Below are 288,358 nucleotides of genomic sequence, written 5' to 3' on the forward strand. Positions count from 1 at the left end.
TTCTCTTGGTATCCCTTGCTGAAAAAGAATATGCACATATTTTGCACTAGTAGGAGCTAGTTGCTGATTGGTGCCTGCACACATTTGTCTCTTTTGATTGGCTAACTAGATATCTTCAACTAGCTGCCAGTGGTGCAGTGATGTTCCTTCAGCAAAGGATAACAAGATATTGAAGCAAATTTGATAAGTAAATTAGAAAGCTGTTTAAAAATGTATGTTCTATCCGAATCATGAAACAAAATGTTGGGGTTTCCTGTTAAAGAAATGAGGATAATATATACCCCCTCACCCTGATGAAGTTACTCACATGATGAAACGCATTGGCAATTTTTTTTTTTTTTTTTGGCATGAATGTTTGTGGAGTGAGAGACTAAATATATAGTTAATGAAGTTGGTACATTTTTGAGTACATAAATGGAACACTATAGGTCCTATAGTGAGGTAAAATAGCACGTATAATGGACTCAAGAGAACTAGACGTCTAATAAAGTCATATGATTGGTGCATCAGTTGTTTTTTATTTGACCTAAAGCTACAGGGAAATCAGTTAGAAATCGGCAGATCGGGCATTAGCCCTGGACGCTTGCAGTTAGGAGGCTGCCTTGGAGCACATATGAGTGCCTGTTGCAAAACTAGGAAAATCAATCTCCCTGTAACTTTAGCATATGCAAAGGGTAAATACAGCTGATGGAGTGATTTGGCAATTACTACTTAGTGTTCACAATGAAAAGCCCTTCTGCATTTTATTTTTTCTTTATTGGTAATGTCACTGATCTAATCTGAGGTTTGATTTGGGCATAACTAACAGACGGCCAGATTACGAGTTTGCGCTATGAGTGGCTCGGTAATAACTTGCAAGTTATTTCCACCGTTCAGCTTTAATAGCTCTGCTATTACAGGTTTTCAAAAAAAAAAATATGGCAGCATTGAGCTCCATACCGCACACAAATACCAGTGCAGCTTTGAGCTGGTTTTACGTGCTCATGCACGATTTCTTCATAGACATCAATGGGGAGAGCCGGCTAAAAAAAGCCTAACACCTGCAATAAAGGAACGTAAAGCTCCGTAACGCAGCCCCATTGATTCCTATGGGGAAAGAAAAGTTATGTTTAAACCTAACACCCTAACATAAACCCTAAGTCTAAACACCCCTAATCTGCTGCCCTTAACATCGCCGCCACCTATATGACACTTATTAACCCCTAACCTGCTGCTCCCAATGTCGTTGCTACCTACATTACACTTATTAACCCCTAATCTGCCGCCCCCAATGTCGCCGCAACCTACATAAATTTATTAACCCCTAATCTGCCGCCCCCAACGTTGCCGCCGTCAGTATACTAAAGTTATTAACCCCTAAACCTCTGGCCTCCCACATCACTAACACTAAATAAATATATTAACCCCTAAACCTAACCCTAAGTCTAACCCTAACCCTAACTTTAATATAATTAAAATAAATCTAAATAAAAATTACTATCATTACCTAACTAATTCCTATTTAAAACTAAATACCTATAAAATAAACCCTAAGCTAGCTTCAATATAACTAATAGTTACATTGTAGCTATCTTAAGTTTTATTGTTATTTCACAGCTAAGTTTGTATTTATTTTAACTAGGTAGACTAATTAATAAATAGTTATTAACTATTTACTAACTACCTAGTTAAAATAAATACACATTTACCTGTAAAATAAAACCTAACCTGTCTTACACTAACGCCTAACATTACACTATAATTAAATAAATTACATTAATTAAAACATTTAACTAAATTACAAAAAAAATAAACACTTAATTACACAAAATAAAAAAGAAATTATAAAATATTTTAACTAATTACAACTAATCTAATAGCCCTATCAAAATAAAAAAGCCTCCCCAAAATAAAAAAACCCTAGCCTAAACTAAACTGCCAATAGCCCTTAAAAGGGCCTTTTGCAGGGCATTGCCCCAAAGAAAGCAGCTATTTTACCTGTAAAAATAAAAATACAAACAACTCCCCAACAGTAAATCCCACCACCCACACAACTAAACCCCCCAAATAAAATCCTATCTAAAAAAACTAAGCTCCCCATTGCCCTGAAAAGGGCATTTAGCTCTTTTTCTTTGCCCAAACCTCTAATCTAAAAATAAAACCCACCTAATAAACCCTTAAAAAAACCTAACACTAACCCCCGAAGATCCACTTACAGTTTTTGAAGACCGGACATCCATCCTCATCAAGCCGGGAGAAGTCTTCATCCAAGCGGCAAGAAATTGTCCTCCAGTCGGGCAGAAGTCTTCATCCAGACGGCATCTTCTATCTTCATCCTTCCGACGCGGAGCAGCTCCATCTTCAAGACATCCGGCACGGAGCCAATCGGAATTCAAGGGACGTCATCTTGGATGACATCATTTAAAGGAACCTTCAGTGTACGGCTGGGACCGTATGAAGAGGATGCTCCACGCTGGATGTCTTGAAGATGGAGCCGCTCCTCGTCGGAAGGATGAAGATAGAAGATGCCATCTGGATGAAGACTTCTGCCTGCCTGGAGGACGACTTCTTGCCGCTTGGATGAAGACTTCTCCCGGCTTCGTTGAGGACTTCTGCCCGCTTGGATGAAGACTTCTCCCAGCTTGATGAGGATGGATGTCCGGTCTTCAAAAACTGTAAGTTGATCTTCAGGGGTTAGTGTTAGGTTTTTTTAAGGGTTTCTTGGGTGGGTTTTATTTTTAGATTAGGGGTTTGGGCAAAGAAAAAGAGCTAAATGCCCCTCCAAATGACCTTTTCAGGGCAATGGGGAGCTTAGGTTTTTTAGATAGGATTTTATTTGGGGGATTTGGTAGTGTGGGTGGTGGGTATTTTTTTTTACAAGTAAAAGAGCTGATTTATTTGGGGCAATGCCCCGCAAAAGGACCTTTTAAGAGCTATTGGCAGTTTAGTTTAGGCTAGGGTTTTTTTTATTTTGTGGGGGGCTTTTTTATTTTGATAGGGCTATTAGATTAGGTGTAATTAGTTTAAATATTTGATCATTTCTTTTTTATTTTGTGTAATTTAGTGTTTATTTTTTTTGTAATTTAGTTAATTGTATTTAATTAATGTAATGTATTTAATTGTAGTTTAATCTTAGGTGTTAGTGTAAGATAGATTAGGTTTTATTTTACAGGTAAATTTGTATTTATTTTAAGTAGGTAGTTAGTAAATAGTTAATAACTATTTACTAACTAATCTACCTAGTTAAAATAAATACAAACTTAGCTGTGAAATAAAAATAAAACTTAAGATAGCTACAATGTAACTATTAGTTATATTGTAGCTAGCTTAGGGTTTATTTTACAGGTAAGTATTTAGTTTTAAATAGGAATAATTTAGTTAATGATAGTAATTTTTATTTAGGTTTATTTTAATTATATTAAAGTTATGGGTGTTAGGGTTAGACTTAGGGTAGGGTTAGGTTTAGGGGTTAATAACTTTAGTATAGTGGCGGTGGTGACGTTGGGGGTGGCAGATTAGGGGTTAATAATATTTAGCTAGTGTTTGCGATGCAGGAGTGCGGCAGTTTGAGGTTAATATGTTTATTATAGTGGAGGCGATGTCCGGAGTGGCAGATTAGGGGTTAATAATTTTATTATAGTATTTGCGATGCAGGAGGGCCTCGGTTTAGGGGTTAATATGTAGTTTATGAGTGTTAGTGTACTTTGTAACACTTTAGTTATGAGTTTTATGCTACAGCTTTGTAGCCCAAAACCCATAACTACTGACTTTAGATGGCGGTACGAGTCTTGTCGGTATAGGCTGTACAGCTCATTTTTTGGCCTCCCAGGCAAAACTCGTAATACCGGCGCTATGGAAGTCCCATTGAAAAAGGACTTTTTGAAAGGTGCGGTAGTTACGTTGCATTACGGACAAAAAAGTGTGCGGTACAGCTATACCTACAAGACTCGTAATAGCAGCGGTAGTGAAAAAGCAGCGTTATGAGCCATAAAGCAAAACTCGTAATCTAGCCTAGAGGTTGCAGCTTCACAGGTCTGATCTGAGGTTTGATTTGAGCAAATAACTAACAGGAGTTGCACCTTCACAGGTCTGATAAGAGGTTTGATTTCAGCATATAACTAACAGGAGTTGCACCTTCACAGGTCTGATCTGAGGTTTGATTTCAGCATATAACTAAAAGAGGTTGCAGCTTCACAGGTCTGATCTGAGGTTTGATTTGAGCAAACAACTAACAGAGGTTGCAGCTTCACAGGTCTGATCTGAGGTTTGATTTGAGCAAATAACTAACAGAGGTTGCAGCTTCACAGGTCTGATCTGAGGTTTGATTTGAGCAAATAACTAACAGAGGTTGCAGCTTCACAGGTCTGATCTGAGGTTTGATTTGAGCAAATAACTAACAGAGGTTGCAGCTTCACAGGTCTGATCTGAGGTTTGATTTCAGCATATAAATAAAAGAGGTTGCAGCTTCACAGGTCTGATCTGAGGTTTGATTTCAGCATATAAATAAAAGAGGTTGCAGCTTCACAAGTCTGATCTGAGATTTGATTTGAGCATATAACTAACAGGAGTTGCACCTTCACAGGTCTGATCTGAGGTTTGATTTCAGCATATAACTAACAGGAGTTGCACCTTCACAGGTCTGATCTGAGGTTTGATTTCAGCATATAACTAAAAGAGGTTGCAGCTTCACAGGTCTGATCTGAGGTTTGATTTGAGCATATAAATAAAAGAGGTTGCAGCTTCACAGGTCTGATCTGAGGTTTGATTTGAGCAAATAACTAACAGGGGTTGCAGCTTCACAGGTCTGATCTGAGGTTTGATTTGAGCAAATAACTAACAGAGGTTGCAGCTTCACAGGTCTGATCTGAGGTTTGATTTGAGCAAATAACTAACAGGAGTTGCAGTTTCACAGGTCTGATCTGAGGTTGGATTTGAGCAAACAACTAACAGAGGTGTCAGCTTCACAGGTCTGATCTGAGGTTTGATTTGAGCATATAACTAACAGAGGTTGCAGCTTCACAGGTCTAATCTAAGGTTTGATTTGGGCTTATAACTAATAGGGGTTGCAGCTTCCCAAGTCTGATCTGAGGTTTGATTTGAGCATATAACTAACAGGGGTTGTAGCTTCACAGGTCTGATCTGAGGTTTGATTTGAGCATATAACTAACAGGGGTTGTAGCTTCACTGGTCTGATCTGAGGTTTGATTTGAGCTTATAACTAACAGAGGTTGCAGCTTCACAGGTCTAATCTAAGGTTTGATTTGGGCATATAACTAATAGGGGTTGCAGCTTCACAGGTCTGATCTGAGGTTTGATTTGGGCTTATAACTAATAGGGGTTGCAGCTTCCCAAGTCTGATCTGAGGTTTGATTTGAGCATATAACTAAAAGAGGTCGCAGCTTCACAAGTCTGATCTGAGATTTGATTTGAGCATATAACTAAAAGAGGTTGCAGCTTCACAAGTCTGATCTGAGGTTTGATTTGGGCATATAACTAATAGGGGTTGCACCTTCACAGGTCTGATCTGAGGTTTGATTTAAGCATATAACTAAAAGAGGTTGCAGCTTCACAGGTCTGATCTGAGGTTTGATTTCAGCATATAAATAAAAGAGGTTGCAGCTTCACAAGTCTGATCTGAGGTTTGATTTGAGCATATAACTAATAGGGGTTGCAGCTTCACGGGTCGGATCTGAGGTTTGATTTGAGCATATAACTAAAAGAAGTTGCAGCTTCACAAGTTTGATCTGAGGTTTGATTTGGGCATATAACTAATAGGGGTTGCAGCTTCACAGGTCTGATCTGAGGTTTGATTTGAGCATATAACTAAAAGAGGTTGCAGCTTCACAAGTTTGATCTGAGGTTTGATTTGAGCATATAACTAAAAGAGGTTGCAGCTTCACAAGTTTGATCTGAGGTTTGATTTGAGCATATAACTAAAAGAGGTTGCAGCTTCACAAGTTTGATCTGAGGTTTGATTTGGGCATATAACTAAAAGAGGTTGCAGCTTCACAAGTTTGATCTGAGGTTTGATTTGGGCATATAACTAATAGGGGTTGCAGCTTCACAGGTCGGATCTGAGGTTTGATTTGAGCATATAACTAAAAGAGGTTGCAGCTTCACAAGTTTGATCTGAGGTTTGATTTGAGCAAATAACTAATAGGGGTTGCAGCTTCACAGGTCTGATCTGAGGTTTGATTTGGGCATTATTCTAACATGGGTTGCATCTTCATAGGTCTGATCTGAGGTTTGATTTGTGCATATAGGTGACAAGCTTTGCAAAGTTACTAATCTGATCTGAGGTTCAATTTGGTTATATAGCTGAGGGCTATTGATCTGATCTGATGTCTGATCACAAAACCACATATCATGTTCCCCCATTAAACCTGCTGATTGTCTTACACCTCTGTAGACAACCCAGGAGAACAACCAGGTCATTCGAGATAATTCCAAATACGTTAAAATCTTGTTAATCGGTGCTATTAAAACTGCAACTTATTATTATTTATGAAATGTAAAAAAAATTGTCTCAGCGACTTTTCCAATCCATATTCCATTCCCTTCTCTCCAATTTACCCACTATTCCCCCTCATTCCTTAAATGGGCAGTATAAACCAATTTTCATATAACTGCATGTAATAGACACTACTATAAAGAATAATATACACATATATATTGATCTAATAATTCAGTCTAAAACTGTTTAAAAACTTTCTTAGAAGCTCCCAATTTAGCACTGTTGATAAGATTAGGCTGGGACACCCACTGAAAGAGGTTGGGAAAAGAAGAACAGCAGACATTCCCCCCTTCCCTGCATATGAAAAGACAGATTAGACAAACAGGAGCCGCAGACGTCAGTATACATCTAAAACTTTGGGGCTTGTTTAAGATTCTGAAAATCAGCACAATGTTATTAAAAAAAATAAGCAAACATATACATTGTTAAAAAAACACTCCCAGATGGGCTATATAAATGGATCATCTACAAAATCTAGTGTACAATGACCCTTTAACCTGTTTTTTTATCTTGTTGTAAATAGAAAATGTTGCTGTTTGTTTCTAGGTACCCAAATAAGACACCAGGTCTAGACCCAAATGAAATAATCAATGTAATAAAAATACCTGATTAGAAAATCATTATAGATCTTTGGAACTGATTGAAACATTTCTGCCTGATACAGAGGTCGCACACCAGCCCTCTTTAGCATCCTAAGCGACGCTCTATTTCTATAGCACATTGTATGTTATTCAGTATCCTCTGTAATGCTTAAAATAGTTTTACACAGAAATAATGGCACCTGCCTTGTGATTGACAATGTGTTTTTATTCAGCAGATACAATGCTCATTTTCTTTTTATATTCTGTTCGGCAAACCCCTTTAAGCTCTAAATAATGGTTTGTAGTTGAGAGGAAAATAGACAGACATCTATAAATGAATTAGTAATATTAACATCATGACGAAGAATATAAAATTTTGCATGCCCTTCTGGAAGTAATAAAACCCACGTGTCAAGGTTTAAATGCAATTTGTATATATATATTTATAAAGTTGCACTTATGCAGTTTACTAATCTGAATCCTATTTTAATCTGTTAAAAAAATAATGAAAATTAAATCTGTTAAAGGGACAGTCTACACCAGAATTGTTATTGTTTAAAAATATAGATAATCCCTTATTTATGAAAAAACATAAAAAAGAAAGTAGAGACTCCAAAATAAGGAGTATCTAAAAGTCTAGGCAAATTCAGCACAACTGTATAAGTAAAAAACACACAAGAGATTCAATTTGTCAAAAATGAAAAAAGTGAAAAAAGCACACTTTAATGCAGTGTTTTTCAACCAGTGTGCCGTGGCACACTAGTGTGCCATGAGAGATCCTCAGGTGTGCCACGGCAGACTGACAACAGTGTGACATATTTTTTAAACTTTGCTTGTTTTTTACTCCCAGTGCAGGGGTAAGTTGTAGGAGGCATGGCATAACAGCACAATACATACAGTATGTGTGTGTTTGTGTGTATGTGTATATATGCTGTATTAGGCTACAATGTGTGATTTTTTTTTAAAATTTTGGGATGGTGGTGTGCCACAGGATTTTTTAATGTAAAAAAGTGTGCCACGGCAAAAAAAAGGTTAAAAATCACTGCTTTAATGAATAAAACAAACACACACATCACATTCATACAAGGGATCCCAAAATGTACGTGTTAATCACACTGGCCGAGAAACATCTGGTGCACCAGGGAACAACAGGCAATGATCAGTCCGTTGTGAAATATTGATATTTGTAATCCAAAAGACATAAAGTCAAACTGTATTAATATATTATATGTTTCCCAAAGGGCCTCAAAGCCAGACAAGCCTATACCCCTGACGACAAGAAGCCACAAAATACGTTAGAGCATAGGAGACGAGGAGCCGTATAGCAATGCGTATTCATTCACAGGTGTATCTGCCTAGAAGCATTACTTCATGTAAAGGACAGTTCACGAGTGTACCTGTATTTTTCACGCGATAGCTCCTCCTGTCTTCACCGCTCCTATAACGCTGAATCTTCTGGGTTAAGTCTGGACAAGCAGGGGATCCGGTGTTGAAAAAAGCTGCTAAGCACCTAGGCTAGCACCGAGGCTCCTCTTCTCCTATGCTCTAACGTATTTTGTGGCTTCTTGTCGTCAGGGGTATAGGTCTGGCTTGTCTGGCTTTGAGGCCCTTTGGGAAACATATAATACAGTTTGACTTTATGTCTTTTAGATTACAAATATCAATATTTCACAACGTTGAATGTTTCTCGGCCAGTGCGATTAACACGTACATTTTGGGATCCCTTGTATGAATGTGATGTGTGTGTTTGTTTTATTCATTAAAGTGTGCTTTTTTCACTTTTTTCATTTTTGACAAATTGAATCTCTTGTGTGTTTTTTACTTATACAGTTGTGCTGAATTTGCCTAGACTTTTAGAAACTCCTTATTTTGGAGTCTCTACTTTCTTTTTTTTGTTGTTTCATATGCACTTTTTCTAGGTAGCACCTGTACTCCATTTATTTACTATAATCCCTTATTTACCCCAGTTTTGCATAATCAACACAGTGATAGTAATATAATTGTTACCTCTGTGAAACCTTGTATCTAAGCCTCTGCAGACTGCCCCCTTATTTCAGTTCTTTTGACAGACTTGCATCAGTGCTGACTCCTAGGTAACTCCATGGGCATGAGCACAATGTTATTTATATAGCACACATGAACTAACGCCCTCTAGATTTCAGTGGGGACTGTCATTAAAATTCATGTTGGGTATTACTCAAGCACTAAGCTGATGGTGTGCTAAGCTAAAAGCCTGCAATAATTGATATATTACTTCAGGTCTTAACCCCTTAGTGACTAGAGCACTTTTCCATTTGTTGACCGTTTGGGACCAAGGCTATTTTTACATTTCTGCGGTGTTTGTGTTTAGCTGTAATTTTCCTCTTACTCATTTACTGTACCCACACATATTATATACCGTTTTTCTCGCCATTAAATGGACTTTCTAAGGATACCATTATTTTCATCATATCTTATAATTTACTATTAAAAAAATTATAAAATAAGAGGAAAAAATGGAAAAAAAATATTTTTTTCAAACTTTGACCCCCAAAATCTGTTGCACATCTACAACCACCAAAAAACACCCATGCTAAATAGTTTCTAAATTTTGTCCTGAGTTTAGAAATACCCAATGTTTACATGTTCTTTGCTTTTTTTGCAAGTTATAGGGCACTAAATAAAAGTAGCACTTTGCTATTTCCAAACCACTTTTTTTTCAAAATTAGCGCTAGTTACATTGGGACACTGATATCTTTCAGGAATCCCTGAATATCCCTTGACATGTATATATATATTTTTAGAAGACATCCCAAAGTATTGATCTAGGCCCATTTTGGTATATTTCATGCCACCATTTCACCGCCAAATGCGATCAAATAAAAAAAAAAGTTCACTTTTTCACAAATTTTTTCACAAACTTTAGGTTTCTCACTGAAATTATTTACAAACAGCTTGTGCAATTATTGCACAAATGGTTTTAAATGCTTCTCTGGGATCCCCTTTGTTCAGAAATAGCAGACATATATGGCTTTTACGTTGTTTTTGGTAATTCGAAGGCCGCTAAATGCCACTGCGCACCACACGTGTATTATGCGCAGCAGTGAAGGGGTTAATTAGGGAGCATGTAGGGAGCTTGTAGGGTTAATTTTAGCTTTAGTGTAGTGTAGTAAACAACCCCAAGTATTGATCTAGGCCCATTTTGGTATATTTCATGCCACCATTTCACCGCCAAATGCGATCAAATTAAAAAAAACTTTAAATATTTCACAATTTTAGGTTTCTCACTGAAATTATTTATAAACAGCTTGTGCAATTATGGCACAAATTGTTGTAAATGCTTCTCTGGGATCCCCTTTGTTCAGAAATAGCAGACATATATGTCTTTGGCGTTGCTTTTTGGTAGTTAAAAGGTCGCTAAATGCCGCTGCGCATCACACGTATATTATGTCTAGCAGTGAAGGAGTTAATTAGGTAGCTTGTAGGGAGCTTGCAGGGTTAATTTTAGCTTTAGTGTAGAGATCAGCCTCCCACCTGACACATCCCACCCCCTGATCCCTCCCAAACAGCTCCCTTCCCTCCCCCACCCGACAATTGTCCCCGCCATCTTAAGTACTGGCAGAAAGTCTGCCAGTACTAAAATAAAAGTTTTTGGGGGGTTTTTAGGTTTTTAAAAAAAAAAAAAAAATGTGTCTGCTGTGTAGGACCCCCCTTAGCCCCCAACCTCCCTGATCCCCCCCAAACAGCTCTTTAACCCCCCCTCTGCCTTTATTGTGCAGCATATTGGGTACTGGCAGCTATCTGCCAGTACCCAGTTTGAAAAATAATATTGCATTTTAATTTTTTTATTTTATTAAAAATGTTCTTTATTTCTGTAGTGTAGCGGCCCCCCCCTCAACATCCAACCCCCCACCCTCTCCCAGATGCATTGATTTTCAAATCCCACCCTCCCCAGTCCTCTCTCCCACCCTCCAGATCTACAGCATATTGATGCTGAAACAGATCTCACGTGCACGCGCGCGCCCGTGCACACGGCTCTCGTGCACGCGTGTGCACGGCTCTCGTGCACGCGCGCGCACCCGCATAAGATCCCGCCCCCCTCCTCCACCAATGACTGCCCACCCGCCTCCCTGGATGAGCTCCCACCCACCAACGATAACGGCCATCGATAGCCGATGATGAGAGGGCCACAGAGTGGCTCTCTCTGCATCGGATGGCTAAAAACAGTTATTGCAGGATGCCTCAATATTGAGGCATCACTGCAATAACATGAAAGCAGCTGCAAGCTATCAGGATCGCTTCCACTGCTTTCAAAGACCAACGACGTATGGGGTACGTCCTTGGTCATTAACTGCATTTTTTTGCAGGACGTACCCCATACGTCGTTGGTCGTTAAGGGGTTAAAGGGATACTAAACTCAATTTTTTTTATTTCATGATTCACATAGAGCGTGCAATTTTAAGTAACTTTCTAATTTACTCCTATTATCACATTTTCTTCGTTCTCTTGCTATCTTTATTTGAAAAAGAAGGAATCTACGCTAAAAAGTCAGCCAATTTTTGGTTTAGACCCTGGACAGCACTTGTTTATTGGTAAATGCATTTAGCCACCAATCAGCAAGCACAAGCCAGGTTGTGAACCAAAAATGGGCTGGCTTCTAAACTTACATTCTTGCTTTTCAAATAAAGATAGCAAGAGGATGAAGAAAATTTGATAATAGGAGTAAATTAGAAAGTTGCTTAAAATGTCATGCTCTATCTGAATCACAAAAGAAAAATTGGGTTCAGTGTCCCTTTAAACTTTGCTAAATTTGACAGCAGTATTTTTTTATTGCACTTGAGTGCAACACTTAACTCACCACTTGTAACCCAAGTGCGATGAGCATACTAGTAAGGCTCTCTGCGCTATTCATTAACAATATAGGTCACTCTAAAAATGTTTTGCCACGTTAATATGCTCTGGTTAAATTTGTCATTCACTTATAATACTAAATTTACTTTATTCTTAGTGCAAGATCAAGTACAAGATAACGCACCCTGCTCTATGGATTGTGTTGCATTGTAATCTAGCCCACTGGGAATTAAGAGTTATATACAGCCAATACTACTCTGTTTGCTGATTACTAACTTTCTCCTTGCCCACAGAGGAACTGGTGACTTGTAATACAGCCTATTCTGGAACTGTCTATATATAAGGCAATGCTACAGTACTTCGCAAATTTCTCCTTAGAGCAGCACTCTGATTAGTAACATCAGGCTTTAACTGTGAGAATTTTGAAACGCACTAAAATATCAAAGCCCTGCAGTTTTTTTGCATGTAACACGTTTTATAATGCAGTGCTTAACGCTGGATACATACTATACATACCTAAAGCAATTACATTTAGGTCTTTTTAACCATACTTCACAACATTTCTGACTGGCTATCTGAGTCTCAGGCGGTTGGGGGGCTATTGTTGTTTTGTGGGTGGGGCTGTGTCAGAGGGGGCAGGATCATGGACAGGTCTGGGCAGTCTTTAGGCGTGTCTTTGCTGTTCATGGGTGTGTCCATGTGTTCCATGGGAGGGGCTAAGGGAAATCATACAAATCAGGACTTATGGCTGTCTCAGCAGCACAGAGCACAGAATCCAGGACTGTCCCTCACTAAAAGGGACATACATAGCTGTTGGGTCACAGCACAGTTCTACGAAATATAAAAGAAAGTGTCCTCACCTCTACATATCCCAACAAATAGGAAAATTACACAGGAATAGGTGCAAAGTGGAACAAAATTCAACTGCAAAAACTTTTTTATTCCATATAAATATATGTTCATCTCCACTGGGAGGAATCAAGACAGACACCCAATATCTTTTCTCCAAGATCTTATCAGACAATTATTGGATATAAACAAACAGAGACACTTCAAGATAACATAGTATTTTAGTTAGAGATGTCCTTACACAATGTATCAGCATCTGAAGGGGAATGAAGTAAAGCCTGAGGCATCGGGAAAGCATTCTAACATCATTAATATAAAATGAAAAGATTTAGGAATTTGATAACAACTTTAGCTGTAGGGTAAATAACTTACTTGTCATGGTTATAAAGCAATTATTAGTCTGGAAGTGGACCCAGGTACTGAGGAGGGATAGTATAGACTGACCATAGCCCCTGGCTATAACTCAGGATGTGACCCACCAAGGCCAATGTCATACAAAGAATTAGTTCAATTGTACATGGCGGAAGAATGAGAAAAAACAGTTCAAAGAGGCAGAGATCAAAAACAGTATATATGTCCGTGCAGCATCTAGCAGAGGGCAAGACAGAGCCAGGATCAAAGCAGAAATAGAAAAAAGGAAACGGTCCCAAAAAGGTAAGCTAAAAACGAATACTTTATTGTTCCATTAAAACAGGCGTAGAATATAGAAAAACATTTTAAAAATGTGATGGAAAAGGGTCTAACGCGTTTCGGCTAGCTGTTGCCGTATTCATAGACCATGTCCTATGACCACAAACTTAGTTGTTATATAGATCTATAGTTAATTAGTTAATTAATTCTACCTGCTAGACTTAACTCCTTACACGCTAACTGCTTGAATATGGATAAGGCCAAATTATGAAGAGGTTATATCAGACAGCTATCATACATATTAGGACTTACTTATAAATTAACATTGAAATAATTCAGGAACAAAAACAACTTTTAAATTTGTATGTTCATAATTAAACTGAAAAAATATAATCCTGTGTTCAAAACATTGCAAGAGTATTCCTATATATAGGTAATTTAAACAAACAAATTGTTTCACATATGTATGCAGAGCTTAGGGATAGAGAGACCTGAAAATCAGTACAAAATATATCATCACAAATAAATTCAGTATATATTTAAAGAATCAAGGCATTAAGTTCAAATTAACTACATATAATAAATATATAGACAATTTGTCAAATATTTATGAAACTTTGTACCTTTACATCACATGTGACAGGAGAAAGCTTTAATGTACAGGGATGTGTCAATTGCAGTTCTTGCTATGTGATTTACTTAGCTGAATGTACACTTTGTAAGGGTCAATACGTGGGTCTCACGACGCGTGATGTGAGAACACGCATTAGAGAACATCTAGGAGATATAAGAAATAAGGTACCCTGCTCAGAATTGAGCAGACACTTTATTTTTGAGCATAATCAATCTGTTAAATCTTTCAGCTGGAACATCATTGAAGCTGTTAAAACCCCAAGTCGAGGAGGAGATAGATCACAAATTCTAGGTAGACAAGAGGTCTATTGGATATTTAAATTGAAGACGCAGGTCCCCATGGGGTATAATTCTGAATATGACCTTGTAAATTTTTGGGAGTAATAAAGCCATTAGAATCATATCCAGATATTCAGACAATTTATGTTGTTGTCTAATTGTATATATTTTTGATAGAATGTTTCAAGATAAGTTTCATAAATATTTGACAAATTGTCTATATATTTATTATATGTAGTTAATTTGAACTTAATGCCTTGATTCTTTAAATATATACTGAATTTATTTGTGATGATATATTTTGTACTGATTTTCAGGTCTCTCTATCCCTAAGCTCTGCATACATATGTGAAACAATTTGTTTGTTTAAATTACCTATATATAGGAATACTCTTGCAATGTTTTGAACACAGGATTATATTTTTTCAGTTTAATTATGAACATACAAATTTAAAAGTTGTTTTTGTTCCTGAATTATTTCAATGTTAATTTATAAGTAAGTCCTAATATGTATGATAGCTGTCTGATATAACCTCTTCATAATTTGGCCTTATCCATATTCAAGCAGTTAGCGTGTAAGGAGTTAAGTCTAGCAGGTAGAATTAATTAACTAATTAACTATAGATCTATATAACAACTAAGTTTGTGGTCATAGGACATGGTCTATGAATACGGCAACAGCTAGCCGAAACGCGTTAGACCCTTTTCCATCACATTTTTAAAATGTTTTTCTATATTCTACGCCTGTTTTAATGGAACAATAAAGTATTCGTTTTTAGCTTACCTTTTTGGGACCGTTTCCTTTTTTCTATTTCTGCAATTTTTAAGGGTTGTGAGGAGCCCTTATTCCTAGGTCCTGGTAAGCTGGTTTGAGCATTTGCCATCATACCCACCAATACAGCCAGAGAATAACGGAACGGTTACGGAGACCGGTGACCTGACGTCACTTCCGGAAGTAAGCCCTGCACCCGCGTTTGGGATTACCGGTGAAAGGATTGAGGTTGACGGTCGCACTCACTCTGTGGTCGCCACCTCTGCCAGACCGAATGTAAGCCGCCCCAGGAGAATATACAGCAGCGCATCACAGATTCAAGGTAACGCTGAAAACTGAATATAAGGGGTTGTTCGTTTGCGGTGTGGCAGGTGAAGAGGGAAGTTCTGTCTGAAAACTTGTCCATTCAGTATCGGACTAAGATATCGGTCTCTATTGGCTATTTGGAGTATCTGTATGCTGTGAGTTTTTACGCTTTGCTGCTAGTGTGATCCTCCTTGTTTACTTTTTAGGATCAAAGCAGGCAACAGACAGGAAAAAAAGCAGAAAAGGCAGGGCCAGAGAAACAAGCAAAGTTTGGCAACAAAGCTCAGACACAAATGAGTGCCCCCAGCAGTAAGTCAGAGACTAGACCTGGTTTTACATTTAAAGTGGCAAAATAATGCTTCTATCTGCAGATTTTAATTGCTTCAGAAAGAGGCATTTTAAATAAAATCTAATCATTATGTCTTCTTTGTCTCCAACCCTTGTATATGAAATATTATTATTGTTTCTGTAGAAACTGTCTGTAATGTTCTGGGGAATTAGGTTTAACTTATTAACCAGTGCATTTGTTTTGTAATATTATAAGAGGAGCTCAACTATAAATTCTGGGATTACACTCAGAAAAGTATGTGTTTACATATAAAATAAGAGTACATAGTTCTGCTGAATCAATTACCCAATCTTGGCTGTGCATATAGAAGAAAACTATTGTCTTGTATGTTGAGCTGTGCGAAAAGGCTAATCCCTAGGTTATGGAAGAAACAAGAAACCCCAACCTTAACGCAATGGATCTCCGAGGTTACCATGGTCCTAAAGTTAGAAAAAATGCATTATAGTTATATAGGGAAAAAAGATTTCATACTAGAGGTCATATTCCTGTGGGAGCTAGACCCTACTAATGTTAATTAATCGTGTACTAAGGTCATTAATACGCAAGTAAATAAGGTCGTGTTCTTTCTGTAGGATAATAGAATTTGCAGCAATTTCATTTATATGAGGTCATTTAATAAATACAAAATTTTATCAATCTAGGGCAAATTGGTTGCTCCATAAATAAATATATATATGTTTATGTTTTATGTAAGATGCTTGTATATGTGAATTCAGATAATTTGTTTTGTACACAAGAAAATGGAAAAACTCAATAAAAACATTTATTATAAAAAAAAAAAAAAAAAGAGTACAAGGATTTCCCACTGCATATCTTCCGTTAGTGCTACAATTAACAAGAATTTGACAGATAAAATAAGGGAGCCATATTTAAATTGCAACTTTTAAACTGGTATTTCTCTTTACCATAATTTTGTAGCAAACAACTCATCATTTTAATGACATCAGCATGGTTAGCCCTACGTGATATAATCTACTGACCCCCAAAGGCACCAAAATGCCAACATATGGCACAGCTTTGAGGAAGCTGAAGTGCTATTTTGATTGAAAATACACTGCATATAGCAGTCTGAGAGGGGCACTTGTGAGCTAATACTTAGGATGTCCTCAGGATTTGTGGGGGGGTTTCAGTGAACTTTGGGAGGATTCAATTCCTCACTAATGTTTACCTGATACAGATTACCTAGCCTAGGTTCAAAGAATAAACTCCATGTTGCGAGGAAGAATACATTTCTGCATCCCATATATCATGAAATGCTGGCAAGAAGTGTTATACAATTCTACTCAAAATGCATTCAAAAGACATTACAGTGAATAGGGATTTTATAGTTTTTATATAATAATATTTTATTTATACACAGAATAGGGAACATCTTTTTGGTACTTTGTAAGAAAAATATTCATAATTCTATGTTTCAATCAGTTTATTATCTAGAGGCCTTTGTATAATCACATAAGATATTCTACTTGGTCCCTGGATTTAATGTATATATATTTATTTTTCATAAGATATATACAGTAAATTACATATGTAAATGACACATCCATTCATAATGTTCAAGCACCACTTAGACTAGGACTATCAAGTAATTTCATGTTAACCTAATTGTCTTTTATTTCATATAGCATTCATTATGTCATCCTGAAAAGAAATGTAGACTATAGGCTAGATGCTATTCAAGATAATATAAAGATCGTTTCTGAAATACATATATACCATGTACCAGTTTCCTTTTCCTTTTGCTATGTGATTCAACTTCACTGGTAACATCTTCAGTGTTTAAAGGGACATAATACCTGTGAGTACCTCACTTGCTTGGCACAGAAAGGGTTAACAAACCCTTTACATCTTAAGTCATTTGTAACAGTCTAGCCACTCCAGGCAAACCTGTGACTTTATATAAAAAAAAAAAGAAAGAACGGTGTAAAGTAGAGCTGCAACAACTAATCGGCATAATTGATAATAATCGATGATGAAAATAGTTGTCAACAAATCTCATGATTAATTGGTTTGCAATTAGTTGGTCTCTGCACAGCACCAGCTACTTCACTCCAATGAGCTGAACGTCTACAGCTGTTTACTTTTCACTATAAATTTACAACTACCCCTGGCTTATGTGCAACCCCGAAACAAATCAGGAGTCATCCTTTGTATTGTTTATATTAAATCAGGTGATTTGGGATTATGCTTTGCATGATATAGTGTCAATCTTGTTGTTTACACCTAGTTCTAGATTTATGGGAGTTGTTATTTGAATGGTGTGAACTATTACCTGTTTGCAGAGCTTTTAGCATATTGCTTGCTATTGCTGATTATATGTACTCTATAGATACATGTGTAAGGCTTTGTCCTGTTACTGATATATAGTATTTAGCCCTTTTGCCTTTTTTTGCTTTTTTATATTTTTAATTAATTGGAATATGTACCAAATTCAACCTCTGTAAGTATACATCTGTTATTTTAAGAGTGGACTGGATATTTATTCCCCTAACCTTATAGCTGGTTATTTACCATTGCATATAGATATAAATATATTTTTATGTCAGAATGAAGTCCAGGCTTACTTTAAGAGGCCCCTTGCATTGGTTAAGAGCTAACAAAGATAAATAGCCCACCTTGGTGATATTGGCAAAACCCTACTTATGCATCTCAGACACCTCAACTCCATCTGAGCGCCTCTTCTCTGCTGCAGGCAAAATAGCTTGCAAAAAAGAGAGCCAGCCTCAGCCAGGAGCAGGTGTTCATGTTGACATGTTTGCATTTTTATGCAAAGTTTCTGAAAGAGTGAATAACAGAATGTTATTAACAGTGATAGTCTAACTCTTACTAGTTCTACCTCTTTTCAAACAGTTTGTGGTTTTGTTTTGCTTAATTATAAAAATGTGTTCTGCTGCTTAAAAAATTGGACCAACAGTTGTGTTAATGTAAAGTTTTAGTCTGAAGTTTATATTTATAACACTCAGTATGTTGATTTTATTTTAAATATAGGGAAAAATATTTATTTATTTTTTATCCGATTAGTCGATTAATCGAAAAAATAATCGGCCAATTAATCGATTATGAAAATAATCATCGGTTGCAGCCCTAAAAGAAAAAGAGAGAAAGGAGAATGGCACTACAAAATGGTGACCCTATTAATATGGTAAAATTGTATGCAATTGGGGCCAATTGGGGGACATTTACGGCTAGATTTAGAGTTTTGTCGGTAACGACCCGCGTAGCTAACGCATGCTTTTTTTTCCCCGCACCATTTAAATACTGCTGGTATTTAGAGTTCACAGAATGGCTGCGTTTTCAGTGCGTTAGGCTCCAAAAAGAGCATAATTTACCGCCACTTCAACTCTAAATACCAGCGTTGCTTACGGACGCGGCCAGCTTCAAAAACGTGCTCATGCACGATTCCCCCATAGGAAACAATGGGGCTGTTTGAGCTGAAAAAACACCTAACACCTGCAAAAAAGCAGCGTTCAGCTCCTAACGCACCCCCATTGTTTCCTATGGGGAAACACTTCCTACGTCTGCACCTAACACCCTAACATGTACCCCGAGTCTAAACACCCCTAACCTTACACTTATTAACCCATAATCTGCCTCCCCCGCTATCGCTGACCCCTGCATATTATTATTAACCCCTAATCTGCCGCAACCTACGTTATCCCTATGTACCTCTAATCTGCTGCCCCTAACACCGCCGACCCCTATATTATATTTATTAACCCCTAATCTGCCGCCCCCAACGTCGCCTCCACCTACCTACAATAATTAACCCCTAATCTGCCGACCGGACTTCACCGGACTTCACCGCTACTCTAATAAATGTATTAACCCCTAAAGCTAAGTCTAACCCTAACACTAACTTAGTTCTTTTTTATTTTTTGTACTTTAGTTAGTTTATTTCATTGTATTTATTTGTAGGTATTGTATTTAATTAATTTATTGATAGTGTAGTGTTAGGTTTAATTGTAGATAATTGTAGGCATTTTATTTAATTAATTTATTGATAGTGTAGTGTTAGGTTTAATTGTAACTTAGGTTAGGATTTATTTTACAGGTAATTTTGTAATTATTTTAACTAGGTAACTATTAAATAGTTATTAACTATTTAATAGCTATTGTACCTGGTTAAAATAAATACAAAGTTGCCTGTAAAATAAATATTAATCTTAAAATAGCTACAATATAATTATAATTTATATTGTAGCTATATTGGGATTTATTTTACAGGTAAGTATTTAGCTTTAAATAGGAATAATTTATTTAATAAGAGTTAATTTATTTTGTTAGATTTAAATTATATTTAACTTAGGGGGGTGTTAGTGTTAGGGTTAGACTTAGCTTTAGGGGTTAATACATTTATTAGAATAGTGGTGAAGTCCGGTCGGCAGATTAGGGGTTAATTATTGTAGGTAGGTGGAGGCGACGTTGGGGGTGGCAGATTAGGGGTTAATAAATATAATATAGGGGTCAGCGGTGTTAGGGGCAGCAGATTAGGGGTACATAGGGATAACGTAGGTGGCGGCGGTGTGCGGTCGGCAGATTAGAAGTTAAAAATTTTTAATAGAGTGGCGGCGATGTGGGGGGGGCCTCGGTTTAGGGGTACATAAGTAGTTTATGGGTGTTAGTGTACTTTAGAGCACAGTAGTTAAAAGCTTTATGAACCGGCGTTAGCCCATAAAGCTCTTAACTACTGACTTTTTTCTGCGGCTGGAGTTTTGTCGTTAGATTTCTAACGCTCACTTCAGCCACGACTCCCATTGAAAAGATAGGATACGCAAATGGCGTAGGGGGATCTGCGGTATGGAAAAGTCGCGGCTGCAAAGTGAGCGTTAGACCCTTTCCTGACTGACTCTAAATACCAGCGGTAGCCCAAAACCAGCGTTAGGAGCCTCTAACGCTGGTTTTGACGGCTAACGCCAAACTCTAAATCTAGCCGTTAGAAAATTAACCAGCTCTAATTGCTACTGCGAGCTTGCAATGGCTTGTTATTTATCGCTCACCCGTAAATGGGCAAATTTGCTCATTTACGGGTACACAATAAATTAGCACTCCACTAGTAATCTAGCCCTAAGTATGATTTGCCAAAGGAACCTAATGACATCATTAGGTTGTGTTAATTAACCAAACACTACTCAGATTGTTCTGCAAAAAGCAGGGCTATTGTCTCCTCTTTTTTCATTTACAGGGATGGTAAACAGATTTTAAAATAAAAAAATAATTCAAAGTCAAGCTACATACAAGTGTGTAAGCAGCTGGGAGGATAACATACACTACATATTAACAACTGCTGAGAGGTTAGTGTGTGTGTGTATGATTGCGTGCATTTGTGTGTGTGTATGCTTGCATGCATTTGTGTGTGTATGCTTGCGTGCTTTTTTGTGTGTATGCATGCGTGCATTTGTGTCTGTATGTAAGCTTGTGTGCATTTGTGTGTGTATGCTTGCGTGCTTTTCTGTGTGTTTATGTGTGCATTTGTGTGTGTGTGTATGCTTGTGTGCATTTGTGTGTGTGTATGCTTGCATGCATTTGTGTGTGTGCATGCTTGCGTGCCTTTTTTGTGTGTTTATGTGAGCATTTGTGTGTGTGTATGCTTGCATGCTTTTATGTGTACATTTGTGTGTGTATGCTTGCGTGCATGCGTGTGTGTATGCTTGCATGCATTTGTGTGTGTGTATGCTTGCATAAATTTTTATGTGTGTATGCTTGCATGCTTTTTTGTGTGCATATGTGTGCATTTGTGTGTGTGTGTATGCTTGCGTGCATTTGTATGTGTGTGTGTATCCTTGCATGCATTTGTGTGTGTGTATGCTTGCGTGCATTTGTGTGTGTGTATGCTTGCATGCTCTTTTGTGTACATTTGTGTGTGTATGCTTGCGTTCGTGTGTGTATGCTTGCGTGCATTTGTGTGTGTGTATGCTTGCATACATTTTTATGTGTGTATGTTTGCATGCTTTTTGTGTGCATATGTGTGCATTTGTGTGTGTGTGTGTGTGTATGCTTGCGTGCATTTGTATGTGTGGGTGTGTATGCTTGTGTGCATTTGTGTGTGTGTATGCTTGCGTGCATTTTTGTGTGTGTGTGTATGGTTGTTTGCCTCTTTGTGTGTGTATATGCGTGCATTTGTGTGTGTGTTTATGTGTGTTTATTTGTGTGTGTATGGTTGTATGCCTCTTTGTGTGTGTATTTGTGTGCATGCTTGTGTGTGTTTGTGTGTGTATATGTGTGCATTTGTGTGTGTGTTTGTGTGTGTATGGTTGTGTGCCTGTGTGTATGGTTATGTGCCTCTTTGTGTGTGTATTTGTGTGTGTGTTTATGTGTGTATGTATGGTTATGTGTAGTCAAGCTACATACAAGTGTGTAAGCAGCTGGGAGGATAACATACACTGTGTGTGTGTGTGTGTGTATGATTGCATGCATTTGTGTGTATGTATGCTTGCATGCATTTGTGTGTATGCTTGCATGCATTTGTGTGTGTGTAGGCTTGCATGCTTTTTTGTGTGTATGCTTGCGTGCATTTGTGTGTGTATGCTTGCGTGCATTTGTGTGTGTGTATGCGTAAGTGCTTTTTTGTGTGTTTATGTGTGCATTTGTGTGTGTGTATGCTTGCATGCTTTTTTGTGAACATTTGTGTGTGTATGCTTGTGTGCATTTGTGTGTGTATGCTTGCGTGCATTTGTGTGTGTATGCTTGCGTACATTTTTGTGTGTGTATGCTTGCATGCTTTTTTGTGTGCATATGTGTGCATTTGTGTGGGTATGTGTATTTTTTGCGTGCATTTGTATGTGTGTGTGCATGCTTGCGTGCATTTGTGTGTGTATGCTTGCGTGCATTTTTGTGTGTTTATGTGTGCAATTGTGTGTGTGTTTATGTGTGTGTATGGTTGTGTGTCTCTTTGTGTGTTTATATGCGTGCATTTGTGTGTGTGTTTATGCGTGTTTATTTGTGTGTGTATGGTTGTATGCCTCTTTGTGTGTGTGTGTGTGTGTGTGTGTGTGTATGGTTGTTTGCCTCTTTGTGTGTGTATTTGTGTGCATGTTTGTGTGTGTTTATGTGTGTGTATGGTTGTGTGTGTATATGTGTGCATTTGTGTGTGTGTTTGTGTGTGTATGGCTGTGTGCTTGTGTGTGTTTATGTGTGTGTATGGTTGTTTGCCTCTTTGTGTGTGTATATGCGTGTATTTGTGTGTGTGTTTATGTTTATTTATTTGTGTGTGTATGGTTGTGTCTGTATATGTGTGTGTATGGTTGTGTGCCTCTTTGTGTGTGTATTTGCGTGCATTTGTGTGTGTGTTTATGTGTATGATTTTGTTCCTCTTTGTGTGTATATTTGTGTGTATATGCTTGTGTGCGTTTGTGTGTGTATATGCTTGTGTGTGTGTGTGTGTGTTTATATATGTGTGTGTTTGTGTGTATGTTTATGCTTGGGTGCGTATTCTAATGTGCATGTTTGTGTGTGTGTTTATGTGTGTGCGTTTGTGTGTGTGTATGCTTGGGTTTGTGTATATATGTGTGTAAGTTTTTGTGTGTGTATGTTTGTGTGTGTATATATGTGCATTTGTGTTTTAGTGTGTCATATATATATATATATATGTGTGTGTGTGTGTTTATGGGTGTATATGTATATGTGTGCATTTGTGTATATGTATAGCTGTATATACTTGTGTCCATTTTAGTGTGTGTAAATGTGTGTATTTGTGTCTGTGTGTATTTATGTGTGGGTTTTTATGTCTGCATTTGTATGTGTGTATGCTTGTGTGTTTGTATTAGCATTTAGCCACAAGTGCTATCTAGGTGCTGAACCAATAATGGGCTGGCTCCTAAGCTTACATTCCTGCTTTCAAATAAAGATACCAAGACAACGAAGAAAAATTGATAATAGGAGTAAATTAGAAAGTTGCTTAAAATTGCATGCTCTATCTGAGTCATGAAAGAAAAAATTTGGGTTTCATATCCCTTAATGAATTACCTTTGGGGGGCCCAAAAACTTCTTTGCACCAGGGCACTCTGTTGAGTAGGTCCGCTACTGATTGTGTTTGTTTGTGTGTATGCTGTTGTGTGTGTAAATATGTTTGTGCGCATTTCTGTGTGTGTGTATATGCTTGTGTATGTGTGTAGATGTTTGTGTGTGTGTATATGTTTATGTGCATTTGTGTGTGTGTACATACTTGTGTGTGTGTGTTTATATATGTGTGCGTTTGTGTGTATGTTTATACTTGAGTGTGTATTCTAGTGTGCATGTTTGTGTGTGTGTTTATGAGTGTGCATATGCTTGGGTTTGTGTATATATATATGTGTGCGTTTGTGTGTATGTTTATACTTGGGTGTGTATTCTAGTGTGCATGTTTGTGTGTGTGTTTATGAGTGTGCGTATGCTTGGGTTTGTGTATATATGTGTGTGAGTTTGTGTGTGTGTATACTTGTGTGTGTATGCTAGTGTGAATGTTTGTGTGTGTTTTGCGTTTGTGTGCGTGTTTTTGCGTGTGTAGATGTGTGTGCGTTTCTGTGTGTATGCTTTTGTGTTGTGTAGGCTTGTGTATGCTTGTGTGTGATTTTATGTGTGTGTATATGCTTGTGTATGTGTGTATACTTGTGTGTGTTTGTATGCTTGTGTGTATATGTGTGTGTGTATGCTAGTGTGCATGTTTGTGTGTGTTTATATGTGTGTGCATATGCTAGTGTGTGTATATATGCTTGTGTATGTGTGTATGCTTGTGTGTGTGCATATGTGTCTGCGTTTGTGTGTTTATGCCTGTGTGTCTATATGTGTGTGTATGCTAGTGTGCATAATTGTGTATGCTTGTGTATGTATATATGCTTGTGTGTGTTTATATGTGTGTGTTTTGCATTTGTGTGTATATATGTGTGTGTATGTGTGTGTGTGTGTAAATATGTGTGTGCATTTGTGTGTGTTTTTATGATTGTGTGTGTGCATATGTATGCGTATGCTGTTGTGCATGTTTGTGTGTGCTTTGCATTTGTTTGCGTGTTTGTGCGAGTATGCTTATGTGTGAGTATATATGTGTGTGCGTTTGTGTGCGTGTTTGTGTGTGTGTATATGTGTGTGCGTTTGTGTGAGTATATGTGTGTGTATAAATGTGTGTGCATTGTGTGTATGTATAAATGTGTGCATTTGTGTGTGTATATAAATGAGTGTGCAATTGTGTGTGTGTATAAATGTGAGTGAATTTGTGTGTATGTATAAATGTGTGTGTATTTGTGTGTGTATATAAATTTGTGTGCATGTGTGTATATGTATAAATGTGTGTGCATTTGTGTGTATAAATGTGTGTGCATGTGTGTGTGTATAAATGTGTGTGCATTTGTGTGTATGTATAAATGTGTGTGCTTTTGTATGTGTATATAAATTTGTGTGCATTTGTGTGTATGTATAAATGTGTGTGCATCTGTGTGTGTTTAAATGTGTTTCCATTTGTGTGTATATAAATGTGTGTGCATTTGTGTGTATGTATAAACTTGTGTGCATTTGTGTATGTATGTATAAATGTGTGTGCATTTGTGTGTGTGTATAAATGTGTGTGAATTTGTGTATTTGTATAAATGTGTGTGCATTTGTGTGTATGTATAAACTTGCGTGCATTTGTGTATGTATGTATAAATGTGTGTGCATTTGTGTGTGTGTATAAATGTGTGTGAATTTGTGTATGTGTATAAATGTGTGTGAATTTGTGTGTGCATTTGTGTGTATGTATAAATGTGTGTGCATTTGTGTGTGTGTATGTATAAATGTGTGTGCATTTGTGTGTATGTATAAAAGTGTGTGTATATAAATGTGTGTGCGTATATAAATGTGTGTGCATTTGTGTGTGTGTATAATTGTGTGTGCATTTGTGTGTATGTATAAATGTGTGTGAATTTGTGTGTATGTATAAATGTGTGTGCATTTGTGTGTATGTATAAATGTGTGTGTGTGCGCATTTGTGTGTGTATGTATAAATGTGTGTGCATTTGTGTGTATGTATAAATGTGTGTGCATGTGTGTGTGTATATAATTGTGTGTGAATTTGTGTGTGTGTGTATAAATGTGTGTGAATGTATAAATGTGTGTGCCTTTGTGTGTGTGTGCATAAATGTGTGTGCATTTGTGTGTGTGTATAATTGTGTGTGAATTTGTGTGTGTGTATAAATGTGTTTGAATTTGTGTGTGCATGTATTATTATGTGTGTGAATTTGTGTGTGCATGTATAAATGTGTGTGCATTTGTGTGGGTGCATTTGTGTGTATGTATAAAAGTGTGTGTGTGTGTGTGTATAAATGTGTGTGCGTATATAAATGTGTGTGCATTTATATGTGTGTATAATTGTGTGTGCATTTGTGTGTATGTATAAATGTGTGTGAATTTGTGTGTATGTATAAATGTGTGTGCATTTATATGTGTGTATAATTGTGTATGCATTTGTGTGTATGTATAAATGTGTGTGAATTTGTGTGTATGTATAAATGTGTGTGCATTTGTGTGTATGTATAAATGTGTGTGCATTTGTGTGTATGTATAAATGTGTGTGAATTTGTGTGTATGTATAAATGTGTGTGCATTTGTGTGTATGTATAAATGTGTGTGAATTTGTGTGTATGTATAAATGTGTGTGCATTTGTGTGTATGTATAAATGTGTGTGCATTTGTGTGTATGTATAAATGTGTGTGCATTTGTGTGTATGTATAAATGTTTGTGCATTTGTGTGTATGTATAAATGTGTGTGAATTTGTGTGTATGTATAAATGTGTGTGCATTTGTGTGTATGTATAAATGTGTGTGCATTTGTGTGTATGTATGCATGTGTGTGCATTTGTGTGTATGTATAAATGTGTGTGCATTTGTGTGTATGTATAAATGTGTGTGCATTTGTGTGTATGTATGCATGTGAGTGCATTTGTGTGTATGTATAAATGTGTGTGCATTTGTGTGTATGTATAAATGTGTGTGCATTTTTGTGTATGTATAAAGGTGTGTGCATTTGTGTGTATGTATAAATGTGTGTGCATTTGTGTGTATGTATAAATGTGTGTGCATTTGTGTGTATGTATAAATGTGTGTGCATTTGTGTGTATGTATGCATGTGTGTGCATTTGTGTGTATGTATGCATGTGTGTGCATGTATAAATGTGTGTGCATTTGTGTGTATGTATAAATGTGTGTGCATTTGTGTGTATGTATGCATGTGTGTGCATTTGTGTGTATGTATAAATGTGTGTGCATTTGTGTGTATGTATAAATGTGTGTGCATTTGTGTGTATGTATAAATGTGTGTGCATTTGTGTGTATGTATGCATGTGTGTGCATTTGTGTGTATGTATGCATGTGTGTGCATTTGTGTGTATGTATAAATGTGTGTGCATTTGTGTGTATGTATAAATGTGTGTGCATTTGTGTGTATGTATAAATGTGTGTGCATTTGTGTGTATGTATAAATGTGTGTGAATTTGTGTGTATGTATAAATGTGTGTGCATTTATATGTGTGTATAATTGTGTATGCATTTGTGTGTATGTATAAATGTGTGTGAATTTGTGTGTATGTATAAATGTGTGTGCATTTGTGTGTATGTATAAATGTGTGTGCATTTGTGTGTATGTATAAATGTGTGTGAATTTGTGTGTATGTATAAATGTGTGTGCATTTGTGTGTATGTATAAATGTGTGTGAATTTGTATGTATGTATAAATGTGTGTGCATTTGTGTGTATGCATAAATGTGTGTGCATTTGTGTGTATGTATGCATGTGTGTGAATTTGTGTGTATGTATAAATGTGTGTGCATTTGTGTGTATGTATAAATGTGTGTGCATTTGTGTGTATGTATAAATGTGTGTGCATTTGTGTGTATGTATAAATGTGTGTGCATTTGTGTGTATGTATAAATGTGTGTGCATTTGTGTGTGTGTATAAATGTGTGTGCATTTGTGTGTATGTATAAATGTGTGTGCATTTGTGTGTATGTATAAATGTGTGTGGATTTGTGTGTATGTATAAATGTGTGTGCATTTGTGTGTATGTATAAATGTGTGTGCATTTGTGTGTATGTATAAATGTGTGTGCATTTGTGTGTATGTATAAATGTTTGTGCATTTGTGTGTATGTATAAATGTGTGTGAATTTGTGTGTATGTATAAATGTGTGTGCATTTGTGTGTATGTATAAATGTGTGTCCATTTGTGTGTATGTATGCATGTGTGTGCATTTGTGTGTATGTATAAATGTGTGTGCATTTGTGTGTATGTATAAATGTGTGTGCATTTGTGTGTATGTATGCATGTGAGTGCATTTGTGTGTATGTATAAATGTGTGTGCATTTGTGTGTATGTATAAATGTGTGTGCATTTTTGTGTATGTATAAAGGTGTGTGCATTTGTGTGTATGTATAAATGTGTGTGCATTTGTGTGTATGTATAAATGTGTGTGCATTTGTGTGTATGTATAAATGTGTGTGCATTTGTGTGTATGTATGCATGTGTGTGCATTTGTGTGTATGTATGCATGTGTGTGCATGTATAAATGTGTGTGCATTTGTGTGTATGTATAAATGTGTGTGCATTTGTGTGTATGTATGCATGTGTGTGCATTTGTGTGTATGTATAAATGTGTGTGCATTTGTGTGTATGTATAAATGTGTGTGCATTTGTGTGTATGTATAAATGTGTGTGCATTTGTGTGTATGTATGCATGTGTGTGCATTTGTGTGTATGTATGCATGTGTGTGCATTTGTGTGTATGTATAAATGTGTGTGCATTTGTGTGTATGTATAAATGTGTGTGCATTTGTGTGTATGTATAAATGTGTGTGCATTTGTGTGTATGTATAAATGTGTGTGCATTTGTGTGTATGTATACATGTGTGTGCATTTGTGTGTATGTATGCATGTGTGTGCATTTGTGTGTATGTATAAATGTGTGTCATTTGTGTGTATGTATAAATGTGTGTGCATTTGTGTGTGCATGTATAAATGTGTGTGCATTTGTGTGTATGTATAAATGGGTGTGCATTTGTGTGTATGTATGCATGTGTGTGCATTTGTGTGTATGTATAAATGTGTGTGCATTTGTGTGTATGTATAAATGTGTGTGCATTTGTGTGTATGTATAAATGTGTGTGCATTTGTGTGTATGTATGCATGTGTGTGCATTTGTGTGTATGTATAAATGTGTGTGCATTTGTGTGTATGTATAAATGTGTGTGCATTTGTGTGTATGTATAAATGTGTGTGCATTTGTGTGTATGTATAAATGTGTGTGCATTTGTGTGTGTGTATAAATGTGTGTGCATTTGTGTGTGTGTATAAATGTGTGTGCATTTGTGTGTATGTATAAATGTGTATGCATTTGTGTGTATGTATAAATGTGTGTGCATTTGTGTGTATGTATAAATGTTTGTGCATTTGTGTGTATGTATAAATGTGTGTGAATTTGTGTGTATGTATAAATGTGTGTGCATTTGTGTGTATGTATAAATGTGTGTGCATTTGTGTGTATGTATAAATGTGCGTGAATTTGTGTGTATGTATAAATATGTGTGCATTTGTGTGTGTGTATAAATGTGTGTGAATTTGTGTGTATGTATAAATGTTTGTGCATTTGTGTGTATGTATAAATGTGTGTGAATTTGTGTGTATGTATAAATATGTGTGCATTTGTGTGTGTGTATAAATGTGTGTGCATTTGTGTGTATGTATAAATGTGTGTGCATTTGTGTGTATGTATGCATGTGTGTGCATTTGTGTGTATGTATGCATGCGTGTGCATTTGTGTGTATGTATAAATGTGTGTGCATTTGTGTGTATGTATGCATGTGTGTGAATTTGTGTGTATGTATAAATGTGTGTGCATTTGTGTGTATGTATGCATGTGTGTGCATTTGTGTGTATGTATAAATGTGTGTGCATTTGTGTGTATGTATAAATGTGTGTGCATGTATAAATGTGTGTGCATTTGTGTGTATGTATAAATGTGTGTGCATTTGTGTGTATGTATAAATGTGTGTGGATTTGTGTGTATGTATAAATGTGTGTGCATTTGTGTGTATGTATAAATGTGTGTGCATTTGTGTGTATGTATGCATGTGTGTGCATTTGTGTGTATGTATAAATGTGTGTGCATTTGTGTGTATGTATAAATGTGTGTGCATGTATAAATGTGTGTGCATTTGTGTGTATGTATAAATGTGTGTGCATTTGTGTGTATGTATAAATGTGTGTGGATTTGTGTGTATGTATAAATGTGTGTGCATTTGTGTGTGTGCCTTTGCCAACAGATATTGAAAACTGAAAACAATTTAACCAGCTTCTTGATTTTGAAACGTGTCAACCCTGCATTATGTAGGCTGGCATCAATATATATAAATGCCTTATAACCAGAGTGACCATCTGAGCAAGTTACTGCATTTGTTCTTACTTACAGGGCTGGTAAACAGTCACATTTAATTCAAAATCAAGCTATATACTTATGTGTGGGTAATGAAAAATAGCAATTCTGCACTAAATATATGCAATGCTTTAAAAAGTAACACAAACTTACAGTGGGTACTCCCAATATAGACAGGAATGAAGCAGCTGCAGATGAAAGGAATAGGCTCCTCTTCAGTATAGCTGCCAGCTGTGTGGGTAAGCAGCTTGAGATGGCATGCAGGACCAGTGACAGAACTAATAAATATCTCTATTGTTTAGACACAGACATAATAGGATCTGAGGATGTGGGGCACAATAAAACATTCCGGAAACACTGGGGGGTCTCTGTTTAAACATGCTTACAGTTATAGATAGATAGATAGATAGATTGATAGATAGATAGATGATAGACAAACAGACTTACAGACAGATAGATGATAAATAGATTGATAGACAGATATATAGATAGATGATAGACAGACAGATAGATAAATGATAAGTAAATGATTGATAGATACAGACGATAATATATAGATAGATAGATAGATAGATAGATAGATAGATAGATAGATAGATATGTGATAAATAGACAGAGAGAGATAGATAGATTAGATAGATAGCTAGATAGATAGATGATAGGTAGATGATTGACAGGCAGATGATAAATAGATGATATATAGACAGACAGATAGATCGATGATAGATAGATATGTGATAGATAGACAGACACATAGATAGAGAGATAGATAGATAGATAGATAGATAGATAGATAGATAGACAGATATATTGCATAGACAGACAGATGATAAATATATAATAGATAGACAGACAGATAGATGATAGATAGATTTGTTATAGTTAGACAGAAAGACAGACAGGCAGACAGAAATAGATGATAGATATATAGACAGACAGGTAGATGATAGTGATAGATAAATGACATACAGACAATTAGATAGACAGACACAGACAGACAGATAGATAACAGGGAGACACACAGATGATAGATAGAGATAGATCAATGACAGACAGACATATAGATAGATAGATAGATAGATAGACAGACATTTGATAGATAGATAAATGGATAGATGATACATAGATAGATTGATAGATAGATATATAAATAGATAGATGATAGACAGACCGATAGATGGAAGACAGATTTATAGATAAATAGATGATAGACAGACAGACAGATGATAGATTAATAGATTGATAAATATATAGATGATAGACAGACAGACAGATGATAGATAAATAGATTGATAAATATATAGATGATAGAAAGATAGCTAGATAATAAACAGATAGATAGAAAGATAAATAGATGACAGGGAGTCAAGACAGAGGATATATAGAGATCGATAAATGATAGACAGACATGTAGATAGATTGATAGATAGATAGATGATAGACAAACAGACTTACAGACAGATAGATGATAAATAGATTTATAGACAGATATATAGATAGATGATAGACAGACAGATAGATAAATGATAAGTAAATGATTGATAGATACAGACGATAATGGATAGATAGATAGATAGATAGATAGATAAATAATAGGTAGATAGATTGATAGACAGATATATAGATAGATGATAGACAGACAGATAGATAAATGATAAGTAAATGATTGATAGATACAGACGATAATATATAGATAGATAGATAGATAGATAGATAGATAGATAATAGGTAGAGAGATGATAGACAGATAGATGGATAAATATATGATAGGCAGACAGACAGATGGATAGACAGGGAGACAGAAAGATGATAGATAGATAGATAGATAGATAGATAGATTGAAAGACATATAGATAGAAGCTAGACAGACAGACAGACAGACAGATAGATCTTAAATAGATAGATGGATTGATAAATAGATAGATAGATAGATAGATAGATAGATAGATGATAGACAGACAGACAATAAATATATGATAGATAGGCAGACAGACAGATGGATAGATAGGGAGACAGATAGATGATAGATATATAGATAGATGATAGACAAACAGACAGATAAATGATAGATAGATAAATAGATACTGTATATAGATGATAGACAGATAGCTAGATAAATGATAGATAGATGAAAGATAGAGATAGATAGATAGATAGATAGATAGATAAACAGATAGGTGATAGATATATCATAGATCAATAGACAGATAGATAGTTGATGATCTCACATATTAATTAATATAAATAGGAAAATTAAATGCATCACTTTATGTACTGACACAGAGGTTTACAAGCGAGCAAGCTCACATTGGTTTTGCAGGTTTTTTACCAGTAATTTATTTTTATGGACGCTCCTGTACAAATTATGCAACCCTTTTCTGTTCTTTTATTCCATCATCTAGTTTAAGTCCAGTCACCTTGCTGAATCCAGTCCTATACAGCTGGCATTCCTGTCCTGTTTGGTGTTCAGATTGACAAATCTTTATGAAACATTAGAATATTTAGGGACCAGCTACATGGTTTGTAGAAACCACAGAAATAATTTACTTGTAAATATATTTATGAACTGTGATCTTTTTTAAAGTCCTGTCTGAGAGCCTTTTCTGTTGGCAGCGAAGGTGTTAACAATCCCTGCTATTTACAAAACAAGTCAGTACTGTGCAGTGTCTTAGTGGCACTTTTTGTCTGCCTGGCTGCATTACGTGGGTTTTCAGAGACCAGATGCACTGAACTCAGCAACAGACAGTCCCGAGACCATCTGTGCAGTGTTGGGGGGTGTGAAAGAAAGGCTGCTTGTGTTATTCGTGGGAAACATAGTGACTGGTTGGCCAGTGTGCCGCATGAATTGAACTAATTGAAGGCTATACTCTGGAGTTGGCCTTGCCCCATTATGGGTATAATCCGTCATCAGCTGCAGTCGCGGGCAGTAATTGGAGCTTATTACAGGGAGGGGTACCCCTGCAGTGCCGTCGAAACTGAGAGGCTTTTCTCTCTAATTACTGATTCTCAATAGGGATGGGAAAATAGATTTTTTTTTTGGTAAGAGAATTCTGTGAGGGGATCGGAGAATGGGCGGAGGAACATTGATGTAGTTCCTGCCAACCCAGCCTAGACATCTTTTATCAAGAGAAACAACATTAAGGAATATATAATGAACTCTAGTTGTTGGTAATTAACCCCTAAACATAACTGCTGTAGCTCATTTGCATTCCAGAAACAGCCCAGAGAGATTTTTCTCACGCCTATTGAAAGATGGGTGTACGTCAGGACATGCGACTGCCATTAAGTTATGCGCTGACATAGCCCAATGTTTTCCCAGTCACAGACACATCATTATTCACTTATCCAGGTTTTATTGATTTCCCTATTTTTGTCTTTTTCTTCAGCCACAAGATATAATATTTAAAAAAAAAGTGCATAATATATTAAATATATTTTATGTTTAAATAAAAATGAGTTTAGTTTTATTTAATTGATTAATATAATGTTATATATATATATTATAATAAAGCAATGTATATGCTATTCACAATTCCATAACATGCAAAGATCATTTGTGTATAATAATCAAAATGCAAATACTAATAAAATGCTAATAAATGCGTTCTGAGATTTAAATTTATTGAAACTAGCAAAATTTTAATCATTGGAATTCGCTAAACGAACATGAAATTCAAAATTAAAATTTCATTTTTCAGAGAGACTTCTATTACAAATATAATTTGTCCCCTTCGTATCCTATGTTGAAAAGCAAACCTAGATAGGTTCAGCACCAATACACTACTGGGAGCTAGATGGTGATTGGTGGCTACACATATATGCCTCTTGTTATTGGCTCATCAGATGTGTTCGGCTCGCTCCCAGTACTGCATTGCTGCTTTGTTGCTGACTATGGCCTAGAGTGGAATGTAAAGATATTAGTGCTGGTTTCAACTTAACTGCATGAGCACAATCAATAGCCCTTCTAATTTAGCGCTAATATTACAAATCCAAAGTTATTCTTTATTGCTCAAACGATAGTTTAGGGCAATGATAGTGAACCTTGGTACTCCAGATCTTTCAGAATTACATTTTCCATGATGCTCAACTGGACTGCAGAGTGCCTAAGCCTCATGGGAAATGTAGTTTTGAAACAACTGGAGAGCCAAGGTTTGTCATCATCACTGGTCTAGGGTGTGCTCATATCTGCAAGTAAGAACATTTTCTTTCTGCTCTTTCATGTCCTTTTAAGTAAAAAAAAACTAAATTTTTACACATTAGGCTGTCACCATGAGTACTTAAAGGGACAGTCTAGGCCAAAATAAACTTTCATGATTCAGATAGAGGTTGTAATTTTAAACAATTTTCCAGTTTACTTTTATCACCGATTTTGCTTTGTTCTCTTGGTATTCTTAGTTGAAAGCTTAACCTAGGTGGTTCATATGCTAATTTCTTAGACCTTGAAGACCACCTCTTTTCAGAATGCATTTTAACAGTTTTTAACCACTAGAGGGTGTTAGTTCATGTATTTCATATAGATAACACTGTGCTCGTGCACGTGAAGCTATCTGAGAGCAGGCACTGATTGGCTAAACTACAAGTCTGTCAAAAGAACTGAAATAAAGGGGCAGTTTGCAGAGGCTTAGATACAAGATAATCACAGAGGTTAAAAGTATATTAATATAACTGTGTTGGTTATGCAAAACTGGGGAATGGGTAATAAAGGGATTATCTATCTTTTAAAACAATAAACATTCTGGTGTAGACTTTCCCTTTAAAGGGACAGTCAACATTAAAATTTGTATTGTTTAAAAAGATTGATAACGTCTTTACTACCCATTCCCCAGCTTTGCACAACCAACATTGTTATATTAAAACACTTTATAATATTTAAATGTCTGCCTACACTACAGACTGCTTCTTATCCCATGCTATTTTATTTGCTTTTAACAACAGGAGACTGCTAGTTCATGTGGGCCTTATAGATAACATTGTACTCATGCCGTTGAGTTATTTAAAAGTCAGCACAACACAGCACTAATTGGCTAAAATGAAAGTCAATAGATAATAAATAGTCATGTGATCAGGGGGCTGTTAGAAGATGCTTAGATACAAGGTAATCACAAAGGTAAAAAGTACATTAATATAACTGTGGGTTATGCAAAACTGGGGAATGGGTAATAAAGGGATTATCTATCTTTTAAAACAATTACAATCCTGGTGTAGACTGTCCCTTGACCCCCCACTCCCCCTTCCTTTGCATATGAAGAGACTCTTTACACAAATAGGAGCAAGCTGGAGTAGGTATACATCAGTATTCTCATAAAACTATGGGGCTTGGATAGGAGTTTGAAAATCAGAGCAATGTTTTTTTTAAAAATAAGCAAAACTATACATTTAAAAAAAACAAAAAAAACAAACCTGTATGGGCTATATAAATGGATCATCTACAAAACATTTATGCATAGAAAAATCTTGTGTATAATGTCTCTTTAAATAACAAATGAGCACATGGTTTAAAGTAAAAGAGATTAGCAGAGTGTCATGTGATCCTTTAGTTAAAAGAGATCCAATTCACATTCACACATGCTGAGTTAATAGCTCTTTTATGGTCTATCCCAAGGATCAGACCCAACTCTAGGCATGTTCCCAAGCAAGAAGGGTAGACTTCTGCCCAAGGGGAGGACTTGGGTAAATTATGAGCAGCACACGTGTGAAGTCTTCATGGGAGGGGTTGTAGAAGGGTTTTCACAAAAGATGTCAATAGTGATATTGCTTGGTGACGTAGGATGGTCAAATAGATGTGCAAAAGGTTGTAAGAAGGCCGTGTTAGTTTGGTACAAATGGTAACTTATAGGCCTGGCTTCCTTTGGATTTAATTTAAAAATGTAACTTAATTAATGTGTGAGGGCTGTCCCTGTTGAGTCCACTACTCTTTCAACAAATAATTAATCAGTTACAAAAACATCTATACTATAATCGCGTTTGTAACACGTCCGTCGGTGTCACCAGTTGCGCACGCATCCTCAAATGCTGAGGCCTTTCTTCCCAAGATGTTTGTGCTTTATTGTGGTTTTGCTGGGTGAAGGGTGCTGTCATATGGTATAGGGAGAAATATGATGTTGGGAAATTGGGATCACACAGTTCTTACTACTACTGTTACATTTATAAATATTGTATGTGTGTTTTATGAGGAACTAGGCGATAAGCCTGCACAGACGGCAGTCTATGTTGTAATAATACAAACCCCCAAGCTAAATTTACAAAAAATAAAAAAAGGAAAATGACAGTAAAAGAATAAACAAAGCTATCCAAAATAAAAAATATAAACCTAAACTAATACCCCTATAAAAATAAAAAATCCCCCCAAAATAAAAACACCCCCTAATCTAATACTAAACTAACTACCAATAGCCCTTAAAATTGCCTTTTGTAGGGCATTGCCCTAAATTAAACAGCTCTTTTACCTCTAAAAATTACTAAGTCCCCCCTAACAGTGAAAAACCCCCACCCACCAAATCTCCAAAATAAAAAAAAACTAACACTAAAAAAAAACTAAACTACCCATTGACCCTAAAGGGGCATTTGCATGGGCATTGCCCTTAAAAGGACATTCAGCTCTTTTATTACCCTTAAAAGGGCAATCAGCTCTTTTTCTAGCCAAAATCTAAAATCTAAACTAATCTAAAAAAAAAACACCCCAAAAATAAAAATAATAAAGCCTTAACCTAAGCCCCAAATAGGTACTCACTGTTCCTGAAGTCCAGCAGAGAAGATCTTTTTCCAGACGGATCCATCATCAGCCTGGATCCTCAGCGGCATACCTCAACGGCAGCAGTCCTTTGGGGTGGTCCTCGGCGGTGGTTTTCAGTGGTAGCAGTCCTCGGCGGCGACAGTCTCTGCCGGACTTCAGGAACCGTGAGTACCTATTTGGAGCTTTAGTGTTAAGCTTTTTTGGGGGGGACGGTTGTTTTTTTAGATTAGGGGTTTTTTGGGCAATTGAAAAAGAGCTGCATGCCCTTTTTAAGGGCAGTAAACAAGAGCTGAATGCCCTTTTAAGGGCAATGCCCATACAAATGCCCCTTTAGAGGCAATGGGTAGTTTAGGTTTTTTAGTGTTAGTTTTTTTTTATTTTCGGGGGTTTGGTGGGTGGGTAGTTTTACTGTTAGAGTGGGGACATTTTTTTTTTTTTAAGGAAAAGAGCTGTTTAATTTACGGCAATGCCCTACAAAAGCCCTTTTAAGGGCTACTGGTAGTTTATTCTTAGATTAGGGGGTGTTTTTATTTTGGGGGGGCTTTTTTATTTTCATAGGGATTAGGTTTATTTTTTTTTACTTTGAATAATGTGGTTTATTATTTTCTTTAATGTTAGCCTTTTTTATTTTGTGTAATTTTAGATTAATTTAATGTAATCTTAGTTTTTTTGTTTTTTCAAGTACTGTTAGGATTTTTTATTTTAATTGTAATGTAGTTATTTATTATTTTATGTAATTACGGGGTTAATTTAGTGGGTGTTAGGTTAGGGGGCTTAGTCATTAAATTGAATGTGTTGTGGGGGGTTGCCAGATTTGGGGTTAATATGTTAATTAACTTTATCGCGTTGTAAGGGAATGGCAGATTATGGGTTAAAAGATGTATTAGGTAGTTGCAATGTTGGGGTTGGAAGATTTAGGGGTTAATAATTTTATTATGCAGTCGTTTTTTGTTTTTTTATTAATACTTTGTGCGGGCGGTTATTTTTTTTCTTAATACTTCGTACAGGCTTTTTTTTGTGTTTTTTTTTAATAGTTATTGCAGGTGGTTAGATTTTTTTTAACACTTATTGCGGGCGCTTAGGTTTTTTTTAACACTTATTGCGGGTGATTGTTTTTTTTTTTTATAATGCTCCATTTGCCTCCGTTTGCTGCATCCCGGTGGATTCTTTCACCACCCTGCCATTTTCAAAATCCACCGGGTTGCATCCAGTTGAATTCCTTTGGCTGTGCGTGCAGCCAACATTTGTTTGGCTGCCTTGCGCAGCCAACATTCCGTTGTGGATGCGTGCGCAACTGGTGACACCGACGGACGCATTACAAATGCGATTATAGTATAGATGTTTATTAGTATGGGAAGAGAGTGTAGGGAATAATTTGCATGTGTTTGGTTGGAGTACATATGAAAAGTGTTCTGTAAAGAGTATGGTGCCTGTATTCTGACTACCTACATCCTCCTTTAGTGAATGTGAAGAGTATGGTGCCTGTATTCTGACTACCTACATCCTCCTGTAGTTAAAAGGAAGAGTATAGTGACTGTATTCTGACTACCTACATCCTCCTATAGTTAATGTGAAGATTATGTTGCCTGTATTCTGACTACCTACATCCTCCTGTAGTTAATGTGAAGATTATGTTGCCTGTATTCTGACTACCTACATCCTCCTGTAGTTAATGTGAAGATTACGGTGCCTGTATTCTGACTACCTACATCCTCCTATAGTTAATGTGAAGATTATGTTGCCTGTATTCTGACTACCTACATCTTCCTGTAGTTAATGTGAAGAGTATGGTGCCTGTATTCTGACTACCTACATCCTCCTGTAGTTAACGGGAAGAGTATGGTGCCTGTATTCTGACTACCTACATCCTCCTGTAGTTAATGTGAAGATTATGGTGCCTGTATTCTGACTACCTACATCCTCCTGTAGTTAATGGGAAGATTACGGTGCCTGTATTCTGACTACCTACATCGTCCTGTAGTTAATGTGAAGCGTATGGTGCCTGTATTCTGACTACCTATATCCTCCTGTAGTTAATGTGAAGAGTATGGTGCCTGTATTCTGACTACCTACATCCTCCTGTAGTTAATGTGAAGAGTATGTTGCCTGTATTCTGACTACCTACATCCTCCTGTAGTTAATAGGAAGAGTATGGTGCCTGTATTCTGACTACCTACATCCTCCTGTAGTTAATGTGAAGATTATGGTGCCTGTATTCTGACTACCTACATCCTCCTGTAGTTAATGGGAAGATTACGGTGCCTGTATTCTGACTACCTACATCGTCCTGTAGTTAATGTGAAGCGTATGGTGCCTGTATTCTGACTACCTATATCCTCCTGTAGTTAATGTGAAGAGTATGGTGCCTGTATTCTGACTACCTACATCCTCCTGTAGTTAATGTGAAGAGTATGTTGCCTGTATTCTGACTACCTACATCCTCCTGTAGTTAATAGGAAGAGTATGGTGCCTGTATTCTGACTACCTACATCCTCCTGTAGTTAATAGGAAGAGTATGGTGCCTGTATTCTGACTACCTACATCCTCCTGTAGTTAACGGGAAGAGTATGGTGCCTGTATTCTGACTACCTACATCCTCCTGTAGTTAATAGGAAGAGTATGGTGCCTGTATTCTGACTACCTACATCCTCCTGTAGTTAACGGGAAGAGTATGGTGCCTGTATTCTGACTACCTACATCCTCCTGTAGTTAATGTGAAGAGTATGGTGCCTGTATTCTGACTACCTACATCCTCCTGTAGTTAATAGGAAGAGTATGGTGCCTGTATTCTGACTACCTACATCCTCCTGTAGTTAACGGGAAGAGCATGGTGCCTGTATTCTGACTAACTACATCCTTCTGTACTTAATGTGAAGAGTATGGTGCCTGTATTCTGACTAACTACATCCTCCTGTAGTTAAAGGGAAACTGAACCCAAATATTTTCTTTCATGATTCAGATAGAGCATGCAATTTTAAGCAACTTTCTAATTTACTCCTATTATCACATTTTCTTCGTTCTCTTGCTATCTTTATTTGAAAAAGAAGGCATCTAAGCTATTTGTTTGGTTCAGTACCATGGAAAGCACTTGTTCAGCAACAACAACCCAGGTTGTTCACCAAAAATGGGCCGGCATCTAAACATACATTTTTGCATTTCAAATAAAGTTACCAAGAGAATGAAGAAAATTTGATAATAGGAGTAAATTAGAAAGTTGCTTAAAATTGCATGCTCTATCTGAAACATAAAAGAAAAAAATTGGGTTCAGTGTCCCTTTAAGGTGAAAAGTATGGTGCCTGTATTCTGACTACCTACATCCTCCTGTAGTTAACGGGAAGAGTATGGTGCCTGTATTCTGACTACCTACATCCTCCTGTAGTTAACGGGAAGAGTATGGTGCCTGTATTCTGACTACCTACATCCTCCTGTAGTTAACGGGAAGAGTATGGTGCCTGTATTCTGACTACCTACATCCTCCTGTAGGTAATGTGAACAGCATGATGCCTGTATTCTGACTACCTACATCCTCCTGTAGTTAATGTGAAGAGCATGGTGCCTGTATTCTGACTACCTACATCCTCCTGTAGTTAACGGGAAGAGTATGGTGCCTGTATTCTGACTACCTACATCCTCCTGTAGGTAATGTGAAGAGCATGATGCCTGTATTCTGACTACCTACATCCTCCTGTAGTTAACGGGAAGAGTATGGTGCCTGTATTCTGACTACCTACATCCTCCTGTAGTTAATGTGAAGAGCATGGTGCCTGTATTCTGACTACCTACATCCTCCTGTAGTTAACGGGAAGAGTATGGTGCCTGTATTCGGACTACCTAAATATTCCTGTAGTTAATGTGAAGAATATGGTGCCTGTATTCTGACTACCCACATCCTCCTGTAGTTAATGTGAAGTGTATGGTGCTTGTATTCTGACTACCTATATCCTCCTGTAGTTAATGTGAAGAGTATGGTGCCTGTATTCTGACTACCCACATCCTCCTGTAGTTAATGTGAAGTGTATGGTGCTTGTATTCTGACTACCTACATCCTCCTGTAGTTAATGTGAAGAGTACGTTGCCTGTATTCTGACTACCTACATCCTCCTGTAGTTAATGTGAAGAGTATGTTGCCTGTATTCTGACTACCTACATCCTCCTGTAGTTAACGGGAAGAGCATGGTGCCTGTATTCTGACTAACTACATCCTCCTGTAGTTAAAGGGGAACTGAACCCAAATATTTTCTTTCATGATTCAGATAGAGCATGCAATTTTAAGCAACTTTCTAATTTACTCCTATTATCACATTTTCTTCGTTCTCTTGCTATCTTTATTTGAAAAAGAAGGCATCTAAGCTATTTGTTTGGTTCAGTACCATGGAAAGCACTTGTTCAGCAACAACAACCCAGGTTGTTCACCAAAAATGGGCCGGCATCTAAACATACATTTTTGCATTTCAAATAAAGTTACCAAGAGAATGAAGAAAATTTGATAATAGGAGTAAATTAGAAAGTTGCTTAAAATTGCATGCTCTATCTGAAACATAAAAGAAAAAAATTGGGTTCAGTGTCCCTTTAAGGTGAAAAGTATGGTGCCTGTATTCTGACTACCTACATCCTCCTGTAGTTAACGGGAAGAGTATGGTGCCTGTATTCTGACTACCTACATCCTCCTGTAGTTAACGGGAAGAGTATGGTGCCTGTATTCTGACTACCTACATCCTCCTGTAGTTAACGGGAAGAGTATGGTGCCTGTATTCTGACTACCTACATCCTCCTGTAGGTAATGTGAACAGCATGATGCCTGTATTCTGACTACCTACATCCTCCTGTAGTTAATGTGAAGAGCATGGTGCCTGTATTCTGACTACCTACATCCTCCTGTAGTTAACGGGAAGAGTATGGTGCCTGTATTCTGACTACCTACATCCTCCTGTAGGTAATGTGAAGAGCATGATGCCTGTATTCTGACTACCTACATCCTCCTGTAGTTAACGGGAAGAGTATGGTGCCTGTATTCTGACTACCTACATCCTCCTGTAGTTAATGTGAAGAGCATGGTGCCTGTATTCTGACTACCTACATCCTCCTGTAGTTAACGGGAAGAGTATGGTGCCTGTATTCGGACTACCTAAATATTCCTGTAGTTAATGTGAAGAATATGGTGCCTGTATTCTGACTACCCACATCCTCCTGTAGTTAATGTGAAGTGTATGGTGCTTGTATTCTGACTACCTATATCCTCCTGTAGTTAATGTGAAGAGTATGGTGCCTGTATTCTGACTACCCACATCCTCCTGTAGTTAATGTGAAGTGTATGGTGCTTGTATTCTGACTACCTACATCCTCCTGTAGTTAATGTGAAGAGTACGTTGCCTGTATTCTGACTACCTACATCCTCCTGTAGTTAATGTGAAGAGTATGTTGCCTGTATTCTGACTACCTACATCCTCCTGTAGTTAACGGGAAGAGCATGGTGCCTGTATTCTGACTAACTACATCCTCCTGTAGTTAAAGGGGAACTGAACCCAAATATTTTCTTTCATGATTCAGATAGAGCATGCAATTTTAAGCAACTTTCTAATTTACTCCTATTATCACATTTTCTTCGTTCTCTTGCTATCTTTATTTGAAAAAGAAGGCATCTAAGCTATTTTTTTGTTCAGTACCATGGAAAGCACTTGTTCAGCAACAACAACCCAGGTTGTTCACCAAAAATGGGCCTCTAAACATACATTTTTGCATTTCAAATAAAGTTACCAAGAGAATGAAGAAAAATTGATAATAGGAGTAAATTAGAAAGTTGCTTAAAATTATATGCTCTATCTGAAACATGAAAGAAAAAAATTGGGTTCAGTGCCCCTTTAAGGTGAAAAGTATGGTGCCTGTATTCTGACTACCTACATCCTCCTGTAGTTAACGGGAAGAGTATGGTGCCTGTATTCTGACTACCTACATCCTCCTGTAGTTAACGGGAAGAGTATGGTGCCTGTATTCTGACTACCTACATCCTCCTGTAGTTAACGGGAAGAGTATGGTGCCTGTATTCTGACTACCTACATCCTCCTGTAGGTAATGTGAAGAGCATGATGCCTGTATTCTGACTACCTACATCCTCCTGTAGTTAACGGGAAGGGTATGGTGCCTGTATTCTGACTACCTACATCCTCCTGTAGTTAATGTGAAGAGCATGGTGCCTGTATTCTGACTACCTACATCCTCCTGTAGTTAACGGGAAGAGTATGGTGCCTGTATTCGGACTACCTAAATATTCCTGTAGTTAATGTGAAGAATATGGTGCCTGTATTCTGACTACCTACATCCTCCTGCAGTTAATGTGAAGAGTATGGTGCCGGTATTCTGACTACCTACATCCTCCTGTAGTTAATGTGAAGAGTATGGTGCCTGTATTCTGACTACCCACATCCTCCTGTAGTTAATGTGAAGTGTATGGTGCTTGTATTCTGACTACCTACATCCTCCTGTAGTTAATGTGAAGAGTATGGTGCCTGTATTCTGACTACCTACATCCTCCTGTAGTTAATGTGAAGAGTATGGTGCCTGTATTCTGACTACCTACATCCTCCTTTAGTTAATGTGAAGAGTATGGTGCCTGTATTCTGACTACCCACATCCTCCTGTAGTTAATGTGAAGTGTATGGTGCTTGTATTCTGACTACCTACATCCTCCTGTAGTTAATGTGAAGTGTATGGTACCTGTATTCTGACTACCTACATCTTCCTGTAGTTAATGTGAAGTGTATGGTGCCTGAATTCTGACTACCTACATCCTCTTGTAGTTAATGTGAAGTGTATGGTGCCTGTATTCTGATTACCTACATCCTCTTGTAGTTAATGTGAAGAGTATGGTGCCTGTATTCTGACTACCTACATCCTCCTGTAGTTAATGTGAAGTGTATGGTGCCTGTATTCTGACTACCTACATCCTCCTGTAGTTAACGGGAAGAGTATGTTGCCTTTATTCTGACTACCTACATCCTGCTGTAGTTAACGGGAAGAGTATGTTGCCTGTATTCTGACTACCTACATCCTCCTGTAGTTAACGGGAAGAGTATGTTGCCTGTATTCTGACTACCTACATCCTCCTGTAGTTAATGTGAAGAGTATGGTGCCTGTATTCTGACTACCTACATCCTCCTGTAGTTAATGTGAAGTGTATGGTGCTTGTATTCTGACTACCTACATCCTCCTGTAGTTAATGTGAAGAGTATGGTGCCTGTATTCTGACTACCTACATCCTCCTGTAGTTAATGTGAAGAGTATGGTGCCTGTATTCTGACTACCTACATCCTCCTTTAGTTAATGTGAAGAGTATGGTGCCTGTATTCTGACTACCCACATCCTCCTGTAGTTAATGTGAAGTGTATGGTGCTTGTATTCTGACTACCTACATCCTCCTGTAGTTAATGTGAAGTGTATGGTACCTGTATTCTGACTACCTACATCTTCCTGTAGTTAATGTGAAGTGTATGGTGCCTGAATTCTGACTACCTACATCCTCTTGTAGTTAATGTGAAGTGTATGGTGCCTGTATTCTGATTACCTACATCCTCTTGTAGTTAATGTGAAGAGTATGGTGCCTGTATTCTGACTACCTACATCCTCCTGTAGTTAATGTGAAGTGTATGGTGCCTGTATTCTGACTACCTACATCCTCCTGTAGTTAACGGGAAGAGTATGTTGCCTTTATTCTGACTACCTACATCCTGCTGTAGTTAACGGGAAGAGTATGTTGCCTGTATTCTGACTACCTACATCCTCCTGTAGTTAACGGGAAGAGTATGTTGCCTGTATTCTGACTACCTACATCCTCCTGTAGTTAATGTGAAGAGTATGGTGCCTGTATTCTGACTACCTACATCCTCCTGTAGTTAATGTGAAGTGTATGGTGCCTGTATTCTGACTACCTACATCTTCCTGTAGTTAACGGGAAGAGTATGTTGCCTGTATTCTGACTGCCTAAATCCTCCTGTAGGTAACGGGAAGAGTATGTTGCCTGTATTCTGACTACCTACATCCTCCTGTAGTTAACGGGAAGAGTATGTTGCCTGTATTCTGACAACCTACATCCTCCTGTAGTTAACGGGAAGAGTATGTTGCCTGTAGTCTGACTGCCTACATCCTCCTGTAGTTAATGTGAAGAGTATGGTGCCCGTATTCTCAATGCCTACATCCTCCTGTAGTTAATGTGAAGAGTATGTTGCCTGTATTCTGACTACCTACATCCTCCTGTAGTTAATGTGAAGAGTATGTTGCCTGTATTCTGACTACCTACATCCTCCTGTAGTTAATGTGAAGAGTATGGTGCCTGTATTCTCACTACCTACGTCCTCCTGTAGTTAATGTGAAGAGTATGTTGCCTGTATTCTGACTACCTACATCCTCCTGTAGTTAATAGGAAGAGTATGGTGCCTGTATTCTGACTACCTACATCCTCCTGTAGTTAATAGGAAGAGTATGGTGCCTGTATTCTGACTACCTACATCCTCCTGTAGTTAATGTGAAGAGTATAGTGCCTGTATTCTGACTACCCACATCCTCCTGTAGTTAATGTGAAGTGTATGGTGCTTGTATTCTGACTACCTACATCCTCCTGTAGTTAATGTGAAGAGCATGGTGCCTGTATTCTGACTACCTACATCCTCCTTTAGTTAATGTGAAGAGTATGGTGCCTGTATTCTGACTACCCACATCCTCCTGTAGTTAATGTGAAGTGTATGGTGCTTGTATTCTGACTACCTACATCCTCCTGTAGTTAATGTGAAGTTTATGGTGCCTGTATTCTGACTACCTACATCGTCCTGTAGTTAAAGGGACAGTTTACTCAAAAAACTTCTCCCCTTTAATTTGTTCCCAATGATCCACTTTACCTGCTGGATTGTATTAAATTGTTTACAAGTAGCTCCTTTACCCTTATATTGGCATTTGAAATTGTTGATTTAGCATGTGGTATCCCCACCTATTCTGAAAGTTTGTGGCCGCAGATCCCAGCTATAGATAAGCTTTGTAAACACAGCCAGCAGAAGAAACTACACTCCAAGTGGGATATAGCAGAGATAAGGTAATACAATGTTGATTTTCCATTGTTCTCTCCAAGTACTGGTGATTGTTTTAAAGAAAGATACAAGATAAAGAAGCAGGTATATGTATACAGTGTGATACAGTAATGAGATCTGATTATAACTACAAGCTCAACCCATTTTATTAGGTTGTGGCTTCAAAACACAAAATCAGAGCTTTAATATACACAAAAAAACATAAAAAGCTATTTTTCATACATTTTTTCTCTGCAGTTGGTAAAAAAAGCAATTGTAAACACATTAAGCGAAAAACCATTTTTAAGTATACTGTCCCTTTAATGTGAAGTGTATGGTACCTGTATTCTGACTACCTACATCTTCCTGTAGTTAATGTGAAGTGTATGGTGCCTGTATTCTGACTACCTACATCCTCTTGTAGTTAATGTGAAGTGTATGGTGCCTGTATTCTGATTACCTACATCCTCTTGTAGTTAATGTGAAGAGTATGGTGCCTGTATTCTGACTACCTACATCCTCCTGTAGATAATGTGAAGTGTATGGTGCCTGTATTCTGACTACCTACATCCTCCTGTAGTTAACGGGAAGAGTATGGTGCCTGTATTCGGACTACCTAAATATTCCTGTAGTTAATGTGAAGAATATGGTGCCTGTATTCTGACTACCTACATCCTCCTGCAGTTAATGTGAAGAGTATGGTGCCGGTATTCTGACTACCTACATCCTCCTGTAGTTAATGTGAAGAGTATGGTGCCTGTATTCTGACTACCCACATCCTCCTGTAGTTAATGTGAAGTGTATGGTGCTTGTATTCTGACTACCTACATCCTCCTGTAGTTAATGTGAAGAGTATGGTGCCTGTATTCTGACTACCTACATCCTCCTGTAGTTAATGTGAAGAATATGGTGCCTGTATTCTGACTACCTACATCCTCCTTTAGTTAATGTGAAGAGTATGGTGCCTGTATTCTGACTACCCACATCCTCCTGTAGTTAATGTGAAGTGTATGGTGCTTGTATTCTGACTACCTACATCCTCCTGTAGTTAATGTGAAGTGTATGGTGCCTGTATTCTGACTACCTACATCGTCCTGTAGTTAATGTGAAGTGTATGGTACCTGTATTCTGACTACCTACATCTTCCTGTAGTTAATGTGAAGTGTATGGTGCCTGAATTCTGACTACCTACATCCTCTTGTAGTTAATGTGAAGTGTATGGTGCCTGTATTCTGATTACCTACATCCTCTTGTAGTTAATGTGAAGAGTATGGTGCCTGTATTCTGACTACCTACATCCTCCTGTAGTTAATGTGAAGTGTATGGTGCCTGTATTCTGACTACCTACATCCTCCTGTAGTTAACGGGAAGAGTATGTTGCCTTTATTCTGACTACCTACATCCTGCTGTAGTTAACGGGAAGAGTATGTTGCCTGTATTCTGACTACCTACATCCTCCTGTAGTTAACGGGAAGAGTATGTTGCCTGTATTCTGACTACCTACATCCTCCTGTAGTTAACGGGAAGAGTATGTTGCCTGTATTCTGACTACCTACATCCTCCTGTAGTTAATGTGAAGAGTATGGTGCCTGTATTCTGACTACCTACATCCTCCTGTAGTTAATGTGAAGTGTATGGTGCCTGTATTCTGACTACCTACATCTTCCTGTAGTTAACGGGAAGAGTATGTTGCCTGTATTCTGACTGCCTACATCCTCCTGTAGGTAACGGGAAGAGTATGTTGCCTGTATTCTGACTACCTACATCCTCCTGTAGTTAACGGGAAGAGTATGTTGCCTCTATTCTGACAACCTACATCCTCCTGTAGTTAACGGGAAGAGTATGTTGCCTGTAGTCTGACTGCCTACATCCTCCTGTAGTTAATGTGAAGAGTATGGTGCCCGTATTCTCAATACCTACATCCTCCTGTAGTTAATGTGAAGAGTATGTTGCCTGTATTCTGACTACCTACATCCTCCTGTAGTTAATGTGAAGAGTATGTTGCCTGTATTCTGACTACCTACATCCTCCTGTAGTTAATGTGAAGAGTATGGTGCCTGTATTCTCACTACCTACGTCCTCCTGTAGTTAATGTGAAGAGTATGTTGCCTGTATTCTGACTACCTACATCCTCCTGTAGTTTATAGGAAGAGTATGGTGCCTGTATTCTGACTACCTACATCCTCCTGTAGTTAATGTGAAGTGTATGGTGCCTGAATTCTGACTACCTACATCCTCTTGTAGTTAATGTGAAGTGTATGGTGCCTGTATTCTGATTACCTACATCCTCTTGTAGTTAACGGGAAGAGTATGTTGCCTGTATTCTGACTACCTACATCCTCCTGTAGTTAACGGGAAGAGTATGTTGCCTGTATTCTGACTACCTACATCCTCCTGTAGTTAACGGGAAGAGTATGTTGCCTGTAGTCTGACTGCCTACATCCTCCTGTAGTTAATGTGAAGAGTATGGTGCCCGTATTCTCAATACCTACATCCTCCTGTAGTTAATGTGAAGAGTATGTTGCCTGTATTCTGACTACCTACATCCTCCTGTAGTTAATGTGAAGAGTATGTTGCCTGTATTCTGACTACCTACATCCTCCTGTAGTTAATGTGAAGAGTATGGTGCCTGTATTCTCACTACCTACGTCCTCCTGTAGTTAATGTGAAGAGTATGTTGCCTGTATTCTGACTACCTACATCCTCCTGTAGTTTATAGGAAGAGTATGGTGCCTGTATTCTGACTACCTACATCCTCCTGTAGTTAATGTGAAGTGTATGGTGCCTGAATTCTGACTACCTACATCCTCTTGTAGTTAATGTGAAGTGTATGGTGCCTGTATTCTGATTACCTACATCCTCTTGTAGTTAACGGGAAGAGTATGTTGCCTGTATTCTGACTACCTACATCCTCCTGTAGTTAACGGGAAGAGTATGTTGCCTGTATTCTGACTACCTACATCCTCCTGTAGTTAACGGGAAGAGTATGTTGCCTGTATTCTGACTACCTACATCCTCCTGTAGTTAATGTGAAGAGTATGGTGCCTGTATTCTGACTACCTACATCCTCCTGTAGTTAATGTGAAGTGTATGGTGCCTGTATTCTGACTACCTACATCTTCCTGTAGTTAACGGGAAGAGTATGTTGCCTGTATTCTGACTGCCTACATCCTCCTGTAGGTAACGGGAAGAGTATGTTGCCTGTATTCTGACTACCTACATCCTCCTGTAGTTAACGGGAAGAGTATGTTGCCTCTATTCTGACAACCTACATCCTCCTGTAGTTAACGGGAAGAGTATGTTGCCTGTAGTCTGACTGCCTACATCCTTCTGTAGTTAATGTGAAGAGTATGGTGCCCGTATTCTCAATACCTACATCCTCCTGTAGTTAATGTGAAGAGTATGTTGCCTGTATTCTGACTACCTACATCCTCCTGTAGTTAATGTGAAGAGTATGTTGCCTGTATTCTGACTACCTACATCCTCCTGTAGTTAATGTGAAGAGTATGGTGCCTGTATTCTCACTACCTACGTCCTCCTGTAGTTAATGTGAAGAGTATGTTGCCTGTATTCTGACTACCTACATCCTCCTGTAGTTTATAGGAAGAGTATGGTGCCTGTATTCTGACTACCTACATCCTCCTGTAGTTAATAGGAAGAGTATGGTGCCTGTATTCTGACTACCTACATCCTCCTGTAGTTAATGTGAAGAGTATAGTGCCTGTATTCTGACTACCTACATCCTCCTGTAGTTAATGTGAAGAGTATAGTGCCTGTATTCTGACTACCCACATCCTCCTGTAGTTAATGTGAAGAGTATAGTGCCTGTATTCTGACTACCCACATCCTCCTGTAGTTAATGTGAAGAGTATAGTGCCTGTATTCTGACTACCCACATCCTCCTGTAGTTAATGTGAAGAGTATAGTGCCTGTATTCTGACTACCCACATCCTCCTGTAGTTAATGTGAAGAGTATAGTGCCTGTATTCTGACTACCCACATCCTCCTGTAGTTAATGTGAAGAGTATAGTGCCTGTATTCTGACTACCCACATCCTCCTGTAGTTAATGTGAAGAGTATAGTGCCTGTATTCTGACTACCCACATCCTCCTGTAGTTAATGTGAAGAGTATAGTGCCTGTATTCTGACTACCCACATCCTCCTGTAGTTAATGTGAAGAGTATAGTGCCTGTATTCTGACTACCCACATCCTCCTGTAGTTAATGTGAAGTGTATGGTGCTTGTATTCTGACTACCTACATCCTCCTGTAGTTAATGTGAAGAGCATGGTGCCTGTATTCTGACTACCTACATCCTCCTGTAGTTAATGTGAAGAGTATGGTGCCTGTATTCTGACTACCTACATCCTCCTTTAGTTAATGTGAAGAGTATGGTGCCTGTATTCTGACTACCCACATCCTCCTGTAGTTAATGTGAAGAGTATAGTGCCTGTATTCTGACTACCCACATCCTCCTGTAGTTAATGTGAAGAGTATAGTGCCTGTATTCTGACTACCCACATCCTCCTGTAGTTAATGTGAAGAGTATAGTGCCTGTATTCTGACTACCCACATCCTCCTGTAGTTAATGTGAAGAGTATAGTGCCTGTATTCTGACTACCCACATCCTCCTGTAGTTAATGTGAAGAGTATAGTGCCTGTATTCTGACTACCCACATCCTCCTGTAGTTAATGTGAAGAGTATAGTGCCTGTATTCTGACTACCCACATCCTCCTGTAGTTAATGTGAAGAGTATAGTGCCTGTATTCTGACTACCCACATCCTCCTGTAGTTAATGTGAAGAGTATAGTGCCTGTATTCTGACTACCCACATCCTCCTGTAGTTAATGTGAAGAGTATAGTGCCTGTATTCTGACTACCCACATCCTCCTGTAGTTAATGTGAAGTGTATGGTGCTTGTATTCTGACTACCTACATCCTCCTGTAGTTAATGTGAAGAGCATGGTGCCTGTATTCTGACTACCTACATCCTCCTGTAGTTAATGTGAAGAGTATGGTGCCTGTATTCTGACTACCTACATCCTCCTTTAGTTAATGTGAAGAGTATGGTGCCTGTATTCTGACTACCCACATCCTCCTGTAGTTAATGTGAAGTGTATGGTGCTTGTATTCTGACTACCTACATCCTCCTGTAGTTAATGTGAAGTTTATGGTGCTTGTATTCTGACTACCTACATCGTCCTGTAGTTAAAGGGACAGTTTACTCAAAAAACTTCTCCCCTTTAATTTGTTCCCAATGATCCACTTTACCTGCTGGAGTGTATTAAATTGTTTACAAGTAGCTCCTTTACCCTTATATTGGCATTTGAAATTGTTGATTTAGCATGTGGTATCCCCACCTATTCTGAAAGTTTGTGGCCGCAGATCCCAGCTATAGATAAGCTTTGTAAACACAGCCAGCAGAAGAAACTACACTCCAAGTGGGATATAGCAGAGATAAGGTAATACAATGTTGATTTTCCAGTGTTCTCTCCAAGTACTGGTGATTGTTTTATGGAAAGATACAAGATAAAGAAGCAGGTATATGTATACAGTGTGATACAGTAATGAGATCTGATTATAACTACAAGCTCAACCCATTTTATTAGGTTGTGGCTTCAAAACACAAAATCAGAGCTTTAATATACACAAAAAACATAAAAAGCTATTTTTCATACATTTTTTCTCTGCAGTTGGTAAAAAAAAGCAATTGTAAACACATTAAGCGAAAAACCATTTTTCAGTATTTTGTCCCTTTAATGTGAAGTGTATGGTACCTGTATTCTGACTACCTACATCTTCCTGTAGTTAATGTGAAGTGTATGGTGCCTGTATTCTGACTACCTACATCCTCTTGTAGTTAATTTGAAGTGTATGGTGCCTGTATTCTGATTACCTGCATTCTCTTGTAGTTAATGTGAAGAGTATGGTGCCTGTATTCTGACTACCTACATCCTCCTGTAGTTAATGTGAAGTGTATGGTGCCTGTATTCTGACTACCTACATCCTCCTGTAGTTAACGGGAAGAGTATGTTGCCTTTATTCTGACTACCTACATCCTGCTGTAGTTAACCGGAAGAGTATGTTGCCTGTATTCTGACTACCTACATCCTCCTGTAGTTAACGGGAAGAGTATGTTGCCTGAATTCTGACTACCTACATCCTCCTGTAGTTAATGTGAAGTGTATGGTGCCTGTATTCTGATTACCTACATCCTCTTGTAGTTAACGGGAAGAGTATGGTGCCTGTATTCTGACTACTTACATCTTCCTGTAGTTAACGGGAAGAGTATGTTGCCTGTATTCTGACTGCCTACATCCTCCTGTAGGTAACGGGAAGAGTATGTTGCCTGTATTCTGACTACCTACATCCTCCTGTAGTTAACGGGAAGAGTATATTGCCTGTATTCTGACTGCCTACATCCTCCTGTAGTTAATGTTAAGAGTATGGTGCCTGTATTCTCACTACCTACATCCTCCTGTAGTTAATGTGAAGAGTATGTTGCCTGTATTCTGACTACCTACATCCTCCTGTAGTTAATGTGAAGAGTACGGTGCCTGTATTCTTACTACCTACATCCTCCTGTAGTTAATGTGAAGAGTATGGTGCCTGTATTCTGACTACCTACATCCTCCTGTAGTTAACGGGAAGAGTATGGTGCCTGTATTCTGACTACCTACATCTTCCTGTAGTTAACGGGAAGAGTATGTTGCCTGTATTCTGACTGCCTACATCCTCCTGTAGGTAACGGGAAGAGTATGTTGCCTGTATTCTGACTACCTACATCCTCCTGTAGTTAACGGGAAGAGTATATTGCCTGTATTCTGACTGCCTACATCCTCCTGTAGTTAATGTTAAGAGTATGGTGCCTGTATTCTCACTACCTACATCCTCCTGTAGTTAATGTGAAGAGTATGTTGCCTGTATTCTGACTACCTACATCCTCCTGTAGTTAATGTGAAGAGTACGGTGCCTGTATTCTTACTACCTACATCCTCCTGTAGTTAATGTGAAGAGTATGGTGCCTGTATTCTCACTACCTACGTCCTCCTGTAGTTAATGTGAAGAGTATGTTGCCTGTATTCTGACTACCTACATCCTCCTGTAGTTAATGTGAAGAGTATGGTGCCTGTATTCTCAATACCTACATCCTCCTGTAGTTAATGTGAAGAGTATGTTGCCTATATTCTGACTACCTACATCCTCCTGTAGTTAATGTGAAGAGTATGTTGCCTGTATTCTGACTACCTACATCCTCCTGTAGTTAATGTGAAGAGTACGGTGCCTGTATTCTCACTACCTACATCCTCCTGTAGTTAATGTGAAGAGTATGTTGCCTGTATTCTGACTACCTACATCCTCCTGTAGTTAATAGGAAGAGTATGGTGCCTGTATTCTGACTACCTACATTCTCCTGTAGTTAATAGGAAGAGTATGGTGCCTGTATTCTGACTACCTACATCCTCCTGTAGTTAATGTGAAGAGTATGGTGCCTGTATTCTGACTACCTATATCCTCCTGTAGTTAATGTGAATTGTATGGTGCCTGTATTCTGACTAATTACATCTTCCTGTAGTTAAAGGGAAACTGAACCCAAATATTTTATTTCATGATTCAGATAGAGCATGCAATTTTAAGCAACTTTCTAATTTACTCCTATTATCACATTTTCTTCGTTCTCTTGCTATCTTTATTTGAAAAAGAAGGCATCTAAGCTATTTGTTTGGTTCAGTACCATGGAAAGCACTTGTTCAGCAACAACAACCCAGGTTGTTCACCAAAAATGGGCCGGCATCTAAACATTTTTGCATTTCAAATAAAGTAACCAAGAGAATGAAGAAAATTTGATAATAGGAGTAAATTAGAAAGTTGCTTAAAATTGCATGCTCTATCTGAAACATTAAAGGAAAAAAATTGGGTTCAGTGTCCCTTTAAGGTGAAAAGTATGGTGCCTGTATTCTGACTACCTACATCCTCCTGTAGTTAACGGGAAGAGTATGGTGCCTGTATTCTGACTACCTACATCCTCCTGTAGTTAACGGGAAGAGTATGGTGCCTGTATTCTGACTACCTACATCCTCCTGTAGGTAATGTGAAGAGCATGATGCCTGTATTCTGACTACCTACATCCTCCTGTAGTTAACGGGAAGAGTATGGTGCCTGTATTCGGACTACCTACATCCTCCTGTAGTTAATGTGAAGAGCATGGTGCCTGTATTCTGACTGCCTACATCCTCCTGTAGTTAACGGGAAGAGTATGGTGCCTGTATTCGGACTACCTACATCCTCCTGTAGTTAATGTGAAGAGTATGGTGCCTGTATTCTGACTACCTACATCCTCCTGTAGCTAATGTGAAGAGTATGGTGCCTGTATTCTGACTACCCACATCCTCCTGTAGTTAATGTGAAGTGTATGGTGCTTGTATTCTGACTACCTACATCCTCCTGTAGTTAATGTGAAGAATATGGTGCCTGTATTCTGACTACCTACATCCTCCTTTAGTTAATGTGAAGAGTATGGTGCCTGTATTCTGACTACCCACATCCTCCTGTAGTTAATGTGAAGCGTATGGTGCTTGTATTCTGACTACCTACATCCTCCTGTAGTTAATGTGAAGTGTATGGTGCTTGTATTCTGAATACCTACATCCTCCTGTAGTTAATGTGAAGCGTATGGTGCTTGTATTCTGTCTACCTACATCCTCCTGTAGTTAATGTGAAGTGTATGGTGCTTGTATTATGAATACCTACATCCTCCTGTAGTTAATGTGAAGTGTATGGTGCCTGTATTCTGACTACTTACATCGTCCTGTAGTTAATGTGAAGTGTATGGTACCTGTATTCTGACTATCTACATCTTCCTGTAGTTAATGTGAAGTGTATGGTGCCTGTATTCTGACTACCTACATCATCTTGTAGTTAATGTGAAGTGTATGGTGCCTGTATTCTGATTACCTACATCCTCTTGTAGTTAATGTGAAGAGTATGGTGCCTGTATTCTGACTACCTACATCGTCCTGTAGTTAATGTGAAGTTTATGGTGCCTGTATTCTGACTACCTACATCCTCCTGTAGCTAATGTGAAGAGTATGGTGCCTGTATTCTGACTACCCACATCCTCCTGTAGTTAATGTGAAGTGTATGGTGCTTGTATTCTGACTACCTACATCCTCCTTTAGTTAATGTGAAGAGTATGGTGCCTGTATTCTGACTACCCACATCCTCCTGTAGTTAATGTGAAGCGTATGGTGCTTGTATTCTGACTACCTACATCCTCCTGTAGTTAATGTGAAGTGTATGGTGCTTGTATTCTGAATACCTACATCCTCCTGTAGTTAATGTGAAGAGCATGGTGCCTGTATTCTGACTACCTACATCCTCCTGTAGTTAATGTGAAGAGTATGGTGCCTGTATTCTGACTACCTACATCCTCCTTTAGTTAATGTGAAGTGTATGGTGCCTGTATTCTGACTACCCACATCCTCCTGTAGTTAATGTGAAGTGTATGGTGCTTGTATTCTGACTACCTACATCCTCCTGTAGTTAATGTGAAGTGTATGGTGCCTGTATTCTGACTACCTACATCGTCCTGTAGTTAATGTGAAGTGTATGGTACCTGTATTCTGACTACCTACATATTCCTGTAGTTAATGTGAAGTGTATGGTGCCTGTATTCTGACTACCTACATCCTCCTGTAGTTAATGTGAAGTGTATGGTGCTTGTATTCTGACTACCTACATCCTCCTTTAGTTAATGTGAAGTGTATGGTGCCTGTATTCTGACTACCCACATCCTCCTGTAGTTAATGTGAAGTGTATGGTGCTTGTATTCTGACTACCTACATCCTCCTGTAGTTAATGTGAAGTGTATGGTGCCTGTATTCTGACTACCTACATCGTCCTGTAGTTAATGTGAAGTGTATGGTACCTGTATTCTGACTACCTACATATTCCTGTAGTTAATGTGAAGTGTATGGTGCCTGTATTCTGACTACCTACATCCTCCTGTAGTTAATGTGAAGTGTATGGTGCCTGTATTCTGATTACCTACATCCTCTTGTAGTTAATGTGAAGAGTATGGTGCCTGTATTCTGACTACCTACATCCTCCTGTAGTTAATGTGAAGTTTATGGTGCCTGTATTCTGACTACCTACATCCTCCTGTAGTTAACGGGAAGAGTATGTTGCCTTTATTCTGACTACCTACATCCTGCTGTAGTTAACCGGAAGAGTATGTTGCCTGTATTCTGACTACCTACATCCTCCTGTAGTTAACGGGAAGAGTATGTTGCCTGTATTCTGACTACCTACATCCTCCTGTAGTTAATGTGAAGTGTATGGTGCCTGTATTCTGATTACCTACATCCTCTTGTAGTTAATGTGAAGAGTATGGTGCCTGTATTCTGACTACCCACATCCTCCTGTAGTTAATGTGAAGTGTATGGTGCTTGTATTCTGACTACCTATATCCTCCTGTAGTTAATGTGAAGTGTATGGTGCCTGTATTCTGACTACCTACATCGTCCTGTAGTTAATGTGAAGTGTATGGTACCTGTATTCTGACTACCTACATCTTCCTGTAGTTAATTTGAAGTGTATGGTGCCTGTATTCTGACTACCTACATCATCTTGTAGTTAATGTGAAGTGTATGGTGCCTGTATTCTGATTACCTACATCTTCTTGTAGTTAATGTGAAGAGTATGGTGCCTGTATTCTGACTACCTACATCCTCCTGTAGTTAATGTGAAGTTTATGGTGCCTGTATTCTGACTACCTACATCCTCCTGTAGTTAACGGGAAGAGTATGTTGCCTTTATTCTGACTACCTACATCCTGCTGTAGTTAACCGGAAGAGTATGTTGCCTGTATTCTGACTACCTACATCCTCCTGTAGTTAATGTGAAGTGTATGGTGCCTGTATTCTGATTACCTACATCCTCTTGTAGTTAATGTGAAGAGTATGGTGCCTGTATTCTGACTACCTACATCCTCCTTTAGTTAATGTGAAGAGTATGGTGCCTGTATTCTGACTACCCACATCCTCCTGTAGTTAATGTGAAGTGTATGGTGCTTGTATTCTGACTACCTACATCCTCCTGTAGTTAATGTGAAGTGTATGGTGCTTGTATTCTGACTACCTACATCCTCCTGTAGTTAATGTGAAGTGTATGGTGCCTGTATTCTTACTACCTACATCGTCCTGTAGTTAATGTGAAGTGTATGGTACCTGTATTCTGACTACCTACATCTTCCTGTAGTTAATGTGAAGTGTATGGTGCCTGTATTCTGACTACCTACATCATCTTGTAGTTAATGTGAAGTGTATGGTGCCTGTATTCTGATTACCTACATCCTCTTGTAGTTAATGTGAAGAGTATGGTGCCTGTATTCTGACTACCTACATCCTCCTGTAGTTAATGTGAAGTTTATGGTGCCTGTATTCTGACTACCTACATCCTCCTGTAGTTAACGGGAAGAGTATGTTGCCTTTATTCTGACTACCTACATCCTGCTGTAGTTAACCGGAAGAGTATGTTGCCTGTATTCTGACTACCTACATCCTCCTGTAGTTAATGTGAAGTGTATGGTGCCTGTATTCTGATTACCTACATCCTCTTGTAGTTAATGTGAAGAGTATGGTGCCTGTATTCTGACTACCTACATCCTCCTGTAGTTAATGTGAAGTGTATGGTGCCTGTATTCTGACTACCTACATCTTCCTGTAGTTAACAGGAAGAGTATGTTGCCTGTATTCTGACTGCCTACATCCTCCTGTAGGTAACGGGAAGAGTATGTTGCCTGTATTCAGACTACCTACATCCTCCTGTAGTTAACGGGAAGAGTATGTTGCCTGTATTCTGACTACCTACATCCTTCTGTAGTTAACGGGAAGAGTATGTTGCCTGTATTCTGACTACCTACATCCTCCTGTAGTTAATGTGAAGAGTATGGTGCCTGTATTCTGACTACCTACATCCTCCTTTAGTTAATGTAAAGAGTATGGTGCCTGTATTCTGACTACCCACATCCTCCTGTAGTTAATGTGAAGTGTATGGTGCTTGTATTCTGACTACCTACATCCTCCTGTAGTTAATGTGAAGAGTATGGTGCCTGTATTCTGACTACCTACATCCTCCTGTAGTTAATGTGAAGAGTATGTTGCCTGTATTCTGACTACCTACATCCTCCTGTAGTTAATGTGAAGGGTATGGTGCCTGTATTCTCACTACCTACATCCTCCTGTAGTTAATGTGAAGAGTATGGTGCCTGTATTCTCACTACCTACGTCCTCCTGTAGTTAATGTGAAGAGTATGTTGCCTGTATTCTGACTACCTACATCCTCCTGTAGTTAATAGGAAGAGTATGGTGCCTGTATTCTGACTACCTACATCCTCCTGTAGTTAATAGGAAGAGTATGGTGCCTGTATTCTGACTACCTACATCCTCCTGTAGTTAATGTGAAGAGTATGGTGCCTGTATTCTGACAACCTATATCCTCCTGTAGTTAATGTGAATTGTATGGTGCCTGTATTCTGACTGTGTAGATCCTCCTGTAGTTAATGTAAGAAGTATGGTGCCTGTATTCTGACTAGCTACATCCTTCTGCAGTTAATGTGAAAAGTATGGTGCCTGTATTCTGACTACCTATATCCTCCTGTAGTTAATGGGAAGAGTATGGTGCCTGTATTCTGACTACCTACATCCTCCTGGAAGGGTCTTTGTTTAAGAACTTATCTGTTTATATTGTTTTCCATTTGCAAGATCTGGTAAAAAGCACTGAGGCATGCAACTTGGACTCTATAGAATTGATTCAACTGCTCCACACTAGAGCATTTCCAGCACATTGTAGCTTGGTCACTCTCAACGTCAATAGCCTCTACACAATAATTTCACACTATGTATGTGTACAGGCAGTCAGACAACCCTATTAACCAGTACCAGCCATGATCCAATTGAGCTCCAATTGAGGTCTTCCTGGACTGGCTATTGATGTGTCTCACCCACAACTATTTCACGTTTGAGAACTCATATTATTTACAACTGGTCGGTACGGCTATGGGGTTGAGTTTGGCCCCATCCTACGCCAATCTTTTTATGGCGTGGTTCAAGAATCAGTAGATCTTCTCTGAACGGAATTCCAATGTCCTACTTTATCGTAGGTACATTGATGATTTGTTTGTTGTTTGGGGTGGCACTCAACAGGAACTAACAGAATGGATACATTTTTTCAATAATGTAGAAGAATCAATAACACTAAAGAGTGAAAGTGATTATTTCAAGATACACTTTCTGGATTTATGCATTTTTAAATGTATCACTGATGAAGGGTGTATTCTCAAAACCACCCTTTTTTCTAAACCGTCTGACTGTAACACCCTCCTCCAAAGTAACAGTTTTCATCCTACACAGTTAAAGAAGGGCATCATTAAATCTCAACTTTTAAGGGTGATCCGGAATAACTCTGACCCCTTACAAAAACTCACACAATTACATTAAATGAAAAGCAAATTTCTGGAAAGAGGATACAGCCAAATCATGGTGACTGAAATAATGAATAAGGTAATCCATTTAGGGGGGCGGAGCAAGCCTGGCATCTGAGCGGTCGCATAAGAAGAGAGCTCTGCTCAAACATCATCTTTAACTAATTATCAGACCGCTCAGCTTTGCCCAAAATTAGATAAAATTGTGGCTAATAACCCATAGACCCCCTTAGAGGGGCCCAAAGAGGCAGAGCAGTTTGGAAGATATAAGTCGGCACTTTTTTCTAATACTCGCAGCTCACACAGATTCTGTATACGGAGCGGCCATATTGCGAGACACGTGGAGCTCACATTTCTTACAGCTCACGGACTACACTGTTGTTCTAGAGGATTTTATAACATCGTGCCCTACTACAATGGATCCCATAGCACTCTGGGAATGTAAGATGCTGCACACACTAGATCGTCATTATTACGATATCAAGCAACATTTCCAGATACTTATGACCACCCTGCAGGCAGAGCTGAATGAGCCGGAGAGAGATTCCCTTGAACAATCCAACAACTCTGAGAGCACTAATATCCAGTATGTCACAGCATCTGATGCACAGCGTATCATACCGGAAACCTCTGAGACCGCTGCTACCCCTGAGAAAACCACTCGCTTAGATAAGGGGTTATCTCTGACTCACTCAATAATAGCCCGAGTTCAGGGTATGAAGCGCCTTACTATAAGGGAATCGGCTGACCGCACGGATCGCATAACCACAGCTCCTCGCTATATTAAGAAAAAGACAGGCTCCGTGCCTCTTGGGAGCAAAGATCTAAATACCACGGTATGTGTTGAGCCTGGGAGGGGATCACTAACCACGCTAGCCCCGGCCTTACACTTTATGCAGAAAGCATGCTCTGTCCCTGTGGAGTGGCTCTCTATGGTCATTAATATACTTGATTCTAAACGGCCTTTAAACTGTCACATGGAGCCCGGGATCAGCTTGCAGATGGAGCTCTACCACAGATACATTAGCAGAATAGGAATCGGCTAACTACAAAACTTGCTCTTTATGGCACAGTAGCGTCCAGGGGAGTCATAGCCTAGTGATACTTCACATGTCCCTGCCTGTGCTTATAACAGAAGACATTATAACCCTTGCCAACAGTCTCACACTTTGGGCCTTTGAGATCCTGACAACTTCAGAACTGATACCGCATCACCTTAGGTATTACAAACAGCTGCACCAATTCCTGGGAAACATTGACTGTAAGCCCAATCGAGATTTTATGAAATTAGGAGTGGGGTAAACTACCCTTGATCCCCAGACAGGACTTGTCCAAATATCAGTCAGGTTTATTTAAATCACTCAACCATATTGCCCTCACTGTTGGACTTTACCAGAGCTCCATCTTTCCATAGATAGTTCTCCAAATGATGAGCCACTAGCCTGAGAACTAGGAGACTATACTTTGTTTTATGGACATGGTTGATATCTTCATGTTATTTGTGGTACATTTACAATTAACCTAATATTGTATGTTATTTTAGCATGCTCTCTGTCTTGGAATACAAAGGTTAGGTTAGGGATGGTTTTGTATATATTAAGAAATAGCTATCTTGCCCTAACCAAACTAACTACTGCTGACACTCTTCTAACTAAATGACATTTGTTCATGTATAGTACTTGGTTTAATGCAGCACGCTCCATGTTTAGTTACTCATTCATCCTCATATCTGCTAGGGCTGTTCCTTTTCCTATACAATGTCCCCTACATGATTACAATTTGTTGGGGGTGTAGTGTTATATTATATTGTATTTTTGTTGTTAAGGTCGCAGAGTTGTTTACTCCCTCATGACAATTACCACTCCATTTAGTATAAAAATTTACATTATTAACTTAGTTAAAAGTAACAAGGCTACTTAAGATAATCCTCTACTCACTGAGCTACACCAGAGATGGTACCACCATATCCATAACCTAAAACATTTAAACTTTTTACCAGGCTCCCTATACCATAAGAATTAAACTAACACTGCTCTCTGTGGATATGCTGCTGGTTCTTGGTTTTATGCCTCTGATCTCCGTAAGTTTAAGATCTATACCCTCATATTCTGTTATAACTTGCAACTACACATATAGACACATATTATTCAAGCTGGGGTTAATATGAAAGTACAGTATATAGGCTTGGAACACCTCATCTAAGATATGTCAAGGGTCCTATGGGAGACAGAGCAGTTATAACTTTAGATACAAGAGAACAGTTTATTTACAAACGTTTTATTTCCTATGTCTATTTTACCAGCCTAGCCTCCCTCTAATATATAAGGATTGCAGATAAACCTGACTGGTTACCCTTTTTGACAATTACAGCTATAATGCTTGTTTGCAACGTATGATATGTGTTTTATAAACTGAGGTTCCTGTATATGTTACATTAACTAGTAAGCTAATACTAAGAAATGGTTTTGTTTTGTGGTAATGTGAGCGAGTATCTGTCTCTACTTTCTGTTTGCTACTATAGATTGTGCCTATAATAGTTCAACGTCACCCTCTAGGTATACTAATATTTTCCTCTATACATGACGTTACTTGTAGATTTGTCACTGTATAATAAGTTCTCCAAGAGCCCCATTCACATAATTAACCTGGTATCCTAGATAGCTCCACCCCTCATTCCCTCCTATCCCCTTCCTCTTCTAATACGAGCGGCTCTTGTCCGCTGAATTCTTTTTTCCCTTCTTTAGGCCACCCTAGTCTCAGAGTTTCTAAACTAATACTGCCCCGCACCTGCCGCAATCCTATTAGATATATACAAACCTAAAAATTCTCCTCACGGTAAGGCGTGGGCCACATTTACTATATATAAAATATAAAACTGAGGTCTCATTATTTTATGCACAAACATAGATTCTGTTACTGACATCCCTGTTTTACATGACTAACTCTAGTAGTCTCATTTGTCTCTTGCCCATTTTTCTTTGGTTTATGACTCTGTCTATGCTATAAGGATGTATCTCTTGGAATTATGCTATCATTGTTACTGGATGAATATGTTGTGAAACTTTTATTATAACCTCAATAAAAAACTTTCATTTAAAAGGTAATCCATTTAGACCAGACTACTCTAATTCAAAGAAAACTGATGACTGAAAATGACAATAGTTATACATGCATCAATTTCATCACTAGTTTTAGTCCTGTGACCAAACAGATTGGGAATATAATCAAGAAGAATTGGCATCTGATCAAAGGGGATTTAACTTTACCACCTAGAGTGGTCCACAGGAGTGGATGCAGTTTAAAAACTTTTTTGATGAAGACTGACCCTTGGAGCAGTGCCAAGACTTGGTTAGTCACGACTAAGACAGGCTGCTACAAGTGTGGCAGCTGTGTTACGTGTAATTCATTATTAATAGGACCGAAGTTTCACCACCCACACTCTACAAAAACATACCTGATTAGACATAGACTTACATGCACATCTCAATTTGTGATATATTTCCTTACGTGTCCGTGCGGAAGGTATTATGTAGGGAAAACAAGTACAACCTTCCTAGAAAGATTGGCGAATCATAAGAGCGCCATTAGGGCTGCGCTAAAAGAAGGACAATCTGATCAACCATCCAATTTCCACCTTAAGGGCGATGCTCATAGATATGGTGGTCCCCTTAAGGAGGGGTGGTGATAGACATAAGGAACTTCTTCACTGTGAGAGTAGATGGATTTAAAGGTTGAATATTCTCAGTCCACATGGGATGAATGTCAATTTGGATTACTCACTGTTCTATTAAATCTCTGTATATATTATTTTACCAACTAATACTGCCATCTTATACTGATTCATGTATCTATGTAGACTGTATGCCTAGTAAAGATATTGTTTCACAACACATACCAATTGTGTAACACCCACACCATTAGACAAGGAATTTTAATTTCAGTTAGCTTTTTTGCTGTCAGTTCTAAGTTAATAACTATTTTCTTCCGTTAGCGTTTTTGCCATCTTACATATGTGTGTGTTTTAATATTGATATTTATTACTTTTGGACCATTTTGCTGAGGTTAAGGCACTGCCAGTGGGCCCTCCATGTGGGTTTCAACACAGGTGTAGGCTGCCTTCCCATCTTGATTGTGATGTGCATGTGACTTGACGGCTTTGCTATGTGATCCGTGGTAATGTATGGCTCTCTGTTATGTTGGTATTATATATTTGTTTGATACATGGGTACGTTTTAAGTTTATTGTTTAAGCTAAGGGTGTCCTACATTGCAGCAGTACAAGTAGTTGTCGTTTTTTTTTCAGTGTATTATAAAAACACTGACATTAGTCAGATTTAGTGTTGTCTTTATTGAACAGCTGCTCGGGCTACGACATGCCAAAGCCCAGAGCCTCATCCAATGAATGCGCTTTCCTAGCCTAATTAGAATGCTCAGGTGGTACAGGGTTTATGAGCTCATTTCCTGTTTTGGGAGCACGCCTACGCGCCGACTGAAGGTAAGAGCTGCAGTTTCCTACAGTTTTGTAACACTTTGTATCTTTTCTAAGTTGTTTCCTTTTATTGCCACGTAGCTATATAGTTGTTAAAACTTGGGCTGTTTATGCAATACACTACAGATGGCTTTGTTTGGTGGTTCACTAACCCTTGTGTGCAGTTCTGGCTAATGTTTATCGTATTCCTTGCTGTCATATGGATGGTGCAGCTCTGTTTCTATTTGTTACTTGTACAATGTGGATAAAGCTATTGAATATATTGGAACAGTTGCTGATATATAGCTCGTATCTATAAGACCGTGGGGTCTGGTTTTCTCTATTTGAGTATAGAGATCGCTTGTTACACTTGTTTTCCATGGCTATTTTGTTCCACCAGGCTCATCACATAAATTGTATCCCCGCTTTGTATGCAAGGCTACATATTTGCTGCATATGTCACCTGTTACTTTTTTTTTTTTTTTAGTATTGTGTATTGGATAATTACTAAGGGTCGTTAGCTAATGGGTTTACATTTTAATTATGATTGGACAAATGGCTATAAGAGTAACAAGACTATATTTTGTCTTAATACATTGTCTTACTACATGATCTGTTCCTTCCATGATCGTTCACATAATAGTTCTCACACTTTGCTGTGGTTATATTGGTTGTTAATAATGTGTTTTACATTGTTTATCGCTGTGATATTATTTGACCTCATCTAAAGTACTGGATGGCTATACTATATCATATGTATAGCGTGTTACTCTAATATTCTATTGATATGTATTTGCTCCACTGGTATAACACATATGATTGTGATTTAGTGTATTGTTTAGTCTCAGCTTGGATACTATATTAGGTTTAAGAATGCTGTGTCTTGCAGTATGGGCTCATTCTGATCTATGTGTCACACATTCAGGTGTATCTACCTATATTATTTTGGCTCTATATGATTTTTGCTTCAATAGTGTGATAGATACAGTGTGATTATGTGGTTTGCACAGCTACTCTGTTGGCTTTGAGTTAATGTTTATCCTTTCATAAAGATTTTAATTTAGGTTAATCATGGTGTTGGGTGCTTGTTATCACTGTATATTGTATATTATGTTAGTATATTTTTTCTTTTTATATATTTCACAGATTTTCTTTGTCTTGAAGAAGGCTCTGATGTGAGCCGAAACGTTGAATCTGTTTTTGATGACTCAATAAAACATTTTGTGTTTCTCTAAAAATACCTGAGAGTGCCCTTCACTTCCAAATAATGTTATACATGACCCTTTGAGAATTGCACCCAGGTGGCCGATACATCACCTAGGATGGAGTGCTGGGACACCTGCTAGCTATACATATATATATATATATATATATATATATATATATATATATATATATATATATAGCCCTTACCAGAAAAAATACATTTAAACATGAAAATGAATACAGTGTATGTAAATATTTCACATTTAAATGTTCTTCACATAGATTAAAATGTTCTTTGTATTTTTACATATGTAGCTCTATATACAGTGTATGTATTTATTTTTATATATATATATATATATATATATATAAATATATATTTAAAAAAAAACTATGTGAAGAACATTGAAATGTGAAATATTTGTAACTCACTTTGGGTTTAGCGCAGTTGGTCAAATGCTGGGTCTGGTTAGCACGCAAGCATGGTAGTGAAAAATTCTGATAGGGTGTAATCTAGTTTATATTTGTATATAATGTAATGTAACCCTATTGTACTTGTTTGTGTATATAATGCATCCCATTAATGTCTTGAACTTTTGCTGGCACTTTATAAATAACTGATAATAATAATAGTTATGTGAAGTGCCCAAAGAATCACACCATAACACAGAAAACAATATTTACAACCATAATACTTTTGTGTAGATGTTTGTTATGTATGTCTGTCTCATTAGGATAAAAAGATAAAGTAGCCTTGTTGGATAGAATAAGAGGTGTCTTGGGGTGGGCCAAAGGTATTCAAGCTCTTTCAAGAAGTGTAGTTGAGATTTTTTACCTACATTTAGGCCTAGCATACAGAATTTATAAAGACTCTATTTCCCCTTTGAAGTATCTTGCATTATGGTTGTGTTTTGCTATTTGTAAGATAATGAGGTTTCCTCCTTTTTATATTATTTCTCTTTAACTTTTTTTTAACTTTTACATATGTTATCTTGGACTGTTGTATAGATGATATTTTTCCATTTTAATTATTTATATTGGAATTGTTCTATTGAAAGAAATGTGAATGATTATAAGATAGATGCAGCTCTAGTGATTAGAAAGAAGAGCGACTCCCAACTCGCAGATGTGATGAGGAGCTGGTACAAATCTATATGAATTTCTCAATTTTCAAGTTGTGATACTGACAAGCTTTTCCCATGAGATATCAGTTTCACAAATGGGTTGTATTGAATTTACACAATTGTCTTGATTGATAAAGTTTTCACAAGAATATTATGAAAATGTATTAAATATTTCTGCAAATATTCCACCGCTTTAGATTGTTCCGTTACAATATACTAATTCCTATTTTATTAATTATGTATTGAAATTGGTTTACTAAAATGTGAGACAACTGTTGAGTGCTTTTCCTTAATAGAATAAAAAAGCAATTAGAGAGATTTTTTTTCTTGAGAGTACTATGTCTTCGTGAATCTAGATCATAAAAAAATAGAGATATACAAATGGCAACAAAATATCCCAGATTTCAGCACAAAAAATTAACTTTTTGAGTGTTATTTATTTAACACATTTTACTTCTGTGCTGAAAGATTCTTGTGTTTAATGAGATGTAACATTTAACAAAAACAGTTTTATATGCTTGTTTAAAGTGTTGCTGACAGGTGCCATTATGAGATCCTGTATAAATATAAAACACAAAAATATACTATTTAACTACCTTAATACCGCTAAAGTTAGCAACAGTCAAGGTTCTAGACCACATCATTTTGGGAAGAAAAATGTAACCACAAAGCTGAAAATCAAGGGCACTAATTGTTGAGCCTTCAAATTTAGGGATGATGTCTAATTTGCAGCTCGGGTTACAAGAGTAGTGAAGTGTGGGTGCATAGAACTTCCACTGATTTGCAGGTTTTGCCCATAGTGCCCATATAACCAATATAAGATTTTTCGGTTTACAAAAGGGTATGCATTCATCTGGCATAAGGGGGCTGCAGGGGCCATGCATTTAATCACTTTGGGAAAAAGCTTGAGCGAATTTGATCCAAAGTCTAATTTGGGCATAAGCAGCTTGCAGGAGCTAAGCATCTGATCTGAGGTCTAACTTTACCATATGGCTGGCATGTGGGGTCTAATCTAGTGGCATACTTAGTTTTTGTGCTGCCCTAGCCACTGGGAAATCCTCTAACACCACCACCCTATCATTTTTCATAAATTATTTTTTTATTGAATTTTAAAAATATTATAGAAGCAAAGTAAGTATGTTGTGTATAGAAAAACTGAAGCAGGATTGTCCTAACAAGAGTTTCCATACATACAGGGCCACTTTAGCACCTCACTTTACAGGTACAAATCCCTAAATTCGGAATTCCAGGATCCATTATTATTCAAAATCCGTACTTTTTCCATAAGATTTTTTTTTTTTTGAAAAATACAATTATTAAAAAAAAATATTTTCCCTATCAGTCACAATATTCTCTGTCTTTGTCTTTGGTTTGTTTTTTAAAATGCAAATAATAGTCTATTTTATTTAACACAACATATCTTTCTGATTACAGTACTATAGCAGGGATCAAGTCTAGTGGGAACGTGTGGAAACGGAGTTCCTGCACTATTTTTGCAGGTGGAACTAAGTTCCCCCTGGACAGAGAACAGAAATGCTTCAGTAACCACTACTGCTGCTGGTGGGAGAAGCTGGAGCACAGTCTGGTTAGAGGGATAGTGAGATCATCTAGTAATGGGCAGTAACACTTCATACAATACACTAAATACAAGCCTGTCAGTGGTCCTGTTGTATGATCACTCCACACTGTGTGGTGCTTACATTTCTGTGTAGCTTGCTCTGGGGTTATTTAGCTCCCCTCAGCATAAATATGACTTTGAACCTTAAGTGGGTGATACTCTGTGACAGAGGAGGAGTCTGGAGCTGCTGTCAGACATGGAGATCTCAGCATGCCCAGGAAAGGAAGGAGAGGAAGCAGGGTGTGAGGAACTGAAGCTAAGCTGGCTATGCACCATGTGAGTTAAAAACAAAGCATGGACACCCGTGATCTTGACACTAAACAGGCATTCATGTATGTCTAGTTTACTTCCAGCTTCTTGCTTTATATCTGATTGGATTTCCTTTTAGTTCTTCCATAGATAGCTAGGATGAGGTTTGTGTCTTACTGCAGAGTGCACACACAAACCTTATCAAGATCATGATATCAGATGTTCACATTACAGAGCCTTACAAACCTTATCAAGATCATGATATCAGATGTTTACATTACAGAGCCTTACAAACCTTATCAACATCATGATATCAGATGTTTACATTACAGGGCCTTACAAACCTTATCAAGATCATGATATCAGATGTTTACATTACAGAGCCTTACAAACCTTATCAACATCATGATATCAGATGTATACATTACAGAGCCTTACAAACCTTATCAAGATCATGATATCAGATGTTTACATTACAGAGCCTTACAAACCTTATCAAGATCATGATATCAGATGTTTAGATTACAGAGCCTTACAAACCTTATCAAGATCATGATATCAGATGTTTACATTACAGAGCCTTACAAACCTTATCAACATCATGATATCAGATGTTTACATTACAGAGCCTTACAAACCTTATCAAGATTATGATATCAGATGTTTACATTACAGAGCCTTACAAACCTTATCAAGATCATGATATCAGATGTTTACATTACAGAGCCTTACAAACCTTATCAAGATCATGATATCAGATGTTTACATTACAGAGCCTTACAAACCTTATCAAGATCATGATATCAGATGTTTACATTACAGAGCCTTACAAACCTTATCGACATCATGATATCAGATGTTTACATTACAGAGCCTTACAAACCTTATCAAGATCATGATATCAGATGTTTACATTACAGGGCCTTACAAACCTTATCAAGATCATGATATCAGATATTTACATTACAGAGCCTTACAAACCTTATCAAGATCATGATATCAGATGTTTACATTACAGAGCCTTACACATCCTGAGGGACAGGGAGTAACATCTACTAAAAAACGCACTTAGCTTTTTTAATTATTCAGCATCATCTATATACAAATGCCTCTTCTTTTGTTCTAAAGTGTGTATCTGGCTTCTCGGTATTCAGTATAAGTTGAATCCTAAATTACAAATACAATTTTCACCCTTGCCATGTAAAAATGTAACCATGGGTGTCCATCCTCAGGCCCAAAGGCAACCAACCAGCCCTTCATTGGTTTTCTTCTTTTTGCAGGACTTGACGCCTGTACTGTAGTATGTTTCTGATGGTTGTATACAAAGTATTAAATATAATATAAAACTATCTTCAGCTTGTAGGTATAAGCTGTATAATGACATAAAAAATATTGCCTAAAATACATGAAATATTGTTGTTTACACTTGGGCCCATTCCTTTTCCAAGCTATCCCAATTTACAGATGCAAATATACAAACCTTTTCCAGTCCCAAGCAGTTTGGATAAAGGGTTTTTACCTATATATATTACACATACCAAACTTACAGAAGGAATTTATACAATATAGATAAGGCCAAGAAACATCATAACTAACGCTTAATAATATTGTATAATTGTAGAAAATGTTCTGTTCAATACTAAGCTTACTTGTAGAAATATGATAATCAATCCAAACTAGCATTCTTGAGAACCCCATCATATTCTGAAATATTGTACCAAAGTAGTTGTGTCTGACCCAATAATACTCAGTATTGCTTCAGACTTGAAAAGGAAGACACTCTTCCGAAAGCTTGTCATCTTATAAATGTATAGTTAGTCCAATAAAAAAGTATCATTGCTCAATGCAATACTCTTGTTATTTTGATATCTATAGATACAGTATATATATATATATATATATATATATATATATATATATATATAGAGAGAGAGAGAGAGAGAGAGAGAGAGAGAGAAACACTGGCATAGATTACAAATGGAGCTCAAAAATATTAATGGTTATGAGAGCTAACACCGCTCATGTTAAATCAATAGTGCTCTTATTCCTGCGTTCACTGTAAGTGGTTCACAAGTAGGTTGTTATCACCCAGACCGGAAATCAGGGCATTAGACCTTCTATAGAAGAGCACAGGAAGTGATGGCATCAGACAATTTTTATATTGAGATGTGGAGAACAGCTACATCTCTTTCCAAGAGCCTCCAGCAATGGTCTTTTATTAATTGTTTTTTGCCAAGCTAAATTTCTCTACACTCCGTAGGAGTACAGAACTGTTCAGTTTACATATGTTGGCCTGATACGCCTTGGACTGAGATGTGGTCCATTGTACCCAAATAAAGAAAGACAGGCAGTTAATCAATGCTGTAGTTGTAGAGTGCTGAATCTGGGAGGTAATGGCTGGCTGAGAACATGGTTGGTCTGCAAAAAGCCTGCAATAATGGCCAGTTCATATAGGTATTTGCACACATACCAGTGATACAAATGTTCCAGAAGACAATCACAGTTTTTTAGTTTCTGTGAAATATAACCCAATACTTAACATGTTCCAGTTTTACTGATGAAAATCCAATTTCTTAATGCGATAGTTAAAGACACTTTACAGAGACATTTTTCAAGTATCAAATTCTTGATAAACCCCAAGACAATGCTTTTCAAATTATTACCCAAAACATTTTCAAATGTACCATTGGTCTTGCACAAAAAACACTGACATTACCCCACCATTTTGTATGACTTCAGCAAGCAAAGTCACCATACAGATGCCCACTGTGCTGATAATGTCGGTGTTCAAATCCCTTAAAAAGACATAAACATTTATCCCTATGGTTTTGGAGCACAAAAGGTTAATTGCACACGTCACCTATTTCCATCACTACACATGATTAAAAGGGGATCAATCAACATACAGGCCCTTCAGCCTGTGATGCAATCGCTAAACCCCCAAAATTGCAATTTTGTTTGTCATAAATCGTGCACATTTAACTTTGCATTACAAAATCAGGAGGTAAATGATGCAGATAATGATTTTGTGTTCAGGAGGTAACAATTTCAAGCTTCAGTAGTATTAATGGCAGTGTGATCACTGGAAGAACACACTAACCATAACAAGTGCCGGATTATGATCAACCCCATAGCTGGTAAGAATGGCAATATGCTGATACAGGTAGAAAACCCTTTATCCAAACTGTTTGGGACTGGAAGAGGTTTGCATTTTAGAATAGTTTGGATTTTTGAATATTTGCATCTGTAAAATGAAACAAAACGTTTAGGTAAGCAAAAGCTAGAGAACAGCAGCCAAAACAATTAGGCACAGGAGCCAGGAAGCAGTCACCTCATCCACATCAAATGAAACTCCAAAAGAAAGGGTGTCATGACTAAGGACCTACTGTAGGTCTGAAACGTTGTTTGTTTTGTGGACCATGGCACAATAAAGGTCATTTTACTTTAAACTGCAAAGGCTGGAGCACCCTTTCTTTTGGAGTTTCATGTGCTTGTGACCAAGTGTAAACAACAATGTCATTTAGGCAATATTTACATGTCATAATACAGCATATACATGTAAACTAAAGGTTGATTTATATCCTTTTTAATGCTTTTCTACACATAGTACCCTCAGAAAGACAGTACAGTACTGTAGTCGGAAAAGGAAAAGTTGTTGTTTTAAATAAATATAGACTATTATTTGCATTTTAGAGAACAAAAAACAAACCGAAGACACAGGCAGAGAAAATTGTGACTCCCAGGCAGAGAAAAACATTATTTAATTTATAGTTTTATTTAAAACATATTAATTAAACATTTTGGATTTCAGAATGTTTGGGTTTTGGAATTCGGAATTTGGGTATTTGTACCTGTATGACAACTGCGTTTTGTAACCACCGTAGAACACCCTTTTGTCTCCTCTGATAATTAGTGTCCCCCTGACAAAGTTATATCTAGAGTTCACTGGATCACAATATCAGCTGCTTGGGAGACGTGTCTGTAATTTTCAGATTTATTGTTGCCTACGCTATTTCATGTTTCCTTAAATCTTTCTTTCATGTTACATATATCTAAACCACAATATAAATCTTACTGAAGTCCGAAATGACTGCATCGCCTCACAGCTTTCTGACACAATAATTCCCATGTCTGCCAGAATAATCAGCACTGAACTGCTACACAGGCCTGTGGTTAACCTTTGACAACATAGGGTTAATGCATACTTAACCACACAAATCATTCTGCAAATATCCCAGCTATTGTTTCCCTGCAGCCCATGACTGGGAAGGCCCCAGATATGATACTCTCTGATTTTATTATCTGTCTCCATTCAGTCAGCACCTGACAGCAACTAATGCCTCTGCGTTCATTTATCACAAACTGATCATCCTCCCATGCATCTGGCATTATCATACCCACAGCTATGGGAACTGGGGGATAATCAAGTGGCAAATACATTTATCTTTAAGATGCAGAGTACACTGCCATTGTGTAACCTAAACTCATTTTCATGCATTAGTCTGATTTTACTCTAGTAAAACCTGATTTAGAATAAAAGTCTTAGGGCCTGAAGATCTAAAGGTCTTTGGGCTGGAGAGATTATTAAAGAATACTGCTCAGTACTTCTATTTCCCTGGTGGAATTATCTAAAACCACTTTTTTCAGGGTATCTCACTAAGGGGCGTATACTGCATTTTCATATGGGAAGATGCGAACATTACAAAAGCGCATAATGAAAATCGCAATTTAATTAGATATGTTACTATTATTATAAAAGCAATTTAAAGGGATCCCGTTTTAGATTTAGGCAGTATTGTATTTGTTTTCTAAACTGCATTTAAAGAAGCAGGAGGTTTTGTTCTCTTGTCTTGTTATTAATAAACAAAGTATTAATTGCTGCAATACCTGGTGTCTTGGCGAATAATTTCTCTGGGTCGGTCCTTTATAACTCCAGGTGATACTCTAGTATAGCAAATGTATTTTTGCAAACCATCGGCTAGATTACGATTTTGTGACGGTAATGGTGTGCGTGGCTAACGCACAGTTTTCCCTCACCGCTCACCTAAAGTAACGCTGGTATTATGGGTATTTTTAAACCCGGCGTTAGCTGCACAAAGGTGAGCGTAGAGCAGAATTTAGCTCCACATCTCACCTCAATACCAGCGCTGCTTATGGTAGCAGTGAGCTGGCAAAACGTGCTTGTGCATGATTTCCCCATAGGAATCAATGGGGCAGAGCCGGCTGAAAAAAAACCTAACACCTGCAAAAAAGCAGCGTTCAGCTCCTAACGCAGCCCCATTGATTCCTATGGGGAAACACATGTATGTCTACACCTAACACCCTAACATGAACCCTGAGTCTAAACACCCCTAATCTTACACTTATTAACCCCTAATCTGCCGCCCCCGAAATCGCCGACACCTGCATTTTATTATTAACCCCTAATCTGCCGCTCCGGACACCGCCGCCACCTACATTATCCCTATGAACCCCTAATCTGCTGCCCTCAACATCGCCCACACCTACTTTTTATTTATTAACCCCTACTCTGCCACCCCCAATGTCGCCGCCACCTAACTACACTTATTAACCCCTAATCTGCCGCCGCCAACGTCGCCACTATAATAAAGTTATTAACCCCTAAATCTAAGTCTAACCCTAACCCTAACACCCCCCTAACTTAAATATAATTTAAATACATCTAAATAAAATAACTATTATTAACTAAATTATTCCTATTTAAAACTAAATACTTACCTATTAAATAAACCCTAAGCTAGCTACAATATAACTAATAGTTACATTGTAGCCATCTTACGATTTATTTTTATTTTACAGGCAACATTGTATTTATTTTAACTAGGTAGAATAATTATTAAATAGTTATTAACTATTCAATAACTACCTAGTTAAAATAAGTACAAACTGTAAAATAAACCCTAACCTAAGTTACAATTATACCTAACACTACACTACAATTAAATTAATTACCTAAACTAAATACAATTAAATAAAATAAACTAAAGTACGAAGAAAAAAAAACACTAAATTACAGAAAATAATAAAATAATTACAAGAATTTTAAACTAATTACACCTAATCTAATACACCTAATCTAATCCCCCTCCAATCAGCCAATAGAATGCTAGCTCAATCCTATTGGCTGATTGGATCAGCCAATAGGACTGAACTTCAATCCTATTGGCTGATTGGTTCAGCCAATAGGATTTTCTCTACCTTAGGAATTCTATCAGCCAATCGGAATTGAAGGGACGCCATCTTGGATGACGTCACTTAAAGGTACTGTCATTTAGTGTTAGTCGTCAGATGGAAGAGGATGCTCCGCGTCGGATGTCTTGAAGATGGACCCGCTCCGTTCCGGATGGATGAAGATAGAAGATGCCGCCTGGATGAAGACTTCTGCCCGTCTGGAGGTCCTCTTCTGCCCGGATCGGATGAAAACTTCTGGCCTTCTGGAGGACCACTTCTGCCCGGTTGGGTGAAGACGTCTCAAGGTAGGGTGATCTTCAAGGGGTTATTGTTAGGTTTTATTAAGGGGGGATTGGGTGGGTTTCAGAGTAGGGTTGGGTGTGTGGGTGGTGGGTTTTAATGTTGGGGGGGGTATTGTATTTTTTTTCACAGGTAAAAGAGCTGATTACTTTGGGGCAATGCCCCACAAAAGGCCCTTTTAAGGGCTATTTGTAATTCAGTATAGGGTAAGGATTTTTATTATTTGGGGGGCTTTTTTATTTTATTAGGGGGATTAGATTACGTGTAATTAGTTTAATAAAATTGTAATTATTTTATTATTTTCTGTAATTTAGTGGGGGGGTTTCCGTACTTTAGTTTTTTTAATTTAATTGTAATTAATTGTATTTAGTTTAGGCAATTAATTTAATTATAGTGTAGTGTTAGGTGTAATTGTAAATTAGGTTAGGGTTTATTTTACAGGTAAATTTGTATTTATTTTAACTAGGAAGTTATGAAATAGTTAATAACTATTTAATAACTATTCTAACTAGTTAAAATAAATACAAAGTTGCCTGTAAAATAAAAATAAACCCTGAGATAGCTACAATGTAATTATTAGTTATATTGTAGCTAGCTTAGGGTTTATTTTATAGGTAAGTATTTAGTTTTAAATAGGAATAATTTATTTAATTGTATTTATTATTATTATTATTATTATATTTAAGTTAGGGGGGTTAGGGTTAGACTTAGGTTTAGGGGTTAATACATTTAATATAGTTGCGGCAACGTTGAGGGCGGCAGATTAGGGGTTAATAAATGTAGGTAGGTGGCGGCGATGTTAGGGACGGCAGATTAGGGGTTAATAAAATATAACTAGTGTTTGCGATGCAGGAGTGCGGCAGTTTAGGGGTTAATATATTTATTACAGTGCCGGCGATGTCCGGTCGGCAGATTAGGGGTTAAAAAATGTATTTAAGTGTTTGTGATGTCGGGGGGGGGGCCTCGGTTTAGGGGTTAATAGGTAGGTTATGGGTGTTAGTGTACTTTTTAGCACTTTAGTTAAGAGTTTTATGTTACCGCGTTAGCCCATAAAACTCTTAACTACTGACTTTTAAATGCGGTAGCAGTCTTGACAGGAGAGAGTCTACTGCTCCCTTTTTCCAAGACTCCTAATACCAGCATTAGGAAAATCCCATTGAAAAGATAGGATACACAATTGATGTAAGGGGATTTGCGGTATGCTCGAGTCGCGGAAAAAAAGTGAGCGGTACACCTGTACCTGCCAGACTCGTAATACCAGTGGGCGCTAAAAAGCAGCGTTGGGACCTCTCAACGCTGCTTTTTAAGGCTAACGCAAGACTCGTAATCTAGGTGCATGTCTTGAGTGCTGAAATCCCTTGCATAACTGATCTTTAAAATATAAGATCAGGCTCCCTTTTGACAAATATAGTTTAAATTTTAGTTTGAGGGTCTGCACCATACCCCATTCTTGAATAAAGAATAAAACTGAGCTTAAAGGGACATGAAACCCAAATTGTTTCTTTTATGGTTTAGATAGAGCATGCAATTTTTAACAACTTTCCAATTGACTTCTATTATCTAATTTGCTTTATTCCCTTGATATACTTTGTTTAAAAGCATATCTAGATAGGCTTAGTAGCTGCTGATTGGTGGATGCACATAGATGCCTCGAGTGATTGGTTCACCCATGATCATTGCTATTTCTTCAAGAAAGGATATCTGAAGAATGAAGCAAATTAAATAATAGAAGTAAATTGGAAAGTTGTTTAAAATTGTATTCTCTGCCTGAATCATGAACTAAATATTTGGGGTTTAATGTCCCTTTAAAGGGACATGAAACCCAAAAATTATCTTTCATGATTTAGACAGAGCACACAATTTTAAACAACTTTCCAATTTACTTCTATTATTTAATTTGCTTCCTTATCTTGTTATCATTTCCTAAAAGGTTTATCTAAGCAAGCTCAGGAGTAGCAGAGAAACTAGGTTCTAGCTGTTGATTGGTGGCTGCATTTATATATCGATTGTGATTGGCTCACCATGTGTTCAGTTAGAAACCAGTAGTGCAGTGCTGCACCTTCAACAAATTATACTAAGAGAATGAAACAGTTTAGATAATAGAAGTAAATTATAAAGTTGTTTAAAATGGTATTCTCTATCTGAATCATGAAAGATAAATTTTGGGTTTCATGTACTTTTAACTGCTCTTTTTTCTTTTGGAGGTACTTTGGCACGTTTATTGTTCTAATATGCCTAATATTTTTGGTATGCAAATTTTAGGTGCATTTAGTAAGAATACTTTCCCTTTACTTATATTAATAGTTTTACATATGTACTTATGTTTATTCGTAAATATTTTACATTCCAATGTTCTTTACATAGGGGAAAATGTTCTATGTATTTTTAAATATACATTCCTATATATAAATATATATTTAAAAATAAATAGAACATTTCCTTCCATGTGAAGAACATTGGAATGTAAAATATTCATAACTACTTTCGGGTTAGCGCAGTTGGTCTAATGTGTTTTGGGTTAGCAAAGCAATAAGTGTTAGGTTTTTTCAGTGTGCACGTTTCATTGAAGTCTATGGGGAAAAGAAGTTAACACGGTCACAATATCCGAAGTCCTAAAGTTGGCAAGCATAGTCTTTCACTCGCACATAATCAATTTCGTTTCAAATTGTAATACACACGCTTACCTGCCACGCGTTAAAAGTTTACTTCTGGCGGTGTTTAAATAACACACTGCATGTTATCAATTGCACTCTACTTTTACGGCTAGATTACGAGTTTTGCGTTATAAGTAAGGCTCATAACGCTGCTTTTTCACTACCGCTGCTATTACGAGTCTTGTAGGTACAGCTGTCCTGCACACTTTTTTGGCCGTACCGCAAATTAACTTACGCAATTTTCGTAAAGTCTTTTTTTAATGGGACTTTCATAGCGCCGATATTACAAGCTTTTTTTTGGAGGCCAAAAAGTGAGCGGTACAGCCTATCCCGCAAGATTCGTAGTGCATTCTAAAGTTAGAAGTTATGAGTTTTACGCTACAAAGCTGTAGCAGAAAACTCATAACTAAAGTGCTAAAAAGTGAACTAACACCTATAAACTACCTATTAACCCCTAAACCGAGGCCCTCCCGCATTGCAAACACTAAAATAAAATTATTAACCCCTAATCTGCCGCTCTGGACATCGCTGCGACTATAATAAACATATTAACCCCTAAACCGCCGCAATCCCGCATCGTAAACACTAGTTAAATATTATTAACCCCTAATCTGCTGTCCCTAACATCGCTGCCACCTACCTACATTTATTAACCCCTAATCTGCCGCCCCAATGTCGCTGCCACTATACTAAATTTATTAACCCCTAAACCTAAATCTAACCCTAATCCTAAAACCCCCTAACTTAAATATAATTAAAATAAATCTAAATAAAACCTACTATTAATACCTAAATAATTCCTATTTAAAACTAAATTCTTACCTGTAAAATAAACCCTAAGATAGCTACAATATAACTAATAGTTACATTGTATCTATCTTAGGGTTTATTTTTATTTTACAGGCACGTTTGTATTTATTTTAACTAGGTAGAATAGTTACTAAATAGTTATTAACTATTTATTAACTACCTTGCTAAAATGAATAGAAATTTACCTGTAAAATAAAACCTAACTTGTCTTACACTAACACCTAACCTTACACTACAATTAAATAAATTACCTAAATTAAATACAATTAAAGGGACATGACACCCACATTTTTTCTTTCATGATTTAGAAAGAGAATGCAATTTTAAACATCTTTCTAATTTACTTATATTATCTATTTTGTTTTATTCTGTTGTTATTCTTTGTTGAAAAGCATATCTAGATATGCTCAGTAGCTGCTGATTGGTTGCTGCACATACAAGCCTCGTGTGATTGGCTCATCATGTGCATTGCTTTTTCTTCAACTAAGGATATCTAAAAAATGAAGCAAAATAAATAATAGAAGTAAATTGTAATGTTGTTTAAATTTCTATTCTCTATCTGAATCATGAAAGAAAAATTTTGGGTTTAGTGGCCCTTTAACTAAATTACAAGAAAAATAAATACTAAATTACACAAAATAAAAAACAAATTGCAAGATATTTAAACTAATTACACCTAATCTAATAGCCCTATTAAAATAAAAAGCCCCCCCCCCCAAATAAAAAAAAACCCTAGCCTAAACTAAATTACCAATAGCCCTTAAAAGGGCCTTTTGTGGGGCATTGCCACAAAGAAATCAGCTCTTTTACCTGTAAAAAAAAATACAACCAACCCCCCAACAGTAAAACCCACCACCCACACAACCAACCCCCCAAGTAAAATCAGCCAATAGGATTTTTTCAACCTAAATTCCGATTGGGTGATAGAATTTTATGATGAAGACTTCTCCCGGCTTTGTTGAGGACTTCTTGCCGCTTCATTGAGGACTTCTCCCGGCTATGTTGACGATGGATGTCGGCTCTTCAAAACTGTAAGTGGATCTTCGGGGGTTAGTGTTAGGTTTTTTTAAGGGTTTATTGGGTGGGTTTTAGTTTTAGATTAGGGACTTTGGGCAGCAATAGAGCTAAATGCCCTTTTAAGGGCAATGCCCATCCAAATGCCCTTTTCAGGGCAATGGGGAGCTTAGATTTTTTAGTTAGGGTTTTATTTGGGGGGGGGGTTGGTTGTGTTTGTGGTAGGTTTTACTGTTGGGGGGTTGTTTGTATTTTTTTTACAAGTAAAAGAGCTGATTTCTTTGGGGCAATGCCCCGCAAAAGGCCCTTTTAAGGGCTATTGGTAGTTTAGTTTAGGCTAGGGTTTTTATTATTTGGGAGGGGTTATTTTGATAGGGCTATTAGATTAGATGTAATTAGTTTAAAGATCTTGTAAAAAAAAAATTATGTAATTTAGTTTTTTTTGTAGTTTAGGTATTTGTATTTAATTTAGTTAATTGTATTTAATTTAGGTAATTTATTTAATTGTAGTGTAATGTTAGGTGTTAATGTAAGACAGGTTAGGTTTTATTTTACAGGTAAATTTGTATTTATTTTAGCTAGGTAGTTAGTAAATAGTTAATAACTATTTAGTAACTAGTCTACCTAGTTAAAATAAATACAGACTTGCTGTAAAATAAAAATAAACCCTAAACTAGATACAATGTAACTATTAGTTATATTGTAGCTAGCTTAGGGTTTATTTTACAGGTATTTAGTTTTAAATAGGAATTATTTAGGTATTAATAGTAGGTTTTATCTAGATTTATTTTAATTATATTTAAGTTAGTGGGTGTTAGGGTTAGACTTAGGTTTAGGGGGTTAATAACTTTAGTATAGTGACGGCGAATTTGGGGGCGGCAGATTAGGAGTTAATAAATGTAGGTAGGTGGCGGCAATGTTAGGGGCAGCAGATTAGGGGTTAATAATATTTAACTAGTGTTTGTGATGCGGAAGTGCGGCGGTTTAGGGGTTAATATGTTTATTATAGTTGCAGCAATGTTTGGAGCGGCAGATTAGGGATTAATAAGTATAATGTAGGTGTCGGCGATGTCGGGGCAGCAGATTAGGGGTTAATAAATATAATGTAGGTGTCGGCGGTGTCGGGGCGGCAGATTAGGGGTTAATAAATATAATGTAGGTGTCGGCGATGTCGGGGGCAGCAGATTAGGGGTGTTTAGACTCAGGGTTCATGTTAGGGTGTTAGGTGTAAACATAAATTTAGTTTCCCCTCAGGAATCAATGGGGCTGCGTTACAGAGCTTTATGCTGCTTTATTGCAGGTGTTAGGCTTTTTTTTCAGCCAGCTCTCCCTATTGATGTCTATGGGGAAATTGTTAACGAGCACGTACAACCAGCTCACCACTGACTTAAGCAGCGCTGGTATTGGAGTGCGGTATGGAGCACAGTTTTGCTCTACGCTCACTTCTTGTCTTTTAACGCCGGGTTTATAAAAACCTGTAATAGCAGCGCTGTAGGTAAGTGAGCGGTGACAATAACGTGCAAGTTAGCACCGCACCCCTCTTACCACAAAACTCGGAATCTAGCCATTAGTTTGTAAAAGTATGTGTTGCTGTGAAGGACTCAGAGCTTTCTTAATATTTGCTTGGCTAAGGCTTAGCTTTATATCCTCTGCAATTCAGATTACAAGTAAATCTCAGTTAATCCTTGTATTCTCTTAATAAATTTACTTTTATCTTTTTATATATTATTTTTGTTAATCTTTCAAAGACAAAATGAGCTAAAATGTAAAATACTCAGTGGGTACACAAAGACTTAAAGAAACAACATGTCTTCTTAAAGGGATATCACTTTTGCTGTGTTCCGATGGTAGAGATACTTAGGTAGGCATCTGAAGCACTACATGGTAGGAAATAGTGCTGCCGTCTAGTGCTCTTGTAAATGGATAACATTCTTGCAAACTGCTGCCATATAGTGCTCTAGAGATGCGCACACTCCTAAGCTTTTTTCAACAAAAGATACCAAGAGAATGAAGACACATTGATAATAGACATTGAGAAGAAAGTTGTTTAAATTGAATGGTCTATCAGAATCATGAAAGAAACATTTGGGTTTCCTGACCTTTTAATAAATAAATGCACTTACACAATAGCACAGCTTAGACAGTCAGATACACTCCATTGGAAATATTCATTCTCAGAATACAATATTTGTGAGTCAGCATTTAAACTAATTCCTCCAGATAAGAAACCCCCAACATACAGGGGTAGTGTACAATATGAATTATTAAAGGGGCAGTCTAGTCAAAATTAAACTTTCATGAATCAGAAAGAGCATGTCATTTTAAACAACTTTCCAATTTACTTCTATTATCTAATTTGCTCAGTTCTTTAGATATCCTTTGTTGAAGAAATAGCAATGCACATGTGCGAGCCAATCACACAAGGCCTCTATGTGCAGCAACCAATCAGCAGCTACTGAGCATATCTAGATATGCTTTTCAGCAAGTGATATCAAGAGAATGAAGCAAATGAGATAATGGAAGTAAATTAGAAAGTTGTTTAAAATGACATGCTCTTTCTAAATCACAAAAGAAAAAATGTGGGTTTCATGTCCCTTTAAGGGATGACAGATATTCCTTTCAAATGAATCTCATAGAGTAAAATTGATCTACTAGATTAGTTTGCTAAAAGTGGTACTTTTTCAGAGATTTTAACAAAGTAACCTGGTTTCTCCATTCCATTATTGTAGAGGTGGAGATTTTTTCCACAATAGTGGGACCAGCTGAAATATTGTCTGAATACTGGGCACCTGGCAACCCCAAATACTCACCAGCACCAGCTACCTGAATGAAGGTTTAATGATTCAGGTAGCACAATTTACCAATTTACTACTGTTATCAAATTTGCTTAATTCTCTTGGTATCTTTTATTGAAGAATAAAACTAGGTAGGCTCATAAGAGCTCAGGAGTGTGCACGTGTCGTTCGTACTCTATGGCAGCAGTTTTTTGCAACATTATTTGTACCTTTGTTATGCAATGTTACAAAACACTGATGCCATAGAGTACTAAAGACACATGCACACTCCTGAGCTCTTATGAGCCTACCTAGTTTTTTTTTCTCCTTAATAAAAGATACCAAGAGAATGAAGCAAATTTGATGACAAAAATAAATTGGAAAGTTCAATCTGAATCATGAAAGTTTAATTTTGACTTTACTGTCCCTTTAAATAATTTCTCTTTCATTTTAGATGTCTGCATGATAAAATTATTTTTATAAGTGTCACAAAAAGAGTAATAAAATACTGTGTCCCCATTACACCATATCCTTAATATACTCACTTTTATTGAAGACGAGTTCTTATGCCGAGCTGTTCCTTTAGAATTCAAAAAGTAGAATCTTTATTCACCTAAAGATATAAATAATCAATTAACACATTGGAGTATATTTATTAATGTGTGAGCGGATATGATACGAAGTAGTGTATCATGTCCGCCGCACATCAATAAATGCCGACAGCATACACTGTTCTTGTGAACTGCTGGTGCAATGCCGCCCCCTGCAGATTCACGGCCAATCGGCCGCTAGCAGGGGGTGTCAATCAACCCCATCGTATTCGTTCAGGTTTATTTCTGTCTGCGGCCTCAGAGCAGGCGGTCTTTAGATCGCTTCTTTATAACTTCTGTTTCCAGGCTCGCCAGAAACAAGGGGCATCAAGCTCCATACAGAGCTTGATAAATATGCCCCATAGTGTTATTCTGCTACAAACAAAATAAAACTACTCACATCAGGCAGCAATACTATCTATAAGTAATGCACATTTTATAAAAACACATACAGGAAGACAGGATCTATTCTTAATAGATTTATTAAAGGGACAGTAAAGTCAAAATTATACTTTCATTATTCTGACTTCAATTTCCAATTTACTTCTATTATCAAACTGAGGATTCGTTTCCATTGAGCCGTAGAAACTGGAGCCATAAGCTACTGAGGTTAACGACAGCTAAAAATACTTTACAGCTCCATTCTAGTACCAGGTTTACACTGAAATGTTTTGAGCATTGCATGCAGTCGCTCTTTTTGTGTAACGTTGTGTTAACGCTTCCATCCTACAGATTTCTTAAAAATCAAGTTAGTTGCTATGGTAACCGGACCTTACAGTATAAAATGTATGTTTAACGTCTGCGCTCCTTATCTGTGATCACCTCTAAAGAGAAACAAAAACAAAGATACACTTATTTATAATACTTATTATAAATAAACACATTATAACAAATTCAAACAAATTCTCTCTCTCGTGGCATGGACCAACAGGTCCTTTCAATGTTATTATTATTGACCCTCTCTGTCTGTCCTTTTAATTTTTAAAGGGCTCGTAGTATTCAAGAGGCAATAAAGACCCATTTCCCCGTTAGTCTTTTTTCTTGAATATAAATCAATGAGAAAAAGGGAGCTATGATGTGTCTTTGTAGTTGGTCTGGCAAGGATAAAATTAATTTTTCCCATTTAGTCAAGAAGCCCCTGACCCTGTCCGAGACATTTCCCTTAACATCTGCCTGGTTTACCAAAAGCTGATGATATAAAGAGTTTTTTAAACCTGCTAGAGAGAGTGGCTGGTTAGACACCTATTGGGTTAATATTAACTTCCTTGACAAAAGTTACACAGTATTGACAAACTTGGGTTGCCCCCCTGCCTCTTCCCTACTCAACAAGAGCATAGTCGTGTTTTGATTCCGGACTAGATTGGAATTGCATATGACTTGTAACCAGTATTCTGTCATTTTCCAGAATCTTTATATTTTGGGGCAATCCAATATTAAATGGGCTAGGGAGGGGTCCTGGAAGGAAAATTTCTTGCATTTGTTGTCCACAGAAGGAACCCCTTTAAGTAGTAACCTTGGAGTGATATAAGCTCAATGTAGTAACTTGTATTGGGTCTCTCATAGACTTGCAGACAGGCTCGCAGCTCTAACCCTCTCAAAGTTACTAGAAATATATTCCTTAGTTAGATTGTAATCACTATATTTATCCCATTGTTCTGCGATTCTAGTTAAAGCAGTGTTAGTGCATGAATCTAATAGGTTGTCATACATGAGAGAGATTAATCTATTGCCTTGTTTGTAAATTGACATTATGTCACAGGTAGTATATTGTCTGTCCAGGAAGGGACCCTAAGGTTTGGAAGTTACTATAAAAACACAGTCCCAGCACAGAGGATAAAACCCAGGACGTGACCAAAATAGTAGTAGGAGCAAGCAGAAGCAGAGTCGATTTCCAGGCCAGAAGTCAGCAATGAGCGGGCAAAAAAAGTACAGAATCGGTAAGCAAAGAGTAACAAAATCCAGGCAAAAGGTCAAAACACTTCCAGGCAAAGGAAGACAAAATCGTGATCCAAAGGAGAGGTCAAAAACAAGCAAAGTCAGCAACAAGTTAACATTAGTTTGGGCTGTGCATTGCACTGGGGGTGCATTGCCTGGGCAGTATGCATTGTTACAATAGCATATGTTCACATTTCTAAAGTGAACATTTTATAAGTGAGGCACTAAGATAAGAATTCTACAAGAATTAAACAAGGATTGGACAAGGGGCAAGACACAAGGTAAGTACTTTTGTAATAATATGTTTTATGTATCTCATTGTTTCCTTATGCAAATACTGCTGTAATACTGTGTCTTATGTGTTTAATTGGTTCCCACTTCTGTAAAAATGCTGAATATCTTCATATTCCTTTTTGCTACCTCTTGTCTCTATAACAAACTACATTATTCAATTACTCCTTCTCCCTCTCCACCTGCACTGTTCATTAGCCCATCTCTCTTAAACTCCCCTTACTTTTGTACTCACAAACTTTACCTATTCCTAAACACTCTCTCTCCCCTCCTGCACCTCATCTCAAAAACAGTCTCATTACTGCAAATCTGTATCTCATCTCATGTCACTCTCCCTCTTGTTTATACTAACTGCTGGTGACATCTCCCCTAATCCTGGTCCACAACAACTTCATAGCCATCCACATCCATGTGTACCATTCCATAGACTCAAAAATCAAAACTCTGGTAACCTTACTCACATTCCTCTCTCATCTAAAGCCACTACCCTTTTCACTTGTGCACTCTGGAACTCTAGCTCTGTTTGCAACAAGCTCACATCTATACATGACCTCTTTATCTCCTGCTCCCTCAACCTTCTGGTCCTAACAGAAACCTGGCTCTCTCCTCAAGACACAACATCCCCTTCTGCTCGATCTGGTAATAGACAAGGAGGTTGTGTAGGTATTTTACTTTCCTCTCTTTGCACCTTTTAACAAATACATCCCATCTCTTCCCTCAAATTTTTCTCATTCCAAACCCACATGATTTGCTTATTCTCTCCCCTCTCTAAACATGTTGCAGTCATTTACCGACACCCTAGCTCCTCAACTCAATATCTAGATCACTTGGCTGCCTAGCTACCTTATTTCCTTTCCTCAGACACCACTGCCCTCATTCTTGGAGACTTCAACATCCCTCTTGACAATCCCACTGCCTCCTCTGCAAAACAACTTCTGCAACTCATTTCCTCTTTCGGTTTGTCACAATGGACTGACTCTTCCACTCACAAAGACGGTCACTCCCTTGACCTGATCTTTAGCTATCGATGCACTATTTCAAACTTCACAAACTCACCTTTTCCTCTTGCTGACCACCATCTCCTTACTTGCAACATATCATCCCTCCCTACAACTCTCCCTCCTTGTACTCCTCACACCAAACTTCACAGAAGAAGTATGTCATTAGATCAGCAACAGCTTGCTAATTCCCTCAAACCTCTCCTCTAATCCATCTCCTCCTTTTCCTGTCCTGACCAATCTATCTGCCACTATAATTCCACCCTTACATCTGTCCTTGACAATCTGGCCCCTCTTACCATAGCTCGGAAATCACACACTCATCCTCAGCCCTGGCATACTCCTCTGACACTGTACCTACACAGATGTTCCCGTACTGCTGAGCGGCACTGGATAAAATTTCAGCTGATTTTCTTCATTACAAATTCATTTTGAACTCCTACTATTCTGCCCTCAATCTGTATAAGCAACATTACTTCTCTACTCTTATCTCTACTCTTTCTTCAAACCCAAAACATCGGTTCTTTACTTTCAATACTCTTCTTTGCTTACCCCCGCCTCCTAATACAACTTCTCTGTCAGCTCAAGACTTTGCCAGACACTTTAATAACAAAATCGACTCCATCAGAAACGAAACCAGCTCTCAACATACTTCCATTCTCTCACCCCCTCAAACGCTCGCAATTAAGCCACAACCCACATAGACACAAACTTAGCTCTTTCTCCCCTGTTACTGAGGAAGAAGTTTCTGCACTGATACTGCGCTGTCACCTCAAAACATGTCCCCTTGTCCCTATCCCCTCATATCTACTCCCCTCCATCTCTTCTACCTTACCTCTATACTCATTTTCAACCTTCCCTCAGCATCAGTATATTTACCTCATCTCTGAAACATGCACTGGACACACCTATCTTCAAAAAAATCTTCTCTTGATCCAACCTCCCCATCTAATTACCGCCCTGTTCCCCTACTCCCTCTTGCCTCAAAGCTTCTCGAAAAGCTAGTATACACACTCTTATCCCATTTCCTTATATTAAACTCCCTCCCTGACCCACTGCAATCTGGATTTCGTCCCCATCACTCCATAGAGACAGCAATCGTTAAGGTTAACAAAGACCTACTTATAGCAAAATCCAAAGGCCACTTCTCTCTGCTTATCCTCCTTAATCTGTCCACAGCCTTTGATACTGTTGGCCACCCTATTTTATTCCAAACCCTCCAATCCTTTCGGCATTTGTGACACAGCACTCTTGTGGTTCTCTTCCTACCTGTCAAACCGTGCCTTTAGTGTAGCCTTCTCTGCCCCGTCACCACTTTCTGTCGTGATACCGCAAGGCTCTGTCCTCGGTCCCCTTCTCTTCTCAATCTTTACGTCATCATTAGGTTCCCTAATAAAGTCCCAATATCATCTGTATGCCGATGACACCCAAATCTACTTCTCTGCACCAGACCTATCTCCTTCCTTGCTAACCCGTGTCACTAACTGTCTTTCTCCCATCTCTTCCTGGATGTCCACTCACTACCTCAAGCTAAATCTCTCCAAAACTGAGCTCTTTATTTTCCCTCCTTCTTTTAAAATCTACATCTAAAATCTCTCTATAACTGTCGAGAACTCCATCATTACCCCTACCCCGCATGCCCAATGTCTTGGGGTCACATTTGACTCAGATCTTTCTTTCACTCCTCACATTCAGTCCTTGGCTAAATCCTGCCACTTTCACCTTAAAAACATCTCTAAAATTAGACATTTCCTTACACAAGAGACAACTAAGATTTTAATCCACTCTCTCATCCTTTCCCGCCTCGATTACTGCAACTCTGTCCTCCCCAGCTGCCGCCTAGCTCCTTTACAATCCATAATTAATGCCTCTGCCAGGCTTATCTTCCTTATATGTTGCTCTTCATCTGCTGCACATCTCTGCCAATCCCTTCACTGGCTTCCTCTTGCCTCTAGGATTAAACACAAAATTTTCACTCTGACATACAAAGCCCTCAACTGCACTGCTCCCCTATATCTCAGACCTTGTCTCCAGATACTCTCCCTTCCACCCCTTCGCTTGGCTCATGACCTCCTACTCTCCTCCTTCTTGTTACCTTCTCACACTCCCATTTACAGGACTTCTCCAGACTGGCTCCCATCTTGTGGAACTTTCTGCCTCACTCCACAAGACTCTCCCCTTGCTTTGAAAGCTTTAAACACTCACCAAAGACTCTACTATTCTGGGATGCATACAACCTACATTAATCTTTCTTTATACCAGTTCCTCTCCTCCATTGCTATCCCCTTGAACCCCCTTAGCATGTAAGCCTAAGAGTCAAGCTGTTTGTAGATCACCTTCTTAAGAGCTGACTACAACAGTGTGACACTTTGCAGGGCCCTCTACCAGTTTGAACCCTATAAATGTTTTGTTGTACTCTGTATATGTTTATAGCACTGTGAAATCTGTTGGCGATCTACTAATAACCGATAATAAAATAATAATACGTTTCTCAGGATAAGCACACCCAGGAAAATATCCTATACACAGACACACACAGGAAGCAGCTGGGCATCAAAAACACTGAATCCAATATTTGGTGGATAACAAGTGATGTCAGTTCCTTGTACTCCAACATTCCCCATGACAAAGGGTTGTTAGCTGTTGAAGCATATTTGAAAACTGACATTTATATGCCTCCAAAACAACAACTTTTTATTCTGGAAATCATACGATTTATATTACACCATAATTATTTTATCTATCAAGGTAAACATCATCTTCAAGTCAAGGGTATGGCCATGGGCACCAGATTCGCACCCAGTTTTGCCAATCTTTATATGGGCAAATTTGAGGAGACTCATGTCTATGGGTCTCCTATGGGTGCGGGTCTGGTGTTCTATGGCCGTTATATTGACGATCTGATATTCATATTTAAGGGCTCATATGAAGAGGCCCTATTGTATTCGTCATCTCTGAATGACAATGAATTTGGTCTAGCATTTACGAGTAACATTCAGTCCACTAGGATAGAATACCTTGACCTGCTACTATCTTTCTCAGAAGCTGGAACCATTATGTCTGAAACCTTTTTTAAAAAGGTAGATTGTAACAGCTTTCTCAATTACAATAGCAATCACTACCACAGTTGGAAAAAGAACGTACCATATGGACAGTTCAGACGCATTAGGCGGAACTGTAGTACAATTAAAAGCTATATAGCACAATCCCAAATATTAAAGGATAGGTTCCTAGAGAAAGGTTATCCCTTGGATTTGGTACTTAGGGGTTACCTTAGAGCCCTAGAAGATGATAGAAACAAATATTTATTACAAGATAAAAAGAAAAATAACAACAAAAAATCTATCATCAAACAACAATCTAGTGACACTTTAGAAATACCACTATTCGTAACTGGTTATAGTAACCAATTCCGACAAATTAAGCAAATAATTCATAAACATTGGCCAATTATCTGTAATGATCCTTATCTTAAGGAATACACTTCCAGGAAACCTAGGGTAGTATTTAGGAGGGCCCCCACGTTGAAGAACAAATTGGCCCCTAGTAAAGTTGTGAGGGACAAGGTTGGTAGCCACAATTATAGCATAGGGACTAACAGGACCTTTTTGGGTAATTTTTTACCAAGATATGGAACATTTAAATGTATGAAACCGAGGTGCAATATGTGCAAAGTCGTGAAAAGCGGAACCAATACATTTTCTTCCAATTAGACAGGAGAACAATTTAAAATTACAAAAAGGTTGTCCTGTGAGTCTACCTATGTTGTAAATCTCGTTAGTTGTGTTTGTGGGGTCCAGTATGTAGGACGTACTGGACGTACCATCAAAAAACGATGGAGTGAACATACTCACAACATCAAAAAGAAATTCTTGAAACATAGTCTCTCTAGACATTGTGCTTATGCACATAAAGGTAGTGCTAAAACACTCTCTATACTACCTATAGAACAAATATCTCGCAATAGTCATAATGCTATGCTTACCCTACGACGTAGAGAGACTTACTGGATCCACAAATTACATACGCTGGCCCCTGATGGCCTCAATGAATGTGTCGATTTAGCAGCATTTGACTTATGAGTGTTAGTCATCTTCGCTATAGGTAGGACTCTGCTATTCTATCGTAATTGATTAATTGGCCTCCTGACTAACTTTATTTATTTGCCAGATATCTTCTACTGGTCCCTTATCCTTGTGGATATTTAGGGAACCCACTTGCCCTCATCTACATCTTCTCCCATTGTAAACATATTTTTGGATACACATGGGTAGGTGCACTATATATATATATATATATATATATATATATATATACTATTGTGTGTATATATATATATATATACATATATATATATATATGTGTGTATGTTAGGTGTGTATATATATACATCACATCTGCACCATATGAGCCCATTAGGAGCCCGATTGTATCTTATGGGTTTGTGTTGGTATCAATAACAACTCTATACCACATGTATTCCACCAAGTTGTGAGCACCATGCCATATTAGATATGACTTACAACATGCCCCCTTTAGATTGGTAGCATCTTCTTCCTTCTTATTATCCACCTGTATATGAGTTGACTATAGACTGATTGGCCACAATGTCTAATATGATTTAGACATATTTATGGCATAATGAGTTTATTCATTGAAGATCAGTGTGGTATCACTGACTGTACTTGATAAATTAATTTATGCTGCCCCATTAATTATACTATTTTAACATATATTGAGAGTATTATACCCCTTGTTTCCTTCACGGATTCATTAAGTTACCTGTTAGTTACCATGTCAATATTAGATATATTTCGATCTAATGAGTAAACTGTAATGTATTGTGCCTATTATTATGATATATAATTTCTTTGATATCAGTGGAATAACTGTATCTGTCAATATCCTTTGGATATAGACGGTTCATATGGAGCTCTATTAGGTTATGTAACGAGAATATAGTTACGAAATGTCCAGTAGTTATAGTACTGATGTTGGTATTATGGTAATTCTTACCACATTATATTATCTATATTATTTATATGTTAGGGGTCTGTGCAGTTTGATCTCTCAACTCTAGACATTTGAGTTAGTATGCCCCTTCGATACACTACACATTCATCGGTGTATTGTGCACACAATGTTTTATCCTATCAGCAAATAGGTTTTGTTTGACTGACATATAGTACATCCTATCATTTGATCAAATGTTCTCCTGACAAGTTGTGGTTGGTTATGCGGTCTGTTGACGCTCTCCGCTATTCCATCCTGTCACAACTGTGTTAGAACTTGTCCGGTTACATTCACTGTTTTGACAGACATATCTCACATCGAGTGGCAGTAGGATTATCTCTACTAGATAAGTTTAGGTGAATTTGCTCATTGGGTTCCCCTTTGTCTGTCCCAATATTGGTGCGTTTTTAGCCTGTCTTTTTAATTTTAATTACAATGTTTATAGGGCATATATCTGAGGTTGTGTTTCGGATGTGATTGTTCACGCCCCCCCCCCCCCCCATTGTATTAGACCTATCAGCTAGCGCTACGCTTGTTAATCTCATTGGTTACTGAGCTATCTTGATTTGATAGACTTACTGTGGCTAGTCATGCGCACTTAGCGCCTTAGGACGCCGACTTTGTCGGCGCCTAATTTGAACCACACGCAGCAACTAGGTAACAGCTGACTGTAACATTCACCTCAAATTTATATCATTTACAAACATTGGAATTGTTGTGATCTGTTTGATTCAATCATGCATGTTATCCAAAATCACTCAGTGCTTACACAATATTTGACTCATAATAAGGTATGATTTTTTGATTTTTTGATTTTATTAAATATTTTTGCCCAAATGAAATACAATATGAATAATATTAATTAGGAATTTACAGATGAAATTTGTGATTATGCATTGTATGTCACATTGTTTATTGTATAATGTGTGTTCTATCTGGTCTTATTTGATTGGTTGGGAGAACATTAGCAATTAAGTGGACCTCTCCCACTATCACTTGTTCAACATTAATTTATTTAGGTTTAGGGTATATTTAGCAAGTGTTCAGTAAACATTTTATGAAGCCTGATGAAACAGCCATTGGCTGAGAAACGCGTTGCCTGTGATTTTATAATTTTTATTAAAGTCATTTTTAGCATTTGAACACTTGCTGTATTTTCTTTGGGATATTTCTTCCTTTTTATCTGAGGAAAATCACCTTCTGGTTTACTGTGGGATCCTCTGCACCACTGAATCCACTTGGATGCCTGGCTACAAGTCTGTTGGGTGACTGAATTGATCCCTTCATGCTTCTATAGCCTCACAAGAGGTGCTTTATCCATTGTGAGTACCATTCCTCTCATTGTTTGTATCTGTATCTTTGTACCAACAATACTAGGCCATATAGGCACCTGTGTCTCCTTTCTGTCCACACAGACATCAGCTCCTGTGCAGGAAGTTGGTCTTCTGGGTGACCGAATAGACCCCAGACTGCATATCTAGCACTAATTGAGGTGCTCTACTAAATGTGAGTTTACTCATTACTCTAAGATCTACAAGTTCTGGACCAAACAATATTGGGCCATGTGGCACTTCTGTTTTCTCTTTCCATAGATTGCTTATATAGGATGTTGATTGAGTAACTACCTGAAGCTGGCGAGAGACCAGAGGTCCCAGCATCAACTCCAGGCACAGGTGTAACATCCAGGACATGAGTACTGTGCAATGCTAACATAGCCCCCTCCTTAAGGTTCCTCTCCGGGGAACCTTAAAAGGATGATGACGAAAGCGTCTGTGGAATGAAGCAATCAGAAGAGGGGAATGGAGATCTCAGGCAGGAATCCAGCACCTCTCAGAGATGGGATAACCCTTCCAGTCTACAAGATATTGTAGTCACTGATTGCGAATGTGAGAGTTTAATATTTTGGAAACTTCATATTCAGGTTTCCCATCAACAAGTACTGGAGCAGGAGACTGTGTCTTTTTGGTGTACTGGTTGCATATAGCAGGTTTCAATTGGGAAACATGAAACACCAGATGTATACGAAGAGAGGAAGGCAACTTGAGCTTAAAGGCAGTGGGGTTGACTCGACGGAGTATGCGGAATGGGCCGATAAACCTGGGACCTAGTTTAGCTGAGGGTTGTTTGAGTTTAATGTGTTTAGTTGTAAAGATATGTCAGGACAATTCGTACTGTACTCTGTAAGGCAAGAAAAAGATGTGATAAACCTCAACCACTGAGGAAAAAGATTTAATAGTTCTTTGCGTAGCTAATTGATCTCTGGGAAATAACATAAATTACTCAGCAGAGCAATGTAAAAACCCAGTAACCAGGTTGCCATTAGTAGGAGGTTGAGTTAAGTTTAAGAACACTATAGCCGCCACCTGTGATCTCTCACTAAATTATGCAGCAGTGTTGAAAACGTAGTAACCACTTTGCTATTTCCCAAGGTAAGAGGATAACTATGGTACATAATAATTATAAGGAATCAGGTACACAGATTGCAGAGAGAGGATACTTGAATTAAGTATGGCATAAACAACAGACAGTAAGGAATTAGGTACACAGATTGCTGACAGAGGATACTTGAAATAAGTATGGCATAAACAACAGACAGTAATGGTGTAAGATGAAGGAGATACTCGGATATTGCTTACTGTGTTCAGTTGTGTGGAAGCTCGTTTAGGTAGCGCAGAGGAAAGTGGATGATCTGTGGATGATGTGAATCGGAGCAAGACTCAGTCTCAGTTCAGTGTGGTCGGAGGTTGGCGTGTGACGTCACTGCATAACGGAACTCCGGAGCAGCGGCAAGGGAGGTAGGTAGGTAGAGGATGAATCCTTTATCCGGAGGAATACGGTTAAAATGTGTGAAGCGTTTGTAGATTGAGCTACCCACTTGGTTACACAGAATAGGAAGTACAGAAGTCCAACAGAGTTCCTGCTGTTAGAGCAAGTATCAAAATACAACAAGTTTGGAACAGCTTGGAATCAGCTGCAAGGTGATTAGGCTGTAATACCAAGCAATGAGCTAAAAGAGTGAAGAGGTTTTATGCAGGGAGTATGAAGAGGAACTCCCCTGAATTAAAGGGGAAGTAACAGACACGTCATCAGCAGCATGAACATGACAAGTGGAAAGCCATGCGAATTGCCTACTTGATAATTTGGAGGTATTCAATGTCTAAGTTTAGCAGTCTTTTGATAGCGGTCATTAGTGAACTGTAATACCTGATGAATGGCTTTCCACTGTTTCTGAAGTAACTGAGTTCTGTGGTCTGCAGTAGGTACCCCAGTAAACTGTAGTTCCAGAGGAAAGTTTTTTGGTTGAAAACCAAAAGCAGCCAAAAAGGGTGACATTCAGTGGGCAGAATGATAAGTAGAATTGTGACAGAATTCAGCCAAAGGTAGTAGTTCAGTCCAATTATCATGGGTGGCTGAAATATAGTTCCTTAAATAGGGTTCCAGATCTTGATTTGCTCTTTCTGTCTGGCCATTAGACTGGGGGTGGTAGGCAGAAGAAAGAGAAACTGTAATTCCTAGATTTTGGCATACAGCTTTCCAGAATCTTGATACAAACTGGGTACCTCTGTTAGAAACTATATTACAAGGTAATTTAATAAAACGTTATACAGCGCCTACACATGTATATGTCACAGACTCCCAAAAAAGTTCCCTAAAAAACTTAAAACAAATAGCAATAGTACAAGGTGAGGGAGCACCAAAAGAGGCTAAAGTGAAACATTTAGTACATATATTTAAAAGGTAACATTTATTATCTACAATTCAAAAAAATAGGGTACCCTATCCAAATAGTCTAAACCAGATTAGATACATATAAACAAGCAAATCCTAAAATAAAAGAGTGTCCCAGTCTTATCCTGTAAAAAATGACAATTACACCAATATTCCAAACTTCTGTGTAACATGTCCTTCGTGATGGTATCCTATAACAAAGTTCCAAAAGTGAATTTCCTAAAAAATTGAAAAAAGAAAGAAAAAGAAAAATGATGTAGAAATAATGATAATCCGAGATATCCAAAAAAATAATTGGTGTAAAAACCTGTTAAAAGAAAGATAATATAGTGCAATAATGCAAAAAAGAACCCCACAACAAAAAAGAAAGAAGAAGAGGATTAGGAATAAACAATAAAAGAATGAAGAAATGTAATAAGATTACCAATAATCTGACGGATAAACCAGAAACTAATGGAATCTATAATTTGAGCACAATTACTTTGACAGATAAGGAAACACAAATATTAAATTTAGGCCTTTCCTATGCACCATCCTATGCACCAACATACACACATGTCAAAGATTTGGTGAGAAAATGTACTCTAAAGAGGTATTTTTTAAAGACCTCCGCAGAGGCCAATCAGACTAGCAAAATCATCAAAATACAGAAAGACAAAAATGTTGTACAGAAAGAGAATGTATTCTTATATACAGATCTCAAACTAAAATCCACTTTCTATCCGAATACACAGAAAGGTGGAGCATTTGAAGCCTTTGAAATTATAGTGTGTGATGAAATTAGGAAACTGAAAGCACAAAAGATAAATAAGTTTAAACACAATTTAACCAGAGAACAGATCGGCACAATAAGAGAACTGGAGAATAACAGAAAAGTTTTTATTAAACCAGCTGATAAAGGTGGATCATGCTACTTGACAAAGATGCTTACATGTTAGAATCGAGATGTATATTGGGGATTCAGATACCTATGAAATTATGAGAGGAGACCCAACAACTAGATTCAAGGCAAATTTAGATAGACTGTTGGAAGGTGCAAAACAAGATGATGTCCTCAATAAAAGAGAATGTAGATACATAAAGGTAGAGTGCCCCAAAATACCAGTCTTCTACTATCTGCCTAAGATTTATAAGTAACTTAAAAATCCCCCAGGTAGACCGATTATTTCGGGTATCGGATCCATAACCAGCAATCTGTCACAATATATAGACAGAAATTTACAAAAATATGTAAGCTCTTTGTCTTCATACCTTAAAGATTCCACACAACTTTTAAATATATTGAATAAAACTACTTGGGATAAACTATATATATTTGTCACATGTGATGTGACGTCACTATACACCAGCATACCACATAAAGAGGGAATAGAGGCTATAAAATATTTCCTAAATAAGGATAAAAACATGACAAGAAAAACAAAAAGACTTTATCTTGGAAGGCATTTTATACATACTTACACACAATTATTTTAACTTTGACAACAAGTTCTATAAACAGTCGTGTTGAACCGTGTTGGGGACCAGAGTCACACTAAGCTATGCAAATCTATACATGGGTAAATGGGAGACAATATTCTGGGACTCCTGCCCAGCAAGCGCGGATCTGGTCCTCTACCAAAGCTATATCAATGATATCTTTATGATATGGAAGGGTTATGAGGAAGATTTAAAATTTACTATTGATGTAATGAACCTGAATGAGTATAATCTTAAATTCACTTATGAATACAGCTACACCAACATAAAATTTCTAGATTTAAACATTGAGTTTGACAATGGCAAAATAGAAACCTCTACCTTTTTTAAAAAGGTTGACTGTAACAACTTCGTACATCAATCCAGTTGCCATCATAAGTTTTTGAAAGCTAATATACCTAAAGGCCAGTTACTTTGTGTTAAGAAAAATTTTCAAAAGAAAAAAAAATTGCTGGAACCATCACAACTTTTGAAAAAAAGATTTCTAGAAAGAGGTTATGCTCTGATTGTAAATAAGATGGATAGAAACTCTCTCTTAGTATATAAAGAGAAACAGAGTCAAAATAAAGATGAAATTGGGAGGAACTTCCGGGCAACGGCCATGATCAGTCGCATTGCTGCATGCTGCTACAGCTTTTCTCTGATAATTTTAAAAATCTACCTTTCAGCAGACCGATCCATGTAATTCTTTAAAAGAACTGTTTTACATTCTGGAAGCTGCAAATACTGTGCCTAGAATCACAAGAATTGCTGCTGGCATCGCACCCTGGATCCGTTTTAAGAACTCCCTATACCCCCCGGCAGGGCGCCTTTGGCCCTGTCGTTAAGCAGCACTGTGTGTGCTTTACTGAATACTACACAACCTGCCATCTAGTGCATTATTCAGAAGATTAAGGGTCTCATTTGCATGCAACCATAAAATTGAGTATTGTGACAGAGCTTAGGTCGACGCTATAGCGCACCTGATTAACCAACATTTCCAGCGTCTCATGACCACCTTCTCTACAACATGGAGTGCCGTGAGTGAGTGCACATCCCAGAGTGAGGAGCCACAAGACCAGATCAAGAGCCAGATATCACTCACTACACAGGGGGGGGGGGGGGGAGACAGTACACCTAAATGAACCAAGCATGCTTGAACTTAAAGATCGCCTGTCACGCAAAGCAGAGATGCAAGAACACTCAAAATCACTAGTGGCCCAGAAAGACGACAACTCAATCATTACTGGGACTTACTCCACTCTAGACTCTTCTGAGCTGTTACAGAGCAGAAAAAAGCTTGCGAGGGAAACTGGAGCACTATTACCTTACCAGCGTGTTACTGTGTCAAAGAAGTCATTGCCGCTTGCTGGACTTGGAGTAATTGATCAGCCCACTTCAGGGCCATCTGAGCTTGTTGGAAGAGACGGCATGCCACTGCCTTATAAACTTTACCTCCAGGCTATGATTCCTTAATCTAGGACTTAATTGCTAAAAAACGGAATAGGTTAAATGTGTCTCTGGCTAAGTGTGTTTACCAGTCTATCTTGTTACAGGCTGGTTGCAAATCTCAAATTTTCTTTTTCCCTGCGTACAACACTGTTTGTCTTTTGGAGTCTCCGCACCATTTCTAGCTTTAGACTTGTTAATGTTACTTCGATCTGTTTCTTTTGAGTTCTAGATTTCTAGTTGCCATACCGGAAAAAAGTAAATACCATCCAGACTAATGCGTTACCATTACAGGTATTAAGTGGGTTTTTTTATTATTATTTCCCTGTAGAATAATTCAGTAACCTATAGTCATTTCCTTACCTTAGGCTCTCTAGCATGACATAAGAATGCAACTTGTCCATATCGACCTCCTTAACTATGTATATTACTTGGGGTGCTGTCCTGCCGGCAGCCGAGGCAGGGCAGGACACTCTGACCATAATAGCTTCAATATGGAGGGGGTTGAAATTCATATCTTTAAGGTTTTGTCCTCAGTAGAACTAATCCTATACTACTACACACAGCTGCATGGTCATGTCGGTAGCATACTAGAGGCCAGTAACACATCAACAATAGATTGCACTCAAATTTAGCTTAAGGTAGTTGCACTACAGTAGCCCTCTAGTAAGATGTCCAGTCTTCCAGTTATATTCAGCCAACTGGCCCTTATTGTTTTCTTATATGTACTGCACTTTGAGTTATATTTAGCTACACTATACAGCCTGCCAAGATACAATTCATACTGCACTTGAGCTGTTGCCCCAGGACTGTATATGTGGTTAACTGTTTAGGTCTCCTTAGAATTTGAAATGAAGAGACTCCATTGTTGGTTACATAGGGCTTGCAAGATCTTGTCGAAAGATGTACTATTAGCTTATTAAGTTTATAATACTATCCCCTACCATCTTCCCCTAATTTATACCTGTAATAGCTATTGGTGGCAGCATTTATCATAATGACAACACTAGTCAATTAACATAAGAAAATGAGGTTCTTGTTTGGAGATCCAAAAGTGGTCTCTCTTGTTAGAAATAGCCTCCTATATATTATTATAAGTTTGCAAATGAGGTCCAAGAGTGGCCTCCTGTGTCAGTTAGGAGGCACTTAGAATATTAGGCATTCTACCTGGATATTACGTCTCTAGATTTCCCTTCAGAAATATAATGCTTATTTATAGATTTGTACTATATGAAGCTTGAACGTCATCATCATTGTGTTTCGTTTTCCATTTCATGTATGCCTTACTTTGAACCTCAATGAAAAAAAAATAAAAAAAATCTGAAATTAATGTCCCATTCATAACTGAGTACAGTGAGAATCGCCATGTGATTGAAAATATCATTAAAAGAAATTGGCACCTTTTGAAATATGATAAAATTTTGGGCGAGAAGCTGAGAGATGTTCCACAATTTATCTATAGAAAAACTGACAACTTAAAATCTTTACTAGTCCCCAGTATACAAGCAACAAAATCCAAGTTTTACGGAACTAATATCAAGGGGAAAAGACTAAAAGGCTTCTTTCCCTGTGGTTGGTGCAAAGCATGTAAGCACAGAACAAAAGTGCCACTTTCTCATCTAAGACTAATGAAGAGACTTTTAAAATAAACAACATAATTCAATGCCAGGATAAGAGGTTATCTACCTGATCGAATGTGGTTGTGGTCTCCAGTATGTTGGTCAGACCTCATGCAGTGTCAAAGATAGAATTAGGGAACAACTCTCAGCTGTTAAAAACAATAGAGACGATATCCCATTGTACAAACATTTTAAAGAAAAACATGGAGGTAATAATTCAAGCCTAAGATATGTGGGCATCTGTAAGATACAAAGTGGAGAGGTGGGGATTATGGCAAAAACCTATTGCAGACTAAAGCTAAATGGATTTTCCATATAGACTGCCTAGATCCTAGAGGTCTAAATGCTGATATTGAAATCTTTCATCTCCTTTCACACCTCCCGACTGGCCCACATATGCAATATATAATCTATTGAGGTCTTGATACCCATAAACTTGTTTTGCATTGCTGATTGAAGACATTTTCTTCCTACCATATATGAATAACCAATCCTTTATTTATAATTTATTTCTATTTCATATGTGATTAAATAAATTGAGATTATGGTAGATGTTTATTATGTATTTTTTAAATGACCTTTATTATTCATTCTAAATCAAGCCTTTGTTGGATTTTTTAGGAGACTAGAGCAAACAATCACCTAAATTAAAAGTTTTGCTGTACGCCTATACCGCTGAAAAATTGGCCTTTGCACGCAGAATGGAAACTCACCCGTATTACAAGTCGCTGCCATACCGCTAGCATTTTAGCCTGTACCGCAACTCTCCATTCCACACTAAAAAAATGGCTTTTGAGTGTGGAATATTCAGATCACCCTTATTACAGGTTGTGCGGTCCGGCTATTATGCTAGTATTATAGCTTATACCACCATGATTATGGATTTTGCAAAAAAAAAAATGTTTCACAAAACTCATAACAAAAATGTTTCAAAGTACACTAACACCCATAAACTACTTATTAACTCCTAAACCGCCATCCCCTGCATCGCATATACTATAATAAACCTATTAAACCCTAATCTACCACCCACCTATATCGCCAACACTAAAATAAGTATTAACCACTATTAACCCCCTGTTGGAAGTTTAATTTAAAGCTAGGGGGTGTTAGGTTTGGGGGTTAATTTATGTAGTTGCGAGGTGGGGGGCTGGTGGTTTAGGGGTAAATAGGTTTAGGTTAGTATTTGTGATGTGGGTGTTTGGCGGTTTAGGGGTTAATAGGTTTAGTTTAGTATTTGCTATGTGGGGGGGCAGATTAGGGGTTAATAGCTTTATTTAGTGTCGGCAATGCGAGGTACAGCAGTTTAGGGGTTAATAACTTTATTTAGTGACGGTGAAGTTGGGGGGCGGTGGATTATAAATGATCTGCCTAATTTCTGCAAATCCTCAACTGTACACATGTACGCAAATGACATGGTAATCTATGCAAACAATTCCGATCTGCCACAGCTTGAAGCAGTGCTCCCAAGACCAGTTCACAGAGGTAGAAAAGTGGATCTCAAAAAACAAACTCTTCCTAAACACTGACAACACTGTCACAATGATCTTTGGAATGGGACCTAAATTACACAAACTACAAAATTTCCATCTATGCATCAAAACAAAATCCAATTGCACGCTGACCGCAGTCCCCTCTTTCAAATACTTGGGTATGTTGTTAGACCCCAATCTATCTTTTGGCCTCCACATATAAAAACTTGCATCTAAACTTTATCCAAAACTAGGTGCCCTTTACAGAAACAAATCCTGCCTCAATCCTACAGTAAAGGAAAAGATTGTACAGCAAATGCTGATGCCTATCATGGATTATGCAGACTTAATACATTAATAAACTTAATAAATTGTATAACTCGTTCTGCCGCTTTGTGCTACAATGTAACTACAGGACCCACCATTGTGACATGCTAAAAGAACTAAACTGGCTGTCGCTGGAATCCAGACTCACCCTCCATCTTTCCTGCCTCCCACCCTACCTGAGCAGAATGCTCTCCCTGGCAATTCCCACATCCTATAACCTCCGATCCAGTACCAGCACATTATTTAGTTTGCCTCAATACAAAAAGAAAGCAGCTCGATCCTCCTTTTCCTACAGAGCACCACAATTATGGAACGAACTCCTGCACACTTTCAAATCTTCCCCGAGCCTAATATCCTAATATCCTTTAAGAGATCCCTCTCTACATATCTCAAAACAGAATGCACCTGTCATGGTTGATTATATATTTCCTACCTGTTCTATATTACATTTTTGCATATACTGTTTATTATTATTGTTGTTGTATTTTATTGTACCCTATTGTATCAATGCAATGTTTTGTGGACCCAGGACATACTTGAAAACAAGAGAAATCTCAATGTATCCTTTCTGGTAAAATATTTTCTAAATAAATAGGGGTATTTAGACTAGGGTGTTAGATTTACAACAAACTTTCTTGTCTCCATAAACATCAATGGGGAATGCTTTATAGCGATCGCCATTCCGCAACCACAGGTGTTAGGTTTTTTTCTAACACTTTGTCTCCATTGATGTCTATGGAGGGAATTGCACGAGCACGTCAAGTCAGGACTTGGCTTTTGTGCAGTATGGAGCTTAAAAGGACAGTCTAGTATAAATTAAACTTTCATTATTCAGACTTGTAATTTTAATGAACTTTCCAATTTACTTTTATCATCAAAGTTGCTTTTTTCTCTTGGTATTCTTAGTTTAAACTAAACATAGGTAGGCTCATATGCTAATTTCTAAGCCTTTGAGGGCTGACTCTTATCACATGCTTTTTAAATCTCTTTTCAACACAAAGAGACAGAAAGTACACGTGGGCCATATAGATAACACTGTGTTCAGGCACAGGGGGTTATTTAAGATTTAGCACAAAACAATGCTAAATTTAAGACAATAGATAATAAACACTCACAGTCATGTGATCAGGGGGCTGGAAGAAGGTTCCTAGATATAAGGTAATCCCAAAGGTAAAAAGTATATTAATATAACAGTGTTGGTTATGCAAAACTGGGGAATGGGTAATAAAGGGATTATCTATCTTTTAAAACAATAACAATTCTATGGTAGACTGTCCCTTTAACGCACCATATCGCACAACACAAGAAGGTTTTTTGTTAACTTGTAATGGCAGCACTATGGAAAGTGCGGTACTGCTTAACCCCTTAAGGACCAATGATGGAATTATTCCGTCATGAAACAATTGAGCAAACTGAAGCTGTGTCCTTAAGGGGTTAATTTTTAGCATTATTTACGCACCGGTTTATCGCATAACTTGTAATTTAGGTGATTGTTATTTGTAGTTGATTGTAGACATTTATAATTTTACTTATTATTTTATACATTGATCTATAACTTTGAAATGTATGCATCAATTTGAATATTTTGTGTCATCTTTATAGTTACGTGAAGATATGGCTATTAGATTTTATAATTAGCACTGATTTTAATTTTCTATCTGTTTTTATATTTTTTATTTTTGATATTCCCTGTATTTCTAATTGCCCATATATCTCTAATATTGACGACAAAGAATTATAGTGTTCTGCGCCTCGTGACAAGACCGCACAGGCTCACTGGAGGTGAACAATAGCCCAACAAATCATATAAATTAATTTTAAGAAGTTTTTAAATAATTTTTTAAGACTTTTTAAGAATATGGGCAATATTAGCGATATTTAAAAAATTAAACAATAGAGAAATAAATCATTAAGGCTCCACTGTGTGCGATCGTGCACAGTGTGCTAGAAATAATAAGTGGTTTGTGGTTTAAATGTGACTAATACCCTCCAGGCCGAAACCCGTAGACAGATCCCCATACAACATACCAGCCTGACATACGGTGAGCACATTTCCATTTGCAAGCTTTGTCCTAGTAGCAGACTTCTGGTTGTATTTCTTGTTTCCTTTTCGGTCTCCAGATCCAAATTACCCTTGATTCTCTACTACAGATCAGCCTTCAGCATTTGGATTATTGTTTTCCTTTTATTTGTTTGCTTTTGATTTTCAAAAAAGTTAAAAATTGATCCTGTATATTGCACGACATATGCATTGAACCACTTTGCGATGGATATCGATTTCGATGTATATGTAACAGACAAAGTAATTGTATCTCGGCTCTTGATTGTCAAGTATATATTGGATCTGCTTTATAAATATAATATAAAGTTAATCTTTATATACACATTGATTATATTTATGCAGAAAATAGGGTATTGATTATGACCAATTATTTATGTCTAGTTGTTACAATATTCTATATAAAGCAAGCTATAAAATATTTAGATTAATCAATATTCAATTAATTGTCTGGTACCTCAGTATTATGGACACACTATTTCTATAAATTAACCTTAACTCAAAATGAATCACTGATTAAATATCACACATTAATTATACTACAGCAATTTATAAATAGCCAGAAAATTTAATCAATTCAATATATATAGCTTATTTAACATTTGGACTCACCTATGTCCAAATCTCACAATGAAATCATAACTTAACTCCCACAATCTAATGTGATTTCCAGAGAAATATGTGGCTAGATTACGAGTTTTTCGGTAAGCTGAAAAATCAGCGTTAACAGGTCCTAACGCTGCTTTTTCACTACCGCTGCTATTACGAGTTTTGCAAGTTTAAGGGCACCGCACACTTTTTTGGCCTTACCGCAAACCGACTTACGTAAAGTTCGTAAACCCTTTTTTCTATGGGACTTCCATAGCGCCGGTATTACGAGTTTGTCCTGGGAGGCCAAAAAAGTGAGCGGTACACCCTCTACCTCCAAGATTCCTAACGCATTCTAAAGTCAGTAGTTATGAGTTTTACGCTACAAAGCTGTAGCATAAAACTCATAACTAAAGTGCTAAAAAGTACACTAACACCCATAAACTACCTATTAACCCCTAAACCGAGGCCCTCCCACATCGCAAACACTAAAATAAAATTATTAAACCCTAATCTGCCGCTCCAGACATCGCCGCCACTAGAATAAACATATTAACCCCTAAACCAACGCACTCCCACCTTGCAAACACTAGTTAAATATTATTAACCCCTAATCTGCTGCCCCCAACATCGCCGCCACCTACATTATACTTATAAACCCCTAATCTGCCGCCCCAACATCGCTGCCACCTACATTATACTTATTAACCCCAAATCTGCCGACCCTAACATTGCCGACACCTACATTATATTTATTAACCCCTAATCTGCCGCCCCCAATGTCGCCGCAACCTACCTACACTTATTAACCCCTAATCTGCTGCCCCCAATGTCGCAGCCACTATTCGAAATGTATTAACCCCTAAACCTAAGTCTAACACTCATCCTAACACCCCCTAACTTAAATATAATTTAAATAAATCTAAATAAAAATTCCTATCATTAACTAAATAATTTCTATTTAAAACTGAATACTTACCTATAAAATAAACCCTAAGCTAGCTACAATATAACTAATAGTTACATTGTAGCTAGCTTAGGGTTTATTTTTATTTTACAGGCAAGTTTGTACTTATTTTAACTAGGTAGAATAGTTATTAAATAGTTATTAACTATTTAATAACTACCTAGCTAAAATAAATACAAATTTACCTGTAAAATAAAACCTAACCTAAGTTACACTAACACCTAACACTACACTACAATTAAATAAATTACCTAAATTAAATACAATTAAATAAATGAAATTAAATTAGCTAAATCACAAAAAACCCCACTAAATTACAGAAAATAAAAAACAAATTACAAGATATTTAAACTAATTACACCTAATCTAATAGCCCTATCAAAATAACCCCCCCCCAAATAAAAAACCCTAGACTAAACTAAACTATTAATAGCCCTTAAAAGGGCCTTTTGCAGGGCATTGCCTGCTCTTTTACCTGTAAAAAAAATACAAACAACCCACCCAACAGTAAAACCCACCACCCACACAACCAACCCTCCAAATAAAAGCCTAACTAAAAAAATCTAAGCTCCCTATTGCCCTGAAAAGGGCATTTGGATGGGCATTTAGCTCTATTGCAGCCCAAAGCCCTAACCTAAAAAATAAACCCACCCAATACACCCTTAAAGAAATTCTAACACTAACCCCTGAAGATTCACTTACCGGGAGAACTCTTCATCCAAGCAGCAAGATGTCCTCAACGAAACCTGCAGAAGTGGTTCTCCAGACGGGTAGAAGTGGTCCCCCAGATGGGCAGAAGTCTTCATCCAGATGGCATCTTCTATCTCCATCCTTCCGGCGCGGAGTGGGTCCATCTTCAAGACATCCGATGCGGAGCATCCTTTTCATCCGACGGACTGAAGGTACCTTTAAATGACGTCATCCAAGATGGGTCCCTTAGATTCCGGTTGGCTGATAGAATTCTATCAGCCAATCGGAATTAAGGTAGAAATAAGCCTATTGGATTGAAAAATCCTATCCAATCAGCCAATAGGATTGAACTTGCATTCCATTGGCTGATTGGAACAGCCAATAGAATGTGAGCTCAATCCTATTGGCTCATCCAATCAGCCAATAGGATTGGAGATCAATCCTATTGGCTGATTGCATCAGCCAATAGGAATCTAAGGGACGCCATCTTGGATGACGTCATTTAAAGGTACCTTCATTCGTCATTAGTCCGTCGGATGAAGAGGATGCTCCGTGTCGGATGTCTTGAAGATGGACCCGTTCCGCGCCGGAAGGATGAAGATAGAAGATGCCGTCTGGATGAAGACTTCTGCCCATCTGGAGGACCACTTCTGCCGGCTTTGTTAAGGACATCTTGTCGCTTGGATGAAGACTTCTCCCGGTAAGTGAATCTTCGGGGGTTAGTGTTAGGATTTTTTTAAGGGTGTATTGGATGGGTTTATATTTTAGGTTAGGGCTTTGGGCCTGCAATAGAGCTAAATGTCCTTTTAAGGGCAATGCCCATCCAAATGCCCTTTTCAGGGGAATGGGAAGCTTAGGTTTTTTCTAGTTAGGGTTTTATTTGGGGGGTTAGTTGTGTGGGTGGTGGGTTTTACTGTTGGGGGGGTTGTTTGTATTTTTTTTACAAGTAAAAGAGCTGATTTCTTTGGGGCAATGCCCCACATAAGGCCCTTTTAAGGGCTATTGATAGTTTAGTTTAGGCTAGAGTTTTTTTTATTGGGGGGGGGGGGGCTTTTTTATTTTGATAGGGCTATTAGATTAGGTGTAATTAGTTTAAATATCTTGTAATTTGTTGTTTATTTTCTGTAATATAGTGTTTTTTTGTGATTTAGCTAATTTAATTTATTTAATTGTATTTAATTTAGGTAATTTATTTTATTGTAGTGTAGTGTTAGGTGTTAGTGTAACTTAGGTTAGGTTTTATTTTACAGGTACATTTGTATTTATTTTAGCTAGGTAGTTATTAAATAGTTAATAACTATTTAATAACTATTCTACCTAGTTAAAATAAATACAAACTTGCCTGTAAAATAAAAATAAACCCAAAGATAGCTACAATGTAACTCATAGTTATATTGCAGCTAGCTTAGGCTTTATTTTATAGGTAAGTATTTAGTTTTAAATAAGAATTATTTAGGTAATAATAGTAATTTTTATTTAGATTTATTTAAATTATATTTAAGTTAGGGGGTGTTAGAGTTAGGGATAGACTTAGGTTTAGGGGTTAATAAATTTAGAATAGTGGCTGCGAGGTTGGGGACGGCAGATTAGGGGTTAATAAGTGTAGGTAGGTTGAGGCGACATTGGGGGTCGCAGATTAGGGGTTAATAAATATAATGTAGGTGGCGGCGATGTCCGGAGCGGCAGATTAGGGTTAATAAGTGTAGAAAGGTTGCGGCGACATTGGGGACGGCAGATTAGGGGTTAATAAGTGTAAGATTAGGGGTGTTTAGACTCGGGGTTCATGTTAGGGTGTTAGTTGTAAACATAACTTTAGTTTCCCCATAGGAATCAATGGGGCTGCGTTACTGAGATTTACGCTGTTTTTTTGCAGTTGTTAGACTTTCTTTCAGCCGGCTCTTCCCATTGATGTCTATGGGGAAATCGTGCATGAGCACGTACAACCAGCTCACCGCTGACTTAAGAAGCGCTGGTATTGAAGTGTGGTATGGAGCTCAATTTTGCTCTATGCTCACTTCTTGTCTTTTAACGCCGGGTTTGTAAAAACCAATAAAACCAGCGCTGCAGGTAAGTGAGCGGTGAGAAAAAAACTGCATGTTAGCACTGCACAGTTCATAATGCAAAACTCGTAATCTGGCCGTTTATTCACTATTTTAGACCAAGATAATCTAATGTACTTTGATTAAACAACCAGAGATTTATATATTATATTATTAATTCAAATATATATGATAGTAGCTCCAAATTAACTTATGACTTCAAAATACAAAAATCATTCCCTCTTAATAGTAAATTGCTTAATGCTATATATGATTATTTATAGATTACACTGGCCTATGAATATTAAATTATCACTATAAATTACAGCTACAGCTATACTATGCTATAAAGAATATTCAGCCAAAATCTATCAAAAATATTTAAAACAATCGCTAATACGATACCAGTTAACAAATTTGAGAATTGTTCAGCTCTTTCAATCAGAATTCTGTTTCACCGTCATATGGAAAGGTTTTGTACAAATCTGAAAGTGAATAGTAGGCCCAATTTTTTTTTTGTCTTTTTGGTATAAAAAGAGTTTCCCATCAAAAGTTTGTCTCACAAAGACTGTGTATTTCCAAGGCAGCAAGTCAGTCAGCAAGGCAAAGTAAGCAGCATCAACCCCCTTTCACCTCCTGTGCAAGGAGATTTATATCTCAATAAACTCTCACCTTAAATTCTAATCACCCAATGAAATCTCTAATTACGCCCTTTGAGTCTGAGCTTACCTCTCCACAATTGAATATCTTTGGCCGCAATTTTCGTATTGAACACCGGGGGCAACAGGCACTGGAATGCAGTTTCTTTTAGCAAAATACTTTAAAGTACAGAACAATATATATTTTCATAAATGTATATTCAATATACTTATTATTTCCTAGCTTTAATAAATTATTTGGTTAATATATATGTGACTAATTTAACTGAGTATGTATATTTCAAGACCAAACATGGGCATAATGATTAATTCTTATAATATATATATATATATATATATATATATATATACAGTATATATATATATACAGTATATATATATATATATATATACATATATATATATATATATATATATATATACAGTATATATATATATATATACAGTATATATATATATATATATATATATATATATATATATATATATATATATATATATTTCCCACTGACAATGTCCCAAGAGATGCACTCAAGAGTCATATTTCTACTAGGGGACTTAGTAGTATAATTTAATATTTCCAGTACCATTTTATGTCATATACATATTCTGTAAGTAGCAGTCTGATGTAATTAATCATATAGCCATATATATATTTGAGCATCATTCCATTTTAATATAAATACAGTATATTCCATATTTAGTGTACACCACATTTCTCCAATTTTTTTGTGTATAAAGGCACAATTATGGTATATTTCATAGTACAAATTATTAAGTATGGATCAGTCAATTCAGAGCCCAATCTGGAATTTAGATGTCTTGGAATATTATATGCCTGTAATAAAAAGGTAATTTATTCTGAAATAGTTGGTTAAACATTTTAAATATCTACAGATATATATTCATTTCACCTCATATTTTAAGGTATATTAGGCATTAGACACATCTCCCAGATCCTTATACATATTGGTGCATTCACCCAATCCTGAGTAGATTTTCCATATATCTGCAAACTTATAGACAATTTATTTAAACCTTAAAATTTAAATTCTTATATGGATTCTATCTTACATAGGGTTAAAATATTTCTCCTGCTATATTCAATAGAGACGCACGTCTGGATTTTGTATATTGAAACTCAGTGTGTACCAATTTGCACCTAGAAGGGAAGTATATATCTTAGAGTCTGACAAATGTCTGACAAATGTGTATTTGGGTATAGAGAGGGGGGTCTAGCTTCAGAATTTTGACCAATGGATTTGCATTTAGCAATGGTCAAAGCATTTTATAGAATACTGATTAGATATAGATTATATGTTGATATATATATATATATATATATATATATATATATATATATATATATATATATATATATAAATTAAATATCCTTCAGCAATACCCTGACATAAATCCCCCTTTCCATTCCAAGATATGTGGGACACGTGTATTGAAATTTATTGAAATCCATTGGTAATTGGTGAGGGCGTTTACGGTATATGCATTATAGACAATCTTACTAGAAGAGAGTCCGTCTATTTTGAATCCTCATATTTATGCTCTTTAGCTAGACATCTTATTAATCTTTAAACTACAACACTTCATTAGTGTATTTGGTGGTATATTTCATTATCCCTCTATGACTTGGATTTTGGACCTAGGATGGCATGCTCGCAGCTGATTAATATGGACTCATTTATCCATAAAAGTATAGTTTTTAGGGATGCTTATTTTATAGGCAACTGGAGATATATTGTCAGTAATGACAAAAGGACCCTTCTATGATGGAAGGATTTTTTTCTCCTTAACCTGATCTAAAGTTATAAAGATTAACTTAATCATTAATTTTATATTTATTTTTGGAAGTTTTAAAATAATGATAAGTTTTAGCAGTAGTTGCGACCTTCTCGATGTCCCTTTGGGCAAATGCAAAAACATATTGCAGATGCTTTCTTAAATTTTCTACATATTGATGTGTAGTAGCAGCATTTATTAAATTCTGGTCTGAGGTATGACACAGTAAATGTTGAGGTTGAACCATTCTTCTACCAGTCATCAATTCAAAAGGTGACATCTTAGTAGCACTACTTGGAGTTGCTCTTAAAGGGACAGTCAACACCAGAATTTTTGTTGTTTAAAAAGAAAGATAATCCATTTATTACCCATTCCCCATTTTTGCATAACCAACTCAGTTATAATAATACATGTTTTACCTCTGTAATTACCTTGTATCTAAGCTTCTGCTGACTGCCTCTTTATTTCAGTTCATTTGACAGACTTGCATTTTAGACAATCAGTGCTCACTCCTAGGTCACTTCACCTGCATGATCAATGTTATCAATATGAAACACATGAACTAATGCCCTCTAGTGGTCAAAATGCCTTCAGATTAGAGGCAGTCTTCAAAGTCTAAGAAATTAGCATATGAACCTCCTAGGTTTAACTTTCAACTAAGAATACCAAGAGAACAAAGCAAAATTGGGAAGTTGTTTAAAATTACATTCCCTATTTAAATCATAAAAGTTTTTTTTTTTACTTGACTGTCCCTTTAATGCCATTAGGACTAGAGGTAATTTTACATCCCAGTCCTTACCTGTTTTACTCACAAACTTTTTGAGGATTTTCACAATAGACTGGTTGTAATGCTCTACAACACCACTAGAGGCAGCTCTATATGCAATATGGGGCTTCCTTTTAACCCCTAGTATTTTCCACATTTTTGTCATTAGTTCGCTAGTGAAGTGGGTCCCACAATCAGATTCGATTCTCTGGGGTAAACCAAATCTGGAAAATACGTGGTTGATGAGCAATGCTGCGCATATTTCAGCACTATTATTAGGTGTACTGATGCACTCTACCCATTTGGTGAACAAGCATGTTACTGTTAACATGTATCTGTTACCTCTTGATGACCAATAAAATCGCTTTGTATATCTGACCATGGCATTATCATCCCCCTTTTCTGCAATGGTGCTCTATGCGTTGGCGTAGTGGATCGGAAATGTGGACAGATTAAACAACCTTGACAGTAGGTTTGAACATCCTTCAACATATTCAGCCAGAAGGCATAGTCACGCAATATTTCATATGTTAGTTTGGCACCACGATGACCAGATGTGGGAGCATCATGGGCAAGTTGAAGCATGAGACCCCTGAATTGGGTAGTTACCATCCAGTGTTGCATACCTGTTTTGGTGGTTCTAATTAACAAACCATCCTGTAGTTTGAATTGTGATTTGGACTTCATTAAGATTCTAAGATCTTCCTTACCAATACAGTCATCTTTTGAGATGGGGTTGTTTTCAGGATTTTCTATATGTTTATAGAAAATACCTATAATGGGGTCTTCTTTTTGACTGGTGATCAGGTCCTCACTAGGAGAATCCTGACTCCATTGTACCAGGTTAGGCTCATTTAGTTCTTTAGCCTGGTTTCTGGTAATGGCTTCTACATGAATAGCACCCATTAAAGGGACATTGAACACTAAATACATGCTAGATAGAATGATGAATTCAAAGAAAAGATTAGTCCATGACTAACATGTAGATGTATTTTTTTAAAGCTTCATTAGTTGCTTAAAAAGTGACAAAATAAGTGTAAAGTTTAAGTGTCTATAAAACACTGGGAGCTGTTGTAACTTGTGTTACCTTCTCTGCTGTGGCCAATTAGGGACAGTTATACATAGGTCATTAGAGTGTGCAGCCAATGGTTGTGCTGGATTTAACAGTGTTCTGCACTTCCATTTCTAACAGGAACTGAAAAGCTCGCAATTTGAGAATGGAATTACAGGAAAAGAGGACAAAATAAATAATGAAAGTATATTACAGAGTTGTTTTATATATACAATTTATCATTTTATATTACCATCTCAAAGTGTTTAATGTCCCTTTAAGTGGTCAATATTGAGGAACTCTCCAGTTATGGCTCCTTGTTTGCCTAATGAATCTGCAAGATCATTGCCTTCTTTATCAGGGCCTAGAATCCTGGAATTACCCTTGGTCTTTTTCCAGTGTATGGTTAACCCATTGGAAACCACTAACTTATCAATTTAGCAGGAAAACTTACCATGTTTGACTGGTTTGTTGTTAGTTTTCTGCATGCCATTTCTTTTCCAAGTAGGCAGGTATTCAACAAAACTTTCACGCACATAATTTGAGTCAGTAATAATCACAAATTCATGAATACCTTGTTCAATAGCTATTTCAATTCAATGTTTTTTAAAATAGCAGTGAGTTCTGCTACCTAACTGGATCTTGCTCCAATGTTGAATCCTACAGAAATATTTGGGAATAAGTTTGCCCAAGCTATACCAATGCCAGCGACTAATCTACGCTCATTATCAATGGTGGCATGGTAAGAACAACTATCAACATATATCCAAGATAATGTTTGACAATAGTCCTGATTATACATTTTATATGGGTAAAGCAATTGTTCCTCCAGGAAATCATCTTCTATTAAATCTTCCCCATGATCTTTAGCAGTACAGTCATGGAGCTCAGCAAGCCCCTATGTGACTGGATTCTTTTTGTTTTGCTTATAGGGAATTTCTAAAGGCCACAAACGCTATTGTCCATTGGGCTTAAGAATACCTAAAAAAAGGATTATTATAACTCTGTTTCCCAGCTTAAGCTTTAACCATGCGGTGCCCCAGACTTTGAGAGAGTCGCCCCCAACACCTATTAATGAACAGTTAAATTCCCTGAGTTTAGGTTTGTGGGGCGATAGTTCATTTAGCTGTGTGTAGTACTTGTAAGATAAAATAGTGGCTTGAGATCCAATATAAATTAATCCCATGATAGGGTTGGTAACTGAATCCTGGAGCTCAGCTGATATAATACATCGCTGCAGTTTCTACCATTTCACACATAAAATTAGCATGTGTAAACAATTGCGGGCTTCGCCACGATTTACCTGAATCAGTCACTTTACCTGATACGGTATAATTCTTGCCCACCACCTCCTCTGTAACAGGGATAACGGGTTTCCTGCGTATTGCATCGCAGTCAGGACTTCCTTCTCCAGATAGAGAATGTTCTGCACATCCACCTGTGGGAATAAGGCTTAGGGAGAATTGAAAAAGAGTATAGTCATTAATACTTCCAGGCTAAGGAAACCTGTCCTCACTGTCAGGCTTTCTGTTGCTGGGCTGGGGGGAGAGAATTTGATTAGTATCATTTTTAATATTAATGATCTCATTTGATCTCCCCTTTTTCTCAGGTAATACCGGAGTATTTATACTTGTACCTGTGGCGCACTGTTGGCCACCAGCGTCACCCCTAAAAAAGGATTATTAGGTTGCTGAGCCGTGAAAGCTTGGCTCATATTAGTAAACTGTTCAGATAATTTAGCCAGTTGGGCACCTAGTTGAACAATTTGATTATACAAGCTATTTCTACCCATGGACTGCTTTTTTATGCCCCAGGGTAGTGATTCCTGGATCCTTGTGATCCCTCAGAATTATAGCTATTGTATCTATGTTGACGCAGTTGTCCTTGAGGTTCAACTTGTCTGGCATTAAAATCCTGGGGTGTACTATTTAATTGGGGTGTAGTAGGAGGATCCTTCTCACTTTGCTTGGAAATTTGTTCATGCAGGAGCTTTTCCCTGAAGCAAGAAAGGAGTATTTGTCAAAGTTAATTCGTAACTTTGCCTTTCTTTCTGTGCTGGTCTCTTGTTTGTGTGTCATCCAATCAAGCAAGTGCAGTCTGACACACCTCATTTTGCTGCAGCTCTTACAGGTTTGATTTCCAATGTTAAAGCACCTCAGCTGCTGTGTGTGGATTTTCTCTGTATACAGACACCTTCTCCTTGCTGCTGACAAGCAATCTAGGCTCAACTTATTTCCAGTGTTTTGACGTTACTACTTGTACTCCAGATCCTCACAAGGAATCATTACATATTTCCAAGCCAAAATGGATCCTGTAGAGCTCACAAACCACGTACATAACCTGAACCAAAGAGTGGACCTATTAACTCAAGGTTTAAGAGAACTCCAGGTTGAAAATGAGACCTTAAAGGCTATCCTTAAAGACACAGTCGTAACTAGAACACATTCTACAGAACAAACACCAGAACCTATGGTAAGTCCTCCGGATAAATTCTCAGGAGAAATAAGTCAATTCAGAGACTTTAAAAATGCTTGCTATTTATTATTTGTTTTGAAACCTAAAACGTATGCTACAGAAAAACAAAAGGTTCTAACTGTGATATCATATTTACGGGCAGAGCCCATATCATGGGCAAATGGTTTATTTGAGTCTAAAGATCCTGTCTTAGATTCATTAGATGCATTCTTTAACGCAATGGCCTTACGTTATAAGGATCCAATTAAGCAAATCACAGCAGAGAATAACATGCGTGCCTTGAAACAAAACAAAAGGTTTGTTGAAGACTATATAGCTGATTTTAAAAGATGGTCAAAGGACAGTCAGTAGAATGCTGCAACATTAAAAAATCAGTTTAGGTTGGGACTGTCAGAAGGAATAAAAGACGAATTGGCGAGAGTTGATTTACCAGAAACTTTAGATGGGTTAATCAGCTTAAGTATTACAATAGATAGAAGATTATGTGAGAGGCGAAAAGAAAGAGGAAATTTTGACTACCAAAAATATAAGTTTTCAGTATGCTCTAGTTCTCCATCTCCAAGAACCTATGGACGTAGGTTTTGTCAGAGGACCTCTCAAACCAGAGGAGAAAATAAGAAGACGTATGAATAACTTATGCCTCTACTGTGCAGCGAAAGACCACAAGGTAAAATAATGTCCTCTGCTGTCAAAGTCTAAAAAATGTAACACTAATGATGAACATTTCTCATTTTCCTTATCTCCTGGTCCTGAACTTCCCATTTACACATTTCTCTCTCCCTACAGTGGGATCGCCAAGAGATTAATACTAAAGCCATCATTGATTCAGGAGCATCCGGCCTTTTCATTGATTCTAGTATTGTAGAAAAAAATAAAATTCCGAAAGTTCAAAAAGCAAATCCAGTAGAATTGCGTGTCTTTGATGGTACACTTTCATCTAAAGGTCCTATTACAAACTACACCCCTCACAGTTATAACAAATAATGGTCACAGGGAATTTATAGAGTTTGATATAACACCCTCACCATTATTTCCAATAGTCCTTGGTTTAAAATGGTTGCAGAAACATCAGCCAAATATAAAATGGGCAACATTAAATATAGATTTTGAATCATAATATTGTAAAAAGAATTGTTTAAATCTATCCTTAATTTTCCAGACAAGTGAAATATCTGTTCCACCAGAATACACAGAATTTTTAGATGTGTTTGATAAACATGAAGCAGAAACCTTACCACCTCACAGGTGTTATGATTGTCCCATAGAACTTCGTCCAGGATCACCTATTCAATACGGACGAATTTATCCTTTATCACAACCCGAATTAAGACATTTAAAAGAATATATTGACGAAAACCTTAGAAAAAGTTTTATGACTTCCCGTGGGTGGGATATACAGAAGCAGCATCGCTGCAGAGCTCCGTGACTCCCTCACGAGTTATAATTATTTAAATTAAAAACTGAAACCCGTGCTCCTTAGCCCTTGACAGGGATTGTGTCTGGGCAATTTAAGAGCAGAATTGCAACAACTTTTTTCCCCGCCAAAGCCCTGATCTTAGCACTGAAGGTGCGGAGTGATAGAGCTGAACCTCCGGCGGCCATCTTGGCCTCCCCCTTACTGTTAGCCCACATCGGAGTACTGCGCTGGGACAGACCGGAGTCTAACAGTGTGTGAGACGCTCGCTCACAGTGATCAGACCATAGCTGGGCATCCTACTTACCGGCTGGCGTAACCTAGAGGCATCGCACAGGCGGCTCAAGACGGAGGTGAGCATACATAAACCCCTCAGAGCCACGTGGAGCGGATCACACTGTGCGACATGGATAGAAGCTGAAAAGACTCAGCATGCCGCCTGGAGACCTATACTACTTGTAAGCAGTGGCCCGTTGTCATGAACTCCTCAGTTCCACCTTAACTTATGTTACTACATCTCACATACCACCTTAAGAATCAATTATCTGGCTCTCTTTTCCTTTAAAAGCTTTCCATTTCCCATACACCTTTGCTGGTTTATTGAAGGTTGATACCCACTCACTCTCCAGCCTTTCTTGTTACTTGTCTAAAACAGAGTATCACTTGTTCTGTGATTAGCTCTGTCTCCTTCAACTGAAGCTACTTCTCATCTAAAGCAGAAGTCACCTGTTGCAACTGCAGCACGCACGCCGCTCTAACAACTTCCAGCTTAACAGACACAGGCCGCAATCTGCAGAGAGGATCAGAGAAGCTGCACGCACACAGCTGCTAGAGCCAGGTTCCGTATACAAGTGTTAGCATTGCCGTTAAGACTGTGAACTTATCTTTACCGTATGGTGTAATGTTTAACAGCGCAGCAAGCTGATACAGTATTCTTAACACTGTTTACAAATCTTTACTGCAAGGTGTATTATTTAAAGGCCCAGCAAGCTGAAACAGTAAACTTAACACTGTGAACTTATCTTTACCACAAGGTGTATTATTTAAAGGGCCAGCAAGCTGAAACAGTAAACTTAACACTGTGAACTTATCTTTACCACAAGGTGTATTATTTAAAGGGCCAGCAAGCTGAAACATTATACTCCACACTGTGAACTTATCTTTACCGCAAGGTGTATTATTTAAAGGCACAGTATTACCTTAAAGGGGACCTCACTTATCTGTCACAAACCTATATAAACTGCTACTTATTATCTAAAAGTTTACATAGTACAAACTTATCTCTGGACCCAGATATAATTCACCTGATCTTACTACTTATAATTTTGAGGTGAATATTCTGGGCTACATTAATCCAGGTGATTAAGACTCTGTCTCCTCACTAGCAGACAGACGTAATCACATGATACATACAAACTATTTACCAGAGAATACTCATAATCAGACTAAAAAGAAACAGCAATCGAATTGCTGATCAATACATAATAAACCAGCCATAAAATCTATATTTGATAATGGACATCACAAATCCATACCCTAAATCAGCGTTTGGATTGTCTGACACAGGCTTTTAGAGAGCTGCAGGTAGAAAACCAGAGTCTCAAAGCCTGTTTAAGGGAAGCATTGTCAAATAGGAACTCTGGAACTGATCATCAAGCAGAACCCCAAGTCTCCTACCCGGAGAAATTTTCTGGAGATCGTTCCACATTTAGGCAGTTTAGGAATGCATGCCTCTTGCTTTTTGACCTTCGTCCTAGGACATATGCAACTGATAGGTCCAAGGTTCTAACCATACTCTCCTATCTCAGGGGAGAACCCAGGGCCTGGGCCGACTCCTTTTATGAGACCCAGGACCCCATTCTAAATTCCCTGGATGCTTTCCTAAAGGCATTATCAGGCCTCTACGATGACCCCTACCGTCAAATAACTGCAGAAAGTAAACTCAGGAACTTAAAGCAGTCTAAAGCACCGGTAGAAGAGTACATTACCAGATTTAGAATCTGGGCTAGAGATTCCCTCTGGAATGAGGTATCTCTAAAAAACCAATACCGTCTCGGACTTGCAGAGGAGATCAAGGATGAGCTCGCCAGGATTGGTATACCGGATCGTCTTGACGACCTTTATGCCCTCACGATTACAATTGACAGACGCCTTAGAGAGAGGAAGCAGGAAAGAAGCCCATCTACAGCACCTGTTCGCAGGGTACTGCCAACTCCTCCAACCGTTGGTCCACCGTCCGACCAACCCATGGACATCAGTTTTATTAGGGGTCCACTTACCCCGCAGGAAAAGGCTAGACGCCGAACTGCGAATTTATGTATGTACTGCGCAGGTACTGGTCATGCAGTAAAGGAGTGCCCTCTATTACTAAAGCAGAAGATAGGTAAGATCCATAACATAAAACATTGTTTCCACACAAAAACCACTGCTACAGCTTACCTTACCATTCCCTTGCTTTTGCAGTGGGACCGACACAGGATAGAGTGTAACGCAATCATCGATACAGGCGCCTGCGCCAACTTTATTGATTTACGTTTGGTTGAATTAAATAAAATACCCTTTCAGTTTAAAAGCACACCTTTGCCTATAAAAGTCATTGATGGTTCGCATTTAGCATCTGGTCCAGTGTCTCAACAGACTATTCCTTTACTCGTTTCCTCTCCACCTGGTCACACTGAAACTATCTCCTTTGATATTATTTCTTCTCCCATTTACCCGATTGTTCTGGGAATCACTTGGCTTCAACTACACCAACCTGTGGTACATTGGGATACCCTCACCATTTCATTCTCCTCTCCCTACTGTGTCTCAACTTGTTTTCCAAACACTCACTTGTTCACTACTTCCTCATCTCCTATTCCTACACAATATCTTGACTTCTCTGCTGTCTTCAATAAAACAGAAGCCAACGACTCGGCCCCCACATAGGCCTTACGATTGCCCCATAGACTTACTTCCCGGGGCAACCATTCCCTATGGCCACATCTATCCTCTTTCTAGACCTGAATTGGCTCATTTAAAAACCTATATCACTGATAATCTAAAAAAAGGTTTTATTCGCCATTCCACCTCCCCTGCCGGTGCCGGCATTTTTTTTCGTGAAAAACAAGGATCGGGAATTAAACAAGCGTACTAAAAAGAACAGGTACCCTTTGCCTCTCATTCCCGAGTTAATTGAGAGGTTAAGAGGCGCCACTATTTTTACTAAACTTGATCTTAGGGGCGCCTACAACCTTGTAAGAATAAGGTCCGGAGACGAGTGGCTGACTGCATTTAGGACCAGGTATGGTCTTTTCGAATATACAGTTATGCCATTCGGGTTGTGTAATGCTCCGGCAACATTCCAGAATTTCATTAATGATATCTTTAGGGACATCCTCGACACTTTCCTGGTGGTCTATCTAGACGATATTCTTATCTATTCTTCCTCTTTCTCTGAACATGTCAAACACGTCAGGTTAGTGTTATCCAGATTACAGACACATAAGCTGTATGTCAAGTTAGAGAAGTGTCTCTTCCATGTAAATGAAGTATCATTTCTTGGCTATCGCATTAGCAATAGCAGGATATCTATGGAGGATAGTAAAATCTCTGCCATCACCACTTGGCCTATACCTTCCAACATAAAAGAAGTCCAGCGGTTCTTAGGCTTCGCCAATTTTTACAGGCGCTTTATCTGCAATTTTGCAGCCATTGCTAGGCCACTCATTAACCTGACTAGGACCTCTAAGCCATTCATCTGGACTCCAGAAACTCAAAAGGCATTTGAACTCCTTAAATCTCTATTTGTTACTTCCCCAGTACTGCACATTCCCAACAGCAAAGCACAATTCGTATTGGAAGTGGATGCGTCCGAATACGCCATCGGATCTATTCTATCCCAGAGACCCTTACCAAAAGATCCTTTGCACCCAGTGTGTTACTTCTCCAGACTCCTTACACCTGCTGAACTCAACTATCCAGTGGGGGAAAAGGAGCTTCTCGCAATTAAGACTTCATTTGACCAGTGGAGACATTTGCTGGAGGGCGCAGAACATCCAATAGTAATTTATACGGACCATAAAAACCTACAATATCTTCAAACTAGTCGTACTTTGTCAGCTCGTCAGCTCAGGTGGAGCTTGTACTTTTCACGATTCAATTTCACCATCACATATCGACCTGGTTCAAGAAACGGTAAGGCGGATGCTCTGTCTCGAAAAGAAAGCCTTCCACTGCTCATCCCAACTCAACAATAGTTCCCGTTACATCCATAATTGGTGTACTCTCACCTGATAGCACTGAATTAAAGAACCAACAACAACTGGATACAACAAAGGCTACTTACCCTCTCACCCCTGATCAAAACGGTATCCACCATCTCTCCGGTCAAAAGTGTTATCTATAACTCATGATTCCTCCTTAGCTGGTCATTTGGGAATACATAAGACCTATGACCTTCTGCAAAGGCACTTCTGGTGGCCTTCTATGAGACACTCAGTAAAACAATATATAAGTTCCTGTTCCACCTGTCAAACCTGTAAACCATCTCATCAACTCCCTCTGGGCCTATTGCAAAACATACCCTTACCAGACTATCCGTGGGCATACGCCTCTATGGATTTTATCGTTGATCTTCCAAGCTTCTGTGGCATGACTGTCATCTTTGTCGTAGTTGACCTGTTCTCTAGAATGGCCCACTTCATTCCTACAGCTTCACTTCCTACAGCACAGCAGACTGCAGATCTATTTATCAAAGAGATTGTTCGACTGCATGGCCTTCCAGTATCTGTACTCAGTGACAGAGGGTCGCAATTTACATCCAAGTTTTGGAGATCCCTATGTCAATCTCTTGGCATTCAGCAACACCTGACTACATCGTACCACCCGCAAACAAATGGGCTATGTGAACGTACCAACCAATGGTTGGAGCAATACCTGAGATGTTTTTGCTCCCATAAACACGACTCTTGGGCTTCGCTCCTTCCCCAGGCTGAATTTTCTTTCAATAACACTACTAATTCATCCACAGGATTTTCACCCTTTTATGTCAACTCAGGAAGGCACCCTCGTTTTCACCCGCTACCTCCTGCAAACAGTCCCTGTCCACAAGTAAATTACTTGGTCAACTCCATTAAACAGACCTATACTGTCATACAAGAGAACATCAAGCAAGCACAAGCCACCCAGAAACGATACTACGACCTACACCATCGTCCCCAACCCGCCTACAAAGTGGGTGACTTAGTTTGGCTCGCCACCAAAAATCTTAAATTACCTACACCCTGTAGGAAATTCAATAAACTGTTTGTGGGACCCTTCCCGATAGTGGCTATAAGCAACCCTGTCACTGTTACCCTACAACTCCCAGCAACTTACCGTATACATCCCACATTTCATGTGTCACTTGTCAAACCCTGTGATCCCTCTACCCATGTCTCTCCATCTCCTCCGGAATCTCCTACACCTGACCCCGAATACGAAGTATATTCTATAGTCGACTCCTGAAGGTATCATGGTGAACTCCAATACCTTGTCCGCTGGTCGGGGTATGACTCATCTGAGGATTCCTGGGAGCCGGCATCCAATCTATCGGCTCCCCGTCTGGTGTCTGTGTTCCACCGTAGGCATCCTGATCGTCCAGCGCCTTGACACCTCCTTGAGGTTCTTTTGAGGGGGGATGTGTCATGAACTCCTCAGTTCCACCTTAACTTATGTTACTACATCTCACATACCACCTTAAGAATCAATTATCTGTCTCTCTTTTCCTTTAAAAGCTTTCCATTTCCCATACACCTTTGCTGGTTTATTGAAGGTTGATACCCACTCACTCTCCAGCCTTTCTTGTTACTTGTCTAAAACAGAGTATCACTTGTTCTGTGATTAGCTCTGTCTCCTTCAACTGAAGCTACTTCTCATCTAAAGCAGAAGTCACCTGTTGCAACTGCAGCACGCACGCCGCTCTAACAACTTCCAGCTTAACAGACACCGGCCGCAATCTGCAGAGAGGATCAGAGAAGCTGCACGCACACAGCTGCTAGAGCCAGGTTCCGTATACAAGTGTTAGCATTGCCGTTAAGACTGTGAACTTATCTTTACCGTATGGTGTAATGTTTAACAGCGCAGCAAGCTGATACAGTATTCTTAACACTGTTTACAAATCTTTACTGCAAGGTGTATTATTTAAAGGCCCAGCAAGCTGAAACAGTAAACTTAACACTGTGAACTTATCTTTACCACAAGGTGTATTATTTAAAGGGCCAGCAAGCTGAAACAGTAAACTTAACACTGTGAACTTATCTTTACCACAAGGTGTATTATTTAAAGGGCCAGCAAGCTGAAACATTATACTCCACACTGTGAACTTATCTTTACCGCAAGGTGTATTATTTAAAGGCACAGTATTACCTTAAAGGGGACCTCACTTATCTGTCACAAACCTATATAAACTGCTACTTATTATCTAAAAGTTTACATAGTACAAACTTATCTCTGGACCCAGATATAATTCACCTGATCTTACTACTTATAATTTTGAGGTGAATATTCTGGGCTACATTAATCCAGGTGATTAAGACTCTGTCTCCTCACTAGCAGACAGACTTAATCACATGATACATACAAACTATTTACCAGAGAATACTCATAATCAGACTAAAAAGAAACAGCAATCGAATTGCTGATCAATACACCCGTGTTGTTTGGGTTGAGGAGAAATACCCGCTGGACACCGTGGGGGAGAGGAAAGGGCGCAAACTCTTAGGCGCTTCATTTCTTTAGCACCCATCTTTGTGGCTGGAACAAGGCCTCACTGGTAACGACTATAAGTTTTGGGCCACCCTCGCCCCCACTTTGGGACATCTTGCTGCAACATCGGAGCCTGGAGACCTGGACTGAAGGTGAGCACACGCATAGTTAGCAGGGCCACGTGTGTGTGGGAACTCAGCGTGTTATCACAGGCCAGCTTTACCTGTGAGCAGTAGCCCCAAGATCCATAACTGCTATAACGAACGGAGCTGGAGACACATAACACAGGCAGGTCGCAGTCATAGATTTTCTCCCCAACACCTACACGGGTCCCAACAGAGTTGGTAAGACACAGCCTGCTTGAATTAAACAGCACTTTCTTCACACTCAGACAACCTAGACTCACTGGAGGGAAACTAAACTCTTTTTCACCCAGGCCGCTGCCTGACTATAGATTTTAATCAGACACTTCACATACTCAGAGGAGCGGATTACAGAGTTGTGTGAACCTGCCATGAGCCCTTTGTTTGGCCTCTCCTGACCGAGCAGAATCTGTTTATAGGCTCTGGTGCCTCCAGGGACAACGACAGCATATGGACATATGGAGGAACTGTGCAGAATAAGGCTCTTATAAGTAAAACCACATACGTTAAAGAGCTTCACTTGTTTTGCCCCATGCTCTTTTACAACATCTTTTGTGTGATTGATAACCTGCAAATGAACCATAAATAGGGCGTCACCATCATACATAGCAGAATTGTTCCCTAACTTCCTATAGAAGTCATTTTGTGAATCGCATTTATCTGTATGTGTTGATTCTAAACATAACTGTGGGGCAAGGTAATATACTGTTATAATTAGGCTTGGAAGAGCTTGGGGTGGATGGTACTTGTATAAGGGACGATCTGCATAGGCCTGAATACCACCTGTGTCATTATAATATTAACGCTATAGCTCTTAGGGGAGGGAGACTGAAGAGGTGTCTCATAGAAGTGCTCAGTGATACATGTGAAGCAATAGCATTTTACTTAGACGCTTGCAGTCTTTTTCCCTCAGGGTGCCTAATCTTCGTAGCTCTCCCACTGGCTGGGACCAGGCAAACTTGACAGAACACCCCCTTAAACTACTCAATGCTTTTTCACAGACACATGTGTTATAAATACGTTTACACTTTATATGGATACATTTCTAGAACCCTCTAAAATGTCTGGTAGGGGTAAGACAGGTGAGAAAAGACAGAAAAATACTGCAGATAATGCATCTACTCACACACCGAAAAATAATGACACCATACCTGAAACCACTGAATCCCATGCCATAGTACAGCAGCTTACTTCACTTTTTATGCCCAAGATGGACAACATTCAGAGAGGTGTAGATACATTAGCAGGCGAGGTTAAGCAGATAACAGCTTGCTTTAATGAGGTGGAGGAAAGGGTCTCAGAGCTAGAAGACTTTAATGTTACACACACAAGAAAGGTTGAGAACCTAACACACCAGAACCAAATCTTATATCAGCGCCTAGAAGATCTAGAAAATAGATCCAGGCAAAATAATGTTCGCCTTGTGGGTCTACCTGAATCTGTTAAACCATCTGAAATAATACACTTTATTGAGCATGACCTATCTCTGCTAGGCATAGCATCAGGTACTATGAGGGGCAGTATTGAAAGGGCACATAGAGTGGGCCCATAAAGACAGAATCCCAGAGAAGGGCAGCCCCCTAGGCAAGTAATGATTAAATTCTTGCATTTTCAAGTAAAGGTGCAGGTACTCCGAGCGTATTGTAGACTTCCCTCCCTGATGTTTGAAAATACTAAACTCCTGCTCTTTCAGGATTACTCTGCAGAACTGATGAAGAAAAGGAGAGAGTTTTCTGCGATATGCTCATCCCTCAATAGGGAAGGCCGAAAGGTATATTTACTATACCCGGCAAGGTTGAAACTACTAACTGACAACGGCCCCAAGTTCTTTGACTCTCCCTCAGAGGTGCAAGCCTTTCTGGGGGAGACTCGGGAACGGCCTGGTAACTCTCGCAGAGAAGCAATGCAAGTTGACCCTGACAGAGAGGTGACACAGTTAATTAGAGTTAAGAACATTGTTTAAAATACTGATGGGTTTTGTTATTAATACCTGCTATCTTGCAATTGCTGCTTGGTGTATTGCACTGGGTGATAGTCAGATATGTACAGAAACTGTACAAGGTGAGAGGGCTATACCCCCTGATAATAATCTGGTGTATCACCCACGGCAATATCCTGCAATCAGTGAATGGCAGAGGGGGGGAAAGTTGGTTAATCACGCACTTATTAAAAAACTGATGAGAAACAGAATCAAGATGGTATCTCGCTTAGCCATTTGGAATCTGCTAGGCTCCTGTTATTTGACTATGTTGAAATGCTTGAGGGTAGTATTTGCAAAGACTTTTAAACAACTGTTAATTACAATTTTCTTTCTGCTCTTCCTGCTGACCTTGCAGGGGGGATGTTTCTGTTGCTCAAGCCGGGCCCCAGGTCGTCACGTAAACCATGACACAAGGTGTAGTTTCATAGACACGCATGTGCCTTCAGGTTATTTACCTGGCCGGAGAATGGGACGACCTGGACACCTCGCTGATATGTATTTCATCTTATATATATCAATGTTAATAACTTTTTTTTGTCTGTATCACTTACTGCATCTATGGGTGAAATTGGGTATTGTTATAGTTAGATATGTTGATGTTATAAAATTATAAAACGAACAAAGAGTGAAGAGAACGGCAGAATACAGATAATAATTCAGTTACTTTCAGTTGTGATAATGTGCATGAGGATAATGACACGAGACTTTACTCAAGACTCTGTTCTTCTTACTTGCATTTGTCACACATGATTTGCACTTTGTAAATTTATGAAACTTTGTATCTGTTCTTGATCTCTTTGAATAAACAGAATTTTAAAAAAAAGAAAAGGTTTTATTCGGCCTAGTACTTCTCCAGCAGGTGCTGGAATATTTTTTGTGAAGAACAAAGATGAATCATTAAGACCAATCATAGATTATCGGGAACTTAATAAATTAACTATTAAAAACAGATACCCCTTACCATTAATCCCCGAATTAATAGAAAGATTAAGTACAGCCAAGATATATACAAAAATATAATTTATGCTTACTTGATAAATTTATTTCTCTTGTGGTGTATCCAGTCCACGGATCATCCATTACTTGTGGGATATTCTCCTTCCCAACAGGAAGTTGCAAGAGGATCACCCACAGCAGAGCTGCTATATAGCTCCTCCCCTAACTGCCATATCCAGTCATTCGACCGAAACAAGCCGAGAAAGGAGAAACCATAGGGTGCAGTGGTGACTGTAGTTTAAATTAAAATTTAGGCCTGCCTTAAAAGGACAGGGCGGGCCGTGGACTGGATACACCACAAGAGAAATAAATTTATCAGGTAAGCATAAATTATGTTTTCTCTTGTAAGGTGTATCCAGTCCACGGATCATCCATTACTTGTGGGATACCAATACCAAAGCTAAAGTACACGGATGAAGGGAGGGACAAGGTAGGCTTAAATGGAAGGAACCACTGCCTGTAGAACCTTTCTCCCAAAAATAGCCTCCGAAGAAGCAAAAGTATCAAATTTGTAAAATTTTGAAAAGGTATGAAGCGAAGACCAAGTCGCCGCCTTGCAAATCTGTTCAACAGAAGCCTCATTTTTAAAGGCCCAGGTGGAAGCCACAGCTCTAGTAGAATGAGCTGTAATCCTTTCAGGGGGCTGCTGTCCAGCAGTCTCATAGGTTAAGCGTATTACGCTCTGAAGCCAAAAAGAAAGAGAGGTTGCCGAAGCTTTTTGACCTCTCCTCTGTCCAGAGTAAACAACAAACAGTGTAGATGATTGGCGAAAATTTTTAGTAGCTTGTAAGTAAAACTTTAAAGCACGGACCACGTCCAGATTATGTAAAAGGCGTTCCTTCCTTGAAGAAGGATTAGGACACAATGATGGAACAACAATCTCTTGATTGATATTCTTGTTAGAAACTACCTTAGGTAAAAACCCAGGTTTTGTACGCAGAACTACTTTATCTGAATGGAAAATCAGATAAGGAGAATCACATTGTAAGGCAGATAACTCAGAGACTCTCCAAGCCGAGGAAATAGCCATCAAAAACAGAACTTTCCAAGATAAAAGTTTGATATCAATGGAATGAAGGGGTTCAAACGGAACCCCTTGAAGAACTTTAAGAACCAAGTTTAAGCTCCATGGGGGAGCAACAGGTTTAAACACAGGCTTAATTCTAACGAAAGCCTGACAAAAAGCTTGAACGTCTGGAACTTCTGCCAGACGCTTGTGCAAAAGAATAGACAGAGCAGAAATCTGTCCCTTTAAAGAACTAGCTGATAATCCTTTTTCCAAACCCTCTTGGAGAAAGGACAATATCCTAGGAATCCTAACCTTACTCCATGAGTAATTCTTGGATTCACACCAATAAAGGTATTTACGCCATATCTTATGGTAGATTTTCCTGGTGACAGGCTTTCGTGCCTGTATAAGGGTATCAATGACTGACTCGGAGAAGCCACGCTTTGATAAAATCAAGCGTTCAATCTCCATGCAGTTAGTCTCAGAGAAATTAGATTCGGATGATTGAAAGGACCTTGTAGTAGAAGGTCTTGTCTCAGAGGCAGGGTCCATGGTGGAAAGGATGACATGTCCACTAGGTCTGCATACCAGGTCCTGCGTTGCCGCGCAGGCGCTATCAAGATCACCGATGCTCTCTCCTGTTTGATTTTGGCAATCAGTCGAGGGAGCAGAGGAAATGGTGGAAACACATAAGCCAGGTTGAAGAACCAAGGCGCTGCTAGAGCATCTATCAGTGCCGCTTCTGGGTCCCTGGACCTGGATTCGTAACAAGGAAGCTTGGCATTCTGGCGAGATGCCATGAGATCCAGTTCTGGTTTGCCCCAACGATGGACCAATTGAGCAAACACCTCCGGATGGAGTTCCCACTCCCCCGGATGAAAAGTCTGACGACTTAGAAAATCCGCCTTCCAGTTCTCTACACCTGGGATATGGATTGCTGATAGGTGGCAAGAGTGAGTCTCTGCCCAGCGAATTATCTTGGAGACTTCTAACATCGCTAGGGAACTCCTGGTTCCCCCTTGATGGTTGATGTAAGCCACAGTCGTGATGTTGTTCGACTGAAATCTGATGAACCTCAGGGTTGCTAACTGAGGCCAAGCTAGAAGAACATTGAATATTGCTCTTAGTTCCAGAATATTTATTGGGAGGAGTTTCTCCTCCTGAGTCCACGATCCCTGAGCCTTCAGGGAATTCCAGACTGCACCCCAACCTAGAAGGCTGGCATCTGTTTTTACAATTGTCCAGTCTGGCCTGCGAAAGGTCATACCTTTGGACAGATGGACCCGAGATAGCCACCAGAGAAGAGAATCTCTGGTCTCTTGATCCAGATTTAGCAGAGGGGACAAATCTGTGTAATCCCCATTCCACTGACTGAGCATGCATAGTTGCAGCGGTCTGAGATGTAGGCACGCAAATGGCACTATGTCCATCGCCGCTACCATCAAGCCGATTACTTCCATACACTGAGCCACCGAAGGGCGCGGAATAGAATGAAGAACACGGCAAGATTTTAGAAGCTTTGATAACCTGGATTCTGTCAGGTAAATCTTCATTTTTACAGAATCTATCAGAGTCCCTAGGAAGGAGACTCTTCTGAGTGGGGATAGAGAACTCTTTTCCTCGTTCACCTTCCACCCATGTGACCTGAGAAATGCCAGAACTATGTCCGTATGTGACTTGGCAATCTGAAAGCTTGACGCCTGTATCAGGATGTCGTCCAGATAAGGGGCCACTGATATACCTTGCGGTCTTAGGACCGCCAGAAGCGATCCCAGAACCTTTGTAAAGATTCTTGGAGCTGTAGCTAACCCGAAGGGAAGAGCCACAAATTGGTAATGCCTGTCCAGAAAGGCAAACCTTAGGAACCGATGATGATTTTTGTGAATCGGTATGTGAAGGTAAGCATCCTTCAAATCCACTGTGGTCATGTACTGACCCTCCTGGATCATAGGTAGGATGGTCCGAATAGTTTCCATTTTGAACGATGGAACTCTGAGGAATTTGTTTAAGATCTTTAGATCCAAAATGGGTCTGAAGGTTCCCTCTTTTTTTGGGAACCACAAACAGATTTGAATAAAAACCCTGTCCCTGTTCCGACTGTGGAACTGGACAGATCACTCCCATAACTAGGAGGTCTTGCACACAGTGTAAGAATGCCTCTTTCTTTATCTGGTTTACAGGTAATCTCGAAAGGTGAAATCTCCCTTGAGGAGGGGAAGCTTTGAAGTCCAGAAGATATCCCTGAGATATGATCTCCAACGCCCAGGGATCCTGAACATCTCTTGCCCACCCCTGGTCGAAGAGAGAAAGTCTGCCCCCTACTAGATCCGTTACCGGATAGGGAGCCGTTCCTTCATGCTGTCTTAGAGGCAGCAGCAGCCTTTCTGGCCTGCTTGCCTTTGTTCCAGGACTGGTTAGGTTTCCAGCCCGGCTTGGATTGAGCAAAAGTTCCCTCTTGTCTTGTAGCAGAGGAAGTTGATGCTGCACCTGCCTTGAAGTTTTGAAAGGCACCAAAATTAGACTGTTTGGCCTTTGATTTGGCCCTGTCTTGAGGAAGGGTATGACCCTTACCTCCAGTAATGTCAGCAATAATTTCCTTCAAACCAGGCCCGAATAGGGTCTGCCCCTTGAAGGGAATGTTAAGTAATTTAGACTTTGAAGTCACGTCAGCTGACCAAGATTTAAGCCATAGCGCCCTGGATGGCGAATCCAGAATTCTTAGCCGTTAGTTTAGTCAAATGAACAATGGCGTCAGAAACAAAAGAATTAGCTATCTTAAGTGTTCTAAGCTTGTCAAGTATTTCAGTCAATGGAGTAGCTGTCTGAAAGGCCTCTTCCAGAGACTCAAACCAGAACGCTGCAGCAGCAGTGACAGGCGCAATGCATGCAAGGGGCTGCAGGATAAAACCTTGTTGAATAAACATTTTCTTAAGGTAACCTTCTCATTTTTTATCCATTGGATCTGAAAAAGCACAACTGTCCTCGACAGGGATAGTGGTACGCTTTGCTAAAGTAGAAACTGCTCCCTCCACCTTAGAGACCGTCTGCCATAAGTCCCGTGTGGTGGCGTCTATTGGAAACATTTTTCTAAAAATAGGAGGGGGGGGGCAAATGGCACACCGGGTCTATCCCACTCCTTATTAATGATTTCTGTAAACCTTTTAGGTATTGGAAAAACATCAGTACACACCGGCACTGCATAGTATTTATCCAGTCTACACAATTTCTCTGGTACTGCAATTGTGTCACAGTCATTCAGAGCAGCTAACACCTCCCCAAGCAATACACAGAGGTTCTCAAGCTTAAATTTAAAAGTGGAAATATCTGAATCAGGTTTCCCCGAATCAGAAATGTCACCCACAGACTGAAGCTCTCCTTCCTCAGCTTCTGCATATTGTGACGCAGTATCAGACATGGGCCTTAAGGCATCTGCGCGCTCTGTACTACGTCTAACCCCAGAGCTATCACGCTTTCCTCTGAATTCAAGCAGTCTGGCTAATACCGCTGACAGGGTATTATCCATGATTGCCGCCATGTCCTGCAAAGTAATCGCTATGGGCGTCTTTGATGTACTTGGCGCTATTTTAGCGTGAGTCCCTTGAGCGGGAGTCAAAGGGTCTGACACGTAAGGAGAGTTAGTCGGCATAAATTCCCCCTCGCCAGAATCCTCTGGTGATACATTTTTTAAAGATAAAAGCTGATCTATATTGTTTAAAGTGAAATCAATACATTTAATACACATTCTCATATGGGGTTCCACCATGGCTTTTAAACATAATGAACAAGGAGTTTCCTCTATGTCAGACATGTTTATACAGACTAGCAATGAGACTAGCAAGCTTGGAAAACACTTTACATCAAGTTAAACAAGCAATATAAAAAACGTTACTGTGCCTTTAAGGGAAACAAATTTTGTTAAAATTTGAAATAACAGTGAAAAAAGGCAGTTAAACTAACGAAATTTTTACAGTGTATGTAACAAGTTAGCAGAGCATTGCACCCACTTGCAAATGGATGATTAACCCCTTAATACAAAAAACGGATTAACAAATTGAAAAAAACGTTTTTTAAACAGTCACAATTGCCACAGCTCCACTGTGGCTTTACCTTCCTCAATATATGACTTTTGAAGCCTTTTGAGCCCTTCAGAGATGTCCTAAAGCATGCAGGGGACTGCTGAGGGAAGCTGAATGTCTCTGTCTGTAATTTTAACTGCGCAAAAAAGCGCTAAAATAGGCCCCTCTCACTCCTATTACAACAGTGGAAAGCCTCACTGTTTCTAGGCAAAAATCAAGCCAGCCATGTGGAAAAAACTAGGCCCCAATAAGTTTTATCACCAAAGCATATACAAAAACGATTAAACATGCCAGCAAACGTTTTATATTGCACATTAATCAGAGTATATACCTCTGATAGCAAGCCTGATACTAGTCGCTATTAAATCACTGTATTTAGGCTTAACTTACATTAATCCGGTATCAGCAGCTTTTTTCTAGCAAATTCCATCCCTAGAAAAACTTAAACTGCACATACCTTATTGCAGGATAACCTGCACGCCATTCTCCCTCTGAAGTTACCGCACTCCTCAGACATATGTGAGAACAGCAGTGGATCTTAGTTACTTCTGCTAAGATCATAGAAAAACGCAGGCAGATTCTTCTTCTAAATGCTGCCTGAGATAAAATAGTACAACTCCGGTACCATTTAAAAACAATAAACTTTTGATTGAAGAAAATACTAACTATATTACACCACTTTCCTCTTACTACCTCCAGCTATGTTGAGAGTTTGCAAGAGAATGACTGGATATGGCAGTTAGGGGAGGAGCTATATAGCAGCTCTGCTGTGGGTGATCCTCTTGCAACTTCCTGTTGGGAAGGAGAATATCCCACAAGTAATTGATGATCTGTGGACTGGATACACCTTACAAGAGAAATTAGATTTAAGAGGGGCATACAATCTAATTAAAATCATAGAGGGCGATGAATGGCTCACAGCTTTCAGAACTAGATGCAACACCCTAGCAACCTTCCAGAATTTCATTAACTATATTTTTAGGGATCTACTCAATGTATATATGATAATCTATCTCGATGACATATTAATCTACTCAGAAAATGTAAAAGATCACATTCAACATGTCACCACAGTACTTACTTGTTTACGTAAACATCATTTATATGCAAAATCAGAAAAATGTATATTCCATGCAACTGAAATCTCCTTCTTGGGCTACAAAATAAGTCCAACAGGAATTCAAATGCAAGACGACAAAATTTCAGCAATAACGAATTGGCCTATACCCAAGACTAAAAAACAATTACAAAAATTTCTCGGGTTCTCAAACTTTTATAGGAAATTTATAAAAGGGTTTTCACATATAGTCAAACCATTAACACAACTAACAGGGAATAAATCACACTTTCACTGGACAAAAGAAGCACAAACTGCTTTTAACTGTCTAAAAACAAATTTTACAACAGCAACACTGCTTCATTATCCAGATCCAAATCTACAATATACAATGGAAGTAGATGCATCAGATGTAGAAATAGGTGCCATTCTGTCTCAAAGAAAATATTTAAAAGAACCACTGCACCCAGTGGCATACTATTCCAGATGCATGTCACAAGCAGAGTTGAATTATCCGATAGAAGAAAATGAATTGCTGGCAATAAGAGCATCATTAGAACATTGGAGGCACCTATTAGAAGGAACAATAAGCCCAATTCTCATATTCACTGATCACAGGAATATAGAATATTTACAAACAACCCGCACACTATCCGCCCGTCAGGTAAGATGGAGTTCTCGATTCAACTACTTAATTCTTTATAGGCCAGGAGCCAAGAACGGGAAAGCAGACGCTCTTTCAAGACAAACAGAAACAATTTCACACAAACGTCCTAATTCTACAGTGATACCAACTGATCATATAATGATCATTCAACAAGATTTAATAACTTCAATACGAAGTGCACAAGAACAGGATTCTCAAGTTCTTAAGGAACGTTTGGAAAAAGGGCAGCATCATCTAATGTATTATAAGAATTGTATTTATATACTTCCAGTATTACAGGAGAGAATTTTAAAGGAAAATCACGACTCACTACTCATTGGGCACCCTGGTATTCAAAAAACTTTGGATCTTCTTCAATGAGAATATTGGTGGCCCAATATGAAAGAGAACATAACGTCTTACATCAAATCATGTCCTATATGTACACAAACTAAGCCTGACATTCAAAAGCCTTATGGATTTCTAATAAGTTTACCAATCCCTAACAGACCTTGGGAATCTATTGTAATGGACTTCATTGTAGCGTTACCCACATATTCTAACAACACCACAATAATGGTTGAGGTAGATCAATTAACAAAAATGGCACATTTTATACCAATACAAAAAATACCAACAGCAGAACAAACCACAGAATTATTCATTCAAAGTGTAGTACGACTACATGGATTACCAAAATCTATAACAACCGACCGAGGAAGTCAATTTACTTCAAACTTTTGGAAAGAATTATGCAAAAGGTTACAGATTCAACGAAGATTATCAACTGCATACCATCCTCAGTCAAATGGCCAAACGGAAAGAACTAATCAATGGCTCAAACAATTTCTACGATCACACTGTTCATTCCAACAACATCATTGGGCAGAACTAATACCATGTGCAGAATTTGCCTATAATAACAGTAAAAACTCATCAACAAAATATTCACCATTCTTCGCTAATTACGGGTACAATCCATCATTTCATCTTGACTCCACAATTCAAATCCAACTCTCCAATGCTTGAGGATTATATAAATTCAATTTCTCAAACTTTACAAGTCCTTAAAGGAAACATTCAAGAAGCACAACAAAAACAACAATATTACTTTGATTTAAGAAGACGAAGATCACCAGAATATAAAGTAGGAGTAAAGTTTTGCTGTCTACCAGATATTTAAAGTTAAAGACATCTTCTATGAAACTTAATCCTACTTTTGTTGGACCCTATGAAATAGCCAAGATTATCAATAAAAATGCTATTACCTTGAATCTACCACCAACTATGCGAGTCAACCCTACATTTTATGTATCTCTACTGAAACCGTATATAGCTTTAAGGAATCAAATAAATTGTCCGACTACTCCACTTATATTGGATGAACAAGAATACAAAGTATCAGACATACTCGATTCCAGAAGATACAGAGGTATGTTACAGTATTTAATCCATTGTAAGGGTTATTCTTATGAAGAAGATTTGTGGGAACCTGCAGTCAACTTATCGGCAGATCGATTAGTGTCTCTCTTTCATAGACGTCACCCTGACCGTCCTAAGCCTTGAAACCCCTGAGGTGTTTCTTGACAGGGCGATTTTGTAATGTACTGCCTCTTTAAGGATGGGTTGGCTAATTTAATTATTTCCCCTTTAAATAGTAATTGCTTGGAAATTTGTTCATGCAGGAGCTTTTCCCTGAAGCAACAAAGGAGTATTTGTCAAAGTTAATTCGTAATTTTACCTTTCTTTCTGTGCTGGTCTCTTGTTTGTGTGTCATCCAATCAAGCAAGTGCAGTCTGACACACCTCATTTTGCTGCAGCTCTTACAGGTTTGATTTCCGGTGTTAAAGCACCTCAGCTGCTGTGTGTGGATTTTCTCTGTATACAGACACCTTCTCCTTGCTGCTGACAAGCAATCTAGGATCAACTTATTTCCAGTGTTTTGACGTTACTACTTGTACTCCAAATCCTCACAAGGAATCATTACACTATTTTTATGGGGATACCGATTACCTTGTGGGTATTCGTCTCTTTGAGGATACCTATTTATCTGGGTATGCCCCCCATTTTGAGTATATTACTTTCCATCAGCCTGCGTACTCTGCGCCTCAGCCCTTGGTGTGGGAGAGGCAGATTCAAAATTTTGTGGGGAAGGCCTGTTTTCTCTGGCCACCTACCCATAATATTTCTTTTTGGATTCTACATTTAGGGGGCTAGGTGACACCCTAGTTTTGCCCACTATTTTGGGGTTGGGCCTTTGCTCTCTTTTAACCCCATGTTCATTGGTCTGCTGAATGGAATATAATTTTGTACTCTCTCTGATCAGCCAACCAACCCAATAAACAGTTATCATCAAAGTCTCTAGCCAGATTTACTTTGATGTGTGAGGGCAAGGCTTCATAAAATAAATTTACAAACTCTGAGCTTCAAATTTGGGTTCGTTCTCTGCCATGATGTAAGCTCCTTTTAGTGTAGAAATGAATTTAACTGGGCTTTGGTTGGGGCCACATTTCAAACCGTATACAGCTGCTTTAGCCGCGGTGGCGGTGTGATAGTGCCAAAATTCCATTTTAAACTGTTGCTTTGTTTTACTCCAAGAATAGATATTCATATCTTTTAGTGAATCAAAGAATTTACGGTGTTTACCATCAAATACCCATTGCAGAAATTCAATTTTAGGCCTCTAAGTGATAGATTATAGAAGTGGTCGCCCTTTTGGAGAATACAGGTACTGCATAGCTTAAGAATTTAATTACCTGTGGGGTGTCATATGCGGTACATTTTGGTTTCTCCTAGGGACCTTATTGTATGGGCTGGAGCGTTCCCTATCTGGGTAGCTGGCTCTGCCCTCTGACTCACTATAATAACTGCCCTCGCCCTCTGAAGTGTATAAATTCCCTGCATTTAAGACATTAGGTGACTGCCTATTTGGTAAGTATATTTCTGAGTCGTTCGGGGGCCTCTGTTTAATTTGTTTCCTAATGCTTTGTAGTTCACCCCTCATAAATTCTTTTAAGGATTTCATAATATCTCCATTATTCTTATTATTTTCACTACTAGTTGAGGGTTGCTTATCATTGCTATACTGGCTTGTCTTTTTAGTTCATTTAGCTCTTTCTGGTACAATTTTTTCTCTTCCTCTCTCTCTGTGAGTTGTTTATTCAAACTTTTTATTATTATTATTATTATCGGTTATTTGTAGAGCGCCAAGAGATCCCGCAGCACTATAAACAAATGCGGAGTACAACAAAATATTTATAGGGATCAAACGGGTAGAGGGCCCTGCCAAGAGTTGCACTGTAGTGGTCAGCTCTTAAGAAGGTGATCTACAAACAGCTGGACTCTTAGGCTTACATACTAAGAGAGTTCAGGGGATAGCAATGGAGGAGAGGAACTGGTATAAAGAAAGGTTAGTGTAAGTTGTATGCATCCCTGAACAGTAGAGTCATTAGGGAGCGCTTGCCTATTTTCATACTACAGTTGCTTCAATTGTGAGTTCTGTCCTTCAATCTAGCGGGACATTTCATTGTTCACATACCTCAAGTTTTGAAAATTATTTCATCGTGCGTTTTGGGTTCTTGGGGCTGGCTAACTTTTAATAACCCTTGAAAAATTTCACTTTTGTCACACCACATATTATTTGAAATATTTTTGTCTTAAGCATCTTAATATAAGTGTCTAATTCTCCCCTAATATTTAATCTATTTTTAAGGTGAGTTATAGCTTCAGTTTTAAGTGTTTCTGCATGACTAATAGGCGATTTTGGGGTATATATTTCAATACTGGGCACAGATTCAATTAAGTCACTTCTTGTAACAGACATTGTGATGTTAGCTTAGTATTTAATTAACTTAAAGCGCTAAAACAATTTTAACAAAACAATTTTTTTATCATTTTTAATTTTAAAATATCATTAAAAATGTTATAATAATTTCTACTTTACTACAAAATATATCATATCAATGTGATAAAGATGAAATGGTCTTCTGCCATGCCTCCAAGTAATGTTGTATACTCTAGGTTACAATATTATTTATATCTATCTCAGCAGTAACCTCCAAGCGTTTTAGTATGTTTGATTATGAATATCAATAATTAATAGCAGTAATAATAATGCAGTCAATTATCGATATTAATATTCAATAACACTTTAAAATATCTCCTAAGTTCTGACCAGTTAATCTTTATATATACATTGATTATAATTATGCAGAAAATAGGGTATTGATTATGACCAAATATATATACTGTATCTAGTTGTTATATTTACAACTAGATATTTATATTTACTATATAAAGCAAGCTAAAAAATATTTAGATTAATCAATATTCAATTAATCGTCTGGTACCTCAGTATTTTCGACAAAATATTTATATAAATTAACCTTAACTCAAAATGAATCGCTTATTAAATATCACACATGAATTATACTAGAACAATTTATAAATAGCCAGAAAGTTTAACCACTTCAATATATATAGCTTATTTAACAACGTTTGGACTCACCTATGTCCAAATCTCACAATGAAATCATAGCTTAACTCCCACAATCTAATATGATTTCCAGATAAATATAATTCACTATTGCAGACCCAGATAATCTAATGTACTTCAATTAAACAACAAGAGATTTATATATTATATTATCAATTCAAAATATATCATAGTAGCTCCAAATTAACTTATGACTTCAAAATACAAAAATCCTTCGCTCTTAATAGTAAATTGCTTAATGCTAGATATGATTATTTATAGATTACACTAGCCTATGAACATTAAATTATCACTATAAAATACAGCTGCAGGTATACTATGGTATAAAGAATATTCAGCCAAAATCTATCGAAAATATTTAAAACAATCCCTAATACGATACCAGTTAACAAATTTGAGAGTTGTTCAGCTCTTTCAATCAGAATTCTTTTTCACCAAAACAGAAAATATTTTGCACAAATCTGGAGGTGAATAGTAGGCCCAATTTTGTTTGCTCTTTATGGTATAAGCAGAGTTTACCACCAAAAGTAAGCAGCATCAACCCCCTTTCACCTCCTGTGCAAGGAGTTTTATATCTCAATAAACTCCCACCTTCATTTCTTATCTCATAGGTTACTGGAGAACGCCCTTGTAATTCAATCTCCACAATTGAATATCTTTGGATGCAATGCTCATATTGAACACCGGGGGCAACAGGCACTGGAATGCAGTTTCTACTAGCAAAATACTTTAAATTACAGAACAATATATATTTTCATAAATGTATATTCAATATACTTAATATTTCCTAGCTTTAATAAACTATTTGGTTAACATATATGTGACTATTTAATTTTAACTGAGTATGTACAGGGAGTGCAGAATTATTAGGCAAGTTGTATTTTTGAGGATTAATTTTATTATTGAGCAACAACCATGTTCTCAATGAACCCAAAAAACTCATTAATATCAAAGCTAAATAGTTTTGGAAGTAGTTTTTAGTTTGTTTTTAGTTATAGCTATTTTAGGGGGATATCTGTGTGTGCAGGTGACTATTACTGTGCATAATTATTAGGCAACTTAACAAAAAACAAATATATACCCATTTCAATTATTTATTTTTACCAGTGAAACCAATATAACATCTCAACATTCACAAATATACATTTCTGACATTCAAAAACAAAACAAAAACAAATCAGTGACCAATATAGCCACCTTTCTTTGCAAGGACACTCAAAAGCCTGCCATCCATGGATTCTGTCAGTGTTTTGATCTGTTCACCATCAACATTGCGTGCAGCAGCAACCACATCCTCCCAGACACTGTTCAGAGAGGTGTACTGTTTTCCCTCCTTGTAAATCTCACATTTGATGATGGACCACAGGTTCTCAATGGGGTTCAGATCAGGTGAACAAGGAGGCCATGTCATTAGATTTTCTTCTTTTATACCCTTTCTTGCCAGCCACGCTGTGGAGTACTTGGACGCGTGTGATGGAGCATTGTCCTGCATGAAAATCATGTTTTTCTTGAAGGATGCAGACTTCTTCCTGTACCACTGCTTGAAGAAGGTGTCTTCCAGAAACTGGCAGTAGGACTGGGAGTTGAGCTTGACTCCATCCTCAACCCGAAAAGGCCCCACAAGCTCATCTTTGATGATACCAGCCCAAACCAGTACTCCACCTCCACCTTGCTGGCGTCTGAGTCGGACTGGAGCTCTCTGCCCTTTACCAATCCAGCCACGGGCCCATCCATCTGGCCCATCAAGACTCACTCTCATTTCATCAGTCCATAAAATCTTAGAAAAATCAGTCTTGAGATATTTCTTGGCCCAGTCTTGACGTTTCAGCTTGTGTGTCTTGTTCAGTGGAGGTAGTCTTTCAGCCTTTCTTACCTTGGCCATGTCTCTGAGTATTGCACACCTTGTGCTTTTGGGCACTCCAGTGATGTTGCAGCTCTGAAATATGGCCAAACTGGTGGCAAGTGGCATCTTGGCAGCTGCACGCTTGGCTTTTCTCAGTTCATGGGCAGTTATTTTGCGCCTTGGTTTTTCCACACGCTTCTTGCGACCCTGTTGACTATTTTGAATGAAACGCTTGATTGTTCGATGATCACGCTTCAGAAGCTTTGCAATTTTAAGAGTGCTGCATCCCTCTGCAAGATATCTCACTATTTTTGACTTTTCTGAGCCTGTCAAGTCCTTCTTTTGACCCATTTTGCCAAAGGAAAGGAAGTTGCTTAATAATTATGCACACCTGATATAGGGTGTTGATGTCATTAGACCACACCCCTTCTCATTACAGAGATGCACATCACCTAATATGCTTAATTGGTAGTAGGCTTTCGAGCCTATACAGCTTGGAGTAAGACAACATGCATAAAGAGGATGATGTGGTCAAAATACTAATTTGCCTAATAATTCTGCACACAGTGTATATTTCAAGACCAAACATGGGCATACTTATATAAAAATATATATATAATATATTTCCCACTGAAAATGTCCCAAGAGATGCACTCAAGAGTCATATTTCTACTAGGGGACTCAGTAGTATAATGCAATATTCCCAGTACCATTTTATGTCATATACATTATCTGTAAGTAGCAGTCTGATGTAACTAATCATGTAGCCATATCTATATTTGAGCATCATTCCATTTTAATATAAATACAGTATATTCCATATTTAGTGTACACCACATTTTTCCAATTTTTTAGTGTATAAAGGCACAATTATGGTATATTTCATAGTACTCATTATTAGGTATGGATCAGTCAATTCAGAACCCAATCTGGAATTCATATGCCTGTAATAAAAAGGTAATTTTATTCTGAAATAGTTGGTTAAACATTTTGAATATCATACATATATATATATTCATTTCACTTCATATTTAAAGGTATATTAGGCATTAGACACATCTCCCAGATCCATATACAAATTGGTATATTCACCCAATCCTGAGTAGATTTTACATATATATCTGCAAACTTATAGACAATTTATTTAAACCTTAAGATTTAAATTCTTATATGGATTCTAGCTTACACAGGGTTAAAATATTTCTCCTGCTATATTCAATAGAGAGGCACATCTGGATTTCGTATATTGAAACTCAGGGGCCCATTTATCAAGCTCCGTACGGAGCTTGTGGGCCTGTGTTTCTGGCTAGTCTTCAGACTCACCAGAAACACAAGTTATGAAGCAGCGGTCTAAAGACCGCTGCTCCATAACCCTGCCCGCCTGCTCTGAGCAGTTGGAAAGGAATTGCCGGAAATCAACCCGATCGAGTACGATTGGGTTGATTGACACCTCCCTGCTGGCGGCCCATTGGCCGCGAGTCAGCAGGGGGCGGTGTTGCACCAGCAGCTCTTGTGAGCTGCTGCTGCAATGTTAAATGTGGAGAGCGTATTGCTCTCCGCATTCAGCGAGGTCTTGTGGACCTGATCCGCACTGTCGGATCAGGTCCACAAGACCTTTAATAAATAGGCCCCTCAGTGTGTACCAGTTTGCCCCTAGATGGGAAGTCTTTACATTTCCTGGCCATCCTGGAAATGTATCTCAAACTGCAGACTTCCGGTCTCCCTGACTACAGGGGTTTAGGTGATCTAATAGGAAATCGTATTACACATTTACAGGAAGTGATTAAAAGGTCTCAAACAAAAACAGTTAGGAGCACCAAAAAGCAAGTGAAAAAGCAAAATTTATTTACAGTTAATTTAAACATGAGGGTTAATTAACCCCAGGGTAAGAGTGTGAAAACAGAAAACAATAAACAGAGAACAAAAACGGCCGTTTTTGTTCTCTGTTTATTGTTTTCTGTTTTCACACTCTTACCCTGGGGTTAATTAACCCTCATGTTTAAATTAACTGTAAATAAATTTTGCTTTTTCACTTGCTTTTTGGTGCTCCTAACTGTTTTTGTTTCAGAGATTTTGTGGCCATTGTGAGCACACACAGCGAGTTGAAAACACTTTTTAAATCCCCTATTGCGGAGGCTTGGCATTTCCCAGCTTGGACACTCACCAGCAGCAAAGAGGAGTATCACAACATTATCAACAGCACCGCAAGGACATATGAGACAGATCAACCTGAAACAGGACTGTGGTGAGTCTGTTTATGATATATACATATGTGATACCATTTGAACTGCATATATTGAAGACATCCTTATTTCTATTTCTATCTTGCTATTGTCAGGGGACATTGGGGTGGACCCATGGACATAGCAAGACCATGAACTCTTGTCTGTATAACCAGGCTGGTTATGTATTGTGATTCATCATTAAATTCACATATGAAAGTTTACACCACGTACACACCCAACCACAGCACCCCTTCTTTTCTCTGACTGATTAAAAGGTCCTTTGAAGTGATATATCTTAGAGTTTGACAAATGTCTGCTTTTAACTCTGAGTTGTGTATTTGGGTATAGAGAAGGGGGGGGGGTCTGATTTCTGAGTCTAGCTTCAGAATTTTGACAATTGGATTTGCATTTAGCAATGGTCAAAGCATTTTATAGAATACTGAAATATTACATAGATTATATGTTGAGATATATATATATATATATATATATATATATATCAATTAAATATCACCCTGACATACGATTTGAATTAACACTACAAGTCCCATAAAACACTTAACCCGGAACTGACGGCAAGGATTACTGGAACCAGAAGTGACGTCATGAAATATCGGAACTGACTATACGTGACAATCACGCTGGGCTCACATGAACAATAAAGCCTCAATTTATAACCAGATTACGTCCATCTTCATTAAGGGCAAAGATGATATCATAGAATCATCTATATAGGTTTTAGAGACCTGTTTATGGGGAATATTTTTGGCGGGAATACCGAACTACCTGATTGTCGGCCAATGGCTATTTAAACTAGAAAATAAAAGCAGTTGTCATTCTTGAAAAAGGCCCACGCTAGGGCCAAAATGCACTGAAGAGTCACTGCTTGAGCTTCCTATTGGGTAAGCCTTATTTCACAGTAGGGCCACTAGGTTTTTGCACTATATTTCTTTTCACAGATTTTTACACCCCTTCTGTTTTGGATATCGCAGATCATCTTTATTTCTACATAATATTTCTTTATTTTTTCCATTTTTTGGGACATGCACTTATGGAACTTTGTTATAGGATACCATCACGAAGGACACGTTACACAGAAGTTTGGAATATTGGCATAATTGCCATTTTTTACAGGATAAGACTGGGACACTTTCTTTTATTTTAGGATTTGTTTGTTTATATGTACTGTATCTAATATTTTTTTAGTATTTGGATAGGGTACCCTATTATTTTAAATTGTAGATAATGATTCCTTTTAAATATATGTACTGAATGTTTCACTTTAGCCTCTTTTGACGCTCCCTCACCTTGTACTATATTACTGGGTAACCCATGTAGTTGTATGATTTGTGATATGAAGCAAGTTGCTAACTCTTTGGCAGATGGAAGGTTCCTTAGTGGGTATGAAATGTGCCATTTTGGAAAATCTATCCACAATTACCCAGATTGTGGTGTTTCCTTTTGAATTAGGTAAATCTGTGATGAAATCCATACTCAAATGTGTCCACAGTTGTTTGGGTACTTTGAGTGGATGAAACAGTCCGTAAGGATTTTGACGAGAAATCTTATTGACAGAACAATGAGTACAAGCTGAGACATATTGTTTTACATCGAGGGACATTTTAGGCCACCAGACTTAAGGCTGAAATTGTTGTAGCGTCTTTTCAATGCCAGGATAACCAGATAGTGTACTTTCATGAGCCCATTGTAAGAGTCTTTCTCAGGTTTGATGGAACAAATAATGTGTTAGCAGGTGTAGCAGGTGGTCTTTGATTGGTTTATGCATCCTGTAGTTGTTTAAGCAAGGAAGTGGAAATGACTGCAATGACCTGTTGTGGTTTGAGGATGACATCCATAGGTTCTTCCCAAGGCTCATCAGGAGAAAAATGTCTTGAAAGGGCATCCGCTCTTTTATTCTTGGAGGCTGGTATATACGATAGGTTATAATTGAACCGAGAAAAGAACAATGACCACCGGGCTTGTCGGGCTGTGAGATGTTTGGCAGTCTGTAGGTATATGAGATTCTTGTGATTGGTCAAGATTAAGAATGGCATGGAAGTGCCCTCGAGTAAGTGTCTCCACTCAACTAGGGCCAGTTTGATGGCTAGTAGTTCTCTATTAGTAACATCATTTTTTTTTTTTTCAGATTTTGAGAATTTCTTTGAGAAGAATGCTACAGGGTGTATTCGTCCAGATTTAGGATTTTTCTGAGAGAACATACTGAAGGGAAGGATCCGGATGTTGCAGAATCAGGGCTGTATTGAAAAGCCGCTTAAGTTTCTGAAAGACATTCATGGCTTAATTGGGCCATATCTTACAGGATGTGGACTTCATGGTAAGGGCCACAATAAGTTTGGTGATGGAAGAGAAACCTCCGCATGAAGAGTTTGTAGTAGTTCGCAAAACCCAGGAAGCTTTGAATACCCTTTAGGGAGGTAGATTGAGGCCATTGCTGGGTTGCGGCTAATTTTGAGGGATCCATAGCAAATCCAGAGGATGAGATGATATAACCCAGAAAGGGAATTGAAGATTGGTGAAAAAAAGGTATTTTTCCAACTTGGCATAGAGACAATTCTCCCATGGTCTCTATAGTACCAATTTGACATGCTGTTGATGTTCATTCAGGTTCTTAGAGTATATAAGTATATAATCTAAGTAAATGATAATGAACTTATTTATAAAGTCCCGAAATACTTTGTTAATGAAGTGCTGAAACACAGCTGGAGCATTACAGAGTCTAAAGGGCATTACTTGATATTCAAAATGCCCTAGGCGAGTATTGAAAGCGGTTTTCCACTCATCTCCTTCCATTATGCGTATTAGTTTATAAGACCCACGTAAGTCTAATTTGGCATATATTGTGGCATGTCTTAGATAATCAAAAAGCTCAAGGATGAGTAGAAGAGGGTAAGAGTCCTTGACAGTGATTGGATTCAATTCCCCTTAGGAATAGGTGCTCCAGAAGTAGGTTGATAGCACTGTCTCATTCTTGATGTGGAGGAAGAATCTCTGCATTCTGTTTGGAAAAATACATCTTGGAAATCCGAGTACATATCTGGAGGTGCTGGAGAGGGAAATAGAGGCAAGCTGTGTAGTGTGGTTCTTTTTTATAGGACTTAACAGACAATGGTAAAAACAAGCAGTACCCCATGAATATAACTCTCCTGTAGACCAGGAAAAGACAGGGTCATGTTTTTAAGCCAGGGGAGGCCCAAGATGACAAACATGAGGTAATGAAACCAGATCAAACATGAGAGTTTATGTGTGGAGTACTCCGACTGTGGTGTTAAGTGGTTTGGTCTGCAGAGTAATCACACCTGATCCTAGCGGTTGACCAGAAATAGTTGAAACATAAAAGGGCAGATATTTATCTTGAACTGGTAGGCCTTGAACAGTAGCAAAGGTATTATCCATAAAGATTCCTGCTGCCCCAGAATTAATTAAAGCAAGATTCTGTACTTTGGTGGTGGCATAATAAAGAGTTATTGGTAGTAGTATTCTAGACTTGTTGGAGAGTATTTTGGACTTGTGGCTTAATTCTGCCCCTCCAAACAGGATTAAGCCCTGGCTTTTACTGGTCTGGTAGAGCAGTCTCTGAGTAGATTACCTTTTTGGCCACAATAAAGGCAGAGCCCTAGGTTACGTCTGCATGCCCCCACAGCCTCAGAAAGACGCGTTGAGCTGATTTCTGTAGGTTAATCAGGAGGAGGAGAAGAGACTGCAGCATATGGAGAACTGAAGCGAGCAACCAAGCAAATCATAGGATTATAGGTTCTTTGGCTGCAGTCATTTTCCATTTGTCTTTCCTGATGTCAGGAGTCCAATTTAATGCAGGGTGAAATAAACTCCTCGGGAAGTCTGGTATGTCTCTGTATACCAGCTCATCCTTTGTACATTCACAAATACCTCATCTGAATGCAGCCTTCAGAGCCCAAGTGTTCCAGTCTGTTTCTGCAGCTAGTGTACAAAAATCTATAGCATATAGGGCAACTGACTCTTAACCCTCTTGCAATTCTAGGAGTGAGTGCTCAGACATAGCTACTCTACCGGGCTTGTCAAAGACAACTTGTATAGCAGAGAGGAATGATTTAGAGTTCTGTAGCACTGGGTCATTCTTTTCCAGGAGAGGAGAGAACGAGGAGAGAGTCTTCCCCTTTGATAAAATAAAGGTGACTTGTGCATCTGAGGTAGTGTCAGGGTTTTGTTTGCCATGTGCTGCTGGCAGCCATTTTACTCACCTCTCTTGCTGACTCTGGTGCATACTGTGTGATGCTGCTCATTTTCTGCACTTCCTTTTATGGCCAGACTGGTGTACATCATCTGTGTGAGACAGGATGCAGTCTCAGAATTGTGATGTCATCACTTATTATTTAAAGGGCCTCTGTTCAGTATGCTTTGCCCTTGTGTTGTCTCAGACATGTTTGTGAGAGCTCCTGTGAATTACCTGGCTGTCTGCCGTTCCTCCTGGTTCCTGATCCCTAGCTTGTTATTGACTCTGCTGTTCTCCTTGTTCCTGATTCCGGCTCGTCTGACTACTCATTTTGGCTCCTGACTCGGCTCGTCTGACTACCAGCTCTGGTTTTGATTCCTGTCTTGTTATTTGACTTGTGGACTTTTTATTATTTTTTGCTATTTTTTGCTCCTTACCGGTCTTACGATTGTGCCATAGACCTGCAACCCAGAGCCATTACTCCTTGGGGCCGGGTTTACCCTCTGTCTGTTGCAGAGAATTGTGCTATGGAGGAGTATGTTGCTGATGCTCTGTCACAGGGGATCATCCGCAAATCCTGCTCTCCTGCAGGGGCTGGCTTCATCTTTGTGAAGAAAAGGGGTGGCGAGTTAAGACCATGCATCGATTATAGGGGTCTTAATCATCTTACCATTAAGAATGCTTACCCTATTCCGCTCATTACGGAACTCTTTGACCGCCTCAAGGGAGCTACGGTCTTTACTAAACTTGATTTGAGAGGAGCATACAATCTCATTAGGATCAAGGAGGGCCATGAATGGAAAACAGCATTTAACACCAGGAGCGGGCATTATGAGTATCTTGTAATGCCCTTTGGCCTATGTAATACTCCTGCTGTTTTCCAGGAATTTATTAATGATGTCCTACGAGATATGTTGCAACAGTGTGTTGTGGTGTACTTGGATGCCATCCTCATACACTCACCCACACTTGAGGCTCATCGTTCTGATGTTACACGGGTTCTTCAGAGACTACGTGAGAACGGCCTGTTTTGTAAACTCGAGAAATGTGAGTTCCATCAGACTCAAGTAACCTTCCTAGGTTATGTTATCTCTGTTGCAGGGTTCTCCATGGATCCTGACAAGTTATCTGCAGTTCTGCAGTGTCCTGACCCAGTTGGTCTTCGGTCTATTCAACATTTTTTGTGGTTCGTCAATTACTATAGAAAGTTTATTAAAAACTTTTCTTCCTTGGACAAACCTATCACAGACATGACCCATAAAGAGAATGATCCACTCCATTGGTCACCTACTGCCATTAAGGCCTTTGTCTTAAGACTGCCTTTGCTGCCGCTCCAGTTCTGGCTCATCCTAACCCTGTCCTTGAGGTCGATGCGTCGGAGACTGGAGTAGGTGGCCTCTTGTCTCAACGTCCTACGCCTGACGGTTCCTTGCATCCGTGTGGTTTCTTCTCTAAGAAATTGTCTCCAGCGGCAGGGAATTACTGGCCATAATTTTGGCACTCAAGGAATGGAGGCATCTTCTCGAGGGTACTAGCGTGCCAGTGCTCATTCTTACTGACTACAAGAATTTAACTTATCTATCTGAAGCAAAACGTTTGTCACGCCCCCACAAGGCCAGATGGGCACTATTTTTGTCTTGGTTTAATTATGTGTTCTCTTACCTGCCTGGTAGTAAGAATGTTAGGGCTGATGCCCTCTCTCGACAATTTTCCCCTCTGTCCAAGGAGGAGTCTGTACCTACTCCAGTTATACCTCCTGACCATATTTTGGCTACCATACGTACTAATTTGACTTCTCCCTTGGGGGAGGAGATCCTGGCTGCACAAACCAATGCACCTCCTGAGAAACCTAGTGGTAAGTGTTTTGTTCCTGAGAATCTTCAAACTAAACTTTTGCACACTTACCACTATCCTAAAGCCGCAGGTCACCCAGGCAAGAACCAAATGATTTGGTCGGTCACTCAACAATTCTGGTGGTCAGTTCTTCGTTCTGATGTGGCTTCGTATGTTGCCTCCTGCTCAGTTTGTGCACAGAATAAGACTCCTCAACGTCCTCCTGTGGGTCTTCTTCAACCTATTGCTAATGGTGAGCGTCCTTGGACACATCTTTCCATGGACTTCATTGTCGAGCTCCCTGTTTCCAGCGGCAATACTGTTATCCTTATGGTGGTTGAACATTTTTCTAAAATGTCACATTGCATTCCCTTGAAGAAGTTGCCTACCTCTCAGGAGCTTTCTTCAATTTTTGCCCGGGAGGTCTTCTGTTTACATGGGTTACCCAAGGAGATAGTGTCAGACCGGGGTAGCCAGTTTGTCTCCAGATTTTGGGGTTCCTTTTGTGCTCAAATGGGGATCCAGCTTTCCTTCTCCTCTGCATATCACCCTCAATGCAATGGGGCTGCGGAATGGTCTAATCAAGCTCTGGAACAGTTCCTCCGTTGCTATGTCTCAGATCACCACAATAATTGGTCTGAACTGTTACCTTGGGCAGAGTTTGCTCATAATAGTGCTATTAATGTTTCCTCCAAGTTATCCCCGTTCATGGCGAATTATGGATTTCAACCATCCTTGTTGCCCGATTCATTCATGTCTCAGGGTATTCCGGCTTTGGAGGAGCATCTCCGGCAACTCCGTTCCACATGTGTGCAGATTCAGGATTTCCTTCATCGTTCTATGCAGCGCCAAAAGTTCCAGGCTGATTGTAGGCGTCTGCCCGCACCTTCCTACCAGGTTGGTGAGAGAGTTTGGCTGTCCTCCCACAACTTGAATCTTCGTGTGCCTTCAAATGAACTGGCTCCCCGTTATGTTGGTCCTTTTTGAATAATCCGACGGGTCAATCCTGTGGCCTATGCTCTTGAACTTCCTCCTGCAATGCGCACCTCTTGAAATGTTTTTCATGTCTCCCTCTTGAAACCATTGGTTTGTAATCGGTTTACCACTGTGTTGCCTCGTCCTCATCCTATCTTTGTTGACAACTATGAGGAGTATGAGGTCAGCAGCATTATTGACTCTCGTATGTCCAGGGGCCGTGTACAGTATTTGGTTCACTGGAGGGGCTACAGTCTGGAGGAGCGTTCATGGGTTCCCTTCTCTGATGTTCATGCTCCCGTCCTCCTCCGTGCATTCCATGCCCGTTTCCCCAATAAACCTTTTGTCCTCCCGCGGGGGAGGGGTCATTGAGGGGAGGGTACAGTCAGGGTTTTTTCCCTGTTTTGTTTGCCATGTGCTGCTGGCAGCCATTTTACTCAACTCTCTTGCTGAATTTGGTGCATACTGTGTGATGCTGCTCATTTCCTGCACTTCCTTTTATGGCCAGACAGGTGTACATCATCCGTGTGTGGGAAAGGATGCAGTCTCAGAATTGTGATGTCATCACTTATTATTTAAAGGGCCTCTGTTCAGTATGCTTTGCCCTTGTGTTGTCTCAGACCTGTTTGTGAGAGCTCCTGTGAATTACCTGGCTGTCTGACGTTCCTCCTGGTTCCTGATCCCTGGCTTGTTCATGACTCTGCTGTTCTACTTGTTCCTGATTCCGGCTCATCTGACTACTCGCTTTGGCTCCTGACTTTGCTCGTCTGACTACCAGCTCTGGTTTTGATTCCTGGATTGTTATTTGACTTGTGGACTTTTTATTATTTTTTGCTATTAATAAAGGTGTGATTATTTTTGCACTTCTCGTCTCAGTCTGATTCCTGGCACCCTGACAGGTAGAGAAGGACTGTGGATAGTTCTTTTTTTTATTTTATTATAAATCTTTTTATTGGGGTATTTAGAAGTAACATCAAACATCGACTGACTTCCTGTTGGAGGCGGGGCATGCAGGTAGCTGCAGGTGCTGAGGACGCTCCGTGTCTCTGAGGGAGGCCTAATTCAAACACCAGCATATGCATTTGTTTCCCTTGGCCACATCCAGGCTTGGGAACATGGATTCCAGTCCAGCATGGGAAGTCAAAGTTGCAGCCTAAAAGTGCACGGTGGCTGGTCACACCGTTTTCTACAGGGGTTCCTGAGTATTGAACCAGTACTATTTCAGACAAGCCCTCTGCTATACTTAAGTCGATATATTAAGGACTGTCAGAGTCTCTATGTACTGTCCCTGGCAATTGAGTTGCATTTAAAAAAGAGGCTCTGGGCTTACCTACACAAGAGGTGTTTTTTGAATAAGCCGTTTACACATTGGTATTCAGGATACAGAGTGGTGACTCTGACACTTACCTGGTTGAGTGTGCTGCATACCTGGCAGCGGTCTCCTTCGTCCCTGGGCGATAATTGAGTGGGACATCGAAGTGCTCAGGTAGCGCTATTACCCCTGGAGATCCTAATACTGGTAGAGGAGGTGTCCCTCTCCCGAGTTGAGAGCGGAGCAGTGGCGGCGCTGAGTGGACCGCAAGGAAGTCTGGGCTACCTGGATGGGCAAACAGCTGAAGCAATCCCGCCCTCTACAGTGTGAGTCATCGGGGGCGACACTGCACATCGTTCCTGGTTGCTGTGTGCTCAGACCCCTCCCCCACCGACGGCTTGCACTCTAGCTGAGAAGGAGTGTCTGGGGTGAATATTTGGTCGGCTGCTCCCTTCATCGCTGGCGCGCTGTTCCGCCATACAACAGTCCCTCTGTTTAGGATACAGCGGGGGACTCCTCGAACACGGAACGCCACAACTTGTGTAGATTGAGCAAAGGCAAGGCATTCATGCTGAGACTCTGGATATCGGCAGCAAGGTAGCGTATCCTGATCTCTGAATTCATGCCTGGCTGGGTACTTAAAAACTTTTTTGAGCTCTTGTAATATATTAACACATTTTGCCTAAGCGCTCCAAAGCTTTCTCTATGTACTCTATGGATCCAGCAGAGAGCGCATTGAGCCTCTCTGCTGGATCCACAAAGTGGACTGATAGCTCAGGTCGGCTGGATAAATTGGTTGAACTGGCTGCAAAGACATTGCTATAAATAAGTTTAATGCTGAGATGTATGGTGAGGTATTGTGAAAGAGCTATTATCCTCTCTTGTGCTGTTAGCTCACTTATGTATATTTTGCATAAGTATAAAATTTCTCTCTGGTTCTATGTTGCTGTAGTTTAGAACATGAGAGGTTGAGTTAAACAAACTGAATGCTGAGCTTTAATGTAAGGGAGCTAGTTTTCTTTTATGTGCTGATAGTTTATCTATGTATACCCTGCATTATTAGAAAATCCTCCCCTGTTCTAAGCTACTGTATCTTTGATTGTAAGATGTTGTGATATAACACATGCATGGAAAGGTGGTTACAGAAGGTCACTATACATTAAAATATAGTGGCTACAACAGTTAGAAACTCTTTCTTAATAATTAACATCTGAAAGAGCTTGTTAAGGCTAAGAGACGTATACAATATAGATCTGGTTTATCTCAAATTTGCTGTGTTAAAAAATACCAAGTCCCCTTAAGTTCTGCCTTTACTGAACTAATAGTGCTAAATAATAGGATACTGAATTGTATCTATAAGATTAAGCTTAGAACTATATACTAGTGCAGACGTTTATACACAAGCTACCTTGGGTAACCCTTACTGCATTGCTCTATGCTTAGAAAACTGAGTATTTACACTGATATTTATTCACGCACACTAATCTGGGTAAAAGTATCGTGTCACTATTTTTTTTTTTTTTTGTTTCTTTATATTATGACAGACACTAAAATGTTTTAGAAGTAAGGAATAATTTCCACTCACTTTAGATAAAATTAAAAACCTGGGGAATTTGAGGATTAGAAGTGACAACTGAACCAAAATATTTTATCACTTTGTGGAGAAGAAACTATCTTAACACATTAGAAAAGTCAGCACTCAGGGCAGTGCCGCATAATGAATTTCACTCAGAGATAGTCTATTAGAGTATTATAAGTTTTTTTTTAGTTTTTTTTATGTGTTCCCTACTGTGTTAAGTCGCCTAGATAATACCTAGTACTACACAGATAAATACTAGCTAGGTCTTGTTCATGGATAAATATATGCAGCAAAGGAGCTCTCCCTCCAATATGCTCCCTAAGTCCCGAGAAAAAAAAGGGAGCAGCAGGAACTTGGATTCTAGCACTGTCTCCCCTTTGGAAAAAAGTGTCTCCAATCCTTCTCCCAACAATCTGATAGAATTTGCAGCTGAAGTAGCCAAAATGCTGGCACCTCAATTTGATATGATCAAACAGGAGATTAGAAATGAGATATCAAACCTCACTTTGGAGGTTAGGCAGTTCTCATCTAGATTAGATGAAATTGAGAATCGGATCTCAGATCTGGAAGATAGATTCAATGTTATTGATCCTGCAATAGATACTCATAGCAAAACTATCACATTGCTGCAAGCTAAGGTTGAAGATCTTGAGGACCGATCAAGGCGTAATAATCTTAAAGTGATCAGCTTGCCTGAATCTTCTGAATATCAAGATCTAATGAATTTTGTCACAGTCACATTACCACAGGCCCTGCAGATCCCAGCTCCTGCTGCTCCCTTTCTGGTTGAAAGGGCTCATAGGATATGCCAACGACGAGAACAGAGTGAGGCCTTGAGGCCTAGGCCAGTACTCTTTAAATTTGTCAACTTCCAGGACAAATTATTATACCTCAAACATTACAGGCAATGTAACTCTCTCTCCCTAGGCTCTCATAAATTACTATTGTTCCAGGATTTCTCTTCAGAAACACTAACTAAGAGGAGAGATATGTCCTTTTTCTATGGGAGGCTACAGAAAGAGAATTACAACATCAGGTTGATTTACCCAGCAAAGCTAATAGTGCAGAAAGATGGAAATACACACACACTTAATAATGTTATGGAGGCTGAGACTTTCTGCAGGGAGGCAGGGGTTCCATGAGTAGGTCTTCAATACATCAGGAAGAGGTTCCTTGATCACAGAATGAGAATACTATGTTACTTAGAGATGCAGAAGTGAGTACTATGGGCTCCGAACCTAGGTTTATGATAGTTTCAGAAATGGTGTTTTTATGTTTTGTTGGGGGTTTTTTGTGGGCTTGGGTTGTGTCTCCTGTGTTTTTTTTTTTTTGTTTTTTTCTTTCTTCCCTCTCCCTCTTCCCTCTCGCGCCTCCCCTCTCCCTCTCTGTCCCTTCTTATGGGCCACGGTGGGGAAGGGGCCTTTGTTTCTTTCCCTTAGGATGAATATAAGGAATACCCTTTACTCTTTGCTGTATACTAGACCAGCAAGGTGAATAGTAATGATGACATATAATCTGAATTTTTTATCCTGGAATATAGGGGGCATTAACTCACCAATTAAAAGGAAGGCTGTAATAAAACACCTGGGGAAACTTAACCCTGATATAGTCCTCCTACAGGAGTTACATCTTAATGCTATTGAAATACCCAAACTCAAATCCAAGTGGGTGGGGGAAGTTGTAGCGGCCCCATTTACTTCAAGGAAGAGGGGGGTGGCAATCTTACTGAATCGGAAATTAGAATATAGGATAACTAATATTGAACTAGATCCCAAAGGGAGATTTCTAATATTGGAGCTGGAAATTAAAGGTATTAGATATATACTTGACCATAATTTTTGGTCCATCCTACTTGTAAAATTACATAGATTTATAGGATCAAACTTAATTATTGCAGGTGAGAAGTAACATCAAACATAACATGGCCTTGCACTTAAAAAGCAGGCAAACTAAGTGGATACAAATCCAGGAATTACAGTACATAGTTAGTAACACTATGGGTACAGGACAATGCAGGATATAACTGTAGTAGTTGCTGGTCAATAATCCATTTCCTGGGAAAATATGCATAGATAACAGCTTGTATCAAATTATCCTAGACAAAAGACTAAACATCATGTAATCTTCACATATATTAAAACAAAATAAGGCATAGATCATAGCTGCGCACTAGCATGGTTATCTACCTGCATATGAATCCAACAAAGTTAAGGCCAATATAAGTGAAACCTTAATTTTTATAATGGTATGAGCCCCCTAAGATATTAATGGGCCACTCTTGGACCTGTGTTATGGATTATATAGTTACGGATGCAAGCTAGTTTGATATTAAGTCACTCATGATGTAGTTATGTCATGCACTATGTAAGAACTATAAAATAATGTCATCTGTTGGACATATGCCATTAATACAAATATTTGCCTGTTGCTGGCGGTGATGTAAATATAGACAAATATACTCATGAAGTGAGCTAAGGTTACCTAACAAATGATAAGAAGAGATGGGCTTCCAATTTCTGTTGCATACAATAAGGCGAATAGAAAAATAATGCAGCTCAGATATGCTATACCATATCAATATTATTATATTCTGTTTTCCAGAAAGGGATATCATATTGGATAAGGCTCTGTATAAATAGGGAAATCAGGCATATCCAGCTGTTAGCAAGTGAGATAGTGCAGTGTAGGAAATGTTTATTTATGGCTAAAAGCAAATGGCTAAGCTTGGTTATAATCAATTCCTCCTGCTGAAATGGTAACCAAACTTTTCCAAGAAAATAACTGGACAGCAGAACTGATGTTTTGATTGTATAAGAATATAATATATGTTAAACACATTATCTTTATACTTGTATAATGGAAGAGTTTATTTGATGTAAACATACATAGAGGAATAATAAGCTGAACAATGATTGTATTTCGAAAACTTTCAATAAAGAAATAAAAACTGAAAAAGCAAATGGCTAGCTTTATGTCACAGACTTAAGAGTGGAGATGATTTATGTATTTACAGTGATACATAAGTATTAAGACTTGTATGAAGAACTAGGTAGTAGAATTAAATCCAGGGCATCTCTAGATCATCTAACCTTAGGCTGTCATTAATAGTGATTAAAGTAAATAGCAGTAAGCAATTGCTTCTTGAATTCCCCCAAAAAGAAAAAGACACATAATCACAGAAAATGGGCAAGCAGGTAGGGCACATAAGCATATGTCGATAACAATATAACTGTTAAATGGTTTATAGTAATATATTTGTGCCTATCATCCATGACATACTCTAATACATAGCTAATGAAGTAAGTAATTTAGTACTCTTACTCTTGCAATCAAATGGCTATCCTTAATGGGGGCTAAGATAATCAATCTAGGTTAAGAGAAAAGAGTACATGAGTTCACTAGCCCACTACAATGCGGTCATTCTGAACAGATCTCCCATGTGAAATATCATTCAGGCAGCCAAGTACCTGGTCGAGTGGGAGCGATTTGAATGGGAACAAGGCAACTTCAGAGGCTGGGTCGGTTGCATCCAGCTCAAGGCCAGGTAGTTGGGGAGATGAAGGAATGTCACCTGAGTCCCGGCATATTTTCAGCGTTCCCATATGTATGGGGGAGGAAAGTGGATGCAGAGAAACCAAAAAATCAGCGACGAAATCTCACAAAGTCTGCGTGGCCCCATATCCATGCAAGATAATATCCATCTTCAGTTTGGCATGGAATGCAGCCGCGATCCCCATATGTGCTGGTACTATATTCTCTGGACTCGCTGCAGGGGCCAACTGTTCCCTAGCGGTAAGGCAGCTAAGAGTCTCATCCAAAGCTGAAGGTTTGAAGGTATGTCAGAAGGCAATAAAGTCTCTCACTTGTTAAGTGCTGGGATTTATGCTTGGGGTGTTACATAGGCCAAAAGCCTCCAATAGTGCCTCTGGAAAAGAGTGTCTTGATAAAGGCCTATGACAGAAGGCCGAAACGCGTCGATAATATTGTTAAGCCTTATTTCAATTTGTTTTATTGGATCACTAGCAATATTGCACTATGTTATATTATTTTCCACAGGTATTTGAAGAAGATTAGAAGATCCTATACACCAAAGGAACAACTAACCATACTTTTTTGTTCTCCATTTGGTTTTTTACATTTTTTCTGTACACTTTTTTCATTTTTTTACACATTTTGAAGGTTCAACATTGTTTTATATATTTTTATATTGTTGTATTTTCACATTTTTGATTTTTATTTTTTACTTTTTGCACACCCACTGGATTACTCCCGAACACTCATCGGAGCCACTCATCACTTTATTCACTTCTTGGACACAATTGACATTGTAACTCTTTGACTTTGTTTATGGATTATACGGAGTAGAACACGTCTCCGCCTTTACCTATAGACGGTACTCTATACATCTTTAGGTGCACCTAATTTTATTGTTTTATCTTATCTGGTTTGTTTTATTTTTGCATATACTGTTTAATGCGTTATTTACTGTGACTGTGTTTGGATATATCCCCAGTTGGTCAGATAGACCACATGTTTTTATATTTGATTTTATATTAAATCCTTTGTATTTTCCTATTGGCGCTTTACACGTTGTTTATTTGATCCACAGTGTCTGTAGTTATGTGGTACAATAATCCTCTGCAAAATATGAGTTGCAACACTAGGCAGTTTTAAATGGAGGTATGGCACATTTGTAGTTCAGGTGTGTGGCAGAAAACAGCAGTGGTCCAGAGCAAGCTACTTATAAATAAAGTGTAATTATGCACCTCATGTGTCATAGTTGTAGATGTCAGCATAATTTAACTCAAAATAAAGCAACAATGCACTACTGGGAGCTAGTTTCTGATTGGTGGCTACTTATATATGTCTCTTGTCATTGACACACCTGATGTGTTCATCTAGCTCCCAGTAGTGAGAATGAAGAAAATATAAGAAGTAAATTGGACAGTTGTTTATAAATGTATACACTGTCAGAATCATGACAGGTCCCTTTAACTTAACAACCACTTTTATTTGTTGTTGTTTTTCCCAGTTGATTCTTTTTTCTTGGCCTATAATGTGCCTTACAATTCTATATCATTACTCCATGTGATCATAACCAGATATTGCAGTCCGCTGCTTGACATCCAGGGCTCCTGCAGCTAGTAGGTTACAGAATCCTTGTAGAAGACACCTGGCAATTCATACAACACTGCTTCTATAAATCTGATTTACTTGCTGGTGATTTATTGCCCAAATCAGTTTCCTAAGGAGCTCACAATGAATTGTTTCAAAATGTCAATGATGCATATTCAATATTTTATTAATTTAAAGCAGACAGAAGGGAATAAGAACTAGAGAAACTGTCTGGTGCTTGCAGACTGTGTATAATATTGTAATAGGAGCTAAAGATCTAAAAATCTCCTGCAGTCACTGGGATTATTCACTAAAAGGTAGCTCCAGCCTCACCAGCTTTTTTTTCATTCCATGATATCAAGAGAATGAAGTAAATTAGGTCATATAAGTACATCGGAAAATTGTTTAAAATTGACTGTTCTATTTGAATCATGAAAGTGTAATTTGGACTTAAAAGGACATAAAACCCAAACATTTTCTTTCATGATTCTGATAGAGAACACAATTTTAAACAACTTTCCAGTTTACTTCTATTATCAGATTTGCTTCATTCTCTTGGTATCATTTGTTGAAGGAGCAGCAAGGCACTACTGATTTCTAACTGAACACATGGGTGAGCCAATGACAATCGGTATATATATATGCAGCCACCAATCAGTAGCTAGAACCTAGGTTATTTGCTGCGACTGAGATTTCCTAGATAAACCTTTCAGCAAAGGATAACAAGAGAATGAAGCAAATTAAATAATATGTTATTTGGAAAGTTGTTGGGTTTCATGTTTCTTTTAACTATCCCTTTAAAGGGACACTGAACCCAATTTTTTTTCCTGTGATTCAGATAGAGCATGCAATTATAAGCAACTTTCTAATTTACTCCTATTATCAATGTTTCTTCGTTCTCTTGCTATCTTTATTTGAAAAAGAAGGCGTCTAAGCTTTTTTCTTTTGGTTCAGAACTCTGGACAGCAGTTTTTGATTGGTGGATGAATTTATCCACCAATCAGCAAGGACAACCTAGGTTGTTCACCAAAAATGGGCCGGCATCTAAACTTACATTCTTGCATTTCAAATAAAGATACCAAGAGAATAAAGAAAATTTAATAATAGGAGTAAATTAGAAAGTTGCTTAAAATGTCATGCTCTATCTGAATCACAAAAGAAAAAACTATGGGTTCAGTGTCCCTTTAAGCCTACTCACCTCTCCATTCTTTAGTGATTCGGCTGTATTGAATAACATAGAAACTGAATCTGGTGAGACCTCCTAGTAATTTGTTGTCATTAGCAGTTAATCGATAAAGTAATATGAGCGAGTGTGAACAATGTCTGTAAAGCCCTAAGGATTCATTTAGCTAAAACTTTTTTTTAGTCTCAGGTTTTCATCTCTTAACCATTTGGTTGTCAGACAAAGCTGCAATGCAATGAGGTAAGTGCTTTCTGGCAGCCAGAATGCAGTAAGTTTGCTGTCACTTTGGCAATTTTGATGTTTAAAAGAAAACAAATGGAATTTCATGCACTTTTTTGTGTTTCTTTTTTACTGCCTGGATCATGTTTATGATGGTTAACCAGATACATTATTTGGCCAGGATACTCTTTAGCAGATATTGCTTAATTTATATTTGATTCAGTTAAGACCGACTTGTTTGTCTCACGCACGCTAATGGCAGAAATGCTTAGATGGTCATACACTATAAGCTCATGGTAAAACCAATTGAAGCAATCTCGCAGTCTGAGCGCAAGATAATATGGTGGATTTGCACCTTCAGGGCGAAAACAATCTAAAAAATATGGTTACATCTGAAGCACTAATTACTTAGTAATCAACAACACTCTATAGTAATGTACATCCTGAAATCTCTTGTCGTCCCTATATGCCAATGTGCCTAAAACAGCCTGAAATATAAAAATAAAATAATAATTTAGGGAAATGAAAGAAAACTGACAGACCGAATATACGCTAGTAGTTTCCTTTACCAAGAGTATGAAACACATGTGATAATAGAAGTAAATTGGAAAGCTGTTTAAAACTATATGATCTAAGTGAATCACAAAAGAAAAACTTGTGTTTCATGCCCCTTTAAATTGTTAGAGCCTTTTAAAGGGACATTAAACACTAAATAAATGATGCATTCAAAGAAAAGATTAGTCTGAGACTAACATGTAGATGTTTTTTTTAAAGTTTCATTAGTTGTTTAAATATTGACAAAATAAGTGTAAAGTTTTAGTGTCTATAAAACAATGGAAGCTGCCATGTTGTAACTTAGGTTACCTTCTCTGCTGTGGCCAATTAGGGACAGTTATAAATACGTCACTATCATCTGCAGCCAATGACTGTGTAGAATATAACAGTGTTCTGCACTTCCATTTCTAACAGGAAATTAAAAGTTCACAAATTTTACAATGGCATTACAGGAAAGGGGACAAAATAAATAATAAAAGTATATTTCTGATTTTTTTTTATATATACGATTTATCATTTTATATTATCTGGATGATAAACTGGAACTACTTCTCCAATAATATAGATGTCATACAGGTTCTGGATCATCATTTACCTTTTTTTCCTTCCCTCTTCACATTTTATCAATTCTGGGGGCGGAACTTGGTGTTGCAGATGCAATGGCACCAGGGCCCAAGTACTGGGCCCCATAGTAGCCAGTCTATGCATAGGCATGAGCAGAATGTGTACAATGCTAGCGCAGGGGAGTCCTTTATTAGTGCAGGTCCATCTCATCTATTTATTCTCAAAATCATTACACTAAGCAGAATGAATATTATTACTATTGCTTAATACTGAGTTACCTTTGGGGGGCCCAAAACAAAACTGCATCAGGGCACTCTGTTGAGTATGTCCGCTACTGATTACTGTACTTCATTATCCTTCTATGCATGTGAAGAACATAGCTCAGGACACAGAGTGCTAAAATTGTATATAAACAGATATATAATGTATACAAATAGATATACAAAGGAGTGTTACTAAAATGGTGCATGGTCTAAAAAATAAAACTTACCAGGAAAGTTTCAATGACCTAAATATGTATAGCTTGGAGGAGAGCAGAAAAAGAGGTGATAAGATAGTAACTTTCAAGTATATTAAGGGGCTTAATAAAACTGAGGCTGTTAAAGTGATTGTAAAGTTTATTAATGTAATGCACAGTATATACAACTAGTCTGCAAAACAGGGTAACTTGCATTGATTACATTCTTGTAAGACGCATTATATAAAAAATATTTCCCTTTTTGTGAAAATAAACATTGTGCCGTTAAGCGTAGAAAAAAGACGCAACAGTTGTGCAATAAAACAGCCCTTTATTGAAAAAAGTTAAAACATGCACCAGGAGGTGTCGTTCCTCAGCGTGCATCCCATACTTCATTTAGCTGAGTGATGACAAATCAGGCTTCATCGAATCATTGCGTGCCCCAAGAGCTGGACGCCATGTGTGGCATGCAACGATTGGATGAAGCTGGGTTCGTCATTGCAGGGGTTAAACAGTGAGAACTGTAGTGCGAAAATATTTATAGAATTATGCTGGGATTTGAGAGAAAAATTCATATACGCCCATGGAACACCCATGTTCAGCCCATTTAAAAAAAAAAAAAAACAATTACGCTTTGTATTTTGTACTTTTAAATACGAATTTCTTGCTTTTTTTTGCACATCTAGTTGACTTAAATTACGATTTACGCTGTGCATACTTAATACAATTTATTTACCTACAAATTTTACGTTTTTGAGAAAATATGATTTCTGGTGAACAATTTTGTTATGAATTTTTATGCACCTTAGCATTACAATTATTCCTTCATATTTTTGTGTGAATGGTTCAATTATTCGTTTTGTAAGATTTTTGTAATGTCAGCATCTCCTTCCCATACAAAAATGTATTATATGCCTCTTAGTGAGACACCCTGTGTTCAGGGTAAAATGTGTCTTTAGATAATTCTACCAGGAAACGCACAAGCATTCTTATAGAATCTCACCCGCCCAGAGATCTTTATCGAATTGGGGCCTCAATCACAATCTTTCTGGCTCCCTAAAGCTTGGTTTCAGCTGATATGGGAAGCATATTTTTTGGGCGATCACAAACCAAAATGTATTCAACAACTAAAAGCCCAGAGCAGAAAAGGGTTTTCAATAGAAAAGTTCCTTAAAACTGTTTTCATTTGGAAAGTACTTATTGGGATTGAAAATGGGAAACGCACTGAAACAGACATATACACTGGCACTTTCAAATTTCTTAACCCCTTCATACTGGAATGAAGTTCTGATGCAAACACTTGCTGGAAAAACAAAATCATGCGATCGAGGTTTCGATCACGTGATTTCAAGGCCGGGATTGGATCATGTGGGACTGCCTACAATGCTATGCACACACCCCGGTCTGATTTTCTATTTATTCAAAAAAGGAGGCTGTAGGACACCATACATAGTAGGATGTTTCATGTTGTCCTAACGGCGCTAGAGCCCAGCGCTGTTAGGATGGCATGAAACGCTCTAACGGTGTGAAGTGGTTAAGGTTACATTGTTATTCTTTTGAATTAACTCCTTTGTACAGTGTGTAATTGGAGTCATCATTTACATGTGTCAGATTAACCTATTGTAATCCGAATATAACTGGTAAACAATATGATTGGAATTTGTATAAAGGCATGATGAGTATACTGGTCATGTTCGCTCGATGATTATACTGACACATTTAAATATTTTAAAAGTATTGTTCTTTTTTCAATATTTCCAATTATTGATTGAAAAAGCACCTTTTTTACAGATTGGTCATGTATACTTCTGAAATCGAGAACACTAGCGGTTTCTATTAGAAAGGAGTTGCCCCAATTTATCTCACTTTCTAAAACAGGATTTTTCACAATTAACAAACGGTAAACCATAAAACAACCTTACTGCAATAATGTAGCTGCAAAAATGTTGTATAAACAGGATTTCTAGTTGGTGAACAGGCTTTCACAAGGAACCACTCCTTGATCATGCATTCAAATGGGAATGTGCCTTCGTGACCGGGATTTCAATAATGTAGCCGCAAAAACTGTTTTTTGTCATAGGGCAAGATTTATCAAAGTCTGGCAGACAGTGGCATACATGTTCGCCCCTGTCCACCCGGCATTGCGTCACCATATTTAACATTGCACACTACGGCTAGGAAAAGTCCGGGGGGATTGAGATACGCCACATAGCAGGTGGAGAAGTGGCTGTAAATTCATCTTTATGTTCGCTTGTGCAAGCCTGCAGACAGATCCTTTGAATGCTAGTCCCCTTAGTGGTAGGATTGCCAGCTGTCCTTCAAAAAAATACTGGACAGCCAAAAAGATAAGGGGGGGGGGGTTGAAGCCTGGTAGGGTTTTAGTTAGTGTGTAGTGTCGCATCTACATCTGTAATTGATTTGATCGGCTCATTGTACAGAGTGTGATTGGTTACAGTGGCACACCTACATCTGTATTTGATTGGCTCATTATATATATATATATATATATATATATATATATATATATATATGCAGTATATGTATATATATATAATGTGTGTGTGTATATATATATATATATATATATATATATACAGTATATATATATATATATATATATATATATATATACAGTATCTCACAAAAGTGAGCACACCCCTCACATTTTTGTAAATATTTTATTAGATCTTTTCATGTGACAACACTGAAATTACACTTTGCTATGATGTAAAGTATTGAGTGTACAGCCTGTATAACAGTGTAAATTTGCTGTCCCCTCCAAATAACTCAAAACACAGCCATTAATGTCTACACCGTTGGTAACAAAGGTGAGTACACCCCTAAGTGGAAATGTCCAAATTGGGCCCAATTAGTCATTTTCCCTCCCCGGTGTCATGTGACTCTTTAGTGTTACAAGGTCTCAGGTGTTATTGGGGAGCGGGTGTGTTAAATTTGGTGTTATCGCTCTTACACTTTCTCATACTGGTCACTGGAAGTTCAACATGGCATCTCATGGCAAAGAACTCTCTGAGAATCTGAAAAAAAGAATTGTTGCTCTACATAAAGATGGCCTAGGCTATAAGAAGATTGCCAAGACCCTAAAACTGAGCTGCAGCACAGTGGGCAAGACCATAAAGTGGTTTCACAGGACAGGTTCCACTCAGAAGAGGCCTCGCCATAGTCGACCAAAGAAGTTGAGTGCACATGCTCAGCGTTAAATCCAGAGGTTGTCTTTAGGAAATTGACGTATGAGTGCTGCCAGCATTGCTGCAGAGGTTGAAGGGATGGGGGTCAGCCTGTCAGTGCTCAGACAATACTCCGCACACTGCATGAAATTGGTCTGCATGGCTATCGTCCCAGAAGGAAGCCTCTTCTAAAGATGATGCACAAGAAAGCCTGCAAACAGTTTGCTGAAGACAAGCAGACTAAGGATATGGATTACTGGAACCATGTCCAGTGGTCTGATGAGACCAATAGAGACAATATAGAAGCGCCAAAAATAGCTAATGTATGTGTTACAGGAGAACCTGGGGTAAATGGTGCCAACTAACAAAGGGGCATATATAGGTGGAGTATAAATTGTCTGATCGTTAACAGATAAATGACTTTATACACGTTAGGGGTAGGGCTGATAGAACATATGTATAAAACAATTGCTATCTATAACTCCACTTACGAAATAATGCTTAGACAATATATAGGGCCATATAATTGTTCATATACTATAAAAACAATTTATTAACAACTGGTTTGGGATAATGATCCCAATCAAATCTATGATAAAAACAACAGTATCTAATAGTTATATAAGTGTTAGGACTTATGCAGATATATCATTGCTGAATTAAAATTATTTAAAAGTAATTAAAATATGCAAAGATAAAAACAAAAAACTATACAGATGAAATACAATACAAAAAATTATAAACAATATCAATATGAAAGAGAGAAGACCGGTATTAGTAGCCGGTGTAGTTTGTACACGTATAAAAATATAAACATTTTTAAAAATTTGCAAATAATTGAAAAATATATAAAAATACAATGGGTATAAAATTAAATTAATCTAATATCCGGTCTGATGTGACCAAGATAAATGTATTTGGTTCAGATGGTGTCAAGCGTGTATGCGGCAACCAGGTGAGGAGTACAAAGACAAGTGTGTCTTGCCTACAGTCAAGCATGGTGATGAGAGTGTCATGGTCTGGGCCTGCATGAGTGCTGCTGGCACTGGGGAGCTACAGTTCATTGAGGGAACCATGAATGCTAACATGTACTGTGACATAAAGAAGCAGAGCATGATCCCCTCCCTTCGGAGACTGGGCCCCAGGGCAGTATTCCAACATGATAACGACCCCAAACACACCTCCAAGATGACCACTGCCTTGCTAAAGAAGCTGAGGGTAAAGGTGATGGATTGGCCAAGCGTGTCTCCAGACCTAAACCCTATTGAGCATCTGTGGGGCATCCTCAAATGGAATGTGGGGGAGCGCAAGGTCTCTAACATCCACCAGCTCCGGGATGTCGTCATGGAGGAGTGGAAGAGGACTCCACTGCCAACCTGTGAAGCTCTGGTGAACTCTATGCCCAAGAGGGTTAAGGCAGTGCTGGAAAATAATGGTGGCCACACAAAATATTGAAACTTTGGGACCAATTTGGACATTTCCACTTAGGGGTGTACTCACTTTTGTTGCCAACGGTGTAGACATTAATGGCGGTGTGTTGAGTTATTTTGAGGGGACAGCAAATTTACACTTTAATACATGCTATACACTCACTACTTTACATTGCAGCAAAGTGTCATTTCTTCAGTGTTGTCACATGAAAAAATATAATAAAATATTTACAAAAATGTGAGGGGTGTACTCACTTTTATGAGATATTGTATATATATATATATATATATATATATATATATATATATATGTGTGTGTGTATATTTACACGTATATACATATACGTGTGTATATATATATATAATATATATATAAGTATTTAATAATATATGTATAATATAATAATATTGTGCATATATATATATAATATATATATATATATATACACATATATATATATATATATATATATATATATTGGAAAGATAATAAATATATAAATATATATATATAATACATATATAAATAAATATATATATATATATATATATATATATATATATATATATATAAAGATAATACATATATATATAAAGATTATATATATATATATATATATATATATATATACACAACACACAGAGACAGTCCTGCACTCGCTAAAAAGCTCTCAGCTAAGATTAAAAGCAAAACTGGAAGAGTTTGTTACCACATCTGGCCAAATGGGACAAGCCCAGGTACCACGTCAAGGTCTCTTCCAAAACCTGGGTCCCTAATACAGCCATACAAATGCAAGCTCTCAATCAAACAAACTGGGAACAAGTCAGGGTTCATAGACTTATGTAATTTCCCTAGACATATACAAAACACGAAAGGGGACTGCACTCTCAAACTGGACTGGGTACACATCCCATGACCCTGCAACATGCTCAGCCCTGGGTGCTATAGCACCCTCAGGAAGCTGTACTGTCTCCAGACTCACAGGCAGTTAACCCCAGACAAGCCTGTGTGCAAGGCCCATAGGTAAAATTACAAAATAAATTAATACAACACACAGAGAAAGTCCAGCACTCGCTTACAAGCTCTCAGCTAAGATTAAAAGCAAAACTGGAAGAGTTTGTTACCACATCTGGCCAAATGGGACAAGCCCAGGTACCACGTCAAGGTCTCTTCCAAAACCTGGGTCCCTAATACAGCCATACAAATGCAAGCTCTCAATCAAACAAACTGGGAACAAGTCAGGGTTCATAGACTTATGTAATCTCCCTAGACATATACAAAACATGAAAGGGGACTGCACTCTCAAACTGGACTGGGTACACATCCTATGACCCTGCAACATGCTCAGCCCTGGGTGCTATAGCACTCTCAGGAAGCTGTGCTGTCTCCAGAGTCACAGGCAGTTAACCCAAGACAAGCCTGTGACTCTGGAGACAGCACAGCTTCCTGAGTGTGCTATAGCACCCAGGGCTGAGCATGTGGCAGGGTCATGGGATATGTACCCAGTCCAGTTTGAGAGTCCCCTTTCGTGTTTTGTGTATATATATATATATATATATATATATATATATATATATATATATATATATATATATATTGTGTGGGTGAAGAAAGGGTGATATATAACAATTATTTAAAAGAACTGTCTGAGAGTGATTGAGACATACCTCATTGTTTTGATTGACTTTATATAGACTGAGTCTCCCTTCAAGTGAGTGACACTAATTCAATTGACAATGGCTTATTGCTTGACTGGAACTATTCCAGTATTCCCTTGGCTAGCACTATTCTTACTGGCTCTGACTGAGTGAATTCACATTCAAAGTCACACAGGCTCAGCACAGCAGCATAGACTGACTATAGACAGTGTCAGCGCAGCCCGTGGATATTCTTGCTATCGTGACGTAACACGCGTGATCACGTGATGTCCGACAGTCTCACACTCACATACAGCAGGCAGCACGCACGGCGCAGGCTGAGGAGCACCGCACCGCACATCAGGATCAGCTGAGCGGAGCCTGTAGTAAATGAGACACGGGCTGTGGCTGCCAGGGCTGGGCTAATAGGCTTGGGTTACTCAGTGCTGGGTGGGTAGGTTTAGCTGCTTTGCCTGGATGCGGCTTGGACTCCAGCCACGGTCGGAAGCATCTATTCTTAAATAGTAAAAGATTCAAAAGCAAACTACCTAAGGCTATGTCAGTTTTTTTAAAATAAAATTACCGGGCAGTAACCTGAAATACCGGACAGTCCGGTCTAATACCGGACACCTGGCAACCCTACTTAGTGGACACAAAAGCGCAATTCTGAGTGACACCCCAGTCACGAAGACACAATCCCATTTCAAAACTCGTTTATGAAGACACTTGTACAATCACGACAATGCAAATGTGAATTAGAAACAAACATTTACAGAAAGTGATTGCTACTCACTATTTTTATTAGTTGGGGTCCTGAAGATCTCTTCAGCTGTATGTGATGTCATCTATTACATACATATGCAAACTTAAATTTGTGTCCTGCCCACTACAGATGGACTATAAAATAGTGATGAATAGCGCTTTAGTGAATCTAGACCATGTTCACAAATACACTTCTAAAATGCTGTCTGTTGCCATTTATGAATGTCTTGCACATGTGCAACATTATAGAATTGTTTCAAAGTGTCTTTGAATACCTGCAAAGATGTAAAAAAGGTCAGTTTGAGACTTTATTAAGTGTCTTTAGGTGTTGAATTTGATGTGTAAAATTGTGTATTGAGAAAATAGATTGTGATTGCTGAGCAGAGCCTGTAGTAGACGAGTGGACACGGGCTGTGGCTGCCAGGGCTGGGCTAATGGACTTGGGTTTCTCAGTGCTGGCTGAGTAGGTTCGGCTGGTTTGCCTGGATGCGGCTTGGACTCCGGCCATGGTCGGAAGCATCTATTCTTAAATAGTAAAAAAAATTTAAAAGCAAACTACCTAAGGCTATGTCCGTTTTTTTTAAAATAAAATAACCGGGCAGTAACCTGAAATACCAGACAGTCCGGTCTAATACCGGACACCTGGCAACCCTACTTAGTGGTCACAAAAGCGCAATTCTGTGTGATACCCCAGTCACTAAGACGCAATCCCATTTCAAAACTCGTTTATGAAGACACTTGTACAATCACAGCAATGCAAATGTGAATTAGAAACAAACATTTACAGAAAGTGATTGCTACTCATTATTTTTATTAGTTGGGGTCCTGAAGATCTCTTCAGCTGTATGTGATATCATCTATTACATACATATGCAAACTTAAATTTGTGTCCTGCCCACTACAGATGGACTATAAAATAGTGATGAATAGCGCTTTAGTGAATCTAGACCATGTTCACAAATACACTTCTAAAATTCTGCCTGTTGCCATTTCTGAATGTCTTGCACATGTGCAACATTATAGAATTGTTCCAAAGTGTCTTTGAATACCTGCAAAGATGTAAAAAAGGCCAGTTTGAGACTTTATCAAGTGCCTTTAGGTGTTGAATTTGATGTGTAAAATTGTGTATTGAGAAAATAGATTGTGATTGCTGAGCAGAGCCTGTAGTAGACGAGTGGACACGGGCTGTGGCTGCCAGGGCTGGGCTAATGGACTTGGGTTTCTCAGTGCTGGGTGAGTAGGTTCGGCTGGTTTGCCTGGATGTGGCTTGGACTCCGGCCATGGTCGGAAGCATTTATTCTTAAATAGTAAAAAATTCAAAAGCAAACTACCTAAGGCTATGTCCTTTTTTTTAAAATAAAATTACCGGGCAGTAACCTGAAATACTGGACAGTCCAGTCTAATACCGGACACCTGGCAACCCTATTTAGTGGTCACAAAAAACGCAATTCTGTGTAATACCCCAGTCACAAAGACGCAATCCCATTTCAAAACTCGTTTATGAAGACACTTGCAGAATCACGACAATGCAAATGTGAATTAGAAACAAACATTTACAGAAAGTGATTGCTACTCACTATTTTTATTAGTTGGGGTCCTGAAGATCTCTTCAGCTGTATGTGATGTCATCTATTACATACATATCCAAATTTAAATTTGTGTCCTGCCCACTACAGATGGACTATAAAATAGTGATGAATAGAGCTTTAGTGAATCTAGACCATGTTTACAAATACACTTCTAAAATTCTGCCTGTTGCCATTTCTGAATGTCTTGCACATGTGCAACATTATAGAATTGTTCCAAAGTGTCTTTGAATACCTGCAAAGATGTAAAAAATGCCAGTTTGAGACTTTATCAAGTGCCTTTAGGTGTTGAATTTGATGTGTAAAATTGTGTATTGAGAAAATAGATTGTGATTGCCAAGAAAATTTTAGCTCCGTGTTAAATATAGGGCGTTTTTGGGGGAGGGGGAAAACACATTATTGACTCCAAGAAACACTCAAAAAAACTATTATGATCATGTTTTTACAGAAAAAAAGACCAATTGGTTTTTAATCGCTCCCATAGTACTTATGTGAAAAATTATAAAATCTTCTACTCTAAAATAATACATTTCTTTTTTGCGCTTAAAGGGAAATTAAACACTTTGAGATGGTAATACAAAATGATAAATTGTATGTATATAAAAACTTTGCAATATGCTTTGACTATTTATTTTGTCCCCTTTTTCCTGTAATTCCATGCTGAAATTGTGAGTTTTTCAGTTCCTGTTAGAAATGAAAGTGCAGAACACTGTTATATTCCACACAGCCATTGACTGTACACTCTAGTGACCTATTTATAACTGTTTCTAATTGGCTATAGCAGAGAAAGTAACCTAAGATACAACGTGGCAGCTCCCATTGTTTTATAGACACTAAAACTTTGCAATTTTGTTAATATTTAAACAGCTAATAAAATCTAAAAAAATTATCTACATTTTATTCTCAGACTAATCTTTTCAATGATTGCATCATTCTATGTAGCATTTATTTAGTGTTTAATGTCCCTTTAAAGTGATGGTAAACTCTCCCCTGTATAAAATCAGATCTGGAATGTTAGTGATATTTTAGATGGAGTTTAATTAATAAGTTGTAATGAAGTTGCTCTATAACTTACTTTTTAATATAGATATTAAATTCAAATTCCCCACGCTCTGCTGCCCAAGTCAATTTTTCTGTGAGTTAACAGTTTGTTCTCCAATCAGTGCTCTAGCTACAACAAACGTGCCATTTGGGGACAGCGCTGATTGGACAATAATTCAAACCTTTTGCTCACAGAAAACTTTACTTTTGAAGTAGGTGGCGGAGCACAGGGAATTAAATAAAATAAAGTATCTCTAAAACAGTGTTTCTCAACCGCATTCCTCAAGTCCCCCCACAGGCCAGGTTTTTATTACAGCTGAACGAGTGCACAGATGAAGTAATCAACTGATCAGTAACCATGGTTACTAACTAGCTGATTATTTCCACTGTGCACTGGTTCAGCTATAATGAAAACCTGGCCTGTTGTGAGTACTTGTGGACCGCGATTGGGAAGCAATGCTCTAAAATATTGCTTAGATTACAGACCTAATTTTAAACGTAGTTTACCATTAATTTAATGTCATATTAAAAATGTAACTTTTTTTTCAAGCAAGGTTGTAAGCCTATGTATGCAAAGCACTGCTTTTACTAGGAATGAAGTTTGCAGTAGTGATGTATACCTGTTGTTATTGCAATTTATATTTTTTAAATGTACAGTCCCTTTAACTGCATTTCCTCTGAATACTTTCTTTGAAAACATTTACTCTGGGGCAACTTTTTTTTATTTTTCTTAAGGGCACCCAAGAAAAAACTATACACGTTGCCCTTTTATACCTGCATAACACGTTACAAATAAAAGGCCTGCATACTGCATAGCCAATGCCTCATTTTTATTGCGCAATGCGCAGTATTTTACCGGGAAAATGATCTGCAGGGAGATATTGCTAAATAAAGAAAATAGTCCCTTATTAATAAAACAAATAACACGATATTTAGTATAGTCTATGAGGCAGGGAAGTATATTATATTCTTTTTTCCGGACTGTAACGTCCTGTTACCAATACAGACATTTGTGGCAATTAATGATGTTATATGGCGTAATATAAATTAATTCGATGGCTTCGGTTTATTTATTTTTGTCTATGACACGTGGGAAATATGTTAACTTTATTAAGTTGTTTTTTATGTTTTCCCCATGTTAAACTAACCAGTTTGTGGTCAGAATCAGAAATGAACTGACATATGACGATTGTTGTTACTGCAGCACGGTAGTCACAGGTGCTCTGCCTGACTGTACCGTGGCTCCCAGCATTGCGCTCTCTCCTGCAGTACAGAAAGAAGCCCAGCAGCAGTCCAGCACCCGATAGAAGGAGGAGCATGTGGCTGCCGTGTGACACCACATTAGTGATGTGAAGTTCGGTTCATCCTGATGAATCGGTTCATTTCGGACAGTTCGATTAACTGAACCGGTTCATGAACCGATTCATCAGTTCACCTACTGATCACGTGATGCGCTTGAGGGGCAGAGCAGAAGAATCGCAGATTCAGTACAGACCCAGCGATTCTGAATCATTTAGAATGAGTCCTGAGTCACTGTGTCTGTACTGCTCTCTGCTGCTGCTCTCTGCTGCTAGTTGCTTCAGTTCAGCTTGACACTCTTAAGGATACTTAGAGAACAAAACAATATATATATATATATATATATATATATATATATATATATATATATATATATTGTTTTGTTCTCTAAGTATCCTTACATATACACTTACATATTTACTTAACTTAAACAATACTTTATTCTATCTTGATACACCAATGCAATTTTAAGCAATTTACTTCTAATATATATATATATATATATATATATATATATATATATATATATATATATATATATATATATATATATATATATATTAGAAGTAAATTGTTTAAAATTGCATTGGTGTATCAAGATAGAATAAAGTATTGTTTAAGTTAAGTAAATATGTAAGTGCATTTTTTTCTTGTTATTACACTTATTTACGTTCTTTAAAATAAGTTGACACTATTTTATTAAAGCATTATTTATTTAACAGGGGGTCCTTAGGGTTAATTTGCAATGCTTTACAGTTCAGTAAAAAGAACCAGTTCAAATGAACGATTCGTTCATGAACTGCACATCACTACACCACATGGTGTCTGCGGGCCGGGAGAGAGAGCAGAGGAGGTGCAGGGCGGAGTGGTACAGACAGGACTGGGGTCTGAGAGAAAGGGGAAGCTGCGGAGCCCTCTATAAGGTGATGGGGCAGCGAGCACAAGCTGCTCTGTGTGAGGGGATCTGCCTGAGTCACTGCGGCTGCTCCGGAGCTAATCTCTGCAACAGGTGAGTCACCCTGTCACTGCCCCCCCCCCCACATTCACTTACGGTGACCTAACCCCAGTTTGTGCTGTCACTGCGACCCATATTCGGTCACTGTAACCAAAATGACGTTCATGAAATTGCTGTGACCCAACCCCTATTTATGCATAATTTAAATGTATATAACTTGAACTTTTACTGTGTCCTATATCACATACAGCTGATCATGTCGTGACCCAAATGACGTACATAACCGTGACCAGTATTCCATAACTGCAGAAACTGTAACCCTAAACCCATATCCCATGCATGCAGATTTGGTGACCCAAATGATGTATCCATAATGTTACTGATTATCATATAACTGCAGATACTGTGAACTTTACATGCAGATATGGTGACCCAAGTGACGTGTAAATAACCTGTGACCAGTATCCCATAACCCATCTACGTGACCCAAATTGTATGTGTGTATAATCTGTCCAGTATCTCATAACTGCAGATACTGTGAACTTTATCTAATACATGCAGATATGGTGACCCAAGTGACGTGTAAATAACCTGTGACCAGTATCCCATAACCGTAGCTATTATGACCCATATCCCATCTACGCAGATACTTTGACCCAAATGGTACAAATGGTACTGTATGTGTGTATAATCTCTGACCAGTATTTCATAACTGCAGTATCCAATACTTTGCATGGAAATAATTTGACCCATATCGCATACCTGCAGGTACTGTGACGAACATGCCATGGATGCAGATAATTTGATCAATATCGCATACCATGTGCTGTGACGAACATGCCATATCCATGCAGTTAAAGTGAAGGTCAATTTTGATGAATTAGTGCCCGGTTTTTAATAATCCTATTAAAAACAAGGGCACTTTAATTAATCAAAATTGACATTTCAAGCGTTTTCTTCAAAAACGTACCTTTTAATCCTGAGAGCCGCTGCTGCGCTTCCTCCGCCCGTCGTAAGCCCTCTTCGCGGGTCCAAAATGACGAATCCGGCTTTATCCAATCACGGGGTTCCCTCAGGCCATAATCCCCCCTGGGGGAATGACGTGATTGGAGGAAGCTGGATTCGTCATTTCTGATGTAGGCAGAGGCTTCCGACGGCCGGGGGGATCGATGGAGCAGCTTTGAGGATTAAAAGGTAAGTTTTTGAAGAAAACTCTTAAAATGTCAATTTTGATGAATTAAAGTGCCCTTGTTTTTAATAGGATTATAAAAACCGGGCACTAATCTGTCAAAAGTGACCTTCACTTTAATGACAGAAAATACAAATCAGCAGCACCTCAATATTCAAATCTTTATTGGCGAAACAGGTACAAAAATGGCAACGTTTCGGGGACAAACCCCTTAATGATGCATGATTAAGGGGTTTGTCCCCGAAACGTTGCCATTTTTGTACTTGTTTCTCCAATAAAGATTTGAATATTGAGGTGCTGCTGATTTGTATTCTCTGAGACTGCGTTTAGGAGTTGGTCAGTGACTCCTTACAGCGTGCACCTCCAACACTCTTTTGCTGGACCAGTACTGTTGTAGCATGCATGCATACATTTAATGACACACATATGACATATCCCATACATGCAGATACTGTGTAACCCAAATGGCACACTTGCATATTATATGACCCTTATTGCATGCATGCAGATATTGTGATAAAGATCCCATAATGCAGATAATATGACCCAGGTGACAGTGTACATGTATATATACTGGGACCCCTGTCTCTTGTAGGTATTTACTGTGACCTATAATTTCATGCATGCAGTTTATATGACCCTAATTCTGCTCCAAGCTGGGGGTGCATTCACATAACTAGGATAAGTTATTATTACTGCAGGAGGTACACGTGATGCACTTACAGTTTAAAGGGTTATTGGAAATGTTTTCCATTACCAAATGTGATGAATGCATGATGTGCATAATTATCCATTATACACAATGTGTGCAGTTTTCTTCAGTGCAATATGTCCAGACGTAAAGTGAGTGTAGACTGTGGGAAGTGCAAAAATAATGTGTAAATGTGGTATCAACTTACAAAACTTTAGTTGGAAAATTGTAACTCCACAAGATATTTCTCAAGTTTATATTTGGATATTAAGTTTTTGAAGCTGAATATAAGTTTTCTAATAATATTTATTCTTATAATTATAGGATTTTCCTGATGACCACAAAACAGTTAAAGTGTTTGTTGCTTAACCGTTCAGTGCTGAGCCATTTCACACCCTTGTTCTATTTTTAGTTATTTTACATTTATTTATTTTTTCTGTGAGGTACCCACGCAAATCATACCTAGATTTTAATTCTGTAAATTAAAGTTAGTGTGAGAAAACTCCACCATATGACATATTAAAAAAAAAATACATTTGTTTAAAGGGACAGTCTGCAACAATATCATGCTTACATTATATTAATTAATGCCCTAGAACAATCCCAATGCACTGTGCTATAACAACTGCTTACGTGTTATTGAACACATTTTTTTTTCCAATCTGCGTCTTTCGATTAAAAATGGCTGCATAACTCCTCCCCTATTTTGTTTTTCTTCTTTTCAGTCCATGCACAGTATGTGCAATGACGTCACGACGGCATTCGTTAGTCATAGCACATGCTCTGTGGTTCAGGAGTCCCAGGTAGAAACCGGAAGTGTAGCAACATGTTATGTTCCAAACAAAGGTTCAGGCTATTCTAAGGCTGTATTAACACACTGCACATGCGCTCACTTCAGATGCGTTAGCTTGAGATCTTACCAGGGAGACGCATGCGATTGGCTGACACAAAATTTTAATTGGTGCAGGAATGATGGGGAGGAGATTGACGGCCACTTTCAACGGCCAAACAACGGTAATATTTTTCTGATAACTAGGCTTATACAAACGCTTACGTGTAGTGCAGTAATATAAACGGTTTAATGTGGGGGTAATACACAGATTAAGGTAAGCTTAATTTCAGTGTAGAATGTCCCTTTAATCTTCACCGTAAATAGTATCCTGTGGTATGATTTGATACCAATATTGTTCAATGAAAATGAAATATTTGAAAACCAGAAGATAAAATGTATAATTTCTGTCATTCAGTATTGCAGAAAATAAGAAGGTAGGCTTTTTGTGATTGGCTGATAGGTATCCCATGATACAAAGGGCAGGAAATGGAAGTAACGGAAACATTTGACAGAAAAAAAATCTGCTACACATTTGAAATGCATACCAAATGTTACTGCATTGTCTTTTATTATGCATTTGTTAATTATGCAATTCTACCATATTTGATGGTCCTTTAACACACTTTATTGCGCACTCTAGTTACTCATTAAAAGCTGTCCCTCATTTGCCTTAGCAAAGAAAACCTGTTACCAAATGACAGCACCCATTCCTTTATACAGGGAGTGCAGAATTATTAGGCAAGTTGTATTTTTGAGGATTAATTTTATTATTGAACAACAACCATGTTCTCAATGAACCAAAAAAACTAATTAATATCAAAGCTGAATAGTTTTGGAAGTAGTTTTTAGTTTGTTTTTAGTTATAGCTATTTTAGGGGGATATCTGTGTGTGCAGGTGACTATTACTGTGCATAATTATTAGGCAACTTAACAAAAAACAAATATATACCCATTTCAATTATTTATTTTTACCAGTGAAACCAATATAACATCTCAACATTCACAAATATACATTTCTGACATTCAAAAACAAAACAAAAACAAATCAGTGACCAATATAGCCACCTTTCTTTGCAAGGACACTCAAAAGCCTGCCATCCATGGATTCTGTCAGTGTTTTGATCTGTTCACCATCAACATTGCGTGCAGCAGCAACCACAGCCTCCCAGACACTGTTCAGAGAGGTGTACTGTTTTCCCTCCTTGTAAATCTCACATTTGATGATGGACCACAGGTTCTCAATGGGGTTCAGATCAGGTGAACAAGGAGGCCATGTCATTAGATTTTCTTCTTTTATACCCTTTCTTGCCAGCCACGCTGTGGAGTACTTGGACGCGTGTGATGGAGCATTGTCCTGCATGAAAATCATGTTTTTCTTGAAGGATGCAAACTTCTTCCTGTACCACTGCTTGAAGAAGGTGTCTTCCAGAAACTGGCAGTAGGACTGGGAGTTGAGCTTGACTCCATCCTCAACCCGAAAAGGCCCCACAAGCTCATCTTTGATGATACCAGCCCAAACCAGTACTCCACCTCCACCTTGCTGGCGTCTGAGTCGGACTGGAGCTCTCTGCCCTTTACCAATCCAGCCACGGGCCCATCCATCTGGCCCATCAAGACTCACTCTCATTTCATCAGTCCATAAAACCTTAGAAAAATCAGTCTTGAGATATTTCTTGGCCCAGTCTTGAAGTTTCAGCTTGTGTGTCTTGTTCAGTGGTGGTCGTCTTTCAGCCTTTCTTACCTTGGCCATGTCTCTGAGTATTGCACATCTTGTGCTTTTGGGCACTCCAGTGATGTTGCAGCTCTGAAATATGGCCAAACTGGTGGCAAGTGGCATCTTGGCAGCTGCACGCTTGACTTTTCTCAGTTCATGGGCAGTTATTTTGCGCCTTGGTTTTTCCACACGCTTCTTGCGACCCTGTTGACTATTTTGAATGAAACGCTTGATTGTTCGATGCTCACGCTTCAGAAGCTTTGCAATTTTAAGAGTGCTGCATCCCTCTGCAAGATATCTCACTATTTTTGACTTTTCTGAGCCTGTCAGTCCTTCTTTTGACCCATTTTGCCAAAGGAAAGGAAGTTGCCTAATAATTATGCACACCTGATATAGGGTGTTGATGTCATTAGACCACACCCCTTCTCATTACAGAGATGCACATCACCTAATATGCTTAATTGGTAGTAGGCTTTCGAGCCTATACAGCTTGGAGTAAGACAACATGCATAAAGAGGATGATGTGGTCAAAATACTCATTTGCCTAATAATTCTGCACTCCCTGTAGACACTAACACTTGTTTTTGCAATATTTAAAAACTCACACCTAGATTACCAGTTTTGAGCGCTATAGGGAAAGTTAAGAACGCAACAAAAGTGGCGTTATTTAACCCATATAGTGCTGCCATTACAAGTTTAAAAAAGCCCGGCTTGTGCGTGCGATATGACTGCGTTGAGCTCCATATCGCACACAAAAGTAGCAGTGTTTTGATGTGCTCGTGCACGCTTTCCCCATAGACATCAATGGGGAGAGCCAGCAAAAAAAAAAAAAAACTAACACCTGCGATTGCGGAAACAAAAGCTCTGTAACGCAGCCCCATTGATATCTATGGGGAAAAATAATATACAGTTTAAACCTAACACCCTAACATAAACCCCACATCTAAACAGCCCTAATCTGCTGCCCCCGACATAGCCGCGGCCTCCCTACAGTTATTAACCCCTAATCTGCCGCTCCCGATATCGCTGCCACATAAATAAAATTATTAACCCCTAATCTGCCGCTCCCGATATCGCCACCACTATACTAAAGTTATTAACCCCTATTCTGCATCACCCCAACATCGCAGCAACTATTTTAAAGTTATTAACCCCTATTCTGCCGCTCCCCCACATTGCCACAACTAAATAAACCTATTAACCCCTAAACTGCCAGCTCCCCACATTGCAAACAACCTAAATTAAACTATATTAACCCCTAACATAACGTAACCCTAACACCCCCTAACTTTAACATAATTAAAATATAGCTAAATTAAAATTACAATTATTATCTAAATAAACCTATTAACCCCTAAACCGCCAGCCCCCCACATCGCAACAACCTAAATTAAACTATTAACCCCTAACCCTAACACACCCTAACTTTAACATAATTAAAATAGATCTAAATTAAATTTACAATTGTTAACTAAATAATACCCATTTAAAACTAAATACTTACCTCTAAAATAAAACCTAAGCTAGCTACAATATAACTAATAGTTACATTGTAGCTAGCTTAGGGTTTATTTTTATTTCACAGGTAAGTTTGTATTTATTTTAACTAGGTAGACTAGTTAGTAAATAGTTATTAACTATTTACTAACTTCCTAGTTAAAATAAATACAAACCTAACCTGCCTTACACTAAAACCTAACGTTACAAAAAAAACAAAAGACTAAAATCACAAAAAATTAAAAAACCTACCATTACAAAAAAAAAGTTTATTGCTATTCTAACACCCTTTTAAAAAAATAAAAAAGCCTAATCTAGAATAAATTACAAAGAACCCTTAAAATTGACTTTTGTAGGGCATTGCCCTGAGACAAACAGCTCTTTTGCTCCAAAAAATATACAATCACCCCCTAACACTATACAAACCCCCAAACTACCAAGGGCCCTTAAAATGGCCTTTTGGGGGGCCCTTAAAAGGGCCTTTTGTAGGGCATTGCCCTAAAGAAATCAGCTCTGTTTATGAAAAAAAAAAATACAAATACCACCTAACATTACAAACCCCCAAAATAAAAAAACTATCTAAAAAACCTAAGCTACCCATTGCCCTGAAAAGGGCATTTGTATGGGCATTGCCCTTAAAAGGGCATTTAGCTCTTTTACTGCCCAGACCCTAAACTAACCCCCCCCCACCCAAAACCCCTTAAAAAAGCCTAACACTAACCCCAAGACGATCCACTTACAGTTTTTGAAGTCCCATCATCATCCCGGAGTTGAAGTCTTCATCCAGACGGCCTCTTCAATCTTCATCCCGGCAGCGAAGTGCTGATCCAAGTGGCGAGAAGTCTTCATCCAGGCGGCATCTTCTGTCTTTATCCCGGAGGCGCGGAGCGGGTCCATCCTGAAGACATCCAGCTCGGAGCATCATACGGTCGCCGCCGTAAACTGAATCTTCAATGCAAGGGACGCGATCCAAGATGGTCGTCCCTTGCATTCCTATTGGCTGAAAAATTTGAATCAGCCTATAGGAATTAGCATTAAACAAAAAGAAAGAAGGCGCTCCAATGGTGCAATATATTACAATAAAGTGAATCTTTCCCAGAAAAAACCCCCCTATCAGTAAGTAGGTACTCACCGAGAGAGCGCACTATGATGCAGTGCTGGATTGATCAGAGCCCACCTGCTAGCTCCCACAAGGTACAATGAGACCTCAAATCTTCAATGCAGGGAGAGAAAACGGGAAGGGAGCAGAAAAATCTCCAATAGTGCAGATGGTCACTAAAGTTTTCTTGCACCCAAAGATAATACCCCACTGTGAATGGATACTCACATAGGCTGTGCACTATAATGCAGTGCAAGTTGTGCAGGCTGGTATATCAGAGTCCACTAGCTAACTAACTCCAGTTTTCAGGATCTACAGTCCAAAGTAGCAAATGATTCCCTCAAGAAAAAGCTCGCAAACCAAATAAAATTGAATTAAAATATCCCAAGGATTGAGATATAATTTATAAAAAAATGTATTAAAAAACAATACAAAATCTTCTGCTATGCGTTTCAAGGTGCTAATGGCACCCTTTCATCAGGCAGTGATAAGTGAGCTATACAAAATATATATATAGATAGAGAGAGAGAGAGCACAAACAGTATACACTAATTAAAAACACATTACATGCACATGTTGAAATTTGGTCACATGATTCTAATCAATGATAGCCTGCAGCTGCTTGCATTGAGAAGACATAAACACACTCCCCCTTCTCAAATGCACAATAAGTTTTACTATAAAGTTTATGTGTATATATGTGTGAGACAATCTTCCTATGAATAAAAATCATAGTTTATACAGATGAAGAATATATCAGTGTTCCAACGAATCTAAATATCATAATACAGGTAAAAAGTACACACACACATAAAAAACATATAAACAAGCCATCAGGGCAATGATCTCCAATAGGGTAAACCCTATTCATCTACCTTATATTGATGGTCCCACATATAGGTAGCGGTAAAATAATAACCTTCCCCCTTATTCAATGGACGTATATACAATGTAATCCATTTATTTTTCTTCTTGTATATTCGCATTCCGAAATCACAATTGGAGCAGGATAAACAAATACACGCTCTCATTCAAGCAAGTACAAAGTTGCCATAGCAAAGTGACGTATCGTAACCTTAACCAATCAGAGATCATAAGGCGGAGTTAAATGTAAAGTAATAATTATAGCGGAGTTTAGAAACAAAATAAAAAAACAACAACAAACATGAATTATAAACAAAGAAAGCGGGGTAAAGATAAAAATGTAGACTAATTACAATGTCATTATATTAAAGGGACATAATACTCATATGCTAAATCACTTGAAACTGATGCAGTATAACTGTAAAAAGCTGACAGGAAAATATCACCTGAGCATCTCTATGTAAAAAAGGAAGATATTTTACCTCACAATTTCCTCAGCTCAGCAGAGTAAGTTCTGTGTAAAAAGTTATACTCAGCTGCTCCCAGCTGCAGGTAAAAAAAATTAAAAAAAATGAAGAAATGAACAGCAGCCAATCAGCATCAGCAGTGCTGAGGTCATGAACTCTTACTGTGATCTCATGAGATTTGACTTAACTCTCATGATATTTCATAGTAAGCTTCCTTTACCTGATTGGTGAAATAATATGAGAGTGCACAATGCTAGTCCCTTCAGATGTCCCAGGACAAACACACTAAAATGCTGCTTAGAAATCCTTTACAATGGGAGGTGGCTACTGAGGAACTTTTGAGGTAAAATATCTTTCTTTTTTACATAGAGATGTTCAGGAGATATTTTCTAGTCAGCTTTTTACAGCTATGCTGCATCACTTTCAAGTGTTTAAACATTTGGGTATTATGGCCCTTTAAGTAAAACACTTACGATCCTGCTATATAGGTGCAAATATTAAAAATTAGACCAATAATAATGGTTATTACACAAAAAGTTACACCAGGCTGTAAAGCGAAATGTGCACACACCTAAACCTCAAATATGACCTAAAAGTATACATGTTCCATTGTTACCAGTCATACTCAAAATCAGACAGGCAGTCCTAAACACGTCCAGTCTAGTTCTAATATTTGTCTAAAATGGCAAATTCAATACCTAGTGCGCACACCATCAAGTATACAGACAGTAAAAAACATAAATATAAAATCTATAAGAATATCCCACTACACAGAATATTCCCTATAATAGCAGACATCGTAGATCACAACAGTGCGGGATATCTACTGGAAAGCCGACCAAGTCAATGTTTTCATTTAATCCCTCAGGGAATAATGTCTTGAGTTTCCAAATCCAATAGGTCTCCCTCTGTCGCAACCTAGTGAATCTATTATAACGTACGGATTTGGGAATAAATTCAATGGGGTAATATGATATGGGCCCAATGGAGGCCGAAACGATCGTCTGGGGTTGCTGAGTTCCTTGTTCAGAGTGGAATTGCCTGTTATCGGTGCTGAACTGACCGTAATAGGTGGGATCAGACTGATATACTATAGGATAGTTCTTCTCTGTGAAAAGCATTACTGGGCTAAAAGAAGCTGCACCCAGGTGGTAAATCGCCATAGAACAGGCTAACAATAGTATTGAGCCAGTTGTTTGTTCCTGTGAGTATGCTTCTCTCTGTGTGCAATATATGTGTCATCCTTACCCTTGTGTATATGTTGTGACACACTTTGTTTAATATACTTATGTTTGATGTTTCTATGGTGTCCCCCCCACCATCTTGTTCTCAAACACCTACTGGTGCGTTTACAGTACTGTATTCCACAGATGCATGTTATTAAATAAAAAACATATACACTTTCACAGGTCATACGTGTCTTGATCTGAAATATTTCCCCAGTCGTATTAGATCTAAAGCTTGTCTCTTTATTTCCAAATAGAAACTTCACAGGCATCAGCCCAACCATAGAGCAGCTCGTAATGATCTTATCGGCATGTATTCACCATATGTCATTATGACATGGTGAACACATGCCGATAAGATCATTACGAGCTGCTCTGTTTATATGATGTTGTGACTTTGTTACCGATTAAGAAGGGGTGTGTCCCAATACTGATTCTAACAACAAAGCTTAGACAGTGAGAGGGGTGATGCTCCTTGAAGGTATTTATTGGTTGGGCTGATGCCTGCAAAGTTTCTATTTTGAGAAGGGATCAGGTTGTTTTTTTAGATTGTGTGTTTTTCTCCGTTTTTTTTCTCCATTTCATGTCAAATCGCCCAGTAGCCACGGGATATATGTATATATTCACACAGTTTATTCACAAATATTCTACCGAGTTAGCACATATGATTGAGGGGGAGGGTTTTACAGGCTTATAATAGTTTGTAATTTGCATGTATTGTTTGTCAGAAGAAGGGACTGTGTTTTGTCCCGAAACGTCACTTATTCACTATACCTTGACGTCTGAAGACCAGTGAGTGCTTATTTACAATATATATATATATATTAGGGCTGCAACTAAAGATTATTTCCATAATCGATAAATCGGCCAATTATTTTTTCGACTAATCGGATTTAAAAAAAATCCAAGCTATTTTGTCTGCAGCAGAGAAGAGATTGTGAGCCTGCATTGTGTGGCTGTTTAGGGACCCAGGTTTTTGGAAGAGACCTTCACCTGATGCCTGGGCTTGTCCCATTTGGCCAGATGCACTAACTAACTCTTCCATTTTTACTTTTTACCTTAGTTGTGAGCTTGTAAGTGAGTTCTGGGCTTTCTCTGTGTGTTATATTTATTTGGACAGTGCAGCTTCCTGAGAGTGCTATTGTTCACCCAGGGCTGTGCATGTTGCAAGGTCATGGGATGTGTACCCTGGTCCGGCCTGAGAGTGCTGTCCCCTTCCGTGTATTGTGTGTGTGTGTGTATATATATATATATATATATATATAATACTCCCGACAAATGTCCAGGCTTCTAGATTTTAAACATATAAGTACTGTTATTATTTAAACACCTGTTTTAGGTCTCCAAAATGTCGACATCAACATTGCACAGGTCTATCTTTAATAAACTAACATAGACTATGTCCTTGACATAGGATTGTCATATATAGGGAAGAGCTGGAATCATTAGCATGGATTTTTTTTCCACTCTAATAAAGGGCCCATTTACAATGAGATGATAAAGTAAACACATCACAGCATATTGACAGCAAACAGTATATATAGTAAATATGACATGCCCATCAGAACATTCAGCAAGCTAGTTGTAGTGAGAGCAGACAAAGTTCAATGCACATCAGCATACTGACAGCATTCGGTATTGTTTAAAACCAGTATGGCATCAAAGCACTGGAAGGGTTAATATGTAATAGCAGTCTGTTAGCCATTTCCCTTATTGCATATAAACCAGACTTCGCATTGTTGCTGCAAAAATGGACCTGCAGTACTCGGGTAACACAGTACTTTGGATGGCTGGGCTTTGTTACAAGATTCTTCGCTCCCATTAGTCATCCCCAAAGATAAAAGAACAGCATCAGACTTGCAGTTTAGAAACTGCCTGAGAATATGCAGGGCATCTGCACTCTCCAAATCCAAAATATTGCTCACAACCTCGTAACATTTTTTTCACAGCCTCCATCTATCTCATCCTCTGGTGCTAACTTTCGTGAGGTTCTAATTCCTGCACTCGGATCACAGAAGAAAACCATGGAGATAAATGCTTTTTGTTGCTGCTCTGGAGCACTTGCACTCTCACCCTGATGAATATCCTGTACTGTCAAGAGGTTACCGGAAGCCACAGAGGGAGAATGAAAGACATCCATTAGTGTCTTGTCAAACCCTGCTTGATAGATTTCTAGTAGTTTGTAAATTTCATGTAGGAGAGGAGTTGCCATGTCTTGCTCATATAGGGCCCGATCCGATATGCAGCGTCGCCCGCAAAAGCCGGCGATGCCGAAATTTGCGCTGGTTTGGTATCCTATATACGGCGTAACCTAGAAGTTACGCTCGTATATTTCTGCCTTCGCCCGTAGTTTTTGGGCCATAGGCAGATATACCAAACCAGCGCAGTTTGGTATCCAATATACAACGTAAGGACTTACATGGCGAAAATGGAGAAATCTTACTCCATTTTCACCTCGCCACAAAATGCAGCCGTAGTAAGCCTTACGCTGTCTATTGGAGCCCCGTAACTCCCTAAACTACCTGCTAAATAAATCTAACACCTAACGCATGCGCAGTGTCTATCTACCTGTCAACCGCGATCCCCTGCCGCAATCCCTAATAAAGTATTTAACCCCCTAAACCACCGCACACGGACCACGCCGCCAACAACATTAAACCCCCTAACCCCCTAATGTGATACCCCTACACCGTCACAAGCTACATTACGTACCCCCTAATGTGAGTCCCTTACACCGCCGCCATCTACCTTACCTACTCCCTAAAGTGAGCCCCTACCCCGCCGTGATCTACCTTACCTACCCCCTAAAGTGACCCCCTACTCTGCCGCCATCTACCTTACCTACCCCCTAAAGTGAGCTCCTACCCCGCCGCCATCTACCTTACCTACCCCCTAAAGTGAGCACCTACCCCGCCGCCATCTATCTTACCTACCCCCTAAAGTGAGCCCCTACCCCGCCGCCATCTATTTTAAAAATATTAACCCCTAATTTAATCCCCCTACACCGCCGCCAGCTATATTAACTATATTAACCCTAATTATATTAGGGTTAATATAGTTAATATAGATATTATATATATTAACTATATTAACCCTAATTATATTAGGGTTAATATAGTTAATATCGTTATTATATTATATATATATATTAAGTATAATAACCCTATCTAAATCTAACATCCCTAACTAAATTCTTATTAAAATAAATCTAATTAATATTATTATTATTAATTAAAATATTCCTATTTAAATCTAAATACTTACCTATAAAATAAACCCTAAGATAGCTACAATGTAATTAATAATTACATTGTAGCTATTTTAGGGTTTATATTTATTTTACAGGTAACTTGGTATTTATTTTAACTATGTACAATAGCTATTAAATAGTTAATAACTATTTAATAGCTACCTAGTTAAAATAATTACCAATTTTCCTGTAAAATAAATCCTAACCTAAGTTACAAATACACCTACACTATCAATAAATTAAATAAACTTCAAATATCTAAACTAAAATACAATAAAATAATCTAAACTAAATTACAAAAAATAAAAAAAAGATTACAAGATTTTTAAGCTAATTACACCTATTCTAAGCCCCCTAATAAAATAATAAAGCCCCCCAAAATAAAAAAATGTCCCTACCCTATTCTAAATTAAAAATGTTCACAGTTCTTTTACTTTACCAGCCCTTAAAAGGGCCTTTTGCGGGGCATGCCCCAAAGAAAACAGCTCTTTTGCCTGTAAAAGAAAAACACAATACCAGCCACCCAAACCCCCCTTAAAAAACCTTACACTACCCCCCAGAAGAACTCCGTACCTTGTCTTCACCCAGCCGGGCCAAACTCTTCATCCGATCCGGGCGATGTCCAATCAAGCGGCAGTGAAGTCTTCTTCCATCCGGCGATGTCTTCAATCAAGCGGCAGTGAAGTCTTCTTCCATCCGGCGATGTCTTCTTCCATCCGGCGATGTCTTCAAGCAAAGCGGCATCTTCAGGGGGGTAGTGTTAGGTTTTTTTAAGGGGGGGTTGGGTGGGTTTAGAATAGGGGTATGTGGGTGGTGGGTTGTAATGTTGGGGGGTGGTATTGTGTTTTTCTTTTACAGGCAAAAGAGCTGTTTTCTTTGGGGCATGCCCCGCAAAAGGCCCTTTTAACGGCTGGTGAGGTAAAAGAACTGTGAACTTTTTAAATTTAGAATAGGGTAGGGAAATTTTTTTTATTTTGGGGGGCTTTATTTTATATTTATCTTTTCTTTATTGAGTTATATCAAAGGTGTACAGGACATCAAAAGACAAATACAAATACACATATAAAAGGTTTCTCCACAGAAACAAATACAATATACACAAAAAGGTACGAGAAAAAACAAAACAAAAATAGGGAGTAGAATATTGTTCAAGTCTATCAGAGTTACTGCTTTGTTACATAATCTTTCTCTTGGGTCCCTGTATCAATTGAGAACTATGTCGTAAAGTTATTTTCCAGAACAGTTAGAGAGCGTCTTACCTAGAAATTCAAGATAGTGAAGTGTTTTCAATGTCCATCTCTTATGTAGTGAACAACTTAAAGAGTACACGCATATATATATATATGTAGTAATTTCCAAAATATTTGTTTGCCTTGTAACCTCTTGTGTCAGGGCCTGCTAATGTCAAGTAGGCAGATAAGGTAAGTAAGGTAGATAAGGGGTGGGGGGGGGGAAGGAATGCCGCATCAGTGCATGTGGACTTCTTGTTTTGCTATGTTCTAAGGTGATAATGTGATTCCCAAAAAAACATAATTTCTGCAAAATAATCTAGTCTTCCCACTGTATAATAATAAAACCTTTCTAACGTTAAGTTAATTCTCATTTGTGCTAGCCACATCGATAACGTTGGTTCGGATTCTGATTTCCATAGCCTGGGGATTACTTGTTTTGCGCTACATATAGCCAATTGGAAGAGTGTTGTGTGCTGTTTGGAGGGGAATTTGGGAATAACATGAAATAGATATACTATGGGGTCTAATGGAATATCATAATTCAGCAACTTACATAACTCATCATTGATACTCTTCCAGAAACTTTCTATTTTAGGGCATTCCCACCATATGTGGAAGGGGGTCCCTTTGCCTGTACATCTTCTCCAGCATCTGTCTGACGCCGCAGGGAAGATGAATTTTAGCCTATGTGGAGTAAGGTACCAACGTAGCAAAAATTTATAGTTTGTTTCTAATAAGGTTGCTGAGTGAGCAGATTTCGCTGTATTTTGAAATACTAGTAGCCATTCTTGTTCAGTAAGAGTGTATGGGAGTTCTTTGTGCCATGAGCTGATTGTTGGTGATTTTAAAATCTCTTGAGGTATGAGTAAGAGTTGATATAGAGAGGAGATCATATGCGTCTGTGGGAAGTCTTGAGTGCAATATTTCTCTAGTGTAGTACGGTCTCTTATGATCAGATGTTTGTGTCCATGGGAGTCTATAAAGTGTTTAAGCTGTAAGTATCTTAACCAATTTGTAAAATGTGTGGTAGACAGCTCTTCTAGGTGTTGTCTGGGGACCAGTTTTCCCTCATCAATTAAAGTGTATAGTGGGAGCAGACAGTCTAAACCACTCGGTATTTTCGGCGTTAAGGACATCCCTATTTTAAAGTCAGCATTAGACAGTGCAGTTGTCAAGGGAGAGGGGATCGTAGATATGTGTTTATGTCTGTGGAGCACGTGTAGCCATACTTCGAATGTTTCTTTTATTATTGGGTATTCTTTAGTCAATAGTGGTTGGTTCCCCTTAGGCTGCCAACAGTATGATCCTAGTTGAACGGATTTAGTGAGGTCATGTTCCAGTGTAACCCAAAGCCTATTATGGTTTAAGGGGAGTGTGCACCAATCTATTATTCTTCTTAGAAATACTGCACTCCGGTATTTAGATAAGTCTGGTACTCCTAGGCCCCCAAATTTTTTTGGTAGGTAAAGGGTAGTTCTGGCAATTCTGGGTGGGCGTTTTCTCCAGATATACGAATTCACTACTGTCTGAAGCCTGGAAACATATGCTTCTGGGAGCGGGATAGGGAGAGTCTGAAATAGATAGAGTATCTTTGGGAGAATGGTCATTTTAGTTACTCCAATTCTGCCTAGCCACGATATTTGTTTGTGTAACCATAAGGACGTGTCTCTATGGATACTGGCCATTAAAGTTTCATAATTCAGATCAATTAGTTTTTGTTTGTCGCTAGCAAGGTAGATACCTAAATATTTTAAAGCTGTCTGTTGTATCTGATAGGGTACATGGGTCTGAAGTTTTTGAATATCTGTGTTATTTAGGTTAATAGGAAGGATTTCTGATTTAGTATGATTGACCGAATAATTGGAGCATCTGCCAAACTCCACCAGGGAGCTCTGAACCGCAGAGAGAGATGTGAATGGGTGTGTTAGGGTCAACAATAAATCGTCTGCGTATAGTGCAAGCTTATGGTGGGTGGAGCTTATGTTAAATCCGTGAATATCAGGGTTGCGTCGTAGGTTTGTGGCTAGAATTTCCATTGAAAGGACAAATAGTAAAGGGGATAATGGGCAGCCTTGTCTGGTGCCATTTGATATAGTAAATGAGGTAGACAGGATCCCATTTACTTTAATTTTGGCCGTCGGGTTAGAGTAGAGGGCAAATATTCTGGAGATGAAACTGTCAGGGAAGCCGAATTTTTTTAAAGTCAAAGTCAGAAAGGTCCAGTCCAGTCTGTCAAAAGCTTTTTCAGCGTCAGTTGAAAGTAGAATAGAGGGTATGTTGTGATTAGTAGCGTATTGCATTAATTGAAGTACCTTTACGGTATTGTCTTTTGCCTCTCTCTGCGGCACAAAGCCCACCTGGTCTGGATGGATCAGCCGGGGTAAGAATTTATTGATTCTGGTGGCTAGGATCTTCGCGTAAATCTTCACGTCTACATTTAGAAGTGAGATCGGGCGGTAGTTTGAGGGGATTGTGGGATCTTTACCCGGTTTAGGTATAACAGTCACTATAGCTTCAAGCATGGAATGTGGAAGCTTAGGTTCTTGGTCGATCTGATTAAAAACAGAGAGTAGATGTGGTAGTAACAGGTGTTTAAACTTTTTGTAATAGGAGTTTGTGAGTCCATCAGGACCCGGGCTCTTCCCTGCTTTCAGGGACTGTATTGCTGTATTAATCTCCTCTACTGAGATTGGGGCGGTGAGGGGCTCTAGGTCCTCAGATGAGATAGTAGGTACAGTTATCCGGTCTAAGTACTCAAGACATTGTGCTCTATGGTTCTCTTTATTTCTATTGGGGATCAAATTATAAAGGGCCGCATAATAGCTTCTAAATATCTCAGCTATTTTGTAAGAATCTACTGTGGTGCCTCTGTTCTCATCTTGTAGTGCGGTGATAAAGTGTGTGGCTTGTCTAGTTTTAAGCGCTCTCGCCAGTAATTTGCCAGGTCTATTACCCTCCACAAAAAACTTCTGTCTTAGTTTTTAAGCTTGTGTTTGTGCCTTGTGTTCTAAGAATGTCATAAGGTTGTTTTTAGCTTGTTCTCTTTGGGATTTCAGTGATGTATCTTGGGGGTTCAGTGTATGGGACCTATCAAGCTGTTGGAATTTGTCGGTAAGATCCTGATGGCATTTTTGAAGATGTTTTCTTTGTGTGGCTTTAATTTTTATTATCTCACCCCTTAGAAAGCATTTATGGGCTTCCCACAGAATATTTGGGGCAATGTCTGGAGTACTATTGCTTGAGAAGTATTCAGTTAGTGCTGCATTTATTTGTTGAAAAGTGGGAGCGTCATTAAGTAAGGCGTCATCAAAACGCCATTGGAAGGGCCTGAAAGGAAGGGAAGTCCATTGTGTGGTACATATGACAGCTGAATGGTCTGACCATGCAGTGGGGGAGATATCGGTATGTGTGACTGAGGATATAGTTAGGTGGTCTATGAGGATATAGTCAATGCGTGAATGGGATCGCTTAGATGCTGAATAAAAAGTAAAGCTTTTACTAGTAGGGTTGTGAACACGCCATGAATCGTGTACTCCTAGCAACAGTAGGTCATCTCTAATAGATTTAAGCGCTTTTTTCGATAATTGGGTTTGGGTTGTTGAACTGTCTAAAAGTGGGTTTAATGGTGTATTAAAGTCGCCCCCTATAATTAATGAACCTTTGTGAAAAGCTAGAATTTTATTAAAAATATTGCGGAAAAAGGTTGCCTGGTGGGTGTTGGGGGCATAAACATTGACTAACGTGGTTGGTTTGCCATATAGCAGGCCCAGTATGGCCACATATCTCCCCTCATTGTCCCTTTCCACTTGCTGCATATGAAATGGTAGTGACTTGTGTATTAAGATACTGACTCCTGAGATTTTTTTATCTGGATGGCTACTATGATAATGGGTGGGATATAGGGTTGTGAAGAATTTAGGTTCCTGTTCTTTCAAGTAGTGGGTTTCTTGGAAAAATAATATATCAATTTGCCTATGTGTAATGTCAGCAAAAGCTACCCGCCTCTTGTGGGGATTGTTAAACCCTCTAACATTCTGTGACATGAATCTAACCTGTTTTCTGCTTGTCATAGCTCAGCGAATACCCAGGGCTGACCTATGGGGAGATGCAGTAGGGAACCTTATAACTCTGATCCTATCATGTTGATAAAGAGGTGTTCTCGTTAATGTTATGGTGTGGATAAACCTCACGTTAAGCAGTATAGCATGTCTCTGTATCCTGTGGAAAAAAACAACAAACAAACAACAAAACAACAATATAAACTTAAACAAAAACAAGTAAAATGACATAAAATGTCACTCAATAGGGAAAGAATAGCCTATGCCATTTTATATTAATAAACATTTAGAGAACTAGATAGTCTTATGCGATGTAGCAGTCAATAAGTTCTTTCTCCTTAGATCTTTAACAAGTAAACCATTTTTGGAATTTAAACATTTCTGACTATAATGAAAAAGAGAGGGCCAAATGTTCATCTTGGTCTACCTCTGCAAAAAGTGTGAATCTACCTCACCCAGCTGTAGAGTTGGATCTTCAGGTGTTATCCGAATTTAGAACCTCCTGCATCTTCCCAGTCTTACTGGGTCTTTGTTTTTGCCAAGGTGGTTTTAGTGGTCTCGTGGGGTTCATTGGATCGGTGTATTCAGGGTTACCACTGGTTGCCACAGAGGGTGGGGGGTCCAGCCCCAATGTTACACAAGTTTCTGAGATTTCCTCTGGTGTTTTGCAGATGTGTTTTACTCCTTTATAGGAAATGTTGAGAAAGCAGGGGAACCCCCACCTATACGGAATAGCTTTGGCTCTGAGCATAGATGTTAGTGGTTGGAATTCCCTGCGTCTCTGTAAAGTGCGGGGGGCTAGGTCCGCAAATATTTGCAGGTGGAAATTTTGGAAGGTTATGTCCTTAGTCTGTCTAGCCGCTTTAAGTATTTCTTCTTTCGTTTGATAGCTTTTAAGTCTAAGGACCACATCGCGTGGTGGAGCTTGATCTGCCGGTTTAGGCCTGAGCGCTCTGTGAGCTCTATCTATATCCATGTCCACTTCAGATGTGGAGCCCAGTAGTGATTCAAAAAGGCCTTTCAGGAACTCAGGGATGGTGTTTGGTAAGACAGATTCTGGAATCCCTCTAACGCGTAGATTCTGGCGGCGTTCCCTGTTCTCCAGGTCCTCTAGTTTGTCCTGCAGCTGCATAATTAATAAGTCGTGTGTCTGTGTGGTAGTTTGCAATGTGGATATCTCAGATTGATTAAATTCTACATCTTCCTCCAGCGTTTCAACCCGATTTCCCACTTCTGTGATATCTTTTCTCAAGCTGGCCATTTCTTCTTTGATACACTCTCTGACTTTTACCACAATATTGTCTAGGTCATTCTTGGAAGGTATGGTAGCCAGGAATGCTTTAGAGAGCTGGACTGGGATGTCTGTGTCGCTATCTTCACTGCTTGATGCAGATGCTGTGGGTTGTTGTGAAAGTTCTGCTGTCAAACTAGGAGGTTGGGTGTCTGACATTTTAAAAAAGGAGCTCACCGAGCTGCGTGCAGCAGCAGGTTTTTTAATGTCTTTGCCTACTTTTGATGCTCTCTTTGGTGACATCTCTGTTCCTCTATAATAGGTATTTGCTGGTTTAGTAAAATTTTCAGTAAATCTGTAGATGAGTAAAGGGTATTTTATGCAGGGTTTTCTCAGCATCTAGTGCTGGTGGGTACTATAGAATCTCCCCCACAAAGTGGGCTGTAATCAGGTTAAGAAGTGTCCGTTACATCTCTGTAGGTTGTAACCTAGATAGTGTGATCTACCAGTTGATACTTAATTGTGTCATCACAATGTGGCTGCAAGTGAATTAAGATTTCTAGTTCTTAGTTCCTTGTGTTGCAGTACCCCACCATATGTATTTTGCAAAGAGTCCCCAGAAGTTTCATCTGTGCTTTTTGTTTTAAACCCCCATCGGCTACTGCCGCAATTACCTTTGGTCAGTTTTTGTCCGGTTAAGTCCTGGATCGTGTATTACCCTTTACCACTGCTGCTTTAGCCTCATGCGTAGCTGAAAATTTACAGCCGTGTGGAAAAAGATGGCCGCTGTTGGTTAGGCCTTATTGCAGAGCGCTATTGAAGTCAGCGCATTTATGTCTCCTGAGACTTTATTGTCGCCTAGATTTGTCCGGTATCTGGTCCACACCAGTTTACGAGTGGCTACAAGGCTGCTGTTGGTTTTCTGCTTTGCGCCTCATGAAGATATGGGCATCGGCTCCCGGAGCTCACACTAGTGCGCGGCCATTACTCTCGACGGCCGGCCTAGTGTGTGTGGGGGGGGGCTTTATTTTATTAGGGGGCTTAGAATAGGTGTAATTAGCTTAAAAATTTTGTAATCTTTTTTTTATTTTTTGTAATTTAGTGTTTTTTTTTTGTAATTTAGTTTAGATTATTTTATTGTATTTTAGTTTAGATATTTGTAGTTTATTTAATTTATTGATAGTGTAGGTGTATTTGCAACTTAGGTTAGGATTTATTTTACAGGTAAATTGGTAATTATTTTAACTAGGTAGCTATTAAATAGTTATTAACTATTTAATAGCTATTGTACATAGTTAAAATAAATACCAAGTTACCTGTAAAATAAATATAAACCCTAAAATAGTTACAATGTAATTATTAATTACATTGTAGCTATCTTAGGGTTTATTTTATAGGTAAGTATTTAGATTTAAATAGGAATATTTTAATTAATATTAATATTAGATTTATTTTAATAAGAATTTAGTTAGGGATGTTAGAGTTAGATAGGGTTATTATACTTATATATATATAATATAATAACGATATTAACTATATTAACCCTAATATAATTAGGGTTAATATATATATAATATAATAACTATATTAACTATATTAACCCTAATATAATTAGGGTTAATATAGTTAATATAGCTGACGGCGGTGTAGGGGGATTAAATTAGGGGTTAATATTTTTAAAATAGATGGCGGCGGTGTAAGGGGCTCACTTTAGGGGGTAGGTAAGGTAGATGGCGGCGGGGTAGGAGCTCACTTTAGAGCGTAGGTAAGGTAGATGGCGGCGGGGTAGGGGCTCACATTAGGGGGTTATAGATTTAATATAGCTGGCGGCAGGGTCTGGGAGCGGCAGTTTAGGGGTTAATACATTTTTTATTGTTAGGATAGTGAGGGGGGATAGCGGATAGAGGGTTAGACGTGTTGGGCTATGTTAGGGAGGCGTGTTAGACAGTACGTGCTATTTTATACTTTAGTCAGGTTTTGTAGGCGCCGGCAGTTTCTAAAGTGCAGTAAGTCACTGGCGACTCCAGAAATTTGTGCTTACGCAGATTTCTGGACATCGCTGGTTTGTCAGACTTACTGCACTTTAGCCTCTGACGGCGCCGTATATAGGATAGCTCGAGTTGCGAGCTGAAACTACGGGCAGCGGGGGTTCCCTCGCTTGCGCCGCAAACTACGATCTTTATCGGATAGCACCCATAGTTAACAAGAAGTAGGTGTTTAAGTTGCTATATGAATGAATATGCAGCACACTTGGGGTGCTGTGATACTTCAGACTCAAAGGAACTCCACCAGGGGGTAGTTAGGAGACTCAGATATAGCTCAGAAATATTGATGCATTTTGACAGTTTTAATAATAGGCTCAAACTAATTACAATCTTCATCATTCTTAAAGTCCCCCAAGCTTAAGATCAGATTCCTCCTAGAAAAAAAATTATTGTTTTAGTAGGTTAATATGAAGAGCCGGGACCAAAGATATCCACCGTCCCAGAAGTTGCTCCAATTTTCAGGTTTTTGTAGAGTAGATTGTCAGTATATGGCCATGTTATAATACAATATTTTTTAATAATTATTCTTTAAAACAAACCCCCAATAAAATGCATATACAAAACAATTAAAATTAACAACTTCCTAAATTCTTTATTAGTTAAATTTATAAACACATTGAATTATATTTGTAGAAAACCAGATATGAATCAAATGATATACACTTATGTTGTTACAATATTATTTACAAAGCAAACCAAATGTGCCTTCAGAATTAAGCTTATTCACAATTGAATTGCATTATTTCACCGCAATGAAATACCAAAGTATGGGCCACTAACTTTCAGACCAGTACAACTAAACTACTTAGCCTACAATTTATCCTATATAACTCTGATTTAAAACATCAGAAATTATATATATTATTTGTGCAAACAACCAACTCCTATGCCATTTTATCTGAGCTGAAATAACTTACTTAGCATACAAAAGACTATCTTTAACACTATACAGGACTGTGAATATGAGTTTAAAATACAAAGTGCCCTTTTAAATTTATTAACTGTAATTAGACTGTAGCAGCAATGAATGCATTCACTTTAAAATATTAAAAATATAGAACAGTCATACATCACCTATGAACCAATTCAGTATTCCAGTCTTTTCCAAATAGATTCAGATCACCTCATATGAAGAAAGGTTATTGCATAGATCAAGAAGTTAGTCTCAGATTTTGCTTAAAGTGACTGTGTCCCAATTTGGCAGCAGTTATTCAATCACAAGTTTCAGCAGTCAAAAGACCCTTTTTTCCCTCTCTCTCCTTGCATGAGGTTATATCATGTGATATCCCGCCCCCTTTTCTTATTCTAATCATTGGTGATCTGAATTCGATAGGCCCTTAACGGAGCTTGTCCCTGATTGGTTATTTGGGAGACGCCTCTCTGATTGGCTCATCTGGCTCTGTATGTGTTCCAATAGTTAATTTATTTGGCTGTTATACCAGTTTTAATCCCCTAGGGGGCTGCATACAACCGCAAATACAGTTGACATCCATCAATTATTGCCACAGTTCAATACATCCTTATAAAGTGATTATTGAAACTACTTTAATTTCTTGTATTAATCATTTACAATTTTAATTATAGATGGGATAATATAATGTCATTTTTCTGACTATTCCAATACCAAATACAAGCATGTTTCTAGCGATCATACCAATAAGCAATTACACTGTCAATAATTTGCTCTCCCCAGAATCATAGCATTTAACATCCTGGTATTGTATTGTATCTTAAATGAATACAGTATATTTCACGTTTCTAATAATTTTGAATGCATGAAAAACCAGATGTATGTCTGAAATGAAATAAATAATGTTGTTAAAAATGTCAAACATTTATACATTGCAGTTATTCATTAAATTTATTACAAATCTGAAAGGCATTTCTTAGATCCATGTATAGATATTTATACAGTCTAAGGTACATATTTAATGTTTAAAAACTATATATATGCTTTTCCAAACTTTAAATCCTTAAGACTTCTATGATTTAAAAAAAAAAATACATAGGTTAAGACATGTTAAAATCCTAACTCTCATGCTTTCAACTGCCCATATTACCCTTCCTAGGCATAGATAATCTCCCAGATTTTTATCTTCATATTTAATATGTGTCTGAATATACATGTTCACTTGAGTATCTTAAACTTACATGAAAATTTGGCACAATTCTTTTATCTGAAATCTAGTTTCACATGTCATACAGAGACTTAAAATGTTAGCTTGTCTGGGAGCTTGACAGGGGATCATTCACACCTATACGAGATTAGCTACATCCTTTTTCTTAAAAAACTATTCTTTTTCTGAATATATGTAAGCTTCAAAAGAAAATCCAGTGAGTCATGGTGTTAAATGATCACATATGTTTGTTAGTGAAGGTGCTATATGTTTCTCCCAGACCACAATGTATATTGAGAGTTTTCAAAGGGCTTCTGAGCATATTTTCCACCAAAACACAGAATATTTGGCTCCATCACCCCAGGGGTTTGTGCTGAACTAATGAGACCAATGCTCTCTTTGAATATTTAGAGGTATAAGATAGAGAGGGGGGTCGGCTGTAGTTACAGTTTAATTATAAATGGATCAATAAATGGATAATTTCTTGCCCAAGACAAATCTATATACATTTAAATAAAAAAATATTTTTTTTTATAAATAAATATATATATATATATATATATATATATATATATATATATATATATATATATATATATATATATATATATATATTATTTAATAACTCTCACAGATATCCTGACATGATGTTGAAAAACAGTTAACTGGGGAAATTTTATTGATAAATGTATGTTTTCATCTGGTTTGCATGGAAATTATAAAAATTATATAATGAATGGAATCAATATACAGGATGTTTAAATATGAACCATATACAGTATGTTCCCCAGATTAAAAAAAACAAGAAAAAAAAAAAAAAACTAATGTGCAAACACAAGAAGTGTTAATAATAGGTCTGACCGTTAATAATAGGTCAGACAGTAAACACCATAATTTTTGTTATTTAACCCCTTAATGACAACTGACGTACCAGGTACGTCATGCAAAAACTAACAGTTAATGACAATGGACGTACCTGGTACGTCAGTTGTCTAACAGAGTGCTGGAAGCGATCACAAATGCTTCCAGCAGCTCTGAGGGTATTGCAGTGATGCCTCGATATGGAGGCATCCTGCAATACCACTTTACAAGCCTCCGATGCAGAGAGAGCCACTCTGTGGCCCTCTCTGCACCGGTAGCGATGGTGCCAGTGTCCGCCGGTGTGAGGGTGCGCGCGTGTGCATGATGCGCGTGCACGAGGGGCGAGTGTGCATGTGAACGTGCGTGTGCACGTGCACGTGCGCGCATTAGTCACACTGACACCAATGAATGAGGGAGGAAAGGGATTAAAAGGTAATTTTTTTTTTTTAAATATAAAAGGATCTGGGAGGGGGTGGGGGTATTGTGGGGGGGGGCGCTGCTACACTACAGAAATAGTTTTTAAGTTAAAAATAAAAAAAAAATACTTTTTGGGGGATTTTTGGGGCCAAACTAGGTACTGGCAGACAGCTGCCAGTACCCAAGATGGCGGTAATTAGGTAAGGGAGAGGGTTAGAGAGCTGGAGGGGGGATCAGGGAGGTTGGGGCTAAGGCAGGGGTCCATCACAGCTAAAATATTTTATTATTTTTATTTAAAAAAAAACAAAAAAACTCTTATTTAGTACTGGCAGACTTTCTGCCAGTACTTAAGATGGCGGGAACAATTGTGGGGTGGGGGAGGGAAGAGAGCTGTTTGGGAGGGATCAGGGTGTGGGATGTGTCAGGTGGGAGGCTGATCTCTAAAATTAACCCTGCAAGCTCCCTACAAGCTACCTAATTTAACCCCTTCACTGCTGGGCATAATTAACGTGTGGTGCGCAGCAGCATTTAGCGGCCTTCTAATTACCAAAAAGCAACGCCAAAGCCATATAAGTCTGCTATTTCTGAACAAAGGGGATCCCAGAGAAGCTTTTACAATAATTTCTGCCATAATAGCACAAGCTGTTTGTAAATAATTTCAGTGAGAAAGCTAAAATTGTGAAAAAATGTAAAGTTTTTTTCTCCTGTTAAGTGTAGTCAGTCCACGGGTCATCCATTACTTATGGGATTATATCTCCTCCCTAACAGGAAGTGCAAGAGGATCACCCAAGCAGAGCTGCTATATAGCTCCTCCCCTCTACGTCATACCCAGTCATTCTCTTGCACCTAACTAATAGATAGGACGTGTGAGAGGACTGTGGTTGTTAAACTTAGTTTTTATTTCTTCAATCAAAAGTTTGTTATTTTAAGCAGCACCGGAGTGTGTTGTTTTTTCTCAGGCAGCATTAGAAGAAGAATCTACCTGAGTTTGTGTATGATCTTAGCGGTCGTAACTAAGATCCATTTGCTGTTCTCGGCCATTCTGAGGAGTGAGGTAACTTCAGAACAGGGGACAGCAGGCAGGGTTCACCTGCAAGGAGGTATGTTGCAGTATATTATTTTCTAAGGAATGGAATTGACTGAGAAAATACTGCTAATACCGATGTAATGTAAGTGCAGCCTTAAATGCAGTAGTAGCGACTGGTATCAGGCTGATATGTATGTATGTTTACACTGAGGTATTTCTAGGGAATGGAACTTCACTAAGAAAATACTGTATACATTTAAGTTATATTTGAGCCTCCACTGCAGTGAAAGCGACTAGCAGCAGGCTTATTAATAACATTTCATAATTTTATTTTTAAACGTTTACTGGCATGTTAATCGTTTTTTTCTGAGGTACTTGGTGATAAAACTTATGGGCATTATTTTTACCACATGGCTGTCGTTTGCTTATGAATAAAATCAGTTTACTGAGCTTCCCCACTGTTGTATTATGAGTGGGAGGGGCCTATTTTAGCGCTTTATTGCGCAGTTAAAATTCAGTCACAGTCTTCCTATTTCTTCCTCCATGATCCAGGACGTCTCTACAGAGCCCAGGGGTCTCCAAAACTAGTTTTGAGGGAGGTAATCACTCACAGCAGACCTGTGAGACTGTGTTTTGACTGTGATAAAAACGTTTATATTAAATTGTTATCCGTTTTTGGGTACTAAGGGGTTAATCATCCATTTGCTGGTGGGTGCAACCCTTTGCTAACTTAATACATTTACTGTGAAAATTTGGTTGCTATAACTAATTTGGTTCATTGTTATTTCAACTGTGACAGTTTTTTGTGCTTCTTAAAGGCACAGTAACGTTTTTTTATATTGCTTGTAAATTTATTTGAAAAGTATTTTCCAAGCTTGCTAGTCTCATTGCTAGTTTGTTTAAACATGTCTGACACAGATGAATCTCTTTGTGCAATATGTTTAAAGGCCAATGTGGAGCCCAATAGAAATTTGTGTACTAATTGCATTGATGCTACTTTAAATAAAAGCCAATCTGTACATGTAAAGAAAATTTCACCGACTAACTCTCCTCACGTGTCAGTACCTTCGCCTCCCGCTCAGGAGGTGCGTGATATTGTGGCGCCAAGTACATCAGGGCGGCCCATACAAATCACTTTGCCAGACATGGCTAATGTTATGACTGAAGTACTATCTAAATTGCCAGAATTAAGAGGTAAACGCGATCACTCTGGGGTAAGAACAGAGTGCGCTGATAATAATAGAGCCATGTCTGATACTGCGTCACAATTTGCAGAACATGAGGACGGAGAGCTTCATTCTGTGGGTGACGGATCTGATCCAAGTAAACTGGACTCAGACATTTCAAATTTTAAATTTAAGCTTGAGAACCTCCGTGTATTACTAGGGGAGGTATTAGCGGCTCTGAATGATTGTAACACGGTTGCAATTCCAGAGAAAATATGTAGGCTGGATAAATATTTTGCGGTACCGACGTGTACTGACGTTTTTCCTATACCTCAAAGGCTTACAGAAATTGTTAACAAGGAGTGGGATAGACCCGGTGTGCCTTTTTCACCCCCTCCTATATTTAGAAAAATGTTTCCAATAGACGCCACCACACGGGACTTATGGCAGACGGTCCCTAAGGGGGAGGGAGCAGTTTCTACTCTGGCTAAGCGCACCACTATCCCGGTGGAGGATAGCTGTGCTTTTTCAGATCCAATGGATAAAAAGTTAGAGGGTTACCTTAAGAAAATGTTTGTTCAACAAGGTTTTATATTACAACCCCTTGCATGCATTGCGCCTGTCATGGCTGCGGCGGCATTCTGGTTTGAGTCTCTGGAAGAGACCATTAGCTCAGCTCCATTGGATGAGATTATAGACAAGCTTAGAGTCCTTAAGCTAGCTAATTCATTTATTTCTGATGCCGTAGTACACTTAACTAAGCTTACGGATAAGAACTCCGGATTCGCCATTCAAGCGCGAAGAGCGCTGTGGCTTAAATCCTGGTCAGCCGATGTGACTTCTAAATCTAAATTGCTTAACATACCTTTCAAAGGGCAGACATTATTCGGGCCCGGTTTGAAAGAAATTATCGCTGACATTACTGGAGGTAAGGACCATGCCCTGCCTCAAGACAGAGCCAAACCAAGGGCTAAACAGTCTAATTTTCGTGCCTTTCGTAACTTCAAGGCAGGAGCAGCATCAACTTCCTCCGCTCCAAAACAGGAAGGAACTGTTGCTCGCTACAGACAGGGCTGGAAACCTAACCAGTCCTGGAACAAGGGCAAGCAGGCCAGAAAGCCTGCTGCTGCCCCTAAGACAGCATGAAGTGAGGGCCCCCGATCAGGAAACGGATCTAGTGGGGGGCAGACTTTCTCTCTTCGCCCAGGCTTGGGCAAGAGATGTCCAGGATCCCTGGGCGTTAGAGATCATATCTCAGGGATATCTTCTGGACTTCAAAGCTTCTCCTCCAAAAGGGAGATTTCATCTTTCAAGGTTGTCAGCAAACCAGATAAAGAAAGAAGCGTTTCTACGCTGTGTACAAGACCTTTTACTAATGGGAGTGATCCACCCAGTTCCGCGGTCGGAACACGGACAAGGGTTTTATTCAAATCTGTTTGTGGTTCCCAAAACAGAGGGAACCTTCAGACCAATCTTGGACTTAAAGATCCTAAACAAATTCCTAAGAGTTCCATCGTTCAAAATGGAAACTATTCGGACAATCTTACCTATGATCCAAAAGGGTCAGTACATGACCACAGTGGATTTAAAGGATGCCTACCTTCACATTCCGATTCACAAGGATCATTATCGGTATCTAAGGTTTGCCTTCCTAAACAGGCATTACCAGTTTGTAGCTCTTCCCTTCGGGTTAGCTACGGCTCCAAGAATCTTTACAAAGGTTCTGGGCTCTCTTCTGGCGGTACTAAGACCGCGAGGAATATCGGTAGCTCCGTACCTAGACGACATTCTGATACAAGCGTCAAGTTTCCAAACTGCCAAGTCTCATACAGAGTTAGTTCTGGCATTTCTAAGGTCGCATGGGTGGAAGGTGAACGTAGAAAAGAGTTCTCTATTGCCACTCACAAGAGTTCCCTTCTTGGGGACTCTTATAGATTCTGTAGAAATGAAAATTTACCTGACAGAGGACAGGTTAACAAAACTTCTAAATGCTTGCCGTGTCCTTCATTCCATTCAACACCCGTCAGTGGCTCAATGCATGGAGGTAATCGGCTTAATGGTAGCGGCAATGGACATAGTACCTTTTGCACGCCTGCATCTCAGACCACTGCAATTGTGCATGCTAAGTCAGTGGAATGGGGATTACTCAGATTTGTCCCCTATGCTGAATCTGGATCAAGAGACCAGAGATTCTCTTCTATGGTGGCTTTCTCGGCCACATCTGTCCAGGGGGATGCCCTTCAGCAGGCCAGATTGGATGATTGTAACAACAGACGCCAGCCTGCTAGGTTGGGGCGCTGTCTGGAATTCCCTGAAGGCTCAGGGATCATGGACTCAGGAGGAGAGACTCCATCCAATAAACATTCTGGAATTAAGAGCAGTTTTCAATGCCCTTCTGGCTTGGCCTCAGTTAGCAACTCTGAGGTTCATCAGGATTCAGTCGGACAACATCACGACTGTGGCTTACATCAACCATCAGGGAGGGACAAGGAGTTCCCTAGCAATGATGGAAGTCTCAAAGATAATTCGCTGGGCAGAGTCTCACTCTTGCCACCTGTCAGCGATCCACATCCCAGGCGTGGAGAACTGGGAGGCGGATTTCCTAAGTCACCAGACTTTTCATCCGGGGGAGTGGGAACTTCATCCGGAGGTGTTTGCCCAACTGTTTCGGCGTTGGGGCAAACCAGATCTGGATCTCATGGCGTCTCGCCAGAACGCCAAGCTTCCTTGTTACGGATCCAGGTCCAGATGCTCTGACAGCACCTTGGGTCTTCAACATGGCTTATGTGTTTCCACCTTTCCCGATGCTTCCTCGATTGATTGCCAGGATCAAACAGGAGAGAGCATCAGTGATTCTAATAGCGCCTGCGTGGCCACGCAGGACCTGGTATGCAGATCTAGTGGACATGTCGTCCTGTCCACCTTGGTCTCTGCCTCTGAGACAGGACCTTCTGATTCAGGGTCCTTTCAAACATCCAAATCTAATTTCTCTGAGGCTGACTGCATGGAGATTGAACGCTTGATTCTAGGAAACCTGTTACCAGGAAAATTTACCATAAAATATGCCGTAAATACTTACATTGTTGCGAATCCAAGAGTTACTCATGGAGTAAGGTTAGGATTCCTAGGATATTGTCTTTTCTACAAGAAGGTTTAGAAAAGGGTTTATCTGCTAGTTCGTTAAAGGGACAGATCTCAGCTCTGTCTATCCTTTTACACAAACGTCTTTCAGAAGTTCCAGACGTTCAGGCTTTTTGTCAGGCTTTGGCCAGGATTAAGCCTGTGTTTAAAACTGTTGCTCCGCCGTGGAGCTTAAACTTAGTTCTTAACGTTTTGCAGGGTGTTCCGTTTGAACCCCTTCATTCCATTGATATCAAGCTGTTATCTTGGAAAGTTCTGTTTTTAATGGCTATTTCCTCGGCTCGAAGAGTCTCTGAGTTATCGGCCTTACATTGTGATTCTCCTTATCTGATTTTTCATTCAGACAAGGTAGTTCTGCGTACTAAACCTGGGTTCTTACCTAAGGTAGTCACTAACAGGAATATCAATCAAGAGATTGTTGTTCCATCATTGTGCCCTAACCCTTCTTCAAAGAAGGAACGACTTCTGCACAATCTGGACGTCGTCCGTGCCCTGAAATTTTATTTGCAGGCAACTAAAGATTTTCGCCAAACTTCTTCCCTGTTTGTCGTTTATTCTGGACAGAGGAGAGGTCAAAAAGCTTCAGCTACCTCTCTCTCTTTCTGGCTTCGTAGCATAATACGTTTAGCCTATGAGACTGCTGGACAGCAGCCTCCTGAAAGAATTACAGCTCATTCTACTAGAGCTGTGGCTTCCACTTGGGCCTTTAAAAAATGAGGCCTCTGTTGAACAGATTTGCAAGGCTGCAACTTGGTCTTCACTTCACACTTTTTCGAAATTTTACAAATTTGACACTTTTGCTTCTTCGGAGGCTGTTTTTGGGAGAAAGGTTCTACAGGCAGTGGTTCCTTCCGTGTAAAGATCCTGCCTGTCCCTCCCGTCATCCGTGTACTTTTAGCTTTGGTATTGGTATCCCATAAGTAATGGATGACCCGTGGACTGACTACACTTAACAGGAGAAAACATAATTTATGCTTACCTGATAAATTCCTTTCTCCTGTAGTGTAGTCAGTCCACGGCCCGCCCTGTTTTTACGGCAGGTCTAAATTTTAAATTAAACTCCAGTCACCACTGCACCCTATAGTTTCTCCTTTCTCGTTTGGTTTCGGTCGAATGACTGGGTATGACGTAGAGGGGAGGAGCTATATAGCAGCTCTGCTTGGGTGATCCTCTTGCACTTCCTGTTAGGGAGGAGATATAATCCCATAAGTAATGGATGACCCGTGGACTGACTACACTACAGGAGAAAGGAATTTATCAGGTAAGCATAAATTATGTTTTTTTATTTGCTCGCATTTGCCGGTGACATGGTGGCATAAAATATACCAAAATGGGCCTAGATCAATACTTGGGGTTGTCTACTACACTACACTAAAGCTAAAATTAACCCTACAAGCTCCCTACAAGCTCCCTAATTAACCCCTTCACTCCTGGGCATAAAACACGTGTGGTGCATTTAGCGGCCTTCTAATTACCAAAAAGCAACCCCAAAGCCATATAAGTCTGCTATTTCTGAAAAAAGGGGATCCCAGAGAAGCATTTACAACCATTTGTGCCATAATTGCAGAAGCTGTTTGTAAATAATTTCAGTGGGAAACCTAAAGTTTGTGACAAATTTTGTGAAAAAGTGAACTTTTTTTTTTTTTGATCGCATTTGGCGGTGAAATGGTGGCATGAAATATACCAAAATGGGCCTAGATCAATACTTTGGGTTGTCTTCTAACAAAAAATATATACATGTCAAGGGATATTCAGGTATTCCTGACAGATATCAGGGTTCCAATGTAACTAGCGCTAATTATGAAAAAAAGTGGTTTGGAAATAGCGAAGTGCTACTTGTATTTATTGCCCCATAAATTGGAAAAAAAAGCAAAGAACGTGTAAACATTGGGTATTTCTAAACTCAGGACAAAATTTAGAAACTATTTATCATGGGTGTTTTTTGGTGATTGTAGATGTGTAACATATTTTGGGGGTCAAAGTTAGAAAAAGTGTGTTTTTTTCCATTTTTTCCTCATATTTTATTATTTTTTTTTTAGTAAATTATAAGACATGATGAAAATAATGGTATCTTTAGAAAGTCCATTTAATGGCGAGAAAAACGGTATATAATATGTGTGGGTACAGTAAATGAGTAAGAGGAAAATTACAGCTAAACACAAACACTGCAGAAATGTAAAAATAGCCATTGTCATTAAGGGTAAGAAAATTGAAAAATGGTCCGGTCATTAAGGGGTTAAAAAGAAAGATAACCCCTTTATTACCCATTCACCAGTTTTGCATAACCAACACTGTTATATAAATACACTTTTTACCTCTGTGTTTACCTTGTATTTAAGCCTCTGCAAACTGCCCCCTTGTTTCAGTTGTTTTGACAGACTTGCATTTTAACCAATCAGTGCTCACTCCAGGGTAACTTGCATGAGCTCAATGTTATCTATATGAAAAACATGAACTAATGCCCTCTAGTGGTCAAAATGCATTCAGATTAAAGGCAGTCTTCAAGGTCTAAGAAATTAGCATATGAACCTCCTAGGTTTAGCTTTAAACTAAGAATACCAAGAGAACAAAGCCAAATTGGTGATAAAAGTAAATTGGAAAGTTGTTTAAAATTACATTCCTATTTTAAATAGGAATGTTTAAAATTACATTCCTATTTAAATTTTTTTGAACTTGACTGTCCCTTTAAGTTCGAACCTTTATATAGGAAGACATGAAATGCTGACTAAATATTTAGGTGGGCAGTAGTTGAAAGTATACCTAATGATATGACATAGAAATAAACTTAAAGGGAATTTTAAGCAACTTTCTAATTTACTCCTATTATCAAATGTTCTTCATTCTTTTGGTATCTTCATTTGAAAAGCAAGAATGTAAGTTTAGATGCCGGCCCATTTTTGGTGAACAACCTGGGTTGTTCTTACTGATTGGTAGATAAATTCACCCACCAATAAACAAGTGCTGCCCAGGGTCTGCACCAAATATTGTCTGGCTCCTTAGCTTAGATGCCTTCTTTTTCAAATAAAGATAGCAAGAGAATGAAGAAGAAAAAAAATGATAATAGGAGTAAATTAGAAAGTTGCTTAAAATTGCTGATCTATCTGAATCACAAAAGAAAAATTTGGTTTAGTGTCCCTTTAAGCTGAACGTGTCAGGTAAGCATAAATCTAGTAGCTCATTCTAATGTTGCCACCAAATCTGGCAGTCTTATCTCATTTACTTCCACTCAGCTTGATTCTGGCATTAGTATGCAGCCATTCGGTATAGAAAATTTAGGCCTAGATTTGGAGTTCGGCGGTAAAAGGGCTGTTAACGCTCCGCGGGCTTTTTTCTGGCCGCACCATAAATTTAACTCTGGTATCGAGAGTTTAAACAAATGCTGCGTTAGGCTCCAAAAAAGGAGCGTAGAGCATTTTTACTGCAAATGCAACTCTCGATACCAGAGTTGCTTACGGACGCGGCCGGCCTCAAAAACGTGCTCGTGCACGATTCTCCCATAGGAAACAATGGGACTGTTTGAGCTGAAAAAAAACCTAACACCTGCAAAAAAGCAGCGTTCAGCTCCTAACGCAGCCCCATTGTTTCCTATGGGGAAACACTTCCTACGTCTGCACCTAACACTCTAACATGTATCCCGAGTCTAAACACCCCTAACCTTACACTTATTAACCCCTAATCTGCCGCCCCCGCTATCGCTGACACCTGCATATTTTTTTTAACCCCTAATCTGCCGCTCCGTAAACCGCCGCAACCTACGTTATCCCTATGTACCCCTAATCTGCTGCCCTAACCTCGCCGACCCCTATATTATATTTATTAACCCCTAATCTGCCCCCCTCAACGTCGCCGACACCTGCCTACACTTATTAACTCCTAATCTGCCGAGCGGACCTGAGCGCTACTATAATAAAGTTATTAACCCCTAATCCGCCTCACTAACCCTATCATAAATAGTATTAACCCCTAATCTGCCCTCCCTAACATCGCCGACACCTACCTTCAATTATTAACCCCTAATCTGCCGAGCGGACCTCGCCGCTACTATAATAAATGTATTAACCCCTAAAGCTAAGTCTAACCCTAACACTAACACCCCCCCTAAATTAAATATAATTTTAATCTAACGAAATAAATTAACTCTTATTAAATAACTTATTCCTATTTAAAGCTAAATACTTACCTGTAAAATAAATCCTAATATAGCTACAATATAAATTATAATTATATTATAGCTATTTTAGGATTAATATTTATTTTACAGGCAACTTTGTAATTATTTTAACCAGGTACAATAGCTATTAAATAGTTAAGAACTATTTAATAGTTACCTAGTTAAAATAATAACAAATTTACCTGTAAAATAAATCCTAACCTAAGATATAATTAAACCTAACACTACCCTATCAATAAATTAATTAAATAAACTACCTACAATTACCTACAATTAACCTAACACTACACTATCAATAAATTAATTAAACACAATTGCTACAAATAAATACAATTAAATAAACTAGCTAAAGTACAAAAAAAAAAAAGAACTAAGTTACAAAAAATAATAAAATATTTACAAACATAAGAAAAATATTACAACAATTTTAAACTAATTACACCTACTCTAAGCCCCCTAATAAAATAACAAAGCCCCCCAAAATAAAAAATTCCCTACCCTATTCTAAATTAAAAAAGTTACAAGCTCTTTTACCTTACCAGCCCTGAACAGGGCCCTTTGCGGGGCATGCCCCAAGGATTTCAGCTCTTTTGCCTGTAAAAAAAAACATACCATACCCCCCCCCAACATTACAACCCACCACCCACATACCCCTAATCTAACCCAAACCCCCCTTAAATAAACCTAACACTAAGCCCCTGAAGATCTTCCTACCTTGTCTTCACCATACCAGGTTCACCGATCCGTCCTGGCTCCAACATCTTCATCCAACCCAAGCGGGGGTTGGCGATCCATCATCCGGTGCTGAAGAGGTCCAGAAGAGGCTCCAAAGTGTTCCTCCTATCCGGCAAGAAGAGGACATCCGGACCGGCAAACATCTTCTCCAAGCGGCATCTTCAATCTTCTTCCATCCGGTGCGGAGCGGGTCCATCTTGAAGCAGGCGACGCGGATCCATCCTCTTCTTCCGTTGTCTCCCGACGAATGACGGTTCCTTTAAGGGACGTCATCCAAGATGGCGTCCCTCGAATTCCGATTGGCTGATAGGATTCTATCAGCCAATCGGAATTAAGGTAGGAATTTTCTGATTGGCTGATGGAATCAGCCAATCAGAATCAAGTTCAATCCGATTGGCTGATCCAATCAGCCAATCAGATTGAGCTCGCATTCTATTGGCTGTTCCGATCAGCCAATAGAATGCAAGCTCAATCTGATTGGCTGATTGGATCAGCCAATCGGATTGAACTTGATTCTGATTGGCTGATTCCATCAGCCAATCAGAAAATTCCTACCTTAATTCCGATTGGCTGATAGAATCCTATCAGCCAATCGGAATTCGAGGGACGCCATCTTGGATGACGTCCCTTAAAGGAACCGTCATTCGTCGGGAGACAACGGAAGAAGAGGATGGATCCGCGTCGCATGCTTCAAGATGGACCCGCTCCGCACCGGATGGAAGAAGATTGAAGATGCCGCTTGGAGAAGATGTTTGCCGGTCCGGATGTCCTCTTCTTGCCGGATAGGAGGAAGACTTTGGAGCCTCTTCTGGACCTCTTCAGCACCGGATGATGGATCGCCAACCCCCGCTTGGGTTGGATGAAGATGTTGGAGCCAGGACGGATCGGTGAACCTGGTATGGTGAAGACAAGGTAGGAAGATCTTCAGGGGCTTAGTGTTAGGTTTATTTAAGGGGGGTTTGGGTTAGATTAGGGGTATGTGGGTGGTGGGTTGTAATGTTGGGGGGGGGTATGGTATGTTTTTTTTTACAGGCAAAAGAGCTGAAATTCTTGGGGCATGCCCCGCAAAGGGCCCTGTTCAGGGCTGGTAAGGTAAAAGAGCTTGTAACTTTTTTAATTTAGAATAGGGTAGGGAATTTTTTATTTTGGGGGGCTTTGTTATTTTATTAGGGGGCTTAGAGTAGGTGTAATTAGTTTAAAATTGTTGTAATATTTTTCTTATGTTTGTAAATATTTTATTATTTTTTGTAACTTAGTTCTTTTTTATTTTTTGTACTTTAGCTAGTTTATTTAATTGTATTTATTTGTAGCAATTGTGTTTAATTAATTTATTGATAGTGTAGTGTTAGGTTAATTGTAGGTAATTGTAGGTAGTTTATTTAATTAATTTATTGATAGGGTAGTGTTAGGTTTAATTATATCTTAGGTTAGGATTTATTTTACAGGTAAATTTGTTATTATTTTAACTAGGTAACTATTAAATAGTTCTTAACTATTTAATAGCTATTGTACCTAGTTAAAATAAATACCAAGTTGCCTGTAAAATAAATATTAATCCTAAAATAGCTATAATATAATTATAATTTATATTGTAGCTATATTAGGATTTATTTTACAGGTAAGTATTTAGCTTTAAATAGGAATCATTTATTTAATAAGAGTTAATTTATTTCGTTAGATGTAAATTATATTTAAGTTAGGGGGGTGTTAGTGTTAGGGTTAGACTTAGCTTTAGGGGTTAATCAATTTATTAGAATAGCGGTGAGCTCCGGTCGTCAGATTAGGGGTTAATAATTGAAGTTAGGTGTCGGCGATGTTAGGGAGGGCAGATTAGGGGTTAATACTATTTATTATAGGGTTAGTGAGGCGGGTTAGGGGTTAATAACTTTATTATAGTAGCGCTCAGGTCCGCTCGGCAGATTAGGGGTTAATAAGTGTAGGCAGGTGTCGGCGACGTTGAGGGGGGCAGATTAGGGGTTAATAAATATAATATAGGGGTCGGCGGTGTTAGGGGTAGCAGATTAGGGGTACATAAGGATAACGTAGGTGGCGGCGCTTTGCGGTCGGAAGATTAGGGGTTAATTATTTTAATTAGCTGGCGGCGACGTTGTGGGGGGCAGGTTAGGGGTTAATAAATGTAATACAGGGGTCGGCGGGGTTAGGGGCAGCAGATTAGGGGTACATAAGTATAACGTAGGTGGCGGTCGGCAGATTAGGGGTTAAAAATTTAAATCGAGTGGCGGCGATGTGGGGGGAGCTCGGTTTAGGGGTACATAGGTAGTTTATGGGTGTTAGTGTACTTTAGGGTACAGTAGTTAAGAGCTTTATGAACCGGCGTTAGCCAGAAAGCCCTTAACTCCTGCTATTTTCAGGCGGCTGGAATTTTGTCGTTAGAGCTCTAACGCTCACTTCAGAAACGACTCTAAATACCGGCGTTAGAAAGATCCCATTGAAAAGATAGGATACGCAAATGGCGTAGGGGGATCTGCGGTATGGAAAAGTCGCGGCTGAAAAGTGAGCGTTAGACCCTTTAATCACTGACTCCAAATACCGGCGGTAGCCTAAAACCAGCGTTAGGAGCCTCTAACGCTGGTTTTGACGGCTACCGCCGAACTCCAAATCTAGGCCTAAGACTCCTGATGATCCACTTTTCGACTAAGGAGCAGGCATGAGTCTCTAAAGACCAGCGAGTGGTCTGGGTATGAAGTATAGCTTACGCAATATGTCCCAGCTAGTCCCTGTGTACTTTCCAGGTACCCACTGGTCCGGGCAGTTTTTCTGTCAAGGAACTTCAGCTGGGCAAGTATTTTTGATGAAAGAAACCCTTATTTGTGGCAAAAAGAAGTCTACATTGAATGGATTTCTTTTTCAGAAGCAGCTTCCACCATTTTTCTATACTTTTAAATAAATCACATCATAGCTTTATATCTATTATACAGAAATGACAGTTTATTTTTTCTTTCAGGATTTGGATAGAGCAACAAATTTCCAATTTGCTTCTATTATCAAATGTGCTTCTTTTCCCTTAATATCCTTTGCTGAAGGACAGCAATGTGTGACTGAGAGCTAGCTGAACACATCTAATAAGCCAATCACAAGAGACAAATGTGTGCAGGCACCAATCATCAGGAAGCTCCCAGTAGTGCAAGATATGTACTTATTATTTTTCAACAATGGATCCAAAGTGAACAAAGTACATTTGAAAATAGAAGTGAATTTAAAAGTCTTAAAATAACATGCTCCATCTGATTCATGCAAGCTTAATTTTGATTTTCCTATCCCTTTAAGTTCCTTTAACCCCTTAAAGGCCAGCAACATACCCTGTATGTCGCTGGTCTTTCTATGGGGATATGTGGTCTCACCACCAGAGGAGAGACAGCACTATTTCTGGTGACCAGTAGCGAGGGTATAATAGCTTGCTTGCGGTGGGATCCGAGCTATTAGAAACCATAAACCCCTTAACAACGTGGTCATTGAGGGGTTAATTTATTTCTCGCTACAACTTAGGATTTTGCAAAATACTCCCTAACCTGTTCATTGTTCATTCATTGCCCAATAAAGAGTCTTTAAAACAAATCAATAAAGGATGATAATAGTGCAATGGTAGATTGCGCCGATGTACTGTAGCATTTTCTCCAACATAGGTGTGTCCGGTCCACGGCGTCATCCTTACTTGTGGGATATTCTCTTCCCCAACAGGAAATGGCAAAGAGCCCAGCAAAGCTGGTCACATGATCCCTCCTAGGCTCCGCCTTCCCCAGTCATTCTCTTTGCCGTTGTACAGGCAACATCTCCACGGAGACGGCTTAGAGTTTTTTGGTGTTTAACTGTAGTTTTTATTATTCAATCAAGAGTTTGTTATTTTAAAATAGTGCTGGTATGTACTATTTACTCTGAAACAGAAAGGTGATGAAGATTTCTGTTTGTAAGAGGAAAATGATTTTAGCAACCGTTACTAAAATCGATGGCTGTTTCCACACAGGACTGTTGAGAGGAATTAACTTCAGTTGGGGGAAACAGTGAGCAGACTTTTGCTGCTTGAGGTATGACACATTTCTAACAAGACGATGTAATGCTGGAAGCTGTCATTTTCCCTATGGGATCCGGTAAGCCATTTTTATTACATAAGAAAAAAAGGGCTTCACAAGGGCTTTTAAGACTGTAGACATTTTCTGGGCTAAAACGATTGATATATAAACATATTTTAATACTTCATAGCTTTGAGGAATTATTTTATTCTTGGGATTTATGTAAAATAACCGGCAGGCACTGTATTGGACACCTTATCCTCTAGGGGCTTTCCCTAATCATAGGCAGAGCCTCATTTTCGCGCCTCTATTGCGCACTTGTTTTTGGGAAGCATGACATGCAGATGCATGTGTGAGGAGCTCTGATACACAGAAAAGACTTTCTGAAGGCGTCATTTGGTATCGTATTCCCCTTTGGGCTTGGTTGGGTCTCAGCAAAGCAGATACCAGGGACTGTAAAGGTGTTAAATATAAAAACGGCTCCGGTTCCGTTATTTTAAGAGTTAAAGCTTTCAAATTTGGTGTGCAATACTTTTAAGGCTTTAAGACACTGTGGTGAAATTTTGGTGAATTTTGAACAATTCCTTCATACTTTTTCACATTTGCAGTAATAAAGTGTGTTCAGTTTAAAATTTAAAGTGACAGTAACGGTTTTATTTTAAAACGTTTTTTGTACTTTGTTATCAAGTTTATGCCTGTTTAACATGTCTGAACTACCAGATAGACTGTGTTCTGTATGTGGGGAAGCCAAGGTTCCTTCTCATTTAAATAGATGTGATTTATGTGACACAAAATTTAGAGAAAATGATGCCCAAGATGATTCCTCAAGTGAGGGGAGTAAGCATGGTACTGCATCATCCCCTCCTTCGTCTACACCAGTCTTGCCCACACAGGAGGCCCCTAGTACATCTAGTGCGCCAATACTCCTTACTATGCAACAATTAACGGCTGTAATGGATAATTCTATCAAAAACATTTTAGCCAAAATGCCCACTTATCAGCGAAAGCGCGACTGCTCTGTTTTAGAAAATACTGAAGAGCATGAGGACGCTGATGATATTGGTTCTGAAGTGCCCCTACACCAGTCTGAGGGGGCCAGGGAGGTTTTGTCTGAGGGAGAAATTTCAGATTCAGGGAAAATTTCTCAACAAGCTGAACCTGATGTGATTACATTTAAATTTAAATTGGAACATCTCCGCGCCCTGCTTAAGGAGGTGTTATCTACTCTGGATGATTGTGAGAATTTGGTCATTCCAGAGAAATTATGTAAAATGGACAAGTTCCTAGAGGTCCCGGGGCCCCCCGAAGCTTTTCCTATACCCAAGCGGGTGGCGGACATTGTAAATAAAGAATGGGAAAGGCCCGGCATACCTTTCGTCCCTCCCCCTATATTTAAGAAATTGTTTCCTATGGTCGACCCCAGAAAGGACTTATGGCAGACAGTCCCCAAGGTCGAGGGGGTGGTTTCTACTCTAAACAAACGCACCACTATACCCATAGAAGATAGTTGTGCTTTCAAAGATCCTATGGATAAAAAATTAGAGGGTTTGCTTAAAAAGATGTTTGTTCAGCAAGGTTACCTTCTACAACCAATTTCATGCATTGTTCCTGTCACTACAGCAGCGTGTTTCTGGTTCGATGAACTAGAAAAGGCGCTCAATAAAGATTCTTCTTATGAGGAGATTTTGGACAGAATTCATGCTCTCAAATTGGCTAACTCTTTCACCCTAGACGCCACTTTGCAATTGGCTAGATTAGCGGCGAAAAATTCTGGGTTTGCTATTGTGGCGCGCAGAGCGCTTTGGCTAAAATCTTGGTCAGCGGATGCGTCTTCCAAGAACAAATTGCTTAACATTCCTTTCAAGGGGAAAACGCTGTTTGGCCCTGACTTGAAAGAGATTATTTCTGATATCACTGGGGGCAAGGGCCACGCCCTTCCTCAGGATAGGTCTTTCAAGGCCAAAAATAAACCTAATTTTCGTCCCTTTCGCAGAAACGGACCAGCCCCAAGTGCTACGTCCTCTAAGCAAGAGGGTAATACTTCTCAAGCCAAGCCAGCCTGGAGGCCAATGCAAGGCTGGAACAAAGGAAAGCAGGCCAAGAAACCTGCCACTGCTACCAAGACAGCATGAGATGTTGGCCCCCGATCCGGGACCGGATCTGGTGGGGGGCAGACTCTCTCTCTTCGCTCAGGCTTGGGCAAGAGATGTTCTGGATCCTTGGGCGCTAGAAATAGTCTCCCAAGGTTATCTTCTGGAATTCAAGGGACTTCCCCCAAGGGGGAGGTTCCACAGGTCTCAATTGTCTTCAGACCACATAAAAAAACAGGCATTCTTACATTGTGTAGAAGACCTGTTAAAAATGGGAGTGATTCATCCTGTTCCATTAGGAGAACAAGGGATGGGGTTCTACTCCAATCTGTTCGTAGTTCCCAAAAAAGAGGGAACATTCAGACCAATCTTAGATCTCAAGATCCTAAACAAGTTTCTCAAGGTTCCATCGTTCAAAATGGAAACCATTCGAACAATTCTTCCTTCCATCCAGGAAGGTCAATTCATGACCACGGTGGATTTAAAGGATGCGTATCTACATATTCCTATCCACAAGGAACATCATCGGTTCCTAAGGTTCGCATTTCTGGACAAGCATTACCAGTTTGTGGCACTTCCGTTCGGATTAGCCACTGCTCCAAGAATTTTCACAAAGGTACTAGGGTCCCTTCTAGCGGTGCTAAGACCAAGGGGCATTGCAGTAGTACCTTACTTGGACGACATTCTGATTCAAGCGTCGTCCCTTCCACAAGCAAAGGCTCACACGGACATTGTCCTGGCCTTTCTCAGATCTCACGGGTGGAAAGTGAACGTAGAAAAAAGTTCTCTATCTCCGTCAACAAGGGTTCCCTTCTTGGGAACAATAATAGACTCCTTAGAAATGAGGATTTTTCTGACAGAGGCCAGAAAATCAAAACTTCTAAACTCTTGTCAAATACTTCATTCTGTTCCTCTTCCTTCCATAGCGCAGTGCATGGAAGTAATAGGTTTGATGGTAGCGGCAATGGACATAGTTCCTTTTGCGCGAATTCATCTAAGACCATTACAACTGTGCATGCTCAGTCAGTGGAATGGGGATTATACAGACTTGTCTCCGACGATACAAGTAGATCAGAGGACCAGAGTTTCACTTCGTTGGTGGCTGTCCCTGGACAACCTGTCACAGGGGATGAGCTTCCGCAGACCAGAGTGGGTCATTGTCACGACCGACGCCAGTCTGGTGGGCTGGGGCGCGGTCTGGGGACCCCTGAAAGCTCAGGGTCTTTGGTCTCGGGAAGAATCTCTTCTCCCGATAAATATTCTGGAACTGAGAGCGATATTCAATGCTCTCAAGGCTTGGCCTCAGCTAGCAAAGGCCAAATTCATACGGTTTCAATCAGACAACATGACGACTGTTGCGTACATTAACCATCAGGGGGGAACAAGGAGTTCCCTGGCGATGGAAGAAGTGACCAAAATCATTCAATGGGCGGAGACTCACTCCTGCCACTTGTCTGCAATCCACATCCCAGGAGTGGAAAATTGGGAAGCAGATTTTCTGAGTCGTCAGACATTTCATCCGGGGGAGTGGGAACTCCATCCGGAAATCTTTGCCCAAATTACTCAGTTGTGGGGCATTCCAGACATGGATCTGATGGCCTCTCGTCAGAACTTCAAGGTTCCTTGCTACGGGTCCAGATCCAGGGATCCCAAGGCGACTCTAGTAGATGCACTAGTAGCACCTTGGACATTCAAACTAGCTTATGTATTCCCGCCGTTTCCTCTCATTCCCAGGCTGGTAGCCAGGATCAATCAGGAGAGGGCATCGGTGATCTTGATAGCTCCTGCGTGGCCACGCAGGACTTGGTATGCAGACCTGGTGAATATGTCATCGGCACCACCATGGAAGCTACCTTTGAGACGGGACCTTCTTGTTCAAGGTCCGTTCGAACATCCGAATCTGGTCTCACTCCAACTGACTGCCTGGAGATTGAACGCTTGATCTTATCAAAGCGAGGGTTCTCAGATTCTGTCATTGATACTCTTGTTCAGGCCAGAAAGCCTGTAACTAGAAAAATCTACCACAAAATATGGAAAAAATATATCTGTTGGTGTGAATCTAAAGGATTCCCTTGGGACAAGATAAAAATTCCTAAGATTCTATCCTTTCTTCAAGAAGGTTTGGAGAAAGGATTATCTGCAAGTTCTTTGAAGGGACAGATTTCTGCTTTATCTGTGTTACTTCACAAAAAGCTGGCAGCTGTGCCAGATGTTCAAGCCTTTGTTCAGGCTCTGGTTAGAATCAAGCCTGTTTACAAACCTTTGACTCCTCCTTGGAGTCTCAATTTAGTTCTTTCAGTTCTTCAGGGGGTTCCGTTTGAACCCTTACATTCCGTTGATATTAAGTTATTATCTTGGAAAGTTTTGTTTTTGGTTGCAATTTCTTCTGCTAGAAGAGTTTCAGAATTATCTGCTCTGCAGTGTTCTCCTCCTTATCTGGTGTTCCATGCAGATAAGGTGGTTTTGCGTACTAAACCTGGTTTTCTTCCGAAAGTTGTTTCTAACAAAAACATTAACCAGGAGATAGTCGTGCCTTCTTTGTGTCCGAATCCAGTTTCAAAGAAGGAACGTTTGTTGCACAATTTGGATGTAGTTCGTGCTTTAAAATTCTATTTAGATGCTACAAAGGATTTTAGACAAACATCTTCCTTGTTTGTTGTTTATTCTGGTAAAAGGAGAGGTCAAAAAGCAACTTCTACCTCTCTCTCCTTTTGGCTTAAAAGCATCATCAGATTGGCTTACGAGACTGCCGGACGGCAGCCTCCTGAAAGAATCACAGCTCATTCCACTAGGGCCGTGGCTTCCACATGGGCCTTCAAGAACGAGGCTTCTGTTGATCAGATATGTTAGGCAGCGACTTGGTCTTCACTGCACACTTTTACTAAATTTTACAAATTTGATACTTTTGCTTCTTCTGAGGCTATTTTTGGGAGAAAGGTTTTGCAAGCCGTGGTGCCTTCCATCTAGGTGACCTGATTTGCTCCCTCCCTTCATCCGTGTCCTAAAGCTTTGGTATTGGTTCCCACAAGTAAGGATGACGCCGTGGACCGGACACACCTATGTTGGAGAAAACAGAATTTATGTTTACCTGATAAATTACTTTCTCCAACGGTGTGTCCGGTCCACGGCCCGCCCTGGTTTTTTAATCAGGTCTGATAATTTATTTTCTTTAACTACAGTCACCACGGTATCATATGATTTCTCCTATGCAAATATTCCTCCTTTACGTCGGTCGAATGACTGGGGAAGGCGGAGCCTAGGAGGGATCATGTGACCAGCTTTGCTGGGCTCTTTGCCATTTCCTGTTGGGGAAGAGAATATCCCACAAGTAAGGATGACGCCGTGGACCGGACACACCGTTGGAGAAAGTAATTTATCAGGTAAACATAAATTCTGTTTTATTATTGCATACTGCCCACTTCTATATGTTTAACTACACAAAGTGGTTAATTGCATGGTTAAAGGCAGAATAAAGTCAATATTAAACTTTCATGACTCAGATAGGGCATGTCATTTTAACCCCTTGAGTGCTAATGACTGCTCTGAGCCGTCGCAGAGTTTCCTACTCTGGTGCTAAGGACGGCTCAGAGCCGTTGCTAGCACTCTTCCACCTTGAGGGAGATATGGGGGCTCCCACCCACTCCTACCCCGGTGATCGGGCCTGTATAGTGACAGGCATCACCTGAGCTTCACGTTATGCGCCAGAATGCATCAGGCGGAATGATGTGATGAAGTCACCGCGCAACTTTATTTGTACTTAACAATGTTAAGTATAGGAGCAGGGGGCATGCTGCTTAGAAGCCTGTATCTCAGGCATCTAAGCAGCTACAGACCCCCAAGACCCACAGTTGGAAAGGTAATCGCCTACCCTCTACAACAGTGTAAGTCTTGGGGATCTGAAATAAAAAGAAGGTTAAATTAAAAAAAAAAAAAAAAAAAGCTTAGCACTCAAAGGGTTAAACAACTTTCCAATTTACTTTTATCATCTAATTTTGATTTTTTTCGCTTGGTATTTGACAGGAAAATATTACCTGAACATCTTTATGTAAAAAAGGAAGATATTTTACCTCACAATTTCCTCAGCTCACCAGAGTAAGTGCTGTGTAAAAAGTTATACTTCAGCTGCTATCCAGCTGCAGGTAAAAAAAAAAGAAGAAGAAATTAACAGCAGCCAATCAGCATCAGCAGTGTTGAGGTTATGAACTCTTTTTTACTGTGATCTCGTGAGATTTTACTTAAAAGACCATTCAATACAGTAGATTTGCATAATCAACAAATACATAAGACGACAATGCAATAGTACTTAGTCTGAACTGCAAATGAGTAGTAGATTTTTTTTTAAATAAATTGCAAAGTTATGTCTATTTCCACTCTCCCATATCATGTGACAGCCATAAGCCAATCACAAATGCATATACGTATATGCTGTGAACTCTTGCACATCCTCAGTAGGATCTAGTGACTCAAAAAGTGTAAATATTAAAAGACTGCACATTTTGTTAATGAAAGTAAATTGGAAAATTGTTTAAAATTGTATGCTCTATCTGAATCATGAAGTTTTATTTTGACTTGAGTGTCCCTTTTAACTCTCATGTGATTTCATAGTGAACTTATAGTGAATTCACTCATAGTGAATAGGGAAATAAACATGAGTGTTCATGAGGCTCATTCCCTTGCCTGTCCTGGGACAGACATACTTAGGACTTTTTGAGGTAAAATATCTTTTTTTTTTTACATAGAGATGTTCAGGTGATATTTTCTATTCAGCTTTTTACAGCTATGCTGCATCACTTTCAAGTGTTTCAACATTTGGGTATCATGGCCCTTTAAGCTAGAAAGTTGTTTAAAAATTCTATGCTCTATCTGAATCATGAAAGAAAAATGTTGCGTTAATGGGACATGAAACCCAAATTATTTCTTTCATGATGTAGAAAGAGCATGCAATTTTAACAACTTTCTAATTTACTTCTATTATCTAATTTGCTTCATTCTCTTGATAGACTCAGGAGCTGCTGATTGGTGGCTGCAAATAGATGCCTCATGTGAGTCTCACCCATGCACATTAATATTTCTTCAAACAAAGGATATCCGAAGAATGAAGCAAATTAGATTATAGAAGTAAATGACAATGTTGTTTAAAATTGTATTCTCTATCTGAATCATGAAAGAAACATTTTGGGTTTAATGTCCCTTAAATCCCTTAGTGAGCAGACCATTTTTCAATTTTCTTACCGTTGGGGACCAGGGCTATTTTTACATTTCTACGGTGTTTGTGTTTAGCTGTAATTTTCCTCTTACTCATTTACTGTACCTACACACATTATATACAGTTTTTCTATCCATTAAATGGACTTTCTAAAGATACAATTATTTTCATCATATCTTATAATTTACTATAAAAAAATTATAAAATATGATCAAATAATTGAAAAAAAAAAACACTTTTTCTAACTTTGACCCCCAAAATTTGTTACACATCTACAACCACCAAAAAACACCCATGATAAATAAATAGTTTCTAAATTTCTCCAACATAGGTGTGTCCGGTCCACGGCGTCATCCTTACTTGTGGGATATTCTCTTCCCCAACAGGAAATGGCAAAGAGCCCAGCAAAGCTGGTCACATGATCCCTCCCAGGCTCCGCCTTCCCCAGTCATTCTCTTTGCCGTTGCACAGGCAACATCTCCACGGAGATGGCTCAGAGTTTTTTGGCATTTAAATATATGTGATGAATGTGACAAACAAAGTAGGGACAATGATGCCACTGATAATAATGTTGCCCAAAATGATTCCTTAAGTGAGGGGAGTAAGCATGGTACTGCATCATCTCCTTCTATGTCTACACCAGTCTTGCCCACTCAGGAGGTCCCTAGTGAATCTAGTGCGCCAATCCTCCTTACTATGCAACAATTAACGGCTGTAATGGATAATTCTATTAAAAACATTTTAGCCAAAATGCCCACCTATCAGCGAAAGCGCGACTGCTCTGTTTTAGATACTGAAGAGCATGAGGACGCTGATGATAATGGTTCTGACATGCCCTTACACCAGTCTGAAGGGGCTAGGGAGGTTTTGTCTGAGGGAGAAATTTCAGATTCAGGAAAAATTTCTCAACAAGCTGAACCTGACGTTATTACATTTAAATTTAAATTGGAACATCTCCGCGCTCTGCTTAAGGAGGTGTTATCTACTCTGGATGATTGTGACAATTTGGTCATTCCAGAGAAATTATGTAAGATGGACAGGTTCCTAGAGGTCCCGGTGCCCCCCGAAGCTTTTCCTATACCCAAGCGGGTGGCGGACATTGTAAATAAAGAATGGGAAAGGCCCGGCATACCTTTTGTCCCTCCCCCTATATTTAAGAAATTATTTCCTATGGTCGACCCCAGGAAGGACTTATGGCAGACAGTCCCCAAGGTCGAGGGGGCGGTTTCTACTCTAAATAAACGCACCACTATCCCTATAGAAGATAGTTGTGCTTTCAAAGATCCTATGGATAAAAAATTAGAGGGTTTGCTTAAAAAGATGTTTGTTCAGCAAGGTTACCTTCTACAACCAATTTCATGCATTGTTCCTGTCACTACAGCAGCGTGTTTCTGGTTCGAGGAACTAGAAAAGTCGCTCAATCAAGCATCCTCTTATGAGGAGGTTATGGACAGAGTTCAAGCACTTAAGTTGGCTAACTCTTTTACCTTAGACGCCACTTTGCAATTAGCTAGATTAGCGGCGAAAAATTCAGGTTTTGCTATTGTGGCGCGCAGAGCGCTTTGGCTGAAGTCTTGGTCAGCGGATGTGTCCTCCAAGAACAGATTGCTTAACATCCCTTTCAAGGGGAAAACGCTGTTTGGCCCTGACTTGAAAGAGATTATTTCAGACATCACTGGGGGAAAGGGCCACGCCCTTCCTCAGGATAGGTCTTTTAAGGCTAAAAATAAAACAAATTTTCGTCCCTTTCGCAGAAACGGACCAGCCTCAAATTCTACATCCTCTAAGCAAGAGGGTAATTCTTCTCAAACCAAGCCAGCCTGGAGACCGATGCAAGGCTGGAACAAAGGTAAGCAGGCCAAGAAGCCCGCTACCGCTACCAAGACAGCATGAGATGTTGGCCCCCGATCCGGGACCGGATCTGGTGGGGGGCAGACTCTCTCTCTTTGCTCAGGCTTGGGCAAGAGATGTTCAGGATCCTTGGGCGCTAGAAATAGTTTCTCAAGGTTATCTCCTGGAATTCAAGGAACTACCCCCAAGGGGAAGGTTCCACAGGTCTCAATTGTCTTCAGACCAAATAAAAAGACAGGCATTCTTACATTGTGTAGAAGACCTGTTAAAAATGGGAGTGATTCATCCTGTTCCATTAGGAGAACAAGGGATGGGGTTTTACTCCAATCTGTTCATAGTTCCCAAAAAAGAGGGAACATTCAGGCCAATTTTGGATCTCAAGATCCTAAACAAATTTCTCAAGGTCCCATCGTTCAAGATGGAAACCATTCGGACAATTCTTCCTACCATCCAGGAAGGTCAATTCATGACCACGGTGGATTTAAAGGATGCGTATCTACATATTCCTATCCACAAGGAACATCATCGGTTCCTAAGATTCGCCTTTCTGGACAAGCATTACCAGTTTGTGGCACTTCCATTCGGACTAGCCACTGCTCCAAGAATTTTCACAAAGGTACTAGGGTCCCTTCTAGCGGGGCTAAGGCCAAGGGGCATTGCAGTAGTACCCTACTTGGACGACATACTGATTCAAGCGTCGTCTCTACCACAAGCAAAGGCTCATACGGACATTGTCCTAGCCTTTCTCAGATCTCACGGGTGGAAAGTGAACGTAGAAAAAAGTTCTCTATTTCCGTCAACAAGAGTTCCCTTCTTGGGAACAATAATAGACTCCTTGGAAATGAAGATTTTTCTGACAGAAGCCAGAAAATCAAAACTTCTAAGCTCTTGTCAAGTACTTCATTCTGTTCTTCTTCCTTCCATAGCGCAGTGCATGGAAGTAATAGGTTTGATGGTTGCGGCAATGGACATAGTTCCTTTTGCGCGAATTCATCTAAGACCATTACAACTGTGCATGCTCAGACAGTGGAATGGGGATTATACAGATTTGTCCCCGACGATCCAAGTAGATCAGAGGACCAGAGATTCACTCCGTTGGTGGCTGACCCTGGACAACCTGTCCCAAGGGATGAGCTTCAGAAGACCAGAGTGGGTCATTGTAACGACCGACGCCAGCCTGGTGGGCTGGGGCGCGGTCTGGAAACACCTGAAGGCTCAGGGTCTATGGTCTCGGGAAGAATCTCTTCTCCCGATAAACATTCTGGAACTGAGAGCGATATTCAATGCTCTCAAGGCTTGGCCTCAACTAGCAAAGGCCAAATTCATAAGGTTTCAATCAGACAACATGACGACTGTTGCATATATCAACCATCAGGGGGGAACAAGGAGTTCCCTGGCGATGGAAGAAGTGACCAAAGTAATTCAATGGGCGGAGCTTCACTCCTGCCACTTGTCTGCAATCCACATCCCAGGAGTGGAAAATTGGGAAGCGGATTTTCTGAGACGTCAGACATTTCATCCGGGGGAGTGGGAACTCCATCCGGAAATCTTTGCTCAAATAACTCAATTATGGGGCATTCCAGACATGGATCTGATGGCGTCTCGTCAGAACTTCAAGGTTCCTTGCTACGGGTCCAGATCCAGGGATCCCAAGGCGACTCTAGTAGATGCACTAGTAGCGCCCTGGACCTTCAACCTAGCTTATGTGTTCCCACCGTTTCCTCTCATTCCCAGGCTGGTAGCCAGGATCAATCAAGAGAGGGCTTCGGTGATCTTGATAGCTCCTGCGTGGCCACGCAGAACTTGGTATGCAGACCTGGTGAATATGTCATCGGCTCCACCATGGAAGCTACCTTTGAGACGGGACCTTCTTGTTCAAGGTCCGTTCGAACATCCGAATCTGGCATCACTCCAACTGACTGCTTGGAGATTGAACGCTTGATTTTATCAAAGCGTGGGTTCTCAGATTCTGTCATTGATACTCTTATTCAGGCTAGAAAGCCTGTAACTAGGAATATTTACCATAAAGTATGGAAGAAATATATCTGTTGGTGCGAATCGAAAGGATTCCCATGGAACAGGGTAAAAATTCCTAAGATTCTATCCTTTCTACAAGAGGGTTTGGAGAAAGGATTATCTGCAAGTTCTTTGAAGGGACAGATTTCTGCTTTATCTGTTTTACTTCACAAGAAGCTGGCGGCTGTGCCAGATGTTCAGGATTTTGTTCAGGCCCTGGTTAGAATCAAGCCTGTTTACAAACCTTTGACTCCTCCTTGGAGTCTCAATTTAGTTCTTTCAGTTCTTCAAGGGGTTCCGTTTGAACCCTTACATTCCGTAGATATTAAGTTATTATCTTGGAAAGTTTTGTTTTTGGTTGCAATTTCTTCTGCTAGAAGAGTTTCAGAGTTATCTGCTCTGCAGTGTTCTCCTCCTTATCTGGTGTTCCATGCAGATAAGGTGGTTTTGCGTACTAAACCTGGTTTTCTTCCGAAAGTTGTTTCTAACAAAAATATTAACCAGGAGATAGTTGTGCCTTCTTTGTGTCCGAATCCAGTTTCAAAGAAGGAACGTTTGTTGCACAATTTGGATGTAGTTCGTGCTCTAAAATTCTATTTAGAGGCTACAAAGGATTTCAGACAAACATCTTCCTTGTTTGTTGTTTATTCTGGTAAAAGGAGAGGTCAAAAAGCAACTTCTACCTCTCTCTCTTTTTGGCTTAAAAGCATCATCAGATTGGCTTATGAGACTGCCGGACGGCAGCCTCCTGAAAGAATCACAGCTCATTCCACTAGGGCTGTGGCTTCCACATGGGCCTTCAAGAACGAGGCTTCTGTTGATCAGATATGTAAGGCAGCGACTTGGTCTTCACTGCACACTTTTACCAAATTTTACAAATTTGATACTTTTGCTTCTTCTGAGGCTATTTTTGGGAGAAAGGTTTTGCAAACCGTGGTGCCTTCCATCTAGGTGACCTGATTTGCTCCCTCCCATCATCCGTGTCCTAAAGCTTTGGTATTGGTTCCCACAAGTAAGGATGACGCCGTGGACCGGACACACCTATGTTGGAGAAAACAGAATTTATGTTTACCTGATAAATTACTTTCTCCAACGGTGTGTCCGGTCCACGGCCCGTCCTGGTTTTTTAATCAGGTCTGATGATTTAATTTCTCTAACTACAGTCACCACGGTATCATATGATTTCTCCTATGCAAATATTCCTCCTTTACGTCGGTCGAATGACTGGGGAAGGCGGAGCCTGGGAGGGATCATGTGACCAGCTTTGCTGGGCTCTTTGCCATTTCCTGTTGGGGAAGAGAATATCCCACAAGTAAGGATGACGCCGTGGACCGGACACACCGTTGGAGAAAGTAATTTATCAGGTAAACATAAATTCTGTTTTTGTCCTAAGTTTTGAAATACCAATGTTTATATGTTCTTTACTTTTTTTTGCAAGTTATAGGGCAATAAGTACAAGTAGCACTTTGCTATTTCCAAACTATTTTTTTTATTTAAATTAGCGATAGTTACATAGTAACACTGATATCTGTCAGGAATCCCTGAATAACCCTTCACATGCATATTTTTAGTAGACAACCCAAAGTATTTATCTAGGCCCATTTTGGTATATTAAATTTCATGCCACCATTTTACCGCCAAATGCGATAAAATAAAAAAAATTGTTAACACTTTCAAAAACTATTGCACAAACTCTAGGTTTCTCACTGAAATTATTTACAAGCAGATTGTGCAATTATGACACAAATGGTTGTAAATGCTTCTCTGGGATCCCTTTTGTTCACAAATAGCAGACATTTATGGCTTTGGCATTACTTTTTGGTAATTAAAAGGCCGCTAAATGCTGTTGCGCACCACACTTGTATTATGCCCTGCAGTGAAGGGGATAATTAGGGAGTGTGTAGGGTTAATTTTAGCTTTAGTGTAGAGATCAGCCTTCCACCTGACCCCTCTCAAACAGCTCTCTTCCCTCCCCCACCTCACAATTGTTACAGCCATCTTAAGTACTGGCAGAAAGTATGCCAGTACTAAAATAGAAGGCATTATTAACCTCCCTGACCCAACAAACAGGTATCCAACCCACCCCCTTTACCTATATGTTGCCATCTTGGGTACTGGCAGCTGTCTGCCAGTACCCAGTTTGCTGAAAAATTGTATTTTTTATTATATTTTTTTAATCTAAAAATCAGTTTTCTGTAGTTTAGCAGTCGCCCCCTCAATTCCCTCCCTCCTTTCCCTCCCACTCCCAGATCCCTTTCAACATTTATTCCCCCCTCCCTCTCTCTCAATCCCATACATTACATTGAATATAAATGTAGCTTGCACGCCCCCACCCCCTAGCGCGCTCCCGCACAAGACACAAGAACCAGAACCGACCAGCGATGGGCCGCACACCCACCAATGATGGGCACCATCGGTGACCGATGCAGAGAGGGCCACAGACTGGCTCTTAAAGGGACACTCAAGTCAAAATTAAACTTCATGATTCAGATAGAGCATGCAATTTTTTTTTTTTTTTTTAAACTTTTATTTATATCCAGCAATGTATACAGAGAAAAGGCAAAATGAAAAACCATGTCTTGCGCCACGCAGGGCTTATACAGAAAGATAAAAATAACATAAAGTCAGACATAAAAAAAGTAATTGACAAAGTTATCCGTATTTCAGATAAATGAGTTATATACTCTGCTGGTTTTTTTTCCCTTTTTTTAAAGCTTTAAGCCAAAACTCTCAGTCGTCATGACCTCCAAGACGTCATCTATATTTACATAACAAAGAAAGAAAAAAAAAGAAAAAAAAAAAAAAAAAAAAAAAAATAGTTAGAAAACATAGCAAGGGAAAAGAAAAAAGAAGAAAAGAAAAAAAACCCAGAAAAAGGGAGAATTGTCAATTAGTCTCTACCCCCCCCCCCTCCAGTTACCAAATGCCAAGAAGGACTATTTCTGAGTTTTTAAATGGGAAAATCAAGTAATCAATTTCCCTTTCATGAAATGTTTTTATAAAGGCTGCCCATTTAATAAAAAAATGTTTTATATCTGATTCCTTGTCAATATTTGTGTCTTTCTGTTCTAATACGCATTGTTTTTTTAAGTAGTTCTTAACTTCGGTAATAGTCGGCAATGTTCTCATTTTCCATTTTTTACAGATTAAATATCTAGATGCTAAGATAGAGAGATTTACTAACTTTTCGTTCCTCTGATAACTATTTTCTGTATTCAAACATAATATGATTCGGTATAGTGATAGAGTGATTGTCTCGATTTTCAAGGCAGTTCTAAGCCAGTATTCTAGCTTGTTCCAGAACCTTCTAATTTTAGGACATTTCCAAAACATATGTACCAGATCTGCCGCAGAATAGGAGCATTTTGGACATTTATTAAATTGTTGATTGTGCACTCTGAGGCCTTTCTCCGGGGTGAAATAGGCCCCGTGAAGGAGCTTAAGATGTGCCTCTCGCCAGGTGGCTGACAGGGTGGTGGATGATACTTTGTTAATTGATAACTGAAGAGTTTTTGGTTCTATGTTACTCTGGAATATTAGGGAAGACCATACCACTGCCATCTTGTCCAGAGTAGGGGCACCCTGATTGGCACTGAGTATACGATAGCACGGGGTAATAGATGTGTATCCATTTTTAACTAAAATTAACCAGCTTTCCAGTTTACCTAGCGTCCAAGACCAGCCCGCCTCTTTAGTTAGTTCGGCGATATAATGTCTTATTTGCAGATATGCAAAGAAATCTTTATTAAGAAGATTAAATTCATTCTTCAGTTCTTCAAAGGTTTTAGTATATTTTCTATCGCTGTCAATTAATTGGGATATCCTGACAAGGCCGTTATTGTGCCATCGATTAAAGACTGCTGAATTTATACCTGCTTGGAACTGTGGATTCCCTATCAAAGGAAAATAATTTGAAACCGTAGTATTTATTGCCAAGGCTTTGGTTGTTTTCCACCAGGCCTTGATTGGGTTATATATGGTTTTAAGTTTCTTGATCTCTGCTGGGAGCTTCTTTGGTTGGCAGTGAATCATGGTTGATGGAAGGTATGGTTCGCAGACATTCCTTTCTAACTCATTGTTAAGGATATAATTCTTAGTAAAGATCCAATCCGTAATTATTCGTGTTAAGAAGCTAAGGTTGTAGAATCTGATATTGGGTATTGCTAAGCCTCCAAAATCCCTTGGTGCAGTAAGTTTGGCAAGGGATATCTTAGATCTTCTCCCTTGCCATAAAAATTGTCTAAGCATGGTATTAAAGAAGCGAATGTCTTTCTCTGATAAGATTAGCGGGACGTTCTGCAGAATATAGAGAATTTTAGGAAGAAGAATCATTTTGAATAACTCTGATCGGCCAGATATGGATAGAGGCAGGTGCTGCCAATTTTTTAATTTCTCCTTAAAGCTAGTTAATATAGGCGCAATATTGAGTTTATATAGGTCTTTTAAATCAATTGGTATGTGGATCCCGAGATATTTAAAGGATTCATGGACCACCCTAAATGGAGTGTTTAAAATGGAACTATTATTTCTCCTCAGCCAGAGAATCTCAGACTTTGTTTTATTTACTTTGTATCCTGAAAATAGACCAAAGTGATCGGTTAATTGGAGAAATTTTGGTATGTTAAGCTTTGTATTGGAGAGATAGATTAAAAGATCATCTGCATATAGTCCCATTTTTATTTCATAATTCCGAATTTTTATACCTTCTAAAGATGCTCTTATCATAATGGCCAGGGGTTCAATGGCTATATCGAAAAGAAGCGGAGAAAGAGGGCATCCCTGGCGCGTCCCCCTGCCCATTGTAATCGGAGGAGAATTAATATTATTTATTATTAATCTCGTATGGGATTGTTTATGTAGATTTTCAAGGAAATTGGAGAAATTTCCTGTAATCCCAAATTTTGTTAGAGATGTTATTATATGGTTAAAAACAACCGAGTCAAACGCCTTTTCTGCGTCGATTGACAAGATAGCTAAGTCAGGGATGCCCTCTCTCTCCACCTCAGAAGAGGGAGGGTTCTGGGTATAGTCTAGAGTGACAAGAAGTTCTCTAATTTTTGCAGCAGAGTTTCGGTTATTAAGAAAGCCAGCTTGATCCGCGTGAATTATTTTTGTTAAGATATTCTGTAGTCTGTTCGCTAAGATAGATGTCATGATTTTGTAATCAGAATTTAGGAGGGCAATGGGTCTATATGACTCTTTTTGAGATGGATCCTTCCCTCCTTTTAAAATCAGGGTCGTAAATGAGGAAGAGAAGGAAGGTGAGGCCGATTTGCCGTTAATGTACATCTCGTTAAAGAGATTGCTCAGGTAAGGTGCTATTTGGGGTGATAGAATTTTGAAAAATTCATTTGGGAGACCATCTGGACCTGCTGCCTTATTAAGGGAAAGATTAGAGATTACTTTCTCTATCTCTTCTATTAGAATGGGGGAGTTAAGGCTGGATGTCTCTTCGTCCGAGGCTGATGGATAAGTGATTTTACTCCAAAATTCTGATGCTTTCACAGCATCATAGCCTCTGCATGTATATATGTCACGAAAGTATTCTATAAATATACCCGCTATATATTCTGGGTTCGTTACCTGTTTTCCATTATGAGTTAGTTTTTCTATCAGTGGTTTTTTTCCTTCATTTTTAACTAATTTGGCTAGCATTTTTCCGGATTTATTGCCAAATCTATAAAGTTTGGCTTGAAACCTAAGTTCTCTATGGGTTTCTTGGGTCATTGCAAAAGTGTCTCTAATGTTTTTGGCACGAATATATTTCGCCCAGTTTAAAGGAGTTTTTTCAAGTAAAAAACAGTTATATGAATTGATCAGGGAATTATTCATCTCCCTCTCTCTTAACTTTACCTTTTTGGATAGGATAGCGGAATAGGCGATAATTTCACCTCTAAGAACTGCTTTCGCAGTCTCCCAGAATATATCGGGGCGCTGTATATATTCTTTGTTAAAATTGGCATATTCGGCAAATTTATCCCTCATCCATTTTTTAAATTTTAGGTCTGTAGTTAGATGATAAGGAAAGAAAAATCGTGAGGTATTGGTATTAGATTGATCAAGATAAAGTTCAAGAGTAATGGGTCCGTGGTCAGATAGAAGGATTGGCATTAGTCCTGCTTTTACTTTTGTTATTGCTATATGTTCATCAATTAGGAATAAATCAATCCTAGAGAGGGTTTTATGAGCTTTTGAGAGGCAGGTGTAGTCTTGGGCGTCAGGGTTCTGGACTCTCCAGATGTCACGTAATGCTAAGTTGTGCTTAATTTTATTGAATATTTTGGAGTCTAGATTATCTTTTTTTCTGTTTTAACTGTTTGACATTGTTTCTAAGTCTGTCTAGGGGACAATGTGGTGCCATATTGAAGTCACCTCCTAAGATCAGGTGTCCTTCAGTGGTTAATAAGAGTTTTGACTGGATTAGGTTCCAGAACTCTGGGTCAGAGGTATTTGGTCCATATATGTTACATATTGTATAAGTTATCTGTGCGATCCTCAGCTTTACCAGAATGTATCTCCCCCCGGGATCAGCCTCAGAGTGCAATATCTCTACTTTAGCTTTTTTTCCAATCAGTATAGCTACACCTTTCTTTTTTCCAACACTCGGTGCTGCAAGGACCTCTTTGACCCATTGCGCCTTTAGTTTTAGAGATTCTTCTGAATTTAGGTGGGTTTCTTGTAAGAGACCGATGTCGGTTTGGGCCTTCCGCAGGTGGGTAAGTATCGCTTTTCGTTTAATGGGAGTCGAAATGCCTCCCACATTCCAGGAAACTATTTTTAATTTATTAATCCCTCGTGTCATCTAGATTGTGGAGAGGGGGGGGAGAGGGCAAAAAGAAAAAAAAAAAAAAAAAAAAAAAAAAAAAAAGAAAGAAGCACATACATACAGTAAACAAAGACCACCCTATCCCAAGGGGGTTCCCTAATCACAAGGCCTAATTTCTCAATGTATAGCGAAGACATTTTTTAGTGAGGTTGTGAGTTCATAGCTTTGAAAAAATTTTCAGCCAGCTGGGCATCTTCAAATATATGTGTTGTATTATTAACTACAAGTCTGAGTTTGGAGGGATAAATTATAGTGGCATGGTGACCATCCTGTATGAATTTGGTGCAAATTGGGGCCAACTCTCTTCTCTTGGAAGCTGTGTATGCAGAGAAATCTTGGAAAATTAAAATCTTAGCATTTTCTATGTAGATGGGCTGGTTTTTCCGAAAATATTGTAATATCGTGTTTTTGTCCTGAAAGTTAAGTAGTCTTGCAATAACCAGTCTAGGGCGATTGCCGTTTTTGTTACCTGAACGAGGGGTGCCTAACCTATGGGCTCTCTCCACCAGAATTGAATGATAGGTTGGAGGAATTTTAAGGGCCTTTGTGAGTTTGTCTGAAATAAAGCAACATAGGTCATCGAATTGTTTGTCTTCTGGAAGACCAATTATCCGAATGTTATTTCTTCTGGAGCGGTTTTCCAGATCCTCCAGCCTATCATAAATTTTTTGAGTGTTATTGCTCAAGCTTTCTAGTTTAGAGCTGTGCCCTAATGTTAGATCTTCTAGATCTGACACTCGCTGCTCCATTTCTTGCAGCCTGCTGGAGAATTGTCTAATCTCTTGGGTGAGAGAGGAAATGTCCTGCCTAATCTCTGCCCTAAGAACATCAAATTTAGGTGTAAGTGCTTCTGTAATGCTTGCAACCAGACTCTGTGGAGTAGAGAGTTCCGGCATCGCTATTGTATGGGCTAAAGTTGATTGTGCTTCAGTGATAGAATCCTGAGTGTTTTTAGGTTTCCTGTCCCTTTGTCTAGCTGCCATGTTTGGAGATGGTGTCTTAGATGCAATAGATACAAATTTATCCATAAGCCACGTGTCTAATTGTGATAGTGACGGGGGAGGGTGTTAGTGAAGGGCACTTCCAAAAGGAGTGGAGGGGAAAAACCAAAGGGGATTGAGTGGAGGTGTGTTCCTATATGAGATTTGATCCGGAGAAGTGACAGATTGTGAGGGCGGGTGAGGTGAGGAGTAATGGGAGAAAGTTGTGTTTCAAGAAGCAGTATTTGTGATCAAGGATGGTAGGTGAATAAGTGAGGTATCGTGTGTTTAAACTAGCTTAAGGTGGCTAATGTGGAGTTCTGTGAAGGATCAGTTTAGTCTAATTATCAAAGTAAGTGATAGGGTGTTAGTGCGGGTGACACTGGGGTGTTTGTGATTTTGGCAGAGTAGCAATTATGTGTGATTAATGAGAGTTACAAATAATAGGATTCTACAAAGTGCTCTGTCCCTAATGTTATAGAAAAAACAGACAATTACATAATTCTTTGATATGAGGGTAAGGGGATTTTAAACAAATGCTCACTTCCTCTCTTCTTCAGAAGATGAGGGGTTTCTTATCTGCTAAGGAGTGGCAGTGTAGGTTAGTAACTCCCTATATAATTTAATTCTAGAGGTCAGCCCTAAATTATTTTAACAAATACTCTGGTTATAGTTTTCTTATATAAATAGTCAGGTTTTCTGTGTGTTTGAATTTTATAATTTTGGCTACAGAAAGATACAGGTGAAAAGACCAGGGATTTTCAATTAAGCTAGCCCACAAGTAATATGAAAAACATTATAACAAATGTTTGTTAAACAGTAGCATTTCTATGATAAATTTTGAAGTTTTGAGATTTACAAACAGTGGTCTAATGGATAACAGTACTGTATAGGTAACCAAGGTAAATGATAGTTATTCGCTCTCTTAGAGATGTCAGAGACTATAAGCAGGTTTGGAGAGAAAAGCGTTTAGAGAGTTGTATTCATAATGTGTGATATAAACAGAATCAAAAATGGAGACAGTGTGGTATCGTCTTGGAGTAATGTACTGATCCTATCTAAAGAGTATTATTATACTTGTGTAATTCTACGTGTACCAATAACATTAATTGGTAGTAGTACAGGGCTAATAATATATTGGCCAAGCAGCTTTTTATAGGCCTGTATAGTGCTAGGGTAATAGTTACTTGTTTGTAGGCATAGGTGTGGTCCCTTTATTAGTAATAATAGGCCAGTGTTGCTGAATAGGACTCAGGCTCAGCATACATTTAAGATCCTATATAGTGACAATCTAGTAATGTAGTCATGTTGTTCATAGGAATTTATGAAAGGATCTAGAGCTATAGTCTTATGTTATAATAGAGAAACATCAAAATTATAAGTGCAGTATCAATATAGTTATGTTAAAACATTTCTCAAGGTGATTTCTTTTTTTTTTTTTCTTTTGTGTTTAAGGAGCACAAAGAGAGACGGGAGTCATACATATTATGTCCATATATCTAAATTCTGTATATTTTTTAACAGATATAATAAAGTCCCAGGTTGAATACTTGGTAATTTGCGGTTCAGTGTTATTTTCCCTTTGTTTTCTTTCCTTCTTTTCTGTTTCCCTTCCCTTACTTTTGCCCAAAGTCTTGTCATAGAAGGTGTTAACAGCCGGCCTTGGGGTAATGACCTAAGTACAAAGGTTTTTTTTTCTCCCTTTCCCTTTTCTTCCCTTTTCCCTTTCTTTAAAGGGTGCAGAGCCAATACAGTTCAAGCAAGTGTAGAGCATGCAATTTTAAACAACTTTCCAATTTACTTCCATTAACAAAATGTGAACAGTGTTTTTATATTTACACTTTTTGAGTCACCAACTCCTATTGAGCATGTGCAAGAATTCACAGCATATACGTATATGCATTTGTGATTGGCTGATGGCTGTCACATGGTACAGGGGGAGTGGAATTAGACATAACTTTGCAATTTATTTAACAAAAATATACTACTCATTTGAAGTTCAGACTAAGTGCTATTGCATTGTCTTCTTATCATGCATTTGTTAATTATGCAAATCTACAATGTTGACTGGTCCTTTAATGCATCGGTGGCCGGTGGGTAAAAAAGGGTATTGCAGTGAGGCATCACTGCAATACCTTGAAAGTGGCTGGAAGCGATCATGATCACTTCCACCGCTTGAAACCCCAGAGGACGTGTCAGACACGTCCTTGGTCCTTAACTGACACTCTTTGTAGGACTGCCTGACACGTCCTTGGTCATTAAGGGGTTAATGTATAAGAAGAGACCTAAAATTATCAGTTTAAAAAGTGTATTGAATTTACGATTTACTAATTGTAATCAAAGTACACATTTAAATTGTATTAATTCAGAAACTTCAAATTAAAAGAGCACAGTACAATTTGAAGTAATGCTGAACAGGGGGCAGTTCTCTCACATGTCTTATCCTTTAAGCATGTTACCACCTGCATATTTTGCTGTTTTATCTCACCAAATGTAAGCTAGCTAGTTTATCTCAAAATATGCAATTTGCCTATTGCTTTGGTATAAAATAAATGTATGCAAAACTAGATCAGAGTGTATGTGCTTCAAAAATGTTTTTTTTTTCTGTTACATTCTCTCTCTCCTCTGTGTGATTCATCCTTCCAGAGAAATTCTTATGGGAGGCATTTTTACCAGGACTTTTTGTTTTAGCTTCCTTTTTTAGAGAATTGAGTGCAGTCTACCCATGTGAGGGGTTGTGTCATGCCAGCAAATCTTAGAGAATTCGACCCTTGATGTCATTATTATTATTATTATTATTATTCCCTCATTGACTGCAGAAAAAGTTCAAAGAATGAAGTGCACACACTACAGTAATATTGTTGAGTTCATAATACCTATGATATATATGTGTCTATGTGTTTGTATGTATGTGTATGTATATATACACACACACTCACGGCCACTTTATTAAGTACCCCTTGCTAGTACTCGGGTTGGACCCCTTTTTGCCTTCAGAACTGCCTTATGGCATAGATTCAACAAGGTGTTGGAATCATTCCTCATAGATTTTGGTCCATATTGACATGATAGTATCACGTAGTTGCTGCAGATTTGTCGGCTGCAAATCCATGATGCAAATCTCCCGTTCCACCACATCCCAAAGGTGCTCTATTAAATTGAGATCTGGGGACTGTAGAGGCCATTGGAGTACAGTGAACTCATTGTCATGTTCAATAAAATCCGTTTGAGATTATTTGAGCTTTGTGACATGGTACATTATCCTGCTGGAAGTAGCCATCAGAATATGGGTACACTGTAGTCATAAAGGGATGGACATGGTCAGCAATAATACTCAGGTAGGCCGCTGTGTTTAAATGATGCTCAATTGGTACTAAGGGGCTCAAAGTGTGCCAAGAAAATATCTCCCACACCATTACACCACCAGCCTGAATCGTTGATACAAGGCAGGATGGATCCATGCTTTCATGTTGTTTACGCCAAATTCTGACCCTACCATCTGAATGTCACAGCTGAAATTGAGACTCGTCATACCAGGCAATGCTTTTCCAATCTTCTATTGTCCAATTTTGGTGAGCCTGTGCAAATTGTAGCCTCAGTTTCCTCTTCTTAGCTGACAGGAGTGGCACCCTGTGTGGTCTTCTGCTGCTGCTGTAGCCCATCTGGTTCAAGGTTCGACGTGTTGTGTGTTCAGAGATTGTATTCTGCATACCAAGTTATAACGAGCGGTTATTTGAGTTACTGTTGCCTTTTTATCGTCTCGATGCAGTCTGCCCATTTTCCTCTCACCTCTGTCATCAACAAGGAACTGTCGTCCACACAACTGCCGCTCACTGGATATTTTCTCTTTCTCTTGCAAGGTGTATCCAGTCCACGGATTCATCCTTACTTGTAGGATATTCTCATTCCCTACAGGAAGTGGCAAAGAGAGCACACAGCAGAGCTGTCCATATAGCTCCCCCCTAGCTCCACCCCCCAGTCATTCTCTTTGCCGCTCTAGCAGTAGGGCATCTCCACGGGAGGGTAAAGTGAATGTGGTGTTAGATTTGTAGTTTTATATCTTCAATCAAAAGTTTGTTATTTTTCAATGGTACCGGTTTGTACTATTTACTCTCTGGCAGAAAAGTGATGAAGATTTCTGCTGAGAGGAAAACGATTTTAGCATGTTGTAACTAAAATCCACTGCTGTTCCCACACAGGACTGATGAGTACCAGAAAACTTCAGTTGGGGGGAACAGTTTGCAGGCTTAACTGCATTAAGGTATGTTTCAGTCATCCTTTTTCTAGTCAACACGCTAATGCTAGAAGACTGACAGAAATCCCCATGAGGGAAGGGTAAGCCATATTCTGAGACTTAGTATAGAATAAGGGCTTATTTAACAGGGCTCAATAGGATGGTGGACACTGTGAAAGGGCAATCGATTATTTTATTCAGCAAATACTCATTGGTAGACACTTTTAAACACCTTTGGTGTGTTTCATAAGGGTTTTTTTTATCCACATGGCATAAAATTAGTCACCTAAGTGTGACTTTGAGGGCCTCACAACTCCGGAGTGGAGTGGGAGGGGCCCTAATTTCGCGCCTCTGTTGCGCAGTTCATTTCTCCAGACAGTTCATGCTGCTTCACGTGGAGGGTCCAGAGACTGCTTGAGGGACTCACAGAAGCTGTTTTTCCCCTAAACTAATCCATAAGGGAAGGTAGGGCCACAGCAGACTGCTGTGGCAAGGTGCTGTAGTTTTGAAACCGGTTGTGGGCTTTAGACTGCTCCGGTTTGGGCATTAAGGAGTTAATCAGGCTGAAACTTGGTGTGCAATCATATTGAAGCATTAGGCACATACTGTGTCAAAAGATTTGGTGCATTTTTCACTGTTTTGTAAAATTGTGTGTGCTTTTTATTTCTTAAAGGCACAGTACCGTTTTTTTCAAATTGTGTTTTTATTGTATTAAAGTGTTTTCCAAGCCTGTTTGCATATAATACTAATCTGTTTAACATGTCTGACACTAAGGAAAAGCCTTGCTCTATGTGTTCAGTAGCCATGGTGGAACCCCCTCTTAAAATGTGTCCCAAGTGCACTAATGTGCCTATACAATTTAAAGATCATATTGTGTCACTTAAAAATGTAGCCCAAGATGATTCTATGACGGAAGGTAATGAAGATAGTCGACCTTCCTCTCCCCAAGTGTCACCACCAGTTACGCCCGCGCAAGCAATACCTAGTACCTCTAGTGCATTGGCACCTATTACATTGCAACAACTAGCGACAGTTATGGATAATTCCCTTGCGGCCTTTCTATCCAAACTGCCAGTTTTTCCTACAAAGCGAGATAGCTCTGTTTTAAGAACAGATTATGAGCAGTCGGAAGCTTTGGGAGGTTTATCTGACGTACCCTCACAACACTCTGAGGCGAGGGATGTGATCTCTGAGGGAGAAATTTCTGACTCAGGAAAGGTTTCTCAACGGGCAGATTCAGATTCATTGGCCTTTAAATTTAAGCTGGAACACCTCCGCGTATTGCTTAGGGAGGTTCTATCCACTCTGGATGATTGTGACCCTATGGTGGTTCCAGAGAAATTGTGTAAAATGGACAAATACCTAGAGGTCCCTGCATACACTGATGCGTTTCCGATCCCTAAAAGGGTTGCGGATATTGTTACCAGGGAGTGGGAAAGACCAGGTGTCCCTTTTGTTCCCCCTCCTATTTTTAAGAAAATGTTCCCCATTACTGACCCCAGGCGGGACTCATGGCAGACGGTCCCTAAGGTGGAGGGAGCAGTTTCTACGCTGGCTAAGCGCACAACCATTCCAATTGAAGACAGTTGTGCTTTTAAAGATCCTATGGATAAAAAGTTAGGTTTACTAAAGAAAATTTTTGTTCAACAAGGGTTCCTTCTACAACCGATCGCCTGCATTATTCCTGTAACTACTGCAGCGGCTTTCTGGTTTGAGGCGCTGGAGGAGTCGCTCCAGAGGGAGACCTCATATGACGAAATTATGGATAGAATTAAAGCTTTAAAACTGGCTAATTCTTTTATCACTGATGCCGTCTTGCAATTAGCTAAGTTAGCAGCAAAAAATTCAGGTTTCGCCATTATGGCGCACAGAGCGCTTTGGCTCAAGTCATGGTCGGCTGATGTGTCGTCCAAATTAAAATGACTAAATATCCCTTTCAAGGGAAAGACCCTTTTCGGGCCCGAGTTGAAAGAGATTATTTCGGATATCACCGGGGGGAAATTTCATGCTCTTCCACAAGATAGGCCTTTTAAGGCTAAAAACAAGGCTAATTTTCGTTCCTTTCGCAACTTCAGGAGCGGTCCTGCTTCAACCTCTGCAACCGCAAAACAAGAGGGTAACGCTTCACAGCCCAAGGCAACCTGGAAGCCTTTGCAGCGCTGGAACAAGGGTAAACAGGCCAAGAAACCTGCAGCTGCTACTAAGACAGCATGAAGGGGTAGCCCCCGATCCGGGACCGGATCTGGTAGGGGGTAGACTCTCTCTCTTCGCTCAGGCTTGGGCAAGGGATGTTCACGATCCCAGGGCATTAGAGATCGTTACTCAGGGATATCTTCTAGAATTCAAGGACTCCCCTCCAAGGGGAAGGTTCCACATTTCTCGTCTGTCTACAGACCAGACAAAGAAAGAGGAGTTCTTACGCTGTGTAGAAGATCTACTCAAGATGGGAGTGATATGTCCAGTTCTGATTACAGAACAAGGACTGGGTTTTTACTCAAACCTGTTTGTGGTTCCCAAAAAGGAAGGAACTTTCAGGCCAATCCTGGATCTACAAATTCTAAACAAATTCCTCAGAGTTCCATCATTCAAGATGGAGACCATTCGGACAATCTTACCTATGATCCAGGATGGTCAATATATGACTACCGCAGACCTGGGGGGCGGTCTGGGACTCCCTGAAAGCTCAGGGCTTATGGTTTCGGGAAGAGTCTTTTCTCCCAATAAACATTTTGGGACTGAGAGCGATATTCAACTCGCTTCAGGCATGGCCTCAACTAGCGGCGGCCAAATTCATCAGATTTCAGTCAGACAACATCACGACTGTGGCGTATATCAATCATCAGGGGGGAACAAAGAGTTCCCTAGCGATGAAGGAAGTCACCAAAATAATCAGGTTGGCGGAGGATCACTCCTGCCATCTATCTGCAATTCACATCCCAGGAGTAGACAACTGGGAGGCGGATTTTCTAAGTCGTCAGACTTTTCACCCGGGGGAGTGGGAACTCCACCCGGAGGTTTTTGCTCAGCTGGCCCAGCTATGGGGCATTCCAGAATTAGATCTGATGGCGTCCCGTCAGAACTCCAAACTTCCCCTCTATGGATCCAGGTCCAGGGACCCCAAGGCGGCATTGATAGATGCTCTAGTAGCGCCTTGGTCCTTCAATCTGGCTTATGTCTTTCCACCGTTTCCCCTTCTCCCTCGTCTGGTAGCCAGAATCAAGCAGGAGAAGGCTTCGATAATTCTGATAGTGCCTTGGTATGCAGACCTAGTGGACATGTCATCTGTCCCACCATGGACACTGCCAATGAGGCAGGATCTTCTAATACAGGGTCCATTCAAGCATCCAAATCTAGCTTCTCTGCGGCTGACTGCTTGGAGATTGAACGCTTAATTCTATCTAAGCGTGGTTTCTCTGAATCAGTTATAGATACTCTGATTCAGGCTAGAAAGCCTGTCACCAGGAAAATTTACCATAAGATATGGCGGAAATATCTTTGTTGGTGTGAATCCAAGGGTTACTCGTGGAGTAAGATTAGGATTCCAAGGATATTGTCTTTTCTCCAAGAAGGATTGGAGAAAGGTTTGTCAGCTAGTTCCTTAAAGGGACAGATATCTGCTCTGTCTATTCTTTTACACAAGCGTCTGGCGGAGGTACCAGACGTTCAAGCGTTTGCTCAGGCTTTAGTCAGAATCAAGCCTGTCTATAAACCAGTTGCTCCGCCATGGAGTCTAAATTTAGTTCTTTCAGTTCTTCAAGGGGTTCCGTTTGAACCTTTACATTCCATAGTAGATATTAAGTTGTTATCTTGGAAAGTTTTGTTTTTCGTAGCTATATCTTCTGCTCAAAGAGTTTCTGAATTGTCTGCTTTGCAGTGTAATTCACCCTATCTGGTGTTCCATGCAGATAAGGTAGTTTTACGTACCAAACCTGGTTTTCTTCTTAAGGTTGTTTCTAATAAGAATATTAACCAGGAAATCATTGTTCCTTCCCTGTGTCCTAATACAGTTTCTAAGAAGGAACGGCTATTACACAATCTTGATGTGGTTCGTGCTTTGAAATTCTATTTACAAGCAACTAAAGATTTCAGACAAACATCATCCTTGTTTGTCGTTTATTCTGGTAAGAGGAGAGGTCAGAAAGCGACTGCTACCTCTCTTTCCTTCTGGCTGAAAGCATCATCCGATTGGCTTATGAGACTGCTGGGCAGCAGCCTCCTGAACGAATTACTGCCCATTCCACCAGAGCTGTGGCTTCCACATGGGCTTTCAAGAATGAGGCTTCTGTTGAACAGATTTGTAAGGCAGCGACTTGGTCTTCACTGCATACTTTTGCCAAATTTTACAAATTCGATACTTTTGCTTCTTCGGAGGCTATTTCTCCTACATTGGTGTATCCGGTCCACGGCTTCATCCTTACTTGTGGGATATTCTCTTCCCCTACAGGAAGTGGCAAAGAGAGCACACAGCAGAGCTGTCCATATAGCTCCCCTCAGGCTCCGCCCCCCAGTCATTCTCTTTGCCGCTCTGAACAAGTAGCATCTCCACGGGGGTGGTAAAGAGTATGTGGTGTTGTAGTTTTTTATTTCTTCTATCAAGAGTTTGTTATTTTAAAATAGTGCCGGTTTGTACTATTTACTCTACAGCAGAAAGTGATGAAGATTTCTGTTGAGAGGAGTATGATTTTAGCACCAGTAACTAAAATCCATTGCTGTTCCCACGCAGGACTGTTAACCAGAGAACATCAGTTGGGGGGAACAGTTTGCAGGCTTAACTGCTTCAGGTATGATCAGTCATCTTTCTAACAAGACCATGTAATGCTAGAAGACTGTCAGAAATTCCCTCTGGGATTGGTGAGCCCTTTTTTTCTAATAGACTGTATAAAATGATGGCTTATATTTAGGGCTCTATGCTGGTTGACACTATTGTGGGCTTTAAAATCGATTGCTTTTTAGCATGTTTTTCACTATAAATAAGGTGTTTTTTCAGACTTTAAAACACTTTTGGGGTTTAATTTCGGCCTGGCACTTATTTGGACACCTAAATCTAGTCAGAAAGGCCCCTCCACTCTAGAATGAAGAGGGAGGAGGCCTTATTTTTAGGCCTAAATTGTGCAGTTGTTTTTGCCTAGGCAATCCATGCAGCTTCATGTGGGGAGTCAAGAGGCATCATAAAAGACTCCAGGGAGGCTTATTTCCTGCTAAAATAATCCCTAATGAAGGTAAAAGGCTACAGTGAAAGCTGTTGCTAGTACTGTAGTGTGTTAACTGGTTAATAACTGTTATTAACTCCGGTTTGGGCATTAAGGGGTTAATTGATCTGAACATTTGTGTGCAATCTTTTCAAAGCATTAAGACTCTGGTGAAAATGTCATTAAAATCGGATGTTTATTTCATGTTTTTTTTTATGTTTCAGTAAAAAAGTGTGCATTAAGGGGTTAATTGATCTGAAAATTTGTGTGCAATCTTTTCAAAGCATTAAGACTCTGTGGTGAAAATTTCATTAAAATCGGATGTTTATTTCATGGTTTTTTGATATTTCAGTAAAAAAGTGTGCTTTTTTATTATTTAAAGAGACAGTAACGTTTTTGTCAAAAATAATTTTTATTGCATTATAGTTCTGTTTAAGTCTGTTAAACATGTCTGAGTCTTCAGATAGCCTATGTTCTGTATGTCCAAAGGCCAAGGTGGTTCCCCCATTAAATTTATGTGTGAAGTGTGCCATAGCGTCCAAACAGCTTAAGGACAGTACAATCACACTTAAAAAATATAGCCCAAGATGATTCTTTAGCTGAAGGTAGTGAAAATAGCTTGCTTTCCTCTCCTTCTGTGTCAACACCAGCTATGCCCGCGCAGGCGATGCCCAGTACATCTAGCGCACCAATTGCGATTACTATGCAACAGTTAGCAGCAGTAATGGATAATTCTATTGCAGCATTTTTATCCAAACTGCCAGCTTCCCTAGGAAGCGTGATTGCTCAGTTTTAAATACAGAAAATGAGCAAGTAGACGCAGAGGATAATTTATCTGTAGTGCCCTCACATCAATCTGACTTGGCGGTGAGGGAGGGCTTGTCTGAGGGCGAAATTTCTGACACAGGAAAAGTTTCTCAGCAGGCAGAGCCTGATACCATAGCATTTAAATTTAAGCTAGAACACCTCCGCGCTCTACTTAAGGAGGTCCTGGCTACTCTTGATGATTGTGACCCTTTGGTGGTCCCAGAAAAATTGTGTAAAATGGATAAATTCTTAGAGGTCCCAGTACACACTGATGCATTTCCGATACCTAAGAGGGTGGCGGATATAGTGAATAAGGAGTGGGAGAAACCAGGTGTACCTTTTGTTCCCCCTCCTATATTTAAGAAAATGTTCCCCATTGTTGACCCCAAAAGGGACGCGTGGCAGACGGTCCCTAAGGTAGAGGGGGCAGTTTCAAAGCTAGCTAAGCGCACAACTATACCAATAGAAGACAGTGGCGCTTTCAAAGATCCTATGGATAAAAAATTAGAAGGTTTATTTAAGAAAATTTTTGTTCAACAAGGTTTTCTTCTTCAACCAATTTCTTGCATTATTCCTGTAACCACTGCAGCTGCTTTTTGGTTTGAGGAATTAGAAAACTCGCTCCAGAAGGAGACTTCTTAGGATGAAGTCATGGATAGAATTCACGCCCTGAAGTTGGCTAATTCTTTCATTACAGATGCCGCTTTTCAGTTAGCTAAATTAGCGGCGAAAAATTCTGGTTTTGCAATAGTGGCGCGTAAAGCGCTTTGACTAAAATTGTGGTCGGCGGATGTGTCGTCCAAAACAAAATTGTTTAATATTCCTTTCAAGGTAAGACCCTATTCGGGCCAGAGTTGAAAGAAATTATTTCAGATATCACTGGGGGAAAGGGCCATGCCCTTCCACAGGATAGACCTTTCAAAGTTAAAAATAAGTCTAATTTTCGTTCCTTTCGCAATTTCAGGAACGGACCGGCTTCTACCTCTACAGCCACTAGGCAAGAGGGTAACGCACCCCAGCCCAAACCAGCATGGAAACCATTGCAAGGCTGGAACAAGGGTAAACAGGCCAAAAAACCTGCTGCTGCTACCAAGACAGCATGAAGGGGTAGCCCCCGATCCGGGACCGGATCTAGTAGGGGGCAGATTTTCTCTCTTTGCTCAGGCCTGGGCAAGAGATGTTCCGGACCCCTGGGCACTAGAGATTGTCTCTCAGGGGTATCTTCTAGAATTCAAGGACCTTCCTCCAAGGGGAAGGTTCCACTTGTCTCGCTTATCTTTAGACCAGATAGAGAGACAGGTATTCTTACATTGCGTAGAGTACCTTTTAAAAATTGGAGTGATAAACCCAGTTCCAACAGCAGAACAAGGACTGGAATTTTACTCAAACCTGTTTGAAGTTCCCAAAAAGGAAGGAACTTTCAGGCCAATTCTGGATTTAAAGATCCTAGACCAATTACTCAGAGTTCCATCATTCCAAATGGAAACCATTCGGATTACCAGTTCGTGGCTCTTCCCTTCGGATTGGCCACTGCTCCGAGAATTTTCACAAAGGTGCTAGGGTCCCTTCTAGCGGTGCTAAGGCCAAGGGGCATTGCAGTAGCACCTTAACTAGACGACATTTAATACAGGCGTCGTCTTTTCACAAAGCAAGGGCTCATACGGACATTGTTCTAGCCTTTCTAAGGTCTCACGGGTGGAAGGTGAACATAGAAAAAAGTTCTCTGTCCCCGTTCACAAGGGTTCCCTTCCTGGGAACAATAATAGACTCGGTAGAAATGAAAATCTTTCTGACAGAGGTCAGGAAACTAAAACTTTTGAACACTTGTCGAGTTCTTCAATCCATTCCTCAACCCTCCATAGCTCAGTGCATGGAGGTAACAGGACTAATGGTTGCGGCAATGGACGTGGTTCCTTTTGCTCGAATTCATTTAAGACCATTGCAACTGTGCATGCTCAAACAATGAAATGGGGATTATGCAGATTTTTCTCCCCAGATTCAGATGGACCAGCAAACCAGAGACTCACTCCTCTGGTGGTTGTCTCAGGATCACCTGTCTCAGGGAATGAGTTTCCGAAGACCGAAGTGGATCATTGTCACGACCGACGCCAGCTTCTTAGGCTGGGGCGCGGTCTGGAAGTCCCTGAAGGTTCAGGGTCTATGGTCTCGGGAAGAATTTCTTCTCCCAATAAACATTTTGGAATTGAGAGCGATATTCAATGCGCTCCAGGCATGGCCTCAACTAGCGGAGGCCAAATTCATCAGTTTTCAGTCGGACAACTTGACGACTGTTGCGTACATCAATCATCAGGGGGGAACAAGGAGATCCCTGGCGATGAGGGAGGTATCCAAGATCATCAAATGGGCAGAGGATCACTCCTGCCATCTATCAGCAATTCACATCCCAGGAGTGGACAACTGGGAAGCGGATTATCTGAGTCTTCAGACTTTCCATCCGGGGGAGTGGGAACTCCACCCGGAGGTTTTTTGCTCAGCTGACCCAGCTATGGGGCATTACAGATCTGGATCTGATGGCGTCACGTCAGAACTTCAAAGCTACACGTTACGGGTCCAGGTCCAGGGATCCCAAGGCGACATTGGTAGATACCTTAGTAGCGCCTTGGTCGTTCAATCTAGTTCATGTCTTTCCACCGTTTCCCCTTCTCCCCCGGCTAGTAGCCAGGATCAAGCAGGAGAAGGCTTCGATAATTCTAATAGCTCCTGCGTGGCCACGCAGGACTTGGTATGCAGACCTGGTGAATATGTCACCAGGAAAATTTACCATAAGATATGGCGGAAATATCTTTGCTGGTGCGAATCCAAGGGTTACTCATGGAGTAAGATTAGGATTCCAAGGATACTATCTTTTCTCCAAGAAGGATTGGAGAAAGGTCTGTCAGCTAGTTCTTTTAAGGGACAGATATCTGCTCTGTCTGTTTGGTTACACAAGCGTCTGGCAGCCATGCCAGATATTCAGGGTTTGTACAGGCTTTAGTCAGAATCAAGCCTGTCTACAGACCTGTGGCTCCTCTAAATTTAGTTCTTTCAGTTCTTCAAGGGGTTCTGTTTGAACCTCTACATTCCATAGATATTAAGTTACTATCTTGGAAAGTTTTGTTTTTTTGTAGCTATTTCTTCTGCGAGAAGAGTTTCTGAATTGTCTGCTTTGCAGTGTAATTCACCCTATCTGGTGTTTCATACAGATAAGGTCGTTTTACGTACCAAACCTGGTTTTCTTCCAAAAGTGGTTTCCAATAAGAACATCAACCAGGAAATAGTTGTTCCTTCTCTGTGTCCTAATCCAGTTTCTAACAAGGATCGTCTGTTACACCATCTTGATGGGGTTCGTGCTTTAAAGTTTTATCTAAAAGCAACTAAAGACTTCTGACAAACATCGTCCTTGTTTGTCGTCTATTCTGGCAAGAGGAGAAGTCAAAAGGCGACTGCGACCTCTCTGTCTTTCTGGCTGAAAAGCATCATCCGGTTGGCTTATGAGACTGCTGGAAGGCAGCCTCCTGAACGAATTACAGCTCACTCTACTAGAGCTGTGGCTTCCACATGGGCTTCCAAGAACGAGGCTTCTGTTGAACAGATTTGTAAGGCAGCGACTTGGTCTTCACTGCATACGTTTGCCAAATTTTACAAATTCATTACTTTTGCTTCTTCGGAGGCTATTTTTGGGAGAAAGGTTTTGCAAGCAGTGGTGCCTTCCGTTTAGGTTACCTGACTTGTTCCCTCCCTTCATCCGTGTCCTAAAGCTTTGGTATTGGTTCCCACAAGTAAGGATGAAGCCGTGGACCGGATACACCAATGTAGGAGAAAACAGAATTTATGTTTACCTGATAAATTTCTTTCTCCTACGGTGTATCCGGTCCACGGCCCGCCCTGGCATTTTAGTCAGGTTTAAATTTATTTTTTGTAAACTACAGTCACCACTGCACCTTATGGTTCTCCTTTTTCTCCTAACCGTCGGTGAGGGGAGCTATATGGACAGCTCTGCTGTGTGCTCTCTTTGCCACTTCCTGTAGGGGAAGAGAATATCCCACAAGTAAGGATGAAGCCGTGGACCGGATACACCGTAGGAGAAAGAAATGTATCAGGTAAACATAAATTCTGTTTTTGGGAGAGAGGTTTTGCAAGCAGTGGTGCCTTCCGTTTAGGTTACCTGTCTTGTTCCCTCCCTTCATCCGTGTCCTAAAGCTTTGGTATTGGCATCCCACAAGTAAGGATGAATCCGTGGACTGCATACACCTTGCAAGAGAAAACAGAATTTATGCTTACCTGATAAATTACTTTCTCTTGTGGTGTATCCAGTCCAAGGCCCGCCCTGGCAATTAAGTCAGGTTTAAATTTTTTTGTTTAAACTACAGTCACCACTGCACCCTATGGTTTCTTCTTTTCTCCTAGCCTTCAGTCGAATGACTGGGGGGTGGAGCTAGGGGGGGAGCTATATGGACAGCTCTGCTGTGTGCTCTCTTTGCCACTTCCTGTAGGGAATGAGAATATCCCACAAGTAAGGATGAATCCATGGACTGGATACACCGCAAGAGAAAGTAATTTATCAGGTAAGCATAAATTCTGTTTTTTCAGGGCATTCTCTGTAAACCCTAGAGATGGTTGTGCGTGAAAATCTCAGTAGATCAGCAGTTTTTAAAATACTCAGACCAGCCCGTCTGGCGCCAACAACTATGCCATGTTCAAAGTCACTTAAATCCCTTTCCCCATTCTAATGCTCGATTTGAACTTCAGCAAGTCGTCTTCACCACGTCTAGATGCCTAAATGCATTGAGTTGCTGCCATGTGATTAGCTGATTAGCAATTTGTGTTACCAAGCAATTGAAAAGGTGTGCCTCATAAAGTGCCCGTTGAGTGTGTGTGTGTGTGTGTGTATATATATATATATATATAATCACCATTTACTTTTAACTTATAATAAACATGGCCCTAAATGTTAACATTCAAATATAATAATGAAATGTAATATTCAGATGTTACATTTCGTATTTGAATGTTAATATTTAATTATTGAATTCAAAATTTCCATAAAATAACGCTGAAATCTAAAATAATCTGCATTTGAATGATGCTTAAATATTTGAACATTGTATTCAATATTGAAATGTTAGTTTTGATAAATAGAAAATGTAACTATTTTCTCTGTAAAAATGTTGATTGTTTGGCAAACATTTAACATTTATTTAGAATGAATAAAAGGGATCAGCGTTATTACTTTTACCAGATGTGCGGAAACATTCACCCTTCCCTGAGTACTACAGCTGTGTCCACAGACTACTTTGTGCCACTCAGCAGAAAACTCTCATATAGCACTGCTATTCACCTGTAGCTCCTCTTCTTTACTGTAATAGTTTTATCTGTTCAAGTGATTTTCCCTTATGGCAGCACATAATGTATTTATGTAAAAATTTTATGTAGCTCTATGGAATTTTAGGGAGCAAATTAAAGATAATAACAATATTAACCTTGGAGCTGCCAGAGATATTCAGTTAAAAATCTATGTGCAAAAAAGTGCCAGTATGCATCTCTGATGTCACACATTAGGAGGGACAAGAAATGCTCCTTCCATTTTCCTTTACATACAGGTTGCAAAGTGGTCTGGTTCTGATGATAGCATTATAGTTAAATTAGCCATAATCTTGTGGCTATTTAAAGGATCATAAAACACAATACTTTTTTATAAGCATAGTATGGATGTGCATTTGGATCGTTCGTGAGGATCCGAATGCGGAAGTAAGCAGCTGCTCGTGCCCTTCAGATATTTTCGTAGCTGGATTAATTCTTGTAAAAGATCCCCAATCTAAGAATTGGATTTGCACATATCTTAGTGTGGGGATCTTTTACAAGGATCAATCTGGCTATGCAATGCACATCCCTAAATCATAGTATTGAAGTTATTCCTCTCTTCCCTCTAGTCATGGGTGCCGCCAAGTTAAAACCTGGTGTTCAGTATATTCCAGTGCTTAAGAATTTGCATGTGTGCAGCAACTCCCCAGATACCTGCAGTGAAACATAGGTTCCAAGATGGCAGCACTCTTTTTTTTTTTTTTTAGAGGGAGGTGCATCTAGTGATTAATGTCGTTTTTAAAAAATCCTCCAAAAAGTTTTCCTTATTCTAGCACTGATAATTTTCTCTGAGCATTTCCTATATTTGACATAAAAAATCCTGTAAAATTGGTACCAGGACAGGCTTAAAGGGCCATGATACCCAAATGTTGAAACACTTGAAAGTGATGCATCACATCTGTAAAAAGCTGACTACAAAATATTACCTGAACATCTCTATGTAAAAAGGAAAGATATTTTACCTCAAAAATTCCTCAGTAGCCACATCCCATTGTAAAGGACTTTTAAGCAGCAAATTAGTATGTCTGTCCCGGAACAGGCATCTTATTTCCCTATTCAGTTTAAGGAAGTTTACTATGAAATCTCATGAGATCACAGTAAAAGAGTTCATGACCTCAGCACTGTTGATGCTGATTGGCTGCTGTTCATTTCTTCATTTTTTTTTTTTTTACCTGCAGCTGGACAGCAACTGAGTAACTTTTTACACAGAACTTACTCTGCTGAGCTGAGGAGATTGTGAGGTAAAATATCTTCCTTTTTTACATAGAGATGCTCAGGTGATATTTTCCTGTCAGCTTTTTAGTTATGCTGCATTTGTTTCAGGTGATTTAGCATATGAGTATTATGTCCCTTTAAGTCTTCAGTTTGTTGTTGTTTTAATTAAGTTAAAGGGACAGTCTACATTAAATGTTTTAATGGTTAAAAAGACAGATGATCCCTTTTTATTACCCATTCCTGAGTTTTATATAACCAACACTGTGATATTAATACTTATTACATCTGTGATTACCTTGTACCTCTGCAGACAGCCCCCTTATCTCAGTGCTTTTGACAGACTTGCATTTTAGCCAATCAGTGCTGAACTAGCACTGTCTAACTGTGAAAAACTGTAAAAAATGTACTGAGATAAGAGGTGGTTTTCAACGGTTTAGATACCAAGAGAACAAAGCAAATTTGATGATAAAAGTAAATTGGAAAGTTGTTTAAAATCATAAGCTGTATCTGAATCATGAATGTTTAATTTTGACTAGACTGTTCCTTTAACCATCTTTTTGTGTCAGTGAAATCTGCTATTGTCATTTCACACAGCAATTCTTATCTTATTGACCATGCAGTGCCTCAGTCTCCTTGTCTGTGTCTTGTTATGGAATTTGTGATGGTTTGTGTCTCACTTTACTCTGTTCTGTCAGTGCCATCTTCTTCATCTGTTCACCCCTAAAATGCCATAGAGCTAACCCCTGATGTGCCAGAGAGCTAACCCCTTGATGTGCCAGAGAGCTAACCCCTTGATGTGCCAGAGAGCTAACCCCTTGATGTGCCAGAGAGCTAACCCCTTGATGTGCCAGAGAGCTAACCCCTTGATGTGCCAGAGAGCTAACCCCTTGATGTGCCAGAGAGCTAACCCAACCCCTTGATGTGCCAGAGAGCTAACCCCTGATGTTCCAGAGAGCTGACCGCTGATGTGCCAGAGAGCTGACCCCTGATGTGCCAGAGAGCTGACCCCTGATGTGCCAGAGAGCTGACCCCTGATGTGCCAGAGAGCTGACCCCTGATGTGCCAGAGAGCTGGCCCCTGATGTGCCAGAGAGCTGGCCCCTGATGTGCCAGAGAGCTAACTCCTTGATGTGCCAGAGAGCTAACTCCTTGATGTGCCAGAGAGCTAACTCCTTGATGTGCCAGAGAGCTAACTCCTTGATGTGCCAGAGAGCTAACCATGCCATGGAGCTGACCCCTGATGTGCCAGAGAGCTGGCTCCTTGATGTGCCAGAGAGCTAACTCCTTGATGTGCCAGAGAGCTAACTCCTTGATGTGCCAGAGAGCTAACCGTGCCATGGAGCTGACCCCTGATGTGCCAGAGAGCTGACCCCTGATGTGCCAGAGAGCTGACCCCTGATGTGCCAGAGAGCTAACTCCTTGATGTGCCAGAGAGCTAACTCCTTGATGTGCCAGAGAGCTAACTCCTTGATGAGCCAGAGAGCTAACTCCTTGATGTGCCAGAGAGCTAACTCCTTGATGTGCCAAAGAGCTAACTCCTTGATGTGCCAGAGAGCTAACTCCTTGATGTGCCAGAGAGCTAACCGTGCCAGTGAGCTGACCCCTGATGTGCCAGCGAGCTGACCCCTGATGTGCCAGCGAGCTGACCCCTGATGTGCCAGCGAGCTGACCACTGATGTGCCAGCGAGCTAACCCCTGATGTGCCAGCGAGCTAACCATGCCATTGAGCTGACCCCTGATGTGCCAGTGAGTTAACTGTGCCAGCGAGCTAACCACTGATGTGCCAGCGAGCTGACCCCTGATGTGCCAGCGAGCTGACCCCTGATGTGCCAGCGAGCTGACCCCTGATGTGCCAGCGAGCTGACCCCTGATGTGCCAGCGAGCTGACCCCTGATGTGCCAGCGAGCTAACCGTGCCATTGATTTGACCCCTGATGTGCCAGTGAGTTAACTGTGCCAGAGAGCTAACCACTGATGTGCCAATGAGATGACCCCTGATGTGCCAGCGAGATGACCCCTGATGTTCCAGCGAGATGACCCCTGATGTGCCAGCGAGCTAACTGCTTTGTGTTGTAAAATATTATCACACAGGGAACACCTAGTACTTGGTGCCTATAAAATGGGCCCAGATGCCCTGTAAATCCCCTGTCAATGGAAGTAAAGCAGCAGTACAGAAACATCCTTTCTCCTTTTGCAGTGCGCCCTGACCAGCCAATTTGTTATTTCCATCTGGCAGCTAGGCTTAGAGCTCTTTTCTCCCCTCCTGCCCTTCTCTTTAGTTTCAGTATCACAAGTAAACAATGTGCTGTGTGGATGAAAAATATTATTGATAATGTATTTCATAGTAGTGATTTAACTCATTGATTGTATGTTTCTGCAGGTGGTTAGGTTACTAAATATCTTCTCCCTTATTCTTCTTGCTATTTCTTGCAGAGATCTGTGCACTGGTTCCTAGGGACATAATTACTGATGACCCCTTTGTTCACTGTCCTCTATTACATTTGCTCCTCATTCATCTCTTGCCACTCTCCCTTTCTCTCTGTCTCTTTCAGTGCCTCTTTCTGTATCTCTATCTAGCATACCCTTTATCTCTAATGTATGATACTCTTTATCTCTCTACCTTTCCCTTTATCTCTCACATGGGATCATTTATCCCTCTTCACCCCTTTGTCCTCTTTCTTTATCTCCTTATTGTTCTAAGTCTCTCCCTTTATCTGTCACACATGATCCATCTCTTCTTTATAACCGATGACTCCTCTCAGACTCACTAGTAACTCTCCACTTCTTGTCCCATCTATCTCAATTATACAAATTTGAACTCTGTTTGGCATAAGCTGCCCTTTCCTAAGACACTTGACCTATGTTCTTCTCAGGGATAGGTTCCTTCTTCACAACAGACAATACCTGACATATACTTGCCCCTCATGTCTTACTGTTTCTGCTTTGCAGAGCATTAATACCATCACCCTATTTCACTATTGTGCCCCAATGATGAAGATTATTTGTATGGGACAAGGGGGCAGCAGTATATACTCATTAGAGTCCTGAGCAATACCTCATTGTATAATATATTTGGCATTTGTAAATATTTCTAAAATTTATTGATTGTGTAACATCTGACACTATTTAGGTAGAAATGTGTAAGTTTTTAGGTGTTTAAATGAGGTCAGCTTTAAAGTCACGGAACTAGTTTACATACAAGTTGTAGCGGAACTAGTTTACATACCAGTTGTAGCTGTCAGTAAAACAACAATTTTTATTTTATGTTATTTATTGTACAGGGACATGGTTTCTTGTTAGTAATGTTTTATTGATCAAGGACGGCAATGCTTTAGCAAGTAGTTACATGATGATAACTACACAGTAGCATCTTTCATGCATAACAGAATTAAACTTATCATAAATAATAGCTCTTTATTAGTGCAATTTGCTGATGACAAGTGATTATCAGATTCTAGGAATGCCCTCCCATTCTCTATTATAGTTTGGGCATTATGGCCTCTTATTGGCTGTGCTTCCTCTGCCTTCAAAAAAGAAAAAACTGTAACATTGGGGGCAGAGATCTAAATAAAAGTGTCTCAGCCGGCCATTAGGATAAATGTTGGGCAGCCTGTTCTCTCTGCCTCTGTCCATAGGATTTTATTATGAAGCAAAGATGCTATTCACAAACTCTGTAATAGTAGCTGCCTATGACTTTAGATTGGGGATGAGGAAAGGTGATTCTTTTAGGAAGACCTGGATAGATTCTATCCATTATCAAGGAGCGGATCTCAAAATTCGCCTAGAACAAATTCTAAATACCCAATTAAAGTGAATGTAAATTTTGATGCTAAAGTGCCCGTTTTTTAAAAATTCGATTAAAAAAAGGGGCACTTTAATTCATGAAAATTTACATTTCACTCATGTTGTGAAAAAAAACCTTACCTTTTAAACTTGGCAGCTTCCTCCGGTCGTTGCAAGCCATTTCTGATGTCAGAAATGATGGATAGGTCATCCTCCAATCACGGTTCCCCCCCCCCCCCGGGGGAATCGGTGTCTGATTCAATGCCGTGAATGGAGGAAGCCGAATTCCTCATTTTAGACCCAGGAAGAGGCTTTGCGACGGGTGGAGGAAGCTGGAGCTGCTGTCAAGATTAAAAGGTAATTTTTTTTTTCACAACAGGAGTAAAATGTAAATTTTGGTGAATTAAAGTGCCCCTGTTTTTAATCGAATTTTTAAAAACCGGGCAAAAATTTTTTACATTCACTTGAGTTTTTTTTATTTTTTATTTTTATTTTTCTGGCTTTCATATAGTGTCATATATTTACCTCTATATATCTATTCTATATATGGAGTAATTATTAAAAAGATAGATAAAAATTTAAGAGAGAAAATGGAGGGGAGAGGGATATTGAAGGAAATAGGGAATATACCTATAAGAAAATGCCCTACTAGATAGCTTTAAGAAAATTCTGTTTCTTTATTATGTATACTACAAACCCCAAAGCTAATATTGCAAAAAAAATAATTTAAAATTGCAGAAAAAAACCCAAAAAACAAAGCTATCCAAAATAAAAAAAAATAAACCTAAACTAATACCCCTATAAAAATAAAAAATCCCCCCAAAATAAAAACACCCACTAATATATAAATAAACTACCAATAGCCCTTAAAAGGGCCTTTTTATAGGGCATTTCCCTAAAGAAATCAGCTCTTTTACATGTAAAAATTACAAAGTACCCCCTAACAGTAACCCCCCCAACCCCCAAAATAAAAAAATAAGTCTAAAAAAACCTTAGCTACCCATTGCCCCTAGAGGAGCATTTGTATGGGCATTGCCCTTAAAAGAGCATTCAGCTCTTTTACTGCCCTTAAAAGGGCAATCAGCTCTTTTACAGCCCAAAAAACCCTAATCTAAAAAAAAAAAGCCTAAGGCTAAGACCCAAATAGGTACTCACCGTTCCTGAAGTCCGGCGCTGAAGGTCTTCTTCCAGGCGGCTCCATCATCTTCTATCTTAATCCGGAGCGAAGTCGGCGCGGAGCAGTCTTCCCCCGATATCCGGATCCGGAACGGCAGTCCTCAGCATTGGCGGTCCAAAGCGGCATGCAGGCTCCTCTTCATCCGACCTCCGTTGTACACTGATAATTAAATGCAAGGTACCACATTCAATTTGGGGTACCTTGCATTCCTATTGGCTGAAATTTTTGAAATCAGCCAATAGGATTAGAGCTACTTAAATCCTATTGGCTGTTTAAATCAGCCAATAAGATTTCAGTAGCTTTCTTCCTATTGGCTGATTTAAAAATGTCAGCGAATAGGAATGCAAGGTACCCCAATAAAAATGGGGTACCTTGCATTTAATCTTCAGTGTGCGGCGGACAATCGCATGAAGAGGAGCCTCCACGCTGTTTGGACCGCCCCCACTGAAGACCGCCGCGGAGGATCCGTGCATCGGGGAACCAGCTCCGCACCTCCGCTCCGCCTTGGCTCCAGATGAAGATAGAAGATAATAGAGCCGTGTGGAAGAAGACCTTCTTCGCCGGACTTCAGGAATGGTGAGTACTTATTTGGGATTTAAGCTTAGGGATTTAATGGGCTTGTAAAAGAGCTAAATGCCCTTTTAAGCGCAATGCCCATACAAATGCCCCTTTAGGGGCAATGGGTAGTTTAGGTTTCTCCAACATAGGTGTGTCCGGTCCACGGCGTCATCCTTACTTGTGGGATATTCTCTTCCCCAACAGGAAATGGCAAAGAGCCCAGCAAAGCTGGTCACATGATCCCTCCTAGGCTCCGCCTTCCCCAGTCATTCTCTTTGCCGTTGTACAGGCAACATCTCCACGGAGATGGCTTAGAGTTTTTTAGTGTTTAACTGTAGTTTTTATTATTCAATCAAGAGTTTGTTATTTTAAAATAGTGCTGGTATGTACTATTTACTCTGAAACAGAAAAGAGATGAAGATTTCTGTTTGTAAGAGGAAAATGATTTTAGCAACCGTTACTAAAATCGATGGCTGTTCCACACAGGACTGTTGAGAGGAATTAACTTCAGTTGGGGGAACAGTGAGCAGACTTTTGCTGCTTGAGGTATGACACATTCTAACAAGACGATGTAATGCTGGAAGCTGTCATTTTCCCTATGGGATCCGGTAAGCCATTTTATTACAGACAGTAAATAAGGGCTTCACAAGGGCTTTTTAAGACTGTAGACATTTTCTGGGCTAAATCGATTTATATATAAACATATTTTATACTCCATAGCCTTGAGGAATTATTTTAATCTTGGGAATTTTGTAAAATAACCGGCAGGCACTGTATTGGACACCTTATTCTCTAGGGGCTTTCCCTAATCATAGGCAGAGTCTCATTTTCGCGCCTGTATTGCACACTTGTTTTTGAGAAGCATGACATGCAGATGCATGTGTGAGGAGCTCTGATACATAGAAAAGACTTTCTGAAGGCGTCATTTGGTATCGTATTCCCCTTTGGGCTTGGTTGGGTCTCAGCAAAGCAGATACCAGGGACTGTAAAGGGGTTAAATATAAAAACGGCTCCGGTTCCGTTATTTTAAGGGTTAAAGCTTCCAAATTTGGTGTGCAATACTTTTAAGGCTTTAAGACACTGTGGTGAAATTTTGGTGAATTTTGAACAATTCCTTCATACTTTTTCGCAATTGCAGTAATAAAGTGTGTTCAGTTTAAAATTTAAAGTGACAGTAACGGTTTTATTTTAAAACGTTTTTTGTACTTTGTTATCAAGTTTATGCCTGTTTAACATGTCTGAACTGCCAGATAGACTGTGTTCTGAATGTGGGGAAGCCAAGGTCCCTTCTCATTTAAATAGATGTGATTTATGTGACACAAAATTTAGAGAAAATGATGCCCAAGATGATTCCTCAAGTGAGGGGAGTAAGCATGGTACTGCATCATCCCCTCCTTCGTCTACACCAGTCTTGACCACACAAGAGCCCCCTAGTACATCTAGCGCGCCAATACTCCTTACTATGCAACAATTAACGGCTGTAATGGATAATTCTATCAAAAACATTTTAGCCAAAATGCCCACTTATCAGCGAAAGCGCGACTGCTCTGTTTTAGAAAATACTGAAGAGCATGAGGACGCTGATGATATTGTTTCTGAAGGGCCCCTACACCAGTCTGAGGGGGCCAGGGAGGTTTTGTCTGAGGGAGAAATTTCAGATTCAGGGAAAATTTCTCAACAAACTGAACCTGATGTGATTACATTTAAATTTAAGTTGGAACATCTCCGCGCTCTGCTTAAGGAGGTGTTATCCACTCTGGATGATTGTGAGAATTTGGTCATCCCAGAGAAACTATGTAAAATGGACAAGTTCCTAGAGGTCCCGGGGCCCCCCGAAGCTTTTCCTATACCCAAGCGGGTGGCGGACATTGTAAATAAAGAATGGGAAAGGCCCGGTATACCTTTCGTCCCTCCCCCCATATTTAAAAAATTGTTTCCTATGGTCGACCCCAGAAAGGACTTATGGCAGACAGTTCCCAAGGTCGAGGGGGCGGTTTCTACTCTAAACAAACGCACCACTATACCCATAGAAGATAGTTGTGCTTTCAAAGATCCTATGGATAAAAAATTAGAAGGTTTGCTTAAAAAGATGTTTGTTCAGCAAGGTTACCTTCTACAACCAATTTCATGCATTGTCCCTGTCACTACAGCCGCGTGTTTCTGGTTCGATGAGCTAGAAAAGGCGATCACTAGTAATTCTCCTTCTTATGAGGAGATTATGGACAGAATCCGTGCTCTTAAATTGGCTAATTCTTTCACCCTAGACGCCACTTTGCAATTGGCTAGGTTAGCGGCGAAAAATTCTGGGTTTGCTATTGTGGCGCGCAGAGCGCTTTGGTTAAAATCTTGGTCAGCGGATGCGTCTTCCAAGAACAAATTGCTTAACATTCCTTTCAAGGGGAAAACGCTGTTTGGCCCTGACTTGAAAGAGATTATCTCTGATATCACTGGGGGCAAGGGCCACGCCCTTCCTCAGGATAGGTCTTTCAAGGCCAAAAATAAACCTAATTTTCGTCCCTTTCGTAGAAACGGACCAGCCCCAAGTGCTACGTCCTCTAAGCAAGAGGGTAATACTTCTCAAGCCAAGCCAGCCTGGAGACCAATGCAAGGCTGGAACAAGGGAAAGCAGGCCAAGAAACCTGCCACTGCTACCAAGACAGCATGAGATGTTGGCCCCCGATCCGGGACCGGATCTGGTGGGGGGCAGACTCTCTCTCTTCGCTCAGGCTTGGGCAAGAGATGTTCTGGATCCTTGGGCGCTAGAAATAGTCTCCCAAGGTTATCTTCTGGAATTCAAAGTGCTTCCCCCAAGCGGGAGGTTCCACAGGTCTCAATTGTCTTCAGACCACATAAAAAAACAGGCATTCTTACATTGTGTAGAAGACCTGTTAAAAATGGGAGTGATTCATCCTGTTCCATTAGGAGAACAAGGGATGGGGTTCTACTCCAATCTGTTCGTAGTTCCCAAAAAAGAGGGAACGTTCAGACCAATCTTAGATCTCAAGATCCTAAACAAGTTTCTCAAGGTTCCATCGTTCAAAATGGAAACCATTCGAACAATTCTTCCTTCCATCCAGGAAGGTCAATTCATGACCACGGTGGATTTAAAGGATGCGTATCTACATATTCCTATCCACAAGGAACATCATCGGTTCCTAAGGTTCGCATTCCTGGACAAGCATTACCAGTTCGTGGCACTTCCGTTCGGATTAGCCACTGCTCCAAGGATTTTCACAAAGGTACTAGGGTCCCTTCTAGCGGTGCTAAGACCAAGGGGCATTGCAGTAGTACCTTACTTGGACGACATTCTGATGGAAGTAATAGGTTTGATGGTAGCGGCAATGGACATAGTTCCTTTTGCGCGCATTCATCTAAGACCATTACAACTGTGCATGCTCAGTCAATGGAATGGGGACTATACAGACTTGTCTCCGACGATACAAGTAAATCAGAGGACCAGAGATTCACTCCGTTGGTGGCTGTCCCTGGACAACCTGTCACAGGGGATGAGCTTCCGCAGACCAGAGTGGGTCATTGTCACGACCGACGCCAGTCTGATGGGCTGGGGCGCGGCCTGGGGACCCCTGAAAGCTCAGGGTCTTTGGTCTCGGGAAGAATCTCTTCTACCGATAAATATTCTGGAACTGAGAGCGATACTCAATGCTCTCAAGGCTTGGCCTCAGCTAGCAAAGGCCAAGTTCATACGGTTTCAATCAGACAACATGACGACTGTTGCGTACATCAACCATCAGGGGGGAACAAGGAGTTCCCTGGCGATGGAAGAAGTGACCAAAATCATTCAATGGGTGGAGACTCACTCCTGCCACTTGTCTGCAATCCACATCCCAGGAGTGGAAAATTGGGAAGCGGATTTTCTGAGTCGTCAGACATTACATCCGGGGGAGTGGGAACTCCATCCGGAAATCTTTGCCCACATTACTCAACTGTGGGGCATTCCAGACATGGATCTGATGGCCTCTCGTCAGAACTTCAAGGTTCCTTGCTACGGGTCCAGATCCAGGGATCCCAAGGCGACTCTAGTAGATGCACTAGTAGCACCTTGGACCTTCAAACTAGCTTATGTATTCCCGCCGTTTCCTCTCATCCCCAGGCTGGTAGCCAGGATCAATCAGGAGAGGGCATCGGTGATCTTGATAGCTCCTGCGTGGCCACGCAGGACTTGGTATGCAGACCTGGTGAATATGTCATCGGCTCCACCATGGAAGCTACCTTTGAGACGAGACCTTCTTGTTCAAGGTCCGTTCGAACATCCGAATCTGGTCTCACTCCAACTGACTGCTTGGAGATTGAACGCTTGATCTTATCAAAGCGAGGGTTCTCAGATTCTGTTATTGATACTCTTGTTCAGGCCAGAAAGCCTGTAACTAGAAAAATTTACCACAAAATATGGAAAAAATATATCTGTTGGTGTGAATCTAAAGGATTCCCTTGGGACAAGGTAAAAATTCCTAAGATTCTATCCTTTCTTCAAGAAGGATTGGAGAAAGGATTATCTGCAAGTTCCTTGAAGGGACAGATTTCTGCCTTGTCTGTGTTACTTCACAAAAAGCTGGCAGCTGTGCCAGATGTTCAAGCCTTTGTTCAGGCTCTGGTTAGAATCAAGCCTGTTTACAAACCTTTGACTCCTCCCTGGAGTCTCAATTTAGTTCTTTCAGTTCTTCAGGGGGTTCCGTTTGAACCCTTACATTCCGTTGATATTAAGTTATTATCTTGGAAAGTTTTGTTTTTGGTTGCAATTTCTTCTGCTAGAAGAGTTTCAGAATTATCTGCTCTGCAGTGTTCTCCTCCTTATCTGGTGTTCCATGCAGATAAGGTGGTTTTACGTACTAAACCTGGCTTTCTTCCGAAAGTTGTTTCTAACAAAAACATTAACCAGGAGATAGTCGTGCCTTCTTTGTGTCCGAATCCAGTTTCAAAGAAGGAACGTTTGTTGCACAATTTGGATGTTGTTCGCGCTCTAAAATTCTATTTAGATGCTACAAAGGATTTTAGACAAACATCTTCCTTGTTTGTTGTTTATTCTGGTAAAAGGAGAGGTCAAAAAGCAACTTCTACCTCTCTCTCTTTTTGGATTAAAAGCATCATCAGATTGGCTTATGAGACTGCCGGACGGCAGCCTCCTGAAAGAATCACAGCTCATTCCACTAGGGCTGTGGCTTCCACATGGGCCTTCAAGAACGAGGCTTCTGTTGATCAGATATGTAAGGCAGCGACTTGGTCTTCACTGCACACTTTTACCAAATTTTACAAGTTTGATACTTTTGCTTCTTCTGAGGCTATTTTTGGGAGAAAGGTTTTGCAAGCCGTGGTGCCTTCCATTTAGGTGACCTGATTTGCTCCCTCCCTTCATCCGTGTCCTAAAGCTTTGGTATTGGTTCCCACAAGTAAGGATGACGCCGTGGACCGGACACACCTATGTTGGAGAAAACAGAATTTATGTTTACCTGATAAATTACTTTCTCCAACGGTGTGTCCGGTCCACGGCCCGCCCTGGTTTTTTAATCAGGTCTGATAATTTATTTTCTTTAACTACAGTCACCACGGTATCATATGATTTCTCCTATGCAAATATTCCTCCTTTACGTCGGTCGAATGACTGGGGAAGGCGGAGCCTAGGAGGGATCATGTGACCAGCTTTGCTGGGCTCTTTGCCATTTCCTGTTGGGGAAGAGAATATCCCACAAGTAAGGATGACGCCGTGGACCGGACACACCGTTGGAGAAAGTAATTTATCAGGTAAACATAAATTCTGTTTTTTTTAGTGTTAGGTTTTTTTTTTTATTTTGGGGGGTTCTTTTTACTGTTAGGGGGGACTTAGTATTTTTTAAATGTAAAAGAGCTTTTTATCTTAGGGCAATGCCCTACAAAAGGCCATTTTAAGGGCTATTGGTAGTTTAGGGGGTGTTTTTTTTTGGGGGGGGTTTATTTTCATAGGGATTAGGTTTTTTTTTTAAATTCTGTTTTATTGAGGACAAGAGAAAGTGTACAAATAAGATTACATCTTTACATCTAAGACAGCATTATCATGAATAAGAAAACACTTGTACAATTAGATACAGGTAAGTACAAAATAAAATAATGCCACACATCAATTTCTCAGGTCCCATTTCTTGGGTTTCAGTTACTTTCCACTTCTTATGGAGTATCAACACGTTTTAACTTTTTTTTTTTTTTAAACTCAAACTTAACCTATCTGAACTTAAACTCATCAACCGTGTGGTGTCAAGTCTATTATCCTAGAATAAAGCAGCCGTGATTCATACTTTGTGGGCTACGAGAAGAAAAAAAAAAAAAAAAAAAAAAGGCACATAAGGATCTGGGGAGGGGGGTAAGCAGGTGGAAACGGGCAGGTAGGCAGGTTCAACTCACTAGATAGTAATACTCTCTCTCCCCTCCCCCCCACCCCCCGCATCTGGTATAGGAATCCCCACTCTCCCCTCAAAGAGGCTGTCAGCATGTATTCAGTGTGTGCAAAGGGAAGCAATAACTGTTTTTGTGAGTCCAAAGTTAGGGTTTCAATATATTTCCGCCATTTAGTAATAAAGTGTCTAAGTCTTCTGTCGGTGTCCATCTTAGTATCTAGTTGTTCGGTAAGCAATTGTTTGTGCAAGTTGTGTTTAAATGCATTAAAGGCGGGAGCAGCGCTCCCCGTCCAGACCCCAAGTATAACCTTTCTGGCAATTAGAATCATAGTAGTGAGTATCGAGACGTGTCTAGGGTCCTGCTCCCCCCATTCCAGGAAGCAAATTTGCTCCACTTCTATCTTGACCCTGATTTTGATATTTGTGATCCAGAAGGCTATCCTACCCCAAAACTGCCTAACTCGTGGGCAGGTATAGAAGTAATGAAGAAAATCTGGGTCACTAATCTTGCACCTACTGCACTCATTTGCCACGCCGTGTTTCCATTTAGCTAGTCTTCGTGGGATAATGTAATCCTTATGCAGCATTCTTATCTGAGATTCTCTGAGTCATAGACAGCGTTGCTCTTTTAACATTCTCTATACTCCGTTGAATTAGTTCTGATAGGTCTTCCCTCTCTAGGTGTCTCCTCCATTTATTTTCTAACAGGGTTAAGTGTTTAGATTCAATATGATTCAACAGTGTTTTGTATATCCCCGAAATAGAAAAGCTTCCAAGCTTGAAAGCGGACACTGACACGTTAAATGCGTGCGGCTCCCAAAATTGTGGGTCCTCCCTAATTAGCTGGTCAGTGTAATGCCTCATCTGAAGATAGGCGTAGAAGTGGGCTCTCGGTAGCCCATATTGAGTTTGTAGATCCACAAAGGACCTGATGCATTTTCTAGAGAGATCTAAAGCATCTCCCACCGAACATAGTCCCTTAGTTTCCCAGATAGTAAACGGGGAGGTATCAATCCCAGGGGGGAAACAGGTATTGTTTCGCAGCGGGGTTAACCTGGGAGAGACATAATGACGGCCAATGTGTCCAAGGGCTAGCCGCCACGCCCTCAACACGTCTTTATAAAGAAAGCTATCCTTGACCTCCGCGGGGATGCTATTAAGCGGGGCATAGGGCAGGAATGAGGGATCAAGTCCCCTCAAAGCATTCATCTCTAGTTCAGGTGTATAGAAGTGCTCTGTTTAGTTGCCAATCTAGCATGAGGCGGCTAAGTGTTGCCCAATTATACAGCTTCAGGTCGGGAAGACCCAGTCCACCACAAGAGGGGTGTGCATATAATTTCATGAGTGCTATTCTAGGTCTGCCCCCCTTCCATAGAAACTTAGATAGGGCCTTTGAGTATAGAGCCATGTCCTTTCTATTAATCAGAAAAGGCAGCATCAAGAGGGGATACAGGATCCGTGGCAAGATTACCATTTTTATCAAGTTGATTCGTCCTGTGAGGGAGACCGGTAGGTTCCTCCACCCCTCTAAGGTTTGAGCCAGGTCACGACACACCTGCGTGACATTATTATGGTATAAGGTTTGCCTTTTGGTGGACAATTGAATGCCCAGATAAGTCAGGGTGGCTTTGGCCTCCTGAAACGGGTAAGAGCAAAACTGTGCCTTGCGCTTCCGAAGCCACAGGATTTCCGATTTAGTTTCATTTATCCTATAGCCTGAAAAGGACCTGAAGGCTTCGATTGTCGCCAAGATTTTCGGGATGTGCTTTGCCGGGTGCTCCACAAATAGGAGCATGTCATCCGTATATAGTGTTAGATGCAGTCTCTCATTTCCCAGCATCATGCCCGGGTAGACCTTACGCAGTTTTACAGCCAGTGGCTCTAAAGCCAGATTGAAAAGAAGGGGGGATAAAGGGCACCCTTGACGAGTGCCCCTTTGTAGAGTAATGCGCGGTGAGAACAAGCCATTAGCCATGATGGAGATCCATGGAGCCGTGTATATGTTGCCAATATAGTGAAGAAAGGATCCCGAGAAGCCAAAACGTCGCAATACATCCAGCAAGTGGCCCCATTCCACCCTGTCGAAGGCCTTCTCCGCATTCAGGGATAGCAGGAAGGCCTCCGGTTTATCTAGTGCTTCCGGGATTTCCGATCTCTTCTCGTAGTGTGCTATGGTATGCAATACCCTTCGCACGTTAGTCACAGACGTTCTGCGGCACATGAATCCAGTTTGATCCGGATGAATAATGTCAGTAAGAATTACTTTTAGCCTATCGGCCAGGATCTTCATTAGTATCTTGTAATCTGAGTTGAGTAGGGAGATGGGGCGATAAGATTCAGGGAGACCGGGGTCCTTCCCTGGCTTCGGAATCAATGACACATGTGCCATTGTGAACGCCTGAGGAGTCACCAACTCTTTATAATATAAGTTGTATAATTTAGTTAAGGTAGGTGTGATCTGGGGCTTCAACAATTTGAAGAACTCAACAGGGAGGCCGTCTGGACTCGCTGCCTTCCCGTTGGACATGGAGGATATAGATTTTAGAATTTCCTCAGGAGAGATAGGTGAGTTGAGGGCCGCCACTTGTTCTTCCCTGAGTTGTGGGAGATCAAGATCCCTCCAAAAGGATGTTATGACTTCCTGAGATGGCTTCTTTTGGCTAGCATATAGGGTGGTATAGTAGTCCGCCAAGGCCGCCACTATAGATTCTGGGGTTTTATGTGTCTTGTTGCGGTAGGTAATCGCCGCAATAGGTCTACGAGCAGTCCGCCTGTTTACTAGTGAAGCCAGCAGTCTAACAGATCTGTCTCCCTCTCTATAGTACTTAGCATTGGTTCTGAGGAGTTGTATGACCGCTTGGTGACTTAGAAACACATCCAGTTCGCCCTTGGTTTCAAGGTACTTGTCCCTTCGGGCTTGGCATGGGTTGCCACAGTATGCTTGATAAGCTTCCGTTAAGGCTTCCTGCAATTTTTGCAGCTTGGCTTGTGTTTTTCTCCATAAGGCGGCCACATAAGAAATGATGTTAAGGCGTAAAGGAAGCTTGGGAATCTAAGCGTCTGCTTATTGGCAATCACAGCTCCAACGGAGAGCACGAGTTCAACTGGTGCATGGTCAGAGACCACCACGTTGTGGATCTTGGTTCTAGTAACCCTTGGAATTATGCTAGAGGATGTCATAAAGAGATCTATACGCGATAGTGTTGGAGTAGCTCTAGAAATGCAAGTAAAATCTTTACTTTCCGCGTTCCTTAACCTCCAAACATCAACAAGCTGTAGGGAGTTAGAGATTCTAGAGAATATCTTACGCTCAAAAGTGCCATTGCACCTTGACCGGCACCCCCCCGTCGTACGTTCCGGATCTCTCATTCTATCGCAGATGGGATTTGGTGCCAGATTGAAATCTCCCCCAAGGATGACCTCGGAGCCCGAGAAAGGAATAAGTGTTTGTATGAGTCGTGCCAGAAGGTCGTGGACTTACAGTTTGGGGCTTATATGTTACAAATTACCAACACCCTCTGGTTTATTCTGGCTTTAACTACTAGAAATCTACCCTCTTTGTCTTTAAGTGTGTGTAAAATCTCAACGTTCCATCTTTTCACAAACAGAATTTCAATGCCTCTACTCAAATTAGTGTATGAGATATGTTCTACTGAACCCACCCAGTCTCTCTTTAGTTTCTCGTGCTCTATCTCGGATAGGTGAGTCTCCTGCAATAGTGCAATGTCAGTTCCCAAACGTCTTAAATGTGTCAGTATAGTACTTCTCTTAGCGGGAGAGTTAATCCCCCCCACATTCCATGTTATAAACCTTACCGCCATCTAAGTGACTTCGTGTGAGCTTGGGTGCCGCCAGTCCCCTGCAGGAGAGGAGGAGAGAGAGGGGAAGACGCCAGGGAGAGAGTGAGAAGGGGCAGAGAAAAAAATTAATAAAAAAAAAATAAAAAAAAAATCTCTTTTTTTTTTGCACCCACAATTGTTTCGCATACACATTGCAGTATCCTAGCTATAAACACAACAGTTACTCGTAGACCTGAAAGAAAACCTGATGGGTTATAAAGCACTCTGGAATGGAGTTTGTGTTTTACATCTTCATTGTAATGAACATTTAGACTAATGAACACTGGATACACCACATCCAGATACAGAGCCAGTGTTCCATTCCTAAGAAAAAATAATGATACTTTGGCTGCAGTATTTAAAAAAGAGTAGTATATACAGGTAAATCCTACAAACAAAAATAGATACAGAGGGTCGCTCTGCGCTCCAGCACCGATCGTTTGTCCCAATTTTATAAAAACTCAGGATGTGGAAGATCACAAAGGCAGTCAACAACCATTTAACATAATATACATTTCTAACCAAAAAACTTTTAACATTGAGTTTAACCAAAACAGTAACATTGTATTCCTGCCTAAGTAGAGGGTGCCTCTGCACCATATCCCCAAGGGCTTCCATTATCCCCATTATTTAGAAAAAAGAAATAAAGGTTCCTGTCCTATATGGCGAGGTCCCTCCCACCCCTCAGCCCGGGTCCGAACGGGGTGATCTAGGTGAGCCTGTCGCTGAACCCCTCTGCTCCCTCCCCAGGAATTCAGTAACCTCTCAAAAAATTTAGCTCCTGAGGAGGTTAGGAGTTTTAACCTAGCCGGGTACAGAAGGTACACTTTCCTGCCCTCCCCATTTAATCTAGAACAAAGTGGGGAGAACTCTTTGCGCTTACGCATGAGTTCAGAAGAATAGTCTTGAAATATGAGCAATCTCGATCCCTCACACATAACTGGGGAGACTTTTCTGTAAGCCCTCAATATCTCCACTTTGAGCTGGAAATGCAAAAGTTTTATCATAACCTGTCTAGGCTGTGTGTTACCTCTTTCCTGTTGCCTCTCAGGGCCTACACTGTGCGCCCTCTCTACACTACCTTTGAACAGAGCAGGGGTCAGGTTAAGTAGTCCTGGTAATGTGTCTTGGATAAAGTGTATGAGGTCTTTAGGTTTTACACTTTCTGGGATCCCAAGGATGAGTAAGTTATTGCGACGGGACCTATTTTCTAGATCCTCTAGTCTTTGGTGCAGAATCACATTTTGTTTCAGTAGGACATCTAATTGTGTATCGTGCGTGACAGATGTGTCTTCAAGCCCTGACACCCTGTCCTCCATCTCAGTAAATCTGACAGAAAATTGTTTCATTTCCCCTGTTAAATGATCAAGGCCCTTCTGTAAGCATTCAATTTTGGGGAGAAAGATGGAGGAGAGCTGCTGCACCACCACATGTGTGTCCATAGAGATTGCATGTGCATCCTGCATGACAGAATTTGACTCCTGTGAGTGCTCAGCAGCCCCCCTTGTCTTTCCAGAACTCTTGTTCTTCCCAGACATTTTACCTCTCGCCAGGAATTTATCCATAAAAGTAACCCAGGCACAAAAACAGTTCGCCTAAACACTTAGTATTTCTATTTAAATAAAACATACATAGAAGATTAGTACACTCTCACTGATGCACCAAATATTACTATGTAAGCCTAGCACACACAGTAGATCAACAGTAGTTCACTTATGCACTGAGTGTTACCATGTAGGTGCAGCTCAGACAATGGGTTAACAATATTTCAATTATGCACTAACATTTCAAAGTAAGATAACACATATATGGTCTGGTTGTCATTAACCAGTTCTTGGCTTCCAGTATTGCTATCAACAGGACATATGAGAAATCATCAGTAATTCACTGATGTACTAAATGTTGCCACGTGGGTATATCACACACATCAAGTTAACAATATGTCACCCATGCATTCGTATTTCTATGTTAGATATCACACACAGCAGGCAACAAAAGCAGTGTTACAAGTATGAGCTAAATACAGTGAACCAGTTCTTGGTAAGAATCAAATCCTGTGCATAGTAAATTATATTTCTCCAACATAGGTGTGTCCGGTCCACGGCGTCATCCTTACTTGTGGGATATTCTCTTCCCCAACAGGAAATGGCAAAGAGCCCAGCAAAGCTGGTCACATGATCCCTCCTAGGCTCCGCCTTCCCTAGTCATTCTCTTTGCCGTTGTACAGGCAACATCTCCACGGAGATGGCTTAGAGTTTTTTAGTGTTTAACTGTAGTTTTTATTATTCAATCAAGAGTTTGTTATTTTAAAATAGTGCTGGTATGTACTATTTACTCTGAAACAGAAAAGAGATGAAGATTTCTGTTTGTAAGAGGAAAATGATTTTATCAACCGTTACTAAAATCGATGGCTGTTCCACACAGGACTGTTGAGAGGAATTAACTTCAGTTGGGGGAACAGTGAGCAGACTTTTGCTGCTTGAGGTATGACACATTCTAACAAGACGATGTAATGCTGGAAGCTGTCATTTTCCCTATGGGATCCGGTAAGCCATTTTATTACAGACAGTAAATAAGGGCTTCACAAGGGCTTTTTAAGACTGTAGACATTTTCTGGGCTAAATCGATTTATATATAAACATATTTTATACTCCATAGCCTTGAGGAATTATTTTAATCTTGGGAATTTTGTAAAATAACCGGCAGGCACTGTATTGGACACCTTATTCTCTAGGGGCTTTCCCTAATCATAGGCAGAGTCTCATTTTCGCGCCTGTATTGCGCACTTGTTTTTGAGAAGCATGACATGCAGATGCATGTGTGAGGAGCTCTGATACATAGAAAAGACTTTCTGAAGGCGTCATTTGGTATCGTATTCCCCTTTGGGCTTGGTTGGGTCTCAGCAAAGCAGATACCAGGGACTGTAAAGGGGCTAAATATAAAAACGGCTCAGGTTCCGTTATTTTAAGGGTTAAAGCTTCCAAATTTGGTGTGCAATACTTTTAAGGCTTTAAGACACTGTGGTGAAATTTTGGTGAATTTTGAACAATTCCTTCATACTTTTTCGCAATTGCAGTAATAAAGTGTGTTCAGTTTAAAATTTAAAGTGACAGTAACGGTTTTATTTTAAAACGTTTTTTGTACTTTGTTATCAAGTTTATGCCTGTTTAACATGTCTGAACTGCCAGATAGACTGTGTTCTGAATGTGGGGAAGCCAAGGTCCCTTCTCATTTAAATAGATGTGATTTATGTGACACAAAATTTAGAGAAAATGATGCCCAAGATGATTCCTCAAGTGAGGGGAGTAAGCATGGTACTGCATCATCCCCTCCTTCGTCTACACCAGTCTTGCCCACACAAGAGGCCCCTAGTACATCTAGCGCGCCAATACTCCTTACTATGCAACAATTAACGGCTGTAATGGATAATTCTATCAAAAACATTTTAGCCAAAATGCCCACTTATCAGCGAAAGCGCGACTGCTCTGTTTTAGAAAATACTGAAGAGCATGAGGACGCTGATGATATTGTTTCTGAAGGGCCCCTACACCAGTCTGAGGGGGCCAGGGAGGTTTTGTCTGAGGGAGAAATTTCAGATTCAGGGAAAATTTCTCAACAAGCTGAACCTGATGTGATTACATTTAAATTTAAGTTGGAACATCTCCGCGCTCTGCTTAAGGAGGTGTTATCCACTCTGGATGATTGTGAGAATTTGGTCATCCCAGAGAAACTATGTAAAATGGACAAGTTCCTAGAGGTCCCGGGGCCCCCCGAAGCTTTTCCTATACCCAAGCGGGTGGCGGACATTGTAAATAAAGAATGGGAAAGGCCCGGTATACCTTTCGTCCCTCCCCCCATATTTAAAAAATTGTTTCCTATGGCTCGACCCCAGAAAGGACTTATGGCAGACAGTCCCCAAGGTCGAGGGGGCGGTTTCTACTCTAAACAAACGCACCACTATACCCATAGAAGATAGTTGTGCTTTCAAAGATCCTATGGATAAAAAATTAGAAGGTTTGCTTAAAAAGATGTTTGTTCAGCAAGGTTACCTTCTACAACCAATTTCATGCATTGTCCCTGTCACTACAGCCGCGTGTTTCTGGTTCGATGAGCTAGAAAAGGCGATCACTAGTAATTCTCCTTCTTATGAGGAGATTATGGACAGAATCCGTGCTCTCAAATTGGCTAATTCTTTCACCCTAGACGCCACTTTGCAATTGGCTAGGTTAGCGGCGAAAAATTCTGGGTTTGCTATTGTGGCGCGCAGAGCGCTTTGGTTAAAATCTTGGTCAGCGGATGCGTCTTCCAAGAACAAATTGCTTAACATTCCTTTCAAGGGGAAAACGCTGTTTGGCCCTGACTTGAAAGAGATTATCTCTGATATCACTGGGGGCAAGGGCCACGCCCTTCCTCAGGATAGGTCTTTCAAGGCCAAAAATAAACCTAATTTTCGTCCCTTTCGTAGAAAAGCAAGAGGGTAATACTTCTCAAGCCAAGCCAGCCTGGAGACCAATGCAAGGCTGGAACAAGGGAAAGCAGGCCAAGAAACCTGCCACTGCTACCAAGACAGCATGAGATGTTGGCCCCCGATCCGGGACCGGATCTGGTGGGGGGCAGACTCTCTCTCTTCGCTCAGGCTTGGGCAAGAGATGTTCTGGATCCTTGGGCGCTAGAAATAGTCTCCCAAGGTTATCTTCTGGAATTCAAAGGGCTTCCCCCAAGGGGGAGGTTCCACAGGTCTCAATTGTCTTCAGACCACATAAAAAAACAGGCATTCTTACATTGTGTAGAAGACCTGTTAAAAATGGGAGTGATTCATCCTGTTCCATTAGGAGAACAAGGGATGGGGTTCTACTCCAATCTGTTCGTAGTTCCCAAAAAAGAGGGAACGTTCAGACCAATCTTAGATCTCAAGATCCTAAACAAGTTTCTCAAGGTTCCATCGTTCAAAATGGAAACCATTCGAACAATTCTTCCTTCCATCCAGGAAGGTCAATTCATGACCACGGTGGATTTAAAGGATGCGTATCTACATATTCCTATCCACAAGGAACATCATCGGTTCCTAAGGTTCGCATTCCTGGACAAGCATTACCAGTTCGTGGCACTTCCGTTCGGATTAGCCACTGCTCCAAGGATTTTCACAAAGGTACTAGGGTCCCTTCTAGCGGTGCTAGGACCAAGGGGCATTGCAGTAGTACCTTACTTGGACGACATTCTGATTCAAGCGTCGTCCCTTCCTCTAGCAAAGGCTCACACGGACATTGTCCTGGCCTTTCTCAGATCTCACGGATGGAAAGTGAACGTAGAAAAGAGTTCTCTATCTCCGTCAACGAGGGTTCCCTTCTTGGGAACAATAATAGACTCCTTAGAAATGAGGATTTTTCTGACAGAGGCCAGAAAAACAAAACTTCTAAACTCTTGTCAAATACTTCATTCCGTTCCTCTTCCTTCCATAGCGCAGTGCATGGAAGTAATAGGTTTGATGGTAGCGGCAATGGACATAGTTCCTTTTGCGCGCATTCATCTAAGACCATTACAACTGTGCATGCTCAGTCAGTGGAATGGGGACTATACAGACTTGTCTCCGACGATACAAGTAAATCAGAGGACCAGAGATTCACTCCGTTGGTGGCTGTCCCTGGACAACCTGTCACAGGGGATGAGCTTCCGCAGACCAGAGTGGGTCATTGTCACGACCGACGCCAGTCTGATGGGCTGGGGCGCGGTCTGGGGACCCCTGAAAGCTCAGGGTCTTTGGTCTCGGGAAGAATCTCTTCTACCGATAAATATTCTGGAACTGAGAGCGATACTCAATGCTCTCAAGGCTTGGCCTCAGCTAGCAAAGGCCAAGTTCATACGGTTTCAATCAGACAACATGACGACTGTTGCGTACATCAACCATCAGGGGGGAACAAGGAGTTCCCTGGCGATGGAAGAAGTGACCAAAATCATTCAATGGGCGGAGACTCACTCCTGCCACTTGTCTGCAATCCACATCCCAGGAGTGGAAAATTGGGAAGCGGATTTTCTGAGTCGTCAGACATTACATCCGGGGGAGTGGGAACTCCATCCGGAAATCTTTGCCCACATTACTCAACTGTGGGGCATTCCAGACATGGATCTGATGGCCTCTCGTCAGAACTTCAAGGTTCCTTGCTACGGGTCCAGATCCAGGGATCCCAAGGCGACTCTAGTAGATGCACTAGTAGCACCTTGGACCTTCAAACTAGCTTATGTATTCCCGCCGTTTCCTCTCATCCCCAGGCTGGTAGCCAGGATCAATCAGGAGAGGGCATCGGTGATCTTGATAGCTCCTGCGTGGCCACGCAGGACTTGGTATGCAGACCTGGTGAATATGTCATCGGCTCCACCATGGAAGCTACCTTTGAGACGAGACCTTCTTGTTCAAGGTCCGTTCGAACATCCGAATCTGGTCTCACTCCAACTGACTGCTTGGAGATTGAACGCTTGATCTTATCAAAGCGAGGGTTCTCAGATTCTGTTATTGATACTCTTGTTCAGGCCAGAAAGCCTGTAACTAGAAAAATTTACCACAAAATATGGAAAAAATATATCTGTTGGTGTGAATCTAAAGGATTCCCTTGGGACAAGGTAAAAATTCCTAAGATTCTATCCTTTCTTCAAGAAGGATTGGAGAAAGGATTATCTGCAAGTTCCTTGAAGGGACAGATTTCTGCCTTGTCTGTGTTACTTCACAAAAAGCTGGCAGCTGTGCCAGATGTTCAAGCCTTTGTTCAGGCTCTGGTTAGAATCAAGCCTGTTTACAAACCTTTGACTCCTCCTTGGAGTCTCAATTTAGTTCTTTCAGTTCTTCAGGGGGTTCCGTTTGAACCCTTACATTCCGTTGATATTAAGTTATTATCTTGGAAAGTTTTGTTTTTGGTTGCAATTTCTTCTGCTAGAAGAGTTTCAGAATTATCTGCTCTGCAGTGTTCTCCTCCTTATCTGGTGTTCCATGCAGATAAGGTGGTTTTACGTACTAAACCTGGTTTTCTTCCGAAAGTTGTTTCTAACAAAAACATTAACCAGGAGATAGTCGTGCCTTCTTTGTGTCCGAATCCAGTTTCAAAGAAGGAACGTTTGTTGCACAATTTGGATGTTGTTCGCGCTCTAAAATTCTATTTAGATGCTACAAAGGATTTTAGACAAACATCTTCCTTGTTTGTTGTTTATTCTGGTAAAAGGAGAGGTCAAAAAGCAACTTCTACCTCTCTCTCTTTTTGGATTAAAAGCATCATCAGATTGGCTTATGAGACTGCCGGACGGCAGCCTCCTGAAAGAATCACAGCTCATTCCACTAGGGCTGTGGCTTCCACATGGGCCTTCAAGAACGAGGCTTCTGTTGATCAGATATGTAAGGCAGCGACTTGGTCTTCACTGCACACTTTTACCAAATTTTACAAGTTTGATACTTTTGCTTCTTCTGAGGCTATTTTTGGGAGAAAGGTTTTGCAAACCGTGGTGCCTTCCATTTAGGTGACCTGATTTGCTCCCTCCCTTCATCCGTGTCCTAAAGCTTTGGTATTGGTTCCCACAAGTAAGGATGACGCCGTGGACCGGACACACCTATGTTGGAGAAAACAGAATTTATGTTTACCTGATAAATTACTTTCTCCAACGGTGTGTCCAATCCACGGCCCGCCCTGGTTTTTTAATCAGGTCTGATAATTTATTTTCTTTAACTACAGTCACCACGGTATCATATGATTTCTCCTATGCAAATATTCCTCCTTTACGTCGGTCGAATGACTGGGGAAGGCGGAGCCTAGGAGGGATCATGTGACCAGCTTTGCTGGGCTCTTTGCCATTTCCTGTTGGGGAAGAGAATATCCCACAAGTAAGGATGACGCCGTGGACCGGACACACCGTTGGAGAAAGTAATTTATCAGGTAAACATAAATTCTGTTTCTCAGCTTGCCTTCCTGAGAAATGAGCCAGATAATGTATTCTATCTCAGATTCCCCAAAAACGGAGAGTCTCCTCAGAGAGCAGAGGTGGGGCTGCGTTTATGTTTATAGGGCCCAAAGTGTGAAAATTATGATGACCGGGGCGAGTGGGTATTGCAGAGTCTTATTGTGTCCACTCATCAACCCCTAATTGATCTCTCAATTCAGGCCCAAGTGTCTTAATTAGTAGGGAGCCCAGGGTCAGGGTCGAGGGCGTAACTTGCCACAAGTCTATTAGGCACCCATGTCAAGGGCTATCAAGCTGTCCTCCCTCCTCGCCCCTCTCCAGCCCCCAGTGTCTGCGTGGGAGATAGCACCGTTACCTGATCCGGCGTCGTGCAGCGGCCTATCCGTATACCAGCAAGGTAAGGCTCGTGTACTCCGCTATCTTTTGCAGGTCCAGTCCTTTCAGGAGCATGCAGCCAGACCCAGGCCTGACTGGCTAAACGATCTCTGCCACAAGCTCAGTAGGACAGGTCCCCGCCACAGATCTGCCCTTCTTCCCGGAGGGGGCGCACAGCAAGATGGCGACCGTTGGTTTCGCGCCCTTTTTACCTCTGCCTTTCTCTCTCCTCTTTTCTCTTTTTGCCCTTGTAAACCGTTTGAGCCTCCTAGGGCGCCGTAGGCTATAGTCACTCTCCGATCAGTCTGCTCAAGTAAGCTTGCCACCGGTCCTCTGGATTCTACTTGCGAGTCGTGGGACAAGTCTCAGCACCTGCAGCTCAGCAGTCCCAAGGGGTAAGTCTGCCCTCGGGTGCGTCTCAAGCAGCAGCTTCACTCCCGCACTTGAGACCGGGTTAGGTGTAGTAAGCAGTCCTCCCACAAGCTCACTCCGCTGGTATGGATCAACCTCCCAAACAGGGATATACTGTAGGAGAGCCTGCTTGATGCAGTCGCACGTTCATGTGCCGGTATGCTTGCCGGGGGGGGGGCGAGATGACTGTCGCCTGTGCTGAAGACGCCGGATACCTGTTGTATCAAGGCTATTATGCACACGGGTCAACTCAGGAGTCCAGAATAGTGAGTTGAGGCAGGTTATAGCATAAAAATATCCAATTCAGTGCCATGTAGCTCAGGAGCTGTAAGCACTAGCTGCCTTTTCCTTAACCCGCCCACCGGAAGTCTCCAGGGATTAGGTTTAATTTCCATCTAAAGGGGAGGAGAGTCCACAGCTTCATTCATTACTGTTGGGAATTAAAAACCTGGTCACCAGGAGGAGGCAAAGACACCCCAGCCAAATGCTTAAATACCCCCCTCAACTTCCCTCATCCCCCAGTCATTCTTTGCCTTTCGTCACAGGAGGACGGCAGAGAAGTGACGAAGATCAGAGTAGTCTCTCATTGAGGGTAGTACTCTTCGCATTGGGACTGGAGTTTTAAGTAGTCCTGTCAGCCTCTCAGTGAGAGCCTGGGCAAAAGTTAGAGTCCGGAGATGCAGGGAGAGTCTTTCTGCGAAACCATCCTGACTCATATTAACAGCTCCACAAGCAATCAGCATTGACGAGTTTCGCTGCCTGCTTTTTACACTGAAGTCCATGTCAGGCGCGAGACTACTAACCTGTCACACTTGAAGGGCCGTGTTCCTGTTCCACGGCGTAGATTCTGGTAAGATCGTTTCATTTTTATTACATAATGATAACACGGAAGACAGGGTCACAGTGTGAAGCCTTTTATTTTTAAAGAATCAAGGGTTAATATTCCTGGAAGGGGGATTATTAAACAGGGGGGTTTATACATGATATTGTTTATTGTGTCATTGCTGCGTTATGTGCGAGATGAGGCTCTGGCAATGTGTGGAACTTTCAGGTGACTTACGGCCCTTTTTTGGAGAATTTTCTCCTTAGGCAGGGGCGGTCCTGCCAGGCATTCCATGTGACTGGGTGTGGCTATCTCTTTTCCACTGATCAGCGGCACAGGAGACAAAACGGTTTCTGTAGTCCGGGTCATAAGAGGTGGTGAATGCCCCGGCCATTGGAGGTATAAAGGTTCCTATTTATTAAGTTAATCTAGTCCGTAATAAAAGCGCAAGCTATGGAGGACTCTGACGCGTTAGAGGGTTCTCCCCCTGTTTAACAAGGTTTCATTCCTGTGTTTATTGTGAGGAGGTTCTGGTAGAACAGGCTGCTCAACTATGTTCCACATGCCTTAATAAAGTTATGACATATAAAAGTAAGCGCATGTCTAGTACTACTGAGCCGTCCACCTCTGAGGGTTCCCCGTTCCGTGAAGTGCGTTCCCTGCATTCATCTCAAATTGCACATGCAGCGCCCCAGGGTCCAACCATTACTCCTTCGGGAGAAATTCATTGATCAGATTCAGATTTTGTGGGTTAACTGCAAACGGCGGTATGGAAAGTGATCCAAGCCTTACCACGTTCTGCTAAGCGCAAGCGTAGGGCGTATCATGGCGGCCCGGCCCAGGGGTTGTCTACACCTATGGAAATATCAGAGGCGTTATACGATGACGAGACCCACTCCGACTCTTCGGAGGAGGCCCTTTCTGGGTTGAAGTCCATGTCATCTAAACCTCCGGCTGCGGAGGAGCCTGACTTTAGGTTTAGGATAGAGAATTTGCAATTTTTGCTAAAGCAAGTGCTTGCTACTCTGGAGGTTGCCGAACCGAAGCTTCCAGAGGAACCTGCGATTCCTAAGCTTGATAAGGTATATGAGGACAGGGTGGTGCCTCAGGCCTTACCGGTTCCTGTTAATATGGCTAATATTATTAAGAATGAATGGGAGCGATTAGGTTCTTCCTTTTCCCCTTCTTTTTCCTTTAAGAAACTGTTTCCCATTCCGGACTCTCAGCTTGAGCTGTGGGGTACTGTCCCTAAGGTGGATGGTGCTATCTCCACGCTCACGAAGCAGACAACTATTCCCCTTGAGGATAGTTTGTCATCGAGCCCATGGATAAAAAGTTGGAAAACATGTTAAGGAAGATGGTTCAACACACAGGGTTTGTTTTTCATCCGGCAGCGGTCGTAGCCCCGGTTGCCGGAGCTGCGACATATTGGTGTGAATCCCTGTGTGAAATGGTCAAGGGGGAGACTTCCATCGATGTGATGCAGGATAAGATTAAGGCACTGAAGGTCGCCAATTCTTTCATCTGTGATGCCAATATGCAAATTATTCGCCTGAACGCTAAGGTGTCAGGTTTTTACGTTTTAGCTTGCAGGGCTCTGTGACTAAAGTCTTGGTCTGCGGACATAACCTCTAAGTCGAGGCTGTTGTCCCTGTCTTTTCAAGGAAAGGTTCTGTTCGGTCCAGGATTGGATTCGATCATATCCACGGTTACGGGAGGCAAAGGAGCTTTCCTACCGCAGGATAAGAAGGCTAAGCCTAAAGGATCTACTTTTTGTCCCTTTCGTGCGGACAAGGCCCAGCTCATTCTTGAAACAAGTCTAAGCAGAGCAAGAAGCCCGCCGAGACAAATTCTGCATGAAGGGGCGGCCCCTGACCGGTCTTCGGACCAAGTAGGGGCAGATTATCTCTCTTCTCAGAAGCATGTTTACAGGACGTTCAGGACCCCTTGGGTTCTAGAGGTTGTCGCCCAGGGTTACAGGATAGGGTTCAGATTCCATCCGCCCAGGGGCAGATTCCTCCTGTCAAACCTGTCTTCAAGATCAGAAAAGAGAGAGGCATTTCTCCAACATAGGTGTGTCCGGTCCACGGCGTCATCCTTACTTGTGGGATATTCTCTTCCCCAACAGGAAATGGCAAAGAGCCCAGCAAAGCTGGTCACATGATCCCTCCTAGGCTCCGCCTACCCCAGTCATTCTCTTTGCCGTTGTACAGGCAACATCTCCACGGAGATGGCTTAGAGTTTTTTAGTGTTTAACTGTAGTTTTTATTATTCAATCAAGAGTTTGTTATTTTGAAATAGTGCTGGTATGTACTATTTACTCAGAAACAGAAAAGAGATGAAGATTTCTGTTTGTATGAGGAAAATGATTTTAGCAACCGTCACTAAAATCCATGGCTGTTCCACACAGGACTGTTGAGAGCAATTAACTTCAGTTGGGGGAACAGTGAGCAGTTTCTTGCTGCTTGAGGTATGACACATTCTAACAAGACGATGTAATGCTGGAAGCTGTCATTTTCCCTCTGGGATCCGGTAAGCCATGTTTATTACGATTGTAAATAAGGGCTTCGAAAAGGGCTTATTAAGACTGTAGACTTTTTTTGGGCTAAATCGATTGATTATTAACACATATTTAGCCTTGAGGAATCATTTTATCTGGGTATTTTGATATAATAATATCGGCAGGCACTGTTTTAGACACCTTATTCTTTAGGGGCTTTCCCAAAGCATAGGCAGAGCCTCATTTTCGCGCCGGTGTTGCGCACTTGTTTTTGAGAGGCATGGCATGCAGTCGCATGTGAGAGGAGCTCTGATACTTAGAAAAGACTTTCTGAAGGCGTCATTTGGTATCGTATTCCCCTTGGGGCTTGGTTGGGTCTCAGCAAAGCAGATACCAGGGACTGTAAGGGGTTAAAGTTCAAAACGGCTCCGGTTCCGTTATTTTAAGGGTTAAAGCTTCCAAATTTGGTGTGCAATACTTTTAAGGCTTTAAGACACTGTGGTGAAAATTTGGTGAATTTTGAACAATTCCTTCATGTTTTTTCGCATTTGCAGTAATAAAGTGTGTTCAGTTTAAAATTTAAAGTGACAGTAACGGTTTTATTTTAAAACGTTTTTTGTACTTGTTATCAAGTTTATGCCTGTTTAACATGTCTGAACTACCAGATAGACTGTGTTCTGAATGTGGGGAAGCCAGAATTCCTATTCATTTAAATAAATGTGATTTATGTGACAATGACAATGATGCCCAAGATGATTCCTCAAGTGAGGGGAGTAAGCATGGTACTGCATCATTCCCTCCTTCGTCTACACGAGTCTTGCCCACTCAGGAGGCCCCTAGTACATCTAGCGCGCCAATACTCCTTACTATGCAACAATTAACGGCTGTAATGGATAATTCTGTCAAAAACATTTTAGCCAAAATGAACACTTATCAGCGTAAGCGCGACTGCTCTGTTTTAGATACTGAAGAGCATGACAACGCTGATATTAATATTTCTGAAGGGCCCCTAACTCAGTCTGATGGGGCCAGGGAGGTTTTGTCTGAGGGAGAAATTACTGATTCAGGGAACATTTCTCAACAAGCTGAACCTGATGTGATTGCATTTAAATTTAAGTTGGAACATCTCCGCATTCTGCTTAAGGAGGTATTATCCACTCTGGATGATTGTGACAAGTTGGTCATCCCAGAGAAACTATGTAAAATGGACAAGTTCCTAGAGGTGCCGGGGCTCCCAGAAGCTTTTCCTATACCCAAGCGGGTGGCGGACATTGTTAATAAAGAATGGGAAAGGCCCGGTATTCCTTTCGTCCCTCCCCCCATATTTAAAAAATTGTTTCCTATGGTCGACCCCAGAAAGGACTTATGGCAGACAGTCCCCAAGGTCGAGGGAGCGGCTTCCACTTTAAACAAACGCACCACTATACCCATAGAGGATAGTTGTGCTTTCAAAGATCCTATGGATAAAAGATTAGAAGGTTTGCTTAAAAAGATGTTTGTTCAGCAGGGTTACCTTCTACAACCAATTTCATGCATTGTCCCTGTCGCTACAGCCGCATGTTTCTGGTTCGATGAGCTGATAAAGGCGGTCGACAGTGATTCTCCTCCTTATGAGGAGATTATGGTCAGAATCAATGCTCTCAAATTGGCTAATTCTTTCACCCTAGACGCCACTTTGCAATTGGCTAGGTTAGCGGCTAAGAATTCTGGGTTTGCTATTGTGGCGCGCAGAGCGCTTTGGTTGAAATCTTGGTCGGCTGATGCGTCTTCCAAGAACAAGTTACTTAACATTCCTTTCAAGGGGAAAACGCTGTTTGGCCCTGACTTGAAAGAGATTATCTCGGATATCACTGGGGGTAAGGGCCACGCCCTTCCTCAGGATCGGCCTTTCAAGGCTAAAAATAAACCTAATTTCTTCTGTTAAGTGTGATCAGTCCACGGGTCATCATTACTTCTGGGATATTACTCCTCCCCAACAGGAAGTGCAAGAGGATTCACCCAGCAGAGCTGCATATAGCTCCTCCCCTCTACGTCACTCCCAGTCATTCTCTTGCACCCAACGACTAGATAGGATGTGTGAGAGGACTATGGTGATTATACTTAGTTTTATATCTTCAATCAAGAGTTTGTTATTTTAAAATAGCACCGGAGTGTGTTATTACCTCTCTGGCAGAGTTTGAAGAAGAATCTACCAGAGTTTTACTATGATTTTAGCCGGAGTAGTTAAGATCATATTGCTGTTTCTCGGCCATCTGAGGAGAGGTAAACTTCAGATCAGGGGACAGCGGGCAGATGAATCTGCATAGAGGTATGTAGCAGCTTTTATTTTCTGACAATGGAATTGATGAGAAAATCCTGCCATACCGATATAATGTCATGTATGTATACTTTACACTTCAGTATTCTGGGGAATGGTACTTCACTGGAATTACACTGTAAGAAGTACATAAAACTTTTTAATAACCAAGAAATTATGTTTAACGTTTTTGCTGGAATGTAAAATCGTTTTCATTGCTGAGGTACTGAGTGAATAAATTTTTGGGCACTATTTTTCCACTTGGCAGTTGCTTGATCTTTTTTCTGACAGTTTCTGTTCTCTCTCACTGCTGTGTGTGAGGGGGAGGGGCTGTTTTTTGGCGCTTTTGCTACGCATCAGAAATTTCAGTCAGCAGCTCATTGTATTTCCTGCATGATCCGGTTCATCTCTACAGAACTCAGGGGTCTTCAAAACTTGTTTTGAGGGAGGTAATTTCTCTCAGCAGAGCTGTGAGATTATAGTTGACTGAGATAAAAAACGTTTATTCTGTAATTTTTTTCTGCTTTCAGAATTAGTTGTCTTCTGCTAATGGGATCAAACCTTTGCTAAAGTTGTGTTGTTTACAAGGATTGAGGCTATAACTGTTTCAATTTATTAATTTTCAACTGTCATAAATTTTCTGTGCTTCTTAAAGGCACAGTACGTTTTTAATAATATTCTAATAGAATTGTATTCCAAGTTGCAAGTTTATTTGCTAGTGTGTTAAACATGTCTGATTCAGAGGAAGATACCTGTGTCATTTGTTGCAATGCCAAAGTGGAGCCCAATAGAAATTTATGTACTAACTGTATTGATGCTACTTTAAATAAAAGTCAATCTGTACAAATTGAACAAATTTCACCAAACAACGAGGGGAGAGTTATGCCGACTAACTCGCCTCACGTGTCAGTACCTGCATCTCCCGCTCGGGAGGTGCACGATATGGTGGCGCCCAGTACAGCTGGGCGGCCATTACAGATAACTTTACAGGATATGGCCACTGTTATGACTGAAGTTTTGGCTAAATTACCAGAACTAAGAGGCAAGCGTGATCACTCTGGGGTGAGAACAGAGTGCGCTGATAATATTAGGGCCATGTCAGACACTGCGTCACAGGTGGCAGAACATGAGGACGGAGAACTTCATTCTGTGGGTGACGGCTCTGATCCAAACAGACTGGATTCAGATATTTCAAATTTTAAATTTAAGCTGGAAAACCTCCGTGTATTACTAGGGGAGGTGTTAGCGGCTCTGAATGATTGTAACACAGTTGCAATACCAGAGAAAATGTGTAGGTTGGATAAATATTTTGCGGTACCGGCGAGTACTGATGTTTTTCTTATACCTAAGAGACTTACTGAAATTGTTACTAAGGAGTGGGATAGACCCGGTGTGCCGTTCTCACCCCCTCCGATATTTAGAAAAATGTTTCCAATAGACGCCACCACACGGGACTTATGGCAAACGGTCCCTAAGGTGGAGGGAGCAGTTTCTACTTTAGCTAAGCGTACCACTATCCCGGTGGAGGATAGCTGTGCTTTTTCAGATCCAATGGATAAAAAATTAGAGGGTTACCTTAAGAAAATGTTTGTTCAACAAGGTTTTATATTGCAACCCCTTGCATGCATTGCGCCGGTCACGGCTGCAGCGACATTCTGGATTGAGTCTCTGGAAGAGAACATTAGTTCAGCTACTCTGGACGACATTACGGACAGGCTTAGAGTCCTTAAACTAGCTAATTCATTCATTTCGGAGGCCGTAGTACATTTAACTAAACTTACGGCTAAGAATTCAGGATTCGCCATTCAGGCACGCAGGGCGCTGTGGCTAAAATCCTGGTCAGCTGATGTTACTTCTAAATCTAAATTACTTAACATACCTTTCAAAGGGCAGACCTTATTCGGGCCCGGGTTGAAAGAAATTATCGCTGACATTACAGGAGGTAAAGGCCACGCCCTGCCTCAAGACAGGGCCAAACCTAAGGCCAAACAGTCTAATTTTCGTTCCTTTCGGAATTTCAAAGCAGGAGCAGCATCAACTTCCTCTGCCCCAAAGCAAGAAGGATCTGTTGCTCGCTACAGACAAAACTGGAGACCTAACCAGTCTTGGAACAAGGGCAAGCAGGCCAGGAAACCTGCTGCTGCCCCTAAAACAGCATGAATTGAGGGCCCCCGATCCGGGATCGGATCTAGTGGGGGGCAGACTTTCTCTCTTCGCCCAGGCTTGGGCAAGAGATGTCCAGGATCCCTGGGCGCTAGAGATAATATCTCAGGGATACCTTCTGGACTTCAAATACTCTCCTCCAAGAGAGAGATTTCATCTGTCAAGGTTGTCAACAATCCAGACAAAGAAAGAGGCGTTTCTACGCTGCGTACAAGAGCTCTTGTTAATGGGAGTAATCCATCCAGTTCCACGGTCGGAACAGGGACAAGGGTTTTACTCAAATCTGTTTGTGGTTCCCAAAAAAGAGGGAACTTTCAGACCAATCCTGGACTTAAAGATCCTAAACAAATTCCTAAGAGTTCCATCGTTCAAGATGGAGACTATTCGGACAATTTTACCTATGATCCAAGAGGGTCAGTACATGACCACTGTAGATTTAAAAGATGCTTACCTTCACATACCGATTCACAAAGATCATTACCGGTACCTAAGGTTTGCCTTCCTAGACAGGCATTACCAGTTTGTGGCTCTTCCATTCGGATTGGCTACAGCTCCAAGAATCTTCACAAAGGTTCTGGGTGCTCTTCTGGCGGTACTAAGACCGCGGGGAATCTCGGTAGCTCCATACCTAGACGACATTCTGATACAAGCTTCAAGCTTTCAAACTGCCAAGTTTCATACAGAGTTAGTACTGGCATTTCTAAGGTCACATGGATGGAAGGTGAACGAAAAGAAAAGTTCACTCGTTCCACTCACAAGAGTTCCCTTCCTGGGGACTCTTATAGATTCTGTAGAAATGAAGATTTACCTGACAGAGGACAGGTTAACAAGACTTCAAAGTGCTTGCCGCACCCTTCATTCCATTCAACGCCCGTCAGTGGCTCAATGCATGGAGGTAATCGGCTTAATGGTAGCGGCAATGGACATAGTACCCTTTGCACGCTTACACCTCAGACCACTGCAACTGTGCATGCTAAGTCAGTGGAATGGGGATTACTCAGACTTGTCCCCTTCTCTGAATCTGGATCAAGAGACCAGAAATTCTCTTCTATGGTGGCTTTCTCGGCCACATCTGTCCAGGGGGATGCCATTCAGCAGACCAGACTGGACAATTTTAACAACAGACGCCAGCCTTCTAGGTTGGGGTGCCGTCTGGAATTCTCTGAAGGCTCAGGGACAATGGAGTCAGGAGGAGAGTCTCCTGCCAATAAACATTCTGGAATTGAGAGCAGTTCTCAATGCACTCCTGGCTTGGCCCCAGTTGACAACTCGGGGGTTCATCAGGTTTCAGCCGGACAACATCACGACTGTAGCTTACATCAACCATCAGGGAGGGACAAGAAGCTCCCTAGCAATGATGGAAGTATCAAAGATAATTCGCTGGGCAGAGTCTCACTCTTGCCACCTGTCAGCAATCCACATCCCGGGAGTGGAGAACTGGGAGGCGGATTTCTTAAGTCGTCAGACTTTTCATCCGGGGGAGTGGGAACTTCATCCGGAGGTCTTTGCCAAAATACTTCGACGTTGGGGCAAACCAGAGATAGATCTCATGGCGTCTCGACAGAACGCCAAGCTTCCTCGTTACGGGTCCAGATCCAGGGATCCAGGAGCAGTCCTGATAGATGCCCTGACAGCACCTTGGGATTTCAGGATGGCTTACGTGTTTCCACCCTTCCCGATGCTTCCTCGATTGATTGCCAGAATCAAACAGGAGAGAGCATCAGTGATTCTAATAGCACCTGCATGGCCACGCAGGACTTGGTATGCAGACCTAGTGGACATGTCATCCTGTCCACCTTGGTCTCTACCTCTGAAACAGGACCTTCTGATACAGGGTCCTTTCAAACATCAAAATCTAACTTCTCTGAAGCTGACTGCTTGGAAATTGAACGCTTGATTTTATCAAGACGTGGGTTTTCTGAGTCAGTTATTGATACCTTAATACAGGCTAGGAAGCCTGTTACCAGAAGGATTTACCATAAGATATGGCGTAAATACCTATATTGGTGTGAATCCAAAGGTTACTCTTGGAGTAAGGTTAGGATTCCTAGGATATTGTCTTTTCTACAAGAAGGTTTAGAAAAGGGTTTATCTGCTAGTTCATTAAAGGGACAGATCTCAGCTCTGTCCATTCTGTTACACAAACGTCTGTCAGAAGTTCCTGACGTCCAGGCTTTTTGTCAGGCTTTGGCCAGGATTAAGCCTGTGTTTAAAACTGTTGCTCCACCATGGAGTTTAAATCTTGTTCTTAATGTTTTACAGGGCGTTCCGTTTGAACCCCTTCATTCCATTGATATAAAGTTGTTATCTTGGAAAGTTCTATTTTTAATGGCTATTTCCTCGGCTCGAAGAGTCTCTGAATTATCAGCCTTACATTGTGATTCTCCTTATTTGATTTTTCATTCGGATAAGGTAGTTCTGCGTACTAAACCTGGGTTCTTACCTAAGGTAGTCACTAACAGGAATATCAATCAAGAGATTGTTGTTCCTTCTTTGTGTCCAAATCCTTCTTCGAAGAAGGAACGTCTACTGCACAACCTGGACGTAGTCCGTGCTCTAAAATTTTACTTACAGGCAACTAAGGAATTTCGACAAACGTCTTCTCTGTTTGTCGTTTACTCTGGTCAGAGGAGAGGTCAAAAGACTTCTGCTACCTCTCTTTCTTTTTGGCTTTGTAGCATAATTCGTTTAGCTTATGAGACTGCTGGACAGCAGCCTCCTGAAAGAATTACAGCTCATTCTACTAGAGCTGTGGCTTCCACTTGGGCCTTCAAGAATGAGGCCTCTGTTGAGCAGATTTGCAAGGCTGCAACTTGGTCTTCGCTTCATACTTTTTCCAAATTTTACAAATTTGACACTTTTGCTTCCTCGGAGGCTATTTTTGGGAGAAAGGTTCTTCAGGCAGTGGTTCCTTCTGTATAAAGAGCCTGCCTATCCCTCCCGTCATCCGTGTACTTTTGCTTTGGTATTGGTATCCCAGAAGTAATGATGACCCGTGGACTGATCACACTTAACAGAAGAAAACATAATTTATGCTTACCTGATAAATTCCTTTCTTCTGTAGTGTGATCAGTCCACGGCCCGCCCTGTTTTTTAAGGCAGGTAAATATTTTTTAAGTTATACTCCAGTCACCACTACACCCTTGGCTTCTCCTTTCTCGTTGGTCCTTGGTCGAATGACTGGGAGTGACGTAGAGGGGAGGAGCTATATGCAGCTCTGCTGGGTGAATCCTCTTGCACTTCCTGTTGGGGAGGAGTAATATCCCAGAAGTAATGATGACCCGTGGACTGATCACACTACAGAAGAAAGGAATTTATCAGGTAAGCAAAAATTATGTTTTTCGTCCCTTTCGTAGAAACGGACCAGCCCAAAGTGCTACGTCCTCTAAGCAAGAGGGTAATACTTCTCAAGCCAAGCCAGCTTGGAGACCAATGCAAGGCTGGAACAAGGGAAAGCAGGCCAAGAAACCTGCCACTGCTACCAAGACAGCATGAAATGTTGGCCCCCGATCCGGGACCGGATCTGGTGGGGGGCAGACTCTCTCTTCGCTCAGGCTTGGGCAAGAGATGTTCTGGATCCTTGGGCGCTAGAAATAGTCTCCCAAGGTTATCTTCTGGAATTCAAGGGACTTCCCCCAAGGGGGAGGTTCCACAGGTCTCAGTTGTCTTCAGACCACATAAAAAGACAGGCATTCTTACATTGTGTAGAAGACCTGTTTAAAATGGGAGTGATTCATCCCGTTCCATTAAGAGAACAAGGGATGGGGTTCTACTCCAATCTGTTTATAGTTCCCAAAAAAGAGGGAACGTTCAGACCAATCTTAGATCTCAAGATCTTAAACAAGTTTCTCAAGGTTCCATCGTTCAAGATGGAAACCATTCGAACTATTCTTCCTTCCATCCAGGAAGGTCAATTCATGACCACGGTGGATTTAAAGGATGCGTATCTACATATTCCTATCCACAAGGAACATCATCGGTTCCTGAGGTTCGCATTCCTGGACAAACATTACCAGTTCGTGGCGCTTCCTTTCGGATTAGCCACTGCTCCAAGGATTTTCACAAAGGTACTAGGGTCCCTTCTAGCTGTGCTAAGACCAAGGGGCATTGCAGTAGTACCTTACTTGGACGACATTCTGATTCAAGCGTCGTCCCTTCCTCAAGCAAAGGCTCTCACGGACATTGTCCTGGCCTTTCTCAGATCTCACGGATGGAAAGTGAACGTGGAAAAGAGTTCTCTATCTCCGTCAACAAGGGTTCCCTTCTTGGGAACAATAATAGACTCCTTAGAAATGAGGATTTTTCTGACAGAGGCCAGAAAAACAAAACTTCTAGACTCTTGTCGGATACTTCATTCCGTTCCTCTTCCTTCCATAGCTCAGTGCATGGAAGTGATCGGGTTGATGGTAGCGGCAATGGACATAGTTCCTTTTGCACGCATTCATCTAAGACCATTACAACTGTGCATGCTCAGTCAGTGGAATGGGGACTATACAGACTTGTCTCCGAAGATACAAGTAAATCAGAGGACCAGAGACTCACTCCGTTGGTGGCTGTCCCTGGACAACCTGTCACGAGGGATGACATTCCGCAGACCAGAGTGGGTCATTGTCACGACCGACGCCAGTCTGATGGGCTGGGGCGCGGTCTGGGGATCCCTGAAAGCTCAGGGTCTTTGGTCTCGGGAAGAATCTCTTCTACCGATAAATATTCTGGAACTGAGAGCGATATTCAATGCTCTCAAGGCTTGGCCTCAGCTAGCGAGGGCCAAGTTCATACGGTTTCAATCAGACAACATGACAACTGTTGCGTACATCAACCATCAGGGGGGAACAAGGAGTTCCCTGGCGATGGAAGAAGTGACCAAAATCATTCTATGGGCGGAGTCTCACTCCTGCCACCTGTCTGCTATCCACATCCCAGGAGTGGAAAATTGGGAAGCGGATTTTCTGAGTCGTCAGACATTGCATCCGGGGGAGTGGGAACTCCATCCGGAAATCTTTGCCCAAGTCACTCAGCTGTGGGGCATTCCAGACATGGATCTGATGGCCTCTCGTCAGAACTTCAAAGTTCCTTGCTACGGGTCCAGATCCAGGGATCCCAAGGCGGCTCTAGTGGATGCACTAGTAGCACCTTGGACCTTCAAACTAGCTTATGTGTTCCCGCCGTTTCCTCTCATCCCCAGGCTGGTAGCCAGGATCAATCAGGAGAGGGCGTCGGTGATCTTGATAGCTCCTGCGTGGCCACGCAGGACTTGGTACGCAGATCTGGTGAATATGTCATCGGCTCCTCCTTGGAAGCTACCTTTGAGACGAGACCTTCTTGTTCAGGGTCCGTTCGAACATCCGAATCTGGTTTCACTCCAGCTGACTGCTTGGAGATTGAACGCTTGATCTTATCGAAGCGAGGATTCTCAGATTCTGTTATCGATACTCTTGTTCAGGCCAGAAAGCCTGTAACTAGAAAGATTTACCACAAAATTTGGAAAAAATATATCTGTTGGTGTGAATCTAAAGGATTCCCTTGGGACAAGGTTAATATTCCTAGGATTCTATCCTTCCTTCAAGAAGGATTGGAAAAAGGATTATCTGCAAGTTCCCTGAAGGGACAGATTTCTGCCTTGTCTGTGTTACTTCACAAAAAGCTGGCCGCTGTGCCAGATGTTCAAGCCTTTGTTCAGGCTCTGGTTAGAATTAAGCCTGTTTACAAACCTTTGACTCCTCCTTGGAGTCTCAATTTAGTTCTTTCAGTTCTTCAGGGGGTTCCGTTTGAACCCTTGCATTCCGTTGATATTAAGTTATTATCTTGGAAAGTTTTGTTTTTAGTTGCAATTTCTTCTGCTAGAAGAGTTTCAGAATTATCTGCTCTGCAGTGTTCTCCTCCTTATCTGGTGTTCCATGCAGATAAGGTGGTTTTACGTACTAAACCTGGTTTTCTTCCAAAAGTTGTTTCTAACAAAAACATTAACCAGGAGATTATCGTACCTTCTCTGTGTCCGAAACCAGTTTCAAAGAAGGAACGTTTGTTGCACAATTTGGATGTTGTTCGCGCTCTAAAATTCTATTTAGATGCTACAAAGGATTTTAGACAAACATCTTCCTTGTTTGTTGTTTATTCCGGTAAAAGGAGAGGTCAAAAAGCAACTTCTACCTCTCTCTTTTTGGATTAAAAGCATCATCAGATTGGCTTACGAGACTGCCGGACGGCAGCCTCCCGAAAGAATCACAGCTCATTCCACTAGGGCTGTGGCTTCCACATGGGCCTTCAAGAACGAGGCTTCTGTTGATCAGATATGTAGGGCAGCGACTTGGTCTTCACTGCACACTTTTACCAAATTTTACAAGTTTGATACTTTTGCTTCTTCTGAGGCTATTTTTGGGAGAAAGGTTTTGCAAGCCGTGGTGCCTTCCATTTAGGTGACCTGATTTGCTCCCTCCCTTCATCCGTGTCCTAAAGCTTTGGTATTGGTTCCCACAAGTAAGGATGACGCCGTGGACCGGACACACCTATGTTGGAGAAAACAGAATTTATGTTTACCTGATAAATTACTTTCTCCAACGGTGTGTCCGGTCCACGGCCCGCCCTGGTTTTTTTTTTTTAATCAGGTCTGATAATTTATTTTCTTTAACTACAGTCACCACGGTACCATATGGTTTCTCCTATGCAAATATTCCTCCTTAACGTCGGTCGAATGACTGGGGTAGGCGGAGCCTAGGAGGGATCATGTGACCAGCTTTGCTGGGCTCTTTGCCATTTCCTGTTGGGGAAGAGAATATCCCACAAGTAAGGATGACGCCGTGGACCGGACACACCGTTGGAGAAAGTAATTTATCAGGTAAACATAAATTCTGTTTTCTATAGTGTGTGAGGGATCTCTCCTCTCTCGGCGTTATAGTACCAGTACCCCAAGCAGAAAGGGGTCTAGGGCACTATTCAAATCATTTTGTTGTTCCAAAGAAGGAGGGCATGTTCCGCCCGATTCTGAACCTAAAGTGTTTAAACAAGTTTCTGAGTGTTCCATCGTTCAAAATGGAAACGATCAGATCTATTCTGCCCCTAGTTCAAGAGGGACAGTTCATGACAACTATAGACTTGAAGGGTGCCTACCTTCATGTGCCAATTCACAGGGACCACTTCAAGTTCTTAAGATTTGCGTTTCTGGACCAATACTTCCAGTTTGTGGCCCTCTCCTTTGGTTTGGTGATGGCCCCAAGAGTCTTCACAAAGGTTCTGGGGGCGTTTCTTGCAGTGGCCAGAGCCAGAGGCTCTGGTCGACATCCTAGTCCAGACACCGTCGCTCAGTCTCGCAGACGATCATTCGAGGGCTCTTCTTCTTTTGCTCCAATCTCACGGTTGGAAGATCAACTCAGGAAAGAGTTCCCTGGTTCCCAGCATCAGGCTGGAGTTCCTGGGCACGGTAATAGACTCTATGTCCATGAAAATATTTCTCGCAGACCATCGACGCAGGAAGATTGCGTCCTCTTGTCTTGCCCTTTAGTCTTCCTCAAGCCCCTCGGTGGCTCAGTGTATGGAGGTGATCGGACTCATGGTTTCCAGCATAGATGTCATTCCATTCACCAGGTCCCATCTCAGACCTCTTCAATAGTGCATGTTGAGACAGTGGAACGGTGATCATTCAGATCTATCACAGCAGATATCCATGGCTGCTCGGACTCAGATCTCCCTCTCTTGGTGGATCCGTCCGGAGCAACTGTCCATGGGGACATACTTCTTGAGACTGTCCTGGGAGATGGTGACCACGGACACGAGTCTGGCAGAATGGGGAGCTGTTTGGGGTGGCAGGATGGCACAAGGAAAATTAACCCGGGAGGAGTCTCTCCTTCCGATAAATATTCTGGAACTCCGAGCAATCTACAATGCTCTGAAGGCATGGCCTCCTCTGGGGTCATTCAGCTTTATCAGATTCCAGACCGATAACATTACCTTGGTGGCTTACATCAACCGTCAGGGGGGTACAAGGAGCTCCCTAGCCATGAGGGAGGTATCTTGGATCTTGGAGTGGGTGGAGTCCCACTGATTTATATAAAAAAAAAAATGTATTATATGTTCTCTTATTTCATCCTGCTTTAGCTTGTAATAATTCAGTAAGTGCCATTCTAAGCACATACATACTTTGCTGGGTCCATTTATAAACAATGACACTTACATTATGTTTTTCAGCTGTGTACCTACTGTATACACTTTTAGGATCCTGCTACCCCTATTTGCTACATATTAAATACAACATTAGGGTGAAGAGGAGAAAATTAGGAATAGATACACTCCTAACCTAAAAAATTTAAAGAAAATAAATTAGCTAGTGGCAAAATAGTGACTGAAATAAGACAATATCATCCAAATGAAAAATTGCTATGTAAAACAATGTGTATAAGACGTAAAATAGTAAAAAAAATAATATATATATATATATATATATATATATATACACACACACACACACACACATAAACACAGTATATATATATATATATATATATATAACATGAGAAACAGATAAGAATGAACGTTTCTGGGTACCTTTATCCTAAACTTTAATGAAATTATTATAATTAAGCATCCTTGTACAGTACAAAGTATATATCCTGGGCTACTAGCTAAACAGCAACAAGACACTATTATCCTTAATGGAAATGGACTACAGAATGTCTGAATTCTTAGAGCAACTAAAGATCAGAGGAGAGAACACCCCCTTGGTCTTGCTTTTGGTGCATAGATTGGCTAATTATTTTTAGCTTGACAAAGGCCAGTTCACAAGGTGAACCATATATATATATATATATATATATATATATATATTCCATGTAGAAAACAAGGTAACAGCACCACAGTACAAAAAATCTTCTTTTATAGGTGAAAAATCTTTATTTGAGGTATAGCAACCATTAAAAAGCGGCGTTTCGGACCTACATGGTCCTTAATCATGCATAAGTTAAAAGCAAATAAACAAACTTTAAAAAGGGTATCTGAACCAATCAGGCTTCAACTCTCAATGTTAATTGATTTAACCCATACCTATCCAGGTTTATAAATTTCATCAACACAGTGACCTCTAGTGGTACCAGAATATATTCCATCATTTAAAACCATTATAAAAACAAATACAAATCATAGTCTCTATTCAGACCATATGGATGTAGTGTATTTAGGCGTTTAATCCACCATACTTCTTTCTGTTTTAATTTTAAATCCCTATTACCCCCTCTTCTGTGGTGGGGGATATGGTCAATTACTTGAAAGCGAAGTTGACTTACTGTATGACCCATATTGGTAAAATGTGCATATACTGGAAGTAGGTAAATTGCATAGTTGGTTTGGCATGTATATAGCCCATTAATTGTGTATTGCTGTCTTTTGTCATTTTGTGCTAAAAATTTCCCTTTTATGACTGAATTACATTGAGCACAATGTAGACAGGGGTAACAGCCTTTATTTGGAGTAGTCAAATAATTTATGTCAGAGGTTTTGGTGGTCCCTAAGATTTTTTTACCCTTCTATACGATGGTATGGGGGGTAATTTAAAGGATTCAATCTCTGAGTTGTACTTTGACAAAAGGTGCCAATACTTCCTCACTATTTTAAAGATGTCATTACTCTTATCACTGTATTCCATCGAAAACACCAATCTATCTGTTCCTTTCTCTGTTTGTTTTTTATCATGTATTCTATCCAGTTCCTGAATATTTTTATTGATATTTTCTTTTGGGTAGCTTCTTTGGATAAATTTATTACCCATAGATATTAATCTTTCTGACAATATTTTCTGATCTCTAACTATTCTATTGGTACGCAAAAGTTAGCTCCTTGGTATAGATTTAAAAACAGTGTCAGGGTGAAAACTTTCGTATCGCAATAAGGTATTTCTATCCGTTGGCTTTACATATTAATCTGTACTTAGTGTGTTTCCATATCTATATACAGTTGTGCCCAAAAAGTTAATCTGTTGGGTAGAATAGGTAAGGGTAAATCTTAGGCCTGTCATAGAGGCATTAATATCCTCAACAAACTGTATCAAGGACTTATGAGCCCCCCCATATGCCAAAAATATCTATATATCTTAACCACAGCTTACAATAGCTGATGAATGGCTGATTACTATAGACAAATTTGTTCTCAAATTTGTTCTCATGAACAAATTGGCATATGAGGGGGCTACATTGGAACCCATAGCTGTTCCCCGCTTTTGCATATAATAAGTGTCTTGGAAAAGGAAGTAATTGCAATACAGGACAAATCTCAGCATATCGTCAAAAAAATCAATCTGAGATATATTATATAAACCACTGTCACTCAAGAAACCTTTAACGGTCAGTAGACCTGCCTCGTGGGGAATAGAGGTATATCGATTTAACACATCCAATGAGAAAATTAACCAAGTCTCCTCTACTTCAATCCCGTGAGTTTTGTAAGGAAATTATTTGTATCCTTAATAAAGGATTTTTGCTTTTTAACAAATGGAAAAAGGACTTTGTCCAAAAAAATGGAAACCTTGGAAAATATAGAATATGTACAGGCCACAATAGGGCGTCCTGGTGGGTGTAATAAACTTTTATGAACTTTGGGCAGTGTGTAAAAAATTGGTGTTATAGGGTATTTGTTATACAGAAAATCATAAACCTGTTTAGAAATAATATTGTGGGTCAAAGCTCTATCCAATATACCCTTAAGCTCTTTTTGTATTTCTTTTAGAGGATTATGATCCAATATTTCATATACCCCACCATCTGATAGCTGTTGTAAATTTTCCTGTACATAATAGTCAGTGTCTAGCACTATTATTGCTCCGCCCTTATCAGCATTTTTTATGGTGATATTTTTGTTGTTTTTCAAAGTAGATATAGCCTCCCATTCCCCTTTAGTGAGGTTATGTTGTTTTGTGTAAGGATTTAGTCTAGTTTTTTTCATTAAATTAGCAACATCTTGTTGAACAAATTTAACAAATGTTTCTCTTGTAAAGGTGTATCCAGTCCACGGGTTCATCCATTACTTGTGGGATATTCTCCTTCCCAACAGGAAG

This window comes from Bombina bombina, chromosome 6 (assembly GCF_027579735.1).
Source record: "Bombina bombina isolate aBomBom1 chromosome 6, aBomBom1.pri, whole genome shotgun sequence".
Lineage (NCBI taxonomy): Eukaryota > Metazoa > Chordata > Amphibia > Anura > Bombinatoridae > Bombina > Bombina bombina.